Source organism: Moschus berezovskii, chromosome 23, assembly GCF_049115385.1.
Source record: "Moschus berezovskii isolate FMDL1 chromosome 23, NW_MosBer_1.0, whole genome shotgun sequence".
NCBI lineage: Eukaryota > Metazoa > Chordata > Mammalia > Artiodactyla > Moschidae > Moschus > Moschus berezovskii.
Genome location: NC_142482.1, coordinates 39,416,038 through 39,645,529, shown reverse-complemented (window position 1 = coordinate 39,645,529; position 229,492 = coordinate 39,416,038). Strand labels below are relative to the sequence as shown.

Genomic DNA, 229,492 nt, shown 5'->3' with positions numbered 1-229,492 from the left:
GTTCAACCTGAACTAATTAAAGTCAAAAGTACTAACAGAAGGACATCGGCAGATATTGTACAATAAGTTCTGTAGGTAAAACTTCAAGGTTTTCTTGAGAATCAGTAAACAACAAAAATTGTTTTATTTGATATCCCTAGACAGTTTACTTGAGGACAGAATATCAGACTGACTTCTTTGCTGGGTGCCAGCTACTCAGCTTACTCCAAAAGTAGACAAGTAAGATTCACTATTCCCAGAATGCAGTTTTCTTTCTTTCCTTTCTCTTGTATGTCTTGGTTGCAGTTATTCATTGCTGCATAAAAATCACTGCATGGTGTTGTAGCTTAAAATATGTTATTTCCCCTGATTCTGTAGGCTAGACTGACAGAGGGCTTGTCTGGGTGGTTATTCCATTCTGTATGGCATCAGCTGCAATCACTCAGCTGCATTTACCTGGTGGCTGGTACCTGGTCTGGAAGACTCAAAAAGCTTCATTTGCACGTATGATACCTCATTGCTTCTCCGTGTGGCCTTGCTATGTAGCTGGCTTTGACATCCTCACAGCATGGCTGTCTCTGGGTGGTTGCACTTCTTACATGGCTCTGGCTTCCACAGAGAGTAATCCAAGAAGACAAGCTCCAAGGTATGAGTGCTCGTCACGCCTCTGTTCTCATCACACTTGCTAACGTCCCCTGCTGCTGCTGCTAAGTCACTCCAGTCGTGTCCGACTATGTGCGACCCCACAGGCAGCAGCCCACCAGGCTCCCCCGTCCCTGGGATTCTCCAGGCAAGAACACTGGAGTGGGTTGCCATTTCCTTCTCCAATGAATGAAAGTGAAAAGTGAAAGTGAAGTCGCTCAGTCGTGTCCGACTCAGGCTCCTAGATGAGCGCAAATCCCATGGCCAAGTCCAGGTTCTGTGTGGAAGGGGCTGCGCTGGGGTGTGAGTACCGGGGGCTCACTGATTCCCTGACAACCTCCAGTGTAGCACTCTGCCACACCCTCATTTTGCTTTGTGCCTGACTCATTCTCTCCACTGACTCCCTCACATGTGGATACATTATTTGCTTGGAAAATACAAATCTGCAAGTAACTAAACGTTTCTGGGTTATTCTTTAACATTTGTTTCTGGAGATAGTGCCCAACAGGTCTGTAGCAGCCAACACAAATGTGTAGCCTGAAGGTACACTCTGCAGGCCTGAACCCTTTGTGGCCTCAGCTCACCTTCCTTGGCTCCCTCATTGTCATTTCTGAGCTGGTTGGCTCTTGCACACTGACTCTTGACCAAGTGGTTTCAAGTGTGATTTATGAGGACACATGACTGAACATGTCCACAGTGAGATAGCAGTGGGGTTCCCTCACTAGAGATCATAGCCTCTTCCTCCTCCCCAAACTCTGTCCTTTTTCATGTTTACTTATTATGACACAATAGTCAATATGTGCAAAAATGGATTTCCTGTAACAGAGGAAATCAAAGCCCTAGTATGCAATAGTCAGCTTTCTTTAATGTTTCTAAGCAATTTAGTAGTCCAAAATCTGTGCTCTTTTAGGACTCATTAGATAAAATTAGAGAAGAAGAAACTTATGTCATCACAGTTGGTTCAAGAAAACAAGGTCTGAGAATTCCTTGGCAATCCAGTGGTTAGGACTCAGCGCTTCCACTGCAGGGGGCACGGGTTTGATCCCTGGTCAGAAACTAAGATCCCATATGCTATGCAGCACAGCCAAAAAATAAGTAAACAAGGTCTTCCAAAAGCCATAGAAACTGAGACTTAATTATTCCTGAACCTTAGATATGCTTAGCACTTTTTAAAACTTGTAAAAAAAAGAGTATAGTTATTGTCAGGGGACAGAGAAGAGTTGAGAGACTGTTCTGAATTCAGAAGGAAATTCAAAAATTTCTTAGATTCTCAACAAAGGGAATAGTAAATAATTTTAGCTTTATGTGATAAAGTTGCTCTATCAAATGAGATAATATATGTGGTGACACCTTGAAAACTGAGTATTAAGGGGACTGCAGTAGAGTTTAATTAGTAATCAAAATTATACTATGGTTATAATAACCAGCAGTAAAGTATTTTAGAAAAGACAGGTCCTGGACATCAGTCAATCTGAGTTATTGTCCCCACAGTACACATTTGTACATGAGGCAGTTTGACTGTGTTCTTTTCCTAAAGCTTCTTCCAACACTGAAGACCAACAAATGAAGTTATCCAGTTTTCCCACTAGGTATCAAAAAGCCAGGATTTCATGCATTTATTTAATAACTACTTTGTGAGGGCCTACTCTGTGCCAGGCCATTTGGTTAGGAATTAGGATATACATCAATGAACAAGAGTCGGAAGTAAGACAAGAAGAAAAAAAAGCAACGTATGACAATAAATTTTGTATTCTAAAGGGATACATGCAACAGAAAAGGCCAGGAGAGCAAAGAAGCTGTGGAATACAGGTTCCAGGTTCAATTAGAGCAGTCTAGGCAGGCAGCACTGAGAAGGTGTCCAGCAGACTCTGAGGGTGCTTCTTCCATACCCCCTCAGACAACCTCAGACGAGGTTATCTCCAGCAGATCCTTCCCACCTATGACAGCAGCTTCTGTCTCTGCCTGAGACTGTTATCTGGAAACAAGTCATGCAGGGTAGGCCCAAACTGCCAGGGAGTAATATTCCTGGGAGCAACTCCAAACAGTGAGGGATGAGTATCGGTGGGTAAATGTTCTACATAGTCCCTCAGGGCCTCCAGCAGAGTGGAGCCCTGGTGGCACTATTATTTAGATGTGTCCTCTGTACACTTTCCTCCCTCTCTCCTTGTTTTACTCCCCATTCCCTCACCATAGTTCTGGGATCATCTTCAAGGTAAACTACCTGCACCCAGGTCTTCGTCATTGGGTTTGCTTTGAAGGAATCCCAACTAAGAGTGCCATTTGAAAAAAAGATTTGGGACTTCCCAAGTGGTCCAGTGGCTAAGACTCCATGCTTCCACTGTAGGGGGCCAGAGTTCTATCTCTGGTTGTGGAACGAAGATCCCACATGCCACCAGCTGCGGCCAAAAGAAAAAAAAAAAAAAAGACTTGAGGGAGATATAGGTTCTAGTTGTTGGTTCAAAACCTCCAGCGCTTCCTAGGTAAACTCTGAAAGCAGCCCCCATTCACAGAGGGCAGGGAGAGATGAAAGAAAGAGGTAGACCGTTCCAGGTTGATAGGTGACAGGTTTAAAAAAAAGAAGGGAGCTTATTATAACAAATGAAGCTTATTCTGGATGGCAGCAAGACAAGTAGGTCTCCCTACTCACCCACAAGAATCTTTATTATATAGAGGCCTTGACAGGCTTCAGTCACACCTTTAGTCCAGATGATCTCAACCATACCACGCTCTCTCAATGCTGTGTCCTTGGAACAGCTCCCACCGTGGGAATGGTGGGTGGAACTCACACTTCAAGGACAGGGGAGGACTTCCTGGTGGCCCAGTGGTTAAGAATCTGCCTGCCAATGCAGGGGACACGGGTTGATCCCTGCTGATCATGCCACAGGTCAACTAGGCCTGTATGCCACAACTACACAGCTTGCGGGATCTGTCATAACACTGATGGGTATGTCATTTAGCATGCTAATATGTTACAGTGAGTGTATCCTGAGGCTTAAGGTCTACTGGAGGTTGACTTGTCTGCCATCTTGGACCTAGTTGGTTCTAACCAGTTTTCGTCATGTCCTATTGCTGTGTCATTCTTTTAAAGGTTGTGCCCTGTCCCCTTCCCACCTGTTTCATTTCCACTTGTTTCTCTCAAGGCCTCTTGCCTTCCAAGATGGCCCACACTCGGGGGAGTGTGTTTTTCTCTAAATAAATCCACTTCTTCACTACCACTTGGTCAATTGCTGAATTCTTTCTGTGATGAGACATCAAGAACCTGAGCTTCATTACATCCTCAGACCAGGTGTGTGATCTTCGTCAAAAGATCATGGTTTCAAGTCCCAGTCTGAGTCGCATTATTTCAGTTGCTCACAATCAATCAGTGTTCTGGCCTCTTAAAACAATTGCTGGCACCTCCCTGGTAGCCCAGTGGCTAAGACACCACACTCCCAATTCAGGGGGCCTGGGTTTTCCTGGTGAGGGTACTAGACTCCACATGCCAAAACTGAGAGTTGGCATGCCACTGCAACTAAGACCTGACAGAGCCAAATACATAAATAAAATATTTTTAAAAACACAATTGCTCATGTAAGAAGCACTCAAGATCTCAAAATTCTGTCTTGAGTTTTGTTTGTCATTTCTTGAATCACTGCTGTTTTCCTGATGTGTTTCAGCACTTATATCATTGCATCTAGTTTAGTAAGCATATGATTGATCCTTGAATTTCTGTCTCAGCTGCTACATTTGGGTTCTGCCCTTTCTGTCATATTATACAAGAATTAGGAAGCATTCCCTGAATACAAGAATTTTCTGTCATCAGGATTGAATATGAATTGCTGTTAACATCTTGGGTGTTGTGCAACCAAGCCTCTTAAACTTGCAAGCTCTCCAAGGTTATCTAAACCACAGTGTCCAATTTCCTCCAGTGTGCAGAAGGAGCTGATAACATCCATTCCAGAGATGTGTTTTTGCCACAGTGAATGATCCTGAACTGTTTTGTTCTGATAAGCATAGTTCTTAGAAGAAATGGAGTAGCCATCATGGTCAACAAAAGAGTCCGAAATGCAGTACTTGGATGCAATCTCAAAAATGACAGAATGATCTCTGTTTATTTCCAAGGCAAACCATTCAATATTACAGTAATCGAAGCCTATGCCCCAACCAGTAATGCTGAAGAAGCTGAAGTTGAACGGTTCTATGAAGACCTACAAGACCTTTTAGAACTAACACCCAAAAAAGATGTCCTTTTCATTATAGTGGACTGGAATGCAAAAATAGGAAGTCAAGAAACACCTGGAGTAACAGGCAAATTTAGCCTTGGAGCACAGAATGAAGCAGGGCAAAGGCTAATAGAGTTTTGCCAAGAGAAAGCACTGGTTATAGCAAACACCCTCTTGCAACAACACAAGAGAAGACTCTACACATGGACATCACCAGATGGTCAACACCGAAATCAGATTGATTATATTCTTTGCAGCCAAAGATGGAGAAGCTCTATACAGTTAGCAAAAACAAGACCAGGAGCTGACTGTGGCTCAGATCATGAACTCCTTATTGCCAAATTCAGACTAAAATTGAAGAAAGCAGGGAAAACCACTAGACCATTCAGGTATGACCTAAATCAAATCCCTTATGATTATATAGAGGAAGTGAGAAATAGATTTAAGGGACTAGATCTGACAAAGTGCCTGATGAACTATGGACGGAGATTCGTGACATTGTACAGGAGACAGGGATCAAGACCATCCCCATGGAAAAGAAATGCAAAAAAACAAAATGGCTGTCTGGCAAGGACTTACAAACAGCTGTGAAAAGAAAAGAAGTGAAAAGCAAGGAGAAAAGGAAAGATATAAGCATCTGAATGCAGAGTTCCAAAGAATAGCAAGGAGAGATAAGAAAGCCTTCCTCAGCAATCAATGCAAAGAAATAGAGGAAAACAACAGAATAGGAAAGACTAGAGATCTCTTCAAGAAAATTAGAGATACCAAGGGAACATTTCATGCAAAGATGGGCTCAATAAAGGACAGAAATGGTATGGACCTAACAGAAGCAGAAGATATTAAGAAGAGGTGGCAAGAATACACAGAAGAACTGTACAAAAAAGCTCTTCACAACTAAGATAATCACGATGGTGTGATCACTCACCTAGAGCCAGACATCTTGGAATGTGAAGTCAAGTGGGCCTTAGAAAGCATCACCAGGAACAAAGCTTGTGGAGGTGATGGAATTCCAGTTGAGCTATTTCAAATCCTGAAAGATGACGCTGTGAAAGTGCTACACTCAATATGCCAGCAAATCTGGAAAACTCAGCAGTGGCCACAGGACTGGAAAAGGCCAGTTTTCATTCCAATCCCAAAGAAAGGCAATGCCAAAGAATGCTCGAACTACTGCACAATTGCACTCATCTCACATGCTAGTAAAGTCATGCTCAAAATTCTCCAAGCCAGGCTTCAGCAATACATGAACCGTGAACTTCCAGATGTTCAAGCAGGTTTTAGAAAAGTCTGAGGAACCAGAGATCAAATTGCCAACATCCGCTGGATCATGGAAAAAGCAGGAGAGTTCCAGAAAAACTTTTATTTCTGCTTTCTTGACTATGCCAAAGCCTTTGACTGTGTGGATCACAATAAACTGTGGAAATTCTGAAAGAGATGGGAATACCAGACCACCTGACCTGCCTCTTGAGAAACCTGTATGCAGGTCAGGAAGCAACAGTTAGAACTGGCCATGGAACAACAGACTGGTTCCAAATAGGAAAAGGAGTATGTCAAGGCTGTATATTGTCACCCTGCTTATTTAATTTATATGCAGAGTACATCATGAGGAACACTGGGCTGGAAGAAGCACAAGGTGGAATCTAGATTGCCGGGAGAACTATCAATAACCTCAGATATGTAGATGACACCACCCTTATGGCAGAAAGTGAAGAGGAACTAAAAAGCCTTTTGATGAAAGTGAAAGAGGAGAGTGAAAAGGTTGGCTTAAAGCTCAACATTTAGAAAACTAAGATCATGGCATCTGGTCCCATCACTTCATGGGAACTAGATGGGGAAACGGTATCAGACTTTATTTTTTTGGGCCCCAAAGTCACTGCAGATGGTGACTGCAGCCATGAAATTAAAAAACACTTACTCCTTGGAAGAAAAGTTATGACCAACCTAGATAGCATATTAAAAAGCAGAGACGTTACTTTGCCAACAAAGGTCCGTCTAGTCAAGGCTATGGTTTTTCCAGTGATCATGTATGGATGTGAGAGTTGGACTGTGAAGAAAGCTGATCGCTGAAGAATTGATGCTTTTGAACTGTGGTGTCGGAGGAGACTCTTGAGAGTCCCTGGGACTGCAAGGAGATCCACCCAGTCCATTCTAAAGGAGATCAGTCCTGGGTGTTATTGGAAGGACTGATGTTGAAACTGAAAGTTCAATATTTTGGCCACCTCATGTGAAGTGTTGACTCATTGGAAAAAGACTCTGATGCTTGGAGGGATTGGGGGCAGGAGGAGAAGGGGACAACAGAGAATGCGATGGCTGGATGGCATCACCGACTCGATGGACGTGAGTTTGAGTGAACTCCGGGGGTTGGTGATGGACAGGGAGGCCTGGCGTGCTGTGATTCATGGGGTCACAAAGAGTCGGACATGACTGAGCTGAACTGAAGCATATAGCCATACTGACTGCAGGAGTCCTAATCTCTTAATATTCTTCCACGAAAAATCACCAGGAGCTATGACAGGCATTTACAGGTTTCTTTCTTGGGTGGTGGCCTGAACTTGTCTCAGACACCATCAATTTCTTTCTTCTTCTGGCGTTGTTGGGGCTTCCACTTGGCAGAACCTTGCCAAAGCAGGCCAGGGCTAGGGACTGGGAGTGACTCCCCCGGAGGCGAGTAGCAACAGAGCCCCGAGGTGCATGGGTCTGCTTGCAGCTGGCTGTGGTGCCAAATCCAAGTCACAGATTGATTCTCTCTGAAAGAGTCCCTGGAGTTCTGTACCTGCACAGTCCAGCATTGTGGCTGGTAAGTAGAGGATGTAAAATAACCATTGATTTAAGGAATAAGCGACGCAGCAATGTGTCTGAGCTGCACAGCCAGGAAGCCGCAAACACTCCCGGACCACACCAGGGTCTGGCTCTTGCCCAGCTGCTGAGATTCTTACTTTCCATTTCACTTTCGCTTGGAGGTCCGGCTGCATCCCACTTGAGAGCTTCCACGGGTCTCTCCCTATTGTCATACTTCATAGACTCCTGTACCATCCCCGCCACATGCACGGATTTGGGATACTGTGTCTTGCAGGTTTCTTGGTTCTCCCAGCTCAGATGTGTTCCCCAAACTTGGGTGTGCCCTTTGCTTCCCAGAGATGTAGGTGTAAAAGAAAAAATTCCATTTTATCCTTTGAGCTTCTTGTGTCCGGGAAATGTGGGAAGCTGTGGGTTAGTGAGAAATGTGGAGATTCAAGGGACAGGGTTCACTGCCCTTATTGTCCCTTAACTCCTGGAGATGGTGGAGGACAGAGGATCCTGGCGTGCTGCAGTCCATGCGGTCGCAAAGAATCGGACACGACTTAGCTACTGAACAACTGTCCCTTATTGGAAATTTGTAATATCTCAATAGGAAGATTTTTCCTCAATATAAGGGAAAAAGTCAAATTGTAGAAAGAACCAGGAGGAAGAAGAGAGGATAATGGGCTCCGATGCTAGAAAACGGTTCACAAGAAACCTAATACAACTGCAAAAAGAAAAATAAAAACAAGGAAAAGTGGCTTTCCTGGAGTTCCTCTGCAGTTGCGTTGGTCACAGATTGCCAGCGTCCCTCGCCCGGGGTCCGCTCCTTTAGCGCCACCTTGTGGCAGCTCCATCCCGCGATTATGCTCTTATTCTCAGCTGATGTTGCATCCCTGCCCTCATTCCACCTAGCACCACTCATTCCAAGTCCACAAATACTTAGCATTCAAACCCAATATACCTAACAGTGCCTCAACTCAGGAGATCCATGTCCCTTGGAACCTCTGACTCAGCGTGGGCAGGGTTCTACCCAGTCCTGCCCTGGTCTCTGGTTCAGCCTTCCCTCCCACCTTTTGTGGCTGCTTCATCCCAGGCGTTTGACCCTGGCAGGGATGCCAGTCACAGTGTGTGGCCACTACCCTAGCTGAAACAGTCATTATCTGTCCCTGAGATTCTGCCAAATTTTCCTAACACATTTCTTTGCTTCCAGTCTTACTCTCCTCCAAAGCCACTGCCAACAAACAGATATTTGTAAAGCAAAATGTCATTTGGTCCGTCCTCTTCTTATAATTTTCAGTGGCCCCCACAACAATTTCTAGAAAACATAGCTCCAAATTGCATAGTCTTGAATACATATATATCAAAAGCTATCGATATGTAGTATACATTTTTAAAGCATTTTAATTGCAGAAAATATATTCCAAAGTCAGTAAATAAGACTGTGCTGCAATAGGATGTCAATAATTTGCTTCCCTTTAACCATTTTACTTACAAATAATTAATCCTACCAGTAGCAGACTGAATAAAGGCCCCTAATCATATCTTAATCCCTGATAACTGTAAATAGTGCCTTAAATGGTAAAAGGGACTTCGCAGATGTGATGAAGTTGAGGCCCTTGGGAGAGGTTATCATGAATTTTCAGGGTGGGCCCAAATGTAATCATAATGGTCCTTAATCAGCTAAGGAAGGAGGAGTCAGAGTCAGAAAGGCAATGTGATGATGGAAGAAGAGACTGAAAGGATATTGTTTGAAGCTGGAGGAAGGGCCTACAAAGCAAGAGACAATAGGCAGCCTCTAGAAGCTCTAAAAGGTAAAGAAATGGGGTTTTCCTTAGAGCCTCCAGCGGGAAACAGCCCAGCTCACACCTTGACTTTAGCCCCTTGAAACTGATTGTGGACTTCTGACCTCAAAACCTCCAGACAAGTGTGTTTGCCCCTAAGATTTGGAAGACTCAACACAACTTTTCCAATTCAAACATGTGGTTCTGTTCTGACTGGAACAATGGTCTTCCAGGATCTTTTTTTTCCCCAGACTGTTCAGCACAATTTATTTCAAACAGACCATGTGTTTCACTGGAGCTGGGAGCAGTCAATTAAAGGGATTAAAGGCAGAAAAGCTACTGCAGCAAAAATATTTTAAGTTTTTGTTCTTGTGCAGCTGTGCTTTCTCTAATTCTCAGAAATCGGAATTCCCTCACTCAACACTTTTTCTGGCTGTTGGAATTGAATGGAAGACCCTTCTTTTTCTCCTGTTGTTGTTCAGTCACTAAATCATGTCTAACTTTTTGCAACCCCATGTACTACAACACACCAGGACTTCCTGTCCTTCACTATCTCCCAGAGTTTGCTCAAATTCATGTCCATCGAGTCAGTGATGCCATCCACCCATTTCATCCTCTGTCGTCCTCCTTTCCTCCTGCCTTCAGCCTTTCCCAGCATCAGGGTCTTCTCCAATGAATCAGTTATCCACATCAGGTGGCCAAAGTATTTGAGCTTCAGCTTCAGCATCAGTCCTTCCAATGAATATTCAGGGTTGATTTCCTTTAGGATTGACTGGTTTGATCTCCTTGCAATCCAAGGAACTCTGAAGAGTCTTTTCCAGCACCACAATTTGAAAGCATCAATTCTTTGGTGCTCAGCCTTCTTTATGGTCCAATGCTCACATCTGTACATGACTACTGGAAAAACCATAGCTTTGACTTACACGAACCTTTGTCGGCAAAATGAGGTTTCTGTTTTAATACTTTGTCTAGGTTTGTCATAGCTTTTCTTCCAAGGAGCAAGCATCTTTTTCTCCTATGTATACACTTTTTAAAAGAAATCCTAGGGTCACAGATTTACATATTTTCAATAGCTATATTATGCATATGGTCTAAGCATAGAAGTGGGTTGTTTGTTTGTTTTGTTTTTTTTTTTGGTCTAAATTCCGTTAGCATGCCTAAAGGACTCATCCCTCTTCCCAATTTATAGCTGAGCAAATGAAAGTTAAAGGTTTTCCTAAAACATTGTAGGTTAGGCACTGTTAGAAAAACAGAAAAATTGAACCTTTGTTTCCTATTCCGCTGACCTTTCCATACAAATCACATTTCAATTCTTGTTGACTTAACACTGGAAAGTATCAGGGAAATCATTCCATTCTACCTCTTCCTGGTACTGACCGAAGCTCACCCTGAGTAATGCCCTTCCCAAAGTCTAGTGGTGATAACACTTCTGGTCATCAACTGAGTCAGCACCCAGTTCTCACCATGGCTGTTTGTGATTTTAGTGTCACATTTAAGAAACCAGTACCTAATCCAAAGTCATAAAGTTTGCATCTATGTCTTCTTCTAAGAGTTTTAAGTCTTTGATCCATTGTGAGTTAATTTTTTTATGTAGTGTGGCATAGGGATCCAGCGTCATTCATTTGCATATGGATAGCCAGTGGTTCCAGCACCATTTGATGAAAAGACCCCTGTTTTACCCCCATTTAATTGTCTTAACATCCTTTTTGAAAAATCAATTGATCATAAATGTGAGGGTTATTTTTAGACTCTCAGTTCTACTCCTCTTTTATTCTTGGTGGTAGTATTTATAAATTGTTTTCTTAATACATTTTTGGTTTATTCATTGATACTATATAGAAATACAATAGATTTTTGTATGTTGATCTTACAGCCTGACGATTTGCTAAACTTGTTTTTAGTTCCAGTGATTTTTTAGTGTATTCCTTTGAATTCCAATGCATGAGATCATATTATCTGCACATGGAGATAGTTAATCTTCTTTCTTTCAAATCTTGATAACTTTAATTGTCTTGCTCCTGGTAGTTTTTGTTTTGTCTTATTGGTTTTGTTTGGTGGGGTTGTTTATTTGATTTGTTTTGTTGCCATGCCTCACTGCTTGTGAGATCTTAGTTACCCAGTCAGGGATCAAACCTGGGCCCTCGGCAATGAAAGCACTGAATCGTAACTGGACTGGCAGGGAATTCCCATTGCTGGAGCTTTTTGAAAATGAAATCATTCTATTCAAAGTGCCCTGCTCTTTGCTTTTTCACATGTACAATATCATCCTGCCAGTGGTATCTCATTATAAGTTTGACTTACATTTCAAGTTGGACATTGTGCCGGTGTCACAAAGTAAACTTTAATATGTCATTTTTAATACTATTCCGTAGTATTATAGCTTCCCTAGAGGCTCAGATGGTAAAGACTCCACCTGCAATGCAGGAGTTGCAGGTTCAATCCCTGGGTCAGGAAGATCCCCTGGAGAAAGGAATGGCAACCCACTCCAGTATTCTTGCCTGGAGAATTCCATGGACAGAGGAGCCCAGCAGGCTGCAGTCCAAGGGGTCACAAAGAGTTGGAACACAACTGAACAACTAACACTTTTATCGTATTATGTTTGCAACTACTACCCTATCAATAAATATTTAGGAGGTTTCCTTTATTTATCACTACAGTGAAAGCTCTGTACATATATTCTTACATGTATATCCTTATACTGCTGCTGCTGCTGCTGCTAAGTCACTTCAGTCGTGTCCGACTCCGTGTGACCCCATAGACGGAAGCCCACCAGGCCCCGCCTTCCCTGGGATTCTCCAGGCAAGAACACTGGAGTGGGTTGCCATTTCCTTCTCCAATGTGTGAAAGTGAAAAGTGAAAGTGAAGTCGCTCAGTCATGTCCGACCCTTAGCGATCCCACGGACTGCAGCCCACCAGGCTTCTCCACAGCCCACCAGGCTTCTCCAACCATGGGATTTTCTAGGCAAGAGTACTGGAGTGGCTTGCCATTTCCTCCTCCGATATCCTTATACAGCCGTCCCCAAATCTTTTGATTTTACATAATACTAGACTGTGGTAGTTAAACTGATGATCTGACTGACGACTGACTGAAATCTGATTTCTGCTGTGTATAACTTAAAAATAATAACTATAGGACTTCCCTGGTGGTCCAGTGGTAAAGAATCCGCCTGCCAATGCAGGGGACACGGGTTTGATCCCTGGTCCAAGAAGACTCCACATGCTGCAGTGCAGCTAAGCCCTTGAGCCACAACTACTGAAGCCCATGCACCTAGAGCCCATGCTCTGCAATGAGAGAGGCCACCACAGTGAGAAGCCCATTCTCCGCAATGAAGAGCAGCCCCTGCTCACTGAAGCTAGAGAAAGCTCGAGCACAACAACGAAGACCCAGCACAGTCAAAAATTAATTATTTTTCAAAAACAGTAACTACATCTGGAACTCAGGTTCTCTACCAGCTTTACTTGATCTTTCCCAGTCTCAGAGTTTCCCTCTGCCTACTTCTCTCTCCTGAAACCGCCCTTGTTTTACAGTCCAAGAAGTGGTCTGCTCCTCTAGTCCTTGTTCTACCACTTGTTAGTTTCCTTACATTGCTGGAGATGGGAAATAAGGATTTTTATCTGCATTTACTTCAAATCTGGTTATCAAATCTCAGTATCAAACGGAGCTCACACAAGTTGAACTGAAAACATGTTTGTTTTTCTCTTGCCACGACACCCATAATTATACACTTTTTCATACCTTCCGTTCTGTTCCGTTCCATCGCTCAGTCGTGTCCGACTCTTTCAAAGATTTGTAACCATTGTCCAGATAGGGTGAATTCCTGGGCATGAATACTAAGTCACTTCAGTTGTGTCCGACTCTGTGACTCCATGGACTGTAGCCTGCCAGGCTCCTCTGTCCATGGGATTCTCCAGGCAAGAACACTGGAGTGGGTTGCCATGCCCTCCTTTAGGAGATCTTTCTGATCCAGAGATTGAACACACATCTCTTAAGTCTCCTGCATTGGCAGGCAGGTTGTTTTCCGTTAGCACCATTTGGAAAGCCCCCTGGGCTCCTCACACCCTACCAATCCAGTCCACCTCCTACCTTAGGAATATGTTCCTGCCAGACCAGTCTCCTTGGTATTCCCCACTCCCCATTCCTTAATTATATGTGCTTCTGGACCTTTGCTCTTTCCAACCTTCTTATCAATTCTCAAGAGTTAGCAGTGACCTCTACTTTCAAATGTAATGGACTTTTCTGCCTTCATTTCCCTCAACCTCTCTAGGGTTTTTTACAGGATACAGGGGTCCTTCTTGAAGTGCTTACTTTGGTCTAAATGCTGTTACTGTAGGCTCACTGTAGATGGGCTGCCTGGCAGAAGACAGACTCAAGTGATTTACTGCCCCTGTGATTCACTTCCTGTTCTGCACAAACAGGCTCTTCTGTTATAGTGACATCATAGTTAAATGCCATGTTAAAAGTGGGAGAGATTCAGAATTTGAGATTGTGATTAATGACTGTGTTTAAAATCACACTTTCTACTAACACATATATATGGAATATAGAAAGATGCAAATGATAACCCTGTATCAGTAAAGAGACAAGATGTATAGAACAGTCTTTGGGACTCTGTGGGAGAGGGTGAGGGTGGGATGATTTGGGAGAATGGCATTGAAACATGTATATTATCATATGTGAAACTAATCACCAGTTCAGGGTCGATGCATGTTACAGGATGCTCGGGGCTGGTAGGCGGGGATGACCCAGAGGGAGGATAAGGGGAGGAGGGAGGTGGGAGGGGGGTTCAGGAAGGGGAACTCATGTATACCCGGGGCGGATTCATGTCATTGTATGGCAAAACCAACCAATATAATATTGTAAAATAATTAGCCTCCAATAAAAAAAATAATAAAAAAATAAATTTAAAAAAATCACACTTTCATAACCATTAAAGTTTTTCTTAAACTTTCCTCTCTGGTATGCCATTGTGTCCAACTGAGAGAGAACTCCAGCTCCATATACACTGCATGTAGAGTACGTATAGATCTGTCCAGGGTGCTGAAAGTCTTAAAATTGGCAGGTTCCACCAACTCCATGAATAGTCTTCTTACTGTGGAAAACTGCTCTAAAATTGAATTTATAATTCATAATTTATAGGTTTAGATTATCTGAGTTACTGAACAATCAAGCAATAAGTTGAGAGAACAACATACAGAAAGATCCACAAAAGATTCTCTTATGCCCTATACTGAAAGGTACAGAACAGAAGGAAAATAGATGACATAATGAGCAAGACGTTTATCTTCAAATTTTTTATCAGACTATAAAGAAATTCAGTATTGTTGTGAAGGAAAGAGATAAAGAATGCATAGTACCTTGCTGGTAGTAAAATATGATCTCTCCTCCACTCCCTCCCAACCATTCCCAGGGCAAGCAAGGGCCCTGAGGCTCCTGCAATGTCAAAGAAACCAAGAGGAGACTCTAACCTTCTGACCTGAGTGGGTTGGTATACTCTAGTGCCCCTTGTGGCTCCAATACTGGAGTTAATGTAACAAATTGCTTCAAAATTCATCTACTTGAGTGGATTCCCCCCCACATACACTTTCTATACCCCTCACTACCACCATTTCCTAGAAGCGTTGTTCTACACATTGTTCTGATTTGTTTTTGCCCGCTGGAGACAGAAAGGATAGAAGGGAAGCCTACCCAGCAGGGCCAGAGGGAGGAAGCTCCAAGGACCTGCTTGAGATGCACAGTGAGATTTTTCAGCTCTAGGGAAGACATCTCCTGTAGGTCCTTATTTCACAGAGAGTGCAAACCAATGGGAAAACATAGAGAAAAGCAAAGGAGATTATCTCAGAAGATGGAACCATGTTTCTTCTTAACTTTTTAAAATATTTATTTGTTTTCAGCTGTGCTGGGTCTTCATTCCTGCACACAGGCTTTCTCTAGTGGAGCTACTGTCTAGCAGTGGTGCACAGGCTTCTGATTTCGGTGGCTTTCTCTTGTTGCAGGACATGGGCTCTAGAGCATGAGCTCAGTAGTTGTGTCACATGAACTTAGTTGCCCCCCCTTCCCTGCCCCAAATGTGGAATCTTCCCAGAACAGGGATGAAACCCATGTCCCCTGCATTGCCAGGTAGATTCTTTTTTTTAAAGATTTATTTATTTTATTATTAAATAAATAAATAAATCTTAGGGGGAAAAAAGCTTTTTGGCTGTGGTGAATCTTCGTTGCTGCACATGGACTTTCTCTAGTTGCTGCATGCAGGCTTCTTCTTGTTGTGCCAAGTGAGGGCTACTCTCCATTTCAGTGTACAGGCTTCTCACTGCAGTGGCCTCTCGTGTTTTGGAGCACTGGATCTAGGCACACGAGCTTTCTAGTTACAGCCTGTGGGTCAGTAGTTGCAGTGCCCAGGCTTAGCTACTCTGTGGATTATGGGATCCTCCTGGACCAGGGGATGAACTGTTGTCCCTTGTATTGCAAGGCGGATTCTTGCCACTGGGCCACCAGGGAAATCCTGGAACCATGTTTTGACAGCGAGGTTTCAATGGGGAAGGGGTACTCCGAACTTCCTGGGCAATGGCTGGGGTTATAAATCTTGACTAGGAGATAGATTTAATAGAATTAATAAATGAAGATTACATATATGTTTCTGTTGTTGTTTAGTTGCTCAGTTGTGTCTGAGCGACTCCATGGACTACAGCACGCCAGGCTTCCCTGTCCTTCACTACCTCCCAGAGTTTGTTCAAACTCATGTCCATTCAGGCACTGGCGCTGTGACCTGGTAGATGCCTTACCCTTTCACTTGCAGTTCCTTCTCCTGTAATGAGACTAGCAATGGTTAGGACAAGAGGTGGATGATGGAAGGACCCCAGGCGAAGCCAAGTCAGTACCTATAGATGTGAAACTCCAGCCTAGCCAGGTAGAGGGTCTTGATCTCCAGAAAAATAAAAATTTTACCCCAACTCGGGTTTTCCCGCCTCAAATCCCCAAATGCTGAGGGCCAAGGCCAGTTGGAATGTCATCATGAGACTCCTTCTCCTTGGCTCTGAGACCTCAGCTTTTCCCCTTCTTACTTCAGACCCTCAGATCCATGATACCAAGTTTAGGATCAGCATGAGTACTGCTTCTGATGCGGGGAAACGTTTGGCCCAACCTCCTCTGGAGGGCACCCAGCTTGCTCTTGGATGACTTGCTGGGACTAAGAGAGGGAACAGCCTTCCCTGGTGGCTCAGACAGTAAAGAATCCGCCTGCAATGCAGGAGACCTGGGTTCGATCCCTAGATTGGGCAGATCCCCTGGAGGAGGGCATGGCAACCCACTCTAGTATTCTTGCCTGGAGAATCCCCATGGACGGAGGAGCCTGATGGGCTATGGTCCATGGGGTCTCAGAGTTGGACACAACTGAACGACTGAGCACAGCACACGAGGGAGGGGACTGGGTTGGGACAGAAAGGGCTGCTGTTATAAAATCTCCCCACTGCAGCCTTACTTGGCTCTGAACAAAAGAAAAAACCTGTGGGTTTATCAAGTCACAGTGAAAAACTGCAGCCACCACAAACCAAAACCCCAGATGTTTGAAAACTGTCTACTTGGCTTCAGGGGCTAGCAGTAGGGGAAGAGCAGGCGAGACCCTGGACATCCAGGATCCCAGGGGTGCAGGGAACAGGGTGCCTGCTCCTTCTCTCTCCAGTGGAGGAGACTGCAGCATGAGCAAGCCCGACCTTGGGCTCCAGGACATTCTTATGGCTCCAAATAAATCTGGGCTAGCCAGTCCTGGAAGCCCTGCAACTCAGCCAGACCAGATTGACAATGAAGGTGGGTAGGGAGAGCCAAGGTGCTCAGGGACCAGGTAAGCCCAGCCTGGAAGGGCCTGGACCGTGCTGGTGGCAATCACTGGGTGGAGCCTTCCATGCCAGGCTACCCGGTCTACCCTCCCTCCATGGCTTGGGGCGGGCCTGGGCCAGTGAGGTGCTGTGAGGACAGGATCTGCGTTCAGCAGACTGGAGAAACACTCTACGCTTTGAGGGTCCACACCCAGCTTCCCTGGGAGAGTCAGTGCTCTAACAGGGGAGACAGATGGGGCAGGGGTAGGGGGGTGGCATGGGTGGAGCGGGGCTCTGGCCACATGTCCTGGCCATTCTGTTTCCTATCTCCCGGCCTTTCAAAATAGCGACCTCAAAAGGGCTGGGATTCTGCTGTTTCTGTCCAATCCAGGCCCCTTTCCCCTTTCACCTGAACATGAGGGTGTCACTTGGGGCAGGCCTGAGTGGAGGTGAGGTTTCAGGGGATGGCATGGAGCTCAGAGCTGGGGATTGTCCCCAGCGACAAAAATAAGTACTCTTGACCATTGTAGTCAAAATGGACTGCATAAGCTAAATTTAAATTTCTCAAAGTTCAGTTCGAAGACCAAAAATGTTTAGTTCACCCACAAGAGACCCCTTCCACTCTCCCTGTACCTCCTAGCTTCTCAAATAGGGGTCTGGCTGGCTGGGGCACCTGGAATGAGTCCTTTGAATGTCCAAAAAACATCTATCAGGGTAAGTGAGACTAGACATGAAGAATGGGGAAACTTGGGACCGAAGGGTTGGGCTCCTGGAAGAGATGAGAAACCTCCCCCGACTCCACCCGAGGGTGACTAGGCTACAGGCACCACAAGCACAGGAACACCAGGGCCCAGTTGGAGCCTCCAAGGAGCAGTTTTATTCTATATTCAAGCATCCAAGGATCAGCAGCTCTGTCCTCAGTGAGTTCTGGCTGCTCTGGGGGAGAGCTCGACCTAATACTTTATTTCCCTGGAAGGACAAGGTGTGGGACAGACCGCTCTGTGCCCAGACACGGAAGCCTTTCAAAATAATTACATGGAGAAAAAAATGAAATTCATTTTTCTTTGCCCTACTAACTACAGCTAACCTATTAACTGGTCCCAAGGGAGACAGTGCCTGGACTAAAACTGAGCTTCTGGGTTTCCATCCAGTGCCTCTCATAAAGCCAGGTCTCCCCGCCTCTTCTTGGGAAAAAGTGACCATCCCCCACCCCACCCCACCCTACCCCACCCCCCAGGGATCTCAGGCCCCAGGCCTCCAATTCAGCCTTGGCATGGCCCGCACCCGCCACACTGCCCACAAGTGGAGACACACACCTAGCAGGGATTGTAGCTCAAAATGCCCTGAACTGTGCTGCGGGGCGGTGAGTGCAGAGGGTACAGACAAGTATTGGGCCCCCAGGGATCGGCTGGCACAGACTGTCCTGCAACTCCTCACAGGCCCATTTTGGAGCAGGACCGCCCAAGGAAGGCAGGAGAGGCAGGCTATAGGCTGGTGAGTTTGAGGCTGCCTGGACTTTCCATATAACGGGGGAGGGAGGCGAGAGGTGAGGAACAGTGACCTTGGCATGGAAACCTAGACCACAGTGGAGTAAGGGAATGGGAGCTTTGGCAGTCTAGCAAGCAAAGCAAGGGAGTGAGGGAGGGCGGAGGGAGACCTGGACTGCAGACCCTACCTGTATGTAGGATCTTAGTTCTCTCACCAGGGATCTCAATGGTACCCCCTGCTTTGGAAGCATGGAGTCTTAGCCACTGGACTGCCAGAGAAGTCCCTCAGGTGACATTTGAATACAATACACTGTACAGCCTTCACGGTAAATATCCTAAAGACTAAAAGGACAGCAAATAAAAATATTAAATTTCACTTAGTTATTTTATTGTCAGTAGTATTAAACACTATTTTTAAAACTATTTTATGAATATTGTAGGATAAAGCAAATAGATAAATGGCAAGCCTATTAAAATTTTCAATTATCCTGATGAAAGACATAAAATACAACATCAAAAAGTTAAATTACAATATAAAATTTGAATTGGAAATATCAATATGAATTCATGATTTTTCTTAACACTAAAAGTGTCTTAAAGCAGTGATACCCCTGGAGTAATGAGCTCTCCCAGCATCTAAATAGTGGTTTCTATAGACCATTTTTCATGAAAAGAACCAGTACTCCCTGGAGAAATGGCTAATTCCATGTTTGGAGCTTGGGAAAGTAAAAACTGAGCCTGGGACATTGTCATGCCAGAAACAAGAAAGTAGTCACAGACAACTTTGGAGCATGTCAAAAAGACACAGGAGTCAGCTTAAAAGGGCTCCTACTGTACACATCTGGTACAGTTTGAGGACAAAAGGAGAAATGGCTGTGATTGGAAAATACTAAACGGATAAAACCCGGAAGCCTATAGGTTTTTTAAAAAAAAGACTCACTTTCCAGTTGATGAGGGAAAGCATCCCTCTAGATAAATATCTCCTTATAAAGGGAGTAGTGAGAGAAGTAGAAAAGCAACATTTTGTAACCCTTGGTGAAATAACTCATTCAGGCAAGGGTCACTATGGATGCCAGTTATTGGGTGAAAGTTTTTTAGAATATTTACAGTGTCAGGAACTTCCCAGCAGCCTATTGGTTAGAACTCCAGGCTCTCACTGCCAGGGGACTGGGTTCGATCCCTGCTCAGGGAACTTAGATCCCACAAGCTGCAAGGTGCAGCCAAAAAAAAAAAAAAAATCACAGTGTCAAAGAACCATGCAGATAACTTGCTAACTGCAAAGGGGAACACTTTACTTTCATAGGACGGTTGATTACACTTAACATCACTAGCTATGGGATGACCTCCTATTATGTGCATTCCAATGTGAAACAATGTGACAAATGCAGCACTTCTGAAGAATTAGTCCCCAAATTGGGTAGCTAGAATCTAAATTTTTTAATTAAAAAAATATGAGCTAGAGGAATAGTTAAATGACAACACGGAAAAAACAAGACAAATCCAGAATGTGGTACATTCTATAGAAGAGACTGGCCTAGTCTCTTCAAAGAGTCAGTTTTATGAAGACTGGACTGTTCTGGATTAAAAAGAAAAGGGGAGTGACCTCCTGGCAGTCCAGTCGTTAATGCTTCTCTCTCCCAATGCAGGGATGCAGGAGTTGAGGGTTCGATCCCTGGTCAGGGAACTAAGATCCCACACGCTATGTGGTGAGGTCAAAGAAAGAAAGAAAAGGACATAATCACAACAAAGAACATCTTTAATGCTGTAAAAGACATTTAAATTGGGAAAGCTTGAATATGATATTAGGTTAGATTAGGAATTACTAACTCATTAGACATTGTAAGTCTAGTGTGGTTGTGCAAGACATATACTGATGACTTAGGGATGAATGAGCATGCCTGCAACTTGCTTCCAACCAGTTTAGGGAAAAAAAAACAAAAGATAAGTAGACAGACAGAAAGACAAACAAGATAGAGACTAGTGGCAAAATGTTCAGTTCAGTTCAGTCGCTCAGTCGTGTCCGACTCTTTGCGACCCCATGCATCACAGCACGCCAGGCCTCCCTATCCATCACCAACTCCCAGAGTTCACTCAAACTCATGTCCATCGAGTCGGTGATGCCATCCAGCCATCTCATTCTCTGTCTTTCCCTTCTCCTCCTGCCCCCAATCCCTCCCAGCATCAGAATCTAAAGATCAGTCCTGGGTGTTCATTGGAAGGACTGATGCTAAAGCTGAAATTCCAATACTTTGGCAAAATGTTAGGATCTGTCAAATCCTTCTATGAGTGTTTGGGTGTTTATTGTCCTTTTTTTCAGCTTGTGTGTTAAGACAATTTTCAAAACGAAACGTTGCCAAGAATTTTGATCTTTTTTTTTTTTTAACATAGTAACAGAAGACATCATGAGCAATAGCTCATGAATATTTCTTCTTTGTTCTCCCGTGGAACCAAAGCATTCCCATTTATGATATTTCTGAAGGCACATTAAGAGACACATTCAAACTTTATCTCTTTATTCAAGTTTGGCTTTAATAGTTTCTTAAAAACTCTTGAATTTGTAAATATTAAAACACTGCAATTTACTACTGATGCAAGAATGACAATGTACTAGCAAGAAAATCAAAGCAGAAGCTAAACTATTTAGAAGCGATAGCAACTCCATAATTCAAAGATAATTTGAACAGGCAATTTAAAGAGTTTAATAAGGCTCAAAGCAGCCGCTTAGCCTGCAGTGACGCTACCCCACCGGCAGACGCCGCTGCAAAGCGTCTCAGGTACAGCGGGAAGCCCATTTTGCCAATGGCTGTCGCGATCTCTTATTACTTGAACTGATGAGTTCATATTATAATGTATTTTATTAATCATTTTTACTGCTTATTGCAGTTACTCTTATACTACTTACTAACTGGTACAGAAGTGTTTTAACAACTGGTTGAACAGTACCAGTGCAAACCGGCTGAATGTCAGCGCTGTCTCCTCCGATTAGGACAGAAGCCACCAGGCTCCCGTGGGAGGGTAATCCCTGCGCCAGGACTGTCAGTGCCGCCCCCGCCCGCTCTCCAGGGCTTGTTCCATCACTAATCTCCACTTTCCTGCATTTTCAGTCTTTCCTCCTCCACTCAACCCTTCTTCTAAACAGTATGTTAAAACGTTCAAAACTTAAAAGCAATTTTTTTTCTCGATTTTATATACTCTGCTCTCTCCATTTTTCTCTCCTTCCAAACACAACCAAACTTCTTTAAAAATTATCTCCTTTTCTCCACTGCCTTCACTTCCTTCCTCCAAATTATTCTCAATCCCCTGACATCTGGGACTTCTGACCCCACCTGTCCAATGGAGCTGCTCCCACCAAAACCAGCAAGGCTTCTTTTTACTAAACCCAGTGGACATTCTTCCTTCTTGTCATTAACCCTCAGCAGCATTTCACTGTGCCCTTCCTTTCTCCTTCCTTGGCTCTCAGTGCACCACACTTCCGAGGTTTTATCCTGTCTGCTGGTTTCTCTTTCCCTGCCCTCCCTTTTATATTCTCCATTCTTCCTCAGCTCTCTTCGCAAGCATCTCAGCTACCCTCTTCCCACCTGTATGCTACTGATGCCCCAATCCGTTTGCAGCCACACCTCTCTTCCCCCAAGCCCTTTAATTCTGGTTTCCAGTCTTTCTCTGAGATCTCTGCAAAAGTCTCTGATCTCTCTCCCTTTTCCAAACCAGTCTCCACAGTGCAACCGAACTGACATTAAGGCACAAATCTCTCCTTCTTGGTCTTAGGCCTGAAGTTCTTCAATGCCCCTCAAGAGCTGACCCAAGCCTACCTCTCCAGCTTCCTTTCCCCCTTGCACCCTCTGCCCCAGCCATGCTGAACCAGTTAGTCTTTCAAACTGTCATGTGCTTGTTCCGACCCTTTGCTGTCCCCTCTGGAATGCTCTTTCCCTCTCAATGCCTGGCTAACTCCTGTTCAGTTTTCAGGCCTCAGCTTGGACCTCTGTCCCTCTAGAAGACTTTTTCTGACTCACCAAGACTGGCCCCTGTTGGGTGTTGCCACAGCAATTCTTTACCACAGACCACTGATTTTTTTCCCCCCAGTCTCATATAACTTGCTATACAATCACAGCTTCCAGCTCTGTCCTCCACTTCTTTCTGAGCAGCATCACAAGACCCTTCTACATGAAGCCACCACTACCCCACAGAACCTTGTACCACCCTTCTCACAGCACTTATCACACTTTTTGGGTAACTATTAAATTGTTTTCATATTCCAATTGTGAGCTCCACAAAGGACTAGTTCTGTATCACTTACCACTTAGCAATGACTGGCAAATAGTAATTGTTGACAAATGGACAAATGTTTGATTGGTGAATGGATTCTTGGGGTGATTATAGTTCTAGCCACCTTACTTAGTTACAATTCAATACTCATGTACAGCAATTCTTTTTTAATTTACACGGTGCTGTGGAGTTGTATCATAAGTATCTGGCTGTTCTGTTCTTGGAGGGTAAGGTCTATGCCTTGTACTCAGTGTTTTTGTCCCAGAACTCAGCATGCCTGACACACATTGTTTTCAACCAATTTTGTTGATTGTATCAGTGAACTACTCTGGACCACACACAGCTACTTTGTCCCAGAACCATGACTGGAACTCAGTCTAGAAAAAGGGAAGCTCAGAAGTTGCTCAACATCTAAATGGAATTGCAGCATGAATAAGAAGTACTAGTTTCTGGCCATCAAGAGAAGAGACTGGCCAGCTGTGCAAACTCCCAGAGCCTGAGACCTCCACAGTAAGTGTCTCCATAGTGGGTATGTCCCAGGAGGGGTGTGAGGACAGGAGTCCTGGGTATTTCAGAACTGGACCCCTGGTTTCCTTTGTCCCCCTTTAGTCAGTTTCAACCTCAGGCACTGGTGTTGGGTTATTATTTATCCTTCTCCTCCCAAATCTGTTTGTTGCTAAGATAGTTCTTTTCCCAGTGTTACTTTCCTACAGAGTGAGTACTGATTGGGAAGAATCATTTGCCATCTCTAGCCCCTTAGGGATGTTAGCGCTGCTTCCATCCAGGTCTTCAGCATAAAAACCCTCTTCCTTGGCTTCCCCTCCAGCATCAGGTCTCAACTTTCACCTCCACCCCCAGATCTCCCAAATGCTTCTGGTGAAACTCAAGAGACAGAACAAGAGAAGGACAAGTGAAGAGAAGTGGTACAGAGACAAGGGTATAAATTCTGATTTTTCTCACTTTTCTCCACTTTTTGAGACAATTCCAATGTCCCCATCCCACCTCCAACAGTAGAGAAGTCCCCTGAGTTTCCCTGACCATTATGAGCCTTCACAGGATGCTCAGTAAGGGTCCCCCTTTTTCTGTCAACAGACCTAGCCCTGAGGGGACAAAGTCCAAGATGGGAGCCAGGTGGGCTTTTCTCTCCACTGAAACTTTTTCTCTTTTACAGCACATTGTGGGAAACTTTCACACATATTCACTTGCTGTATTTAAACTTTGCACTGGAATGCAAATTCCAGGGCTTATGTCCTCACTGGGACCAGAGGAGGAGGGAGCTGGAAGAAATGACCCAAATGTGTTCTACTTCACCTCAGCCTTTTTTGCTCCTGGGGTGACTGGGTCTCTGCTGGAATGAAAAGTAGCCTGAGACCCAGAACCTGAACAGAACGCTTTAGAGAAAGGAATCATACACCCTCTTCTCCTCACCCCTACCCCTGACGGTTAACCTATCAAACAACACTTTTTGCTACCACCCAACCCAGACAACATTGTGGCAGCCAATGAACCAAAGCCCATTATTCCTTTTCTCCAAGAATGAAATCTAGAAGTCCAACTGCTTATCAAGGGAGATGTACAGCAAGGCCTAAAGCGTCCTGACTCACAGAAGAGCTGACCTCTGCTGAACTGTACCTGATATCGTAAGACAGCCCAGACTGTGCACTGGGTCTCCTTGGCTCCATCCCAAACCAGGGTAAGTGGGATTCAGGAGGTTGGTTGTGTGCCCTCCCGTTTGAATCGAGTACACCCTTAGTGTTAAAGCTCTATAATGAGATTTAATACTGCACTTACAGGGCTTTTCTGCTCAGATCATAAATGTGCACCCTACTTGTTTGCCAGTAATTAAGACTACTCGTACACATTTAATTAACATTTTCACAAGCATCGAGTCTTAGCTAAGTATCTCCACCAACAGGAAGTTCTAGAATTATACCGTATGAGCCCGAAGGATTTGGAGAACATTATACATCTGTCTTAATCCAAAAAGTTGGGTAACTGATTAATGAGGTCTTGATCATGGCCAGGTTGTATATTTAGGTCAGGCCTGTTTGTGCAGCTTTATATGCTCAGTGCTTAGCATAAGTCTAGACACACAGTTAGACCTTCATAAATATTTGAATTTGAATAAATCCTGTTAAAAAATCTCACTTGGAGACATCAGCTGTGACATCTCTTACTGCTGCTTCTCCCAGAAGTTCCTGGTATAATCCAGGACTGACAGCAGGGGGCGCACAGGGGTTGTTCCAACACCAGAGGGAACAGCACAAACTCCCAAAGGGGATTGGATTTTGACCAGGCCTCAGAAGCCTGAAGTGACCTCCCCTGCCCCTGTTGATGACACAATTCCTAAGGTACAAGTGGGAGAGTGAGCAGAGGGAGCGGTTTTGGGCCTCAGAACCCACTGAATTAACTCCTAAGAGAACTCTTGCAAAGAGAATGCACGAAAAGAGAAGGGAGAACAGCAGCCAGCCTCCCGCAGCTGTCAACCTGAAACAGCTGCTCTCACCTCAGTCCATCTAGGGAAGGGGCTACAAAGCAGACAACCTTTATTCACAACTGGGGCGGCAGACGGGAGAGACCCCCGGGTCAGTCCAAAAGCAAAGATATTGGGGAGGTGGGGAGATGGAGTAGGGCAGGGACTCAGCACTCGTCCTCGCCCAGCAGGGCATAAGGGTTTCGGGCGGCCAGGCTGGACCCTGGAGCCGAGATTGGGGTGTCCTCATCCCCTTCCCCCTCCTCATCCGCATCCCGGTCCTCCTCTCCCTCCTCCTCACAGGAGCTGCTCAGCTCTTCCTCTTCCTCCTCCTCCTCGTCACCCGCTGGCCCCACCCTGCCCTGCAAAACCACCAGCTCCATGGTCTCTGGATGGGACTCCCAGGTGCCTGGGGAACCAAAACAGAAAAAGAATGGGGGAGAGTTTTGAGCAAGAAACTAACGGCAGACAAAGATGGGGAAGAGGCAAAGACTAACAACCATTTTCATAGCTGCTGGCATTCATCTGTTCACTCAGTCTTCACCCTCGCCTGTGCTGGGCACAGAACAGAAGCTTTGCACACATGAACTCCCCTCTTGACCACCTCCTTGCCAGGGGCAACTATGCACCCTGGTTTATAGATCGGAAAGTCATCTCAGACCTGCTTAGTCACACAGAGCTGGCCAGTGGGGGCAGAATTCGAATCCTTACACAGTGTGGCCACAAAGCCCACACCCTTCTGCCTCTCCTACAGTAGGGGCTGGGGAGGATCACCAGCTGACTGACCTTTCTGCTCATTGTAGCCCGGGGGATGAAAACACAGGCTGAGGCGGCCATCCAGCGCCAGCCGCAGGAGGCTGTTGGCCGCTCTGTACACATCGTTTCGGGCGGCCTTGGCTGTCTTGTAACCACGTTTCTCTGCCCAGGCTGGAGGGAGAGAAGGATGGGGATGGAAGAAAATCAACCAGGTCCAGTCACCATCATCCCACACCCCTAATACAGTCCTTCCAGTTTCTCCCAGAATATTCCAGGCCCGAGATCTTGCTGGCCCCGAGACAGGAGTCTATGGGTGACCAGCCAACTGCCCCATCAGGTTGGCAGGACCTCTGAGGAAGGACAGGAGAGGAGACAGGGCCAGGGGAGGAAAGCCAGGCACATGGAGCCCACCTTCACAGATGTCCCAGGCACACCAGGGGTGTTCTGCAGAGGGGTCCTCAGCCTCTGGGTGGCGCAGATGGAGCAGGGCCTGCACAGGGATGCGGGAGGCCAGGTAGCCCACGGCGGTGTATGGCTCCTGGATCTGGGCGATAGGGTAGATCCCCGCCAGGACCTGAGGGGAGGTAAGAGCACTCAGCACCTGCCTCTATCTCCTGCCTTCTCCCCACTGCTGGCCCCTCTGCCCTTGTACCTGCAACTGCCTGGGCAGAAGCGAGGGGAATATGAGGCCGGGACAGTCACAGAGCTTCACGGAGGGAGTGAGAAAGTAGGTCTGAAAGTATCGGGTGTGGCCCGGGGTTCTGGAGACACTCACAACCTTCCGGCCTACCAGCCCGTTGATCAGTGAGGACTTGCCCACATTGGGGAAACCTAAGGAAGACAAGGAAAATTAACATAGACAGATCCTTACTGTGACAGGTAGGACACGGTGCTGTAGCTAGAGATGAACAGGAAACTAAGGCGCAGAAAGAAAGGACAGGAACAGTACAATGTCAAAAGCTGCAAACCAGGCTCTGGCCTCCCAGTGCCAGGATCTCCCAGAGGTTTCCTCCACCCCGTCTGTGGTCTTATCCTGGGTCTGTCACTTCACACCTTCCAAATCCCACTGACAAGCACCTCTCTCTCTGCCCGGACACCTCATCCTTCCAGCTCACTTATTCTGGATCCTTTATTCCAATGAGCCTCTGACCCTGACCAACATGGGCTCATGCCCTCACCTCCCGTCTTACTCAACTTAGATTCCACAGTCCAGCGCGACAGCCAGTCCCTTTCAAGGACCTTCAACTCCCTGGCCCTGCCTCTCCCCTTCTTCTTAGTCGTCTGGCAAAGCTCCAACCTCGTAAAATGCAGCTCTGCCCGGTCAGCGGCTGACTGAAGCCAGGCAAAGACGCACCCTGATGCTGACTGTGCTCTCTTGACAACACACTCAGGCCCAGCTGGTCCTTGGTATCCACAGGTACCAAACTCCAGGGAGGCTCAGGCCCCTTATATAAAATGGAACAGTACAGTTAGCCCTCCGTAGCCATGGGCTCCTTGACTGTATGTCCTCTCGAAAGGGGCTGGGGAGACAACTCTCCTTGGACAGCCCCATTCTTCTCTCCCCTTTATAGTAAAACTTCTTAAGACTTGTCTACTTTTTGTCACCACTTCTTCACACCATCTTCTTTGTGACTATAAATTATAACACACACAAGACACATAAAACATAAACATGCCTGATGAACCCCACACCACCCACCCCTGAGCACAGGGTGACTCACTTCCTCAGAGGCCCCATCCATTCCTTCTTGATCATAACCCTCTCCCTGTGCTCATGGGAGCCTGATCCCGGGGGTACGGAATTCTGCTTCTTCGCTTTCCTTTCAATGCTATGGCCTGTGAATCCTGAATGGTTGGTGCAGTTCAATTCTACAGCTTTGGAACCTTACACAAATGGGAATGTACGGTACGGATGCTGTTGTGTCTAGCTCCTTTCTCATACAACATTACTGTGTCATTGCCCATCCTCTCGTCCGCCACCCTAATCTGGCTTTCTCTTCTCCACCCACTGAAACCGCTGATCTCCATGTTGCCCAACTTGCTGAGCAAGTCTCTGTTCTTACTGCTCTTGACCTGTCAGCGACAGTCAACACGAATGAGCCCTCCTCTCCTCTCCAAACTTTCTTCATTTGCCTGCTGGAACACTCTTGATTTCATTCTGCTTTGCCCAGCCTCTAAATACTAGCCTAGTCTCTTCTCCACCTATCTCCTCTCCCACATATCATCCCATCCCATGGCTTTAATCACCATTTATGTCCACTACTGGCTTCCCAAGTTTAAATCTCATTCAAATTCAAATCTCCAGTCCTCTCCTCTAAGCTCTTGGCCCACTGCCTAGTCAGCGTCTCCACCTGGGAAATTTAAAAAGACTCTCAAACTTAATTTGATTCCCTTCCCCAGTCCCTCCAAATCTGCTCCTCTCCCAGTCTTCCTACCTCAGTGTTCCCGCTGCTCAGTATAAAACTTTGTAAGTCCTTCTTTATTCTTTGCTTTTTCTTATGCAACCCAAGTGCAACTCCTCAGCAATCTCATGTTTTCTACCTTCAAAATATATCCTGACCTGTCTCCCCACCTCTGCCTCTGTTCTAAGCAAGTCTCATTTCTCCCCTAGACTGGGACTGCCTCTGACCACACTCTCTCTGCTTTGTCTTGTCCATCCCTACCATTTACATTCCTTTATCCCCCCCAGAGCAGATACAAAGCTCTTAATTAAGGAAGATTCTCTTTACAACAGACTAAAAGAGTTAAGACCAAGAAAGAACCTGACACTTACTAAGCTCTTGCTATGATTTATGATAGACTAATTATTACAACTAAAAAACTTAAAATGTAAGTTACATAACAGTGACCACTTCACAGCAAGCATCACACAATTTTAACAATTATCGTTATTACTATTATCACTATTTGTCAGACTTTGTTAAGCTCTCTGTACACTCTTCTCCCACTTCCTCCCATCTAGTCTTTGAACTGAGCATCACTGTCCTCATTTTTCAAATCAGAGTCACTGAGACTGGAAATTGATAGATTGCTTCCTCGAGATCAATAAGCTGAGAAGGCAAACTAACTCAGGTGTCCTGTGATCACTCTGTCATGGCAGACAGCCTCCTCTGGTCTCAGAGACCCTGGAGCCTAAAGGGACCTGACCACCTTCTCTACTTCCCAAATACTGAAACCATGTGCCTCTACTGCAGCCCATACTTCCTTACCCACACAGCCGATGGTCACCACCCCGTCCTTGTAGCGCTCCCGTGTGGGGCCCGTTGGCTCCATTGCTGAGTCAGTCTGCTGCTCCACCAGGACAGCCGGCCCGTCCTCCTCTTCCTCCTCCTCCCCGGAGCCATTACCCCAGGTGGCCCCAGCCACATCCCGGGCAATCTTCTCCCGCCAGCTGCTCAGGTCCACTGTGCAGGGAAGGAGAAAGAGGAGGTGGTTCTCCCCAGGGCCGCTGTCCATGATGGCGAAGACCATGCTCTGCACAGCCGAGGTAAATGGTGCCCTCTGGATCTCGCAGAGCCAAGCTGAGTAATAGCAACCTCCCCAGCCTTTGCTTGACCCCACCCCAGAATCGGGTGCATTTCTGAGTTTCTAAAAAGCACCAGCAAGACTGAAGGCAGTCAGCCACTGGGGCTCCTGCCTCCCTGCTGCCTCTCTTGTCCTACCAAGTCAGGCAGCTTCCTCTCCTGGCCCTCCCTGTGGCCTCCTGCCTGAGTCGATACTAGAGAGAAGGTAACCAAAATGATCTGGGGCCCCCCCACTGGCCCCCTTGCCTCCCCTCGAAGGGGCACATACCTTTCCCCGCAGTGATGGCTTCACAGGCTCTCAGCAACTGCTCTGGCCCCAGAGCTCGAGTCCATCCTCTTCCCCGCCTCCGACTCTTCTTCAAGACTGAGATCAGAGGGTGCAAAAGCATGAGCTCACCCCATGGGCCTCAAGTACTCCTCTCTCCCACCACCCTCAGACCCCAGATCAGGTCCTCCCTTTTGTCCCCTGCCCCCCCACCCGGCATCTCCCACACTGCCCACTCACCGCTGCTAGGGTCCTGTGGGGTGCGGGGATCCCGAGGGAAAGAGGTGAAAAGAACAATGTGGAGCTGGGGATAGTGTTGATGGAAATAATGCTTCCAGGCAACCACGAGAGCTGGCGGGGCCAGATCCACCTTGTTCAGGACAAGCACCAGGGCCAGCCCAAGCTCTCCAGTCACATACTCGTAAAGTGCTGGTGGGAAATTCACAACCTGGAACAGGATGTAAGAGGAGGGAGTGATGCAAGGTCAACCCAGAGTTCTCTGCCTGCAGCGCCCTACTCACCAGGCACAGCTTGGAGAGAAGACCCTGGTGGTAGCAGATTCTAGGGCAACAAGGATAGATCAGCCAAACTGAACTAGGGAGACAAAGAAGCGGTCAGCATCACCTATATGTTTCTCTCTGGGCATTCCCTGTGGGCCTGATTAGGGATGGTAAATAGCTAAAATCAAGGAAACGGACCCAGCAATCGGGGATAAATGCTAGGATCACTCACAGGAATGAGGGCTGGGATAGAAATTAATATCTATTTTTACACACACATCTGTCTGCATGTGTGCACAAGCTTATGTGTTGGCACGCATGTGTGAGGTTTGCATTGCGCACGTGTAGCTGTTTAAGTGAGTGTGTGAATGCACACGTATGTCTCCAACTATACAGGGCTGTATGTGTACATGTTAATGACCTCCAACCTAAATGTCCATAGACTTCAGACCTCCCTTTCTCTCCCTGGAGAACAACAGTGAAGTAACACAGCCAGATCACAGGAGAGCCGTCCAGCAGCATGCTAGAGCCTTAGCCACTACCCTAGCATCCCAAATGACGCTGAGTTCTGTAGTGACTCATATGGCAGGGAAGCCCACCTCACAGATTCCCCTGGAGTCCACTGAGACTTCCCATTAGCCCTGGTGTGCTAGGAAACGGGAACAATTTTCCATCAAAGGGTTAAAGAACTGGAGAGGCAGTTGGCCAGAGGAGGAGTGACAGGCTCTGACACTGATGAATAAAGACTTGAGTTCCCGACTGCAGACTTCAGGAGGGTAGAGGAGACTGGAAAGGAAGGGATTACCTCTCTGTCTCCCAACTACTGCCTCTGCCCTTTACCTCACGAGAACCTCCCTCCCTCCTGCCCCTTGCCACCCTCATTCCAGGACTCACTGGATGGCGGATATCAGTAATCAGCAGAACAATATCAGACATCTCTAACACTCGCCACAGCTGCCTCCATGTCTGAAAAAACAACATCAAAGAAAGAGAACTTGAGCCCAGAGTCACTCTCCTGCCTGACTCAAACCAATTTGGCCATGGGTGACTATGCCCCACTCCTGTCCCCACTCTATTCTCACCTCCAGATTGTGCTCAAAGTAGCTGAGTTTCTCAGAGGTGTAAGCCCCATGAATCTTCCCAAGATACTCCTGGAAGCTCCGTTCCTCCTGGCTCATCAGTTGCTCCTTAGACATCTCATAGCTCCAAGGAGGACGTCGGGGAAAGTCCAGAACTGAGTAATCAAGAAAAAGTCCAAATAAGTTTCGGGATAGTTTCAAGACTCAAGGGTGCATGTCTCCCAGACCCCTTCTTCCTCCCAGTCGGCTCTTACTTTTCCAAACTCCTTTCCTCAACCCACTGCCTGACCCAAGCATCCAGGCGCTGAGCTCTCACTCACCAGAGCCGGGCTGGTAGACCTCCCGGATGTCCAGCTCCAGCAGCTCAGCACTGACGGGCTGTAGCACTTGCTCCCGGGCAGCTCTCTTTCTCCTCTCCACTTCCTCCCGGCTGTCTCGCTCAAAATGCAGCCGGTATCTAACAGGGAAGGGACCACAGCATCCATCCCAATCCTTGACCACAAACTCTTCTCTCCAGACTTCAAGTCTCGCTTCTCAGTCGGCCCTCCCCCAAATCTCTTTCGTGCAACAACAGGCCTTCCCCTAAGTTTCATCCAGAAAAAGCCAAACTCTCTCCAGGCTCTGCGGAAGGGAAGATTGTGGCCCGCTCCACAAGCTTCCCTTGTGCCCCAGCGGCCCGCGGAGAACCGTGGCATCCCAGCCCTCCCCCATCTCCAGTTTCAAGCCTCCACCAGCAGCAGCCTGCTTTCCCCCAACGCTCTGACTTCCGGGTAGGCGGGGAAACCTGGGACAGAGCCCCCCGCCCACTCTCACCGATTTGGGTCATAGCCTCTCGGGCCCAGCCCTTGGGAAGGTTGCTGGTTGAGCCTGCGGATATGATGGGTCACAGACTCCCCGTCCGAGGTGTCGGTCTGCTCCTCCCGCCGCTCTCGGCTCCCGCTGCGGCTGTTGGAACTGGATCGCAGCCCATCTTGAAGCCCTGCGGGGAGGAGCCGGTGACGCCAGTGCTGGCCAGTTGTCAGGGGCCAAAAGACCCCCTCCCCGGTCGGCCTGGCTCCTCCCCACACCACCGCACTTCTTTTGAGACCGGGCCCTCCCACCTACTCTGCCCAGGACCCTCCCGGATGTGCGTGGGGGGAGGTACTCCTCCTCCTCCAGGGATCTGCGGGGATGGCGCCCCGTTGGAGCTGGAGGGATTCCCCTCCCCCAACTCTCCATCCTTCCCCACCCCTTCCAGATGTAGGGGGCTGGGGTGAGGGAATCCCCTCCGCAGTCGCCCACGCGCGTCGGCACGCGGCCGCCACCCACCCCCTCCCACGCCTCCCAGAGGTGAGGCGGGCACACCCCTCCTTCCAGATGTGCGGGAGTCCGAGCCCCGCCCCCTCCTCCGGCTCCCGCACTGACCTCGCTTCCGCTCCCGCTTGTCCTGCAACTGCTTTTTCTTCTGCTTCACGCTGAAAGGCTTCTTCCTCGGCATGGCCCGGACCAGTCACCTGGCCCGCCCTCCGCCGAGCTCCCGCCGCCTCAACTGACTCCCCCCGGGGCAGCCCCGCCGCGAGGGCCCGGGACCCTGGAGGGGGCGGGGCTGGAAGGTGACGTCAGCGGGCGGGCCCGGCCGCTGCGCCGGGGCGGCCCGGGTGGAAGACAACGGGGGGAATACAGTCACTTCCCAGTGAGGGCGAGGCGAGAGGATGATGCAGGGTACGCTACCCGCACGTGAGAGCCAGCGGCACTGAGAAGGCGCTGCGGCGGCGAGGAAGGAGGCGCGCGTGGGAGGATCGGGCTAACTTCGTCACGGACGCTACCAACTCGCCTTCAGAGGAGGGGGGACGCGTGTCATCACTACCTTGCGCGCCGGGGAGAAGCTACCACTCACCTGGAGGGGGCGGTGGAGCGGAGGGCGGGTCCTACCACCTGGGGAGAAAGGGGCGTGGACGCGCATAAGCTACTTTACCAATCCTCCAGCTGGGCCTTAGAGGAAAGGCGTGACTTGCGCGTCCCGGGAAGGAAGCAGTTACTGAACCACACTGGGGGCCGGGTCAGAGGTCTTCAAGGGCGGGTGGCGGTCTGGAGAGCCCTGGGCAGCGCCCTGCTGGGACCCAAATTCCTTGTGGGAACGATGATAAGGAGCAGGCTTACAGATCATAAGTGCAAGCGCCACCGAGGAGAGAAAGCCAGGTGGGATAAGGATTTTTGGAGGGAGGTCATAGGGCACCAAGTTGTGCCTGCAGCTGTTACCATAGAAACCGGGGACCGGATATGGCGATCTCAGGATGCGACAGCCCTCTCTTAGGCCTTCTGGCCCGAGAGTCGGTCGACTCTATGGCAGACTGTGAGGAGCAGCCGGTTGTGGATTTTTCTTTTCTGCGAGGGGAGGAGCGAACAACTTTTTCAAAGCGTTTATAGCAACGCAGCAAAGGAAAGGTTTGAGATTTCTGCCCTGCCTGGCAGAGACTGCAGGAGGCGGCTGATGCGAGAAGAGCCGCACAAAGATTCCCCGCAGCCTTCCGGAAGTGAAATGGCGGGAGCCTCAACCTCAGTGTCCACCGCCCCCCCCGGAAGCGGAAACAGAATCCCAGCGTGCCCCTTCCTCACTGCCCTCCAAATCCCGCTGCAGCCATTGCCGCAACCACGATGCCGAAACGAAAGAAGCAGAATCAGCAGCAGCAGCAGCTGCAGCAGCAACCCCAGCTGCCAGAGCGGGATGAGACTGGAGACGAGGAGGATGGGAGCCCCATCGGTGAGGAGCCCCGGAGGGGTGCGCACGTGCCTGTCAGCCTGTCGAGGCGGTTAGGGGCTGAAAAGATGCGGGGGAGAGGGCTCTAACGGGAGGAAGGGCGCACGCGCTGGGGCAGGTGCTGGGGGGGAAGCCTGTGTGGGATGGAACACTGAATGAGTTCTCTTACTTTAATCCTCAACTTCAAACTGGCCTCTGAACCTTTCTAAAGAAGGGAGAGGAGATAAAGAACTTATGTGCGCAGCCGCAAAACGTCAGGGGAGAGAGGCCCTAGAGAGGTTGCAGATTGCGATGACTGGGATGACAGTTTGTGACCATACTTACATGGGGAAGGTGGAAGTACAGCATTCTGTGAATTCCTTGCGGGTAGGGTTGGGGGAGAGGTATCTGATTGGCCAGCAGTTAAAGAGAAGGATTGGTTTACCTCTGGAATCACTTGGGATCTATTGAATAGCAACAATGTAAGGGAGAGAGAACGTTTGTAGGTATCGTTTTCTCATTATACGCCGTGACAGGGCTGAGTCTCCACTTTGCCAATCCTGAAAACGTTTTGGAAATAGATGGGCGTCAGAACCCATACCACTGTTGAGAATATACCTGGCTTTACTGGTTACATTAAGAAATGAGTAATAGAAGGAAAGCATTTAAGAACAGGATCATCAGTTTTTTAGTCCATTCTGATGACCATATTTTCATGTCTGCTCTTAGGACCACCCAGCCTTCTGGGCCCTCCCCCCATGGCCAATGGAAAGCCTGGTGACCCCAAGTCAGGTGAGAAGAAAGGGGCCCTGATCCTTTGATTAGGTCCTGAAAAGGGAGCAAGGGAGGGACTAAAACCCACAAGGGATGTAAAAAAAAAAAAAGATCAAGAATTCTGTACTTAAATGAAAAACTCAATGTTGTAAAATGACAGTTCTTCCAAAATTGACCCATCAATCCACTGCATTCCCACTTATAATCCCTACAATGTTTTTGTAGAAATAAGCATTCTACATTATTGTATGGAAATGCAGAGAATCAGGGTGAGAAATTGCAAAGACAGTTTTTTAAGAGGAAGGGCTTACTCTGAATATCAAGACTTATTTTAAAGCGGTAGCAGTTATGACAGTGTGGTATTGGCCCAAAAATAGACATATAAATTAACAGAATGGTGTAAAGAGTCCAGTAACAGGCCCACACACATGGCTTTTTCATTCTTGAAGATGGAACTGAAATAGTGGCCTTTTTAGCAAATGATGGGAGGTTAATTGGATATTCATGGGCAAAGAGATAATTTTAGAAAGACAAATGTATTTCATGGTCTTAAAGTAGATTAGTTTTTAAACAGACAAGCAACACACTAAACATAAAGGAAAAATAAACTGAACTACATTAGAAAATACGAACTTCTATTAATCAAATCACACCATTAAGAAGTTAATAGGAAGCCATAGAGTAGAAGATACTTGCAACAAATATAACCAATAAAGAGTTAAAATCTTGAATATATAAAAAACTCTGACAACCTGTTAGAAAAGTGGGCAAAAGACTAGAACATCCACCAAATAAACCTGAGATCTTAATGGCCAAAAACGTAAACAGAATTCAGCATCATTAGTCATCAAGTAAGGGCAAGATAAAAGCATATAACTTGGAAACCAAACCCTTTTTGTACTGTTGCTGGGATTGTAAAGAGGTGAAACCACAATGGAAAACAGTATGGAGATTCATCAAAAAATTAAAAGAGAACTACTATGTGATCCAGCAATTCCACTTCTGGGTGTTTACCCAGAAGAATGGAAAGCAGGATCTTGAAGAGGGAGTTACACACCCATGTTCATGGCAGCACTATGCACAGTAGACAAGATATGGAAGTCACCCAGATGTCCGTTGATGAAGGGATAAACAAAATGTGGTATAATCATGTAGTGGAATATGATCCTGCCCCTCAGAAGAAAAACCTGTAGCAGGCCACAGCGCTGATGAACCTTCGGCTAAACCAGTCACGCAAAAAAAGTGCTGTATGGTACCACTGATCTGAAGTATATAAACTAAATTCATACTAACAGAAAGTAGAATGGTAGTTGCCGGGAGCTGGGGGGAGGAGAGGGAAAGAGTTGTTTAGAAGCTACTAAGTTTCGGTTTTGCAAGATGAAAAGTTCTAGAAATCTGTTTTCCAACAACATGAATTTACTTAACACTACAGAGATATACACTTAAAGTACTTAAGATGGAAAATTTTATGGTACATGTTACAATCACAATTTCAAAAGGAAAGACCGCTTTTCACACCCACCAGAATGGCAAAAATGAAAAAGATTGTTACCAAGTGTTGTCAAGGAATAACAGCTTGTTTATGGTAGTGGTGGGAGTGTGAATAGGAACAACCCAGGTTTCGAATTTCTTAAACGTAAGCATACATATACTCAAGGATCCAATAATACTTCTACTACGTATATACTCAACAGAAATGCATCCGTGTGTGTACCAAAGACTTATATAAAAATTTTCATAGCATTTTTTTTGTTATAGCCCCACACTATAACAGAAATGTGGAATGTACTAGCATGTCCACCAGTAGTAGAATGGCTAAATCAGTTGTGCATACATGCAGTGGGATATTACACTGCAGTGAAAATGAAGGAACTCCTGCTACAAGCAACCTGGATGAATCTCATAAACACTGTTGAGCCAAAGGATCCAAATAGCAAAGAATGCAGACTGTATGATTTCCTTTACACAGAGTTCAAAAACTAATCTATGGTGCTAGAAGTCAAGACAGCTGTTACTTTAGGGGGAGGAGGGTAGGATAGTAGGGTAGGAGGGGAACAAGAAGGTGGGGCTTCTGAAGGGCTAATAAGGTTCTGTCCCTTCTCTAGCCTGTCTTAGTGGGAACACAGGTGTGTTCACCTTGGTAATAATTGAGTTGTGCACTTAAAACGTTTTTAAAACAAAATCAGGGTTTCATTATCTATAGTAACCTGGCCATTGATCATTTTTCCGTGTCTCTCTCTGTCTCTCTCTCCAGCTTTTCACAGAGGTCCTCCGGGATCAAGGGGACCAATGATCCCACCACTGCTGAGTCTCCCACCTCCTCCCCGGGGCAGAGGCCCAATTCGGGGAGGCCTAGGCCCAAGGTCTGGCCCATATGGTCGTGGTTGGTGGGGGGTCAGTGCTGAGCCTCCTTTTCCTGGACCAGGCCACGGGGGTCCCTCCAGGGGAAGCTTTCACAAAGAACAGAGAAATCCTCGAAGGCTCAAAAGCTGGTCTCTTATCAAGAATACCTGCCCACCCAAGGATGGACCCCAGGTTATGGAAGGTGAGGTCCATTTTTTTTATGCCTGCACACATTTAATACCCATCACTCCCAGAGCGACCTCATGCCTAGAATACCCGTGGCTCTTCTGCTTTGGGTTGTCCTTTGTCCTTTTGAAGTAGGAGTAGCCCTGAATGTTTTTCTCCCACAATAAAGACCATCATTCCATAATGCCTGGAAATGGTAGCGAGTAGGAAATCTGACCGCTTTCTCTATCTCTGCGTTTTGTTAGATTTGATCATTTTTCATTCTAAACTGCCCGATTTTCGCTTGTTCACAGACAAATCTGACCGCCCGGTCTGCCGACACTTCGCCAAAAAGGGCCACTGTCGATACGAGGACCTCTGTGCCTTCTACCACCCAGGCGTCAATGGACCTCCGCTGTGAGACTGTGCCTCCCCACCCAGACTGGAAGGAGCCCCCGACCTGGTGGCCACGCTCTTCCCTGTGGCCCTGTGCTGGCCACCGTGAGGCTGTACCTTGCGCCACCCTCAGTGACGCCCACCCCCCGCACTACCCCCTCCCACTGGGGGTCCAGAGTTGTGTTCCATGACTGGTGTGCGCTGTGCACTCTTCTGATGCAGCCTCCAGAGACGTCTCCAGGACCATCACTGCTCCATTCAACTGCCTCCTGGGTCCTCTTCCCCCTCGCCGGCTGACTGCGGAACAGGAAACCTCTGTGGTGCTGTTTCTTGTGCATCTGTCCACCCAGCCCCCGGTATCGCCCTGGATTCCTGAGAGCCCTGGAGCAGTTTCCTACCATTCCCTCCTCGCTGCTTGTTTTTAAGTCCTTTCCATGTGACACCCCTCCCCCCAGCGTGGTCAGCGGCCCTGTGACACTCTCCTGGTGGGCTGACCTGGGGTCAAATATGGATGACTGGTGCAGAGTCACTCCCTGAGAGGCCACGTTCCCCGCTTTTGGATCTGGTAGTTTCTGCGTCAGTAGCATGATCCCCACCGCTGTGGTCTGTGATCACTGTGCTTTGTGAAACTGTGCATCCCCCCTGACCCCAGCCCCATAGCCTTTCTCAATGTCCGTGGCATTTTCGTGACTTCCCAACACTAGAGTAAGTTTTTCTGCCAAAATGCGTGGGGCCGTTGGTGCCCTCTAGACTTTCCCCACCTCCCAACGAGGGAGAACTGTGAAACTTTCCACAAGACTGCCTCCCTGGTCGTCTCATCCTCCCCATGTTGGTTTCTCGGGATTGACACAGGCCCGAGAGATGTCGTCTAAAGGCTCAGATGGGCCTCTCCTCTCTCCAGCCCATTTTAGTTAGACTGCATCATTGTGAGGCCACCAGCCGTTTCATTTGAATCCTGTGAATCTCCACCTGGCCTACCTGTGGGTGGAACTCAGACAGTACTGTCGCCCTCTTCCAACCTTCTTCCCTGCATCCCTGGCACTGGTTGTTTTCTGTGAAAACGGCAGTGAACAGGTTCAGTTTTGAACTGGCCCTGAGGAAATGGGTCAGGAGTTGTGTGGGCAAGAGGGAGGGATGAGAGCCGTTGGAGAACTGAGAATGAATTTTTTTTTAACATTTTTTTATATTAGTAATAAACGCAGTGGAAACAAGCATTTTCTTTAATCCCCGTGTTGCGGACATCTCTCGAAGGGCAGAGGAGGTTGATCTTGTTGCAGTCAGTGTGCGCTTCATCTAGAATGTTGACAGATGTTTCTCTCAGTCTGAAGAAACTAGCAGGGCCCCCTTACCCTGTGGAGATCACCCGGACCAGCTGCATTATATTCAAGGGCTAAGTTTTGTTGGAGAAAGGAATGGCTTGTCCATGGAGTCATTTTTAAACATTTACCTGTGTTTATGGTTATGTTTATAGAGTGGAGGTGACAAGCAATCTTTCGGCAAATACTGGTAGAGTACCTGTGGGCCAGGCAGCATACAAGACACTAGAGATAACGGAGCCAAAATCAATGAATTTAAAATATATAAGAGGAGACACGTTCGTCAAGTCACAAATATGTGTCAAGTACCTGTCAAAAGTGCTGTGAAGAAGCGAGATGGGGAGGGGGGCAATACGTAATAACGAGTCTGGGGAGGTGACAGCTGAGACAAGCTCTGAGGACAAGCAGGAGGCGAGGTGGGAGCGCAGAATCCAGGCAGAGGTGTTGCTAAGAGGAGATGGGAAGAGGGCGAAGTCAGGGAGAAGGAAGAGGAGCTAGCACTCAGGGCCTTGCGGGATATAAGGATGTGGGTCAGAAACAGAAGACTTTGAAGAGCCTATGATACCTTCCTTTTTAGGCAGGTGAGTATCATAGATTGGTTTTACAAAAATCACCTTTGTATGGAGCTGACCAGCTTGGAAATGGCATTAGCAAGTTGAGTAGTCTGAGTGAGTTGTTGGTATGGACTTGGGTAGCGGAATGGAAGGAAAGTGGACATTTGGAAATAGGTCAAAATGAAAGTATTTTAGATTTCTGAGGGTTGTTGGCTTGCATAACCAAGTGCTATTTGAAAAGAAAGTGGAAGAAACAGGTCAAATGCCACCAACTTGCTTTTGAAATGGTCAAATCTGAGCTGCTTTTTAAGACATCCAAGGAGAGATACAAAATAAGTAGTTGGATATACAGGTTTGGTTCAGTTCAGTTCAGTTCAGTCGCTCAGTCGTGTCCGACTCTCCGCGACCCCATGAATCACAGCACGCCAGGCCTCCCTGTCCATCACCAACTCCCGGAGTTCACTCAAACTCATGTCCACAGAGTCCGTGATGCCATCCAGCCATCTCATTCTCCGTCGTCCCCTTCTCCTCCCGCCCCCAACCTTTCCCAGCATCAGAGTCTTTTCCAGTGAGTCAACTCGTCTCATGAGGTGGCCAAAGTATTGGAGTTTCAGCTTTAGCATCAGTCCCTCCAATGAACATCCAGGATTGATCTCCTTCAGAATGGACTGGTTGGATCTCCTTGCAGTATAAGGGACTCTCAAGAGTCTTCTCCAACACCACAGTTCAAAAGCATCGATTCTTCGGCGATCAGCTTTCTTCACAGTCCAACTCTCACATCCATACATGACCACGGGAAAAACCATTGCCTTGACTAGACGGACCTTGGTCGGCAAAGTAATGTCTCTGCTTTTTAATATACTATCAAGGTTGGTCATAACTTTCCTTCCAAGGAGCAAGCGTCTTTTAATTTCATGGCTGCAATCAGCATCTGCAGTGATTTTGGAGCCCAAAAAAACAAAGTCTGACACTGTTTCCACTGTTTTTCCATCTATTTCCCATGAAGTGATGGGACCAGATGCCATGATCTTTGTTTTCTGAATGTTGAGCTTCAAGCCAACCTTTTCACTCTCCTCTTTCACTTTCATCAAGAGGCTTTTGAGTTCCTCTTCACTTTCTGCCATAAGGGTAGTGTCATCTGCATATCTGAGGTTATTGATATTTCTCCCAGCAATCTTGATTCCAGCTTGTGCTTCTTCCAGCCCAGCGTTCCTCATGATGTACTCTGCATATAAGTTAAATAAGCAAGGTGACAATATACAACCTTGACGCACTCCTTTTCCTATTTGGAACCAGTCTGTTGTTCCATGACCGGTTCTAACTGTTGCTTCCTGACCTGCATACAGGTTTCTCAAGAGGCAGGTCAGGTGGTCTGGGATTCCCATCTCTTTCAGAATGTTCCACAGTTTATTGTGATCCACACAGTCAAAGGCTTTGGCATAGTCAATGAAGCAGAAATAGATGTTTTTCTGAAACTCTCTTGCTTTCTCCATGATCCAGCGGATGTTGGCAATTTGATCTCTGGTGCCTCTGCCTTTTCTAAAACCTGCTTGAACATCTGGGAGTTCACGGTTTACATACTCAGATGAAAAATGGAGACATTAATCTGAGTTATCTGCATATAGATGGTGGTTGAAGCTATGGGCATCGGTACACTCGTTCACTTTGTAAATATTAAGCACCTGTGATGGCTCAGTGTATCAGTTTTAAGTTCAGTTGTAACAGAAACCAAAATTAGTCTTAAAGCAAGATAGGAGTTTATTTTTCTCACAAATCAAGAGATAGTGCAAAGCATGTATGACAGTCATGCTACCACCAGGTTCTTGGGTATTCATTCAGAACCCTTGCTCCCTCCACTTCTCAGCTCCATGGTTCTTGGGGCCAAATCCTCCTATTCACAGTCTGAAATGAAGTTCTAGCTCACTTATCCATGTTCCAAGCCTCAGGATGGAGGAAAGGCAGAGGAGATTACCTCCAAGCTAACATTTAGCTCTCTAATTTCTGTGTCATTGGCCATAAGTCAATATGTCCTGTGGCCTATAATACTCAGCTCCAGCGAGGCTTGAAGAGTACTCTTTATCTGGGCAGCCATGTACTAACCAGCAAACTCTTGGCCCTTCAGCAGGTGAAAACATTAGGGTAGGGCAAATATCCTCTGCCAGCCCCTCCCTGCTAGAATTAGGGCCAGAGATAGAGAATAGGACAGTAAAAGTGCCAGTGCCCTCCAGCCAAGGACCAAACAGGAACCACCTCTAGTTAAACAATTGGGTTTTATCACCTGCAGAGATCTTATTAAAGAGAATTAAAAACAGGATTAGGATTTGTGTTAGGTGATTTGGGGGAAGATTCAAGGAAGAGGGGGATCTAGATTGAGCACTCCCAGAAAGTGGGGACAACTCTATGATTGTACATCTTAATACCATTTTAATACCGTTGTCTCTCAGAGTATATGGGGCACTGGTTCCAGCACCCCTTTATGTGCCAACATCCAAGGATGCTCAAGTCTCTTGGGTAAAATGGTGTAATATCTGCGTGAAACCTGCACACATCCTCTCCTATACTTTGTCATCTCTAGATGATTTGTAATACCGAAAACAATGTAAATGTCATGTAGATAGTTATAAATACAATGTAAACGCTCTGTGAATAGTTGCAAATGTGCAGCAAATTTAGTTTTGCTTTTTAGAACTTTCTGGAGTTAACTTTCTCCCCTAATATTTTAATTCTAGGTTGCTTGAATCTGATTATGTGGAACCTGCATATACAAAGTCTCCTCTTGAGGGGAGAGATGAAATATGGCTGAAGCTGTAATTGGCAAAAAAATAGCAGCCACTCCTCATTTTAGCTGAGAGGTACTTGTTCAGAATTTATGCTTTGCACAGTAACCTTGTTTGTGTCTTCGATTAGACAAGATTATAGGCTTTGTCTTACTTCATCACAGTCATGGGTTGGCCTTGTCTGGCTTGGGTGTTCCGTGAGGTTATGACCAGTGTGAGAGCACCATGGCCCAGCTGTGAGGGCCAGACCAGCTCTTAGCAACACCAAGGTCTGCCTGCCAGTGTCAGGTCAGTTTCCAGGTGTCAGGCACTGTTTTCCTCAAAAGTAAACAAATGAGTAATTGCAGGTTGTGGTTAATGATATAAAGAATATAAATGGGGCACTATATAGAGAATAATGGTTGGGAGCCAGTGGTGGTTAGGATAGACCTTACTGAGGAATCTGTAGCTGAAATCACCTGGAGGACAGTGTCAAATGGGAAGAGGAGAGGGCCCAGGACTTAGCCTAGAGGACGGCTGCCATTCAATGGCCAAGAGAAGGACAAGAATGACCTGACGAGGAGGAGGGATGGTCAGAGAGGTGGGGTGAGATCTTCGAATGTGTCCTTGTCTGGTTGCTAGGCCTGTGCCAGGTACCATGCTAAGTTCCCGATATGTATTGTCTTATTTAAGCCTCACGTTCATCTAATGAATACCTCGTGCCTAGTCTGAGCCAGGCACTGTTTTAGGAGCTCGAGATATATTAGTGAAAAAGGCAACATTTCTGCCCATATGGTGTTTATAGTCTGGTGAAGATGGTAGACAATAAATATGTATATAATTTTAAGAAATAAATACTTTGAAGACAAAGTGAAAGGAGAGGTTGGAGAGTGACAGGTGGAAGAGAACAGGTCAATACTACAATAGGTAGTGGTTCTTTGAGGAGATAGCCTGTGAGTAGAGGCAGAAATTAAGTGAGGAAGCAACCATATGAATATCCTGAGCAAGTGCATTCCAGGCATAGGGAACAGCAAGGGCCAAGGCCCCAAGGCAATAGTGAGTTTGAGGGATTTGGAGTAAAAATAGAAGGCCAGTGGGTCTAGACTGGGAGATGAGATCAGGAAGTTCAGCAGGGGCTAAATGACACAGAGCTGTGGCAAAGCATTTGGATTGTGTGTGTGTGGACGGGGATAGGCTGTGCTGGTTCCTTGTTGTGGTATGTGGGCATGGTATCCTTTCAACATATGGAATCTTAGTTCCCCGACCAGGATCAAACCGGAGTCCCCTGCATGAAAGTGGATTCTTAACCACTGGATCATTCTGCATGTGCATGCACCAACCACTCTGGAAGTCCCAGAGTGTTCTGAGAAAATGATTTACGCTTTAAAATTACCATTAACTGTAGGTTGGAAGGATAAACTAGAGAAAGAGAACAGGTAGGATGCCACTTTTGTGGTTAAGAAGAAAGAGATGATATAGAGGAGAAGTAGGAAGATTTGGGATATGTTTTAAAGTCTCAGTTGATGACATCTCTTTCTAATTGTTCACACCAGAAGCCTTGAGGTCATCCTTTTTTTTTTTTTTTTTTGGTCACACCTGATGTCTAGTTCATTAACAAAGCCTGCTGGCTCTTTTTGCCAAATATATTCAGAAACCAGCCATTTTCACTACCTCCACTACTATCACCCTGCTTTGAATCTTCACCAACAGTTCCAAGAGGTCACTGCTTCTGCCATTTCTCCCATCTCTTGCCCCTCCATCAGTGTGAACCCAAAGTCATCCTTCTAAAATATAGGTCAAGTCAGGTCACTCTTCTGCTCAGAACCTTGTAATGATTTCCATTTTAGTCAAGAGTAGAAACCCAAAGATCTGAAAACCCCTTCCCAGTTCACAGCCTGCTTTCCTTTTCCATTTGCCTCTCCAACAATCCTGGCTCACTCCTACTGCTAGAGCCACCCTGGCCTCCTTGCTGTTTGTTCTGCAGACATGCCAAGTACACTGCTTCTACAAGGCACCACACTAGCTGTTCCTTCTACCAGAATGCTCTTCTGGAAGTCCTTGTGGCCAGAGCTCTCCCTTCAAGAATTTGCTTGAATTTCACGTCACTGAGGCCTCATAAAGTCTATTTAGTGCTGAAACCTGCCCTCCGGGTACTTTTTACCTTGGTGTATATTTTACCATAGTAGTAACTTCTCTGCTAGAAATGTAAGCAGAGATCTTCATTTTATTCAGTGATGTCCCAAAGGCCTAAAAGAGTGCCTGGCACATACTATGCACTCAGTATACTTTTGAATGAATGGCTGAGGCAGACATGGCTTGCTGATGAGGAACGGGAATGGAGAAAGGATGACTTTTTAGTTTTGGCCTCAGTAACTAGATGAAAGATAGTGTGATTTCTTGCCATGGGGAAACCTGGAAAAGATACAGCCTTGAGGAATAAACATAAGAGCTCAGGGACTTCCCTGGTGGTCCAGTAAGAATCCGCTGGACAATGTAGGGGTTTGCTCCCTAGTCCAGGAGGATCCCACATGCCACAGGGCAACTAAGCCCATGGACCACTACTACTGAACCTGCACTCTAGAGCCTGTCAGCCGTAACTACAGAAGCCCGCATGTCCTAGAGCCTGTGCTCCACAGCAAGAGAAGCCACGGCATTGAGAAACCCGTGCACAACCAGGAAGAGTAGCTCCCACTCTCCACAGCTAGAGAAAGCCCTCACGGAGCAACAAAGAGCCAGCGCAGCCAAAATAAAATTATTTTTAAAAATTAAAAAAGTAAAAGCTCAGTTTTGTGCATATTAATTTGAGATAGCTATAAGAGATCTTGGAGAGGATGTCCAATAAACAGTTGGATTCATGAGTTTAGGGCAGAAATTGGAGCCAGAAAGAGAGATTTGGGGATTCTCATCAGTTTTGGATGATATTTAAAGTTATGTGCATGTGTGTATGCTTAGTCGCTCAATTGTATCCAACTCTTTGCGACCCTTTGGGCTGTAGCTTGCCAGGTGCTTCTGTCCATGGCATTTTTCAGGCATGAATACTGGAGAGGGTGGACATTCTCCTCCTCAAGGGGATCTTCCCAACGCAGGGATGTGTAATAAGTCTAAACAAAAGACAATTGAGCCTGGAGGCACTTCAGTATTTAGGCTTCAGGAGGAGAAGCCAGGAAAAGGGAAAAGGGAGTAGCCAGGAAACTTGGAAAGAGCAGTGTCTCTGAAGAAAGCCAAAGGAGAAGGGAGTGACCATCTGTATCAAGTGCTGCAGAGAAGTGAGTAGGATAAAGACAGAGAATTGGCCCCAATCCATTGACCTTGGCAAGAGTGGTGACCTTGCCAGGGAATGGTGAGGACAAAAGCAAGACTGTAGCAGTTTAAGGAGAGAAGGGAGCTGGCAGAGCTATGGAAGCACTTTGGTCCCACACCTATTAAGTGGCAGCATTCAAAGTGTCCCAAATATTAATTTTGGTGGTGATTTAAGATCATGGCATCCGGTTCCATCACTTCATGGCAAATAGATGGGGAAACAGTGGCTGACTTTATTTTTCTGGGCTCCAAAATCACTGCAGATGGTGATTGTAGCCATGAAATGAAAAGACGCTTACTCCTTGGAAGGAAAATTATGACCAACCTAGACAGCGCATAAAAAGCAGAGACGTTACTTTGCTAACAAAGGTCCGTCTAGTTAAGGCTATGGTTTTCCAATAGTCATGTATAGATGTGAGAGTTGGACTATAAAGAAAGCTGAGCACTGAAGAATTCATGTTTTTGAACTGTGGTGTTGGAGAAGACACTTGAGAGTCCCTTGGACTGCAAGGAGATTCAACCAGTCCATCCTAAAGGAGATCAGTCCTGGGTGTTCATTGGAAGGACTGATGTTGAAGCTGAAGCTCCAATACTTTGGCCACCTGATGCAAAGAGCTGACTCATTTGAAAAGACCCTGATGCTGGGAAAGATTGAGGGCAGGAGGAGAAGGGGACGACAGAGGATGAGATGGTTGGATGGCATCACAGACTCGATGGATGTGGGTTTGGGTGGACTCTGGGAGTTGCTGATGGACAGGGAGGCCTGGCGTGCTGTGGTTCATGAGGTCGCAAAGAGTCGGACACAACTGAGCGACTACACTGAACTGAACTGAACATGTCAAAACTTATCATAGCATTCACTTTTCAGTTTACGTTATCTATTGTATTAATATATAAAGTTTACCGTAAGTCAGTTACACCTCGGAAAAGCTGTTACCAAAAAAAAAAAAAGTGAACCCAAGCCCCACTGCATTGTTATTCCTGTTTGTTAGGCTACAGTTCCTCGTTTACATCTCTACACCTTGGGATTTTGTTGTGACATATCTCAGCACTAGACCGACAAAGCCTCTTCCAGAGTTAATGGATTTTGCTTTTCTGCTCCTTACATATTAAAAAGCAGAGACATCACTTTGCCAACAAAGGTCCTTCTAGTCAAGGCTATGGTTTTTCCCGTGGTCATGTATGGATGTGAGAGTTGTACTGTGAAGAAAGCTGATAGCCGAAGAATTGATGCTTTTGAACTGTGGAGTTGGAGAAGACTCTTGAGAGTCCCTTGGACTGCAAGGAGATCCAACCAGTCCATTCTAAAGGAGATCAATCCTGGGTGTTCATTGGAAGGACTGATGCTAAAGCTGAAACTGCAATACTTTGGCCACCTCATGCGACGAGTTCACTCACTGGAAAAGACTCTGATGCTGGGAAAGGCTGGGGGCGGGAGGAGAAGGGGACGACAAAGAATGAGATGGCTGGATGGCATCACGGACTCTGTGGACATGAGTTTGAGTGAACTCCGGGAGTTGGTGATGGACAGGGAGGCCTGGCGTGCTGTGATTCATGGGGTCGCGGAGAGTCGGACACGACTGAGCAACTGAACTGAACCAGTCAGAAGGGACTGGTAACAAGGTAGCGTTCAGTTTGTTTGTTTGTTTTTTAAAGACTTCACGGAGAAAGAAATGGCAACCCACTCCGGTACTCTTGCCTGGAAAATTCCATGGACGGAGGAGCCTGGTAAGCTACAGTCCATGGACTCGCAAGAGTTGCACACGACTGAGAAACTTCACTTTAATTAAAAAAAAAAAAAAGACTTCACTCTTTCATACTAGTCGGAAATGATTATGTTCTGTCACTTAGTCACGCGGCGTCGTAGAGTCATTGGGGTTCCTCGACTGTCATAAACCTGCTGTCGCGACCCGAGTGGGCGGGCGCCGGCCACGCCCCCATCAGGTCGCAGGCACGCCCACTACAGGACTGCGCCGCGCGCACGTGGGCCGTCCAGGGGCGGAGTCGACAGCCCAGACGTAAAGAGCAAGTCTGGTTCCGGGCCCCACGCTACCGGAAGCGGAAATAGCACCCGGCGAAGCAAGAGTTACCATAACTGCCACCGCGATGCCGAAGGGTCCCAAACAGCAGCCGCCGGAGCCCGAGTGGATCGGGGACGGAGAGACCACGAGCCCCACAGGTAAGGCTGGCAGGCAGATGAGAAAGAAGATAGAAAAGAGGAGAGAGAGAAATGTGCGCCGGGTCTTCGGAGAGGGTGGCGGGCGCGAGACTCGCCGGGCTGTTCGGGGAGGGGTACTGCGCATGCGTGCAGTGGGGCCGGGAAGAGTTTGCCCTGGCCGGAGTGCTTTTGGGATGCCGGCGAAAGAAAAGGTGTCGGGCTGTCAGGCACGAACTTGAGTAACACCGGGCAAGAGACGGGGAAGAGCGTATGGGGGACTTCCCTGGTGATCCTTTGGTTAAGAATTGACCTGCCGATCCAGGAGGTGCGGGATCTTTGGTGAGGAAGCTAAGATTTCTACAACCCTCCTGGCCAAAAAGCCAACACATAAAACAGAAGCAATATTGTAACAGATTCAGTAATGACTTTAAAGAGGGTCCGCGTTAAAAAAAAAAATCTTAAAAGATTATTCCAGGAAGAGCATATGGTAGGAAGAAGAGATGGGGAAAATGAGAAAAGTCCTGTTTTCTTCTCTTTTGGACATCTCGGTCACACCGTATTCCACATCCGGCAGGAATATGTAAGCTGTGCCTCGACCTGCTCTTCCGTGCCAGCGCAACTCCCACTCACCTGGGGTCCCATCTGCTTCTCGGGAGAGGCTGATTCCTTCATGGAGTCACGCCTAAGACAGCTTTCATAAGACACCTTTTTGACTCAAGTGGAGCAAGAAGGTAGATACTGGGTGTCGGAATGGAGGATTAAGTTTTACTTAAAAACATCTAATATTTGTTGAGCCACTTGTTTTTAATTATGCACTGTGCTTTGGAGAATGGACAAAAAAATTTGAAGACCTTCTCCCAGACTTGAAGGTACTTCAAGAGGGAGATAAGATGGATGGAAATAATTATAGTAGGTAAACAGTGACTAATTTTACAGAATTGAAGATGTAGGGATAGAAAAACTTGCCTATCGAGAAGGGGCAAGTCTAGTGTAGGGGACGGAGCTTTAGTCAGGGAATGTGCTTGAGAATGCTGTGGGACTAGAGAAGACAGGGGCAACATATAGTCAGACAGATTGGGAGTGTCAGCAAAGCCTCCCAGGAATATGTGATAGCGCGGAGTTCATTCTTGAAGGATCATGAGTTAGCAAGGGGAAGAAAGTTCTAAGCAAGCAGAGGGTATAGTTCATGCAAAGATAGAGATGTATTTGAGCCTGGCGGTTCCCAGTATTGTATTGACTCATGTGATGGTATTGAAAAGATGTGTGAGAGACAAGATATTGAAAGGCTTTATACACTATTCCAAGGAATTTAATCCTAAGGACATTAAGAAGGAAGACCCATTGAAGTGCGTAGAAATGATTGGAGTCAGGGAGATCATTTAGGAGGTTCTGGTAAAGATCCCTGTGAGAAGTGATAAGAGAGGAAGCCAGGGCATTGACTAGAGCTGGGAACCAACTAAGGGGAGAAGAATTAAGGCTGACACTCACTTGAATAATTCTGCGGGTAAATGGGCTCTTCATTGAAAGCTGTAATGGGCTATGGGTTGGGGAGCAGGAAGAGGTAAGGCTAGCTATTGAATGCTAAATTGGAGATTTCTGGGGAATTTGAAGAGGAGACAAGGAGGCAAGGAGAGAGTTTGTTCAGTGACTGTGGAGAAAGTAGTAGACTAGGAGTGAAGACACAGGTGTAGCTGAGGTGTTGGATCTGGGGAGTCCCCTAGAGAGTGTCTGTGGATTGACGTGAAAAGAGGTCTAAGATGGGAACCCAAAAGAACTTCAACAATTAAGGGAAGGAATATAGGGAAGGAGGCTCAGATGAGACTGAGAAAGGCGAGCAGCCAGAGAAACTAGAGGCAGACCATCAGGATCCCTGACGCTAAGTAACAACAGGAGAGGAGAAGGAAAATGATGAGGGAAGTAGCATGGAATGTTGCTGAGTAATCAGGCAAAGCGAGGACTACAAAAAGAAACCCCACAACAACAACCCTTTTTGAATTGAACAACTAAGAGGATGGTGGCAGCTTTGACAAAGGTAGTGTTCGTTAGAAGGTAACGCCCAAATCAGGCTGTGGTATATTCAGAAAGGAACGGGAAATGAGGAGGGGGCTTGTGTGGATTTTTGAGACTCAGTGAAGACAAGAATAGAAACAGTGATTGGGCGGGGGGAGTGTAGGGTTTCGGAAAGTGCTTCACTTGGCTTTGGAATGAAGGACTGCTTCGGTGGTGTCCTCACTAAAGGGAGGAGCCGTTGTGGGGGGAGGACGTGGAGGGTGCAGGGTAGCTTTAGCCACACTGAGCCACACTGAGTGGCTGAGCCACACTGAGCCTTTTCCTGCTCCTGGAGATAATGCTTTCTCACACTTGAACCAGTGGTCAGAAGGCGTGGTTGTATTAGTCCATGGAGAGAAATTCGAGTCTGAGTCACTTCTGAGTGTTGTCAGGGTGAGCTGATCGCACCGTTCCGGCTTGTGTACTACAGTGGGTCCTCCCTCTCAGTGGCTTTCAGATTAGACTCCTCGAAATAGCATATATGGACAGTCTTGCATTATTTCTGTACATCTTTTCGGTTCCATCACACTAGTCACCCAGTACGGGGATCAGATTTTGCAGTGTGTTCATGGAGATCATCAGTTAAGCAAAGGCAGACATGAGCATGCCTGGGAGTTACTACGGAGCAGGGAAGAGCCAGTGTCCACAACATGGGTGTGGGTGGGGAAAGAGCAGAAGAAATAGGATATGCCCTTCTAGTTTGTGAGGCCCTAAGTTATAGGGCTTGACCTTCGTTTTTTCCACTTTTTGACACTGTAGATGCTCAGCATCTGAATAAATGATTATTATGGACTCGGTGGCATTCTGGCTTGAGAATACTTTATGTGGTAGATAGCAGAAGGCTTTGTTTTGGTTTGGGGATGGGAGAAGCTAAGTGACTGCAGGAGTGCTTTTGGACGGAATCGAATAGCAGTAGGCGATGGGATGGTTGGGGGATGAATGGGATGGTGGATAGGCCTCAGAGTGGAGAGAAATCACGAGACTGCTGGCTGCCTCCCTGTCTTATGTTGGAAAGGAGTTCGACATAACCCTCTGTCTTCAGGGAAACGGAGATGGACAGAAAGGAGAGGCTGGAATTTGTCAGTCAGTGAACTTTTCTCGACTTCCCACTTTGCTCCCTGGGAACACGAGCTAAGCAGTGTCTTAGGTCACTCTTGGATGAAGGACTGATGCCCAGTTAAGCCCAACACAGCACGGTTTGTGCTGGAAGTGCAAGTGGAGCAGGTGTGGCACAGACCCAGGTGTTCGTTGACTTAGCAGACGGCTGTTTCCATGGCCTGTGGGTTCCAAAAATGACATATAATACCTTGTCCTACTTTTCTCTCCCATGGCTGACTAGGGTGGGGAAAGGTCTTTCTCTCCCAGTATATCCTGAGTTATTCATGGTACCACTAGCTCAGCTAATTTTGCTCTTAATAACATTGGCATCATCTCTGAATACTGTCTTACTTCCCACCTCTGCCATCACCTTGTGGATTGTCCTTTTCTGCCTCCCACTGCTACCCTAGACCAGCCACCATTGTCTGTCTCTTGGGACAGTGTTCAGGGACGGAGCTAGAAAAACAGTGACTAGGGAGGGTAGAGTTCACTGAGAGTTGCCAGGGGAGATCAAGGTGGCTTTGGAATTTGCAAATCATCATTCACAACGTCTGCTTAACCCTTCTAGAAAAAGTGGTGAAGAAAGGGAAGAAGGACAAGAAGACCAAAAAGACGGTGAGGCAATGAGGGGTGAGGAGAGAGGGCTGTGGGTGTTTCCCAGCAGAAGGTGGTCCTGTGAAGTCGGTGGGGGCCGGAGGGAGGGGACGAGGTCTTGTCGGGAGAGGGAGCAAGGTGGGATGGCGTGCGTGGCAGGGCCCTGGGTACATGCCTGGTGGTGAAGGGCTTGATTGGTCTCTGAGCTGTGTTTACCTCAATCTTAACTCCTGTTGTAGTTCTTCGAAGAACTGGCAGTAGAAGACAAACAGGCTGGGGAAGAAGAGAAAGTGCTCAAGGAGAAGGAGCAACAGCAGCAACAACAGCAGCAGCAGCAGGTACAGGTGTCAGCAGACCCACCACTCCATGGAGGCATCTTCGGTCCACCAGCCCCTCCGCAGCCCGCACTGGTTCACTCAGCTGATGGGGAGCGCGCTCTGGGGCAGAGATACGGCAGCGGCCCAGGCTTCATTCTCTCACCCTGTTTGGCTTTCAGCAGCAAAAAAAGAAGCGAGACACCCGAAAAGGGAGGCGGAAAAAGGATGTGGATGATGACGGAGAGGAGAAGGAGCTCATGGAGCGTCTTAAGAAGCTCTCAGTACCAGCCAGCGATGAGGAGGACGAGGGTAAATGCGCTGAGGGGAGATGGGTACCTGGCACCCTTGAGTCAGGAAGAGTCAGGTGCCTCATTCCGTGATCTTGGAGTTGGGTTAGATTGAGGAGCGGACATGCTAATTCCCTTTCCTAGCTCACCTCTCCCCTTGTCATTTCAGTACCTGCCCCAGTACCCCGAGGAGGGAAGAAAACCAAGGTAAGCCATCTGTCTCGGTGGGAGACGGAGACCTCAGGGGTGCAGCCTTGACCATCCTACTGACTTCTGCCCTTTCATTCTCCAGGGTGGTAATGTTTTTGCAGCCCTGATTCAGGATCAGAGTGAAGATGAGGAGGAGGAGGAGGAAAAACATCCTCCTAAGCCAGCCAAGCCAGAGAAGAATCGGATCAATAAGGTGATAGTGTTGGCTCTGCCAGTCCCTCCCACCCCATGTGGCACCTCTAGCTACAGTGTGGTGATTCCCTGGCTTCTTTTCCTGCTTTTCGACTAGCTCTTCTAGGCCAGGCCAGTCTTGCTTATACTGTCAGCTTATCCTGTGAAAGTCAGCGTTTTAAAAAGTATTCTTTATCACTCGGAAATTTACAGCAGTTCTGTTGCTTTCAAACTCAAACTCTAAACCAAAGACTTTCAAGTCTTTGCCCTTCCATCAGGACCCCACTGCAGGATTACTTGGGACTTGCCTTGTATACCGATCAGCCTCATCACATGTTTGAATCTGGCCTGACTGTGTGCTGAAGCCTTTATTCTTTACCACTAAGCCACCAGAGGAGCCTGACGCCTTTATTCTTTATGCCTTCTCTTCTTCCAAGCCCGCGACCATTATCTCTCCTCAACATTTGCCCTCTGGAGGAAGCCCTCCAGTGTTAGGGACATCCCATCTCCGTGGCTCATTTGCCTAACTCGCAGTCCCTTGCTTCACTGTTATTCTTTTCTTGTCTCTTCACTGTCTGCCTCCCACTGGAGGCCAGGGTTTTTCTGGGTCTCATTTTCTCCCTGGCAGACTTAGTATAGTTAACTGCTACTCCTGGACTCCCTAGCAATTCTTGTCAAGCTACAGTATAGCAAATTAGTTTGTGTGTCTGTGTGTGTCTTCTCCAGGCTGTATCTCAGGAACAACAGCCAGGGTTGAAGGGCAAAAAGACAAAGGAGGAGAAGTCAAAGGGGAAGGCCAAGGTGAGGGGACACTGGCGGGAGGTGGCCTGGTCTCAGGAATCAGAGCATTGCATCCGACCTGCTGGCTTTTCCCTGTAGCCTCAAAATAAATTTGCTGCTCTGGAGAGTGAAGAGGAGGAGGATGAAGAGGAAGTAACAAAAGAAAAGGAACCGCCCAAGCAAGGGAAGGAGAAGGCCAAGAAGGCAGAGCAGGTGTGTGTTTCGGTGTTGGGGGGAGGTGGGCTCAGGCTTGGTGGAGCCTTGGGCCAAGGTCAGGACATGGGCTGCGACCTGGGGAGCTCTTATTCCCTAGAGCAGGGGTTGGTAAACTTCTGTAAAGGAACTCCTAGTAAATACTTTGGACTTGCAGACCACATACAATCTCTGATACATATTTTTCTTTTCTGTTTTTGGAAAGACTCTTTGAAAATGTAAAAGCCATTCTTAGTTCAAGGGCCCTAATTTGCACCTTTTGATCCAGAAAAAGAAGGGACATGGGCGGCACCCTCAGCCCAGGTTCTGGCTCTGCCACTCCCTGTGTGATCTTGAGTACGTCTTGCTATCTCTTCAGGCCTCACTTTCTCATCTGTGTCATCGAGTGACCTCTGAGCTCCCCTGAACCGCCAGCACCTGCTAGTTTTCATTCTGTGGGATTCCTCAGTGGCTCTACACAGAGCTTCTGGACCTCTGCTTTGTTTACTTGCAGAGAAACTTGTTTGATACATGAGGACGAGAACCTGTTCCTTTTGTTGTGCCTTCAGTTACATTGTATTGACAGTTACACAGGTAGAGGTACATAACGCATCATTACTCTTCACATATCCATACGTGGGCACCTTCCTGGTGGCATAAGTGGATACAGGGCTACAGGGAAACCAGAGTGGGCATGAGAATATGAGCGCCGCCACAATACTTCAGGATTCTGGGAGAGAGACAGAGCTGACTGTGGAGCCAGGAGTAGATGACATGAACTTCTCAAAAGGGTCCCTTGTTTTTACCATCGCCTGGTTCTCACAGGGCTCAGAGGAAGGAGAAGAGGAGGAGGAGGAAGGGGAGTCTAAGGCTGATGACCCCTATGCTCACCTTAGCAAGAAGGAGAAGAAGAAACTCAAGAAACAAGTAAGACCTTGGGTTCTTGGTGGTCAAAGGCGGGAGAATATTTTAATGCTTCAAGTAAGGGGATGTGTGAAGGGAGAGCTTTGGGTGCTGGGTTGAGTACAACAGCTGGAGTAAGGAAACTGTTGTGTTCTGTGAGCACGGTGTCTGGTGCCATGGGACTGTATTTTGGCAACAGGAAAGTGGCAGGCAGTGGCCTCAAATGTGATCTTTCCTTCCTTCTCAGATGGAGTATGAGCGCCAGGTGGCTTCGTTAAAAGCAGCCAATGCTGCTGAAAATGACTTCTCCGTGTCACAAGCAGAGGTGTCTTCCCGCCAGGCCATGCTAGAAAATGCCTCTGACATCAAGGTAAGGTCCGAGGGGGTCCCTCCTACCAGTTCAGCCAGAGACCTGCCACTTCTCCCCTTCCCCTGAGAGGCCATGGTGACTGAGGAAGTGGGTGGGAAGGGGAGGTCCACTGGGAAGAAAGCTGGGAGGCGTTCTCCACATCTTGAATTCTCCCAGCCTGTGCAAGAAGTTAGAAGAACCAGCATAGGAGTCCAGCTTTGGAGGGAAGCAGGGTGGAACAGGCTGGCCACGCTTAGGGTGTGGACTCCGATTAGAGGCAGTGGATGGGGAGGGGGCTTTCCCACAGAGAAAAAGGTGCAGCTGCTAGACATACGGAAGGGAGTTCTCACATGCTCATTCTTTCCTGACCGTCGCAGCTGGAGAAGTTCAGCATCTCGGCCCACGGCAAGGAGCTGTTCGTCAACGCAGACCTGTACATTGTCGCCGGCCGCCGCTATGGGCTGGTGGGACCCAATGGGTGAGGATAGGAGGGGCTGGAGTTGTGAGAGCGGAGGGACTGGAGGGAGAAGAGACTTGTTCTCGGAGGCAGCCTGGTCCTTAAAGCTCTCATTCCCCAGCAAGGGCAAGACCACCCTCCTCAAGCACATCGCCAACCGAGCCCTGAGCATCCCTCCCAACATCGACGTGCTACTGTGCGAGCAGGGTGAGGCTGCTGGCGGGGAGGGGGAGACTCTGGGGCTGCCACTGGGGTATGTGAACCAGCCAAGAACAGAAGAGCCTGTGTTTGTGGATTTGGAAGGGTTTTGTGGGGAGAGACTGGGGACTGGGAAACGGGTGCCACAGAAGTGGGGGGTGCAGTGAGAGGCTGGATCAAGTACAGAGAGCTGGGCAGGGTCAGGCAGTCCAGAAATGGAGCTGCAGGGAAGAGGGAGCAGGAGCCTTGGCTCCTGGGCGCACCCTGACTGCTCCCCGGCCCCCAGAGGTGGTGGCTGATGAGACGCCAGCCGTGCAGGCTGTCCTTCGAGCAGACACCAAGCGCTTGAAGCTGCTGGAAGAGGAGCGGCGGCTTCAGGGACAGCTGGAGCAGGGCGACGACACGGCTGCTGAGAGGCTCGAGAAGGTAGAGGAGATGGCGCAGGGGACACGGACTAAGACTGGGGGCCCCCGGGACCCCAACATATGTCCTCTTCTCCCTCCTCCCAGGTGTATGAGGAACTGCGGGCCACCGGGGCAGCCGCTGCAGAGGCCAAGGCCCGCCGGATCCTGGCCGGTCTGGGCTTTGACCCTGAGATGCAGAATCGACCCACACAGAAGTTCTCGGGGGGCTGGCGCATGCGTGTCTCCTTGGCCAGGTGGGCTTCCACCCCCTGCCCTCCTGGCCTCCACCCACCCTTCCCTTCTTTCTGTTCTTCCAAGGCTGTCTTCTCCCTCCCGTACTGTCTGACATGTCAGACTCGGGGGCTTCTCTCCCTTTCTGGAGGTGTGTTCTCATCTGTCTCCTGCTCGGGAACTTTCTCAGGAGAGATTGGGAAGGAGTGTTCATGGTCTCAGGCTCCACTTACCAGAGGCTTCTGTGGGTTCTCTGAGCAAGGGTCTTCCTCCCACTGACCCTGCCTTCTGCCGCTTACCCTCTAGGGCACTGTTCATGGAGCCCACACTGCTGATGTTGGACGAGCCCACCAACCACCTGGACCTCAACGCTGTCATCTGGCTCAACAAGTGAGTGGCCCTGGCTTATAGCCTTGTATCACTGGTCTCCACTCTGCCCCTGACAGCTCTCACCCCAGCCTCTCTCTTTTGCTTCCTGCCCCTGTCTGCATGCTAACCTGGAGATTGACACATTTCCACACTCTTTAAAACCCAGCTACCTCCAGGGTTGGCGGAAGACGCTGCTCATCGTCTCCCATGACCAGGGCTTCCTGGATGACGTCTGTACTGACATCATCCATCTCGACGCCCAGCGGCTTCACTACTACAGGGGCAATTACAGTATGTGGGATGTTTGGGGGCAAGGAAAGGGATGGTTCCTGGAGAAAGGCCTGGGAAGGAGGGACATAGGGACGTGGTGATAATTGTGAGTCTTTTGGAATTCTGGACATGACCCCTGCCCCCTCCCTCCCCTATCCTGCTGGGGACAGGGACAAGCATTGATGACCCCCCATCCCCTTGCTCCAGTGACCTTCAAGAAGATGTACCAGCAGAAGCAGAAGGAACTGTTGAAGCAGTATGAGAAGCAGGAGAAAAAGCTGAAGGAGCTAAAGGCGGGCGGCAAGTCCACCAAGCAGGCGGTGAGCGCTGGCTCTTCCTGGTCAGGGATCTCAGGAGAAGGAGCGGGCTCAGACACTGCCTGCCATTTAAGGCCTCCCGTCCAAAGCTTGGATGTCTCCCTTTCCCCGTCCTCCTCAGGAGAAGCAAACCAAGGAAGCCTTGACTCGAAAGCAGCAGAAGTGCCGGCGGAAAAATCAGGATGAGGAGTCGCAGGAGGCCCCCGAGCTGCTGAAGCGCCCTAAGGAGTACACCGTGCGCTTCACATTCCCTGACCCGCCGCCACTCAGCCCTCCAGTGCTGGGCCTGCACGGTGAGCAGCCACGGCCCTGCCTTCCCTCCCCACCAGGACTCTCGGGTGCCCTCAGGGGACTCTGAAGAGAAAATGAAGTGCTACTTTTCTTGCTTTCTCAGGTGTGACCTTTGGCTATGAGGGGCAGAAACCACTTTTTAAGAATTTGGATTTTGGCATCGACATGGACTCAAGGAGTGAGTTGGGAGGCTAAGTGCAGGGTTCGGGGTGGGACTCAGGCTGTGGAGCAGGAGCCCCAGGGAGTTTTTGGGGACGTCACCTCTGACCTCTGTCTTCCCTCTGGTAGTCTGCATCGTGGGCCCTAACGGCGTGGGGAAGAGCACCCTGCTGCTGCTGCTGACAGGCAAGCTGACACCGGTGAGTCCAGGAGTTAGGGAGGGGCATGGTGATGGGCGAGCGGAGGCATGAGTACATGGCTGTTCCCTGAAGGCTCCAATTGGGGAGCCCTCTCTGCTGTGGAGAGTTAAATACAGAACTTGTCATGGATGGTTCTTTTCCTTAAGAGGTGCTATAGAGGACAGTTCAGATCAGTCAGGGAGACAGATGAAGTAGGCCCAGATAAAGGGCATGCCTCCCCCATCCTGCTTGTGTATTCTGGTTATATAAGAAATATATGCCCATTGTAGAATCGTTAGAAATTGTGTGAACCAGGGAATTCCTGGCAGTCCAGTAGTTAGGACTAGGTCCTTTTCCTGGCATGAGCCTGGGTTAGATCCCTGATCGGGGAACTAAGCAAGGGATAGATGAAAAAAAAATTGTATAAGCCAGAGAAAAATCTCGAGATAATCCGTATTAATTTTAATGGATTGTTTTCCTTTTTTTTCCTTACAAGCATGTATATAATTATTTTTCTTAACAAAAGTGGGCTATCCTGTGAATTGTTTTGTAGCTAGCCTTTTTTCAGATAATGTTTACTAAGCATTTTTTTGTGCCTATAATTTTATATGCATTTTTCTCATGGATATAATTTATTTGACGTCTGTTGTTTAGAATGTTTCTGGTTTTTTTCTGAAGGACAATACTATAGTAAAGAGTCTTACTGTAATTATTCATGAATTTAGTTTTTCCTTAAGGTAAATTCCCTAGAATTGCTTTGGGGACTTTTGCGGTATATGTAGTACTGCTGCTGCTGCTAAGTCACTTCAGTCATGTCCGACTCTGTGTGACCCCATAGACGGAAGCCCACCAGGCTCCCCTGTCCCTGGGATTCTCCAGGCAAGAACACTGGAGTGGGTTGCCATTTCCTTCTCCAGTGTGTGAAAGTGAAAAGTGAAAGTGAAGTCGCTCAGTCGTGTCCGACCCTTAGCGACCCCACGGACTGCAGCCCACCAGGCTCCTCCATGCATGGGATTTTCTAGGCAAGAGTACTGGAGTGGCTTGCCATTGCCTTCCCCCATATGTAGTACTAGGTGGTTGTAACCATCTGTCTGCCCTCCAGGCAAGTGTGGAGAAGGCACGTTGCCCCACACCCACAGAGTAGATCTTTAGAAAGGTGTCCTAGATCCTCCCACAGACTCATTCCCATCTGAGGTGGAACCCTGAAAAGTTCTGGCTGGAAGGTGGGGATGGGGTTTTCCCGCTCGTGGTCAGCCTGCTCCTGGTTCTGAATCTCCACTTACCTCCTCGCTTTTCCTCTTGCCTCTGATTTCCTGGCCTGCTGTGGTCATGTTAGGGAGCACACCTGTGTTACCTTTCTTGCACTGGCTTGTTCCCGGCCCAGTTCCGGTGTTCATTTCTCTTCAGAGTTGGGAGGTGGAGCTGTGGCTCCCTTCCACCCCCACTTACTCTGCCCCACCTTGCTTTTTCCTTGCAGACTCGGGGTGAAATGAGGAAAAACCACCGGCTGGTAAGTGGCTCTGGGAATCAGGTAGTCAGAGGCCGACAGAGGAAGTCTGACTTTCATTGACCACCTTCCTCTCCTCTGGGGCAGAAAATTGGCTTCTTCAACCAGCAGTACGCAGAGCAGCTGCGCATGGAGGAGACGCCTACCGAGTACCTGCAGCGGGGCTTCAACCTGCCCTACCAGGACGCGCGCAAGTGCCTAGGCCGCTTCGGCCTGGAGAGCCACGCGCACACCATCCAGATCTGCAAGCTCTCTGGTACCGGGGCCTGGGCAGGCGTCCCCCTCCTCAAACTTCCTTCTCGCACACTGTCCCTCGAGGTGGGAGGGAAGAGGAACTGGGACTTGGGGATCCTCAGCGTGCATGCATGTACCTGCATGCACAGGTAGGCATTCAGGGCTCACCTGCAGACATGCCAGGCGGTGGAAGGTGCAGTGGTTCTCCTTCCCCTTCGCTCCAGGTGGGCAGAAAGCCCGAGTTGTGTTTGCAGAGCTGGCCTGTCGGGAGCCCGACGTCCTCATTTTGGTGAGTGAAGGGGGCTGCAGGGCCGGGGCAGGGGTGACACCAGGAAAGATAGGGGTCGTTGACACTCAGTTTCGGGACGCCTCCTCCCCATAGGACGAGCCTACCAATAACCTGGACATTGAGTCTATCGACGCTCTAGGAGAGGCCATCAACGAATACAAGGGTGGTGAGTCAGCTCGGGCCTGCCCTCCTCCTGCCATCCCCTTGGGGATGGGACTGCAGGTGTCCTGGGGCTGGGCACCCTCCTCGCAGGTTTTGATTCTCCCCTTCCTTTCTGCCTGTCCTCCATTGTCGCTGTCTTGCCTCGAAGCTGTGATCGTCGTCAGTCACGATGCCCGACTCATCACAGAAACCAACTGCCAGCTGTGGGTGGTGGAGGAGCAGAGTGTTAGCCAGATCGACGGTGACTTCGAAGACTACAAGCGGGAAGTGTTGGAGGCCCTGGGAGAAGTCATGGTCAGCCGGCCCCGAGAGTGAGCTTTCCTTCCCGGACATCCCCTGTCTCCTTTCCACTTGGAAGCTTGTTCTGGTCTACAGCCGGCGTGGCAGCTGCTCGGGTGTGTGAAGGCGGAATGTGGTCTTGATGTGACCAGGATATTTGATTGCTTCCTTTTCTCTGAAAGACTCGTCTGTTCTGCTTCTCTTGAGATAACTGAGTGGGCCTTGTCCTTGAAGTCCCTCTGTACAGGCAGAGGTGACATATGTCATCATGGGGTTACAGCCAGCCAGGCTCACACAGCCAGTTGTCTGAGCCTTTGTCCTCACTGGGAAGCCTGCCTCTGGGCCGCCCCAAGCTTTGGGTGCAGCTGCCGCCTGGTCTGAGTGGTGCTGCCCTCCTCCGGTGGATTCAGTGCTGACCTAATGGATACCAACAGCTGCTGCGGCTCCTGCCACCCAGGATCTGGTGCCTGCAGTGTCTGGTCTGATGGGGGACTTGGGGACAGGAAGGAATGCTGCTGAACTCGAATTGTCCTTTACAAGGGGAAGAAATAAAAGAAAGGCGTTGCCGCTGCCTTGTTGCTGTTTGGAGGTTCGTGGGAGCTGGAACTCTGTGAATCTGACTCGCTGTGTTCGGTTTTCTAGCAGTGGGCGGCAGCCTCTCTTCCCACCAGTGCAGGTGGCGTCACTTGAAGTCTTCCTTAACTGCAGGTAGTGCTCGCCATTTGAGGGGCCTCTCCCTTCCCCCGGCCCTTCAAATGAGTGCAAGGGAAAGCGCGTCCTCCCTTCTAGCCAGGACTGGGACCCTCAGGTTTCTCATTATCCAAGCTCCACGCTGGGGTCAGGGACTGGAGTGTCGATCCCCTCAGTCACTGTGTGGCACTGTGGGGTGCTCGGGAAGGGAGCAGGTGTGGTCTGCCTTTGTGAGTAGTCGAGGCAGAAGACTCAGAAGACGAGTGTGCAGCGTTGACACAGGTAATTGCCACATGTGCGGAGTTCTAGATTCTAAGTGGCCTTGAGCTCATAGAAGAGAAAGGTTACCCAGAAGTTGGTTTTGTGGCAGGATCACTTGAAGGAGGACCTTGAGAACTAGTAAGGATTTTACTCATGAGCAGGGAGCCATTTTTGAAATGTAGGAAAAAGTGGATCTAAGGAAGGAAGAACTGTTTGGGGAGTTAATGAAAAAATGTGGCTGGTGTGGCCACTTTTTTTTTTAGTGTTAGATTGGAGAGACGGGTTTGGAAAGTAAAACCCAAGTGGCAAGTGGTTAGTTGGTGGTCATTTCAGTGAGTGAGGGGTGAGGTGGACTGTGGAGACTTACAGGACAGGCCCCAGAAACTTCCTTGTGGGGATGAGGTAATACAGCCTGAATTAGGATGTGAGAGAGAAGGGTGGAAAGGACAGACGGATAGAGCCAGGTGTGCAAATTGGAGAGAAAACAGGTGCATCCAGTTCCCAGGGGAACATGAAGAACCATCTCAAAGGTTTCCTGAGGTGGGACGTCTTAACCTTGGGAAGTTACGTTCTGGCCAGAAATACTACTGGACCTCAGTTACAAGGTTTTTACTGAAAGTTAAGATTTGGTATGAAGATCGTCACAGAGATAGTACCATCGGGTATGTGTCCAGCCAGATTAGAAACGATCTTGAAATTTGAGGGAAAAAAAATCAAGGTCTTATGCCAAGTAAGATGTTATATGTTATTCTCCACAATAAGGTCCTTTGTAAAACAATGAGAACAGACTTCAAGTCCATGACTAATGGAGTGACCATGGACTTAGCCTCTTGGTACCTGTCACCTCATTTGTGACATGAAGGTGATAAAAAGCACCTACCTCACAAGGTTATTGAGATTTTAGATAAGTATTTATAAAGTGCTTTTTTTTTTTTTTTTTTTCAGTTACATGTGTTTCATGTACAACTCACACTTTGCAACTTCAGTTGTTCGGTATAGATGAGATGAAATGTAAAACAGAGAGGAGTGTTATTTATAAGATGAATACCAAAATTTTCCATTTCAAATATTTGATGCTGATCTCACTACAGATACTTCAGATGCTGAAAGGAACTTCCATCCACGGGCAGAAGTTTTGGTTGTTCCCTCAATATATATGTTTTTGTAATTCACCTAAATCTGGACAAAAGAATGCGCTTCTCCAGAAAGGGGAGCCTAACCCAATACAGTGTATGACTAACCCAAAGCCTGAAATTTTATTAACAAAATTAAATGTTAGTATTCATGACAGTCTTTGTCACCTACAAATCAGGCACTAATGTGGTTCATAATGAGCACTGTAGGAATGGTTTAAAAAATTCCTGATTCTTCTACACACCTTCCCAGTGAGGAAACAGACCCTGACCTGCGCATGGTCACCCAGCCTGGAGAGATGTTCCTGCGACAGTGGCCCTTGTTTTCTGACCCCAGCACCCTGGCTGTTCTCCCTCATCTGTAGAATGTGGACAGATCGTTACTATTTCTCAAGGTCCTCCCTTACGTGATCCTGCCAAATAATCAAGTTCTGGGTACTCTTTCTTCTGAGCTCAAGGCAACTTAGAATCTAGAACAGCACACATTTGGCAGTGTGGACAAGGTGACCGAAGGATGAGTCCGGGGGCACGAGAGCCAGGACACGTGTTTTAGGGAAGACTGTCCACACTACAGTGGGAAAGGAAAGCCAGGAAGGAGCGGCGTGGCCATGCAGAACTCAGAAGAGGCCTGGGCACGTGAGAAGTGGCCCTTTGAGGCCAGTGCTGATGCAGCAGCTCAGATGCTTGAACTGGCTGCTCTAGGACCGTGGTTCTCAATATGTGCTAGACCAGCAGCAGCATCACACAGAGATTGTTAGAAATGCCAAGATAGGGTTGACACAGAAGTCAGAAGTTACAAGGTTATTTGCGGGGTGGGGATGGAAATAGAATAAGAAAGGAAGAACAGGTCAGTTGAAACAGAGCTGTACCTGCAAGGCTTGGTGAAGAAACAGAGATGGGTACAGTGGTGCCTTTGGAGCTTGTCACAGGAAACATGGTGCTAGGAGTGCAAAGTAGGGTCACCTTTAGTTTGAGGGAAGACTTCTCAGGAAGTAACACTAAAGACAAGGCCTGTAGGTGGACAAGGAACCAACTAGATGGATAAGAAAGAGCCGTCATGAAAGGGACCAGAATGTGCAGTGGCTCAGAAGCTGGAAAGAGCTGGTCCTGGAAGATGGCTTGAGCTTAGAGCTTGAGCAGTGGCTAGGACACATGTGGCCTTATACACCTTGATAGGGAGTTAGGATACAGTTCTATGAGCATTAGAAGGCCACCGGAGTGTATGCAGGAGTGTGAATTGACCTAATTTTCATTTTCACAAAATTGTTCTGGCTGCTGGGTAGAGTGGGGGGTGATAGGGAGAGGAGATGCCAGGAGAGCTGTTAGATATTCCTTTGGGCAGAAGATACCCTCTCTTCTCTAAGAAAGGAAAGGAGATAATGTGAACTCAGATATTTTCAGGTGAAGAGAAGAAGCGGTGCTCACTTTGGATGGGGCTGACCTTCTCAGAGGATTAGTGCCAGAGAGTCAGGAGGAGTTAGGAAGTTTGCCAGCCAGCTGTGAATGTTGAGTAAGTGCTAGTAATTTGTACTGGGTCAAGATGGTAGGATTTCATGATTTTTCAACATTAGGTGTACTGCCTGGGAACAGAAATGGGAGAAAGAATAATGGTGATTCAGAATTGGAGATTGATCCAGTACGCTTGGGGAAGGGTTGACAGAGGAGTCAAAAGTTAAAAGGTAATTTTAGGGGTGGGGGTGGGAATGGACTAAATAAGGAGGAACAGACCACCTGAAACAGAAGAGATGGGTCTGCAAGGCTTCAGTTCATTCGCTCAGTCGTGTCCGACTCTTTGCAACCCCGTGAACCGCAGCATGCCAGGCCTCCCTGTCCATCACCAACTCCCGGAGTCCACCCAAACCCATGTCCATCGAGTCAGTGACACCATCCAACCATCTCATCCTCTGTCATCCCCTTCTCCTCCTGCCCTCAATCTTTCCCAGCATCAGGGTCTTTTCAGATGAGTCAGCAAGGCTTAGAGAAACAGAAATGGGTACAGTGGGTACAGTGACATGGACCAGATGCTCAAACTCTTTCCCTGCCTTAAAAGGAAACTCTCAAGTGACAGGTTATTTTGGATTTTCATGGAGAATTTGCAGGAAAAATGGCTGAATTTAGTTTTAAAATAGAAAAAATGAAGTTCTCGTAAAAGTTCCTTGTGGCCTGTTGCAGGAGATGGAGGGAAGAAGGGGAGAAGCAGGCAGTCGATGGAACCAGAAGCACAAGAACTTTTAACTTTTTGTCACTTGAGCTGTGTACTTCGTTGGTTATTTCTTAGCATGACCCTCGTATTATGTCTTCTCAGGTCCACTCTCCCAAAAAGGGGCCAAAAGATAAAATTAGCCAGTGTAGGTGGCGCGTGTGAAGTGTAGGGAATTGCTGTCCTCTTGTGGCCAATCCTGGAAACAGCAGCCAAGAAACGTGTTCTAGGGCTGTCCTTTTAGTGTTTTCCAGATCAGCTGTCAGCAACACTTGGGAATTTGTTAGAAATGTAGAATCTTGAAATTCATCCCAGACCTACTGAATCAGAAAATTTGCTAAACCCCATGCCCAATCTGTCTTAAACAAGCCCTTCGGATGATTCCGATGATACTGAAAGGTTGGAAACCACTATTCTCAACCTGTAGCCCAAAATCCCCACCCTCCTTTCCCCCTCCCCACAAAATGTAATCTCCTAATACCTAAAATAGCAGAACTTCCTATATTTATAAAGTTAATCCTCCTCGTGCCTCCTGTCTCCCTAGGAGTGTTTTTGTGTTTTTTTAATATACTTTTTTTTTCTTCTTGGCTGCACAGCGTAGCTTGTACGATCTTAGTTCCCCAGTTCAGTTCAGTTCAGCTCAGTTGCTCAGTCGTGTCCGACTCTCCGCGACCCCATGAATCACAGCACGCCAGGCCTCGCTGTCCATCACCAACTCCCGGAGCTCACTCAAACTCATGTCCATAGAGTCGGTGATGCCATCCAGCCATCTCATTCTCTGTCGTCCCCTTCTCCCGCCCCCAACCTTTCCCAGCATCAGAGTGTTTTCCAGTGAGTCAACTTGTCGCATGAGGTGGCCAAACTATTGCAGTTTCAGCTTTAGCATCAGTCCTTCCAATGAACACTCAGGATTGATCTCCTTTAGAATGGACTGGTTGGATCTCCTTGCAGTCCAAGGGACTCTCAAGAGTCTTCTCCAGCACCACAGTTCAAAAGCATCAGTTCTTCGGTGATCAGCTTTCTTCACAGTCCAACTCTCACATCCATACACGACCACGGGAAAAACCATAGCCTTGACTAGACGGACCTTGGTTGGCAAAGTAATGTCTCTGCTTTTTCCTAACCAGAGATCAAACCCAGGTCTCAACCGTCAAAGTGCTGAATCCGAACCACTGGGCCACCAGGGAATTCCCATCCCTGGGAATCTCACTCCATCGACTGCTCCCTCAATACCTAGCCTTATAAGATCTAAAAATGAGTCCACACCTAGCAGCAGACTCGTTTCCCACTACATGGCAGAGCTGCTCTTTGGGAAGAAACTTAAAATGTTTCCACTAGAGCTGCTCATCTTGCAAGAATCCACCTGTTTTTCCCTCCTTCCCTCCCTAGGAACTGCTCTTGGATTTTTCCTTCTTCACTTACTCTTATCCCTCCCCTAAGCTAGTCACAGGGCTGGTAGGATCAACGAGAATCAACATGCCTGTACCTCCTGAAGTTTAGGCGATCTGTGAGCTCCACCTTCCCCAGTATTTGACTGCACACCACCTACCCTGTACCCCGTGTGTGGTGTTTCACTTACCAAAAACACAGGACTGAAAACCACACTCCAGAGGTATTGTTGAACCTTTGACCACAGCTCATGGGTTTTTTTAACAGAGTCCAAACACACCAGGGGTTAAATACTTCTCTTTCCACTGTTTATTATTAATGTACAAAATATACAAAACCAAAAGAAAAAGAAAATACTCATCCTCAAATCCATTGTGGCTCTAACCCAAGACCCTGCACAAAACCTAACCAATCCACTGTTTTCATAGAAAACAACTGATGCCGAGACGGGTGAAGGAGAGGACCGGGAGAGGGCAGGTCATCTTACCGAATCCACCCAGGAAGGCACCTGGTGGGGATTCAGAGGTGGCTGACAGGGCAAGGGAGCTGGAGGCCTCACACCTACGAGGTTCCAGGTGGGGACCAGGAGCGCGCTCACTCCCAGAGGCAGTGCATGTAGTGTGACTGTCAGGCCCAGCACGCCAGGCTTCAGTTGATGAAAAGCTGGTCTCACTGTTTTAACAGTTTCCAGAAGGAGCTGTAGGCAAGGGTGGACCACCACCATGGCCTCACCTCTGCCAGCTAAAACTTTCACGGGCTGCAGATGTGATCTGCCATCATTGAACCTAGCACACCCAAAGCGCAAACTGGAGTGTCCTCGAAGATCGCAAAAGTCTCACTTGAGAAAGGACTCAATGTAAAAAGCCTGTTTTCGGGGAGGGGTGGGGATGATGTGTTCCAGAACTCAAATCCAGCCTGATTGAGCCCTCTCAGTGCAGTGGGGTACATGGTACCCCTTTACATCCCCACCCATGGGGAAATGAACATGGCTGGGAGGATTTCATAAGTGCAGCTGATCCCATGTCAGAGTTCCGTGTGCATGTGGAAGACCCACAGCAGGAGCGCAGAGGTGTTCTCCAGGATAGCCAGCTCTAGGCTCTCAGGCGTGATGGGTAATACCGGAAAGGGGCTTGGGATACAGGGCAAAACGCCTCAAAGAGTGAAGCCAACTGGGTCTCCTCTTCAGCAGTCCAGGGTACAGGATGTGTCCAGTCTCTCTCCTCCCCAGACTGGAGGAAAATATGTACATCGATGCGCACCAGTGATCAGAAAACCCCCAGAACCCAGGCGTGTGGGCACTGAGGGGGCCGGCTCCTCATCAGCTGGGGAAAGGGGGAAATGGGCCTCACAGAAGCCATAAAAGAGTGGAAGGAGCAAGGCTGCAGTCCACAGGGTGTGTGGGCGGGGCGGGCAGGTGGGCCCTAGGGCAGGGGGGGCCCGTTGACACCCGGATGGTAGAAGGCACAGTTGTTCTCATAGCGGCAGTTGCCCTTCATCATGAAATGTCGACACACAGGGCGGTTTGACATGTCTGTGGGGATGAGGATGGAATCGTTAGACAGGAAGGCTCAGAGGTCGGTGCCACTCCTCCCCCTTGTCCAAGGCATCCTGAAAGCCATCTTTCAGAGACCTAGTCTTGGGGGCCTGGGAGAAGGGAAAGGGGCATGCTGGGAACTGGGAGTGAGGTGACCTCATGTTCTGCCTGACATACCCCCAGTAGTGAGGCCTCCCAGAAACTTGTATGGGACACTAAGAGCTGTATGTGGGGGACAGGGAGCAACCTCACCTCCTCCGTGGCTGTGGCCGCCATCATGCCCTCGGTGGCCCCCTCCTCCATGGCCAGGGCCATCATGGCCACGGTGCTCGTGAGGGGGTGGCCCTCGGTGGTCGTGGCCTCGGTGACCAGGGACATCATGAGGCCGGTGGCCATGGGGTCCCCCGTGTCCAGGGCCTTCATGGGGCCGATGGCCACCACCAGCACCCATTCCTCCACCAGGGCCTTCATGGGGGCGATGTCCACTGCCTCCACCCATGCCACCGCTGGGGCCTTCGTGGGGGCGGTGCCCCCCACCCATGCTACCACCAGGGCCTTCGTGGGGGCGATGCCCACCACCCATGCCACTGCCAGGGCCTTCATGGGGACGATGTCCGCTGCCACTGTTCATGCCGCCAGGGCCTTCGTGGGGACGATGTCCACCACCGCCAACCATGCCCCCACCGGGGCCCCCTCGTCCATTTGGGGGTCCGCCTCCAGAGCGACCACCTCTGGCCCCCCGGAATGGAGGAGGAGGAGGAGGAGGAGGTTCATTTCCTCCTCGGCCACCGCGGCCTCTATGGTATGGCCCAGGGCCAGGTCCTGGCCCGCCCCGCATCGGGCCACCCCGCATAGGGTCACCTGGGCCATCCCAGAAGGGGTCACCCCCCCGGGGCGGGGGTGGGGGACCCAGGAGACGTGGACCCACTGGCCCACCAGGGCCCCCAGGGCCTCCATGGGGACCTGTTAGGAGGGGGAAAAAAGGGAGAGACAATGTCAGCTAACCGAATTATACCTAGGGACCACCATCTCCCAATCTAAACCACCCCCAGGTCTGGTCAACCACGTGCTGTTACCAGGCCCAAATCCAGCAGACAAGCCCCTTCCAACCGCTTGCTCTCCACCTACCTGGCATAGGTCCCCCAGGTCCAGGAGGGAAGTGCTGCATGCCCTTGGGGCCCCCAGGGCCTCCGGGTGGGAAACCATTGGCTATTGGACCAGGGCCTAAGAGTCCATGTGGCACTGTTGAATAAGGATTGAAGCAGTCAGCAAGAGGAGTCGAGAAGAGCGGCATGATGTCCTCCCACTTAGGTGCATCCAGCCAAGCCTTCCAATCAACCTGGCAGAGCACCGCTCTCTGTCCAGTCTTCCCCTCCCACGTCTTGCCGCCTAGTGGCAACACCTGTGCCCCCCCAATTCCACTGCCGGTCCCCTCGCCCAGGCCCGTGGGCTGGCCCTGAAAATTACCCAGCATCTGCTTGATCTTGTCTGAATAGTCTGCTTGCTTCAGCAGTTCTTCTGAGGGATGACTGTTGGGGCTACCCTGGACGGCAAGAACATTAAGGACAAGGTCAACAGAGAACAAGGGTAACACCGTGAGGTGGAAGCAGGTGGGAAGGTGAACAGAAGGGGAGCAGAGAGCAAAGGAGACAGGAGAGGGGCAGGAGGGGGGCTCGTACCATGATGGAGGTGAGGATCTCCTGTACGTTGATGCCCCCTCCTCCAGGACCCTGGGGGCTCTTCCCGGCACCCATGCTTCCCATAAGATTAGCCAGAACTGGAGGCAACTTGGAGCCACCTGCTCCGTCAGGTGATCCACCAGCTCCCCCAGGTTCAAGGGTCTCAACATATGGGGTCTCATCCATGGAACATTCCTGGAAGAATGGACAATCAGGACCAACAAGGAATGAAGAGAATTGTCTCACACAAAAGAGGCATTAATACAATCACAACCTCCATCAGCACGCAATACTCACCTCATCTAGGGGGATGAGCTTTGGAGGGATAGGCTCATAGGGCTCAGGATCAGGCTCATGAGGACTGTGAGGAATGCCGCAGGTGATAGAAAAAAAATAAAAGAATGACAGTCAGGTTATTTACTCAGGTCCTCCACTTTCTTCCTAACCCCCACCCGCTTCTGATTACCTCAAGGCCTGAATACCTCAGGGAGCGATCCCCCTCCTGCTCACCTTTCCTTGTTCAGGAAGAGCTCCTGAAGGATCCCCTTCTCCCGCTCAGCCTGGATGTACCGCTCCTGGCTGTTGCTTCCAGGGGTGACGAGGGGCGAGGGCAGCACCAAGGGCCGGGGGCACACCCAGGGCACCTTCTCCTCCATGTTGTCATGGCTCAGACGCCGGGCCGTCTCAAATGCGTGTCGGTCTGACAGTATCTCTCGCTTAGCTGCTTCGCCAAAGTCTTTGATCTTATTCACATTTACTATCACCCAGGAGAAAAAAAGCAAGAGGGGAAAGTAAGCCCAACCAAGTCCATTTACCAACCAAGTCCTTCAACCCCACCTCCAACAGAAGAACTGGATCGCTCACCTCGCTCAGTTTCATCCAGTTCAAAATAGAAATACTCTCTCAGCTTGCCCTCCTCTGGCCACGTCACAGTTTTCCTCTTCCTGCCTTTCCGGGTCAGCTGGCTAGGATCACTGGGACTCTCCACTGGCTTCACATCCAGAGCTCCTGGTTCCAAAGAGGCTGGAAGCAGAAGTGATTTCAGACCAGTCCCTTCCTTTCAAAGAACCCCCAATCCTGATCCAGGTTCTAAACTCACCAGTATCCGTGAGCTCTGGGACTTCAACAGGGGGAACTGGGGTCCCAGGACGTTCTGTGTCCACAGCCTCAGGAGGTGCTGGCTCTGGGGAAGAAGGTTTGGCCACACTTGGTTCTGTGCTTGTTTTCCCTTCAAATGGGCTTGGCTATTGTGAAGAAAAAGAAGTCACTGAGCACACAGGAAAGGCAAGGTCAAGGCAGGGTAATTAGTTCAGGTTCTAGGAAGGATCCCCTGACACTTCCTGTCAAGGAAGACCATCTCTGACAACGCTCTGCCACCACCAGTCTACATCTGAGACAAGGCCTCTTGCCTTCCCCAAGCACTCCACACTGCTGGGCCTTTCCTTTCCCGGTACCTTTTCTACCTGGTCACTGGTACCTACTGCCCAGTGCCTGTACCTTGGCAGCTGTGGGTGACAGCACCTTCTTCTTCTTCTTGATTTTGATGCCTGGGACAGGGGCTGAATTGAGCGCATCCAGAAAGCCCAGGCCCTCCATAGCTGCAAAAGGAAAAAACATAAAATAGCATTATCAGACCTCTTCATGAGCCTATTCTTACAAAGTCTGGGCAGAAAATTGGTCAGTAGAGACGCTGCCTGAATGTTGGACACAATAAGCTCAAGGTGACCAGGAAGCGTATGTAGCAGGATTTGCACAAGAAATTCTTGTCATTCTTTCTTTTAAAGGCAGGCAAGCCATGGCTCTGGATATGAATCACAGCTCAGGTAAGTGACAAAGCCAGCCCCCACGAATGTGAAAGCTGGGAGCACCCCAACCAGTCACTGAGTAGCAAGCCTCCCTACTCCATCTCTCAAATCACTCCTAAGCCATCCTCTGAACAACTCCCACGGAGGGAATTTCTGAGGTACACACATTAAAGGACATTAAGAAATCAAATGAAAATGGAGAAAATCGTTTCATTCCCATGAAGAGTTGGCTCCCAATTCAAAGTACATCCTCCCACTTTAGACTCACGCTGTGGCGGAATGATCTTCACTTTGATCTCTTTGGTGGCATTGGGTGTTGTGTTGAGCGGTTTGTATTTCTTCTCTGCGGGAGGGGCAGCATCTCCCAGGGCAGCTGCAGAACTGTGAGAAAGGGGCTGGTCAGCGTCAGACTTGCCCCTTCCTTCCCCTCAGGGCCACAGACCCCGGCCGTTCGGAACCCAGGATGTAGTCCACACCTCTGACGCTTGAGGGGGATGGGTTTCAGGTTGTACTTGTCAGAAACCACCACTGCACTGGCATTCTTCTTCACGGGCACCAAAGACGGGGTCTCCAGCTCTAGTCCTGAGGGAAAAGACATGGTGTTGGAGATGGACTTTTCCCTCTTAACCTTCATCAAGCCGTATAAACCCCCATGACACTTCACCCACTAGAGTTCCGTCTTCTACAGAGTTACGGTAGAAGTCTGTAGGCCTGGCTGTGTACCTACCCACAGACCCTCCAGAGGCCAGAAGGCGGTCTTACCGGTGGAGCGGAACTTGGCGTGACTGGGCGCTGTGGTGCGGAGAGACTTGGGCTTCTCTCTCTTCTTTTCCGGGGCCTCTTCAGCCCGAGTCTCAGCCTTCACCTCAGTCACTGGTCTCTCAGGAGGGGTGGTTCGACTCTTTCCCTCTTCTTTCCGTTTCTTCTTATCTTTCTCTGTTGTGGAAAAACAGAGAAGAAAAGGATTTTACTTAGACGAAGAGACAGACTGTCAGAAGTAAAAAGCAGGCTATGGGCATGGAAGGCCACAACCCAGTGGGAAAGAAAGAAAGAAATCCAAGGGATGAAGGGCCAAAGAGCTTACCAGCAGGCTGGGTACTGCTCTGGGAGCGGATGACTGCCATCCAGTCGCTGACAAGGACTGAGGCCAATTTCCGGAGTTCTGCAGGTAAGAGAAAGAGGAAATGCCTAAGTAAAGTAACATACTGCATGGAGATTCAAGTCATAAAACTAGAAGATAGCAGAATATAACTGTGCCTATGCTCTTCCCCTAACTACTTATTACAATAAAATAAGGAGAAAGGTGGGCAGAGTTCATGTATCTGAAGAGCTATTAGATTTAAAAAGAAACTGTATTAGTCTACCTCGTCCTAAAGGGAAACTTACTGCAAAATTTCAAGGAGGCACATTCAGATCCTCTTAAAAAAGTATTTTCTAGGCAACCTTTTTTTCCTAGAATGCTGCTAGTGATGACAGCTTTTTAAAAAATCAATTAGACGTTGCAAGAGTGAAAAAAGAAACTGAAAAACAGACCAATTTAGGACGGACAGTTTATCTAGAGAAAAAAGATGGTCAGAGAATTTAAAGATAAAAACAATTTATTTCTAAAAACATGGGGGAAAATGCCTTTGTTGCCCGCCCTTTCTTTCTGTACTTGACAAATAACATCTCCTGTCTACAGGACCTCTTTCCGGGCCAATGTTCCAATTATGGGCTCACTCAAGGACGAGATTATTGTAGAACATCAAAATAACTTTTCACAATAGTCACAAAACTGGTAACTTCTATACCTAATGCAGTATGAACCCCAGTGCATCCCCAAGGGAGGAATATAATATCCTAACATCTTTTGGGAGCAACTGATACTATGGTCCAGTGACACAGTTGATAAGGAATGTACAATTTCAGTATCTAAAGTCAGCACAGAATAATGAAGGAAGCCTAATTACGCCAGCTGAAAGAGGAACCAATACACCCGAGCAGATAATCAAAAGATGGACAATGATTTAACGGGATCTTTGTTATAGACCAACCTACAAAACTACTCTGAGATGTCACAAAAATAGTGAAGTGCTCATTATATAAAAGAATGGAAAGCCAGGGATTATTTTTCACTTAAACAACACAATGTGAGTTAAAACAAAATCAAGATAGTTTATCCCAGAAAATGCTCCCAGGGTTTTCTGCTCCAGCTAATGGAATTACAGATAGGCCTGCTCAGGCCTGGATGCTCCCACCACACCTAAGTCACAGCCTCTTTCCAAAGGGACCAAACACATCATTGCCCACAGACAAAGAGCAAGCCTATATTCTGATCAGGGGGATCAGCTCTGCTTCAACACTGTTCACTTGTGGGAAACTAGTATCCTGTGCTCCTGGTTTACATCTAAAATTTGGGGTGAACTCTTGGGTGGATGTAAATCCTTTCCTTCTCTAAAGAAAAGCCAGGGACTTCCCTGGTGGCACAGTGGATAAAGAATCTGCCTGCCAAGGCAGGGAACACAGGTTCAGTCCCGGCTCCAGAATATTTCACAGGCTGTGGAGCAGCTAAGTCCGCGCGCCACAACTACCGAAGCCCACGCGCCCAGAGCGTGTGCTCCACGGTGAAGAGTAGCCCCTGCTCCCCGTAACCAGAGGAAGCCTGTGCACAGCAATGAACACCCAGCACCACCAAAATAAATAAATAAAAAGCAAAAAAGAGAAGCCAGAACCATATGACCCTTGCCAGGAGCTCCAAAACCCTTTGTCTTAGAAAAGGAAAGACTCTCTTGCTGGCAAAGCTAAGACATACCCCAGGAGTTGCGATTCTGCCATGCCCTAACAGCAGGGTGTCTGCTGGGAAAACTAGCACATACGTTGTTAGCAAAGGACAGGCCCTCACCTTCATCGTCACTGGACTTGCTCAGCTGCTTCACCAGTTTGGCTGTGTTGTTCTATCAAACAAAGGGAGCAACAGGATGGTTAAGTGACGGGAGGAAAAGCTGCCCCCTCAGAGCTCACCACCCCAGACTCACTCACAGTCTCTCAACAGCCACTGGCACTGCACACTCTCTCTCTCACAAAGCCCCTGGAGACATATTCTTACTCTAAATCAACCCACTTAGGTAGGCTCAATCACTCCCATTTTACAGACGAAAGAACTGAGGCTTGGTGAGGCTTGGATATACACAGTGCCCTATGCCACACACCTATTAAAGGAGACAGATTTGAACCAAATCTTGATTCTAAATTCCTACTTTTTTTTTTTAACCATTCTACCTCACAGGTCCAAGACTGCAGTCACATCAGAGTGGATGTGGGTTTTTCATCTGTTAGGCTAAACCAAAAAGAAAGACTCAGAATTCTGAAGACTGAAGGTACCTGCTTGAGATGGTCAACAGTGAGGGGCAGGTGCTGCAGGGTCAGCAGAATTTGCTGTAAGAGGGGAATGTTGTTGGTTGTCTTCGAATACGTCAGCCAGTTGTTAAGAAGCTTGTAACCACCGACGTCAATAAACCTGCAGGTGGGCAGGAGGATTTGTGATGCCCTTCCTGGGCCTTGGGAGCACACCCCACCCTCCTCGTCCCCCATCACTGACGGAGGAATCCGTGCCTCAGTGCCCCACTGCTAACTACATCTCCCCACCCCCGTCAGCCAGGCCCCGCTTACTTGACCAGCACTTCCGGCGAGCGGGTCTGCAGGAGAATGTTCAAGTACGTGCACCGACTCACCATCTTCCGCGCCTCCTTCATCAGGCTGGAAAAGGAGCGCAGTTAGAAACAAAGGTGTCTAATCTGCAGAAGTGCCGAGATTCCTGACAACTTGGGACTCTGCTCCCGGGTGGGGGAATCACAAAGGCCCCCAGAAGGATGGGTGGGTTAGGGGAGATGTGGAAACCCCCAGCAGGGTGGAAAACAACGGAGGAGACGCATTGAAGTCTCCAATCTAGGGAGGTGGGTGTCCCTGCTTCCCTCACACACAGGACCTGTCTGATGCTGCTTCCGGGCGAAAGCCTTTGCCTTCACCTACCATCTCTCAGGACTGACTCAGTCCTAAGTCGCTTTCTCCTGGAAAACGTGAGGATCCCTGAAGGAAAACATAACCAAAACAAGACTCCTGTCACCTGGCTCCTCTGCTTCCTCCCTTCACCTGGGACTGTGGCTCTCCAAATATCCAGAGGCCGTTAGGGCCAGGGGCAACTTTACTATCGCCAGTTCTAACATAATTGGGTTTGAATCCTAGTCCATTGACTCCCACTCCTCTCAAGAACACGCTTCACTATCTCCCTTAAGGATAGTCATATACAACACACAATAACCTCACAACAAATTCAAAAGGTACAGACTCACCTGAAGATTTTCGAAATCCCATCCACACTCTTGACTTCCCCATCTCGGTTAAGGAAACTGTCCAGGCCCTTGAGAAGCTCTTTGGGGTCTATGGGACCCGAACCCATGATCAAGGTTTTCTAAGAGAATAAAACAAACACACAGAATAAATGGTTGCAAGGACAGCTCCAACTCCGTCTAATAAATTCCATCTCTACATTTGACAGATTAGCAGCGACTAATTATTCAATCTACATTCAACTCTATTCACCATTACCCAGATAAGAAAAACCAGCACAGACCATTGTCCCCACTAAGAAAACAGCCCTGGCAAGCGAAGCACTGTGTTACCACTGACTGAAGGGGGATAATTAGACTGGCAGACTGAGGCAGCGCCTGTCCTCTTGCTCCAAATGACATCCTTCCTAGGATAGCTGAACTTCACCAGGTATCACAGGTAAGGTTCACATTCCCAAAACACTCAACTCTCCAAGGCATTTTTGCTTATTATGTATGGTTTCTCCTTAGCTGTTAATGAATCTAACTTAAAACACACACCCCGCCCCCAAACTATTAGCTTGCGAAGAACTGGGCCAATCATGGGTGTTGGGCTAAGTGTCTTCCATGAGTCAATTATTTTCTCTCTTAGCTCACAGAGTCAGCTGGCACAGGTGGCAGGATAAGGTATGCTTCCATCAGTAGATAATCGTTCTAAGTTGTAGGTCAAAGGGAAGGAAATAAAACTTGAAAACAGATTATCTTCCCCATGGGAGTTAGGGGTGGCTCCCAGAAATCAGACAACTGGAGGAAACAAAAATCAAGCAGGTCCTCCTAAGCCCTGAAAAAAAAAGGTCCCTCATTAATGAAACACTGCACAAGTTTTTATTGTTTCAAAGTTAAGGGCAAGATTAGTTTGCGGTTTCAAAAGCAAAGAGGAGGCTCTGACTCCTAACTCCCCACCTAAATCACACCACCAACCACTACCCCTGAGGAGGGCCTGAAATTAGAAACCATGAAGCCAAAAAGAAAGGAACAAATAAAACCAGAAGCTGGGAAAATGCCATTAAATTTTAAGTAGCTACTTTAGACCAGGTTAGAAAAGGAGTTAATTAAAAGCTAAACACAGCTGTTTGGGGACAGAGAAAAGTAAAGCCATTTCTAGGACAGAACCCAAGTTCAGGAGAGGTAATTTAGAATCAATACGGTTCTGATTAGGATTTTTATCCACAATGCCCCTAAACACTGGCTTCTGAGAGGCAGAAAAGGCACCTTAGTAATATCGACATCTGGGAAACAAGACACTGGGTAGGAAGGCGGCAAGGTGAAAACAGCCTCCTGCATCTAGGGCAAAGACAGACAGGAAACAGGGGTGTTCTACAAGCTGACTATGCTTTCTGCAGAAAGCAGGCTTCTTTTAAGATCACGTCAATCAGTGATATTTCGTCTCAAGCTAAAAGAGAAAAACAAGCATAACAATCTCAACCTTTTACTCTTCCCAACAAAAAAGTCAATAAATTGCTAAATTTCCAGGTCCTAACAACCTAGGCCAAGAAGAGGCAGAGGCGGGGGCTGGGGGTGGCGGTGGTGGAGAGACTTGGTTCCCGAGACCAGAACCTGTGGGCTGAACACAAGGAGCGAAGAAGAAAGGTGAGCACATCTGGGGTAACTGTGCTGTTGCTGCTGCCCTGGAATCTCCACAAGGGCAGGCAGAACCTAAAGTCAGAGGGAAAAACATTAAAGTCCAATACCAGACAAATTACAAGTCCACAGGCCAAACCCACTGAAGTGTGGTGACTCTTACAGAGACAGACTCGGGGATAAAGGAATTTTCCCCGGGTAGTAAGGCACTATAAAGTGATAGACACAGCAAAGGAAAACAGAAGAGAGTTCCCGTGTGCTAGAGACTGGAGAAGCAAGAGTGACTCCCAAGCAATATAGATCAGTAATTAACCAATGATACGCCATTTGACAAAAAGCTGTCCATGCAACTTCACTTCAAACCAATACCCCCTAAACATAGCTAGACCCTTCAATTCAAAGCCAGAGCTGAATACACAGCACCTTAGAAAAGTCCCTTTTGCACCACCAGTTAGGCCAACAGACCCATTCGCCCTACTTCCTTCACACACACACACATAAAAACCTCTAACCCGAGCTCAAATGTTCCTTTGCTTAAGAGGGTGGGAAATTAGAGAACCTTCTTTCGAGAGAAACCAGTGAGCACACAGAGAAACTCTGTCCACTGCCTTCTCTAGGAATGGGACCTAGGGACAACTTTTTAATTCCCCATCATTACAAGCAAGAGTAAAAGACAACAGCCAAGGAAAGCTAGAAGACAAAGAAATATTAAACATTCATTTTGCACTACAGTTTTCCTATTATTTATATTATGGAAATATAATTAAATTTATCTCACAATCATGTGGCTTTAAAATCTAGGTGGATTTTCTCATGATGGTTTTTCTTCAGGAAGAACAGCTTTCACTCACTCAGGACCCCAAGTGGCTTACAACGTAACTGCCTTATTTTCAAATCAGTACATTTAGAAAGAAGGTCCAAGGCACTCAAATGGAAAGGAATGAAGAGCCTAGAACTCTGGCACAGGCCTACGGCAAAAAAAGGCAAAGGAGCTGACCAGGAAAGGAGGGGCAGTGACCATGTGTCATAACATATCAGGAGCCTGGAAGGAAAGCTTAAGGAAGTTTTCTGGCAACAAAAATAATCCAGGGCATGATATGTTTTGATTTCCTTGAAGGCAGAACATATAGGAGGGTAGTGGGCAAGCAACCTCTGGCATCATCTCTACTTCGTTCTAAACCTGGGCTCTCCTTTCGGAGAATGCTGCTGGCCAAGACATGCAGACACAAGGCACTGGGCAATGGTCCACCTTTCTTACCAGAGATAAATAAAGTCCAGAAGTGACACCAACTCCTGCCTCCAAAATGAATTTTACTGAAGAGTTAACAAATAAGGTGAAAAGTTATCTACCTTAGCTAAAGTTATTCCATACCCATCACCAATGAATCAGAACTTAGTTGGTTCAGGACAAAAATTCTATGCAAGTTTAAAATCACTACTCAGAGGAGGAAGGAGTTCAAGTTTAACTTAAGAGGCCTCAGCACTTCTGGAAATGAAGGGCTTTGTAGCTTACATTCCCCGCTTCCTAAGGCAACTGATGCATTTCCTAGTCTGTCTCCAGTGAACTGAATTATGTCTCAGGTGAATCACAAGGTTGCACCTCTGAAGTAGAAAGCCCCTCCCCTTCAAAATCATTCTGGAAACCTGGTAGCCCCTGCCCTCCTCCAAAACTTATTTGCTTTTCAATAAAAGTGTAAATTCAGGACAGAGTCCCAGAATAGAACTCTGGCCACAAACTCTAATGATCAGGTTGTCCGATGTTCTCAGGATGGATGTGGTTCCCCTAGAAGACCTTTTTCCCATCTCCCACGTTAAGGCAGATCTTCTTTATTATAATCCCCTGCTCACTAGAGATCAGGAACCCCAGTGGGTAGAATGTTCAGCTCCCAAGGTAGGTATGCTGCAGAGGCACATGGCAAACTGCTTAAAAGATAAAAAACTTGTGGTCAATAGCACATGTGGAAGAGTCCCTCCCACCAACCCAGAAGTTGAGTCAGACAATCCATACCCAACAGAACATTTGCCCTATAGTCTCACCAAGTAAGCACAAAGCAGTTGTACTAAATTGCTTTCCAATTCTGCCTAGACCCTTCACGGCTTCAGAGCAGGACTTCAAAAAATGAAAACTGTATGTAGAGTCTGATTAAGATTTGACTTGGAAAAACTTGAGAGGAAGAAAGGTAAGAAAGGGACAAGACCCTTAATACCACCCTCAACTCGGGCATGGTTTTCAAACATGCACCAAATGCTACAGCACTGCACAAGTTGAAAAACGCGGACATTTTCCCACTGTTTTTAAGGAATTTTAGACGGGAAGGAAAAAGAAATTCAAAAAAGGGTGGCTCTTTGGAAAAAAAGAAATGAAGATTGTGAAATGTAAAACCAGAAAGGTTTTGCTTACCAGAAACCGTAGCTTGAATCCCCCTGCCTTGAGCTTACACCTGCCGCCTCCTTTCCTAAAGATTCACTTCTCATCTTAGTACCAGTGTACAGGAGCTAAGCAACTGAAGAACTGGGATACAGCACTGAACACAAAGAGCTTACCCCAAACCCAGAGGCGGGAATAAGGGCCATTTAGAAATAAGTCCTGAAGGACCCACTCTCCCCCAGATTTCCATTATACAAATCGACCAAACGCAGGAGGCCCAAGGACTTACTGACTCCTGGGCACAAACGGCAGATTTCAGGGTCACTAGGCCCCAGTTGTTCACTCCTGTTACTCTTTAACAATCTTTGTGTCTTCCCCCAGTAGCCCCCAACACACACACACACACACGCCCCCGCTAAAGCTTCCAGTCCTAAAATACAGCTGTTTGACTGCTTTTCCACCCCAGGCAACTAAAGCTGGGAAAACTTCCAAGCAGTAGTGATGAGAGAGTGAAAATAAAAGCAACAGGCTCGGGATCCTACAAAAACTAGAGCTGCCCAAGGAGACAGCTTCAAGATCTAACTGCTACAATCTTTTTTTCCTTTTAAGATAATGGTTACAAAAGATTAAAGAACATAAGGAAAATGGCTTTTCCCGTCTAGCAGCAGCGTGCATGAGGAATCCAGAAGGCATCTGCTCGGGGGCGGGGTTTCGAGAGGGTGGAGAAAGGAGGAAGAAAGCTGATTACATCACCTTCCAGGGCGGCTCCTCCCCCTTGACCAAGTTTCTAGGGCGGCCCTAAGCTCTGGATGGCAAACGGGGAAGGAAAAACAAAGAAGCTGGGACGCCATTTTGTAATGGAGAAGAGGACTCAAGCTTAAAGCTAACCAGGCTCTGCCGGTAGCTCTTTACATTTTAAAAAGCACCCCCTTTTAGTTAAAAAAAAAAAAAGAAAAAGAAAAAAGCAGCCCCATCCTGAATAGTCTTTGACCTACTTTGAATCAATAAGAGCTTTGTGAGAATACAAACAATTAAAATATTTAAAAGAACAATTTTCTGTGGGGAGGAACTGAATTTGCAATTGAGGTTCAACTTGCTACTAACGACCACCCACCGCCCCCCCCATCTTCCCTATAAAGGGAAAGCGGGGAGGATTTGGACCCCTCTCAACAAATAGGGCTGAGGTGGGAGGACAGGAGAAAAATGGGTCAAGACACAACCTGCAACGCCGCTTGGAAGACAAAAGGACAAAGAAAGTCGCCATATTGAAGCAGGGAAGAAAAAAAAATTCCTTTTAACGACACAAATCTTTTAGATAGCATTCAATTGCACTAAATGGCTTGTAAAATTAATACTCCTGAATTCCACATTTCCCCAACCTTTCCACCCTCTAACTGTATTCCCCCGACCAGAAAGTATCAAGTTAAAATGTTACTTTTTCTGCTTTTAAATAACCTATGCAATCTGCAACAATTACAAAACATTACCTCCCCAACTATCAATCTTGTATGTATTGGCACTAAGATTATATTTTGCCCTGAATTACGTGTCTTGCAATCTTTATTCCTAGATTGCCACCTGAATTAACCACAAATATACCCCAAGCATATTACATTAAAATTGAGAGGAGTTAACATTTAAAAATATACCCAACTATTACTTCTCTCCGCCCATCTCCTTACCCTGCAATCTTTATGTACAGATTGCTTATTAATCTGGCAAATTGAAAAGCGCCCTGCTTGTCTCACACACAAAGAAGTGGGACTTCTGGGCCACAAGATCCACCATCTTTTGTATGTGAGCTCATTAACCCTTTTGAAGACTGCTAACGAAGAGGAAGGTAACCATTCCTCCTTATAAAAAGCAAACACTTATAGCTTTGGCAGTCTGGAAATTGGCTGGATTACCAAGGGTTAACCATCAAAATCCTAACTCGCAGGCCCTCCCTCCACCCTCTCCTTGCCTGCAGCAGAGCAGGGAAGAGATAGGTGGTAAGGGAGAGAGAACACTGTTTTAGACCCAAAGGCCCTTTTTAATGGAGATTAAAGTGACCGGATCGGTCCTTCTCCAGTTCAATATTTGTTCTATGGTCTCATTTCTTCCTCTCATTATTTTTGGTTTCACAACGGGAAACGTTGATTTCTTGTTGCAAGGCTGGTTTTTGAAAATTCGACACTTACTATCCAATTTTTTTGCGACGTCAGCACCTCGGGCTCAGGGGGGGAGGGGATTAAAATTTTGGAGAAAAAAATAAAACAACCAACCAGGACCCAAAACTCAATTATTTGGGGGGCCTCATTGGATCAAAAAAATCTCTTTAGAAAAAATAAAGGCCAACTCAGTATTCATTTCCCCCCCACCCAACTCCATTTAGGGAGGGGGGGTCGTAGAAAAAAAGTTCTGAGTGGATTAAAAAAAGTAAACGCTGGATGAGTGGACTTGGGTGAGTTTGGGAAGGGAGGGTGGTTGATTATTTTTGAAGTTATGTGGTGACGGTCCTTCGGCCACAGATTTCAAGTCCCAGGCAGCGTGGGCTGGTGGGGTGGGCAAGATAGGTGGGAAGGGGCAGAAGACACAAGTGGTTGGGCTGGTGGCTGCTCTTTTCCCTTTCCCCCCTCTCTCTGGATCCTTTCAAGGGCTTAGATGTTGCTGCGGCTTGTTTCTTTTCTCCTGGTGGCCGGCCTGTCTTTCTCCGAGAAAATTCAAACCTGGGATAAAAGGAACACAAGGGAGAAAGAAATCAGTACGGGCTGCTATTAAAACACCCAAAAGCACCATTTTCGTTGTCCCCAAACACCTCCATGTCCCACCCCGAACACAGCCGCTTAATACGAGTCATGGCTCTCAACTGAGCCCGCGTTTGACCCATTCCCCAGCCCAACTCTCCGAGCAAAATTTTACCCACCAACCGACAAAATGGCAACACTTACCTCTAAACGAACCCCAGAATGGCGGCTGCCCGTTCGGGCGGAGTCTTTTATATGAGGACACCGCCCAACGCGCCCAAACGTGCTAGTGAAACGCCCTCTTCGCGAGACAATATGCGCGAGGCGTGAATTTATTGGTCAACCAGATAAACCACTCACCAGCTGATTGGATATCCAGCCTTAACCTTCGCTCAGCCCCTTCCCCCGGGCACCTTCTTCCGCCTCCTTCCTTGAAGGGGGGGCCCCCTAACGCGTGCGCGTGACCCAGCATCCTAGTACCTCCCTTTCCTCTGCTTCCACCACTTCCGCCCTCGAGAACATTTCTCACCAAGGGTTGGTAGAATCGGACCGGCGCATGCGCAATGAAAGGATCGCGGTCAAAAGCGACTTCAAAATTGCTTAAAAGACAGATTCTTAGAATGAGAGCTAAGAGTCATAGTGACTGGTTCAGCAAAAACGTAATTTTAAGGCCGAATTCGATTGTGACGCAGTTGAAATTGCCCTCCCCCCCCCACGCCGCCCCCTTCACGCTTCCGTCCTGACGCAGACGCGCGCCCGCCTTCCGCACTGCGGAGTCGTCCTTGGCCCCACCCTGCTCTGGTCCCTGGAACATGCGCAGTCTCCTCTGCGGACTTTCCTGCTTTGCGGGTACGTCAAGATGGCTGCCTCCGTATTGAACGTGTTGCTGAGGCGCCTTCCTAACGTTTCGCCCTTCAGAGGTGCCTACGGAGTTCAGGTAACTCCTTGGGGCACATTTTATACAACCTCAGATTTGGTTGTACCTTCTCTAGGTCGTCGCTCCACTGCCGGGAATCCAGGAGCGGAGACCTTCCAAAGTGCTTATACATTGGCTGTCAAGGAAACGCTCTGCTTCCACCATCCTCCCCCTTCCCCTCTCATTCCTCAGTACAGCGCGTTTTCTAATCTCGAGACAAGGGTAGAGAGCCAGGGTTGGATGTCATTGTCTTCCCGTTTCCGTCTTGGCTGAATAATCAGGCGATGGAATGGATTGGACCCCTTGGCCAAACACAAACCAACTGTTCACTGTATGGTGGTGTCTAAAACTTCGATGCCCGAGGGTGTCATTGGGTTGTGAGGGACACTAACTACTACCAGCCCGGCTATCGCTCAATAAAGCCAGGATACATTCTCAGGACCGGGGGACCAGTTCCTTGGCTCTCTGTCTCACTAAATCAGTTTCTTAACAGAGCATACATGACAGCATAACTACTTTGGATTGAGGTTTCCCCTCAGCCACATGTACTCACCACCCTGGAGATTCTTGGTAGGGCAGATTCTTGATGGGGCAGGGTGATTTTGAAAGCCTTGCCCATCTGCCACTCCCTAAAGTGGGACTGAAGAGTGATGAGAGGGGCTACCACAGAGTTAATTATAGACTTGGTAGCTTTGGACATAGCGTTAGGACTCAAGTTTGTTCTGCCATATGGAATGTTGACCATCAACTTTTTATAAGACCCGGCAACTCAGTGATTCAGGATTCAATTGAGTTGGGAAACTCACCTGTCCTTTACATCCTTTTCCTGGCACACATCTTAACTCAAAGAAGATAGACATTCTCCCTTTTTCTCCATTACACTGAGTTCATCTCAGGAAGCACAGAAACCGTATGTGTGCCAGGTTTTTGAGTTATCTTTTCAAATAAATTTGCTTCCCAGTCACCTATCCTATTTATCTTCTAACGTTACCTTTTCTTGCAAGATCCAGCTGGAGGCAGGGATACTGGTTGTTGATGGTGTCGGTTTAGTAAACCAGTCAGTTCTTATCCTTGAACTCAGTGTCTCGTTTTCCCTGTTGTTCAGTCGTTCAGTTGTGTCCAACTCTGCAACACCGTGCACTGCAGCACACCAGGCTTCCCTGGCCTTCACCGTCTCCTGGAGCTTGCTCAAATTCATGTCCATTGAGTTGGTGATGCCATCCAACCATTTCTGCTCTGCCCCTCCTTTAACAGGTTCCTCTCTGTTGCTGATGGTGTAAGTTTAATAAACCAATCATGTTGTGTCCTTGAACTCTTGTCTCATTTTCTCTCTGCCCCTTCTTTTATAGGTTCCCCTCCAGACTCTTTGCACCAAAGCCCCTCCTGAGGATGATTCTTTGCCCCCAATTCCTGTTTCCCCTTATGAGAATGAACCCTGGAAATACCTGGACTCAGAAGGTACTTGTTTATTTTTTTAATATTTATTACTTATTTATTTGGCTGCGCTAGGTCCTGGCTGTGGCACGTGGGATCTAGTTCTCTGACCAGGAATCCAACCCAGGCCCCCTGCATTGGGAGCACATGATCTTAGCCACTCGCCTAGACCACCAGGGAAGTCCCCAGAAGGTACTTCTAAATGGACAAGGGGTTATATCAAGTGAGGTCTGAAATAAGTGGACAGAGACACATCACCACCATCACCCAGGAATAGCTTGTATGGTCTTTTCATTTCAGAATACCACAACCGCTATGGTTCTCGCCCTGTCTGGGCTGACTACCGTCGAAACCACAAAGGTGGAATACCCCCACAGCGGACTCGAAAGATGTGTATTGTGAGTTTCTGAGGATGGCACATGGATGGGATGTGGAGTGGGGCTGAAGGCCACAGTGACAGAGCAGCAGTGCTTTCTCTGACAGGGCTTTGAGTGTCTTCACCTGCCTGTTTCTTTTCTCTACAGCGTGGAAATAAAGTTGCTGGGAACCCCTGCCCCATCTGCCGGGATCAGAAGCTGCATGTCGACTTTAGGGTAAGGAGAGTCTTGTCTTCAGTATAAAAACTTGGAGCCTCTTTGCAGTACTAAAAGAGATTACCTAAGATGCCCCATTCTTCATATCCTGGACCCCTAAAGTCCATTTTGCATTGACTTTCTGGCAATGTAAAAACCTTACTCTTTCCAGCTTTTAGTATTTATTTACTTCTGGCTGTGTTGGGTCTTAGCGGCTCTTCACTGTGGCGAGGGCGTTGTGGGCCTTAGTTGCCCCGAGGCATGTGGTACCTTAGATTAAACCCTCGTCCCCTGCTTTGGAAGGTAGATTCTTAACCGCTGGACCACCAGAGAAGTCCCTCCTTCCAGACTTTTGCTTTCTGCTATGGGTTATATATAAAAGATTCATCTCTTACTTGTGAAGTTTACAGTCTAAATTGGCAAGAGAAATGCTCATTTCTGATGAGAGGGAAATGCCCAAAGTTTGATTTATATCAATCAGTTACTTCCAGGTAGATTGGACTAGTTTTTTCGTGAGATTCTCTTTATTTTGTTGTCATTGATGTTTGATCGCATGTCAAGACTTGGGCCAGGAGGGTAGATACGCAAAACAATGTATAATCTAGTTATTTAAAAAAAAAACAAAAACCTTCATAGTGAGGAGGAGAGGACTTGTGTCTTGAAGGATTCAGAAACTATAAAGATGACAATGGAAAAGTGCTCTTCTGCATTTGCAGTATTAGAAGATAGTAGAATAGTAGAGCAGAAACTGGCTGATCATCAAGGAAGTTGGAGGGCATTCATGTGTCAGTCAACAGAGGCAGGTATCTGATTGCTTCCAGGCTTTTTCTGATACAGATTGTAGAGGAGTCCAGGAGATATTTGTCAATTTCAGCTGTGTGTTACTAGTTACCAAAAAAGGATGTAATCATTTGATACAATTTATAAGAAACTACATGACTAAGGGAGAGAGAAAGGTTACAGATGGAAGAGTGCAGATGAGTCCGCCTGCCACTGCACTCTGCCAGTATACCTGCTTTTCCTTTGGGAGTCTCATCACCTGTGATTAATTGCTGACTGGGAGTCATTCTAACTATTAAATCTTTAAAATTGATCTTAACAAATATATACATTACACATAACATACCTTCATATAAATTAGTCACTTACAAACATATGACACATACTACATTTTCTGGGTGATTTCAAGGGTTTGCCACCTCGCTGTCCCTAATTTGTTGCATGAAGGGCTCACTTTTGAACCTGATCCCTGCAAAAGAGAATTCTTCGTATCAGTGACAGAATGTAGGATGTGCATGTGAAATGGTTACGAGGCCAGGAAAGAGGAAGAGTTTGCAAGAAAATGTGTTCAGTAAAGGGATGGGACTGAAACTGGGACATGGTGATTAACCTCTAAGCATTTTGCTGACTTCCCTTTCCTCTCTCTTCTTTTTCCACCACTTTTCTTTATAGAATGTGAAGCTCTTGAAACAGTTTGTCTGTGCCCACACGGGTATCATCTTCCATGCTCCTTATACAGGTGAGCCCATCATCCTCATTACCACCAGAATAACTTTCTTTTATAGCACCTCTTATACTTATTAAGACAGACAACAGGTACTTCTTTGTTGGCTCCTACTAATGGCATAAAAAGTGGGTGGAACCTTTTGGAAATCTTGATCTAATGGGAATAGTCACATACTGAATAAATTACATGTGGACAAAAGATCCAGGTGAGCACTGATATAAGTAAACTAAGTGGAGCTTTTAAAAGATAAATGGTGCTGATTGTTTCCTTTCTCTAGGGTCTCTTCACTTTTCTGGAAGGCTTTCTCATAAATTGACTGTTCTTTAATGTGATTGACAGTTCAGTTAGATTTCCCAAATTTGGTGTAAACTCACCAATTCAGGATTACATCTATTTATTCCCTGACTACAACCACAGGCCAAATCCAGCTCACTCTCATGTCCATCTATTTTCATACTGTTTACGACTGCTTCCAGTCTGCAGTGGCAGAATTGAGCTGAGACAGACGATAATATACGCCTAAAGTACATGCCACAGTGCCTCTGGTGTATGGCCCTGTACAGAAGCAGTTTGCCAACCTCTGTTGAAAAGCAAGATAAATTTGCAAAGAATAATCAGAATCCACCCTTTTAGGCGGTGGTAGCCTGGTCAGTGGAGTCTGGTTTTTCAAGGAGTTGTTTGTTTTTTTTTCTTTTGGCTGCACGTGCGGCTTGTGGGATTTTAGTTCTCTGACCAAGGCTCAAACCCAAGCCCTCAGCAGTGAGAACGAGGAGCCCTAACCACTGGACCCCCATGAAATTCCCAGGGAGTTTTAAGAAGAGTTTTATAGTCAAGCTGTAAAAGGATGAAGGAACTATTTTGCCACTTTCTCAGATAATCTTTCCCAGATCTGAAATCCTTTCTTCCTTTATTGAATGTTTCTCTGTGGATTGTCCAAGTCAGCCCTTTAACCACACTTTCCTTTTCTTTTTAATATTTATTTTTATTTACTTATTGGGTTGTGCCAGGTCTTAGATGTGGCACACAGGATCCTCAAACTTCTAGTTGTGGCATGTGGGATCTGTAGTTGCAGCATGCACACTCTTAGTTGTGGCATGTGGGATCTAGTTCCCTGACCAGGGATTGAACCCAGGTCCTCTGCATTGGGAGTGGGAGTCTTAGCCACTGGGCCACCCTGTCTTGAATCCTTTACCATTAAATGGCTTCTCTGTACTGGCCAGACCCTCCTAAGTCTTCATCCTGGTTCTCAGAAAACGTTCTTGCCACTGAGAAGGGGAAACCGAGGCTCATGGAGAGGTAGGGGAATGGGGTCATTAGGTAGAGCTGGTCTTCCATAACTAACCCTCAATCACCATAAGGAAGTGGGTGTGTTCTTTATTTACTGTGCTTTATAAAATGAGCTGTGAGTTACCTTTTTCTCCCCACAGGGGTCTGTATGAAGCAACACAAGAAGTTGACCCAGGCTATCCAGAAAGCCAGGGATCATGGTGAGCATGAGAAGGGGCACAGGGCAGTTTTCTTAGGCATAAGGATAGTGACTTAGGGCTGGAGAGTGGATATAAATCTCCCAGCTATCTGAGAAGTAGCACCCAACATGTTCTTCTCAAGAATCTCTCCTTTCATCATTCCACTGTCCTTTAGTTTCCTCTCCTGAGTCTCTTACCTTGTCATTGCCCTGTCCCTTTGTTCTTTTTCTGCCTTCTTACTTTGTAACTGTTGGTCCCAGTGCCATGGCTAGATCATAAGAGCCTTGTATAAATTTTTGACCCTGGGCTCCATGACATTTTTACACAAGTTAGGAACAGCCACTCCAGTACTCTTGCCTAGAAAATCCCATGGATGGAGGAGCCTGCTATGCTGCAGTCCGTGGGGTCGCTAAGGGTCGGACACGACTGAGCAACTTCACTTTCACTTTTCACTTTCACACATCGGAGAAGGAAATGGCAACCCACTCCAGTGTTCTTGCCTGGAGACTCCCAGGGACGGGGGAGCCTGGTGGGCTCCGTCTATGGGGTCACACAGAGTCGGACACGACTGAAGTGACTTAGCAGCAGCAGCAGCCCTCTGTTAGGGCAGATGCAGCTTCCTCACCCTGGCACAGGACTGCACAGCTTGGCAGGCAAGAGCCCAGGCAGCACGTCAGCCCACACTTGCCCCCTTGGCCAGTTACCTTTGGGTGGCACACCACATGCATAAATGTACCCAGTGGCTCTGATTGGTCCCTTCCTCCTTTTATAGGTTATTTTCCTTATTATATTTGTTAATCTGAATTACCCCTTTTCTCTCCCCTGGCTTTCTCTCTCATTTTTAACCCCCTAGGTCTCCTCAGTTACCACATTCCCCAGGTTGAACCCCGGGACCTTGACTTCAGTGCCTCTCATGGAGCTGTGAGCACTACTCCACCAGCCCCCACTCTGGTTTCTGGTGACCCCTGGTATCCATGGTACAGCTGGAAACAGCCGCCAGAGAGAGAGCTGTCCCGCCTTCGCCGGCTCTACCAGGGCCATCTCCTAGAAGAAAGTGGCCCTCCGCCTGAGTCAATGCCCAAGGTGCCACTCACGGCCCCCACTGAAGTCACCTCCACTGAAGTCACCTCCACTGAGCAGGCGGGTCCCCAGAGTGCTCTGTAGGTGTAGACTGCGACGGGAACTGGTGGGTCTCCTACTCAATACTTCATCCTGAAGAGTTTTGTCTACTTTATGGCCAGTGGCAAGCTCAATCACTGGAGATGATTGTTGGTGAAAGGGATGAATACACATGAGGCTGAGGGAGGGCAGCACAGATTTGTATAGGAAACCTCAGTCCCTGCTGTTGTAAATGGATGGGTTGTACATTCAGTTACTACTTCAGACTTGTGCCAGCTGCATTTTCCTACAATAAAGCTGTATCCTGTCTCTGGGCTGAATTTCAAATGAATGCTATGGTGGGGGTGGGGGTTGGGGTTGGTGGAGTGGGCAGTGGGTGCTGCTGTGGGGAGAGGGATGGTCAGGTTTGAGCCAACCCTGCCGGTGGGCTCTTGGGGCCAAAAGCCGCCTGAAATGAGCAGTTGTACCATTCTCTCTTGATCACTTGTGGCCCCCTATGCCGGAGGCACAGTGTTCTCACTATACCCAGCTGTTCACTGAGGGGCTGAAAGGTTTGGAGAATGAGACACTAGGCCCCAAAAATGCGTTGCTATGGCGCCCGCTGCCGTGGGAGGCGAGGATGGGGGTGAGTGCTGTTGCTAAGCGACAGCTGGTCTGGCAAGAAGATTGGGGTCTCCGGGGCCAGCTGCCGCGATACTGGCGGGTGGTGGAGGAGGGGAGCGCGGGGAGGGGCGGCCCCCTGGGGACCTGCAGGCGCTGCCGGGGAAATGGATTGCGGTGGGAGGGGCGGAAATGACGTCGCGTGGGGCGGGTCCGACCGCGCACAATGGGCCATGGAGTTCCCGTTCGATGTGGACGCCTTGCTCCCGGAGCGGATCACGGTGCTGGACCAGCACCTAAGGCCCCCTGCCCGCCGACCCGGAACCACAACGCCGGCCCGGTGACATCTCAAATCTTCCCCACGGCCCTTCTCTCCCGGTTCCTCCTGGAACCTGGTCCAGGCACCACGCCCCCTTCTCGCGTCGACTAGTGACCGCTCCTTTTGATGTCCTGGCTCGCCTTTTTGGTGACCTTTGACCCTAGACCTTGTGGGGTTGATCGGGGCTTGAATCTGCCACCTTTCACCGCTTGGCCCAATGTATGGTCCCAGCCGCAGGATATGGTTGACCTGCCCTTCCTGCTTCCCCACAATAACTTTAAGGGAGAAGGGAGTGTACCACCCTGAAAGGAGGTGTGGCAAAAGTTTGGGTTTCAGAGTAGAGTGGGAAATGAAATCGAATTGGAAGACTCCAGGATAGAGGGAGGGCATGAAGTACTGACCTGGGGTTATGGCCCAGGTTCCCAGGGAGTGATTGCCCAGGACCCTTTAACTCAGTGACTTTCTGACTCTTCATCTCCTCTCTTTCTGTAGTGTTGATCTGCAGCAGCAAATTATGACCATTGTAGATGAGCTGGGCAAGGCCTCTGCTAAGGTACTGGGGAGTCTACATGCGGTAAAGGGGAGGCCTCTGGGAACAGCTGGTAAGGGAGGGCAGGGGTCCTTTGGAAGGGACTTGTAGAAAGTCTGTCTTAAAATTCCTGGCAGGCCCAGCATCTTCCTGCTCCCATAACCAGTGCATCCAGGATGCAGAGTAATCGCCATGTTATGTATATACTCAAAGATACTTCAGCTCGACCGTGAGTGCCAAGTGCGCGTCCATCCTGTGCTTAATTCCTTCCTCCCCCAGCCCCTTTCCCTGTTTTGACTCTACCTCTTCCAAATAGATGCTCACTATTGTTATTTTCTTCACCTACAGGGCTGGAAAAGGAGCCATTGTTGGCTTTCTTAAAGTTGGATATAAGAAACTCTTTGTATTGGTGAGTGTCATTGGAAACTGAAAATTCATATGCCTTGGCTCCTGAGAACAGAAGCGCTGGAGGTTGGAATGTGGCAGTAATGTTTGAGTCCTAGAAAATCTTTTTAAGTTAAAAATTATTATTGGTTGCTCTGGATCTTCATTGAGGTGCATGCTCTTTGTTGCAATGCAGGGGCTTCTCCTAGTTGTGGGGCAGGAGCTTCTCTTATTGCTCTAGAACAAAGTTGTGTTCAATGGGCTTAGTTGCCCTGCAGCATGTAGGATCCTAGTTCCCTGACTGGGAATGAAACCCGTGTCGCCTGCATTAGAAATTGGATTCTTAACCACTGGACCACCAGGAAAGTCCCTAGAAAATCCCTGTTGTTCTTTTACCTCCTAGGATGATCGTGAGGCTCACAATGAGGTAGAACCACTTTGCATCTTGGACTTTTACATCCATGAGTCACTTCAACGCCACGGCCACGGACGAGAACTCTTCCAGCATATGTTGCAGGTATTGCTTATCTCTTCGCCAGCTCTTCCCAGAGGCCTTCAGTCCCCCCAGAGGCCCTGCCTCCCATCCTCCCACCCCGACCATGTTCCCATAGCCTTCCCAGGATTCCTCTTGGCCTGCTTTCCCCACCTTCTCCTACCCTGAGTCTCTTGTTCCCTGCAGAAGGAGCGAGTTGAACCACACCAACTGGCCATTGACAGACCCTCCCAGAAGCTGCTGAAGTTCCTGAATAAACACTACAACCTGGAGACCACCGTCCCACAGGTTAGAAGTTTCAGAGACTAGATCCCCATTGAGCGTTCCCACTGAATTTACCTAGTCTTTGGGGGGCAAAGAAGAGGCACCTTCCAAGCAGTCCCTGTTCCCCATTGTATAGAAATTCTTTTATACAGCTAAGCTCAGGGGCGGGATCAGGGGATAGCATCTCTCATCCTGGAGCTGTTTCATTATCATCTCATTTATTTTTATTCTTCACCCTGGACTGTTGTGTACACCTAAAAGCACGTTTATACCCCAAACATAAGTCTGTTCATTTTCATCTCTTCATTTTCACATAGGCCATTGCTTAGTCAATCAAGATTTAGTAAGGGCTTGCAATAATATACATTCCCTGTCCTCAGAGAGATTTGGTTTATTTGCGGGGAAGGTGGTTTGTCTGTAAGTAGATGCAATATAATGTTGCTGATACTGTCTGTTCATTCGGCATATATTTATTAAGGACCCAGCAGTATTCTGGGCTTTACAGATACTTAATTCAATAAAACAGAAAAAAGTTTCTGTTCTTACAGAGCTTATATTCTAGTTGGGGAGAGAAAATGTAATAATTAAACAAGCATATATGCTGGTTGATGATAAGCGCTCTAGAAAAACAAGAGCAAGTAAAGGTTTGGGAATGCCCTGGTGAGGATGGGAGTATGTGGGATTGCGAGTTTAGGTGGGATAAGCAGGAAAGGCCTCACTGAGAAAGTGTCACTTGAGCAATAACTTAAAGAGGTGAGACTATGAGCCATTAATACCTGGAGTGGGGGAGCGTCCCATGCGGAGGAAATGGCTAGTGTGAAGGCCATGAAGTGGAGTGGGCCTGGAAATTTGGCTGGTGTGGCTAGAGCAGTGTGAGTGAGTGGGGAGTGTGATAGAGGAGATAAGAGCACTCACAGGGAAGGAAAGACACATAGGGCCCTGCAGGCTATTGCAAAAACTTTGGCTTTTAGTGAAAAAAGGATAGCCATCATAGAGGTTTGAGCAGAGGAGGGATATGATAGGACTTACTTTAATATTCATTTGGCTGCACCGGGTCTCCGTCAAGGCTGTGGGGTCTTTAGTTGTGGCATCCGGGGTCTTTTATTTGTGGCACGTGGGATCTAGCTCCCCTACCAGGAATTGAGCCCAGGTCCCCTGCATTGGGAATGTGGAGTCTTAGCTACTAGAATGCAGGGAAGTCACTGATGTGATGCACCTTAAACCAGAGCACTTTGCTTGTTAAGAATACACAGTAGAGGAGTGAGAGTGCAAGCAGATTAAGAAGCAACAATACTGATGATAGATGGTGGTGGCTCAGACCAAGATGGTGGCAGTAGAGGTGGGAAGGAGTGGTCAGATTTTAGGTATGCTGAAGTTAAAGCAAATAAGGTTTCTTGATTGATTGTGGAGAAAAAAGAGAAGGAGTTAAGGGTGATCCCAAAGTTGTTGGCCTGAGCACTTGGAAGGATGAAATTGCATCAACTGAGATGGAAGTTAGAGCAGCTTTGGAGGGGGAAATAGTAGGAGTCCACCTTGAATATGTTAACTGGAGATGTCTGTGGTGAGTTCAGGTTGAGTAGACAGTTGGTTGCTTCCATAGCATTGGGAGAAGAGGTTTGGAGTGGAGAGTTTTCAGCACCTGACTTCACTTTCACTTTTCACTTTCATGCATTGGAGAAGGAAATGGCAACCCACTCCAGTGTTCTTGCCTGGAGAGTCCCAGGGACGGGGGAACCTGGTGGGCTTCCGTCTATGGGGTCGCACAGAGTCGGACATGACTGAAGCGACTTAGCAGCAGGATACTTGAAAGCAGCGAGACAGGATGAGAATCACTGTGGAGTGAGTTATTGATCCAAGGACTTGAGCCCTCAGGCACTCTTGAAAAGTCTGGGAGGAGAAGTAGCAACAAATGCAGCCAAGGAATGACTAGTGAAGTAGATGCAAAATTAGAAGTGACCTGGAAGGCCAGTGAAGAAAGTGTTTGCAGAACAAAGGAATGACTTACTGAGTCAGATGCTGCTGATCCATGAGGTAAGAAGAGGTCTGAGACGTGACCATTGGATTTAGCTGCCTGAGGCCACTGGTGATCCTGACAAGCAGTTTCAGCACAGTGGTGGGTGGGTGGAAGCCTGGATGGAGTCCTCAACCAACTTTTTGGCACCAGGGACTGGCTTCGTGGAAGATAATTTTTCCATGGACCCAGTGGAGGTAGGGGGAGGGGGGAGTGGTTTTGGGATTTTTCATACACATTACATTGCATATGAAATGTACATATGAAATGTACATTATGCTGCGGATGATCTCACAGGAGGTGGGGTTCTGGCAGTAATGGGAGCAATGAAGAGCAGTATAAATACAGATGAAGCTTCGGCTTGCCTGCCACCGCTTACCTGATATGTAGCTGGGTTCCTAGCAAGCCATGGACCTGCTATGTGGCCCAGGGGCTGGGGACCCCTGGTTTAAGAAATTAAGAAACGCGAAACTGGAGACAGCAAGAATAGGTGACTCTTAAATCCTGGTTTAAGGTCAACAGAAATAGAGCAAGAGCTCGAGAGGGCTATGGATCAAAAGAGTTGATTCTTCTTAGCAGTATAAGAAGAAAGCATAAGAATGACTCAGAAAATTTGATGATGTCAGAGAAAGTGGGAAGAACTGAGAAAGTCAAGAAAACTGCTGAAGCAGTGTTGCTGAGTGGACTTGGGCTTGGGTTGACAAGCAAGCCTTGGATAGGAGCACAGACAGTTAATCCTTGTAATGTGATTCATTGATGTGCTTATGGAGGAAGCATAAAGGGAGTGCTTACCTGGGTAAAGGAAGACTTGACTTCATCTTGAAAAGTGTTTGTCAGGGGGACAGCCGTGGACAGGCTAAAGTGCTTTTCATGCAGGAAGAAACATGAGCAAAGTCAGAGAGGTATTAATATACTTTTCAGGGCACTGCAAGCAGTTTTTTGTTTGGCTGGAGTGCTGAGCATGTGCTTGTTGGAGGAGAATAATGTCATGGTAGACATTACAGCCGCTGGTGGCTCAGAGGTTAACGCGTCTGCCTCCAATGTGGGAGACCCGGGTTCGATCCCTGGGTTGGGAAGATCCCCTGGAGAAGGAAATGGTAACCCACTCCAGTATTCTTGCCTGGAGAATCCCATGGATGGAGAAGCCTGGTAGGCTACAGTCCACGGGGTCGCAAAGAGTCGGACACGACTGAGAGACTGAACAGAACAGACATTACAGCAGGGTCAAGGCAGGAGATAGACAGGGTCTGCTTAGAACATCCGTTCCGTTCCGTTCAGTCGCTCAGTCGTGTCCGACTCTTTGCGACCCCATGGACTGTAGCCTACCAGGCTTCTCTGTCCATGGGATTCTCCAGGCAAGAATACTGGAGTGGGTTACCATCTCCTTCTCCAGGGGATCTTCCCGACCCAGGGATCGAACCCGGGTCTCCCGCATTGGAGGCAGACGCTTTAACCTCTGAGCCACCAGGGAAGCCCATGCAAGCTTAGAACATGCAGGACATCATTTCTCCATTGAGAGGCAGCAGAGAGCAACAGGAGGAACACTGTCAGTATCTGGCATCAAATGTATTACCCAGGTAACATGTAAGAGCAGGGCAGTGTAGAGTGTATGCATGCTAAGTGGCTTCAGTCATGTCCCACTCTGTGTGACCCCGTAGACTGCAACCCACCAGGCTCATCTGTCCACAGGATTCTCTAGGCAAGAAAACTGGAGTGGGTTGCCATTTCCTTCTCCAACAGAGTGAATAGATATAGATGGATAAATACATCTATAGATGTACAGTATCATAATGACTAATGTTCATGAGCTCTGGTGGTATCTACATTGCATTATCTCTGTTGATCCTTGTACATTTCTTTGATGTAGTTCTTATTGACCCCATTTTGGGTTGATGTAAATTAGGGACTTGACCAAGTGTGCACAGCTAATGTTAGAGCTTGACTTTGAACCCATAGCCCACTTTGATGACTACACTGCATTCCTGACTGACATGCCTCAGCTAGAATCCGGAGTCTGGGGTTTGAGTCCCAGTTCTGCCCTGTGTAGTCCCTTCGCTTTGGGCCAGCCATGTCTCCAAGCATGTCTGTTTCTAGTTTTCTTGGGTATATACCTAAGAGTATATAGGAGTAGAATTCCTCAGTCATGTGGGAATCCGGTGTTTCCTTTTTGAGGAACTGAGAAACTTTCCACAGTGAATGCAGCATTTTACATCTCCCTCAGCAGTGCATGGTGGCTCTAGTGCCTTGACATCCTCACCAAAATGTTGTTTTTCTTTTTATAATAGCCATAGTAATGGTTGTGAAGTTGCTTCTTTTTGTGGCTTTGATTTGCATTTCCCTTTTGACTAATGGTGCTGAGCATCTTTTCAAGTGCTTATTGGCCATTTGCATGTCTTCTTTGAGAAATGTTCAAGTTCTCTGTCCCTTTTTAAATTGTGTTTGTTGCCTGTTTGGTCATGGGTTGTAAGAGTTCCTTATGTTCTAGACACAACACCCTTATTCAATATATGATTTGCAAATATGTCCTCCTGTTCATGGGCTTTCATTTTCTTGATAGGAAATCAATATCCCATTTAAGAAATACACCATTTATTTCTTAAACCATGTCCGAAATAATCAAGATTTCCCCTAATGTTTCCTTCTAAGAGTTTCATAGTGTTAGCTCTTACATTTAGGTCTTTGATCCACTTTTTTCTTCTTTTGTTTTCTTTTTTTTTTTCCTTTGGCCACACTCCATGGCACACAGAATTTCCTTAACCAAGGATCGAACCCGTGGCCCCTGAAGTAGAAGTGCAGTGTCTTAACCACTGGACCACCAGGGAGCCCCCTTTAATCCATTTTTAGTTATTTTTTGATCCAAATTCAGTATCTTTAATGTAGATATTCAGTTGTCCAAACACCAGTTGTTGAAGAGGCTATACTTTCTCTTTTGAAAAGTCTTTCACTTTTATTGAAAATCAGTTGACTATTTCTGGACTCTGTTCATTCCAAGGGTCTATTTGTCTATCCTGTGTTTCTACCACTGTGTTGATTACCATAGCTTTGCAGTAAGCTTTGAACTTAGGAAGTGTGACTCCTCCTCGAATTTATTATTCCTTTGTTAATCTTGAAGGTTATTTTGGCTATTTGAGGTCCTCTGCCTAGAAAATCCCATGGACGGAGGAGCCTGGTAGGCTGCAGTCTGTGGGGTCGCTAAGGGTCGGACACAACTGAGCGACTTCACTTTTACTTTTCACTTTCACACATTGGAGAAGGAAATGGCAACCCACTCCAGTGTTCTTGCCTGGAGAATCCCAGGGACGGGGGAGCCTGGTGGGCTTCCGTCTATGGGGTCACACAGAGTCGGACACGACTGAAGTGACTTAGCAGCAGTAGCAGTAGCAGCAGCAGTCCAGCTTTAGGATCAGCTTGTCAGGTCCTGAAATTTTGACTGAGTCTGTCAACAAGGACAGGAAGTCTGGCTTTTGTTCCTGCTGTGGTTTTTCTAGCCCAGGGTTCTACACCCAAGTATGTGCTGAGTAGCTGAACGGACAGCTATTATTTCTCTTGTTTCGTCTTACAGGTGAACAACTTTGTGATCTTCGAAGGCTTCTTTGCCCATCAGCATCGTAAGTTTTCTCACCTGTGTGTGCTGGTCAAGCAGTTGGGGTGAGGGGAAGGAAAGAGGTGAATTCTTGGTCTCCCCCGGCCCCCTCACTGAGGGGCACCGCCGCTTCCTTCCTCACAGGGCCCCCTGCTACCTCTCTGAGGGCAACTCGACACTCTCGTGCTGCTGCGCTCGATCCTATGCCCGCTGGTAAAGCTGCACTGAATGGGTGGATCTGTAGTACTGTGATGGCTAGTCACTCTGGAGGCCACCAGGAGCTCAGTGTGTGATCTGTGGGCAGTTTGAGAGAATTCTAAAGCAACCCAAGTCTCCAGCAGACATTACCCATGGGAACTCAGTGTATTCTATACCTGGCAAGACTTTTAACTAAGCAAGCTCACTGGGAGCCTGTTTGACCGTAGACATTGATGGAGCCTCTTGCTGCTGCAGGCCCATCAAAATAGGCCAGAGTCATGTTCCTTCCTAAACCCCTCAGGCTCTGTCAGCCAGTAAGCGACAGGCAAGTGCAGTCTCCCCTTCCGCTTCCAGTCATAGAATAATGACATGAATGGTCCAAAGCTTAAATACTAGTTTTTGAAGATAACACTCAGAATTTGTAACACTTCCAACCAAATAATGGAGAAACGTAGCCTAGGAGGTACTGAAATGTTGCCCAGGTTCCTCATTCCATCCTCATCGGCACACATGCTCCCTGCCAGGCTGAGTCCCACCCTTCCTTCTCAAGGCGGAGGGGTGCAGCCTTCTGCTGGCTGTGTGGTGCTCACCTACACAGAAGGGCCCCCTTTCTGAAGGAGCTGCCCTGTGGCTCGTTCTCACCTCCTCTGTGGCCGGGAAAGAGTAACCACCACCCAGACAACAGTGTCACCAGTGACTAGCATCTACCAGTGTCAGGCATGGAGAGGCAGTTCATATCTGTGACTGGCTTTGATTTCCAAGACCTCCCCTCCATCTAGCTCCTACTGACCAAAGGCTGTGAGAAAGAGAGAGCCAACAAGGACAGTGAAGACCAGGTCTACAGGGGAGGGGACCCTAGAGCTTAACTGGATCCACCGGGCAGTCTCCTTTGCCACACATGATGGAGAAAGAACCTCTTGAGAGGGAAAGGGAGGGGCAAGTAGAGAAGAGAGGAGGTGGGAGGCTGAGCTTGGACAGTCTGTTAGCCTCCCATTTACTTTCTCTGGTAGCTCCTTTGCAGATGTCTGTGTTTTTTCCTCATCCTTTTTCTTTCCCCCTAATAAAATGTAAATCTCTTCCTTTTTTTGCCCTGGAAGGAGAGGTTCTGCCTGACCCCAACCTCCCCTAACCTCTCCACAACAATTCCTGATTAACCAAGGGCTTTGTCCATCTCATCTAGAGGGACCTGGGGTCCTCGTTGGCCCGGCTGGGACCATTCCTCTGCCCCTGAATCCCAGGGGGGCCTGACAGCGCCCACTGACAGTAAGAGCTCGCCTCCTTTGGCCGCCCTTCTCCTGTACCTCCCAGGCCCCAGAGTCTCCCCCGGATCTTTCCCCCAACTCTGCATTTGGCCTACTCCTTCTGGCTCTCCTCAAAATGCTCCAGCCTTTCCCCCGAATCCCCTTCTGGTGTGATGGCAGTGCCACAGAGCTGCTTCCATGGCGGAGCTGACGTCTCCTTGCCCAGGAGGAACTGTGGTGTCAGGGACCAGAGGTTTGGGGTTGCAGGGGTACTGGCCGGGAGGAGGGTGCACAGTGTGTCTCCCCATGCTTACCTCACCTGTGTTCTCTCCACTCCCAGCTCCAGCAAGGAAGCTGCCACCCAAGCGAGCAGAGGGAGACATAAAGCCATACTCCTCTAGTGACCGAGAATGTAAGACTGGGCTCGGGGGTCTGGGCCTGGGGGGGCCTCAACCAGGGGAAGGATTTGTTCTCTCTTAAGGCTCTGACGTCTCTTTTTCCTTCCCTGATCTTTGCTCTCATGACTCCCTTCCCTGTCCTTTTCCTTCTTTCTCTGTCTTGCTCTGTTTTCTCCCTCCCCCCAGTTCTGAAGGTAGCTGTGGAGCCTCCGTGGCCCCTGAACAGGGCCCCTCGCCGTGCGACTCCTCCAGCCCACCCACCCCCTCGCTCCAGCAGCCTGGGAAACTCACCAGAACGGGGCCCCCTCCGCCCCTTTGTGCCAGAGCAGGAGCTGCTGCGTTCCCTGCGCCTCTGCCCCCCACACCCCACCGCCCGCCTTCTGCTTGCTACTGACCCGGGGGGCAGCCCTGCCCAGCGGCGCCGCACCAGGTAACAGGAGCTGGAGGGTTAGGGAGCCTCAGGACTGTCAGACAGGGCAGTTAGAAATGGCAGAGGGCAGTGTAAGTCAGAGACATGAAACAGTGGGACAGGAGGATTGGACACTCGTTTTGAGAATATACTGGAAGATGTGTGGAAGCGGTCTGGAAATAAATTACAGTGAAGGAGCAGAATAGGACTCAGGGGAAGCCTAGGGACGCTAGTGCCTAGAGGAAGGTTAGGAAGAACGCAGACCCACTGAGGTGGGGGGGGGCGGGAAATCGTGGTTTAACACTTGCTGGGAGGGGGCAGGGTCTCTGACACAGCCTGGGGAGCCACCGGCCCCGGCTTAGTGCCTTGTGTGGCGGGAGCCCACCCCGGCAGGCAGGGACTGGGCCTCTCCTTTATTTCTCTTGCCAGCTTTCTCCTCACCTCTGACTTCTCTTTCTGTTTTTCTCTCCCCTCCATTTTCCCTCTCCCCTTCTCCTGTCCATAACATCCTTTCCCAGTTCCCTTCCCCGCTCTGATGAGAGTCGATACTGACAGACTGCTGACCCCCTCCCCTCCCTGGGAGACCTGGCGAGGGTGGAGACCCCTCTCCCTGAGAACCCCAGACCCAATCTCCCATTGCATCCCCCAGAATCTAGGGGAACTTGACAAGAACCCGTAGGATTCCCTTTACCCCTTTCTTGGACACCTGGGTGGTCAGGGTCCCAGGTGGCCTAACACTTCATAGCTTTTCTTACCATAGAAAGCAGTCCTTCTCTCGTAACTTGGGCTCTGAACACTCCCACAGACAGCCCGATTTGCTGCCAGGCCTCTTGGTTGGGCAGCTCATACTAATTATCCAGAGAAGCACACTCTTGCTTGCTGTCAGATTCTAGAACATCATGGAAGGTCCAAAGGCCTCCTCTGCCAGGGAAACTTTAAAAGAGTCTTGTCTATGGAATAACTCCTATCGTCCCTCCACACTGTCTCCTGGTAGCTCTAATACTGCTTTGTGCTACGGACTGCAGCTACCCTATCAGCCTGCTGACGCCAGCCACTGAACGAACTCTGCTTCATAGCAGTTCAGTCAGGTAGGAGAGGGACTTACCAGCTCCCCACGGGATCCACTCAACATTGCCAAACTCAATCTCCATATGTTTCGTGTATGTATTAATCTGTAAGGGGACCCCCGAGCTGATGTCTGCTGTGGGACTCTAGGCTCACCACACTTCTGTAGACACTACCACCTCCCCCAGGTCCAGGTTCTCTGAAGGAGTCTGTTTCTTGGCCGCAGATCCCAGCAAACACCCTAGGATCATTCTTAGCCAAGTTTCAGAAGCTAAGCTTGAGTATCAAGGCTCTATTAGCTCCTGGAATACCCTCTCACATCCATCCCCCCCCCACCCCCCGCAGTAGCTAGATATGCTGATAGATTCCTGTCTTGTGAGATTGTCTTGATGATGATGGGGGAGCTCTTCCTCTGGCCTTCCTCTCTTCTTTCCTCCATAGCAAGAATCCTCCCCTGCTCCACCCCCAAGCTATAGAACATTCTTTCCCTCCCTACCCTCTGGATGTGTGCTAGTTCAGGTACCCCTACTGTGTTCCCCCAAATCCTTGGGAGCAGGATCTCCCTCTTTTCTGACTCACTCCTCCTTTTCTTCTCCCTCTCAGTGTTGTCTGAATAAAGCGTGAACTCTTTTGTGTTTTTTAAATGGACATTTTCAATGAAAAAAAAAAAAACCCAAACAAACCTTAAGGTCTCAGCCTCGTTTGTGCGCCACCCTGTATTTTCCTGGACTCTCAGGACCTCTGGCCTCTTCTTCACCTCTGAGATCTGCAGATCTTCCAGCAAGGAGGCTTAGAGCTCCCCTCGCAGGATCTAGTGTCTGCCTGTCCCCATCTTCACTGCTGGATTTTCTCCTGCAGATTCTGTCTCCTCTAATGTAGTCACTGGATCCCTCCATGTAGGCTTCTGAATCTATTCCTCCATTCTCTCCAGAAACCTCTAGCTCTCTCTCTAGTAATTCCTACTGTTTACCCCAGGCCAGCCCTTGCTGAGATGTTAAGATTTACTAACATCTCTAGGAGCCAATTAATTGCCTTCTGATAACAATCCCCTAATTGTTTCTTGGATTATTCTTCTCTAAACCCTTGGATCTCTTTCTCAAGACAGTCCTTTTCCTAAATTCAGCCTTGCCACTCCCTCTTCCCCTCTGGCTAAGGTATCATATAATTAAGGTAACCGTGTTTTCCAACTCAAAATACCAGAGCACCTGGTTCAGCAAACTTTTTTTGCCTTTATGTGAATCCATTTTTTGTTTTTGGCTGCACTGCGTATCTTGTGGGATCTTAATGTGCCAACCAGAAATGGAACCTCTGCTCCCCGCAGGGGAAGCACAGAGTCCTAACCACTGGACCACCAGGGAATTCCCCTGAATCTTTTTATAACATGATTTCGATCACATTTAACCTTACGCTTAACACATTGCCTCAACTAGAAACAATAAAGCAGTAAGTCAGGACTGCTCCAGAAAACCTTGGGGTATAAAATGATCCCCCTTCCCTTTTCTAGGGCACAACTTGTATTAAACCCCATAGGAATGATAACTACCGCCCCTCTGTCCCTGTGCTGTTCTTTTATTCCTCTCCCCTGATTCCTCCATGCCCACTCATCTTTCATCCTGCAGCCTCTTCCCCATCATTTCACATTTCTTCTACAGCGGGACTCCCCCAGGGCTGGTAGCCCAAAGCTGCAGCTATAGCCGCCATGGGCGGTTGAATTCCTCATGTCCCAATACAGGTAAGTTACTCATCTCCTTACCCTCAAATCAAGTAGGCCATATTCTCTACCTACTCCAGCCTTCCCGTATACATGCCTGGTATTTCCACAGGCAACCAAGAACTGAAGCAGGGGGAACAGGAAACAGAGAATAGGTGAGGTCTGAGCCCCTCCCCACCTCTGACCCCTTTTCTAACATCACTCTCAGCTACTTCCTCCTCCTAAATCTCACTCTCTGAACTGGACACCAGCTCCTCCCACAGAGCCTTCCACCTAACATCCTACAAGCCTCTTTCCCCATAGGTTCAACTCTGGTGCTTCCCTTTGGCACCAGTCCACCCTGTGGGTTTCAGGTTTGGACATAGCACCAATGGTTCCAGCCTCATACCCCATCATTTGTCCTCTCCACAAGAGCCTGACAGACCTTGAAGAAGCTGTGATCTTAATCCTCACTTTAGTATTCGTGTAACCCACTCTCCATCTCCCTCCCACCTACTAGGTGTGCCACTGAGGAGCAGGTCTTGTCACAGCATGGGTCTGGGGAGGAATCCATGCACACAGTTCCTCCACAGCCCCAGGTTCCACCAGCCCAGTCTTGGACAATGGGTGGGGACATGTTCAACGCCAGGTTCATTCGAAACTTGCATGAACGTCGCAGCACCAGGCCTTGGTGACCGCAGCCCCCTCTCACACCTTCAAAATCATTATTTCTATCTTACACAGGGCCTAGTCAGCTTTCCCTCACCGTGGCTGTATTCATTCATTCATTTATTCATTCTACAGGCTTTTTTTTTTTAATCAATGCCAAGTTATTTGTATCTTAACCAGAGCAATAAAGTATTTTTTACCACGAGGGTTACTGAGAACATACTGCGGATGTCGTTATTTCGGTCCCACTCCTCACGCATCAGCGCCCACTTTTGCGCAAGCGCACAGGTGAGAGCCAGGCTCTAGGCCGCTAATTTACTGCGCAGGCGCCCTGAGGCTGCCTCCGATTCGGCGAGCGCAGGCGCACTTACTGTAGACCTAGCGCCTCACCGCCTCCCTGGAACCTGCCGCAGTGCGCAAGCGCGCGACATCTCCGTTTCCAGCCCCTCACCCCCCCCCCCCTTTCCCCTTCAAGAAGCCGGCTCCGGGGCGCGCTCACCCCTGTGAGAAGGCCGGAGGCCGGACACAGGAGGCGCTCTTTCCATTCCCGGAAGATCATGTACCAGCCCAGTCGGGGGGCGGCCCGGCGCCTCGGCCCCTGCCTCCGCGCCTATCAGGCTCGTCCCCAGGTGAGAGCCGAGGGGAAGCGGGAGGGGAGAGGAGGGGGCGGGGAGAGACCCTCCTCAGCCGGCGCGTGGGGCGGAGCGCGCGTCCCGTTTCGCGCAGGCGTGCTGACGTCCCACCGCTGCTTCCCACCTGTGCGGAGCGGCGCGTGGAGGGGCGAGGGGTCTCAGGGACCGGAGGGCGGCGCTGCCAGCCCTGTCGCTCACGAGACGTCTGTCTCCCGGATCTTGGAGGGGCAGGCGGGGTTGAAGCTGGCGCGGTGGGGCGCGTCCGCATTTCTCCCGCGTCTTCGCGGTTACCTGTGCCTGGAGGTGATTTGAAGGACAGAGGGCGGAGAGGTTCGCGGCGCCTCCAGGGAGCCGACCAGACGGACCTGCGGGCCGTACTCTGCAACCCACGCATCTTGCACCGGGATAGCGGTCCCGGCGGGAAGGCCGGCCCGAGTGGACCCGGTTCGGGCCCTTGTGCCCGGGCGGGCAAGATGGCCACGCCCCCGGCGGAGACGGCGCCTCTGGAACACCGTCGGGGACAGAGGTATCCGCGCGGCCTGCCCGCCTTCCCCGATAATGAGACCCCTCGGGGGGCTCCTTGAAAACGCAGGAGCTCGAGTCAGGCCTGACTTTGAGTGACCTCTGCCTCATCGCAGTTGCAACATCAGTAAACCAGGGGCATCATGAGGTCCATCCAGCCTTTAACAGTCTCCTGGGCTTTTTCGTGTCATTAGAGGAGCCCAAGTTATGTGCTTACATTTATATACTACTTTATAGGTGGCAAACTTTTATTAACATTTATTATCTCATAAAGTCATTGACTCAGTGTGGCTTCATCGTCCTTATTTATAGGACATTTATGGGAAACTTGGGCTGAGGGAATTAGAGTGCCTAACCTTACATTATGGAATTGGAACTCCAAAGTCTCTTAGTCCCAGTTGGATGTTCTTTTCTCTGCAACAGCTGCCTCACACACTCCTGGAGTTGTGTTAGAGGCCGCATCATTTCATCCACAATATAAGGAGACCTGTTTGGTATTCATTCATTTGTTCATTCTTAAGTATGCATTCTTGTAATTCTTTCTGTAAGAGACAGACCTGCCCCAAACAGGTTTGGAATATTAAATCTAACAGTATTTGCTATTTTGGGTAGGTATTTGTACTTAAGTCACAAGAAAGTATATCCTGTTTTAAGCAGAGATGGAGATGAATTTTTCCTCTAGTAATTCGATCTTTCCTGTCAGAAGGAGCAGGTGGACTGGAAGCGTGTTAATGGGCAGAGTTTGGATGGAGGGGCATTAGGCAGCTGGATTCTTATCTTTTTTGTCTTTTGTTCTTCCTCCGTAGGATCAGTCTTCTCCATGGGCTCTACCATTCCCACCCCTTTGGCCTCACTCCACAACAACCACTTCTCCATCTTTGCCTCTATTCTGGTCTCCCCCACCCACAAGCCCTCCCACCCGACTGCTTCCCCCAGCTCCCCCACTACCTCTTCCTCAGGTCCAAGCCCTCACCTCACCATGGGTGGTTGTCCCCCCAGGAAAGGGGGAGGAGGGGCCAGGACCCGAGTTACATAGCGGCTGCCTGGATGGGCTCAGGAGCCTGTTTGAGGGACCTCCCTGCCCCTGTCCTGGAGCTCTGATACCTTTCCAAGCCCCTGGAACCGCCCACACTTCTCCTGCCACTCCATCAGGAGATCCAAGTATGGAGGAGCACCTGGCTGTCATGTATGAGAGACTGAGACAAGAGGTAAGTCCATTCAAGTCTAGTCTTTGTCCAAAATGGGGAGAGATGTAGGTAATTCTTAAAAATAGGAAGTTAGTCAGTCAACTGGATTCTTTCTTGGAACCATGAGACAGGCATCAAAATATATTCCAGACATTTCCCAAGGAAAAGATACTCCTCGGTTTGAATTAGGGATGAGATAACCTTTCACTCAGGAATAAGGAGACCCTCAATATAGAAAACTGAGAAGTAGGATCATCTTTTCTTTCCTCCTGGTCTCATGCCTTCTTCTTCCACCTAGCTTCCCAATCTCTTCCTTCACTCCCACGACTACACTCTCTACTCATCGGATGTGGAATTCATCAATGAGATCCTGAACATGCGTACCAAGTGAGAATCCATTGAACGGGTAGGGCCTTGGGCAGGAAAAGGACCCAATGCTGTTATGACTCATTAGAGAAGGTCCTAAGTTGCTTCTCACCACCATCCCCAATTCCTCTGTCAGAGAGTAGTTTGGTTTTCTGATTGTGCTGTCATGAGATTTCTTCCCCATCTCTTCCTCTCAGAGGCCGGACATGGTATATTCTGTCACTGACTTTCTGCCGCTTCCTGGCCTGGAACTATTTTGCACAGCTTCGGCTGGAAATTCTGCAGCTGACACGCCACCCTGAGAATTGGACCCTGCAAGCTCGCTGGCGGCTTGTGGGACTGCCCATCCACCTGCTCTTTCTTCGTTTTTATAAGCGTGACAAGGAGGAGCTTTACCGGTAAGAGAAGTGAGAAAAGAAAACACACCGCAGTTTTCTAATCTTACCTTTTTGCAAGTCTGCAGTCTAGTCTAGACAATCCTCCATCTGCCCTGACTTGACTGCAGGCTCCTTGAAGGCAGGCTTTGTTTTAGTCTAATATAGCAAAAATAGGGACTTTTGAGTTTATTAGGAAGCTCCTGAACTCAGTTTCTTCTTGTACGTTACTTGGTACATAGTAGGGACTCATATACTTAACAAACAGATGAAAATACCTGTCTCATAAGTTGTGCTTCACAGCCTTGGGTAAAGTACCGGTAAATTTCTGGCGCAGAATAGAATCCCAAAAAATTCTTAGGCTAAGCCCACACCATTAGTTCCTAAACTTTGCTCCACAGTGGATTCCTGAATTTTTTTTATCCAAGAATCTTTTTTAAAATATTGGTGCCAGACATCCTGATTTAATTGGACCCAGGGTACAACTCAGGATTTTTAAAAGATCCTCAAGTGATCTAACACATAGCAAATGTTAAAAACTACTAGTTTAAACAAATGCTTGAATTAAAACTTTGGGACCAGTCACCCTCTCAGTGAGCCTCTTTCTCGCTTCACCAGGACCTATGATGCCTATTCCACCTTCTACCTGAATTCCAACGGCCTCATTTGTCGCCATCGCCTAGACAAAGTGAGTGCTAGGGCTGCGGGGGGCAGGGGGCGGTGTGCGGGGTGACAGAGGAGAACATCACACTAGCTACATTAACCTTTCTCGCTTTAGCTGATGCCTTCACATTCACCCCCCGCACCTGTGAAGAAGCTGTTAGTGGGAGCCCTGGTGGCTCTGGGGCTGTCAGAACCAGAACCCAGCTTACACCTGTGTTCCAAGGACTGATCAGGAACTGGGGCAGAGGCAGCACTGATGACTTTGCTACGCACAAAAAGAGGCGGTGGAGGCGGTTGAGAGCCTCAGAGCCAGTTACCTCCCCTCTTCGCTCTCCTCCTCTACTTTCCATCTCATGCTATGTAAAGCTGCTGTGTAATTTAACTTGTAAATAATAAAATCTACATGAATATATGAGATCCAATTTCCATGTCACTTTTTTCTGAATCTCAAAAGTTCCCCATGGAATTTCCCTGGTGGTCCAGGGGTTAGGACTCCGCACTTTTCACTGCTAAGGGCAAGGGTTCAATCCCTGGTCAGGGAACTAAGATCCCACAAGCCGAGTGGCCAAAAAAAAAAAAAAAAAACTTCCCCATAGCTTTACTCTAAAAATATTTTTATTAATAGATATTAAATAAGGTACAGAAGGAAAAGGAGCTGGTGTTAGGTTCTGATTGTTCTGTTATGGCCCCTGCTCTTCACCCTAGCTCTTCCCGTGTCTTGCCTATTTTTTTGGGCATTTTCTTAGCATGGGGATCTTCTAGCTCCTTGGCCTTGTAATAGTGGGGTGCCACTTCGAGAAGCCAGCTGCTCTCAATCTCCAGCACCTGCAGGAGGAGAGAGAAAAAATCAGCAAGATTCTCTTTTGTCCAACCTAGATTCTGAGATGTGTGTGATTTTTAGAAAGGTTCTCTTCTTTCCCCTTTGACTGCTACTAGATCCCAATACTCTGTTATATGTTGTTCAACAGCACAAGTAAGCTAACCCTAAACAAAAGCCTGAACCTAAAGATTAAAATACACTCAGGACAAAGGCCACACCTGCTCTGTTCACTGTTATCAGTGCAGCCCCTGAAGCACTGAGAATGCATTCAGCACTTAGTGAATGAGCAGCTAGATCTTAGCGGACGCTGAGGCAGCTGTTAGAATGGATGCCTTTCTATCTTATCCTCTGTCTTATCCTACCTTAAACCAAGTTGCTTTCCTCTTTCTCTGCCAGTCCCAGCAACTTGAACCTGGGTTTCTCACATGACAGAATACCATCTCCCACACAATCCACCTGCCTGGGCAGGCCAAGGTGCCCTCACCTGTCTCATGAACTCTTTGGTGGTCAAGACAAGTTCATGGTAGAGCAGCCAGCGTGGCTGTTCCTCAAAGAGGGAAGAGTTGGGATGAATGAACACTGTCTGCTGCTGTTTCACTGTGCGGTAGCCGCTGCGAGTCAACCGTGCTGTGTGGTAGAAGTAGCCAGCAGTGATGGCCTGGAAGCAGGCAAGAAAGAAAGTCAATGGGAAAGGCTGGCATCCAGGGACCCTCAGCACTCGCTACCTTTTTAGTGCAGGCTCTGGAAGAACTAGAAAGGTAAGGACCTCCAGTGCCCCAGGAAGAAAGCACAAGGGGAACCCACCTTCCACAGGGAAAGGGGCATGTTCTCAGGTCACTGGCCCCAGACAAGCTTGCTCCTCAGGAGATAATGGGTAGACGGCAAGAGACTAAGAAAATGCTGACCTTTCGGACACGGATGTAGTCCCCTTGGCAGGAACTGAGACCAACTTCCACACGTTCCAAGAGCCCCTCCAGCTGCTCCCGCACATCCCGGGCTCGGCGCATGGATCTGAACTGAACAAAGTTCTCATAGCACCACTGGGAAGAGTAACCACTCTCAGCCCACTGTGAAGAGAGAGGGAGGGAAAATGGGGGTGGTTAAGTTTATACAGCAGGACCGGATTCCCCCGTGCCCTCCTCATTCCCATTCACCCAAGCCCATGGACCTGTGTATAAACATTCAGCAGAACCAGGTGGTCCCCACCAGGGAGGAAGAAGTTGACCCGAGCGTTGTCAGCATGGACGACCTTGTCCTTAGGTCGGTAGAAGATGGAGTTGTTGACAGAGAGCATGGCAGCCACTGTCAGGATCTCCTCTGAACAGCTATACCTGGGGCAGGAAGGGAGGAACATGAGCGCTCAAAGCAAGACACAGAGGAACAGACACGGTGAAGAGGAAAGGGACTGCGGTGTGACAGATGTCCTCACATGGGGGCTGCAGGCTGGGCTGACAGCTACAAATCAGATAGCAGACTGCTTTTGGTGGTAGGGGCAGCAGGATGGGGGTCCAGGAGGTGAGGTCAGGTTGCAGATAAAACAGTAACAGGAGAGTCGTGCAGGGAGGCAGGGGCAGAAAAACGTCATGGGGTTCTGCAGTAAGAAGGTATACACTATAGCAATTCCTTTAAGTTCATGTAATGACCTTTAACTTCAACCACAGCCAAGGGATGGCATTAAAAAGTGGTCCCCCGACAGCTGCATTTAAATGCTCTGGTCGGAAACCGGAGGAGAGAGTAAGTCTCCAAGCCAGCCCTCCCTCAGCACTCCTCACAGATAAAAAGTCTTCCACTTTTGTTCATGCCCCCAAATTTTCTACATTCTTGGCTATCTCACCCATTTGATATCATAACCAAAGACAGGACGGTGTCTTACTGACCCTTGTGGACCTCAAAAGGGCAATAAGAGTTATCCAACAACTTGTTATTGGTTAAAGAATAATGTGGTGGAGAGAAAAAGGAAGCTCACAAAGATGGCCCCAAAGACAGAAGCAAGCATGGCCAGTGTGTGTGCCAGGGGCCCGGCCGAGTCGAGGGCTTACTTCTCAGAGGCCAGGATCATTTTAGACAGCATGGGGTCCACAGGCAGCTCTGCCATCTTTCGACCAGACTAAGGAAAGGAAAGAGAGAGTTGAGGCCACTCCTCCCTCAGGTGTCCCTCCGCCCCTGAAGGGGTCACCCCAGCCTTCCCACCCCAGCCCACTGCCCTCCCACCTCACCGTGGTGAGCTCCCCAAGGTGGTTGAGGGCTCCTAGCGCATACAGCTGCTCCAGAGCCAGCAGCAAGGTCTCGTATGGAGGGGGGTCCAGGAAATCAAAGTGCATTAGGTCATGGATCCCTGGAGAAGGATGGGCGGGGTTAGGACAGAGTCCTTCGTGTGACCAGTGATGGCAGCTCCACCCTCCCCTCTCAGAGGACTGGGCAGCCCAGTCACCTAAGCTTTTGAGCAGCAACACGACGTTGCCCAGGCTGGTCCTCTGAATCTCGGGCACCGTGGTTTCCTCCAGTTCGTGCTGGTAAGCCCAGGCAGTATAAAGGCGGAAGCACTTCCCCGCAGCCACGCGACCCGCCCGGCCAGCTCGCTGATTGGCAGAGGCCTGGAAAGAAAGGACCGTTTGTCAGGCCCATTGACGGTATGGTGATGGAAAAGAGAAAGGGCAGTATTTCTGCCAGAAATCTGGGAGGGTGTGGGTGTGGACCGCTAACCCCCCTGCTCTGAGCTGTCCCCTCTGCTTCTGAGTTGGCCTGTTCCCCGCCTCGCCCCATGGAGACCCCACTCCGGCCCAGGCCCACCTTGCTGCAGGGTGTGACAGTGAGCGATTCCATGCCCGTGCGGGGGTTGTAGCTCTTCTGCTTACAGAACCCTGGATCCAGCACATAAATGATGCCCTCAATGGTGAGCGAGGTCTCGGCAATGTTGGTTGCCACAACCACCTGAATGAGAGGATGTGGGGTCACTCAGAAACTCCACCCACCTAGTTACCCAGAAGAAGTCATTCTGGAAGACAAGGCATGGACAAACGGGGGCAAAGGAGCAGGAGCTGAAGCGATCTGTGGCCAAGGTCACAGTGGGGAACAGACCAGCAGAGAGGAGAGAGAGATGTGGGGATAAGCAGGGAGTAACAGGGAAAGGAGAGGAAGAGGGTTCACGGGTTTTCAGAGATGTGAGTGAGTGTGTCAGGCTCCTGCCCCATCATCCTCACTGCTGCCTTCACAACCACCTTCACAAGTTAGTTCCTGAAATAAGCCCCAATGAGTCTCGCTACGATACTCCTGCCCCTGGTTACGCGGCATCCAGAACGGTCCTTTTAAAACATGAGCCTCTTACATCACTCCCTGAATCCTTCAGTGGCTCCCATCCTACCTGATAATCACAGCCAAGCTCTTTTAGGCCCCAGGTTCTCCAGCCCCTGACTACCCTTCCAATCTCATCTCTCAACTCCTGGCTCCACCCCTGCCCTCACACCCATCCTCCGTGTGCGCTATTCCCTCCACTTGGCGCACTCTTCCGGATCAGATGTCAGCCTGGCACCCACCCTTGCCTGGCTGAGGCTCCAGCTTCACTCTCACCTCATCAGACAGGGAGTATCCCTACACCCTAAGGAAAATACCTTCCTGCCATTCCTCCCCTCCCTCTGTGACCCCACTGGATGCACAATGTATCTCTTCAGAGCCTTTGTCACAAATTGACATTTATGTATTTATGTGTTATTTCCTAACCTCTGTTAGTCTAAACTCCCTGAGGCTAGAGACTTTGTTTAGTTCATCACTGTATCCTCATCCCTTAGAACAGTTCCTGGAAAGTGGGAGGAGCTCTGTAAATATCTGTGGAAAGTTCCATCTTTGCTCACAATCCTTTGATGACCACTCACTGGTCTAAAGTCCACACTCTTCCTCCTTCCATCAAAGGCTCTCTCTAACCGCCATCCCAAGTTGTTTTCAGCCGGTCTCCCCTTACTTTGCCATGTGAGCCTTCCACTAAGCCTGCTAGATCACTCTGACCTCAAACACCCCTTAGGCCTTCCTCTGACACTCCCCTAGCATCCTCCTGAAAGGCCCAGTTCAAATCCTGCCTCCTGGCACACCCAGAGCCTCCCTTCTCATTGCACCTCTGCCACACTCACTCTCTGGACCACGCATCTCTCTGTCCCTGCCGCTGTCACCCTCTCACTCCAGCACCGGCAGTGAGGGGCTGGCTGACTGCCACCCAGCCTCGCAGCTGTGCCCAGGACACACCTTGCACAGGGCATGCTCATTCTTTCCTTTTCACTAATGCAAGAACCATTGCGGGTGATGAATGGGGGCTTTTCCAACTGACCTTCCGTGCCCCCGGGGGCGTGGGCTGGAAGATCCGTGCCTGCATGTCGGAAGGCAGGTTGGCATAAATGGGCAGCACCAGGAGCTCCCGGATCTTGGAGCCCAGGCGGCGGCAGCGATCCTGGAGCATCTCACAGGCAGCCTCAATCTCCTCCTGGATTTGGGTGGGGAGAGCAGCACGGGACCCAGAGTCACACAGGGCCGACCCGCCAGCCCAGTCTTCCCTGGGATACATACACCAGCCCTCCCCAACATCACACCTGTCCTGTCAGGAACACCAGGATGTCCCCGGGGGGCTGAGTCACGTGGATCTGCAGCACGGACACCACACAGGCCTCCAGGTAGTCCGCCTCCGGAGCCTGGTCAGGAGGACGCGGGGTCATAGGAGGGCCACCTGCTCCAGCAAACCCCTTCCTCTCCTCCCAGCTCGACATACACTTTATCCTGGTTCCCCTCAAGACTCATCCCATCCTTCCCTCCAAGGCCAATCTCCTCCAGGGTTCTGCTGCCTTCACACTTAAGCCCACCCTCCCTGGGGGGGCACCTTGGTGTAGAAGATGTCAACCGGAAACCTGCGTCCAGGGATTCGGAAGATGGGGGCGTCATCGAAGAAGGTGGAAAAGCGGGCCGTGTCCAGTGTGGCTGAAGCCACAAGGACCTTGAGCTCAGGTCGGAACCGCGCAACATCCTTGATCAACCCGAAGAGAATGTCTGTGTGCAGGGTCCGCTCGTGGGCCTCATCCACCATCACCACGCTGGGGAAGGAACGGGGGCAGCAGTGAGCCGGGGGCGCTGGACACTGGGGCCCCCAGAGGAGAGAAACAGAAGAAAGCAAAGAGCCGAAGGGTGAATGTGGGAGGAGGGGCCTGCAAGGAGAGGCCAATCGTTCCAGTGAAGACAGACAACAGAAAGTTAGAGAAGAAAGGGGGCTTTTGAGTCTACAGCATCTCCCAGCCTGGGCAGACAACAGCACCCACGGTCTAACCCTAACTCTCTGGGCCCATCTCAGTTCTAGGATGGTTAAAACCATAAAGATTCACGACCTGGTGGATAAGTCAGAAGAGAAGACGATGGCCAAACTGGCTGTTGCAAGTGAGAAAATAGGGTGGGAAGGAAGGACAGAAAAGCCAGAGGTGAAAGGATATGACAAAGGAAGGTGCTGAAGGTCAGAAGAGCAGCAGACCGGAGGGAGGCGAGGGTGGGCGGCTCCCCTTCCCGTGGGAGCTGGGGGACCTGTGCGGACCTGTAACTCGCAAGGTCAGGCTCAGAGAGGAACTCCCGGAGGAGCATCCCATCCGTCATGTAGCGCAGGACGGTTCGCTCTGACGTGCAGTCCTCGAAGCGGATGCTGTAGCCAACCTGTCGAGAGGTCCGGGAGCGATGGACAGTTGGGCTGGTGCTCCCGGGAGGGTGGGCCAGGGGACAAAGGCAAGCACCTAAACTGGGGGGTGGGGGCAGGAGGAGCCTGTGGGCAGCGGGGGCTGAATCCCAGACCTGAGGGGCTCCCCGCAACCCTCAGTCCCCACAGGTCTCACCTCATTGCCAAGCTTCACGCCCATCTCCCGGGCCACTCGGGCAGCCACGCTCATGGCTGCCACTCTCCGGGGCTGGGTACAGGCGATCTTCATACCTTTCTTTGTATAACCCTGCACGACAAGAGGAAAGAGGAGGCTTTCCTTTTGCTAACTGAGCAATTCAGAGAAGCTGGAAATGCAGGCCAGGGCAGCTAGAACGGAGGAACAGACAGAAGCCAAAAACCAGACAAGGACAAATGGCAGGATGGCAGACTTGGAGCTCCCAAAGGGTCCTCACCCAGCTCTGGTAGTCCCAGCCTGTGGGTCATCAGATTCAGGGCTCTGCGAGATGTTAGCTTGGAAAAGGACTGATCAGCTCGGTAGACCCCAAAACAAGGGGAACAAAGGAAGGCACAAATCAGGTGAAGTCTTTTTACTTCTCACTCCCTGGCCCTGCACAGGCCCGGCTGCTGGAGTGTGGGGTCCATGCTCACACCCACGTGCCCTCTATCCATCTACACCTCCTGCCAAAGTGAAGGCACAGAACGCCTCCCAGGCATGGACCCCATGGCAGGAAGTGAGAATGGAACCGTGAAAAGGGTGTGGTCCTTTCTTTCAAGAACCGCACCACTGAGCAGAAGAGACTAAAGGAGTGAGATGAAAAGGGGAAAGCAATGACATAAAGCCCCATGAAAAGGAGCTGCCAGGACAGCACTGCTCAGTGGCAACTGAGGGCGTGGCTGCCATACCTCCTCAAAGAGGTACTGCGGGATCTGGGTTGTCTTGCCCGAGCCAGTCTCGCCTTCGATGATGAGGACCTGATGATTAGCAATAGCAGCCAGGAGCTCCTCGCGGAATGGGAACACAGGAAGGCTGCGGCGGACGGCCTGGATGGACTCCTTCTGCTGGGCCTGAGTCGGGGCGGGCGGGGCTGATGGCTCCTAAGGACAGGGGAAAGGGCCGTGAGCATCAGGGCCGGCACCGGCCTCCTCAGGACGTCCAGCGCCCCCACCCTCACCTCATCGCCCTGGAGCTGAGTGGCCCGGACAAACTCAATGGTCTCCTCCTCCTCCAGCACCAGCTGATACTTGGGCTCCTGGGAGGCAGCATCTCGGGCTCCAAACTTCAGGGATGCTGCCCCGAGCCGGGCCTCCTCCCAACGCCGCTGCTCCTCCCCGGGGGCACCAGACTCCTCCTCCACTAGATCCACTGCGCGTGCAGGCTACAGAGACAGGGGACATGGAGACAGAGCTGCCCTCTCTGCCCAGTGCCCCCTCCCCAGCCGCGGCCCACGCCCACAGAGAAAGGCAAGACAAGGGAGGGCCCACCAAGCCGCCGCCCAGGTCCCCGAAGCCTTCCCTCCCCTCCGCTCAGGCACCTGGGCTGAAGCGGCGACCCCCTCGCCTCACCTGTCCTCGGGTCTCCTCAGGCATGTGGTAGCGATTGGTGGCCTCCAGTTTCTCCTGCTCCCCAGCCGCCCGGTACTCCCGGGCGAGATCCCGCACGCGCCGCTTGTACCTGAGCTCCCGGCGCTCGTGTCGGCTCAGCTCCACGTCCCCGAAGAGGAACTCCTCATCTGCCAGCTCAGCTTCCAGGTCCTCAAGCTTCTCTCGCTCCCGCTTGGCCAAGTACTCTCGGCGGGATTTCTTCCTCAGCTCAGGGACCTGGGTCAGGCCAGGGCAGTCAGAACCTCCTTTCGCTAGACGAGTGACCCCTTTCCCCTGTCCCCTTAAGAGGGAAAACCTCCCGGGCAGGCTGGCCCAGGAACCTAAAGATGTGTCCTCCACCATCCTTCCCTTTTCACTGAACAACCTAACGAGGAGCCCGATGTAGGGCCCATACGCTGCCTTCCGCAGCTCAGACAGACCTTCCAGGCAGCCTCACCATCTTTGCCAACATCGATTCACCAGAATGATTATGTGTGTATTTTATATTTTACCCTTGCTATTTTATTCGACTCACTGAAAAGGGGGAAACATGACAGCTGATACCACAATGTGGAGGCAGGGGTCTCAAACTGAAAACAACCGAGACAATTGGAAACCACCAGGGGCCCTCCCCTTGGGGGTCCTGAGTGTATCGGGTTGACCAAAAAGTTCACTAGGGTTTTTCTGTAATGTCTTATGGAAAAAACTCGAATGAACTTTTTGGTCAACTCGATACTTAATGGCTTGGTTTTTCTGTTCCATGATATACTAAAATGGAGTTTATGCTCATGACCTGATCTGAGTACCACAATCGAATTCTCCTTCGGCCTGACAGGCACACCGCTGGACAGTACCCGTGGCCCCCCACCACCACCACGTGATGTACATACCACCACCCAAGAGGCGCTGCTGCTACAGCTGTTTAATCTAAGAGAGCTGTAAGACCCAATTTCCACTTTAAAATAAGCACTGGGACAGAACTTAACACACCAGATAAGGATCAGATAAACCCAGAATGTAGGACATGGTGTACAAGATGAGACAGAAAGGAAGAAAGAAGGGGAAAATGAAACAAACTGATGAGACCTCACACTCGAACACAACGCGTGACACGTGACTGGATTCCAGTTTGGAAGAAGCTGTTATTAAACACATTTTGGGATGACTGAGGCAATCTTGTGGGCAGATTCTTAGCTGACACGTGAGAATCATCTTCTTGGGTGTGGCAGCGGCACTGTGCGGGAATGTCTTCAGGCACCAGGTACACGCCGATGGGACAAAATACCCCAATGTCTGAAACTTTTGTATGGTTCAAAAAGGACCAAAAAAGCTGCCATTTACACAAACGCTGAAAATACTGCACACTGTATTAGCAATGTTTTAATCCAAACAGTCTGGATGGATGTTGTGATGCTATTCTTTCAACTTTTCATATTTGTGAACATTATGAAAACTTTCATAATTGAAAAAGGAAACAAAAGTTCAAGAAAGTATAAATACTACATCAGCACCAAGAGACATCTCAGAAGTCTCTGGCTGCAGTCACTTTCTGGGGTGTGACCTGAGATGGATACGTCAGGGGAGACCCGATGGCCACTAGGGCATTGTTAAGACATCAAGAGCCTTGAAATTCTTTGGGGAAATCTAAATGTGACTTACATGGGAAGACCAAGGCTTCAGAAAACTGCACTACTAAGGCTACCCCCATAACAAGGCCAGGTCATGAATCAGAAGGGCTCAGTCCCTGCGCAATGAGAAGACCAACTCTGAAAATCAGTGGGTAATCACAAGGCCTGAGGGGGTCGGGGTGGGGTGGGGTGTGTGGGGGAGCTGGGAAATGGAGGGATTAGACGGGAGGAAGGTATCGGGAGATGGTGTGCACAAACTCAACAGTCAGCATATCCCTGGGCAGTATGACTCTGCCCCATCCCTGTCCTCCAGCCAGCCCCTTGACCTTCCAGCTGCCTTTTGAGTACATCTCTTTAAGTCCCAGGAACAGGGAAAATCCATACTTCCCTCACTAACATACAGTCTGATCTGATCCTAAGGGGTGAGATCAAACTGACTTCCCACTACAATTTAAGTCCACCCTTAGCTGGCTCCTCAACCAGAGACCTAAAACCCTCCCCCCCAGCAGCCCCACCACACTTCCTCTGCATCTTTCCTCCCTACCCCTAACCACTCCATCAGGAAGTCTTTCCCTTTCTGGGCACAGGGACTCACCATGGCTTTCCGGTCTTCCTCAGCCATCTTGAGGCGTTTCTGAGCCTCTTCATAAGCCTAGGAGAAGACAGCAAGAGTGGTCAAAGTCCCCACGCCCACAGCCATTCCTGTCTAGAATCACAAGGATCATTCAGATGTTCCCTAGCACAAAGAAATGTTCCCCCTTCACTGAGGAATCTCTGTGGTTACAGGTTCAGCAGAGAGCCACCTTAGCCCAAAGACCCAGAGATGACCAGACTACTGGAGGCAGCCCCCTGTCTTCCCAGAGATCACTATCCGCAGTCACACACAACCTCAGACCGGATCCAGGGGCCTGCCTGGGGACTGATGGAACGTGCTGCTCCTCCGCACCTTCTTGTCTGACCGCTCCAGGACGTTGCGAGTCCGATCCTTGTCCCGCTGCCGAACCCGCTCGGCGAACGCATCGCGTTCCTCCAGGTCCTGAAGGCGCTCTCGCTCTGTACGCTCCCACTCATCCTCCGACTCTGGCTTTTCCGTCTGCTCTTTCTTCTCCCTGCAGCCAGCCCGGAGGATTATCTGCGGGCACTCAGAGGCTTACTGTCCCACCACCCAGCTGCCCCATCCTCTCGCCCCCTACTTCTGACTCACCCTGGCTTCCTCTTTCCTTTCTCAGAAACTTGTTCCTCCTCTTCTTCCTCTTCCTCCTCACGTTTCTTCCTGAGGTGTTTCCGTTTTTTCCGCTTCTTCTGGACGCTGCTCCCGGCCCTGCCCACAGTCTCCTCGCTGCTCTCCTCACTGTCCTCCAACAACATATAAGAGCGGTTCTTTTCCAGCAGGGCTCGGGCTTCTCGCTCAGCTGCCCGAGCTGGCTTTTCCACCACTGCCTTCCGTGGGACCTGTCGGGAGAGAGAGGAGACGTCAAGGGGACGTGAGCAACTCCCGATCTCTGCCCACCTACTCTGCCCAGTTCCTAATTTAAGGAGTAACTGATCTTAAGCCAGCTGTCATTCTCTCTCTTCCTCAAGGCTTCACACCACATCCATCAGCCCGAATGGGGTCTCTCAGTCTCTAAGCCTATCCCCTGCACCCCCTGCTAGGTACTAGGGATATATGGATAAAGAAACAAATCTTCCTGCCCGCACAGAGTTTACATTCTCACACCCAATTCTCAACTGCTCAGCCCCTGTTCTCCCGGATGACTAAGTCATTCCTACCCAAGGACTGGACAAGGATTGTCCAGATTGTTTTGCAGAGCCCTGTCACGGGCCCAGCACTGTACCAGCCTCCAGAGATACCCTGGTGAACGGATTAACACAGAGCTCCTACCCTCACATCAAGTACATTCTAACCTCATCTTTCACCAAGTGCATATGGGACAGCCACACCAGGTTATCTGCGTCTCTGAGGTTCAACACTTTTAGTCTTACTGTATAACTTCTGAGCTCTTGTTCTGCAGGGTACAATTAGATGGTAAGAATATAAAGACAAAAAACACAGTCTTGTCTTCCAGGAGCTCACCTTCACACCTTTACTCTTCCCCTTTCTCTACCCAACAAATTCCAGAGAATTTTTGGGCCTGCTTTTCTCGATCACAGCTACACCACTTCTACCCTCCCACAACACTCCCCACACATCTCTTCTATAGCCTCACTCTTCGAAGGGTGGGCAACAGCCAGCATCACCCGGAAACTTATTAGATTTGTTAGAAATGAAGAACCAGACCTACCGAACCAGAATACTCATTTTAACAAAAGCCGTGGATGAATCCTAAACCTGTTTGAGAAACACTGCTTTATAGACCCTTAGGCCCTCCTCAATCTTCTCCACGGAAGTGGTCGTCCAGCCTGAAAGTGATAACTGCTTGCAAACTGAGCTTAATTCTCCGTTGGACAGTTAGCCCAAGTGAGCCCAAACTCCGTTGGACAAGTAACCTGGGGCCCCTCCCCTGCTCCACCCACTCTTCCGCGGCTCCCACGCCCGGTCCCGCCCCTCCCAGCACCTTGTTCCAGAGTCTCAGGGCGAAGTCCCGGGCCGGCCCACTGAGGTCCAGGGTATCGGTGTCTCGCAAGCGCTGCACGAACTCCTCTGCCGAGGCACAGCGCTGCGCGGTACCGATCAGGAACTGGGCCACATGCCGCTCGCTCAGTCCCAGCACCGAGTGCAGCTCGTCTTGCACCCAGCGCTCCAGTCCTGCCGGTGTCGCCATGGCGACACACGCTCCCTATTCCAGGCCCCGAAAGTGTCTCCAGCTGCCACTTCGGCGGCCGGGCGGGTCGGAGGCCTACAGCTCCGGGATGGAGCCTCTGCTCCGGAATGGAGCTGCCTTAAAACCTAGGGGTTCGGTTTCCGATAGTCCAAAGGTATCTTCCCGGACCGCGGAAGCCGGAAGTAGCTGCTCTTTTCCGGCCTACGCACAACGGTGGCCGAGCGAGTTCAAATCTCGCGGAATTGTACGCGAAGCTCGGAATAAAACATTTTCATTTCTTCCCCTACTGAATTTCTCTGTCTCCCTCTGTTGGTCATTCTTGAGTATTACACTCACTCATTTCATTCAACTATATTGAGAACAGGAAGCAACAGTTAGAACTGGACATGGAACAACAGGCTGGTTCCAAATAGGAAAATAAATACATCAAGGCTGTATAGTGTCACCCTGATTATTTAACTTATATGCAGAGTACATCATGAGGAACGCTGGGCTGGAAGAAGCACAACCTGGAATCAAGATTGCCGGGAGAAATATCAGTAACCTCAGATATGCAGATGACACCACCCTTATGGCAGAAAGTGAAAAGGAACTAAAAAGCCTCTTGATGAAAGTGAAAGAGGAGAATGAAAAAGTTGGCTTAAAGCTCAACATGCAGAAAACGAAGATCATGGCATCTGGTCCCATCACTTCATGGCAAATAGAAGGGGAAACAATGGAAACAGTGTCAGAGTTTATTTTGGGGGGCTCCAAAATCACTGCAGATGGTAACTGCCACCATGAAATTAAAAGATGCTTACTCCTTGGAAGGAAAGTTGTGACCAACTTAGATAGCATATTAAAAAGCAGAGACATTACTTTGCCAGCAAAGGTCTGTCTAGTCAAGGCTATGGTTTTTCCAGTGGTTATCTATGGATGTGAGGGTTGGACTGTGAAGAAAGCTGAGCGCCGAAGAATTGATGCTTTTGAACTGTGGTGTTGGAGAAGACTCTTGAGAGTCCCTTGGACTGCAAGGAGATCCAACCAGTCCATTCTAAAGGAGATCAATCCTGGGTGTTCATTGGAAGGACTGATGCTGAAGCTGAAACTCCAATACTTTGGCCACCTCATGCGATGAGTTGACTCACTGGAAAAGACTGATGCTGGGAGGGATTGGGGGTGGGAGGAGAAGGGGACGACAGAGAATGAGATGGCTGGATGGCATCACCAACTCAATGGACATGAGTTTGAGTGAACTCCGGGAGTTGGTGATGGACCAACTCCAGAGGGAGGCCTGGCGTGCTGTGATTCATGGGGTCGCAAAGAGTCGGACACGACTGAGCAACTGAACTGAATTGAACTGAATGTGCCTGGTGGCTCAGGTGGGAAAGAATCTGCCTACAATGCAGGAGACCTGGGTTCGATCCCTAGGGTGGGGAAGACCCCCTGGAGGAGTAAATGGTAGCCCACTCCAGTATTCTTGCCTGTAGAATTCTATGGACAGAGGAACCTGGCCGACTACAGTCCATGGAGTCACAAAGAGTCGGACATAACTGAGTGACCAACACTTTCAACGTGGGCCAGGCACAGTTTTAGTACCCAGGGATATAGCAAAGAACAAGTCAAAAACAAATCCCTTACTGAATTTACAGTGGCAGAGGGTTTGGGGTGGGGACCAGCCTGACAGAGACAAGATACATAAAGATATAAAATGCTAAGTTATACGGAGCCAAAAACAATGCAAGGTGTGTGTGTGTGTGTGCAAGCGCGCGAGCGCTTGTGGGGTGGGGCGCTCAAATTAGAAGATCAGGTCCATGCTTGTTACAGATCAACTGATTAGGAGTGACCTTTGCTAGGACAGGTACCTTCTGCAAGAAGTGAATAAAGGTTAGGCTTAATCGAGGACTCCAGGCAGATGAAAACTCAGGATGTGGAGAAAATGCAAAGGTACCCTCTCTTGGTGCTATCTCATAACGTTATTTTAAAAGTTCTGCAAACTAAGATATATGCAAATTACATTCTGCTTTTTTTTTTTTCGCTAACAGCTTGAGAAAGTCACTGGTGGCTGCTTAATTTTAAATAAGCAGAGCCTGTTGCTTGACTACTCTCTGACCTCTGATTCTGCTTCATACTTTTACAATTAATTGGATTTATCTGACACTGTGCTGGGAAGCTAAACATTTGTTATTCCAACTAACAGCCACAAGTAGCTCCACATCATTGACATCTTGAATGCACTGTTTTCTATTTCTGAAATGGGCTGTGAACACCCCTGGCATCTCAGAGCTTCTTACTTCTGCTTTCCTGGGTCAAAAATAATTAGGATCTTTACCTAATTAGCTACTAATGTGAGTACTCTCCGTCCATACTCACACTCTCTCTGAAGTGGCTTATTCTTTTGACACCTAGCTTATTCCCTTGCTGGGAACATATCTGGCATGTGTTTAAGATCAATTTTTCTGATACATTTTGTTTTTAATAAAGGAGGACCTTCCTCTAGTGATAGTACTATATCTGCCCTATCTTTATGAGCCTGGAGAACTGAAAAAAAAAAAAAACCTGTAAGTAAAATGTAAATATTCCACATATAGAAAATACAAATTCACTGAAATGGGAAAGCGTCCCAGTGCCAGCTATTCTTGGGCCACAAAGCCATGAATTATCTATGGTTCTTAAAACTTTAGGAATGTAAAGCCAGTTGTCTATCAGGGGAGACCCTTTTCAGGAGTCTGTCCCTCTGTACTATTTTGCAGCAGTTTCAAGAGATTTATTACTTACAGGCTTGAGTCTTGGAGTAAAATCCCCTAGGTTAGCTACCACTAATCATATACTCTCTGGCTGCTTGCCTTGCACTAGGCTTCTGAATACCAGACTCCTTCAATCCAGAGTGTCCTTTGCTTCCAAATTTTTATCTCTTTTCATCTGCTCGTTCGTTCATTAATTCTAAAGATAATTGTGTGTATCTGTCAGGCACCAGGCATGGGGATGCTGCAATGAACCCAACCGAATGTTTGTCATCATGCTATATCCAGTGTGGTGGATGCTCCAACTGTCCTTCCTCAAACCAGCCCTAGACTTAAAAAAATAAATTAATTAAAAGAATTATTTTTTAATCAGTTAAAATTATTTATTTTTGGCTGCACTGGGTCTTCAATGCGCATGAACTTTCTCTAGTGCAGCAAGTGGGGGCTACTCTTTGCTGAGGTGGGCAGGAGGGCTTCTCACTGTGTTGGCTTCTCTCCTTTCAGAGCACAGACTTTAGGTACCTGGGCTCAGTAGTTGTGGCACCAGCCTAGTTGTCCTGTAGCAGGTCGCATCTTCTGGAGCAGGGATCAAACCTGTGTCCCCTGCATTGGCAGGCGGATTCTTAACCACTGGACCACCAGGGAAGTCCAAAAAATTTTTAATTTAATTTAAAAAAAAGAAAACAAAACAGGGAGTTCCCTGGTGGTCTAGTGGTTAGGATTTGATGATTTCATCACGGAGGCCCAGGATGAGTCCCTGGCTGGGGAACTGAGATGCCGCAAGCTGAGAGGCACAGCAAGAACAAAGCAAACCCAAAGCAACAACAAAAAAATCCCCAGTCCCTCTCCTGCTGGTCCTTGGAGAAACCAGTGCCAAGTTCTCCAGAACCCTTTCTCCATGGTCAGTGCTGAGTTTCTGGTTCCCTGTCATATTTTCCCCTCCCACAGCCACGGCTGCTTCCTCTTTATGGCTAGTAAGAAGGTAGAGAGGCCTGGAATGAGGAAACCAGAACCCACTCCATCCCACCCCCACCTCCATTCCCTTTTTCAAAAGAAAGAGAAGCAGCAGGAGAGTCGGAGAGAGCTCCATTTTATTATAGAAAATAAAAAACAAAAACCCAGGTAGTTGACAAGGAAGGAGACACAGGGAGAAGAGAGTTGGGGTCCCTCATGACTCACCCCACACCCTCGCAATTCAATTGTGAACCACCAGAAGGAACAGAATTAAATAACTAGAGGGGGATACAGAGTTAAGATTCCCAGCCTTCCCTCTTGGGGGAAAGTGAGACACGGTAATACTGAGCAAAAGTGGAGGAAACCATACCCCAGGTCCCCCCAGTGCAGGGACTTCAGGAGACAGGGAAGAGGATTCTACATGGACAGGCAAGTAGGCGTGGCTTGTAAACCCAGGACTGTGGCAGGTGGGGCTGGGGATGGCAGGGGTGGGGGGGCTGTAAACCAGGGTGTCATCAAGAGAAGCAGGAGCTGTAAACAAAGGGGCAGGGACCTAAGGAACAGGAGGGAGAGGTGCTGTAAGTGCAGTGGGAGCTGGGTCTCCCAGGGAGATGGGGGAGCCTCCAGGGAGTGGTAGGGAGTCGAGAAGAGTGTACCCTGCCCATGGAGATGGCAAGGGTGCTCCATCTCTACCCCCTCCCTGTGAGCTCTGTGCTCCTCCCCAGGACTGGATGGGGATCTCGGATCACCTAGGAGGCACCAGCGTGTCTGAGGAGGGTGGAAACTGAGTGGTTGCCTCTGCTCCCAGAAACAGGAAGAGAAAAGCAAAGTGGAAGATGTTGGTTGCCCTTCCCTGCCAGGCTCATGTTGAGGGTCTGTCTGTCTGCTCTGAACCTTCTGGGCTCCAGAATCTTCAGTTCCGGGAAGGAGGGAGGTGTGTCTCCATTTTGGAAGAGAGTCACCTCCGGCAAGACTCATCTGTGGGAGAGGAGGCAGCAAGGATAGAGGATGAGAGAGGGTCTCCACCTCCCGCCTCCCCACCCACTCCCCACACTGAAGGCCAGTTGGCAGGCAGAAAATCTTATAACATCTCCCACATTCTGAGTGCCTGTTGCTACTACTAGTAACAGCAGCCATCACTTATTTCATTTAGCCTGGATTCTCTGCCAGCCATTCTCATAACTTGTTTAATCTTGCAATAACCCCAGGAGAGGTTAAGTTATTCAATGTCCAGCCATAGTTCCTAAGTGCTTCCCCAAAAGTTCTTAACCCTCTCAACAATTCCAAGAGGTGGTTATTATTAACTTCATTTCAAAAATAATAAACTGAGGCCAGAGGTCAGGCAGTTACCCTGAGGTAACATCACAAAGAGACAAGATGGAATTCAAACTCAGGCCTGTCTGATCCAAATCCTGTGTTAACCACCCTAGAGCGCTCAGAAAGAGTCCAGGTTTAGAAATGTGGAGATCTTATGTGCCCTTCGCTTCTCAGGACCTCAGTTTTCCCATCTGTTAAAAGGAACTGTGGAAGAGGAGAGTGAAAAAGTCGGCTTAAAGCTCAACATTCAGAAAACTAAGATCATGGCATCTGGTCCCATCACTTCGTGGCAAATAGATGGGGAAACAGTGGAAACAGTGACAGACTTTATTTTTTGGAGTTCCAAAATCACTGCAGATGGTGACTGCAGCCATGAAATTAAAAGATGCTTGCTCCTTAGAAGAAAAGCTATGACCAACCTAGACAGCATATGAAAAAGCAGAGACATTACTTTGCCAACAAAGGTCTGTCTAGTCAAGGCTATGGTTTTTCAAGTAGTCATGTACGGATGTGAGATTTGGACTATAAAGAAACCTGAGCGCCGAAGAATTGATGCTTTTGAACTGTGCTGTTGGAGAAGACTCTTTTTGAGAGTCCCTTTGACTGCAAGAAGATCCAACCAGTCCATCCTAAAGGAATCAGTCCTGAATATTCATTGGAAGGACTGATGTTGAAGCTGAAACTCCAATACTTTGGCCACCTGATGTGAAGAACTGACTCATCTGAAAAGACCCCGATGCTGGGAAAGATTGAAGGTGGGAGAAGGGGACGACAGAAGATGAGATGGTTGGGTGGCATCACCGACTCAATGGACGTGAGTTTGAGTAAACTCAGGGAGTTGGTGATGGACAGGGAGGCCAGTCCATGGGATCGCAAAGAGTCGGACACAACTGAGAGACTGAACGGAACTGAACTAAAGGAGCTATTGGGCTAGAGTCCCTGCCAAGCTCCTTCTAAGCGCCAGCATTAAATCCCCCTTCCTCCTGAACCGCAGTGCCCGCTCCGACCAGCAGGCGGCGCCAAGGGGCCGGCGAAGTCTGCGCTCACCCACTATCAGGGCCTTGGTGTGCAGCCCGCCCTGAAGCTCTGGCTGCAGCAACAGCAGTTCCTCCTCCTCCTCTTCGTCGTCCGCTTGGGCCGCTGGGGGACTGGGGGCGCTGGGGGCCTCAGGCTCCGGGCCCAGCTCTTCTAGCACCGAACTCTCGGAGGGATACTGATACGTGGTCTCCAGGGCTGTCTCGCTGAAGGAGATCTTGAGCTGAGGGTGGGAGAGAGAGAGGGGAGGAGGCGAGGTCAGACCACAGGCTAACAGGTGCAGGACCCCGGGGCGTGGGGACTGGGTTTGGGCACGACTCGCTGACTTTGCCTGCCCCAGCCACTCTGGAAGCCTTTCGGTACTCGCTGGCCAATCCCAGATTTGCCCTCTTCATAGCGTTTGAAAAACATTGACTTTGACCTGAGTTTGGGCAGGGGCCTGGGTAGCAGGAGTGAGGAACCCAGGATCAAGGTTTCTGCTTTTAGAGTGTGGGAGGTGGAAAGGTAAAGAGAAATTAAACACCTGGATATAAGTCCTGTGATCAGAACTGAGTCTTTGGGCACCCTGGGAGCAATCAGGGGGGCTCCCCAGGGGAGGTGAGAGCTGAGTCTCCTGGGCAGGAAGGAGCTGGCTGGGAGGGAGTTGCAGGCAAAAGCCAAGACAGGCACACTTGTTTCCACAGCCTTGGTCCCTTTCTGTTCAGGGGAGAACCCAGGACCCTGAACACCAGCCCCTCCCACCTCACTCACTCCTCTCCTGCAGCTGAAGTGAGCCCCCAGGAAAGGGTCTTGGCTCTGACAGGGGAGCAGAGACCAACAGAAAAGTCAAAGGAAAAAAGACTGTCCCCCAAAACCCAGGGAGAAGATAAACCCAAGTCCCTGAAAGTGGCAGCTGCGGGGGAGGTGACAGGGCAGAGAGGAAAGTCCAGGCAAACACGGATGGGGGCGGAGAATGCACCAGAAGGGGCGTGCAGTGGCAGACAGGCGACCAGGAGGAATCTGGAGGGGGCAGAAAATCCTCACAAACATACTGGCGCAAGAGCCGGCGAGGCCCAGCTGTTCTCACTACCTTTTACCCTTCCCCTCTGCCCTCCTAAGAAGCTCACGGGGAAGGGGCAGGATGGGATTAACTCTGGGAGCCAAAGCGATTAAGGAGACGAACAGGAGGATTCCATGTGAACTGCTCGGAAAGGTCCAGAGATCTCCTCGGGCCTTCTCTAGCATCTGTTGGGGAACCTGGGGGCTGGGGGCCCTGCATCCCTGAGTCTCTGCATGGACTGGCGTATGAGAAGAGAGAAACCAGGATGGTGGCTGGACAGGTGGTTGCTAACACCTGGGTCCCCATGGGAAGCGAGAACTCTGTGTGTGTGTCACTCTCTGGGTCCAAATCTGGCATGGGCCCACCTCTCTGGGAACAAAAGCCAGCACCTGGCCAAGGCCTAGGAGGGGCTCCAATGTGCCCCTACCCACTCAACACTCTGCATCCTCCTCCACTCCAGCCACATGGGCTGTGATTTCCTCCAGCCCCACCCCAGGCACTCTTACCTCAGGGCCTTTGCACTGGCTGTTCCCTCAGCTTAGAATACTCTTCCCCCAAATATTGTGTGGCTCCCTCCCTTTGGATCATGCTATTATAAAGTCGTATTTGCTCCTCCTACCATCTGGCCCTCAAAGTTCCATTTGTCCCTGTCCTAATTTTTTCCCATACTCACTTAACCACTTTCTAACCTAACCTACCAAAAAAGAAAGTTAGTCGCTCAGTCATGTCCAACTCTTTGCGACCCCATGCACTGTAACCCACCAGGCTCCTCTGTCCATGGAGTTTTCCAGGCAAGCATATTAGAGTCAGTTGCCATTTCCTTCTCCAGGGGATCTTCCAGACCCAGGGATTGAACCCAGTTCTCCTGCATTGCGGGCAGATTCTTTACCGTTTGAACCACCAGGGAAGCCCTAACCTACCAGAGGATTTACTAATTTGGTTACTTATTTTTGTCTGCTGTCAATAGACGCATGGAAGTTGCTTCAATGGGTAAGGAAGGCTCCATCCAGACATCAGATGGCGTCCCAACAGACCAACACTGGGGAACACTCTTGTGTGGGGTGGTGCAGTCCAGCCTGTACACAGCCGACCCCCAGTCCGCATCTGTGGAACAGCCAGCTGGTAGAATTGAGTCACAGGAACCAGACCACTTATATCCTAACTTCTCCAAAGGAACCACTTCTGCTGCTGACAGGTTTACCCAAACTTCTGGGAACCCACTTCTGTTTTCATGTCACCTTTTGAGATAACAAGCTCTGTAGTTTATTCTCCGCTCTGGTTAAAGGAACCATTTTTTTTTGCTCTGTCCGTGTTTCTCTCTCTCCCCCAACCCTGCTTCTCTCCTCACCATCCCCCCCCCAACTTCTGACTGGGCTTCTCAGGAATGCACAGCCTTCATGGGGTGTGTGTGTTGGGGGGTGACTCACTCACTCCTCTCTCATCAGCTATATAAGGTCACGAGGGGGCTGGAGAGAGGAGTGGCTGACCTCCCAGCCAGAGGGGCCTCTGGGGAAGGGCACGGGCCATGGCCCAATCCCTGGGCTCCAGTGGCAGGGCTGGGACTTCTTTCCCAGTGGCAGGGAGACGTTTGATGGAATTAGCCTGCAAACAGGAGTTATTTAGGGAAGGGGGGCAGTGTTAGATGGCGGGGTCCTCCTATCCCTATCTGATAGGCAGGGCTGGACATGCCCGTCCCTGATGAGCAGGGTGCTGGGACAGAGAAGGCCTGAGGGAAAGCTGAGGGGAAAGTGTCTGGGCCCAGAGAACTCTGCACTGCTTCTTCCCCACCCCCACCCGAAGCAGCTGCTTCCTTATTCTCTCACCACATCCTGAGCATAGTTCTGGCCAGGCCCATGGCCCCATGTTCGCCACTCAGCCCCACCAGCCTTCCGGCCCCCACCCCAGGCTTCCTGTTTGGGCGATCTGCTTCCGGCTCCCCTGCTCCCTGACCTAGGACCTAGGACCTCCCTCACTCCCACAGGTCCTGCCCTGCACTCAGTCCCTGGCCTTTGGGCCCCAGACTTCATGTCTTCCCCTCTTTGTTCCTCCCCAGAGGCACAAGACAGCCTCTACGGTAGGAAGTGACTTCTCTGAGCATCTCACCCTGGCTGTTCCTGACCTAGTTCCTTGCCCAAGCCGAAGGCAAAGGGGTCACCTAGCAGTCAGCTCAGGTCAGACCCAGGGACCACGGCTCTGGGATGGGAGCTTAAGCTTCCTGTGAAGATGAGCTGGGGTCTCAAGTGACTCCCAACCTTTGTGTTTTCCCACTGACACCGGGGACAAGATAAACAATCTGAGGATGACACACACGGAATGAGGGCTGGAGAAGTGTTAGGTGCAGGAACTTCTCTTTCCTTGGAGGTTTTCAAGCTGGAGACTGGTGTATGGGGCAGGAGTTGGGCCAACGCCAGGGGAAGAAGTCAGCTTGGCTGTTTCCAACTTCCCTGCACCGCCTTTTTTCCAGTTTAACCTCTGACCTTCTGCTGGCCCCAGTCCCCAACCCTGCCCTCAAGTCCCACTGTGCTCTCTGCTCTCAGTACAGTGCCTCCAAATTCACTTCTCTTTCTACCCCAAGAGGAGGGAGAGGCCAGTATGGCAGGAAGAAAGGGGAAAACCAACTGCTGAGCCAGTTCTGGGGAGGGAGGGGACGCCCAGGGAGGAAGGGCTGGGAGGGAGGGGTGGGAGGGGTATTTTGGAAGAGGAGAAGGCTTTTCTTGTCCCAAGAGAGAAGGGAGCACTGTCTGAAGCCGTGGCCCAGCTGGGGGTGTGCAACCCCGAGGTCACCCACTTCAAATGGCCTCTGTGTGCATCTCTCCCATGGGGCAGACTCGGGGTTCAAAAGCCTTCTCTCTGCTCCTTGGCCAGCCCCTGTTCCACTCCCCTCCCCCACTATCCTAGGATGTCCCCACTGTGCTCTGCAAGCCCCCCTTCCTTGGGTCTGTGAGAGTTCCTCCACTCGCTTCTCCCTGCCATCTCTCCCGAAAACCTCAAAGCCACCCCCTCTGCCTCCCCAGGCTTCCTAGCCCTGGCATTCGTTTGCCCGCTTTTGCCCTGCAGACCCTGCCCTCATCGACTCCAGGCTGTGGCCTCAACTCGGGTCTCCCACCCAGATGAGCTGGGCTGGGTCACAGACTCGGGAATGGAAAGCATGGGGGGGAACTCAGAGCCTGAGGGAGAGAAGAGTGAGGAGCCTGGGCACACCCTGAGAGAGACACACCCGGGCCAGCGAGCTTGATTGCGGGGCAGCTTCCTTGGGCTGGGAAATGAATGGAAAAGAAGGGCTACAAGAAGGAAGGGTGTGTGTGCAGGGGAGGAAGGGTGGCAGCAGGAATGAACAAGAGACGAAGACAAGGATACAGAGGTATAAAAAAAAGGGAGAGCGCCAGGAGTCCACAGAGCACTGATGGCTGGCTGAGAAGTCTGGGTTGGCTGCTCCCTACCTGTTTGTGGTGTCTTTCAGGGGACCCCTTGACAAGGCAGCTGCGGCTGAGGCGGAGGTAGCCCCCCAGCACCAAGATCTCCTCGGCAGTCGGGTACCGCTTCTTCCCAGCCCCGGGGACTGCCGCATCAGCTGTGCCTGGGGTGGCTGGAGTGGTGGGGGCTGCAGGGGGCGCGGACCGCCGGGGGTTGACTGTGAAGGTGTGTCCGCTGCGGCGGGGGGCCCCCACCCCTGGCCCTGCCTTCACCCCATAGAAGAGCCGGCTCATAAGGGGATCCCCAAGGGACTGGGGGGCAGGTGGGGCTGGGGGTGGGGGAGACAGAGGGGCTGCTGGTGGGGGCCGGAGTTCCCCTGCTTCCTCTTCCTGCCGTCGTCGAGAGGCTCCAGTCCCGGCATCCTCTGGGGACAGGGGGGAGGGCACAGAGCAGCGGTTCTGCAGGACGCCCAGAGGCCTGCTCTGAGCGCCCGCCTCCTCCTTCTCGGCCTCCCCTTCTCCAGCCTCTGCACCCAAAGGACCCACGTGCTTCTCGGCAGACTCTGGAGTGCCTGGTTTCTGGGGCTGAGGCTCTGTGTCCCTGGGTGTCCAGTCTCGGACCTTTCCAGAGTTCAGGGTCCATTTCCACCCTTCTGTCGGCCGCAGGCCCCTCTCGCCATCCTCCACGGGGCTGGGCCTTTCCTCTGCTCCCTCTGGTCCTGCAGGGCGACTGTCTGGAGCCTCCCTTGTTGGAGTCTCTGATGATGCTGTGGTCCCTTCTGGGACCATTCTTGGAATCGGCCTCTCGTCTTTTCTCCCCCATTCCTCTGAGCAGTCTTTGCTTTCTTCTCCTGAGCTCGGCCTCCACTCTGATGCCTCCAGTTGTCCCAAACTCTGTCCCTGAGACTCTCCGGGGTCAGGCCTCCATTTGCGGGACTCTGTCAGGCCCAGCTTCTGGTTCTCAGACTCTTCGGGGCTCAGTCTACTATCCACCGCCTCTGTTCTCCTGGGGCTTTGTTCTCGGGGCTCTGCCAGTCTCAAACTCCGCTCAGGAGTTTCTCCAGGGCTCAGCCTCCATTTCCGTACCTCTGACAGTCTGGAGCTCCTGTCTCCAGCCTCTCCTGGGCTCTGCCTCCAGTCCCGAGACTCCAAAGGCCTGGGGCTCGACTCTCGAGCTCCCCCTATCCCCAGCCTCTTCTCTCTGGCCTCCCTGGGACTGAGCCGCTCTTCCCTGGACTCTCTTCCCTTGGGGCTGGGATCGCGTGTCTCCCCGGGGCTGGGTCTCCGCCCCCGGGTCTCCAAAGGTCCAGGCCGTCTCTCCGTGAGTAGCTCTTCACTCCGCTGCTGCTGCTGCTGCTGGCGCTCTTGCCGGATAAATCGGTTCTGGTGCACAGGCCCAATGGCCTCCAGGAGGACAGCAGACTCGTCTGGGTTTGGAGGTCCAGCCTCCGTAGTCCCAGGCGCAGGGCTAGGCTCCCCAGGAGACAGACCAAGCTTGGCCCGGCGGCGCTCCAGAAGGCCCCGCTTCCAGGCTGGCATCTGCGACAGCCGCTCCCGCTCTGCAGTCTCACGGCCGCGAACGGCTGCCTCTTCCTGCCGGCGCCGGGCTAGCAGTTGTAGCTTCCAGTCTGGGATGGTGGCCATGGTCGCCTTGGGGAGGGTGGGGTAACGCTGGGGGGCAGAGAACAGGAAGGAGAGGCTCCAGAGGGGCCCAGGAGGTGAGAGTGGGGGTTGGGGGAGAGGAAGCAGGGGGAGAGGTGGGACGCAGAGGGGCTGAGGGTGAGGACAGTGGGCGGCGGGGGGAGGGGGGCAGAGAAAGGGGATAAACTGAGAAAGTGAAGAGGAAACTAAGAGCCAGGTGATGGGGTTGGGGGAGGTGGGTCGAGAAGAGGAGTGCAGATTCAGGGCAAAGAGACAGGAGTCAGATTTGTGGGTACAGGTTACTGGGTATCACAGACAGTCCCCAGGTTGTGAGAAGAGGGGAAAACGAAAGAAGTTGGCGCGAGGGAGAAGAGAGGCTGGGGGTGAGCGGGGCAGGATCCGAGCGAGGTTGCCTGACCGCTACCCCAGGAGCGGAGGGAGCGGGAAGCGAGGTCAGCGGGATCCCCGGCGGAGAGTGGGCAGTGGGACCTGAAGGGGTGTCGGGAAGGTGGGAAGGCGGAGAGTGGACAGGTCCAGGGGAGAAGGGGGAATCGGGGGCAGAGGGGCGAGGGAGCTCGGCGGCTGCAGCCCGGCGAGTCTCAGCGCGGGCCCCGGAGGTCCGGGCTCCCCTTCCAGCTCCGTTCCAGCCACGCCTCTCCGACCCCCCAGCCCCCACCCCTCCGCCCTGCACTCCGCCCCGGGGCGGGTCAGGGGAAATACCCTCCCCCGGGGACTTTCGGAACCCGGCGATCGGAGCTGCCAGCTCGTTCCCAGAACGTCCACCCCCAACCAACCCTAACCCGGTCCCGGCCCAGCCGCCGGCCTCCCCCACCGGCGATGCCCCGGGGTCCCGGGCGAGCGAGCGCCCCAGGCGTACGGAGCACCGGCTCCACACCGCTTCTCCCCGGAGCCGGCCAGTCTCGCGCCGGGGTCTTGGCGCTCATGGAACCCCGACCTCGCCAGCCGTCCCCACCCGGCTATGACCGCACTGACGGGCAATCTCGGCACAAAGAAAGGAGAGACAGCCCGAGGTCCGCGCCCGGGACGGGAGGGAGGGGACACCCCCTCCCCAAGTCTGAAGCCCCTAGGTCAACTCACGCTGCGGGGCTCCCGGGGGAGGGGGTGCGAAGGAGCCTGACGTCCGGAGAGAGGAGGAGAGAGGAAGAGGAGGAGAGAGGGATAGAGGGAGATCCGGAGCCGGGGTGGGGGGGCGCGGGGGGGCGCGGGAGGGGGGAAGGGAGGAGACGGGGAGGGACCGAGGCTGAGACCCGGGGGCCGGGCGGGGGGCGGCCGCCGCTTTGTGTGAGGACAATGGGGAGAGGGAAGGGGGCGCGGGGCGGAGCCGGGCGCGGGGGCGGAGCCTCGCTCCCCGGGTCCCCCGCGTGGGGCCTCGGCCCCGGGACTCCTCTTTTCCCGCCGCGATCCCCGGCCCTCCGCGGTCCCTCCCCAGGGCCTCTCCCGCGGCTCCCGCCCGGTAACCCTGAACAACCCAGGTGTCCAGACCCCCACCCCCAGCTCGCCAACCCGGGGCGGCGGCCCGTGACTCAGACCCCTCGAGGGACTTGGGGAGGAAGCGGCAGCTGCTCGGAGCGGGGCCCGCCCTTCCCATCTCCTGCCGCTCCTCCCCACGCTTTTGCCTTCCCCGGCCAGCCTTTGTTACCTTGGGGGCGCTGGCGGGGCCCGTGGGGAGGGGGCGGCGGCAGGAGCAGGGCTGGGAAGACAACGGTTTCGGAAGCTCGCTCCCTTACCCGAGCCGTTGACCCGCTTTTCCGTTTCAGCCCGTCTCCCACCCGGGTCTGCAGCGAGGAAATTGGGAGATTTGGAGGAAGGGGGACCGGGTGCTCCGGGAAGGGGCTGGAGGGCTGAGTCCGCGGGGAGTGGCCGCCTCCCAGCGGTCACCAGAGGGCGCGGCCGATGCCCAGACTTCAGTGTAACTCGCCTTTCCCAGAGCCAGCCCTGCAGCTTTGAGAGACACTGACAGACTGCATTCTACACGTAGAAAAACCAGACTGAATTTTATTTTCCTGTAGCGCGAGTTCCTCGGGAAAGCAGGGAGCCCTTAGTCACCTTAGCTGAGAGCGGGAGAAACCGCTCAACTAGGTTCAGGAGGATGGAGCCTAGGGGCGGAGCCTAGGGAGCTGGAAAGGCCAGACAGTGGGCCTTGGTCCAGCTCTTGGGAAGGAGCTAGACGTGGAGAAATGATCCCTGAGGCGCAGAGGGTAGTAACAGGGCTAAGGGAGTGGTCAAGCCAGACCCTTCTCTTGGTGAGGAGATTGTTAATGGAGGATCAAGCCCTGAACTGTGAGGAGACAGATAAGTTCCCAGTCACTCCTTCCTGGCTGGTGAGAAGTGGCCCTTGGAGTTCAATGGCTGAAACTCAGTAAGGAGCTGGAACCAAGGAGTGGAGGCTCAAGCAAAGGAAAGGGACCACTCCTTCAGTCCATGGATTTGGGCCTCTGGTCTGAAGCAGCCAAGGCCTGCCTGGATGTTAAGGGAATTTGGGATAGGAGGGGGAGAGGAAGTACAGGGCTTGCAACCAGGGTTAACCCCTCACTCGGCCTCCCCATCCTGGGGCCTGGAGAGCAGGTGGAGTTTTCTTTGCAGCTGGGCCCGGAGGTAGCGGAGATCTTGCTGGTCCAGTCCGTGAGCCAGGCCCAGGTAGAGGGTAAGGAGGAGAGCAAGGAGCAGGCGGTCAGTGCCCAGGGTGGGTACCACCCATAGCACTGTCAGCAGCTCCACACACACTGGGTGGCGCAGGTGGGAGAAGAGTCTCAGAGCCCGGGGCGACTTCAGGGCCAGAGGCTCGCCCAGCCCCAGCACGTGGTAGTATACCTAGCAGAGGGAGAATGGCTTAGAAATAGAGACAAGCCCTTGTTGCAACTTAGCTGCCTCTTTCCTCCCCTTCTGGGCACCCTCCTTCTATAACAGGCTCAGGAACCACCCTTCTGAGACTGGGGGTCCCTGACCCTCATCTCTGGCCTATGAACCTTCCCAGGCCCAAGAAGCCCATGATTCCTAGCCTTTGAGGGAGGGCTGGGGGGAGACTATCTTATAAGAAAGGGAGGTGAAGGGCTCAAAAACAAGAGGCAGGGGGAAGACAATGGGAAGCAGAGGGACATCCTTGGAGGGGAAAGAGGTATTCTAGAAAGGATCCCAAGATGTCTTGGGTAGGGATCTGGGAGCCTCACCTGTTTCAGGCCCATGAGCTCTGCGTAGTCAAAGACGAGAAGGATGCTGAAGATGAGGAGCCAGGAAATGACATGGAGTACAAAGCAGAGGAGGGGCACCCAAGTGGCCCATGGCTCAGCCCGAGCCTCCCACAACACAGGACCCCTGGGCACGGGCTCCCAGTACCGCATCACCAGCTGAGGAAGGAAGAGGGACTGGGTTTCCCGGCAGCCCACCCTTGACAGACCTAGACCCAGGGGCTGCCCCCACCCCAGGCTGGCCGGCTGGCCTCCCCACCTCTATCATGAGCATGTTCGCCATGTGGAGGGTGCTGGGTGTGGTCCTAAGGATGTAAGAATGACTTGTCTCCACTCTGAGGACTTAGCGAATGGATGAGAGTGACCAGGCACACAAAATAGCCCATGCTAAGCACCGACGAGTTGACTCACTGGAAAAGTCTGATGCTGGGAGGGATTGGGGGTGGGAGGAGACGGGGACGACAGAGAATGAGATGGCTGGATGGCATCACTGACTCGATGGACATGAGTTTGAGTGAACTCCGGGAGTTGGTGATGGACAGGGAGGCCTGGCGTGCTGTGGTTCATGGGGTCGCAAAGAGTCGGACACGACTGAGCGACTGAACTGAACTGAACTGAAGCACCCACTGAGAAGACAGGTGAGTACTAACCGGGAAGCTTTCTCTTGAGTTCTAGGGAAGTGCTTTTGAAGAAAGGATAAGACTGAAGAGGTGTTAACAAGGCACTCTCAAGCAGGACAACATGAACAAAGTTGCAAAGGCACATCATGCTCAGGGGATGACAAGCAGTACATATTTCTTGATAAAAAGAATGTGTGCTGTGGAGGAATGGGAGCTGAGATTAGTCCTGAACACCCTCAGTTCTCCTCCTAAACCCACACTTTATCCGAAGCCTGAGGTTCTTGCAGCTCCAATCAATGACATCCTTCACACAGACTGTTTCCCTTGAGGACTCAGCTGCCAGGGCTTCATACCTGCAAGGCCAGGGCAGTGCATGCCACGTACAGTGACCTCTGAAGGACCCCAAAGTACCGGGACATCCATGCCTTCACGGTCTCAGTTGCCATGAGGCTGTGTTGCCCCACAAACAGTAGCAGGAGCCCCAGATCCCAAACCAGCGGGAAAAGGATGCTTTGGTCCTGCAGGGCAGCCAGCCATCCCTGGCGGGCATCTAGTGGGAGTTGGAAAAAAGGTACAAAAGATCAAGAAGACTGTGGGAAACACTCTACCTTCATCTCCTCTTGGGGACCCCAGGCCATGTCTCTTAATGCTTTCAAGAGACTTATCGCTTCCTCTCTAGGCTTTGCCCACCTCACTTTGCTATTCCCTTTCTCCCTTTTTCCCCATGCTTCTTTCAGAGCTGGGGAAGAACATTCCTGTTGGGCAGTCACGAAAGGCATGGCTGGAGTGCCCTTCTTGTTTCGGTTCTCCAAATGCTCCCTCTTTGTAACACCCTCTATAGACCTCTCTACGAAGTACTTTCCTGAGAATATTCTGTTCATCGCCCTTTCCCTCCTCCTCAGTGCTCACTCTCCCGCCTCTCCAAACCGCTAATCCCAGAGTTCCTAATTTAGCCCTCTGGTCTTCTTGGCCGCGTCTCGGCGGCTTTCAAGGCTCTAGTTCCCTCTCCAGGACTTCCCCTGTCATTTGTCTCCAAGCCCCGCCCCACGCTCCCTCTGCTCCGGCTCCACCTCCCTTCCCTAGAGCTCATCCTCCGTCCCTCCCGCTCACCCGAACCGCCAGACTCCGAGATTCTTCCAAGAAGTGGTCGAAGGGAGGTAAAGCGTACGAACTCCACTCCAGTGCCAAAGGCCAGGATGAAAGAGGCGAGGGCAGCAGGGACCAGGAGCAGTGCAGGGGCCATGGCGAGAAGTGGAGGGGTGGGGAGAGGGGCGGGTTTGGGATTCCCGCGGCCGCAGGCTCCGCCCCGGCCCCGCCTCCCGCCTGGGACCCTGCCCGGGGGGGCGGGGCTCCCGCGCGCCTGCGCCGGGTTTCCGGCCGGTGCTCGCGGCTGGTTCACACCCAGCTGCGGTGCAGGTCCCCTGGGTTCCTTTCCCCAGCCGGCGATCTCCGCGTCACAGAAGGGAGTGTTAGAATCCCGAGTGAGGGATGAAAAGGGCAGAGGTTGTGCAGTCACTCACGTGGGTTGAATCGCAGCTGGGTTAGTTTTTGCATCCAAAATGAAGACTATTTCTCTCTTGCAGGGTTCTTGCAGAAACAGCATTATGAACCAACCCCCTCTCCTTTAACAGCTTTGACTTGAAAACAGCCAGAGTCAGAGGTTACAAAGCCTCAGTTAACACTTTAGTAATGAGCGGTGAGAGAACGGAAGATTGTTGACCTAGGCTGAGAACCCAAAGCTCTGAAGCACCTATTGCAACTTGTTAGTTGAAAAAGAGTAACTATTTTACCACAAATTAATGCTTATTCTGTAATGTATTATAAAGTTGCCTCTCCACTTGCCAAGGGCAGAGAACTTGTCTGTAACAGTGAAAGACTGGTTCTAATAATGCCAAAGGTGGCTGTTTTGTAACCATGAGCGAAACAATATGTTAAAATATTTGTGATAGAAAACTTTGTTACAGTTGTAAATTTTGTAGTAGATTTATTCAAACTTGTGATAACTACCTATGACTTTAGTCTGCAACCTCATTAGTTTGACTCCACTTGCTAGTCAGAAAGCACTAATATCTTTTGTCCAAAATGTTTTCCTACAAATCTATTTGTAATACCTACAGATGAACATTCACATCTAAAAAAGTAAAAGGTAAATATCATGTAGCTAAGGACCTAGGCATAAGCTAGTAAGGACCTTAAAGATCATTAAGCTAATTCTTTCAGATGATAGAAGAAACATAGGCCTAAAGAGATAAAAATTTCCTAAGGAACTGCTAGTCCTGTGGGCTCAGGGATGACAAAATTGCCAAACAGCATGCCACAGGCTCCTCATTCCTTCCCCCTCCTAGAGACTCAGTCCTCCCATTCTCTGAATCAAAGCTACTGTGAACTGTGCTACCAGACAGCACGTTTCCCTCCTGATTCACTCTCCACCCTTCTTTCTGCCTCAGGAAGCTGTCCTGAATGTACCTCATCAAAGAATATCACAGCTTTAGAGGGAAGCCTCTCTATATAACTGTTCCATCCTTGCAAACCTTTTGGGTTCACAGGTGGTCACAACAGAGCTGTAGGTACTGGGATGCTGCAATATTCTTTGTGATTGCTCTACACTCTGCCTCCTAATTTTCACTTCATTAAACTCTCTCCAAATTATCCTAATTTGACTGTGCCATCATTTCCTGTTAGGATCCTGATGGACTGACATTACATGCTGTACTATGTATGAGCTGTAGGATTCATTGGCAGTGTAAGAAAAGATCTCTTCTCTGGAAATTTGAATTGGGGCACGTAAATGTTACCAGTCATAAGTGGATGTGCATATGAGTGGTAAGTGGAGCTATACAGGCAGCAGGTGCTGTAAGAAATCTGGACCCTCAAGGACTCAGACAGCGTCAGACAGTACAAGCCTTTGGGTAGGGCAAGGGGACTAATATTTATCTAGGTTCTACTGTGGGCCACACCGACAATGGCTGTGCTTAACATATATTGTGAGGTTGTGTATGTTTATATAATTTTTTAAATTTATTTTTTATTTGGCCAGCAGCATGTGGGATCTTAGTTCCCAGATCAGGGATCAAACCCATGCCCCCTGCATTGAGAACACAGGATCTTAACCACTGGACCACCAGGGAAGTCGCAAGATTGGGTATGTTTAAAAGCTAGCACAGTGTTTGGCAAAGCTAATGTTGTTTCTACTACACCAAAGTTTTCCAAACTTAAGTATAACGTAACCTGCAGAAAAGTGCACAAAACCAATCAGTATTTTTTTACATTGGAGTGAAATTCACATAACATAAAATTAACCATTTTAAAGAGAACAGTCCAGTGGCATTTAGTACATTCATAATGTATGCAACCACCACCTCTATCTAGTTCCAAAGCATTCTCTCCTCACCCTAAAATAAAACCCTGAACCTGTTAAGCAATTACTCCCCATCTTCTCTCCCCGCCAGCCCTTGACAAGCATGCCTACTGTCTCTATGGACTTAACTATTCTGTGTATTTCCAACAGGTGGAATCATACAATGTGACTTTTTGTGTCTGACTTCTTTAACTTAGCATAATGCTTTTGAGGTTCATCCTCAAAATATTGTAGCACAATTAGGACCTCATCCCCTTTTATGACTGAATATAATACTCCATTGTATGGATATGCCACAATTTTGTTTACCCATTCATCTGCTGATGAACATTTGTGTTTTCATCTTTCGGCTCTTGCTAGATAGGAACATTTGTGCATAAGTATTTGTTTGAACATCTGTTTTAATTCTTTTGGCTGTATATCTTTGAGGAGAATTGCTGGGTCATATGGTAATTCTATATTTAACTTTTGAGAAACTGTCAAACTGCTTACCACAGTGGATGAATCCTTTTACATTCCCATGAGCAATGTATATGGGTTCTAATTTCCCCAAATCCTTATAATCAACCAACTTTTAAGATTTACAAAGTAAAATTGCACTACACCATAAGGCACAGAGTGAATATTTATTTACCACAGACATTAAGCCTAGGCTCTAAATTTATAAATACTAGAAAAGCAAGCCAAAAAAAAGAAAAATTGCAGAGATTAGCTCAACATCAAAGCTAAAGGATGCTTCTAACAAGATGGGGTAAGGAGAAAGGAAAATATTTTAAGAGCGTTCCATAACTCCACCCTCAAACTTACTCACTCCAAGCATCTTTTCAAGTTCCTGATGCTAAAATCGTTTTCACTATCTTATCTTGTGCAGGATGAGTAAAAATCCCAGAAGGAAAAGATGAGGAAAAATAAATGGCTTCCAAACAGGAGGCAGGACACTGTGTGTGCCACAAAGCAATAGGTACATCAGTCCAGCTAAATATGAGCAGCGACTTAAGATATCTGAGCCTGGGACTGGCCAACTTTAAATGGCCATTTAAGAAAATCCACTCTCATCCACTCCCAATCTCCCTATCTTTGTTTACCAAAAGGCCTGTTTTGGCCCCACCCATGTTTCAAGACAAATCAGATCAGACACCCCAATCTTTTCTAAAGCCCTAAGTTCTTTCTTTCGAATATTTCTAACATTTTCTCTATTGGTCTGGGAGGGAAAAGGGTACCAGAGTGGGGTTTTCAGGTGGATGGCATTTCCACAGTGGAAAAGGCAAAGGCCTCTGGCTTGACTTCCTGCTTTAGTACTCCGGTCAGCAGGAACTCGGGTGAGAGGATGGGCAGCCCAATCCGATATGGAATGGCACATCGAGGGAAGTCCTGGGAACATGTGATCACGACCCTCTGAGGCTGGAGAAAGACAAAGAGCAAAAAGAGAAAGTCAGGGGTGAAAAAGAATCCAAGAAATAGGTTCAGGACTCATTGATCACTCTGAGCATCACTAAAACAGTACTTCCTGATGGGAAGTCACATGACACACACTGTCTATGCAGAACTCTTGCCAGAAAGTTGAACCTGAATTTGTTCAAGCTTTTAAAATGAACTATGATTTACAGGAAATACAGAAGATAGAAAAACAAGGTAAATGATATAACAAGAGAGCAAACAGAAAAATCCAGACCATGGGACATTCTAAAGGAAAACTGACCTAGTTTCTGCCGGAAGTCAGTGGCAGAAAAAAAGGCTGGGTGGGTTGGGGTGGATGCTCTAGGCTAAAAGTGAATTAAGAGATATAGCAATTGTGGCAATACATGGACTTTTCTTAAATCCTTATTTGAACTGTAAAAAGACACTTTCAGATGACTGGAGAAATCTGATTAATGGACTGACAAAGTGACAGGAAACAATTGTTAATTTTGTTATTGACCAACAGCGACGTGATTATACCAGAAATGTGCATATTTCTTACAAATGTATATTTTAAGTATGTAGGAAAAAATAATAATGATGTGTACAGATTCCCTTAACAACCCTAGTGAACAAAATGAAAAAGAAAAAAAGGGAGCGACAGCAAATGCAGCAACATCTAAATTAGTCTGTTGAATCTGAGTCATTGGTATACGGAGGTTCGCTGTATTGTTCCCTTTGTGTACATCTGAAAAGACTGTAAATATAAAAAAAAATAAGTCCATTTGGTATCAGCAGACCTCGTCCCCCTTCTCCACCCATTTCTGTACCACAGGACATCCCCCAGCCTCACTGTTCTGTGCTGCCAGCTGTACCTCCATCTCTCCTCTCACCTGTACCCATTCCAGCCACCTCTCCAGACCCTCAGCACACCACCCCTACCTTGTAGGACCGGGGCATGCTGGGTAGGATGGCGCCTCCACAGCAGTTGATGATTTCTCCCATCTGAGTTGGAGGTGGCTGGACTCCAGGGGTCACGTGAATCTCATAGCCCTAGGAAGGAGGAAACAGTGGAGACAGTAGATGCACTGAGAGGCTATGGACGGCTGGGAAATGGCTGAACCAGGGGTCAGAAGACAGCCTCACCTCCAGCAGCCTTCTCTCCTGAGCTCGGCTCAGGGCCTCCCGAAGGCTGAAGCCGAAGTTCTTCTCCTGCTCAGGATCAGTCACCAAATATTTGTCCGGGGGCAAGAAGCAGCCTGCCTTGCGGGACTAAGGATGGTAACAGTCAGCACCAAAGCTCAGCCCAGCCCCTCACCCAGCTCTTCTGTCTATAGAGTTTACAGTGGGGAGCTCACAGAATGAAGCTTTCTGCTTCACTAATCTCATCTTCCTGGAGCCACGCTCCTCCTACTTCTTAGAGCCCCACCTGAGCAGCCTTCTCCCGGGTCTGTCACCATCTCCTGGCTTCTCACCTCGTGCAGCCAGGCCAGGGAGAGGATGGGGATGCCTCGGCCCAGGGCACACAGAAACTTGACCGTCCGGCGGATCCGATCAGTCACCAGGTGAGAAGCCTCAGCCACTGAGCTGGCCAGACTGCCCCCCAGGGCCAGCACCGTCCTCTCTCCGCGAGCATCCACCACGCCCGTGAAGAGCACCTGTGAGGGGGTTAGCCTGTGCTGGGCACAGCAACCAGCCCCTCCCCGAAATCCCCTGGGTCTCCTTCCGTCCTCCCACATCTCCATCTCCCAAGAGGCCCCATGGCCCTTCTCTCCTACTTTGGGGGCCGTGGACTCCTGGATAGGTTTGGTCCGTCGCAGGCTGCGGCTCCGTATTCCCTGGGACTCCTCCTCTGTCTGCTCTCTCTTTCTCTTGCCTGGACCTGGAATCACTACACCCTGGGGGATTGAGAGAGAACTTGGTGGAAGTTTCCGAGCCCCCAGGCCCTTTCCTAACTTTCTGGCCCCAAGCCCTCTCCTCACCTCTTCCTTCCTCAGCCTCGCTGCTGGATTTTCTTCTTCCTTAAGGGATGCTGCCTTCTGAGGAACTTTCCCTCTCTGGAGCCGTTTTTGAAGTGGAGGTGAATGTGCAGTAGCTGAAGGCCTCTTGCGGTTTTGAGGGGCCTTAGGCCGGGGCTCTGGGGTGAAGCCTGATCCATCTGCTGCCTCCTCCTTTGGGATCTGGGGAGTGTGAGGCGGTGCCTCGGGGAGCTGGGCAAAGGCAGCCTCAGGAACGGTGCCAAGGGGCTTGGCTGCTTTCACTGCCCCTCGTCTTTGGTTCCTTGAGGAGCAGGAGTTAGGTTCAGGGGGTGCGGTGCAGGGCTCATGAACATGAGCTGTGGGAGACCCACGTTTCCTAGTGGCCCTCGGCCTCCTGCTGCAGTTGACTTCTGGCATGGGGTCAGGGGGAAGAGGCTGTTCTGAGGGGAGTGGAGACTGGAATTCAGGGGTAGTAGGAACCAGCACAGCACTTGCTGTAGAAGACCTTCGTGTCCTGCTTGGACCACCCTGAGCTACGACCTTGGGAGTGACAGGCTGGTCTGCGGGGGAGGAAGGTTTGAGGTTGGGGGCTGTGGGTTCAGTTGGCTGGGATGTCTTGCCAGAGGACCTATGTGTTTGGCTCTGAGTGGCCTGAGATGTGGGTTCAGGAGTGACAGGCTGGTCTTTAGAAGTGGAAGGCTGAGGCTCAGGGACTGTGGGGACAACTGGTTCCGGGGTCTTGACAGAAGACCTATGTCTTCTACACCGAGTGGCCCAAGGACCAACAGGCTGGTCTGGAGGGGCAGAAGGCTGGAGATCAGAGGCGGTGGGAACAGCTGGTTCAGGAGTCTTCGCAGACAACCTACGTGTCCTTCCCCGAGGGGCCCGAGACGTGGGTTTGGGGGTGACAAGCTGGTCTGTGGAGGTGGAAGGCTGGGGCTCGGGTGTGGTGGTGATAACTGGATCAGGGATCCTTTTGACAGAGGACCTTTGTGCCCTGCCCCGAGTAGCCCTAGATGTGAGCTCAGGAGTGACAGGCTGGTCTTTGAGGGCAGCAGGCTGGTGCTCAGAGGCTGTGGGGACAACTGGTTGAGGAGTCTTGGCAGAAGACCTAGGAGTCCTGCCCCGAGGGGCCCGAGATGTCGGTTTGGGGGTGACAGGCTGGTCTGTGGAAGTGGAAGGCAGGGGCTTGGGTGCTGTGGGGTTATCTGGTTTGGGAGTCTTGACAGAAGACCTCTGTGCCCTGCCCCGAGGGGCCTTAGCTGTGAGCTCAGGAGCAACAGGCTGGTCTTTAGGGGCAGCAGGCTGGCGCTCAGAGGCTGTGGAGACAACTGGTTCAGGAGTCTTGGCAGACGACCTACGTGTCCTGCCCCGAGTGGCCTTAGCTGTGAGCTCAGGGGCAATAGGCTGGTCTGTGGGGACATTGGGTTCAGGGGTTTTGACAGAAGACCTCTGTGCCCTGCCCCGAGGGGCCCGAAGTGTGGGCTTAGGGGTGACAGGCTGGTCTGTGGAGGTGGATGGCTGCAGTGCAAGGGCCATGGGGACAACTGATGAGGCAGTTACATCAAAGGAACTATGTGTCCTGCTCCGAGAGCCCCCAGATGTGGGTTCAAGGGCAACAGGCTGGCCTGTGGGGGTGGTAGGGTGGGGCTCTAGGGGTAGAGAAGAAACTGGAGAGGACCCCTGGGGCCTGACTTTGGGTTCTGGGTGGACAGAGTTCAGCTCTGAGGAGAAGAGAGTCTCTGGAGCTTCCTGACTCTCATTTTGTCTGGTCCTGGGAATGGGCAGTTCTAAAGGAGCTGGAGAGGGAAAGAGGAGGGACTGAGGTGCGGGATGTTTTTGGATCTGAGAGATGAGGGAGTTTGGGAGTGGGGCGGAGGCTCCAGGCACTGCAGGAGGCAGACAAGCATCTGGGGATTCCTGATCACCCTGGGGAGAAAGAGAAGCGAGTGAGGAAGAGGCAGAGAGAAGGGAGAGAGGACTTGGATATTGTTCTCAGCACTCGTTTAGACAGTGTGCTCATGGCACTTCTCTGTCTGTTTCATTAGACTGGAATTAGACTTAGAATTTATTAGTTCCATTAGAACTGGAATTTCCTCTTTCCCAAAGACCTCGCCCCAAAAGGCCATATATGGACAACAGTAATAAAGAGGATGGTTGGGAGAAAGAAGGGAGGGAAGGGACATAAAAAAAGGAACGTTCTGAGACAGGGAGAGGAAGACAACTTGGGAAACAGATATGGAAAACAACAGGTGTCAAGGTAAACAGACAGAAGCTAACTAAGGAGCAGTGAAAATGAAAGAAAAGTAAGAAGAAAAGGAAAGGAGTAGATGAAAGCAAGGTCAGGGAAAGGGTCGTGCAGGAGATATAGAGATGACCTGTGGAGTGGGGTGGGGTAGAGACAGCAGTTCTCACCCTGGAAGCCTTCTCAGCAGGTGGCATCTCGCAATTCAAGTCACCTGGAAAGAGGGAAAGACAAGCAGCTGAGGTCTAAGCAGTCACCTAGGAGTCAATTATCATAGGGATGTGGACCACTCTGGGCTCCCCTCTACCTTCACTTACCTCCCTGCTGCCTCCTGGGGCTCCCTGGGGCTCCCCTTCCTCCACCTGCCTGGCTCCCAGAAGCTACTGGGTCTGCAGCAAGTCCCTGAAGGTCTCCTGCCCCTGCTCCAGACTCTGGTGGCAGACCAGAGGCCTGGCCTTTCTGGTCCTGGCCCACCACCTCTGTCTCCCCCATCTGTGGGCCTCTGTCCAGTAGTTCTTGGGGTACACTGACTTCTAACCCACCTGCCTCACTCTCTCTCTCTGCGACCAGTTTCCCTGCTTCACTCTCAAATATTTCCCCTGCAAGAGTCTGCTTTTCGCTCTCTTTCTCCTGTGTTTCCTTGGGTGTCTCAATTTCTACCTTCACAGTCTCCATTCCCCTTCCAGTACTTGCACTTTTCACTTTTTTGTCAGATTCTTGGCTCTGAGTATCTCTAGCTAACACCTGATTTTGTTCTCTGTCCTGTATCCCCCCGATTAATTCTTCCTCTCCCGTCACATCTTCCCTCTCTCCTTCCGAGGGCAGTTTCTTGGTTTCCTTCTGCAGTGGCCCTCCCTCAGGGATCACCCTCTCTGCTGTTTCTCTTGGGGTACCCATGTCTTTCTCCACAGTCTGCATCCCTCTGCCTTCCATCCCCAGTGGCTCTGCGTGGACTGGGCTCTCTGGATGTTGCTCTTGCTGTGCTGTTCTAGATGGAAGGGGGCAAGATGCATGGGTGTCAAGGAGGGTGACAGCGGTTTGGGTCTTGGAGGCCTCAGACTCTCTCGGACAGAATGGCTGTGTTGCCAAGACCTCCCATGCCTCATCCTGGGAACCTGGAAGCAGAGTCAGAGAAAGAGATGTAGGTTGAAGACGTAACAGCTTGAGAAAAGATTAAAACAAATTCATGCATAATAAATTTAAGTGAGTTATTAAAGGAAAGCTGGGAATAAGGAAGAGAGCCATAACATTTCACTGGTGGTCCAGTGGCTAAGACTCTGAGCTCCCAACGTAGGGGGACCAAGTTTGATTCCTGGTCGGGGAACTAAATCCCATGTGTCGCAAGTAAAGAGTTCTCGTGCTGCAACTAAAGATCCTGTGTGCCGCCGCTAAGACCCTGTGCAATCAAATACATAAAATAAACTGGTTGTTAGAGTAGTTGCTCTCTGGGTCTGACTTAATGTGGCATTCTTTTCTGATGAGATGGAGGAACGTCAGCAAAAAAATGTCAAAGACTATAAAAGACAGATACAGAGAGGGGAAATAAGGATGCCAAGTTGGGGGCACAGAAGAGGTGCGATTTTCTCATACCTGTAGCCTGGAAGCTGCAACAGGAAGGGCCAGGCTCTTGGGGCAGAGGAAATAGGAAGGCCTGGGTGGGCTCATCCTCCATGCTGGGGACTGCTGCACAAAAAAGCATGGCCTGAGCACTGCTCCTCCACAGAACTCTAAAGGCCTATTCCCAGTCTTCTACCCTGCCCATGCCAGCCTTCACATCCTTCAAGGACCACCAGTCTAATCTCCCAGCTCCTGCTTGTACCAGTATCCACACAACACAGATGGCCTCACCTTCCAGGCTCTGACTGTCTCTGTCTGCAAAGCTCTGGGTAGCTGGTAGGTCCAGATCTTCAGAATCTGGTAGGGAGGAATGCAGGATAATTAAAAAAACAGAGCTGATCCTAACTCCTTTTCTCTACAGTTCTCTCCACAGCCCCAATCCCATGCAATAGACTGAATCTGTATCGCCCCCAAAATTCTTATGTTGAAACCTAATTTCCAATGTGAGGGCATTAGGAGGTGACTGGGAGGTGACTAGGTCATGAGGGCGCAGCCTGCATGAATGGTATCAGTGCAGGCTCAGCTGTGGCCCAGCGGTAAAGAATCTGCCTGGCAATGCAGAAGACACAGATTCGAGCCCTGATCCAGGAAGATCCCACATGCCCTGGAGAAACTAAGCCTGTGTGCCACAACTACTGAGCCTGAGCTCTAGAGCCCATACTCAACAAGAGAATCCACTGCAATGAGAAGTCAGTGTACTACAGCTAGAGAGTAGCCTCGGCTCCACATAACCAGAGAAAAGCCAGCGCAGCAAGGGAGACGCAGCACAGCCCAAAATAAAGTCATTTAGAAAAAATGAGAGAAAGACTCCAGAGAGCTCCCTTCGGCCCTTTTGCCATGTGAAGACACAATGAGAAGACAGTATCTATAAGAAGCAAGCAGGGCCTCATCAGACACTGAATCTACTGGTGTCTTGATCTTAGACTTCCCAGCCTTTAGAACTGTGAAAAATAAACTTCTGTTGTATATAAGCTACCCAGTCTATGGTCTTTTGTTACAGCAGCTCACATGAACTAAGATATGCTAGAAGCAAGAAGCATTCTTTATCGCAGGCCTCCAGGAAGAAAGGCCAGCACTTACCATGGAGGTTCTCTCCAGAGTCTGTGGCCCTATTCCCATGTGGTTCTCTCTCCCTTCCTGTGGTGGTCTGGGCCCCCTCTCTCTGCAGCTGGGGCTCCCCTGGAGTGCCTGTGTCCACCACCAGATCTGCTAGGTTTTCCCTTGAGAACGGGAAAAGGTCCTGCTCCCCTGGTGCCGTGAATGACCCACCCTGGGTGCCGGTGGCAAATGCTCTGTCCTGTTCAGGAACAGCTGCGGCCCACATGGTCCCAGCATCTTTTTCTGCCGGAAACTGGCTCTTTCTGACACCGGCTGCTGCTGAGGATGTGTTCTCCGCATCTGGTTCACAGTCCCCAGCTAGAAGAGGCCAGGCTTCCTCTAGACGCAGCATGGGGAGCTCTGCCGGGCCCCCTTCTGCCTCTGCATCGGTGTGATGTGTCCACACTATGCCTCGTACCTGACGCTTCTCCGGAAGTGCAACAGCTGGCCCCAGTGGGACCTCATCCTCCACTTGTGCAGAGGCCTGGCTTCTCTCCAGGTGGACTCCCGGTGAGCTCTCATCTTCCTTCCCCTCTGTATCACTGTCCCTGGGAGGATGCTGGCTCTTTTTTGAATATTCCCTGTCCATGTGACCCTTGGAAACCATTCCCCTCCTTTCCACTGGGAGCCCCTCTTCCTCCACATCTGTGTCACTGTCTCCCCCAGCAGAGGCCTGGCTTTGCTCCAGAAGGGCCACTGGTTGGGCCCTGTCCTCTTCTGTATCTGGATCTTGGTTCCACTTACCAGCCTGGCTCTCTCTTAGACGTGCCAGTGTCAATGCTGCTGAGACTTCTTCCTCATCGTCTGTATTGCTGTCGATCACTGTGGCAGCTTGGCTTCTGTCCGGGGGGGCCTCCCCCTCCTCTATATCTGTATCACCATCAGCTGGGCTCTCCTGCCGACGTGCCACACCAGGTGCCTGGGGGCTCTGTGTACCAACTTCGTGGAAGATCTGCCTCTCCTTCACGGGAACCACTGCTGGGGTAGCAGGGATCCCCTCGTCCTCCCCATCGGTATCACTCTCTATGAAGTTACAAGACAAGGCCCTTTTCGGACGGACCCCAGCACGCCTTCTTGGAGGCCCACTCTCATCACTCACATCTGTGTCACTGTCCTCCCCAGAAGGCTGGTTCCTCTCCAGAATCACTCCAGTCGGAACCACCCCATTCCTCACTTCCTTCTCGATTTCTGTGTCTCTGTTCCTCTCTTCCACGGAACACTGATCCTTCCCAATCTGGATTTTGGCTGTGACAGGTTCAGGTTGTTCTGTCTCTGTAGCGGTACCTCTTCTGGCAGCTGAAGAGGCCTCCCCGGCTCCTGATTCCTGACTTTCTTCCTCATCCGTGTCGCTGTTTAAGTTGAAGGTAGAAGGAGGCCCAGGCCCATCTGGGGCAGGGGAAGACCCTTCTTCATCACTGTGAAGGAAAGAGAAGAGAAGAAATCTATAGAATCAATTCCCCCAGAAGAGATATTCCACTCAAGTAGGAACTCCTTGAGGGCAGACACAAGGTAGTACTTGCTGTTCTGTCTCCAGCAATTAGTTCTCTAGTTGGCACATGCAAAATGCTCAGTAAAAATTCAGTTGAGTGAAGGAGTATGTGTGGGTCCCCAGCCCAGACTCTGATGGTAATCAGTTCTCCCAGAGATGGCTCCTCCAGCCCCTGCTTCCTCATCCATTTGAAGACTCAGATGCCTGGCCCTTTGACACTCACCTCTCTGGTACGACTGTTGCCAAAGAGGAGGTCCTTGGTCCTTTCACCACACACTTGTCCAAAAGGGAATCTGTCATGAATAGAAAGGAGTAAGTGGAGAGTTTCACACTCACCGTCCCTGTCTTCTCACCCACCCTCCTGATACACAAACTTACCTACTTCTTCCTCTGAGTCCTCAGCCAACAGAAGCCTGGGGGGTTGAGTTCCTCCCTGTACCCTGGGTGTCTCCTCTACAGTTAGAGGGCCCCGGGAGACAAAAGGTTGGGGGACATCCAAGCGATGGTACTGGCAGGGCAAGTCAGCAAAGAGAATCAACTCCCGGTCCCGCAAACGATGACTCACCCCAGGGCCCAGGACCTTTGGAGGCCGCAGGATTTGAGTGCCATTGAGGCTCCCGCAATCCCGGAGGACAGGCGCCTTGTCCCAGGCAGAGATTTCAATCACTGCATGTTGTTTGGAGATGGATGAAAAGGGCAGGGCCACAGAGCAATCAGGCATTCGGCCTATCATGTTCTTCCCGAGGTAGAGTGGGAAGTCTACGAATTAGAGAGGTAGGTGAGTTCCAAAGCCATAGTCCTAACTTGCTATTAACAAAAAGTTTCTGTTAAGTTCTCCATGACTCACTCAAGGTCCCCCCCACGCATTAGAAACACAAAAGCCCTAGAATAACTAGCTAATAAAGAATATATGCAATGCATTATTCACAGTCAACATTCCATCCATCTACACTGGATTGTTCCTATTGTGGTAAAATATACATAAAATTTGGGCTTCCCAGGTAGCTCAACTGGTAAAGAATCTGCCTGCAATGCAAGAGATGCCGGTTTGATCCCTGGGTCGGGAAGCTCCCCTGGAGAAGGGATAGACTACCCACTCCAGTATTCTTGGGCTTCCCTGGTGGCTCAGACTAGAAAGTATCCACCTGCACTGTGGGAGACCTGGGTTCGATCCTGGGTTGGGACGATCCCCTGGAGGAGGGCATGGCAACCCATTCCAGTATTCTTGCCTGGAGAATCCCAGGGATAAGAGTCTGGTGGGCTACAGTCTATAGAGGCCCCGAAGAGTTGGACACAACTGAGCAACTAAGCACAGGACAGCATACGTAAATTTACCATTCAGCCAATTTTTAAATGTATAGCACAGTGACATCAAGTACATTCACATTGTTGTGCAAAACGTCACTACCTTCCATTTCCAGACCTCACTGGATTTTTATCTGAATTCTTTCATCTTCTCCTACCAAAGTAAAATCACCCCCGTGGAGTCCAGGTCCCTTGCCTGGAGCAACCAGATAATCGTCCCCGCTTTTCCATCCCCAGTAAGACATTTTTTTCAGATCTCACAGATGCATATCTAAGCTTGCAACCATCCCATTACCTCCCCACAGAAATAAGAGACCTATACCAGTACTTTAGCACAAAATTACTCCTGACCTTTTTCTGGTCCATAGGAACTACTGAAGATATGCAGCTGCCCTAGGGGCTCCAAGCTATACCCCAGAGATTCACTGGGGCTCTCTTCAACCTCCTCCTCTTCTTCAACTTCCCAGTTTAAAACCTGGGTGTCTTCCATGATCTGGGAAAAAAACACATTATCCCTTCCTTCAGTGGCTCACACACACAGCCTCAGGGAAGAGACTGGTTACTGCAGTCTCCTGGATAGCTATGAAGGCTGATGTTTCTCTTTCTGCCAATCATTCTGTTGTTATTCTTCTGAAGCATTTAAGAAATATCTTTGACAATGACACAGAATAAGAAAGAAATGTTACAGAGTTCCAAGTACAGAAATATAAGGGTCTTCCCTGGTTGTCCAGTGGTTAAGACTCTGCACTTCCACTGCTGGGGGGTGCAGGTTCCATCCCTGGTCAGGGAACAAAGATCCTGCACAGCCAAAAAACAAACAAAAAAACCCCCCAACAAAACGAACAAACATAAACAGTTGAGAGACTTCTCTGGCGGTCCAGTGGCTAAGACAGTGCTTCCAATGCAGGGGGCCAGGGTTCAGTGTCTGCTCAGGGAACTATATCCCACATGCCCCAAATAAGGCCACACAGCATGTGGGATCTTAGTTCCCCAACCAGGGATTGATCCCCTGCCCCCTGCAGTGGAAGCACTGAGTCCTAACCACTGGACCGCCAAAAATTCCTTATTTTACTTTCTATTTCTCAGATAAAGAAACTGCAATAGGTATGGATTTGTCTCAGATCACTCAGATCTTCCCTGTGGCTCAGCTGGTAAAGAATCCGCCTGCAATACGGGAGGCCTGGGTTCGACCCCTGGGTTGGGAAGATCCCCTGGGGAAGAAAAAGGCTACACACTCCAGTACTGTGGCCTGAAGAATTCTCAGGGACTGTAAAGTCAGACAAGAGTGACTTTCACTTAGATAATGTCTCTTCCTGTTTAATATTCTTTGACGGAGAAGGCAATGGCAATCCACTCCAGTATTCTTGCCTGGAGAATCCCCTGGACAGAGGAGCCTGGTGGGCTGCATCTGTGGGGTCGCACAGAGTCGGACACGACTGAAGCGACTTAGCAGCAGCAGATGGTTTTCCACACCCATAGGATAAAATATATCTAAACTCCTTAGCAAGACCCACAACGATCAGAACCTCATCTCCTGAAATGTGTGTCCCACCCCCACCCTGTCCAAGCCTGTGGTTCTACAACATGGACCTTCTCCCTAATCTCTGAACACACTGTCCCTGTTGTCTCTCACATCTGCAGGCCTTAGTTGACTCCTTAGGACGTTGCCCCTAGTGTTCTGATCCAACTCCTATCCATCCTTTTAGCTCAAATGTCACTTTCTCGGCAAAGCGTTGCCTTTAGTCTTCTCTGTGTTCTGGTACTTTCCCCTATTCCCCATGTATCCTAAGTGTTTCACGGTGGTTGGTGGACTTGTATTATCCTAATAGGCCTCACCATAGTGTAACTATTACATTCCATTTCTGCCTCACACATCCCCCTTGAGAACTGGACCAGTTAGAACTGTCTTTTCCCCAAGGGTCCATCATGTTCATTCAACAGTAGTGACAATGTACCTGATACCACTAAAGGTATTCCGAATACATTCATGAGCCAGACGTAAAATTAACTCTGCTCTCCTGATGAAATAATAAGATGAAAAGTCAAACTAGTATGGGTAGGAATTAAATTTGAAAGATGCTACCCTAAAGGGAAAATGTTGACAAGTAAGGAAAGTGGGACACCTCCATGGAGAAAGTGTTAACATCGTTTACATGATGACGAAGTCAGCTGGCGCCCATGACCTTCGGCTCCAATCCAATGGGCCTTCATCTTTGATCTCGATCCCAAGGGTTCCCTCCGAGCCCAACCTCTCCCAGTGTCTTCATACCTAAACTCAGGGAGGGTCGTCAAGTGAAGATGAGGGTTATAATCCGAGAAACAAATTTCCAAGAATCCTCCGCCCAGTTGTACCCAAGGCACGCCCCTCCCGCCCGCCAGGAGAACCAAGATGGCATCCGGGGAGTCGTGGGCGAGGCCCCCCAGAACTCACCTACTTTGAGTCCCCGCGCGCGCCACCAGTAACGGCTGCGACAGGGGTGGTGCCAGCGCCTGAGCGGGGAAGGGGCCGATTAGCTGATTGGCTGAAGCCTTTGCCTTTCTCGGCCCTGCGGCAAACAGACGGAGCAGTCCACCAACGCGGAGGCACAGCCGGAGCCCCGCCCCCGACCCAACTCGCCCCCTTACGGCTCAAAGGGGCGGCTTCTCCGGGGAGACTGAGATCCGTTGGGCGAGGCGGTAATCGGAAGCCGCGGAGGCGCACTGAATAGCGCACTTCGATTGGGCAGCTCCAAAGGGACAACCCACTGCGGTTTCACCACCCACTTCCCGCGTAAATTTCCAAGTTGCGACCACAGAGTCTGGATGCCAGCGGCGGATAGAGGGGCTTACCACAGTCGTCGACCTAAGCATGTAGTGCGGCCAGAGCGCCTTCTCTAGTCCTCCCAAAAATGGTGTCCGCTGACTCATGAGAAATGTAAGGGTTGTGGGCTGCAGTCGTGGCTGAAGACTTCAGTTTGGAGAATAGCCCGTAGGCGTGGCGCTTGAGGACTCACTACAATGGAAGTTCATTTCCTTTTGATTTAGCTCATCTAGAAGTCATGTCATTTCCTCCTTGAGAATCCATTCCTGATTGACACTTTGAGGTCATTTTCCTAGAGTAAAGATATCTAGGCAAACGGAGAGAACTCTTTTGTTAACCATCTTAAAGGCTGGCCGAGGTCTTTGAAGGGCTACAAAATGATAAATTTTATTTTGCTAAATTTCACACTAAGACAGGACAATTTCACAGGAATAATTTAGGAGGACCTTTTGCATTCGTATTCTCACTTCATTCTGACCAGAAATAGAGTTCTGCGGAAGTTAGCTTGCCTAGGCTGCTACGACTATTGTTAGGGACAAATTGAAACAGTTTAATCGTAAATTCTGAACTCTCTTCACTACCACAAAATACATAAAACTACTTTCATTGTGATTGTGCCTTCAAACATCAACATTTTACCTGGGTAGACGACTCTTACAGAAATTTATGTTCTTTTATTTAGAAGATGAGAAATGTGTGTTGAATCCAGTGTGAATTAACACCTTGCTATCATTTAACCATGGAGAATTAAATAGCAACCCACTCCAGTATTCTTGCCTGGAGAATCCCATGGACAGAGAAGCCTGGTAGGCTACAGTCCACGGGGTCGCAAAGAGTCGGACACGACTGAGCGACGGAACGGAACGGATCATCTAACCAAGTGCCTCATAGGTAAACAGCCCTCCTGCCATTTCAGGAGACACGGGTTCGATCCCTGGGTCGGAAAGATTCCGTGGAGAAGGAAATGGCAACCAGCTCCAGTATTCTTGCCTGGGAAATCCGATGGACAGAGGAGCCAGACGGGCTGCAGTCCATGGGGTCGCAGAGTCGTACGTGACTGAGCACACACTCAGAGAGCCCCATGTCCTTTATCATGGTGCTTACCACACTCTAGTGTTTATACACTTATCACAAAATTGCAAGATCCTGGAGGACAGTGAGCTAATCCTTAATCATTTTTGTATTCCTAGCTCCTGGTTTCGTGGACATTTAATATCTCTCAAGTTGAATTAATCCCTGAGAAGAAACATGCCACTCAGATTTGAGATCATCCGATTTCTTTCATCACCCTCCCTACCCCTTTTATTTTAATCCCGAGGTTCTTGAAAGGTTGCAATCGTCAACCACCTCTCAGTGAAATCAGCGAATTGAAAAAACACTGACTTCATCAAAGTGCCTATCAGGTATCTCACCCCACAGTTCGCCTCTTGACAAAACAGTGTGTTAAACGCTGCTCTAAGGCCCAGATTCCCGACATGGACGGAGACTTCCGGCATATCTGCTTCTCTATTCTTGAACATACCTTCCAGACAATTACTTCTCTATACTGAAAAGTCCTTGATGCAATTTTGTTTCTTTCTAAATATTATGATTAGAAAGCTCCCAAGGAAAAAGCAGGAAGGCAAATGCCCTCCTCCTTCCCGAGATATCTGGGGGAGCCGCAGCTCACTGGAGTTCATGCCTTGGAGTCACCAGAGACCAGCTGTTAGATAGCAGGTCAGGGTGCCGCATTTCTCCCCGTTTTCGCTGAGCAAAGCAGTCCTGTCTTCCCAAGAGCTACCGCAGCGGGAAGCTTTCAGGGCGTGACCCCACTCCACCTTCCAAAGCCTGGCACACCAGGGTTCCCAATTCCTGTACCCCCGAAAACTACTTTCTTTTGATACCAGAGAGTCAGGCACAGAGGAAGGAACCCTAGCGCCTGGCCGTTTTTCAGTCAAAACACCCAAACCAAAACCCCCAGACCCAGTAACCACCCATTCGTTCTTTCATTTTGCAGCGTGGACAACAATAGAGAACTACAACTCCCAGGCAGGACTGCGCTCGTCCAGCAGGGACCAATGGACGTGTGATACAGGACGGGCACGGACTAATCAGGGCCAGCCTGGTGAGGCTTTGTCTCTCCACCGCGGCGCGCGGCGAATTCTCCCGCCTCCCGGCCCCCGCGCACGCGCGCCCCGCCCTGCCCGCCTTTCCTCCCGCGCCCTCCCCTCTCCTTTCTCCCTCTCAGAATCTTCCTGCCGCCGCGTTCGGACCTCGCTGCTTCAGCCTCCGGGTCCCGTTCCATCTTTCCACCCTGCGACCAGCAGCAGAGAAAAACTAATTCCATATCATTTTTTTTTGCCCCGTACACACTTTGAGGCGAGCAAAAAGATTAGAATAAATTTTAACAATGAGGGAAATCGTGCACATCCAGGCCGGTCAGTGTGGCAATCAGATCGGTGCCAAGGTAAGGATTTTTAACCTCTTTTGACTGTATTTATTTTTAAGGAAAAACAAAAAACCTAGCAGGTATATTATGATGGATGGTTGTAGAACGTTTGCATCTTCTATTCTTGGTCAAGGTTGCCCCTCAAAACTTTTATATATAAATGCACCTTTGAACCTTAGGATTTGCTTTTGGAAAATGAATTCTTTTTCTTGGCAGGCACATTTTGGGGAAGCTGTTAAAAGCACCCTTCAGGGTTAGGGGGCGGGAAAACCGAGTTTCTGTAAGATTTTCCTTAGAAAGGGGATCTCCTAACGGTCCGAGGACCGGGGAGCGAGGGAGATGCGGAAACGGCCCGAGACAAAAGCTAGATGAGGTTTTCCCCATGTGCATCCCCCTTGGCGGGGCTTCGTGGGGCTAAGCCAGAGGGGGAAGGGGCGAGGATGGCGGGCAGCTGCCGAGAGGTCAGATCCAAATGTGGGGGACGCGATGCGCCAGGTGAGCTGGGCGATATCCTTTACAAATGATCAGGAATCTCCGGGCGCCCGCGATCCCCAAGGGGCGGTCCCGCAGTTTTTCGTGCATGGAAGGCTAATATGTGCTGGACTAATTTGTTCCTTTTATTTCCCCTTAACAGACTCTCTTAAGGGCGTGGACAGATAGAAAGGGCGAGGGGGAAAAGAGAATCCATTCTTTCAAAGGGTTCCTCAGAGCTAGAGAACAGGACAAAGGGAGAAAAACCTCATTTAAAGCAAGGGGGTTAAAAGCTAGCAAAGAAATGAAATTTCGAGGCCAAGGGGGAGGGGTTTTTTTTTTTTTTTTGCGCGCGGTTACAGTGTAGCGGGGGAGGGGCAGGGAGGAAGTGCGGCTGCTACGTTGTAGCAGAAGGGCGGGACCCGGGCGCCCCTGGCGCTCTGGGACAATGCGGCCAGGCCGGCCGGCGGGGGGCGCGCGAGCCCGAGCCAAGCCCCGCCCCTGGCGCGCGGAATTCGCCCTTCGGCCCCGCCCCTGGCGCGGCACCTCCCTTTGTCGGCCGCCTGGCGCGTGCGTGCGCCGCGGTCACGTGCAGGGCGGGGTGGGCTCCTGCGGCAGTAGCTCCTTTTCTCCGGCCCCCGTCTCTTTGTGCCCAGGGTGACCGCCTCCATCTACCCACCCCCGTGCTTGCGGTCGCCGGGCCCTTTAAGCCACACAGCATCTCACATCCCAGGCAGTAAAAGCTGCCGTTTTTCCGAAGGTGCGGGGAGCTAGGGGAAGGGTGTGGCAGGCAGCAGAAATGCTAGATCCTTGGGGAGGGCCCGCCACAGGCGAATCTGGAACTAAAATGGCAGTAGGGGAACATGATTGGCTGGACCCTGAGATGCTGAAGACTCTTTGCTCTTCCCTGGCAGTTCTGGGAGGTGATCAGTGATGAACATGGCATCGACCCCACCGGCACCTATCATGGGGACAGCGACCTACAGCTGGACCGCATCTCCGTGTACTACAATGAAGCCACAGGTGAGGGCAAGAGCCCGGGAAGCAGGAGTCCCATCACTCCCACTTCTTTGGGGTCTCTGCCTCCCTGGGACACCCTTTATCCCCTTTGAATGAATCCATCTACCCCTATCTACCTTTCTCGCTTTCCCGGTGGCTCTGCTGCCACCTGGTGGCAGTATCTGAAATCACACATTTGGGTCCCCGGCTCTCTCTTGGCCCCAATTTATTTACCTTTATGTGTTCCAGTTTTCACTCTTCTACTTTCTCTCTTTTAGGTGGCAAATATGTTCCTCGTGCTATCTTGGTGGATCTAGAACCCGGAACCATGGACTCTGTTCGCTCAGGTCCTTTTGGTCAGATCTTCAGACCAGACAACTTTGTTTTTGGTGAGTTAGGGAGATAACAATAGGTACTGCTATTGGAGTTATTTGGGTGCAGCAAGAGTTAGAAATGATTGTACTGGAGTTTATACAAGCTTGTGTTTTTAAATCTAATGGAGAGTGGAGGTAGTAATTTAGATAGTAAATTATACAGGGGCAGATGGATCATCCGGGAGTAAGAAGGAAGATAAATCCACTGGCCTTACTCCAAAAGTTGCAAGGTAGAAACGGGGCTGTATATCTTTCACACCTGACTAAACAAGCTTTCCTTTTAACCCCATCGCAGGTCAGTCCGGGGCAGGCAACAACTGGGCCAAGGGCCACTACACAGAGGGGGCCGAGCTGGTTGACTCGGTCCTGGATGTGGTTCGGAAGGAGGCCGAGAGCTGTGACTGCCTGCAGGGCTTCCAGCTGACCCACTCGCTGGGAGGGGGCACTGGTTCCGGAATGGGCACCTTGCTCATCAGCAAGATCCGTGAAGAGTATCCTGACCGTATCATGAACACCTTCAGCGTGGTGCCCTCACCCAAAGTGTCCGACACTGTGGTTGAGCCCTACAATGCCACACTGTCCGTCCATCAGCTGGTGGAGAACACTGATGAAACCTACTGCATTGACAACGAGGCCCTTTACGACATCTGTTTCCGCACCCTCAAGCTGACCACGCCAACCTATGGAGACCTGAACCACCTCGTCTCGGCCACCATGAGTGGAGTCACCACTTGCCTCCGCTTCCCCGGCCAGCTCAATGCTGACCTCCGCAAGCTGGCAGTCAACATGGTGCCTTTCCCACGTCTCCACTTCTTCATGCCTGGCTTTGCCCCTCTAACCAGCCGTGGCAGCCAGCAGTATCGGGCCCTCACTGTGCCTGAGCTCACCCAGCAGGTCTTCGATGCCAAGAACATGATGGCTGCCTGTGACCCCCGCCATGGCCGGTACCTCACCGTGGCTGCTGTGTTCCGTGGGCGGATGTCCATGAAGGAGGTGGATGAGCAGATGCTCAACGTGCAGAACAAGAACAGCAGCTACTTCGTGGAATGGATCCCCAACAACGTCAAGACAGCTGTTTGCGACATCCCACCCCGTGGTCTCAAGATGGCAGTCACCTTCATTGGCAACAGTACAGCCATCCAGGAGCTGTTCAAGCGCATTTCAGAGCAGTTCACTGCCATGTTCCGCCGGAAGGCCTTCCTCCACTGGTACACAGGCGAGGGCATGGACGAGATGGAGTTCACCGAGGCTGAGAGCAACATGAACGACCTCGTCTCCGAGTACCAGCAGTACCAGGATGCCACCGCAGAAGAAGAGGAGGATTTCGGTGAGGAGGCCGAAGAGGAGGCCTAAGGCCAAGTCCCTATCACTTTAGGCTTCTCAGTCCCCTCAGCCTTCTTCCTCAACGACCCCTTTCCTCTCCCTCAGAATTTGCATTTTCTGCCTCTATCTTGTTTTTCTTTTTTGGGGGGGATTCTAGAACAGTGCCTGGCACACAATAGGCGCTCAATAAATATTTGTTGTTTGTTGAATGTCTCTTCTCTCTTTCCACTCTTGGGGAACCTAGATTTCTGCCATTCTGGGTAACCCTGTCATTTTCCTTCTGGTGCCCACTTCTCCCACCTGTCCAGTTAACATTTCCCTCTGAGATAACTCCAAGAGGCTGGGTCTCCTCAAATCTCATTTAGAACCGTGCTGAAAACCTGGATAGATGATTGCCATCCTAGGCTGGTGTGCTGGCCCAGGGGAAAGGAAACTGAGCAGCAGGTAGAAGTCCCTACAAGAAAGGGTTGGGTTTTGGAGAGGAGCATCCAGGGTACTGAAGTCCTAGGTGCCATGTATCTCCCTGCTCCTCTCAGCTTCTGCAGAGGTGTTGACAGTATTATCTTCAATTTTAGTCTCCTTCCAAGCTCTGTCTTGAGCTGTTACCTTTGCAAGTTTCTGGCCCCCACCCTATCAAGTGGGAATCCCTTCCTCTTCCACTTTATCTCCTTCATAATAACGTTGGATTCTCTCCTTTCCCGTTTGAGAAAGAGGGTCAAGAGAAGCAAGAGATAGCCTTCGTCTCTTAAGCCTCCAGAAAGCCCTTCCCCACCCCATCTTTTCTTACCAAAAAGAAATACATCAGCCCCTTCTGTACCTATATGGAAAGGTATGTGCAGCCACCTAAACATCATTCCCCAGAGGGGAGAGAACACCTTCCATCTTTTGGCAAACATCTCATCTCTTCTGCTACTGCTTCTCCCCCTCTTGATTTTGTCCTATTCTACACTTCAGATTTCTATTGTGTTGAACTTGCTGCTTTTTTTCATATTGAAAAGATGACATTGCCCCAAGAGCCAAAAATAAATGGGAACTGAAAAGAATTTTGCGACACGTGTGCTCATTCAGGGAAAGATCGCTGGTGGAGGCATGGGGCTCCAGGTCAGTTATACAATATACTCTGCTTCCTATAAACAGGTGAGAATATCCTTACACCTTAATCCCTGGTACCCTGTCTTAGTAACTGGGGTAGATACAGGCTCAGATGCGAGATCTAGGGATAGAGAGGAGAAATGAGGTGAATGTCATACAGGTCATTCCCAGAGATGAGCATCCCCTTGAACTTGGGGAAATAAGAGATTCTCCCACCTGCTCAGATGTACTGAACTGAACGTGGGTTGGACCCCAGCAGTCTGTTTTTAACAGTGCTACAGAAGAATCTTCTGAAATGCAGACACTATTTACCACTTGGAATACACACTGCCTCCAGGGTTCTTTTCAGTTATGGGTATGTGGGTTTTCTCAGCCTAAGGCAAAAATCACCTGGGGAGGGGTGGTGTCATATCATAGTCCCATTCTAAACTGATACTTCAGTGTTCCACTTAATAACTCATGCTACAAAGAGCACAATGTTAACAGTCTCAAATTTCCCTTTGCTTTATTTTCAGTAATTCTAGGGACTAATGTAATTACTGATACTGCTTCTACTTAAGGATGCTTTTTTGACTATAATGAACTTCAGGGTAGAAGGGGGGTATTCTACAACAGTATGCAAGTAACTACCGCTTCGTTCCCACTGTAAAAAGCGCATTGAATGCAAGAGAGAAAGCTACACTGTAGTGTTTGTTTTGAATTACTTACACTGAACGAAGTATCAGTACTTACTGATTTATTTGACAAAGTTGAGACCTGCAGACCATCCCTCAAGATTTGGTCAGGGAAGAATTCTAGACAACCGGCTTAGTTTAAATAAGTTGGGGGTGGGTCATCAGAAGGCATGGGAATCCTGGGGGACTGGCAGTCTTGGCAGTTTGGGATTGGGAAAGGGAAAAATTCCCTTCCAAGGCAAGGCACAGGCTATTTGGCAAGGGGAGGTGATGTGCTCAGGTAGCCAGCTGAAGTGCGTGCAATAACAGGACCATTCAGGCAGCTTGAGTTATGAGATGGGGCATCACGAAGGTCCGGGGCTCAGGCTGTTCGCAGAGGCTTGTGGTTCACCTGGCAAAAGACAACAGTGGTGACTGAACCAGGTACCCTGTTCTCCCAGGCACCCATCTGGACGAATGGGCTGCAGGGAAGACATTCCTACAGAAGTATTCTAGTTTTTCCTAGTACCCTATCTCACCCCCTTTGCCAAGCAGTCATTCAAATTTCTTATATGAGTGAAGAAAGGGGTGAAGGGGGCCAGATCTCTGCTTGTACAGGCCCTCAGCTCCCAATCATATAGTGCAGCCCTCAGGGAGACTCCAAGGAACCCAGCTCAAAGGTCACTGATTCAGCCCAGTGCTTTTATTTACACAGGCATTTAACACTCTTCATATAGTACTTACTATGTGCTAGGCACTAAACACTGCAAGTATTTACCCATTTAATCCCCTTAACAATTCAACAGGGTGGTTACTTTTAATTGACCTGGCTTTAAGGTGAAAAAACAAGTGCAGAGAAGATGAACTTGTCTAAGGTCAGCTGGCATGCACTGCAGCCAGGATTCACACCACAACAGTCTGGCTCCAGATCCCACTCCCTGATCTCTACCATAACCAACAGGTAAATAAACAGGCACCAAGGAAAGCAGTGATACACCTTGGAATTCAATGTCAACAGGCTGTAACCAGTTCCTTCTGCTAGTGGGTTAGTTCCCTGGTGACTCAGAAGATAGTCTGCCTGCAATGCAGGAGACCCAGGTTCAATCCCTGGATCAAGAAGATCCCCTGGAGAAGGGCACGGCAACCCACTCCAGTATTCTTGCTTGATGAATTCCATGGACAGAGAAGCCTGGTGGGCCATAGTTCATAGGGTTGGAAAGAGTTGGACACAACTGAGCTACACACACAACCAGACACACACAGACACACATACATGGGTTGGTCAAGAAGTGCACAGGCTCTAGAGACAGAGGGCCTCGGTTTGAAGCCCAGCTTCACCATGTATGAATGACACGGGCTAAACTGAAAGTTGTTTCTTGACTTTGTAAAACTGTACACACCCCAAAGGAAGTTTGATTTTAAAAAGTTTTTTAAACCATTTGTGCAGGAGCTTAGCACTCTGTCTGACACTCGGAAAGCAATTACTAAATGTCAGCAGCCCCAGGCCTCCTGGGTGCTAGCCCCATGCTGGGCCCGCTGTGTCATGTGCCACAGGAACCTGGCAATTCGGCTCCCAGCCCCACCCTAGAAACCCTCACCTGGGAGATGCTGACGCCTGTGAGTCTCTCGACGCTCTCTGGCAGGCGGCTCAGGATGTCCAGCACTTCCCCGGTCACTTTGGCCGCCCCCATGGCCCCACTTCCACTGGACACCAGTGTGATCTTATTGGCTGAGGTCAAGGGACCACTGATCTCCTCTGCCACCTGGTAGGTAAGATGTCCACTCAGCACCAGGGTCTCACCACACCCATCCTCAGACTCCTTACCCTGGGTTTTAAGACCTGTGTTGTTCCCTTTTGTGAGGATCACCCTTCCTTGTTCTGGTCACTGGCTTGTAATTCCCACCCCTAATTCATGGCCCCTAGCCTGGTTCTCCCCTGGCCCCTCATTCCCTCGTCCTGTCCCTCCTCTGCTCTTGTCCATATGCCCTCCACCACCACCATTCCCACCCCACTCCTACCCCCACCCCCACTCCCGCCCCAGACCTGGGGCAGCTTCTCCAGCAGCATGTCCAGCTGAGCAGCCTCCTGGTACAGCTGGAAGGCCTCTGCCTTCTTGGCCATCTGCTCAGCCTCAGCCCTGGCTCGGGCCCCTATGGCAAAGGCCTCGGCTTCCCCACGCATCTGAGGAGGGTACAGGACACGTGAGGTACTTACGGCGATAGGTGAGGACAAAAGACCCCAGCACCAGCAGCACCCCACTCCCTCCACCAGTTGGCTAACTCACCCGCACAGCCTCGGCTTCTGCCTCTGCCTGCATGATCAGCTGGGACCTGGGCAAAGGGGAGTGGAGGGGGTAGCTGAAGAAGAGCCCCTGCTCTGGGAGAAAGACTCAGCAGAAGGAGGACAGGGAGAAAAGGCCTCAGCTTTTTGTCTGGGGGTGCCCAGGTGGTGAAGCAACCCTGAGGAGGGCAGGGAGGGGTGTTTACTTCTCCGCCTCCGCCAGGCGCTCCAGCTTGTAGCGCTCTGCTTCAGCCGGCTTGCGCACGCGGGCCTCCAGTTCCTTCTCCCTGCGGGCGATCTCCTGCTCCTGTACTGCCACCTGCTGGGCCCGCTCCACCACCTGCACCTGCACCCGCTGCTCCTCGATCTGCTGTTTCGTCTTGGCCACCTGCGTAGGAGGGATGCTCAGAGTCAGAGTTGAAGAGCAAGTGCCTGGGAAGCAGGGAGGGCCAAGGCTCCAGGGCAGGATATTAACATAGAGCATACCACGTGCAGCTGGTCTCCATGGGCTCAGCCTGCCCACTGCAGTCCACTTCGGGGACAGATCTGAGGTATGGCCTGGGGAGGGGTCTGGTCCTCCCCCAACAGAGCCAATATCCATGGTTAGGGCTGTTCCCCACGCAGTCTTAGCTAGCTTCAGGGCTGGATAGGGCTGCAACCCAGCCCCCGTTTGCCCTCAGGCCAGGTGAAGCGTCCCTCCACTGAGCTCCCCATCGCCCTATTTCTCCACCAAGTCTTCCTGTAGAGTATGAGCCCCTGGAGGGCACTGAGCGTATGGTGACCATCCCTCACCTCCAAGTCCAGCCATTTCTCTCCATCAGCGCAGCAGTTATCTAAGTGCAAGCCACTGGCGACTGGCTTCTGAATAGCCTCTCGCCAGCTTTTGGGGAGTAGGGGGACGGTGTGTGTGTGTTTATCTTTTGTAGGTCATCCACATTCAAAAGAAAAAAGGTAAAGCAAGATCTCTTCCCACCTATTTCTAAGCCACCTGGTTGGTTCCCTTCCTCTCAAACCACTACTGTGACCAGCTTGTTGTGTATCCTTCCTGGGCTACTGTAAGCAACTACAAGGGTAGGTATACAACATAGACTACTTCCTCGTACTTAGGCTGATTTCATTTTCCTATTCCTTGGAGAGTACAGGAGTCAGAAGGCTCTGACCAACATGTCAGTGAGCGAAGGTCTGGAGGAAGAACACACTTCTTGCCTCATTGCTCTGGCTAAGCCATGCACCATCTTGCCTGTGATATATCCACATGAGATGGAGCCCCTGCCTTTAAAGGGCCCATGTGTTCATTCCAGAGGAAGGGAGCTTCTAGACATGGTACCCTGTCGTACCCTGTCCTCTCTGACCCTAAAACTTCAAACCTGTTCCCAACTGGACTAGTTAACCCTTGACCCCAGTGTGTAGCATCACAGTGCTCCCGTGTTAGAGCCCCCACTTCCACCCTCTTCTTTCTCTCCTTTAGACCCAGCCTCCAGCAGTTCCCTCAGAAAGAAAACATGGGATATGTTTTTTGAGTTCTTGCTTCTGTGGGTTTTTTATTTCGTTCTTCTATTTGAATGATGATTACGTTGAATACAGGTTGTGAAAGTGTTAGTTGCTATGTCGTGCCTGACTCTTCGCAACCGCATGGACTGGTAGTCCACCAGGCTCCTCTGTTCATGAAATTCTCCAAGCAAGAATACTGAAGTGGGTTACCATTCCCTTCTCCAGGGGATCTTCACAACCCAAGAATCAAACCAGGGTCTCCTGCATTGCAGGCAGATTCTTTACCATCTGAGCCACCAGGGAAGCCCCCTGAGTTCAGGTTACTATGCTGTTATTAATTTTCCACCAGAATTTTGAAGGCATTGCTCCATGGTCCTCTAGCTTCTTGAGAAATTTGAAGTCTTTCTGCTGCTTGACCCTTTGCTTGAGATCTCTTCATTCTCTCTGGAAGCTTTTAGTTCTTTCATCCTTAGTGTTTTGAAATTTTACAGTGATGTGCTTCAAGGCAGATGTTTTTCATCCACTATGTTAGGTACCTGAGGGATCATTTCAATCTAGAAAGTCAGATAAACATGTCCGATTTTTTTTCACTGATGATTTCCTTCCATTTTGTTCTGTTGCATCTCCTGGGCTGGCCTCTAATATTCTTTCCAAATTTTTCCATCTGTTTTGTTCTATCTTCTGACAAATTTATTAGAATTTTTCTTCCATTGTTTCTGTTTTCCATTTCTGCCACCTTAAATTTCTAAAAGCTCTTTGTTTTCTATGTCCTGATTTGCTGGATATGAATTATTCCTTTATCTTACTGAGGATATTACCTTTTTTCTAAGGTTTCTTCTCTCTGCATAGCTCATATCCTTCAAACTGCTTTGCTCTGCTTGTGGTTTTGGCCTGTCCTTCTTGTTGCAGGATCCTTCATATGTCAGGGAGTCCGTGCTTGTCTGCTCACCGGGAGGAAGGTCAGAAACACTGAAGGGAAGCTTTGGGTATGTGGGTGAGGTTTGGAGGCTTTGAGTGTCACTCTAGCGTGACCCAGGTAGTTCATCTGCTGAGGAACCTCTGATTCAGGACCTTCAAGTCTTTTATAATGGGTTGGTCATGGTCCCCAGAGCAATCTTCTGATCTCTTCTGGAAGCCATGTGGAATAAGGGGCTGGGGAAGCAGTCAGTACTCAGCATTCAATAGGCAGTCTCTTCATGCCTGTTACTGGGAGAGGGAGCATCACTCAGAGGCAGACAGCTCTGAAAAGTCACTTTTCACCTGTTTCTCCTTATTTCACCCGACTTACCCCAGCTCCAGAGAACCCTGGTGCTGACAACTTTGTGCCTCCGTCATGTCATTGCTTTCTCCCCTGCGCCTTTGCACTCAGCTGTCTCAGACACTTCTTTAGTCATCAGCTGCCACGACTTTCCAGTTTCCACAGTGATGCTATGGTTTCTGTTCCTTCTGTTCCTATTCGCTCCACCTTTTTTTTCCCCCCAATTACTCTATGTGGATTTAGTGAGATTTTAAGAGGGAGTGCAATTAGCTGCACTTATGCCATTCATCAGCTTTGACAAACCTTCTAATTCATCTTCTTGCTCCCTCTGTTTTCTTTTGACAATCAATTCTCGATGCAGCAGCTGATCTTTGTAAAAATGTAAATTAGACCAGAGCACTTCCCTCCCTGAAGTTCTCCAATAGTTTCCCATCGTGCTTTGAATCTTCTTCTAAGTTTCCATCTGTCGTTGTGTGTTAGTTGCTCAGTCGTGTCCTACTCCTTGCAACCCCATGGACTGTAGCCCACCAGGCTCCTCTGTCCATGGTGATTCTCCAGGCAAGAATACTGGCTTCCCAAACCCTAGGAGATCTGGTTCCCTCTGCCTCTCCTCACTCACAGAACACCAGCCATGCTGGATCAGAAACCTCCTTTGTGTTCCTGGGACACAACCCCTCTTTTTTACATCAAGATCTTTGCATGTGCTAGTCCCCTGCCCAGTCACTTGCCATATATAACTAAGTTAAAATTAAAAAATTTTAAATTCAGTGCCTCAGTCACACAAGCCTCATTACAAGTGCTCTACACCACAGCACAGATATACAGCATTTCCATAATCACAGAAAGTTCTGTTTGAACAGCACTGGACTAGAACGTTCTTGGCTCGCAACTCTTTACATTGCTGGCTCTTTCTCATCTTCAGGGTTATCTTATATATCATTTTCTCACAGAAGCTTTCTTTGATCATCCCCAACCTAACAGAGTACCCCTCCAACAGAATATCACCAATTTATTTCCTTCATAGCACTTAAACAACTTACTTAGAGTCAATGAAGATTATTTATTTGCTTATTAGTTGTCTCATGTATTATAATGTAAAGTTCCATGAGGGCAGGAATTTTATTCTATCTCATTCATACTTATATACTCACCTCCAAAACAATGCCTGGCATATGGTAGGCATTTAATAGATCTCTGTTGAATAAATCCTTATTTTTCCAGCACCTAGCACAGAGTCTGACACAAAACGAGGAACTAATAAAAGTTGAACAGGACCCAAAGCAGGCTATCCTTTGATTAGCAGACAAGGAAAGTCATGTTGAGAAGATAAAGTCCCACCCAAGCTGGTGGTTTTCACTAAATCAATGCTTCTCAAACTTCAATGTCTACATGAATCACCTAGAGATTTTGTTAAAATACAGATGCTGATTTGGTCTGTTGGGCTGGAGCCTCAGATTTTGTATTTATAACAAGCTCCCAGGGATGTGCTGCTGCTGGGAGGCAGACCACACTTTGAGCAGCAAAGTACTATGCAACACTCAGGTACCTGACAAGCCACCCAGGGATTTAATTTCATAACTAAAGATGTGTTGCACTTAATGCTTTCAGCCTGCACCAACTCTTGGCAAAAATGAATTTCAAAATATTGGGTAAAGGTCTCAAAGTATAGTTGATTCTCATTATTCATGGTAGTTCCCCAACCAGGGATTGACCCCTGCACTGGAAGCACAGAGTCTTAACCACTGGATTGTCAGGGAAGTCCTTTATATCCTTGTTTTATGTATTTCTGCGTAAAGACACCATATGTAAAGTACTTGTTGATTCATTAACAATGAACTCACATCCAACAGCACTATAACTCATGCCTGAAAGAAGTTTATCTAACACATGTATTTTCTCCATCAAGCACATCAAGTCTTCTTGGACTCAGGAACACAAGACGGCATTCAGCACTACACTTGGGGGCATTCTGAACTGTGAAATCACCAACACAGAGCATAAATGTGCAAAATATGTAGCAGTGAATATACTGTGGAAATGACACTGTTTATAGTAAGAGCTAAAACAAGAAGGGAAAACATCTTGCTAAATCTCAACTAAGAGGCACATTATCAGGCAACTCAAATTTTTCTCCACTCTGTGCATGTCTGCAAACGATCATCAATACAAACAGCACCAGGGAAACCAGCACATTTTAGCACTGAGGCCAATTCTCAAATACAAGATCTGCGAATGATGAGGATCGAATACACTTTGCTGCATTATCAAGGCCCCCACAGGCCACTTTGTGGGATTCAGAGCCCAAGTCCACGTTTCCCTTCCACACACCCTCTGTGATCGCCAGGGCTGCTGGGAGCCTGTGGAGGACCGCTGTGCAAATGAGAAAAAGGCACCCATTCCTCTGGAGAGATGCAGACCTATTCACTCAGCCCAATGAACAACTTGGGGAGTGGAGCACAGGCCGATCTGAGCTCCGGTTCACCCTTTATCCAGGTGCCCTTGCCCAGGACACAACCCGCCCCAAGCCCAGGATCAGCCCTAACACCCCCTTTCTAGGCCTTTTTCTTTGTTTTTCAGCTGAAACATTTAGATCTTTTAAATATTCCTCATATGGAGCAGTTGGGTCAGAAACCGAGAGTCAGAATAAAGGGATCAGAGTTAGGATATGAGAGAGAGTGGTGGCCTGAGAAGAACAGGGAAAGAGTAAAGCCTGGCCACACGGCCAGCATGGGGACTCTGACCTGAAGTTGATAGGCCAGGTCAGCCTGTGCTCTGCGCGTGTTGACTTCAATGTCGTATGCAGCCTTCTTCAGCTCGTAGTCCCTCTGTGCCTTGGCCATCTCGATCTCACTCAGGTACTGAGCAGACACCTTTTCCTGCTTGGCTTTGGCCTCCTATCCATGCAGAGATTGTGTAGGGCATCAGAGTAGGCAGAAGAAGGCCCGAAGGAGAGAGCCTGCTCTCCACTGAGCTCCTCCATCTTTGCCCCGGGCCTGACCTCATCTATGTCCTCTGCCAACCCTGCTCCACTAGCCCTCGCACCACCCCCTCTCCCACAAAAAGCCCTCGGAGACCAAGCAACCCCCAGCTCTCTCACCCGGATCCCAGCGTCTCTTTTGGCCTCTGCTTCCCCAATCCGAGCATCTTTTTGGACCTGAGCTGTTCGAGCCTTCCCCAAAGAGTGCAAATAGTCCTGTGGGAGAGATGCAGATGTCACAATCCTCAGGAGGGAAGGTTTACCAGACGGGAGCAGGGAAGCGGGGAGGACCAACTGCCGAGGTTTACCTGATCGTCGTGAATGTCCTTCAGGGTGTAGCTGACCACGCTGATGCCCATGTTGACCAGGTCTGAGGAGGCCACTTTGAAAACCTGCTCTGAGAATTTCTGCCTGTCCTTATAGATTTCCTGGAATAAAGGATGGAAGGAAAAAGGAAGGGACATGCTCAGATCCTCTGGCCACCTTCTCCCTCGGACTAGTTGGGTTCTTAGGCCCCTTGCACTCTGGCATCCCTTCCCAAACTCTCCCTGCCCTCAGGCCCACCTCCACGGTCATGTGGGCCATGATAGCCCTCTGGTGGCCTTCCAGTGTCTCCAGTGCGATGTGGGCGATCTCTGCCTCCGTCTTCCCCAGGAACATCTGGCAGGCGGCAGCCAGCATCTCCTTGTTCTGGCCCTGGATCTTCACCTGTAGCCAGAACAGAGTTGGGGAGGGTGTGGGGAAGGCCTCCTGAAGCCAGAGTAGAGGCAGGGAGTCAGGTGCCTTGGGGATCCCTGGAGAAGTGGAGACATGCAGAGAAATTTCTCCACAGCCAGAGGTAGGGAAGGCTGTGGTCAGAAGATTCTTAACATCTGGGGACACAGAAGGTGCTGGGTGGGGGAGTGGGCTTTGGAAGAAAGGCTCTGAAAGCCTCACCTGGGCAATGCCAGTGACTGAGATGGGGACCCCATGGCGAGTGTAAACCTTTTCACTCTTGACATTGAGGGTCAGTGTGTTGAGTGAGATCCTAAAGAAAAGAGAAGGGGTGGACAGTGTGAAAAGGAAGAAAGGGAGAAAACGAGGGTTCTCTTTCCCCAGTTTTCTTGCTACCTACCTCTGGATTTGCTGGATGCAGGGCAGGACAAAGACACGGCCTCCAGCCACCATGACAGGGGGGCTCCGGCAGAAACCTGCAAGGGGAGGGGGCAGTGAGCTGTGGTGGCCCATGGCCACGGTAGAGGTGTAACACGGGAGACAGAACTTGGGAAGGGAGCGGGGAGCAACCTTCACGAGGAAAGCTGGAAGCTGACAGGGGCCAGGGGCAGTCCGGGCCTTGGACGGCTGCTGCTGCTGCTGCTAAGTCGCTTCAGTCGTGTCCGACAATGTGCGACCCCATAGACAGCAGTAGGCAAGGAATAATCACAAGTGGGTGGCATGCAGCCATCGTGGGTGAGGTGGACAGAAGGCCTGGCGCTGGGGAGCTGGTAGGGAGAGAGGGAAGAGGACCTCTGCAGGGACTTCCTCTGAAGGGACCTCTGCGGGGGGCAGGGGGGTGTCCCTGGCTGAGCAGAAAACAATACTTACCGGAGACCACCATGGCCTCATTTGGGCCACAGGTGAAAAACATGGCTCAGGCTGGAGCTGGAGGAGGGGGGAAGCCTTTGCGGATGGGAAAGGGGCGCCGCGCAGTCCACAGGAGCGAACTCTTTCCCTTTCCAGTCAGTCCCGCCCAGCCTGTAGACGCCGAGGCCCAGGCTCTTCCGCAGCCCCGGATCGCCTAAGGCTTCTCCTGTGAAATTTCGCAGACAGCCAGCGATCCTCAGCCGCTTGCCGCGCCCCAGCTTCAGTGATATGAAGCTCTCCGGAGCCGCAGAGGTCCCCAGACCCTTGCGCTACCCTCCCTGTTCCTCGGCAACCCACTCCATCTCCCCTCCCCCACCTACCTTCCCGGACTCGGGCGGCGGCCGGGCCGGGGTCCCGGGGAGGGCGGGGCTGCGCAGGGGACCTGGGAGTCTAGCAGGTGCCGCCCTTGCAGGGTCTCCCTGGGAGCTGGGCCCGCGCCCCCCAACCCAGCCGCACCCTGTGGCTGCTGCAGACGCGACCCCGCCCCCCGCGGAGGACCACCCTCTCCACCCCACCCCAGGCCTCGGGCGTCCGACCCGCCCCTTTCCCGGCAGGCCCAGCGCAGATCCGCAGCCCTCGAGCGCTGCAGAAGCTGCCCGGGAGTGGGGAGGAGGCGCCACTTAGCCGCCCTTCCTGGGCCGGAAGCCCCGCCCAGGCCGCCTCACGCCCCGCCCCGCGCGACGTGACTTCCGAGAGTCCTGCTCCTGGGGAGAGGGAGATTGACTCACGTCGGATTTGCCCCTTGTAAACTAACTGAGAAAAACCGCAGACTGGGCAACGACTGACAGCATCCGGTCACAAGATGCTGGGTTCCGTGGCTCCGGGAGGAGGGGCTCAGGGGCCCCGGGAGGAGCACCGGCTGGGGACTCGACTGCGGCTCTTCCGGCCGGCTCCCCCTCCTCGCGCCTTAAGGACAGTGGGGGACCGCCGCTTGCAAAGAGACACTCACAGGACTGCTGACAGTAAATCAAGTTTATTTGTGTTCATAGAACATACGGGGCGACCCCAGAGCAGCCTCCTGACAGCTCACCGACCCCGCAGCCAACCCGCTTGGAGGCAACTTCGAGGAGACTGAAGGCCGGGGACCTTATTCTCAACGGTTCCCCGAATCTTCACAGACTCGCGAATTGAGATGCTGGAGGACTGAGAGTGTCACCACGACCCACCACCGACCTTGACTCCCAGCCCGGGCGCCTTCTCGACCCGGGTTTCCTCCACCCCTTTTCCCGGCCTCTCTCAGTTCTGGGTGCTTGCCTCCACCAATCCCACAGAGCCCAATAAATACCCAGAGACCTGCATTTGCAGCAAGGTGCACATCTCGCACTCCTGCATAAGTTAAAATAAATATTACATACACCCCTCCATCACCTAGGGGAACACACATAAATACACATAAATTATTAGGAGCAATGAGAAATAAGTTAACGACGCAGTCCTTCCCCACCCGGCCTGGCCCCGGCGTGCCGGTGCCTGTCTCTCCCAGACTCGAACTGGCGTCGCCGCCGTAGTGTTCTGAGTGCGAGTTGCCTCGCGAGTCCCAGTTTGGGATACGCTCTCGCGCACCAGGTACACCCAGTGTTTCTTGGTTTTTCAGGTTCTTTGGGGGGATGCGGGGAGTCCCGGTCAGAAGGCGGCCGGGTGTTGCTGGATAAAAGTGCTGAGATCCAAAGCGTAGTCCGAGGGCTCCGAGGTCAGATTAAGGGGCTCGAAGACCGGGGCTGCAGCGGTGGGCGCGGGGGACGGCGCGCTGGAGGTGTCCTCCGGGGCCAGGGGTGCAGACGCACCGTCTTCAGCCATTAGGATCTGGCAGAAGATGATGGTCAGCAGGACAAAGAGCAGCCTTTTGGCAGGGTTCGGTTCCTCGACTGGCAGCTGACGCCGGACCTGAGGGGGGGTGACAAAAACAACAGGTCAGATCGGGGCCCCGGCGTCCAGTGGTTCAACCTGCTCTTCCCCCTGGGCTGTGCACTTCGGCGACACTCACCACTCGTGGGTAGAGGACCCTACGGCTGCGCTTTCGGTGCCCGCGAGTGGCGCTAGGGCGCGCAGCTGGGGCCACCGCGGGCTCCGGGAGAGGGTCGAAGGTGAAGATCTCGGGACCGGAGCCCCGTCGGGGTCCCGGGCTGGTGGAGGAGACCGGGGTCGGAGCCCGCAGGACGGTCATGGCGGGGAGGGAGCTGCGAGAGTGACACATTATGCGCTGAGCTGAGCCGAAGGACGAGTGGCCCCGCAGTCCCGCAGAACTAGTTATGTACCCCGAGAACTGGGCGGGCCCTTCTCAACTCCACCCTGGGCTGGGAGCGGTTGGACGGTCGGCTGGAAATTCCGAAGATTAAGCAAAGTGAGGGGGCGGAGACTTGGCCAGTGCCAACCGTAGGCACTCCAAGTGTGTGTTGTGAGTGTGTGAGTTGTGAGTGGAGGCGGGTGAAATCCCAGGCTGCGGGCACATGTCAGGACATGTGGCAGCTGGAGAGGGGCCCACAGACAGTTTGAGACGGTTCAGCCACAAATCCCCATCTCTGGGGACGTGCAGGAAGGCTTACATAAGGAAGTCTGGCCCTCTTGCTACAATCCTGATCCAGCAGAGTCTAGGAACCACAGTTTCAGTGCATATTCACACGTTTGTAGGGACTCAGAAAACAGCCTAGGAGGGAAGTCATTAAGAAACAGTCAAGAAGCCCAAGAGAAATGAATACACTAGCACACACAGACTCAAGTTTGCCTGCTTTAGCTCACACACACACACACCATGTTGTAGATTTGGAAAATTTCTCCTTTTCTTCTAGTTTCTTTGGCTAGTTCAATAATTAAATTGACCTCGGACAGATTAACAGGGGAAAACAAATTTAATTGCATACTTAACAGGAGCCCAAGAAAACTTGAGACTCAAAGGCAGTCAGGCAATTGAAGTTTATATGCCATCTTGAGCTAAGGAATGGGAAAGAGGCCTGGGGCTTGAAGGGGAGGTGGGTAATTCACAGGAAGATGGGGAAAGCAGGTGATTGCTAATGAGATGTTTGTCCTGCCAAGCAGGTAAGTTTTTCCGGTGAATGTTATCGCTGGACCAGGCCCTCTACCTCAGTTATTTAGGCCGTGAAGGGAGAGGTGCAAGGCTTCTCTTGATTCTGCTGGGTCTTGATTGCTCCAAATAATTCACATGCCAGAGGAGCACATTTTGGGGTAGCATATTCTGTCCCCCTTCAACATGCATATTACACACACATATGCACAGAACAAAAGTGCAGAGACTGTACAGGGGCAGCCCCCACAATGTGCAGAAATGTTCATTCATGGCTGGAGCAGAGGACCACAAAATACAAAGGCAAGAAGTTAGCAGCCACTGGGATTTAAGTTTATATGAAGGACATTTAAACTGTGAGACATTATGCAGATGTTGTGGTGATGATAATAACGCAAGAGAGAATGGACATATTTTCATAACTGCCTTAGAGACAGCTGCTATGGACACAGCATTTAACATCTTTTGAGCATTCAACAGGGCCAGTGTGTGTGTGTGTGTGTGTGTGTGTGTGTGTGTTTGCGCATGCTAAGTTGCTTCAGTCGTGTCCAACTCTCCAGCCTTATGGACTGCAGCCTGCCAGGCTCCTCTGTCCATGGGATTCTCCAGGCAAGAATACTGAAGTGGATTGCTATTTCCTCCTACAGGGGATCTTCCCAACCCAGGGATTGAATCTGTATCTCTTACATCTTCGGCATTGACAGGCAGATTCTTTACCACTAGTGCCACCTGGGAAGCCCCAACAGGGCCAGATACCCTGTTAAAAGGTACTATTGAGTACTGGGGTAGGTTCCAGCATGTGTGTTGGTGAGTGAGCTAAGCCAGATAAAGCAAGCACATCAGGTTCTAAGAAAATGGAAGACTAAGTCTGAGGGGAACCCAACAGAGCAACTGTTCCTGTGTGTCCAATCAATCAGACAAGGCAACAGGGAAGAATGGCATTTGAGATGACCTTGAACAGTGGATGGGATACCACAAAGTCAGATGTGGAAGATGACTGAGAAAGAGAATGGAGTCAGCAAAGGCCTTGAGCTGGAAAAGTACAGGATGTGTTTGGGGAATCACAAGAAAAACAATCTCAGCATAAGCTTCCCGTCAAGCAGTGGTGGTAAAACCCAGCAGCACCCTGTGGGGCCCTCCTGGGGACCAAAACCTTTCTGTGTCCCCTGTTTCTTGTTTCTAGGAAAAAGGCTTCAGCCTCTTAGACCATCCTTGGGCTCCAAAGGGCAGATGCAAACAGTTACTAATTAGGGAAGGAAGGGCATGCAGAAACAGAGGAGGAGCAGTCAAGAAATAGCAGTTCAGGGCTTCCCTGGGAGTCCAGAGGTACAAAACTCTGAGCTTCTACTGCAGGGGGCGTGGGTTTGATCCTTGCTCAGGGAAGATGCCGTATGCCTGCACGGTTCGGCCAAACAATTTAAAAATATATATACTGCAGTTAAAGCAAGGCCCTGATTCCTCATATGCATGAGTGCTAAGTCGCTTCAGTCTTGTCCAACTCTTTGCGACCCCATGGACTGTAGCCCCCCAGGCTCCTCTGTTCATGGGATTCTCCAGGCAAGAATACTGGAGTGAGTTGCTATGCCTTCTTCCAGGGGATTTTCCTGACCCAGGGATTGAGCCCGTGTCTCCTGTGGCTCCTACATTGCAGGCGGATTCTTTACCACTGAGCCACTGGGGAAGCCCCCTCAAGGAATATACAGACCAGTATATCTTAGTTCCTTACACAGGAACTGAGAACCCCATTCAGTTGGAGGATGGCAACTTCCGGCCGAGCACAAGATTCCTGGAGCACTGTCCTGTTACCTCACCACCAACCAATCAGAAGAAAGTCACACACCCCGCAACCCTCACCCCAAATTTTGCCTATAAAAACTTTCTGCCAAAAAAACTATCAGGGATTTTTGAGTACGAGCCACCTGTTTTTGCTCGACCCTGCAATAAACCTTTCTGTGCTCCAAACTCTGACATTTCAGTTTATTTGGCTTCACTGTGCATTGGGCTGGTGAATATGAACTTTGTTCCTTAACAGTATCTTCAAAATCTCATTTCTTCCTCTCCAAATTCATTTAAACCTTTCTTCCCCTCTTCTACTGTGCTCCAGCCACCCAGAGCCTCAGCCTTTCAGCTCCCAGGACTTACAAAGCTGTTTCTCACCTTAGGTCCTCTGCTTATGTTGCTCTGTCTGGGCACTTGCAGCTTTTGGCACCTTCTCATCCTCATCATAAAACAGGAGGGAAGGAGACAGCGCACAATCTTTAAAAGAATGACATAGCCCTTGAAGATCCAAACTTTGCCTTTAAAAACTCTTCCCTGAAAACCACTGGGGAGTTCTAGTGGAGAGGGATTGTTCTTGCTTGTCGCTTCCCATAAGCCTTTCTCTGCCCCAGACTCTGATGTTTCTGTTTGTTTGGCTTCACTGTGCATCAGGCACAGGAATCTGGCTGGGTTCGACAACAGTGGGAAGTGATGATGGCCGGGAAGGAACTGGGCAGTGAGGAGAGCTTAGCTGTCAGGCCAAGGGATAGTGTTTGACTGTAGACCTTGGAGCTTGTGGATCACGGGCTGACATCAAAGGAGGGCAAGTTCAAAGCTGGGAACTGAGTGGGATGAGGAGTATGCCCTGGATCAGGAGACACTGAAGCAAGAGACAGGGTACATTTGGAGAGGTTCGGGCAGAAGGAAACGGGGGCCTGAAATGGACTATGACACAGGAAACCAAGAGAAGGGGTGGCTTCAAAAGACATCGCCAGCATAAAATGACCAGAATTTAGTAATAAAATGGGTAACAGTAGAGTCAGGAAGCATGGAGAGTTGGGGTGCTAACAGCAAGAGGATGAAGGGACCAAAGCTGGTTCCATAGATGTGAAGTGCCTCTGGCACAGAGCTTTGTCCCAGATCATATTAGGCCTGGGGCACAAAGATTGAAGGCAGGAGGCGAAGCGGGCAACAGAGGACGAGACGAGATTGATTGGATGGCATCACCGACTCGATGGACATGAGTTTGAGCAAGCTCCGGGAGATGGCGAAGGACAGGGATGCCTGGCATGCTGCAGTCCATGGGGTCGCAAAGAGTGGGACACGACTGAGCGACTGAACACCAACACAGGATGAGCACATGTCTGGCTGACCTCTTCCACCAGAGGCTGTGTCACACATCTTTGTGTCTTCCATAGAGCCCAGCGGAGTGCCTTGCTTATACTAGTTGTTCAGTAATCTTGATAATGAAAGATGAAAGAACAGAACTAAAAATGCCCATATAGTATACATACACTGGCTGGATCACCCCAAGCTTTTGAGACAGGCATGCACTCCTTCAAATTCCAAATATGAGTTTCTTAAGAAAAGCTGGAACAAGCCTTACACAGACAGCAAACAAGGCACACCTAAGGGCATTTTCAATCAGGAATGTGTGTGAATGTAAATAAGAGAACAGCCCCAAACTGGGCTATAAATAGAGACATTCTTGCTGTATTGGGCTTATAGGTTGCTTTATTTTACACCCACCACTCCTGTCTGAACACATGAGAAACTTCCTGCATTGCACACCCCTTCCTGATGAGGTATAAAACACACCTCCTCTACAAACAAAGACATATCGTTTTCCCACACCTGCCTTTCACACCTGCCATCAACGTTACATTTACACCCAAGCACAGTGAGCCTACCCACCTACCCACGCCCTCATTCCAAGGCAACCTGCACACAACACAAGATCAGCATCAATACGATTTACATGTGTGGACAGGCTCACATGCTCACACAGACATAAACTGGGGATGGGGGAGATAGTGATGTTAGAAGAAAACTGCTTGTGGGAAAAGGGGAGAGTCACCCAAGGTCAGGAATGCATAACTTGTTTATGATGGAAAATTTCTCCAGGGCATTAGGCAGGGGAGGGGAAATGAAGGGGATGTCAGGATCCTGTTTCGCACTACCTCCCACATCTGGAATCTGGGGCTCCAGCTGGACCTAGTTATCCTCAGTACCCTCCTGGCACAGAGAGACCTTTCTTTGTGGCAAAGTCAGAATGGGACCAAGAGAAGAAGCAGAGCGCCCAGATGGCTCTCCATTCATTCCGACCAATCCCATCCCCAGTCCTGGGATCCTCCAAGAGCCAGGGTTCTGCCCCACCCCCTCCCTGCCACACAGGAAGCTGGGGAAGGTTGAGAGTGAATCATTAAGTCAATGACAGTGCGGGGGTGGGGGCTGGGGGATGAGTTAAGGCCAGAAAGGGCCAGGGGCTGAGAGGAGCAGCTGCACCAGTTCTCACTGCCCTAATCCTGGGGAAAGACCTTTGCCCCTTTCCATTTCCAGGTCTCATTTCCTCCCCGTCTGCCCGAGATCACCAAGTTCCTTCATTCCTCTCCTCTGACCTGTGTTCTTGACTTCCCACTAACCTTCCTTAGCCCCTTGTTTGTTTTCTTCTTAACGCTGACCACAGTAGGGAATCATTTCATGTGTTTGTTTACTTTCTGTTGTTGTCTCTCTTCCCCACTGGAATCTCATCACGGGTAGATAGGACCACATCCTCCCGTTTCCTCTGTGGCTTCTCTTGAAAGTACTTGGCCTTTCACCTAGTGGGGGCATAATCAGTTCAGTCGCTCAGTTGTGTCCGACTCTTTGCGATCCCATGAATCACAGCATGCCAGGCCTCCCTGTCCATCACCAACTCGCGGAGTTCACTCAAACTCATGTCCATCGAGTCGGTGATGCCATCCAGCCATCTCATTCTCTGCCGTCCCCGTCTTCTCCGACCCCCAATCTCTCCCAGCATCAGACTTTTTTCCAGTAAGTCAACTCGTCGCATGAGGTGGCCAAAGTATTGGAGTTTCTTCAGCTTTAGCATCAGTCTTTCCAATGAATAAATATATGTATTTTACACTTGATCTTAGCCAAAAGGCCAAGAAGCGATAAAATATATGTATTTTAAGTGAAGTATGTTTTATGTACAATATTATGTTAGTTTCAGGTGTGCAACATAGTAATTCAATATATTTATAGATTATACTCCATTTCAAGTTACTATAGGGACTTCTCTGGTGGACGAGTGGTTAAGACCCCACACTTCCACTGCAGGGGGCATGGGTTCAATCTCTGTGCAGGGAACTAAGATCCCACATGCTTCATGGCACAGCCAAAAAAATAACAATAAAAAATAAAAATAAAGTTCTTACAAAATAATGACTCTGCTTGCCTGTGCTATACAATATATCTTTGTCATTTATTTGTTTTATACCTAACAGTTCATATCCCTATCTTGCCCCTTCCCCTTTCCCTCTCTGTTGGTAACCACTAGTTTGTTCTCCACATCTGTGAGGTGGTATGTTTTGTTATATATATAAGTTTTATTTTTTATATCCCACATATAAATGATAATGGAATATTTTCTTTCTCTGTCTGACTTATTTCAGTGAGCATGATACCCTCTAGGTCTATCCACATTGTTGCAAATGGTAAAATTTCATTCTTTTTTATGGCTAAGAACTCCGGGAGTTGGTGATAGCCAGGGAGGCCTGGCATGCTGTGATTCATGGGGTCGCAAAGAGTCCAACACGACTGAGCGACTGAACTGAACTGAACTGAATATGGCTAAGTGTATATATATATATATATATACACACACACATATATATATATATCATATCTTTATCCATTTATCTACTGATGAACACTGAGGTGGCTTCCATATCTTGGCTATTGTAAATAAGGCTGCTATGAACATGGAAATGAATGTACCTTTTCAAATTAGTGTTGTTGTTTTCTTCAGCTATATACCCGGGGTGAAACTGCTGGATTATACAGTTCCATTTTCAGCTTTTTAAAGAAACTGCATACTGTTTTCCATAGTGGACTGCACCAATTTACATTCCCCCCAACAGGGAATATAAATTTACTAAGGGAACCCTTGATAAATATTCCTAAACCCATCTCCTTTGAGGAGCTAGTCCTCACCCCCAGAGGTGTCTGTTTATACAGCTGTGTCTCTTCAGAGGCCCCTACATTTCCTCCTCAAAGAGGAAGTTGGGGGATGCTAAACTGTGGCTCAGGGTGACCTGCCATTGAATCAGGAATAACTGTGCAGTTGGTGGACGGCAAAGCTGTGCCCCTCACCCTTTATGAGTGACATAAGATTGAGTCATGCCTGCTGCCCCAACTGGAAAACTGCTGCATTGCTGACCGCCAGCTAGAATGGGGGACAAAGGTAATGGGAAGGAAGCAGAATGGGCAGCGGAGAGGGAGACAGATATTTGGAAGTGGGAGCTTCTGAGAAAGAGAAACAAGGGGAGAGGGATGGATCCAGGGTCTTGGGGTCAGCAAATGAAAACCGAAAGCTCTCAGCTGCATGCGGCATTTAGTAGATACTCAATAACTATTTGTTGACTTAAGATGGGTTTAAGATAGAAGGGAAACATGGGGTAGCAAAAAGAATGTTATCATCTAGTGGCATTGGAAGAAAGTGGGTTTAAATTCCAGCTCTGGTACTTATTAACTACAAGGTGCTGGGCCAGCTACTTAACTTCTCTGACAATGTTTCCTTAACTGAAATATTGGTCAATTGGCGTTAAGGTTGTTTCAAGGATTAAGACTATGAATAGGCACAGTGTAGGTGCTTTTTCCATGGTGGCCATTGTTATGATTAAGGGAAGAGGGGCTGCTTTGGAGCTGAAATGGACAATGATAAACTAACCCAGGAACAGAAGACCAGGATGAAAAAAGAGCCTCCAGGTACCAAGATCATCAGAGGATACAGCTTCTTTTTCCATCCATCTTTCCCTCCCTCTCCACTTCAAGTAGGTTTTGTAGCGCTTCCTTTTCTCCAGAGAAGCAGAGCCTTCTGCATTCCTAGTTTCTGTTCAGCAATGAGGATGGCTATAAATACCTTTCCCCTGTCTCCCACATGCACACACATTCTAGCCAGAACAGTTCTTGCCAGAGGCATGGTGGTGGTAGGGAGCAGTGGCAAGTTCTAGCCAGCAACTTAATAAATGACCCCCAAGACTTTCATTTGGGCCTTAAGGAGGGCCAAGATCAGGCTGGGGCAGTTTTCCCTGACGCAAAAGGATGGCAGGGGTGCCTGGAGCCCCAAGGTCACCTTGATATCCCCTGCCCTGGATGCAGTCCAGCCTGGCCTGGCCCAGCCCAGTCCCACTCAGCCAAACCTCCCCAAAAGACTGCTCAGAGTGGGGAGCTGGAAAAAGAACCCAGCATCCCTGTTCTGGTCCAACACTGGCTTCCTAGGACCCCAGGGTTGTGACTCCTCCCTCTGGCCTCAATTTCCTTCTGAACAGATTATAATCCCTTGAGAGCAGGACTTTATCCATCTTGTTAATCATTCTGTTTTCAGGGTCTAGATCAATACATACTGTCTGAAGCCTGGGATGGGAGGGAAGTTTGAGGGAGAATGGATACATGTATACGAGTCCCTGAAACTATCACAACATTGTTAATCAGCTTTGTTGTTGTTCTGTCTCTAAGTTGTGTCTGACTCTTTGCAACCCCATGGACTGCAGGATGCCAGGCTTTCCTGTCGTTCACTATTTCCTGGAGTTTGCTCAAACTCATGTCCATTGAGTCTGTGATGCCATCCAACCATCTCATCCTCTGTCGTCCCCTTCTCCTCCTGCCCTCATTCTTTCCCAGCATCAGGGTCTTTTCCAATGAGTCAGTTCTTCCCATCAGGTGGCCAAGGTATTGGAACTTCAACTTCAGTCCTTCCAATGAATATTGATTTCCTTTAGAATTGACTGATTTGATCTTCTTTCCAAGGGACTCCCAAGAGTCTTCTTCCACACCACAGTTCGGCTTACCCCAATGCAAAATAAAAAGTTAAAAAAAAATACAGGCTGCCTGAAAAGGCTAGAAACGTAGGGCTCTTTCACTCATTAATGTTAAAGCTGTTATTGCTCTGTCCACTGCTCCAGTGTCAGCACTGGAGTATATGATTGAGATTTAACTCAAACCATGATCATGGGGGGCTTCCCTGGTGGTTCAGATGGTAAAGAGTCTGCCTGCATTGCAGGAGACCCGGGTTCAATCCCTGGGTCGGGAAGATCCCCTGGAGAAGGAAACGGCAATCCATTCCAGTATTCTTGCTTGGAAAGTCTAATGAATGGAGAAGCCTGGCAGGCTACAGCCCATGGGGTCGCAAAGACTCCGACGCGACCGAAAGAGTCCGACGTGACCGAACGACTAACCCACATAATCATGGCGTGAGGGGGCGGGCAGGAAGTGCAATAAATAAAGTAGTCCCCTTTTTGTCTTGCCTTTTCAGACACCCTGTATTTACCACATGAGTTGATCTGTAAAGTCGAGCTTAAGATTAAAGGCTTTCCTAGGGGCCTCCCTCCCCTGCAGCTCTGTGATTCATTGGCGTCTCCTCCGTACGTTCAAAATTCAGCCGTGCCTCCCTGCTGCCTCCAAAGCAGCGGCCATAGGTCCTTTTTCTTTGAAGGTTGGGAGAGACCCACGTTCCGCCCAGAGAGGCCTCGCGGGGCGGGGCGAGGGCTCCCGGCTAGCCGGTCTACAGCCCCAGAGAGGATCGCGTGTTAGGACTGGGGCTTGACTGGCTGCCAGGGGGTGAGCCTTGAGGCGGTTTTCTGGGAAGGAAAGTTGCCCTGTGTGACTCAGAACCAAGTTAGGGAAAAAACAAGCTCACTCAATCGCTGGCACCCCCCTGGTCTGGCCTGGCTTTCACCATGAGCTCATGAAAGAGGAAGCTAGGCCTGGCTGGCGGGTAGCCCTGCTTTCCCTCATGTTCTCTCTCCATCACCTCATGGATTCCCAGGAGTGTCTGGGCCTCATGCTGCTGTCATCCTGGCTCTGCAGCCCTGGCCCTTTTATGACACTTTCTTTTCCCAGACCATTGGTCACTTGTTTCCCCAGGTTGGAAATACCACCCAGCAGTGAAGGGGATTGCTCACAAGGGGAAGCTGAAAATATCATTGCATCCCTTGACTCTGATAATTGCCACTGCAGACCATGACTACTTGGGTTTGCTCCTGGGATGGCTGCAGCTCCCACACAGACCAACTGATGTTAAACCCGGGAGCCCAAATGAAGAGGTTGCTTGGGACCTAGGGTTCCCCAGTTCAGGAGAAAAGCAGAGCATCCCAAAGTACTGGGCAGCTGAGCCACCTTCAGGGCTGATGTACCCTGGTTGAGACCTACTTACCTAATACTTTTGGTATTCAGAAAGTGCACAACCAGAAAGGCACATTTCATTTCAATGGAAATGATGACGAGGATGGGCTGCAGAGAACACTTCTAGCTCCTCTCCCTACTTTCCATCTTCTGTGCCTTCCTCAGAGCTTTCTTATGAAAAGATGGACTGGACCAACTCAGTGTCCGGGTGGGTGACTTCAGTGGCTCCAGACTCTCTGGTGGGGCTGACACTGGCCTCCCATCCTGAATCCAGGCAGCTTTACAGGCTTCTCTCTCAACTCCCCCATTGCTTTCCCTGCACCCTGACCTAGGGTACAATATATGATTTTGTACTTTTTCTCATTCAGGCCAGACTCTTATCCATTAGACCCTTCACACATGCTGTTTTCTCTCCATCCTCCTGAGAAAACTCCACTGGTGACTCCTTGATGCAGACCAGTCCATCTATTAATACTTTTAGATAAATGTCTTGAAGCATCAAACACAGTATATTATAGACATTTGTCTGTAGATCTTTCTGACTGCTTAGAAGTGCACTTGCATTGTGATGCAGCCATTTGGATGCCAGGGACCTTTTGACAAGGCCTTCTAAAGTTATTAAATTGTTAGCATTTAAAGCAAATCAGTAAAAATGGGATTGCCTGGTGGTCATGTAGCTAAGACTCTGGGCTCCCAATGCAGGGCCTGGGTTTGATCACTTGTCAGGAAACTCGATCCCACAAGCCACAACTAAGAGTTCCCACGCCACGACTAGAGACCCCATATGCTGCATCGAAGGTCAAAGATCCCGAGTGCTGCAAGTAAGGTGGAGAAGGAAATGGCAACCCACTCCAGTGTTCTTGCCTGGAGAATCCCAGGGATGGGGGAGCCTGGTGGGCTTCCGTCTATGGGGTCACACAGAGTCGGACACGACTGAAGTGACTTAGCAGCAGCAGCAAGTAAGACCTGGTGTAGTCAAACAAATAAAATCAGTAATAAATGTATAAACAAGACATTCTCGGTCCTTCCCTGTGGATTGTGCTCATCCTGTCTCTATGACTCCCACCCTTTCACAGAGAATTTGGTAGTGCTTGATGATAGTACTTTTTTTTTTAAAGCACTGCATGTCATGAGGGACCTTAGTTCTCGACCAGGGATTAAACCTGAAGTCCCTGCAACGGAACCACCAAGTCCTGACCACTGGACCAACAGGAAATTCCCTACATTTTCTTTTTTTTTTAATGCCAAGTATATTGAAATATGGCTTCCCAGGTGGCTCAGCGGTAAAAACATCCACCTGCCAATGCAGGAGATCTGGTTTCCAACTCTGGGTCGGGAAGATCCCCTGGAGAAGGAAATGGCAATCCACTCCAGTATTCTTGCCTGGAAAATCCCATGGATGGAGAAGCCTGGCAGGCTACAGTCCATGGAGTTGCAAGAGTCAGATACAACTTACCAACTAAACAACATATTGAAATACAGCTTCTTTTAAGTAAAATCTATCCTTTTTAGGAATGCAGTTTTATGCGTTTTGACATACTCATATAGTTGTGTAAACACCACTACCATCATGATATGGAATATTTCCATTGCCCCAGAAAGTTCCTCACGCCCTTCTTCACTCCTAGCCCCTAGTGACCACTGATCTGATTTCTGCCTGTAGTTTTGCCTATTCTAGAATGTCATATAAATAAAACTACAGTAGGCACTCTTTTGTGTCTCGATTCTTTTGCTCAGTATTTCTGTGATTCATCCATTTTCTTGGTTGAATCAGTAGTTCTTTCCTTTTGATTTCTGAATAGTATTTCATAGTATGATATAGTTGGCTTATTCATTCACCACTGGTGGACATTTTTGTGTTTTTCCCCCCCTTGGTTTTGGCTATTCTAAATAAAACTGCAATGAGCCATCAGTCATATACAACTCTTTGTGTGGATGTGTGTTTTTATTTCTCTTAAATAAATATCTAGGAATAGTATAACTCAGATATATTTAACTTTATAAGAAATGGCCGAGCTTCTCTGGTGGTCCAGCAGTTAAGATTCCATGCTGCCACTCTAGGGGGCATGGGTTTCATCCTTGGTCCCCCTGATTAGAGAAGTCCCACATGCTGTGGGGTGCAGCAAAAAGAAAGAAAGAAAGAAATGGCCATTATTAGCCATTTTACAGTCTGACAGGGCTGTTCTAAGAAATTACATCAAAACACCCCCGGTGTAAGTTCTTGCATCAGATCTGCCAAGTCAAAATGTTTTCCTTGTCAGGGAAGAGGTTCACACGTAGGTTCCCTCAGGGGACAGGGATGGGCCGGAACCCACTGCACCCTGAGATGCCTGTCATGTCCTCAGGAGGCCACAGTGGATTCGAGGGCCACCCTGCTGTTGAAGCAGCTCCAGGAGCACCTCCTGCCTCCCGGCCTCCCAGACCCTGCTGTGGGTCAGTAGCTCTCCCCAGCCTCGGTGTCTGCCGCGTGGCTCTGCACTCCCCGGGATGGAGTGTAAAGTAACGTGGGCCCACACTGTTTGGGCCCACACAGTGCCTCCCAGGCACTGTCCTGAGCACTACCAAGGAATCAATCCATTAAACCTTCACAAACCCCCACTGTTATCATTGTCTGTCTCCTCATTTTACCGAAGAGGAAACTGAGAGTTTCCATAAGGCAGTTCACTTTCTCAAGATTACATACTGGGAGTTAGATTCAAACTCTACTCTAGCTCATCCCACAATCCAACATTGTACCACATCGATCAGAGAGTGAAAGCTGGAGAGTCAGTTCCATGTTCAGGTTCAGTTTCATGTTCTCAGTTCAGTTCAGTTCAGTTCAGTCACTCAGTCGTGTCCGACTCTTTGCGACCCCATGAATCACAGCACGCCAGGCCTCCCTGTCCATCACCAACTCCCAGAGTTCACTCAAACTCATGTCCATCGAGTCAGTGATGCCATCCAACCATCTCATTCTCTGTCGTCCCCTTCTCCTCCCATCCCCAATCCCTCCCAGCATCAGAGTATTTTCCAGTGATGCTTACTCTTTGGAAGGAAAGTTATGACCAACCTAGATAGTATATTAAAAAGCAGAGACATTACTTTGCCAACAAAGGTCCATCTAGTCAAGGCTATGGTTTTTCCAGTGGTCATGCATGGATGTGAGAATTGGACTGTGAAGAAAGCTGATCGCCGAAGAATTGATGCTTTTGAACTGTGGTGCTGGAGAAGACTCTTGAGAGTCCCTTGGACTGCAAGGAGATCCAACCAGTCCATTCTAAAGGAGATCAGTCCTGGGTATTCATTGGAAGGATTGATGCTAAAGCTGAAACTCCAATACTTTGGCCACCTCCTGCGACGAGTTCATGTTCTAGTTCATCTAATTTTCGTGGTAAGTCTCAGAAGAAGGCCTTTACAATATCCATTTCATAGATGAGGAGACAGCACAGAAACTGCACAGCCGCGAGGGCTAGAGCTGACGTTGAGTTCCAGGAAGTTTGGCTCCAGAGACAAAGCAGCCAAACTCTATGCTTCCCTGCCTCTCAACAGTCCTCATTGTTAACAGGATCGCCTGGCTCACTGCCCTGGCTCTTGTGTCTTTGGGGTTTCACACTGCTCTCATGTCTGTCTCCTTGCTTGGGTCTCATTTTCAAACTCTGAATGGGCTGGCACACATGCCCCAAGGTAGAACAACCTTGTTGGGCAGCTGTGTTGGGTAGTCTCACCTCTGGTTATATTGATAGCCTCTTGCCAGCCCTTGGGAGATGTGTCTTGCTAGGGCAAAGATCCTAACCCAGCAGGGGAAGTAGGGGAGGTAAGGACATCTGCAGGGTGACCCAAACCTAAGATATCTCCAGCTACTTTTCTCAGGAGGACGTGGTGTAGCCAGAAGACACGTGAAAGTCTTAAGTTCATCTCAAAAGATCGTTTCCTCAAACAAATGTTGAGCTCTTTCAGATAAGAGACTGAAGCCCCTGTGGGGGCTGAGTACTGTGCCTAACTTATTCTCAGAACTCAGAAGATGTTGGTTGAATGATGAATGAATAAATGAACAAAAAGAACCAGATTCTCTTAATTTAGCCCTGTGCTGTCCCGTATGGTAGCATGTGGCTATTTAAATTTCAACTGATTAAAATTAGGTACAATTTAAAATCCAGTTCCTCATTCACATCAGCCACACTTCAAGCGTACAATAGCCTCAGGTGGCCAGTGGTTACCATATTGGGAAGCATTTCCATCATCACGGAGTTCTATTGGACAGCACCGGGCTAGACGGTGAGTAGAGTGAGAGAAGGAAAAATGCTGCCCTGTGAAAATGTTCGCTGATGGCGAATGGCTTTCATTTGCTTTCAGTACTTTTGAAGTCGTCATCATCAGCCTGTTCTCCTTAGATGATGTCTCATACCACCCATTCAGAGGCCTAGAAACCAGTTCTTCAGAAACCTATTACTGAAAAAGGGAAATGTGTTTCTGACCCAAACTTCTGCGAAAAGGATGACAAGAGGTTGAAGGGGGAACTAAGCCGTTGAGTTTTTTCTTTCACAGGCCACATGGAACCAACCAATCCAGGGTGCTCTGCACCCATTATCTCATCCAGTCCTCCCAGAAGTGGCCCCAGAGGACACGGGAGGGTGGTGGAGATAAGTGGCCGAGGGTCCCAGAAATGATGAAGGCTCTTCTCTGCACTCAGGTCATCAGTAGATTGTCAAATGTGATCCAGTTGTGAGCAGCAGAAGGCAGACAGATGGATAAATGGGCCTCCAGAAGTTTATAGTCTAGTTAAGGGAAAACAAGAGCCAAACATGTAATAACTCTAAAACTGTAGCTGTACATACATATACACACAAATATGTATAGTGTATACTTATATGTATATATTTTATATATGTACACACTAATATGGGCATCCTTGATGCCTCGGTGGTTAAGAATTTGCCTGCAATGTAGGAGACACAGGAGATGCACCTTCAATCCCTGTGTCTGGAAGATCCCCTGGAGGAGGAAATGGCAACCCACTCCAGTATTCTTGCCTGAAAAATCCCAGGGACAAAGGAGCCCGGTCGGCTACAGTTCAAAGGGTCGCAAAGAGTCAGACATGAGTGAGCACACAATACACACACACTAATATATTCACAGATGCAATAACATAATAACTAACATTTATTTATTTGGTATATTAGAGCTTAACAAGTACTTTTCCTCATATGAAGACCCAGCAAATTAGTTTTGAATGTCAAATGAATGGAATGTTGAGACAGAAAGCAAGCATTTTAGGAATTCAGAGCAGGGTGAGATCATTGCAAGAAAGGGTGATGGGGAAAATTTTGGTTGGGGCGTAGAACTAGCAGAAATGCTGAAAAAAAAAAAAGAAATGCTGGTAGTCACACAAACCCAAATACAACTCCTGGCTTCCCTACCAGAAACCTGCCAGGCTCTTCATTGCTACTAGTTTTACATGAGATAATTTTAAGTTCATCTTACCTTCTAGAAGATAAAATGCTGACTAAGAGTGTTTACTGGTTTGTGTTTTGTCCCTGGTCCTCCACCCAAATGATCAACATATTTAAAAAAAAAAAAAACAACCTCCCATGTGTTTCATAGTGATTCTAAAAACACAGAGTAACTTGGATACTCTAGATGTGAAATAGTTTGAGTTGCCTTTACTTAATGACCTAGTGACGAGCATCTGATGATACAGCTAAAATGCCTTATTAACACTCAGAGTTATACAAGGTCAGCTCTGCCCAGAATTTCTGCAGTGTACAATGCATGGAAATCCAGCCTGCGAGTTGACTGGGCTTGCCTACGTTCTCCTTATGTAATCATAACTATTTCTCTGCCAGTAGTGATTTAGGAATGTCTTTCTGAAGCCTTGTGCTCTTTGCCTCAACTTCCTTCAGTTTTTCTAAAGCCAATGCCCTCTTCCTTAGCATTTGGTTTGCTTTGGTTTCAAGCCACAGAAACTCATTATGGCTAACTTAGAAAAGCTGAGTGTTGCGAGGCTATTGAGTAGCTCAGAGAGTCAAAGGAAGGCTAATGAGCCAGGCTCAGGGAACACAGGAACCAGGGCAGCTCCTGGGACTCCATAGCAGGAATCAAGTCTCACCCTCACTACCTGATGAAATGAATGACAACTAGTTTTTTCTTTTTTCCATTCCTCACATTCATGTTCATCATTCAAAGCTCTGGCAGAGAGAGTCTGATTAATCTGGTTTAGGTAGGGGCCCAGGGAATAAAAGACATCTTAACTGACAGCTCAATGGGACTGCCCACAGGTAATTCCCCTCAAACAATCCAAAGACTATTGTCAGAAGAGGAGGAGTCATTGCTGCATTGTCAAAACCCAGAAAACATCCACTTTATCCCACTTTTCCTTCCTAACCTCCATTTCCTACTTTTTCTAATTATCCACAACAGGAATGACCAATGTATCTTTCAGGGTTGTGGAATACATATATAAATATAAATATACCTCTACTGGAATTTTTCTCCCAAAAGAGTGATGGTTGGGGAAGTTTGGCCTTACCTCTTAGGGTTGAGTAAAAGGATACTTGTTGTTGTTTAGTAGGCGAGTCATGTCTGACTCTTTTGTGACCCCATATACTGTAGCCTGCCAGGCTCCTCTGTCCATGGGATTTTCCAGGCAAGAATCCTGGAGTGGGTTGCCTTTTCTTTCTCCAAAAGACTTCCTGACCCAGGAATCGAATCTGTCTCCTGCATTCGCAGGCAGATTCTTTACCACTGAGCCACCAGGGAACCCCTTTAAAAGTAAAAAGATTAAGGAAGATAATACATGTAAAATACCTCTCACAGTGCCTGGCACCTAGTGAGGTTGATTACATGAACTGCTATTTTTAACTCCCCTGCCCCTCGTCCGTGTGCTGGAGCCAGCGCATACCAGCTCAGACCAGCTCACAAGAGCAGATCGTGATGTTTTCATGAATTTTGTGAGCCAACTGACAAAACGTTGGTAGCTTTGAAGTGACCTTGATGAGAATATTTACACCATGGAAACTGGAAATGCAGCCAATTTGACTCCCCCCAACCTCCAGGCAGTTGTTAAATGTTTCTCAGCACAGCGCTGCATCCGCTGTTTTCTTTCCTTCACCAGATGTGAGCAGAACCGCAGAACAGTTCAACCACCTTATAAACACTCACTTATACAAGGTCAGCTCTGCTCAAAATTCTGCAGTGCATGGAAATCCAGCCTGCACGTTGACTGGGCTTGCCTAGGTTCTCCTTACATAACCATCGCCACTTCCCTGCCAGTAGTGATTTAGAAATATCTTTCTAAAGCCCTGTGCACTTTGACTCAGCTTCCTTTAATTTTTCTAAAGCTTTTACCTTCCTTGCTTGGTGTTTGATTTCCTTTGCTCTCGACCATAGAAACTCATTATGGCTAACTTTGACAGAAAAGTTGAGTATGTCTGTCAGGATTAGGTTCAACTGTGAGTGACAAAAAGTTAGAATAGTGGTTTACTAGCTATAAATTCATTTTCTCTGACAGAAGCAAAGTCTAGATGGAGATTGGCAGTTCAGGCTTAGCTGGAAGCTCTATTTTGTTGTCTTATGTCTTGAATACATGGTTTTTTACTTCATGATCTAGGATGGCTGCCTAAACTCCACATTCCAGTCAGTAGGACAGAGAAGGGCAAAGAGACACATCCCTTTCTGTAAATTCATTGACAGAAGTAAAGCACAGAATTTCTGCTTATATGAAATAGGCTGAAGCAAAGTCATTTAACCGTATCCAGCAGCAAAGGAGGCTGTGTGTTAGTCACTCAGTCGTATCTGACACTTTGTGACCCCATGGACTATAGCCTGCCAGGCTCCTCTGTCCATGGAATTCTCCAGGCAAGAATACTGGAGTGGGTTGCTATTTCCTTCTCCAAAGTGAGGCTGGGATATATCTTATTTACTCAAGGCAGCCCTGTGCCCAGCTGGAAACGGAGAGGAAGGGAAGGGTGGATACCGGGGGACTGCTGGCTGGCCCTCCCACTGCTGGGCAGGGTTTAGGAAAGCTTAGGAGAAAGGGGAGAGTGGTGCTAATGTGATGGGAATAAGTGTGCTTTGTGGAGTTTTGAAGGCGCCAGCTGGAATACAAGATTAGAAATACTGGAAAATGAAGTTAAATAAGCAAGGTGAAAGCGAGATCTCAGTGAGGGTCCAGGAAAGCAGACAAAAGAATCTTTATCTAGTGCCGTTAGAAACAGGACACAGTGAACTTTGGAGTAGGGGAGCTGCATGATCAAAGGCATTTGAGAGATTTTAATCTGGCATTTACGTGTGAGTCTGGTTGGTGAGGGTCAGGGTAGGGGAGGAAAAACAGGAAAGGGCAGGGAGGTTGGAGAGGAGACCAATTTCACAACCCAGGTATGAGGTGATTATGTGGGGGCAGTGGGAATGAGGAGGAAGAAATACATCTGAGAGGCATTTGCTAGAAAATATGTTGGGATTGATGGCTAACCTGATAGAGAGTTTCAGGGTAGGGTGGCCAGGAAACAAGTAAACAAGTGAACCTGGCTTGATAGACGTATTAGGCTGGGTCACCTAGAGGAAGAGCCTGGCACGGAAATTTTCACCAAAGGACTGATAGGGGAAGGAGAAGAAGAGTGAGGGGAATGAAATGACAAAGGGAAGAATCCAAGCTAGGATGTGGGTTAAGCCGAAATCTGAGTCTACAGGGAGATTCTCTGGCACAAATTGCATCAGAGCTGACGCCACCTTGAGGGGAAGGGGCTGGTGTTCTGCAGCCACGCAACAGGTAGTCAGTGGTGGAGGTCTGTCCAAAGTGTGCTGTGGGGGCAGTGCCTTGTCTACTGCTCAGTCCAGGTCAACTTTCCAGAAAAGGGGACACTTGAATGGGGTTATCAGACAATAAGCCTGGTTCCTGGGGATGAGTAGACCAGCTGGTAAAGTGGATCTGGGTGAGGCCCAGATAGCAATCCATTTCAGAGGGTCCACTTTGGATGTGTTGGATTCAAGAGGGCAAAGAAATAAGGTATTGACACATGACTAGAGGGAAACTGCAAATACAAGATAGGATTTCATGTTGATGAATAGGGCTTCGCAGGCGGCTCTGGTGGTAAAGAATCTGCCTGCCAAAGCAGGTGACAATCCCTGGGTCGGGAAGATTCCCCTGGAGTAGGAAATGGCAACCCACTCCAGTATTCTTGCCTGGAGAGTTCCATGGATAGAGGAGCCTGGTGGGTTACAGTCCATGGGGCCACAAAGAATTGGATGTGACTGAGCACAGCACAGTTGATGAATAGGACTAGTTATGGAGATACTGGCATGGAAGACTCTACACACAGGTGGTAGTTTCATCAAGGATTGAGCTCTTTGAGAGCCAAGGTTAGAGAGAGAGGAGCAAGCCTTTGGGAAGCAAATGGGTTACAGCCTAGTAGGAAGGTGGGGGGGAGAAGAGGAACCAATGAGTAAAGCAAAGCAGAGAGGGGTAGAGAAGCACGTCCGTGTAGTAATTGACTGTATATTTTGACGGGAAGTCAAGGAAAGAAGTTGAAGGAGAATGAGTATGGAGAAAAGGCTGAGGTGTTTGGTCATTTGGGAGTTTGTTGGTGGCCTTTGAGGGAGCAGTTTCACAGCAGGACAGAATTAGAAACCACATGGTTAAGGCTAGTAATGCTTTCCGCATTCCATCTGACTAACTCAGCTCCTCTAGGGCACTTTCTTCTTCAATTTCTATGCTGCTCAGAAGGGCCGAGATTTGATCATTGATCCCACATACCACAACTAAAGATCCTGTATCCCGCAAGGAAGATCAAAGATCTCTCATGCCACAATTAAGACCTGGCACAGCCAAATAAATAAATACTAAAAAATTTTTTTTTCTACATTGCCCATTCAGGCTCCAAAATCACTGCAGATGGTGACTGCAGCCATGAAATTGAAAGACACTTGCTTCTTGGAAGAAAATCTATGACCAACCTAAACAGCATATTTAAAACCAGAGACATTACTTTGCCGACAAAAGTCCATCTAGTCAAAGTTATGGTTTTTCCAGTGGTCACGTATGGATGTGAGAGTTGGACTATAAGGAAAGCTGAGCACCGAAGAATTGATGCTTTTGAACTGTGGTGTTGGAGAACTCTTGAGTCCCTTGGACTGCAAGGAGATCAAACCAGTCAATCCTAAAGGAAATCAATCTTGACTATTCTTTGGAAGGTCTGATGCTGAAGCTTCCATATTTGGCCACCTGATGCAAAGAGCTGACTCATTAGAAAAGACGCCGATGCTGGGAAAGATTGAAGGCAGGAGGAGAAGGGGCCAACAGAGGATGAGATGGTTGGATGGCATCACCGACTCAGTGGACATGAATTTGAGCAAGCTTCGAGGGTTGGTGATGGACAGGGAAGCCTGGCGTGCTGCAGTCCATGGGGTTGCAAAGGGTTGGACACGACTGAGAAACTGAATTGAACTGAACATTCCTGCTAGTCCTAAATGACCTGATTATCTAACTTGGCCTAGAAGATTACCCCAAGATTTAGCGGTCGTGACACACTTTGTTATTGTCAACTATTAATTGGCACTTGCCAAGAGCATTTGCCAGCGACTGAACATCAGCAAGGGCATTTGCCATCTGCCTGTGCTGCTGTGGCTGCTGACCTTTGACCCTCCTTGAAGAGAGTTCAGGATAGAAAGTGAGACACTCTGTGCTCCAGGGAAACTGGTGGAACAGGTTTTTAGATAGTTGTATTTTCAGGAACTTATTTCATAATCCCAATCCTTGCAGCTCCTTCTGTCTAGAAAAGCACTAAATCCCTTTATGGTGACATCAGTTCCTTGTGACTAGCAGAATATCTTTTGTAAAATGAGTGCTTGATTACACTGAACTCCCTGTTCACCAAAATCTTATACATTGATTTCTCCCCACTGCTTCTTTGGAGCAGTCTCTAAGAGCTATCTGAGGTGCTGCCTCCCAGGCTGTCATCCTCATTTTGACCCAAATAAAACTTAACTCACAACTCTCACATTGTGCTTCCCTAATGGTTCAGTGGTAAAGACTCTGCCTGCCAATGCAGGAGACATGCATTCAATACCTGGGTTGGGAAGATCCCCTAAAGGAGGGCATGGCAACCCACTTCAGTGTTCTTGCCTGGAGACCCTGGCAAGCTACGGACCATGGGGTTGCAAAGAGTTAGACACGACTTAGTGACTAACCAAAAACTCACGTTGTGTATCTTTTTAGTCAACATTACCTTTATGGGTTGTGTGGATCAGGAGTTTGGATGGAGTGCAGGGGGGAAGTGCATGGCCTGTCTCTGCTCCAGGATGTCTGGGGTCGAAGCTGGGAGACTGGAAACCTGGAGACTGGGCTCATTCATCTGCAAGATCCTTCGGTCAGCATCTAGCCGTGGATGCTGGCTGTCTCCTGGGGGCCTCAGTTTCTTCCCTGTGGTTTAGATCAGGCTTCTCTTGGATGGTGTCTGAGTTACTGAGAAGGAGAACCAGGCATGGACTGTGTTCTTTTCATGACCTCACTTTATTTTGATCCATATTGCTCTCCTCGTACTCCATTGGTTACGGCAGTCACAGCCCCACCCAGATTCATGGGGAAGGAAGGTGAACTCACCCTGGAGTGTCAGTCCTGGGACCAGAAGAGCAAGGGGGAGGGGCACCCATCTTTGGAAAATGCAACCTTTCATCCTCTGTCAGAGTTCTCTGCTTCTTATGGGTGGCCCCACTTGGTCAATAGTCATCAGTAATAATAGAAACTGGAGGAACTTCCTGAGGGCAGGAGTCTGGCCTGTTACTATTGTCTCTTTTTATCTTTTATCCTGAACGTTTTGAGGAATAGTAGGCCTGCAGTTGATCTTGTGGAAGGAAGAACTCTTTTTAACTCTATTTTTCTCAAATGCTACATCACTTGATCCTAAGCTAGCTATCATGACCATTTCACAGTTGAAGAAACTAACGGACTTAGAGGGGTAAGTGGTCTACCCCTCAGATGACTCAGCCAGCAAGAGCTCAGCTGGTGATGTGAACCCAGGTCTTCTGGGTTGAAGCTATTTTGTTAAGAACTTGATGCCTCCAAACAGCGAAAGTGTTCCTTTAGTGCCCCTGCCTGCTCCATCCTTACAGTAGCCCAGGGCCAATTACGGGGCTACGGACAGAGATCCCTCAGCTGCTGACTGGCCAATCCTGCATTTGATACACTGATTTAGCATGGTAATTTCATACCATCATTTAACGTGATAGTGAATCTCTTTTCCCAGGAGAGCAGGTGAGGGCTAGAGCACAGACCTGCGTGCTGCACTCAGCTTCCAAGCTGCATAGAAGGCCAATTGGTCCTCATCTCTCTAAGTGGGCAGCACCCATGTCAGGAGTGTGGGGTGAGTGGAGATGCCAAGAGCTGGGGCAGTCAGATGGTGATCTGAGGCAACCTCATGGGAAGAGGGAGGTGACAACCTGAACGGAAGTGGCTGAGGCAGTTCTGGTAGGTCCAGTTTGGAGGGGAGAAAGGAGCCAATTTCCGTCCCCTCCCCAACTCACATCCCAGCCCTCAACACATCACAGACTCGGGAGGAAATTCTGGCCCAGTATCCAGTGTGGGTGGCGGGAGTGCTTATCTAGATCAGGAGTGGGTGGAACAGATCTTAGAACTTGTATCAGGCCCCAATTTTCCAAATCCTGCCTGTGCCCTGCCACCCCCACCCTCTCACACCAACCTTTGACTTTATCTCTTTAGAAATGTCTCCAGGCTAACAGTTCATTTCTGAGAGATTGCAGATCAGGAAGGATCTTTGGAAACCGCAGTTACCACTTCCGCTGTTGAGCAGAAAGCATGGGACAGCCTAAGCCGTTGGGGCCTGGGAAGTGACAAAAGACCAAGTCTACTCCATGTTGTAGGACTACTGGCCTTACCAGGTCTCCGCTGCCACCCACCAGCCCCGAAGGGACCACTTAGGGTCCTTCTGTCTCAGGTTTCTCCTCAGGGAGAACAGTGCCTGCTCTCCCTGCTCATGCCCTTTGAAGGGAGCTCACTGTGACTTTTCATATCACCTCCAACTTTGTGGCCTCACCTTCGTGGACCTTGGTGGACCGGCTTCAACTGTATCATTCATGAGTCACCCCTGCTCCTTTGTTCCAGCCCCATCAACGTGCTTGTTGCTCTCCCCCACACAGATTACTCACCACTTAAGTCACCAGTCCTTCTGGAATGTGCCCCTTCTTCCATGACACCCATTCTTCCCACATCCTTTATTATTTTGTTTAAACTTACAATGTTCCCTTCCCGACCCCGCCCCCCTCCGATGATTAAAATAATGCGTGTTTGTTGTGGAAAATCTGTGAAATGCAAAATGTGTACATACAAAAGAAAATAATAAGTACCTCAAATTCCGCAATCCCAATATAGCTAATGTTCCCATTCCAGTGGATTTCCTTCCAGTATTCTCACCAGCACTCCTTCCCCCTCAGGCCTTCTTGTACCTGGATTGTTCCTTTTTATTACTCCTAAAGTCTCTCCCTCTCTCCCCCTCCTAGTTCTGTGAGTTGATCAACTCACCCTTACTATCATAAAGGTCATTCTCTTAGTTAAGTCTCCCTATTACGCATTCACAATTCCCAGTACTTTTCCTTGTAGCACTTACCACAGCTAGAAATAAACCATAATTTTTGTCCTCTTGTGTTTAATGTCTGTCTTGGCCACTTGACTTAAGGTCCATGACTGGCTTTCTTGTTTATTCAGACGACCCTAGCATCTACCGCAGTGCCCTGGATACAAAGAAAAACACAACACCTGGCACCAAGATGTCTTCTTGAATTACTGTGTATCTGTCCTCTCAGCACCGTAAAATAGTCAATTTCACAAATACAGTGAATCAGTTACCATAGGCCTGATCTGACTCCAGGTACAGGATACCCAGTTCTTGCCCTCAAAGAGCCCTTAGCCTTTTGAAGGATCGTGCCTGCTAAGTGACTGACTCTTTGTGACAATGTTGACAGTAGCCCTCCAGGCTTCAGGCTCCTCTGTCCATGGGATTCTCCAGGCAAGAATACTGGAGTGGGGTGCCATGCCCTCCTCCAGGGGATCCACAGAGCAATAAGTGGAACATTCTAGTACATCTTTAGGTACATGATGATTGATGGTATTGAGTAACACATAGAGAGAGGGTCCCTAAACCTTGGGGGGAGGTGACACCATTGTTTTATTTTGTCCTTGGTAATGCATTTACTTTGTAGAATCTCTGCTCTCCTGCTTCTGTAAGCTGAGTTTCTCTTGGTTCCTCAAATATGTCCAGATCACTTGCATATCTAAGCCATCTATCACCTTCCTTCCTTCCTTTGCCTGCTTCACTTCTATTGGGTCTTTGTAAGGAAAAATCGATCTAGCTTTGCAATAAGCGGATACGGTTTTGCTCTCTTTTGGCCCAAGTCCATCAAGGCATCACGGGATCTGACTTGGACCTCTTTGAGAATCACATACTCTTTTGAGAACTAAGAACAGAAGATGGTGGCATGTACAAATTCCTTTGTGAGTCACAGACCAGAACTCAATTTATTGGTGAGCTTCCTCCTTCTGGGTCTATATTTTGGCCTTTCAGTTTCTTCTTGGGGAGACCCACTGGACTTATTTCTTGAGGAACATGGCTCTCCCTTGTAGATAAGCAATAAACTCAGCTTCCCCTCCCCCAGCTCTGATGTCTCTCTAATTTGGATTGTCATTTGCAAGTCTCAGTTAAACGTCAGTCCCTAACGGAGGCCTTCCCTGATACCCCATCCTGGGTTTTGTCCTCTGGCTCTGTATTCCTATGGTGACCTATTTTTACCTTTTATAAGAGACACCACCTCATTTCTGTTTGTCTCATGTCTGTCCTTTGGAGCTCCACTGTGTGGGAAGCATCTCCATCAGGATGGCTGCAGTATCCAGGGAACTAGTACAGGGCCTGGCATCTCGTGGGGTGGGTATCAGCAAATACTAGCTTTTCTGAGTAGATGCTCCATAAGTATCCATTGGCCTGCGTTGTCCTCAAAGGGCTTCTCAGATAGTATATGTGTCTGGTTTTCTAAAGTAGACTAAAATTTCTCAGAAGAATCCTGTCTTTTCTTTAAATGGCACTATGACCATTATAGGTTTCTTCATCTCAGAAACATTTCATAAATGATGATTAATTGATCTCCCCCACAATAACTTTCCCAACAGGCATCATATTTGAAGAAATGAGAAAATTTAAGTAAATATGTTATATAGCAAGACCACTTGTTATGCATTTATTGCAACAATAATCTAAAAAAAAACCCAGTAATCTACTGAGAATTAACAAGGAATAAAGGAATTCTTCTGTTCCTCTTCTGCATGGTCATGGTCCTTGAAGTTGTGGGTTTCCTGACTCTTAAGGGTTTTTTTTGTGTGTGTGTTTCAGAAAGAAAGGGAAGGATCAGGCTGGGTGGGTAGGAAGCCCACACCAACGCAGGCCTTGGTTTTGGAAGGTGCTGGATTTCTCGTCTGAGAAGGGAGGGTGAAGAGGCTGTAACCTATTTCTTGGATGATTCTTGGACCTCTGGGGACTCAGTTTCTCCTGAGCATGTGGAGAGCTGGGCCTTTTCAAGGGCAGCCTCTCTGATGGGACTGGCTGTCAGCTTCTGCAAGAACTGCACTGGATATTTTCAGAATTACAGTAACTGGTTCCCATGCCCCAGGCAAGGCCAGATCGAGACGGTGGACAAACACAGAAATTGTTGTGGTGCCCCTCGTCCCAATGTAATTAAAAATGAAAAGAACTGCATGAAACCAAAGACAGCTTTAAGGATGTACTATGTGATTTTTCCTAGATACTTGACTACTTTGATGCCTTCCTGTTCTCTATCTCCTCCTTTTCCTGTTTCTTCTTTGTCTTGAATACCAAATTATTTCCAAAGCTGGTGTTTTTATTCCCCTCTCCTGGCTTTGCTGATGGTGTGCTTTGCTGATTAGGAATTACCCAGGTCAGACTTGTGGCCTGTTTCTGATGGACCCCAGAGGTCTGGGTAAGGAATAAGATGATGCTGACCACGTGGTCAGAGGAGCAGAATCTCATCTGTGTCCTCAGAACTGCAGAAGCTTTGGCTTCCTTGTTTGATCCAAGGCAATTGAGTCTGAAGACTGTTAGACACTAGAATACCATCAATGACAGTCAGGATTGAAGCCAGACTTGGTATGAGTCCACAAAGAAATAGGACATCATACGAGCCCCGAGAGCTGTGGATCAATTCATTCATATCCATTACATTTACAAGGATATACGTGCTTGTGTGTATTAGTTGCTCAGTCACGTCTGACTCTTTGCAACCCTATGGACTGTAGCCCACCAGGCTCCTCTGTCCATGGAATTCTCCAGGCAAGAGTACTAGAGTGGGTTGCCATTCCCTTCTCCAGGGGATCTTCTTGACCCAGGGGTCAAACGGGGGTCTCCCGTGTTGTAGGCAGATTCTTTATCATCTGAGCCACCAGAGAACTCCCTGTACACACATACATACATAGGCATGTTTCTATATAGGCAGAGAAAGAACTAATACTGGGACTACATGATTTTTTTCTTTTTTAGACTGAGGTTCCTTTTACACATCCAACAAATGTAATTTTTACAGTAAAAATATACTTTGAAAACTAAAATGGGGATTTCCCTGGCTAGTTCAGTGGTTAAGACTCCATGTTTCCACTGCAGGGGGTGTGGGTTCTGTCCCTGGTTGGGAATTAAGATTGTGCATGCTGTGTGGCGTGGTTAAAAAAAAAAAAAGAAAATTAAATCTGCAGCAACAATAAACTCCTCAGATCGCTAATATTTACAGATTTCAGACTATAGGACAGCTGGAGACTCTGCTTTCCAAGAGGGCTGATCCTGTGAACCAGGCCTGGGCTGTGAAGTGGGGCTGGTGATGCCTTCCAGCTGCAGCCTGTCCAGTAGGCAGCCAGAGAGCTAGCTAAATATAGAATAGTCTGCAAAGGGTGCCAAGATGAATCAGGGCTGGAGCCAGAACATTCCTTCACTGTGTCCGTGAGCACGTACCCCATCCCTAAGTTCCAGGCACTGAGGATGGAAGAGTGAGCAAAGGAGATGGGGCTCCATGGGCCCCAGATTTGCAGTCGAATCATGACTACTATCAAGATATAAAGAAGCTCCACTGCTCCCCAAACTCCCCCCGCCACCCCTCTGCAGTCACATATTCCCCCCGCCCCCCACCACATCTCTTGCTATTCAGTTTTGTCTTTTTTAAAATGTCACGTAAATGGAGTCATATAGCATGTAACCTTTTTGAGACCAGATTTTTTCACTCAGCATAATGCCTTTGAGATTTGTCCAAGTTGTTGCATGTATGAATAATTTTGTTTTTGTTTCTGGATAGTATGCCATGGTATATGAATAAGTGAGACGCTTACCCATTTTAGCCAGTTTTTGGCAATTTCAAATAAAGTTACTCTGAGTATATAGTGTATAGGATGTTTTTTTCTCCTAAAAAAATTTTTTTTTCTTCTTTAGTTTTCATATAGTGTATGGGTTTTTATTTTTATTTGATTTTAATTCTCTCAGGTAAATCCCTAGTGGATTATTGACTTGTATGGTTAGCGTATTAACTTTATGAGAAATTGCCAAGCTATGTTACAGAGTATGAGTTTGTGCTCCACCAGTAATGAATGAGAGTTCCTGTTGCTTTGTTTTCTCGCTAACACTTGGCAGTAATGTCAGTATTTCCCTATTTTTGTTACTCTAACAGATCTGTAGTGGTAATTCATCCTGACTTTAATTTGCATTTCCCTAAACGTGTCAGACTTTATTTTTTTGGTCTCCAAAATCACTGCGAATGCTGATTGCAGCCATGAAATTAAAAGATGCTTACTCCTTGGAAGGAAAGTTACGACCAACCTAGATAGTATATTAAAAAGCAGAGACATTACTTTGCCAACAAAGGTCCGTCTAGTCAAGGCTATGGTTTTTCCAGTGGTCATGTGTGGCTGTGAGAGTTGGACTGTGAAGAAAGCTGATCGCCGAAGAATTGATGCTTTTGAACTGTGGTGTTGGAGAAGACTCTAGAGAGTCCCTTAGACTGCAAGGAGATCCAACCAGTCCATTCTAGGGGAGATCGATCCTGGGTATTCATTGGAAGGACTGATGCTAAAGCTGAAACTCCAATACTTTGGCCACCTCATGCGACGAGTTGACTCACTGGAAAAGACTCTGATGCTGGGAGGGATTGGGGGCGGGAGGAGAAGGGGACGACAGAGAATGAGATGGCTGGATGGCATCACCGACTCGATGGACATGAGTTTGAGTGTACTCCGGAAGTTGGTGATGGACAGGGAGGCCTGGCGTGCTGTGATTCATGGGGTTGCAAAGAGTGGGTCATGACTGCGCAACTGAACTGAACTGAATTGAATGGCCAATAATTGAACAACTTTTTCTGTATTTATTTGCTTTCCTCTTATCCTCTTTGTTGAAATGTTAATTCAAGTCTTTTGCCTGTTTTCAAAGTTGGGTTGTCTGCTACTTGCTGTTGAGTTTTTAGAATTCCTTGTCCTTTGTTGAATATGTGACTGGCAAATATTTTCTCCTACCCAGTCCCTTGTCTTTTCATTCTATTAGCTGGAACTTTGGCATGGTACAGATTTTTATTTTGATGAAAAATATTTTTTTAAGAATATTTCTTTTTTATTATTCATCTTTTTTGATATGTAAATGACACATAGCAAAGTGTACAAACCTGAGTGTGCAGCTCGATAAATTTTTACATTTGTCTTCACCCATTTAACCACCATCTAAATCAAGATAGAATTGCCTCAGAAGTTTCCCTGGAACCTCTATCTAGTCAATATGCAAAACCTCTGACTTGCCCGCCTCTAAATGAACTGCTGTTCTGACTTCCATCACCCAGACTAACTTTGTCTGCTGCTGCTGCTGCTAAGCCGCTTTAGTCGTGTCTGACTCTGTGTGACCCCATAGACGGCAGACCACGAGGCTCCGCCATCCCTGGGATTCTCCAGGCAAGAACATTGGAGTGGGCTGCCATTTCCTTCTCCAATGCGTGAAAGTGAAAAGTGAAAATTGAAAGTGAAGTCGCTCAGTCGTGTCCGACTAGTAGCAACCCCATGGACTGCAGCCTACCAGGCTCCTTTGTCCATGGGATTTTCTAGGCAAGAGTACTGGAATGGCTTGCCATTGCCTTCTCCGTAACTTTGTCTAGAAGGTTTCTAATGACAGTGCTCCAAGTTTTGTGACCTACTTGGTTTTTGTTTTGAAATCAGAAGTCTCCCAAACCCCACACTGGGGAGAGATTCCAATGCCCCTCACCAGATGAGATGCAGAAGTTGGTGAGCACAGCTAGGCTTCTTACCATCTGGCCTCTGGTGTTCCAGCAAATCAAGCTTCATAGCAGAGTCCAAAGACTGGGTAGAAAATGGTAGACAAGGCTTAGGCACCCTAGAACCTCCAACAAAGGTCTGTCTAGTCAAAGCTATGATTTTTCCAGTAGTCCTGTATGGATGTGAGAGTTGGACTATAAAGAAAGCTGAGTGCTGAAGAATTGATGCTTTTGAACTGTGATGTTGGAGAAGACTCTTGAGAGTCCCTTGGACTGCAAGGAGATCAAGTTCGTGAATCCTAAAGGAAGTCAATCCTGAATATTCATTGGAAGGACTGAAGCTGAAGCTGAAACTCTAATACTTTGGCCATCTGATGTGAAGAACTGACTCATTTGAAAAGACCCTGATGCTGGGAAAGATTGAAGGCAAGAGGAGAAGAGAACAACAGAGGATGAGATGGTTGGGTGGCATCACTGACTCGATGGACATGAGTTTGAGCAAGCTTCAGGAGTTGGTGATGGACAGGGAAGCCTGGTGTGCCATGGGGTTGCAAAGAGTCAGACACGACTGAGTGACTGAACTGAACTGAATCTCCAATGGAGTGGCAAGGGCACAGTCCCAGGAATCTAAAGGCATGGGTTCAGCCCAGCTCCCCTGACATTTACTACATGTCCTTGAACAAATAACTTTCCTGGGCCTCAACCTCGTCTGTAAAATGGGGACATGAATACACACCATGTTATCAGGACTATTCACCAATATGTGAGTCTCTCCCTCCTTCCAGATTCCTAGGAAGACTGCACATTGCCACATCTTTTCAGTTCAGTTCAGTTGGTCAGTCATGTCAGAAGTTTTGCGACCCCATGGACTGCAGCACACCAGGCTTCCCTGTCCATTACCAACTCCCAGAGCTTCCTCAAACTCATGTTCATTGAGTCAGTGATGCCATCTAACCATCTCATCCTCTATCGTCCCCTTCTTCTCCCGCCTTCAAACTTTCTTCACAGCATCAGAGTCTTTTCAAATGAGTCAGTTTTCACATCAGGTGGCCAAAGTGTTGAAGTTTCAGCTTCAGCATCAGTCCTTCCAACGAATATTCAGGACTGATTTCCTTTAGGATGGACTGGTTGGATCTCCTTGAGGTTCAAGGGACTCTCAAGAGTCTTCTCCAACACCACAGTTCAAAAGCATCAACTCTTCAGCACTCAACTTTTTTTATAGTCCAGCTCTCACATCCATACATGACTACTGGAAGAACCATAGCTTTGACTAGACAGACTTTTGTTGCCAAAGTAATGTCTCTGCTTTTTAATATGCTGTCTAGGTTGGTCATAGCTTTTCTTCCAAGGAGCAAGCATCTCTTAATTTCATGGCTGCAGTCACCATCTGCAGTGATTTTGGAGCCCCCCCAAAATAAAGTCTGTCACTGTTTCCATTGTTTCCCCATCTATTTGCCATGAAGTGATGGGACCAAATGCCATGATCTTAGTTTTCTGAATGTTGAATTTTTAGCCAACTTTTTCACTCTCTTCTTTTACTTTCATTAAGAGGCTCTTTAGTTCTTCTCAATTTCTGCCATAAGGGTGGTGTCATCTGCATATCTGAGGTTATTGATATTTTTCCCAGCAATCTTGATTCCAGCTTGTGCTTCATCCAGCCTGGCATTTCTCATGATGTACTCTGTATATAAGTCAAATAAGCAGGGTGACAATATAGAGCCTTGACGTACTCCTTTCCCCATTTGGAACAAGTCTGTTGTTCCATATCCAGTTCCAACTGTTGCTTCTTGACCTGCATACAGATTTCTCAGGAGGCAGGTCAGGTGGTCTGGTATTCCCATCTCCTGAAGAATTTTCCATAGTTTGTTGTGATCCACACTGTCAAAGGCTTTGGCGTAGTCAATAAAGCAGAAGCAGATGTTTTTCTGGAACTTTCTTGCTTTTTCCATGATCCAGCGGATGTTGGCAATTTGATCTCTGGTTCCTCTGAAGCCAGCTTGACTGTCTGGAAGTTCACGCTTCATGTACTGTTGAAGCCTGGCGTGGAGAATTTTGAGCATTATTTTGCTAGCGTGTGAGATGAGTGCTATTGTGCAGTAGTCTGAACATTCTTTGGCATTGCCTTTCTTTGGGATTGGAATGAAAACTGACCTTTTCCAGTCCTGGGGCCACTGCTGAGTTTTCCAAATTTGCTGACATATTGAGTGCAGCACTTTCACAGTATCATCTTTTAGGGTTTGTCATTTAACTCCTACCAATTAAGGAATGGCTATGTGACCAATTAAAATGTGTCCCTTCTACATGGAAGTGTTAAAAACTAGCATACGCTGTGCTTTTCCATATTTTCCCCCTCTATGATGGCAAATGGCGATGTTCTAGGTAGCGGCTGCTCTGTCATCCTGAGGGGTTTCCCAGGTGATGCTAGTGATAAAGAACCCGCCTGCCAGTGCAAGAGACATAAGAGATGCCAGTTTGACCCCTGGGTCAGGAAAATCCCTTGGAGGCGGGCATGGAAACCAACTCCAGTTTTCTTGCCTGGAGAATCCCACAGACAGAGGAACCTGGCAGGCCACAGTCCACAGGTTTCAAGGAGTCAGGCATGACTAGAGTAACTTAGCATGCACATGCTATCATCCTGGGCCCTGAGGTTAGGCAACAATGGCTCAGAGCAGAGCCTCAGTCAACCCGCCATTGATAAGTGGGTTGTGTAAACGCAATAGAAAAATCTTTGTTGTGAAAAGCAGTGAGATTTTGAGGTTCTTTGTTACAGAAGCATAACCTAGCTTCTTTGAATGACATGCCGTGCTGTAAGCTTATTACTAAGATTATATGAAATAAAATGTGTGGGACTTCTGAACACAAAATAAGGATTGATTTCCTTCCTTCCAAAACCTCCTTCTTCCTTTCTGAGGTGTCATGAGCCCAGGGATACTCTTAACCAGCCCAGAATGCTTGATAAGAGGAAAGAGACCAGAGACCACCACTCCACCACTCAAGCACAAATGAAAGATGAAAGGAAAAGAATAAAAAGCAACAAAGGATCTAGATATAGGACACAGAACAAGGAAGAGAAAGAAAGTATTAAGGAAGGAGAGGCCAAGCATAAGAGCAGAGAAAAGAAATAGGTACAGAGGGTGCCTGAGACAGAGACGGGTGATTGTAAGAAAAACAGTGGCTGAGGAAAATGGAAACTGTATCTGTTCCAAGATGTTCATCCCAACCCCAGGCAAACAACATCATCTGTTAAGGTAGTTGAACAAGGGAATTTCCTGGCGGTCCAGTGGCTAGGAGTCCATGCTCTCACTGCCATGGCCCAGGTTCAATCCCTGGTTGGCGCATTAAGATCCCACAAGTCATGCAGCATGGCCAAAGCGAACTGGTGCTCCATTAGTTCCGGGTCATCCATTCATCAGTCTTTCCACTCAACCATCACTGATCACCTACTGTGTGCCTGGCACTGTGCTCATGCTGAGTTTACTGAGATGAACAAGACCCAGTGCTGGCCTTTCCTTTCAAGGATCCCCCAAGCTGGTGTGAAGCAGTCACCTGAACAGTTAGGGTACAGTTTGGCCTGTGCAGTGATGGAAGTGAATACTAGAAACATAGGAGAAGGGGCACCAGGCTCTGCTCAGGAGAGTCAGAAAGGGCTTTCTGGGAGACATGAATCTGAGAGTCCTAAAGGGCCACCAGGGAAGCCCAAAAGGTAGCTAGGAGTTGGCAAAGCAGGGCTGGTGAAGGCAGGCTGGACCAGCTAGTGGAGGTGAGAAGTGCCAGGCAGCCTGGTGTTTCTGGACCCTTAATGAGAAGCAGCAGGCAAGGGGAGATGCTGGAGAGGGCTCAAGGGCCTATCATCAGGGTTTGGTGTCTACCTGGGTGCAAGGGTAGATTTGGGTGGTGAAACAGAGTAGTGCCATGGTCAGATTTCAGTTAAAGAGCTCTGCCTGCTGTGTGGGCTGTGGGTGAGAGCAGAATCCCCCTCATTTTGGGGGGAGGGGTCCATGCCAAGAAGCTTGCAGGATCTTAGTTCCCCAACCAGGGGTTGACCTTGAGCCCTTGGCAGTGAAAGCCTCGAGTCCTAACCACTGAGCAGTCAGGGAATTCCCAGGATCTTTTTTCATGAGATCTCCTGGGATTGGGCTGAACACCCAGGTCAGGGCCTGCGGGTGCAAAAGATGGCCTGGGGGAGGATTATCCGGCTGAGTCTTACTGAGCAGCTGGGCAATGATCTAGGTGCTCCAGGTGGAGTAGGTACTTCACCCTCCCGACAAGCCTGTGATGAGGTTGGGATTCTTATTATCCCCCATTGTGACCACGAGGTAACTGGGCACAGAGAGTTTAAATTATGTGTCCCGGCTACACATTCTAGCGTAGACTATCTGGCTCCTGGATCAGCCTGCCTCCTCAGGGTCTGCTGCCCTCTGGAAGGCAGAATGATGATGTATTGACATCCTGCTTCGAGTTTATGAAATCTTTCACATGGGTGATCTCATTCGAGACATGCAACAGTAGCTTCTGTGAGTAGGTATTATTACTCACAGCTCAGAAAAGCTACCGAGGTGATTTGTCAAAGGTTAGAATTTAGGTGGCAGAGACCCAGACTTGAGTCTTCTGACCCTGAGTCCAGTGTCGGGTCTCACATTCATTTGTCAGTCAATGCCGTGGCCAGCCTCATGGTCAACATGCCGCATGGTTCAAAGGCCAGGGCATTTTCCACTCCTACTCAGCTGCTTCCTGTCTAGGAAAATGCTTTTCTGAATGGAGGAAGACAGTCTTAGAGAAGTGTATTGCTGGCATCAATTTCCTCTGATTGGGCAATGGTGTCCGCCATCTGGACCGGGTGACGTCAGCCATCTGGGTTTCAGCCAGTATTCTCCCACCCAGGAAACTGACTTCCGGCCAGACTCCCAGCCAGCCAGCTCTGGCTTCCTGGAAGAGCAGACCTCTCTGTTTGCAAAATGAGAGTTTTTAAATCAGTTCTCAAGGAGGATTTGGTATAGGGAAGGAAATGAAAATGGGGAAGAGGAGTTCAGAGGACACTTACTAGGATTAGGCAGGGGCCCCCTCTGTGTGAGGTCTGGGGTCTTTCTTGGGGCCAATTCAGAGGATCCAGGGATTTGACGGGGAGGTTTAAAATTTTGTGACTAATGGACTTAAGCAAATTGAGGGGCAGTGGGGAAGAAAGGTAAGCAAAGCTGACGAAATCTGGAAAAAGTTACACAAACACAGAAGGTCAAACATAAGTCAAGAATAGAGTGTTATTCTCAATCTTCATGCACTTCTCTGTGGATGTTAAGTCTTGAATAAATTAGGAACATGGGAATAAGCAGCTCTTTACTGCTTTACTTTTTGAATTACAAAAATGTACCAGTTTGAAAATCTAAACAATAGATAAATAAAGTAGAAAGCTTAAGTGTCCCTCCCCCATTCCAAACACCCCTCTCCAGGCCTGGTTCATAAATGATGTTGTTTTTAGCTATTCCATCAGCCAAAATTCATCTCATTTACTGTTCACAATGACCCTGTGAGGTAAGAACTATTATCATGCTTTAATTTTTATTTATTTATTTACTTGGCTGTGTCGAGCCTTAGCTGAAGGCACCCGGGACCTTGGTTGCGTCACGCAGGGTGTTTTGTTAGAGATCACTGGCTTAGTAGTTGTGGCACATTGGTTTAGTTGCCCCGTGGCATGTGGGATCTTAGTTCCCCCACCATGGGTGGAATACAATGTCCCTGTATTGGAAAGTGGATTCCTAACCACTAGACCCCCAGGGGGAAGCCCTTTGGATCTGTTTTTTGATTCTAGCTATTTTAAAGGGTATAAAGTGGTATCTCATTGTGGGTTTATGTAAGTATTTTTCTAATGGCTAAAGATGTTGAGACTCTTTTTATGTGCTTATCAGTTATTTGTATATCTTTGGAGAAATGTTGATACAGATCCTTTGCCTATTTTTAGATTGGTTTGTCTTTTTATTACCAAGTTGTAAGAATTCTTTGTATATCCTACTAGATACAACCCCCTTAAGAGGTCAATGACTTACAAGTGTTTTCATCTCATTCTGTGGGTCATCTTTTCATTTTTTTAAAAAAAGGTTATACTCTATTTACAGTTATTATAAAGTATTGGTTATATGCCTTGTGCTGTATAATATATCTTTATAATTTATTTTATATTTAATAGTTTGTACCTCCTAAAACCTTTGTTTTAGGATATTGTCTCTTCCTAACTCCCTCTCCCCATTGGCAACCACTTATTTGTTCTCTGAATCTGTGAGTCTGCTTCTTTTTTGTTACATTCACTAGTTTGTTGTATTTTTTTAGATTTCACATGTAAATGATATCTAGTATTTATCTTTCTCTGCCCGACTTACTTCACTTAGCATAATGCCCTCCAAGCCCATCCATGTTGCTGTAAATGGCAAAATTTCACTCTTTTATGGCTGAGTAATATTCCATTGTATATACATACCATATCTTCTTTATCCATTCATCTGTTGATGGACACTTAGGTTGCTTCCATTTCATATCTTGGCATCTTTTCACTTTTTTGATGGTGTCCTTTGAAGCACAACAGTTTTAAATTTTGGTGAAGTCCAATTTATCTATATTATCTTTTGTTACTTGTGCATATGGTTGCATAGCCAAGAAACCATTACCTAATCCACAGTCACAAAGATTTGAGCCTATGTTTTCTTCCAAGAGCTTAATAGATTTAGCTTTCACTTTTAGATTTTTCATTCATTCTGAGTTAATTTTCTTATATGGTGTGAGATAGGGATCCAGATTCATTCTTTTGCACATGGATATCCAGTCATCCCAGTGTTACTACATCTATTTTGCTTTGTTTTTTTTGACCAAGCTGCACGACTTGTGGTATCTTAATTCCTCCACCAGGGATTGAACCAGGGATTGAACCTGGGATTGAACCTGGGCCCTCAGCAGTAAGAGCTCAGAGACCTAACTACTGGTTGTTGTTCAGTCGCTCAGTTGTGTCCGATTCTTTGTAATCCCATGGAATGCAGCACACCAGGCTTCCCTGTCCTTCACTATCTCCTGGAGTTTGCTCAAACTCATGTCCATTGAGTCAGTGATGCCATCCAACTATCTCATCCTCTGTCATCCCCTTCTCCTCCTGCCCTCAATCTTCCCCAGAATCAGAGTCTTTTCCAAGGAGTCAGTTCTTCACATCAGATGTCCAAAGTATTAGAGCTTCAGCTTCAGCATCAGTCCTTCCAATGAATATTCAGGATTGATTTCCTTTAGGATTCACTGGTTTGATCTCCTTGCAGTCCAAGGGACTCTCAAGAGTCTTCTCCAATACCACAGTTCAAAAGCATCAATTCTTCAGTGCTCAGTCTTCTTTCTAGTCCAACTCTCATATCCATACATGACTACTGGAAAAACCATAGCTTTGACTAGATGGACCTTTGTTGCAAAGCAATGTCTCTGCTTTTTAATATGCTGTGTAGTTTGGTCATAGCTTTTCTTGCAAGGAGCAAGCGTCTTTTAATTTCATGGCTACAGTTACCATCTGCAGTGATTTTGGAGCCCAAGAAAATAAAGTCTGTCACTGTTTCCATTGTTTTCCCATCTATTTGCCATGAAATGATGGGACTGGATGCCATGATCTTCTTTTTTTGAATGTTGAGTTTTAGGCCTGGTTTTTCACTCTCCTCTTTCACCTTCATCAAGAGGCTCCTTAGTTCCTCTTCACTTTCTGCGATAAGGTAATTCCCAGTATGCCTTTTTACAGATGAATCAATTGTAAGCTCCCCCCCAAAAAAGTTCCTAATTTTGCTCACCATAGTCCCCTCAGGATTCACTTAACCCCATACCTGATGTACATACAAGATGCTCAATAAATAATAGGGTGAGTCAATAAATATATGCATGGTTGAGCCTCAAAGAGGTTAAATAACTTGTGTAGGTCAGTCAGCTGGAAAGTGTCACACATTGTTCAATTCCAAGACTTTTCATTCATTTCTAATGAAGACTTTTTGTGCGTCAAAGTTTCTGAAAGTTTCTCAGCTTACCAAAAGCTCTGTACCACCAGATTTCCTCAAAGTTTCATTTGCTGTCTCTCCCTGTACCATTCCAATAACTCCAGTGTTTGTGAGCAGCCGAACTTCTTAAATCTAGCAAGCCTCAGGCACCCTCTGCCTCTGCCTCCCTTCCCCTAGCTGGAGCCAAAGACTCCACTTCCTTGTAAGGTTGTCTTATAGTTGGAAAGTTTTTCTAGCTGTCTAACCACAGCCTTCTGCTGCACAATTTTACCATAAATATTCATGAGTGTTTGGTTAACTGTATATTATGGGACTTGGTTTGATGCAGGAGGCACATTGGCTGCACAGGAAGCTTTGTGTGCTCTACTGTGTGGAGACCAGCTTTAAGGAAGCCCATTGTCCTTGTTCTGGTCCTGACATGGAGCCCCCTTTGTGGACTGTGGTTTTTGATTCTGGGTGTAGCTTGCCATCTTAAAGGAGAACGAAGCCAGCTGGCATAAACACCAGTCATGGAACATTTAAATGGACTCACCTCTTTGGGTATGAGGACAAGGGTGAGCTCTGAAGAAAGTTATGCCCTTCAAAGTTTTTGAAGTTAAACTCAAACTGTAGCCAGAGTTGGGTTGAATTACCAGCCCCAACTCTGACAGTGTTGAGTTTGGGCTCCCCCTGTTGGACCCTTTGAAAAATAATTATTTGAACTGGGGCTTCCCCAGTGCCTCAGCGGTAAGCCATCCGCCTGCAAGGCAGGAGCCACATGAGATGTGGGTTTGATCCCTGGGTCAGGAAGATCCCCTGGAGGAGGGCATTGCAACCCACTCCAGTGTTCTTGCCTGGAGAATCCCATGGACAGAGGAGGCTGGTGGGCTACAGTCAAACTGGGTTGCTAAGAGTCGGAAAAATAGTCATTTGAAGTAATACAGGCAAAATTAAGACAAAGATAGGGGAACAAAAGAAAGGACATTTGAGAGCTTGCTATACATTAAGCATTTTATTTGGGCCTCTCATTTCATCCTCAAAGTGATCCTTCAGGGAGTTTTTATCAATCCTAATTTGCAGAGTTGGAAGCTGAAACTTGCCCAAAGTCACACAAGTATTTGAACCCAGAGCTCTCCTGACTCCCTAAAGTCATCCTTTTTCCAGGGCTCTGAGCCAAGGGAGCCAGGGGGTAGAAATAGCACATGAAGTCTTCTCCTTATCTTTACTTCCACCAGGTCTATTTGCTCACTTTTTCAAGACTTCTCAGGGGCCCAGAGACACACTGGAAATCCTCCTTAATGGGTGGTATGCTGGAGCCAACTCAGACTGGCTGGTGAGAATGTTAAATATTCAGGAGTTTTCCAAGCTGATTGTTGTTAAACCATTGGTAGGTGGAAATCAGTCATGGTAGAAGGGAGCATTTACACCATGGAAACTGAAAACCCCTACAAATCAGGGATTTCCCCCCACCCTCTAGCCCCCCCAGTACAGATTTACCAATATACCGCTGTAACTAGACTCTCTCCTGAGATTGTCAAAGACCCAACAGAACATTAACTTTGAGTCCCAGATTGAGGGCTGAGGACAACAGGGTCTGCCCTCGGTGGTCACAAATTCCAGCTGTAGACCGAGGAAGATTGACAATGGGTTGGAAAATGAGGGACTGTGGGCACATGGGAGAGAGCTATGAGGCTGTAGAATGTTGGTTATTCACACACGGGCAAAGTACCACTTTTTTTTTTTAACTGAAATGGAAATTTTATTTAATTTATTTTTTATTCACTACTTTAAAAAAAAAAAGAAATATAATTGACTTACAACCTGAAGTCAGGGGACTTCCTTAACTGGCTCAGATGCTGCAAAGAAATAGACATCTCCTGTAACAAGAAGAGATACATCCTCTGAGGGGAGGCAGTGGGAGGGAGCATCTCCATGGGGAGAGGAAGGGACTTCCCAGCCCTGCCACGTCCCCAGAAGTCTCCCTGTCCTTGTCCCTTTGGGATTCTGAGCAACCACAGCTGAAGTCATCAGCACCGCAAAGACTTGAAACAATTAAGCAGGACTTCTGTAAAGGCCTGGAGTTAAGAGAAGGGAAAGCAAAGAACTGAGCAGCAGGTAACCCGATAATCTGATTCACCAGACAGACTCAGCTGATTCATCTTATGCCCACAACCAATGGCAGGGGTCTCTCCTCCCTGGCTCCTGACCTGCTGCCTCCATCCCAAAGAAATGTCTGAGTCTTGAGGGAAACATGGAAGTTCCCACCCCTGCCTGCTCAAGGCTCCCTTTCTTTCTTTTTTATTTTATTTATTTTTGGTTGTGCTGGGCCTTTGTTGCTGTGTGGGCTTTTCTCTAGTTGTGGGGAAGCGGGGACCACTCTCCAGTTTCAGGGTGCGGGCTTCTCACTGCGATGGTTTCTCTTGTTCTGGAGCACAGGCTCTAGGGCCCTCGGGCTTCAGCAGCTGTGGGGCAAGGGCTCAGTCCTTGCAGTTCCCGGGCTCCAGAGCACAGGCTCAATAGTTGTGGTGCATGGGCTTAGCAGATCCACAGCAGGTGAGATCTTCCTGGATCGGAGGTTGAGCCTGTGTCTCCTGCATTGGCAGGCAGATTCTTTACCACTGAGCCACAAGGGAAGCCCTCAAGGCTCCCTTTCTGAGTTCTAAGCTCCACCCTGAGGGCCCGCTCACCTATGCCTATGGGTGCCAGACTGCCCATCTCTTTCAGACACCACGTTACTGCCCAGTGTATGATTTTGTCCTACAGGGCGCAGAAAACCAGGTCTCCAGTTAACCCCCACACAGCCAGGGGTGGAGTGGGGTGTGGTCATTCCTTCCAGGAGTTGTTGACTCTCTTGAGGTTCAACCCAGGACCAGAGATTGTGATCAAATGGATACCCAGATTGGATGGGTGTGCGCAAAGCAAGGTCTGTGAGCCTGACTTGACAGTTAGGATTAATCAGTCCTTTCTGCAGGGCAGGCTTCCACCCGCTGGTACAGCTCCCAGGCAAGGCGAGCCTGGGCAGATCTCACGCAAGGCTGACACCGGAAGAGGAGTGTAGTGGGAAGGAGACGGCTAGTTTCTGTTGAGAAGAGGTTGGCACCCACGGAAGCTGACAGTCCGCTAGCTGCTAGCTGGTGCACCACCTTCTCAAACTTTTGAGAGAACCTGCTCCCACTGCTTATTCACATCCGTTCATTCAACAAATATTTTCTAAATTTCTCTTAGGCGCCAGGTGCTACTGGTTAGGGCAGGAAAAGGACAACCGTCTTGCCTCCAGGGATGTCACAGGACAGAAGAATGAAAGGCAGTGAAGTAATTAAAGGGAGACAAGTGTTATGAAGGAAAAGTCCAAGAAAAGTGTAATGAAATACCTAATTAAGTCTGGGGTGACAAGGGGTATCTACTGAAGGAGGGATCATTTAAGACACACCCAAGGAATCAGTAGGAGTGAAAATGGAAGCTCCGTGCAGACTGGGACCATGCCTGACTTATGTACGCATGTCTGTGTCTGGCATGGAGTAGGCATGGACACCTCTGATTGAGAAGATGAAGGAACCTAACTGCATAAAGGGATTGTGTGTGTGTGTGTAGTTAACCCTGCTTTAGCTCTGCTTCGTAAACAGCTTTTATAAAACTGCTGATGCTCTGTCTGATTAATGATAGATCAGAAAGGGATATTAACTAGATGTACACCATTAGTGGCAACTTAGTAATAGAACAAGCCCCGACATAGATTCCTTCCCATTTGGGTTTGAATCCTGAATCTATCACTTACTAGCTATGACAATGTGAGCTAGTTGCCTGCCACTCTGGTGCCTTGTTTTTTTGTAAATTTTATCTTCCAGTATTGTGAGGATAAAAGATAATGTATATAAATTGGAATGTTATAGTATACTATAACATTAATACTATATAACTGTTACTATAGTATAACTAATATAGAAATTACACTATAGATCATATATAGAATAATATTATATATATTTTACATATAGTATGGTATAACAACAACTATTAATATAATTAATAACTATAATACTTGATAGTTACCTTTGTTATTTAAATATACCAAAAGTGAAAGTGTTAGTCACTCAGTCGTATCCAACTCTTTGCAACCCCATGGACTGTAAAGGACATTGATAGTTACAAGATATAAACATGGTAAACCTGGATATTGTTTAACAAGAGTAAAATAACAAATCAAGTAGAGAGGGAAGTGAGGGTGAGTACACAGTGTTGGATAATATATGTGTGGAAAGAGGATGAGCCCTTGGAAGATAAATCAGAAGCCTTTCCTGATGGGAAAGGTACACTGGCTGCTTTTACCCACCTCCCTCCCCATGAGAAAATCTTGTTCCAGGGAGTTCAGAATTTTTCAACCTCTAAGGCACATTTGTAGCACATTTTGGGTGAGGGATCCTGAAACGAAAAGATGGATGTGTATTCATCCATTGGCCATGCTTACAGAAAGAAGAGCAGACCCTTTGACCTTTACAGAGATCTTCATATGTCTCCAAATTTGATGATCCATAAGTACTTCTCCAGATTTTCTGGGTCTTTCTGAATCATATTTACGTGGAGAGGCTGCTGATTCCTGCTATAGACTCTTACCACAAGTTAACCGCTGTTCTTTCACTTAAGTTTTGTATCTTACTCTGTGTAAGATTTTTGAGCTGCCTGAAAACATTTCCTGAAGTGGTTTCTCAAGTCTCTTTTCAAACATCTGCAATTATGCGGATTAAGAAAGCTAAACTGCCATCAAGATCAAAACACCCATCTTTAATTTATCCTAAATTACAGTCCTGAAAAACCATTACTTTTTCACAACTCTTCACATCATTACTTCCAGCAACAGTGTTAATGAGTGATTAGTTTTTTCTTTCGTGTGTGGGTGTGTGTGTGTGGTGGGGTGGTGGTGGTGGCAATATATGCAAAGAAACAAAGTTTTTGTTTCATTTTTGGCCTTGCCAAGTGACTTGGGGAATTTTAGTTCCCCAACCAGGGGTCCAACCAGGGCCGCTGGCAGTGACAGCGCCGAGTTCTAACTACTGGACCGCCAGGGAATTCCCAGAAACAGTTTTTAAAGTTTTATTTTCTGGTAGGTTTCTGCCTACTGGACCACTTGCTGAGAAAACACAAAGCTGTTTTAGGAAGCGGGCTGGTCTGCTCTCTTCACTTAGCTACACCCAGCTGGGTGGCGCCATTCCTGCCCGTATCTCAGCAAAGCTGTGCGTTTCCACGCTGTCAGGGGTCTTTACTGACAACTGAAGCAGCCAGCATGTTAAATCTGCAGATGCCACGTGTTTACTGTACCGAATATCCATATCAAGGGACACAAACAAGTGATAAAGCCATGTGTTCTATCGTTACTTCATTGATTCCCTGAAATAGTTCTAGATACGATGAATTGTAGCTACAGAGTGAAGCCCTGCTGTTAAGTGAGTTTTGGTGTCTTGGGGAGGGGGCGCAGATTAATGGGAACACATTTCAAATGTTGCTCCTTCACTGAGGAGAGACAGAACTCACACAACAGAGTTTGCATCTTTGCCTCCAATGTAAATTCCTCTCCTTTTTCTGTCATTGCATCACTATTGAATCTTCAAGGCATGACCCTTGTTAGGAAATTATGGAAAACATGCAATGACTCTATTATCACCAGTTACACTGTGACTTCTTGCTTGTAAATGCACCCAACTTTCAGTCTCATTTACTGATGATAAAATTGTAACAGGTCCAACAGTCTGTTCAGCTGGTGGATTTCCTGGAAAAGGATCCAATATCGTAGATGGCCAGATGACTCGCTGTGAAGGGAACAATGGCTTGTCACAGGTCACGTCAAAGACAAAGCCCTGACTGGAAGAGTTTGGCACCTTTTGGACATTTTTTCTTTACAAAAATGACAAATTTCTTTAGATAGGCTTCCTTTTAAATATTGCATGAAAGAAGCTTTGTTGATTGTGTCAGGGAGGTCTTTGACCCTCCAGAGACCTCAAACCCCCAACATTGGACTGACACTGTCCCTCCAGCATCTTTGCTATACATATGAAACTGCAGTGATTACATGTAACTGCCAGGTGTTTGACATAGGAAATAGGTAAGAGATGTATGTGTTCCTGACAAGGAATGAGGCTGCACTTGAGAGGAGGAGGTTGAGAGCATTATCTATTAGGTTTCTGAGCGTATGAAAAGGTATGATGCATGAGAAGGACCTAGCCCAGAGTTGGCATATGATCCAGCAATCCCACTCCTGGGCATATATCCAGACAAATCTATAATTTGAAAAGATACATGCACCCCAGTGTTCATAGCAGTTCTATTTACAATAGTCAAGACACGAAAATAAATAAATAAATATCCATCAATAGAGGAATGAATAAAGAAGATGTGGTATATATACACAGTGGAATATTACTCAGCCATAAAAAAGAATGCCATAGTGCCATTTGCAACAACATGGATAGACCTAGAGATTATTATACTAAGCAAAATAAGTAAGAAAGAGAAAGACAAACATCATATGATATCACTTATGTGCGGAATAAAAAATATAACACAAATGAACATGTCTACAAGATAGAAACAAACTCACAGATATAGAGAATAGACTTGTGGTTGCCAAGGGGGAAGAGAATGGAGAGGGAAGGATTGGGAGTTTGGGATTAGCAGATGAAAACTATTATATATAGGATCGATAAACAACAAGGTCCTACTGTATAGCACAGGAAACTATATTAAATATACTGTGACAAACCATGGAAAAGAATATGAAAAAGATATATATATCTGAGTATATAAATATATATATATATAACTGAATCATTTTGCTGTACAGCAGAAATTAACATAACATTGCAAATCAACTGTACTTTAATAAAATTTAAAAAAGAAAAAAGAGAGAAGGACTTAGCCCAGCGCCTTGCAGATAGAAAGAACTCAATAAATATCAAATTATTATTTACTTAGCAGTTTTGGCACTCTTGACTTCATGTGCCAGCAACACTTCCTGACTTGCTCATTTCTTGCCCTTCCTTGGGTCCTTTTGCCTATCTTAAGTTCTTCTCTCCCCTGAAATAATGAGTGTCTTCTCCACATCACATCTGGGGTTTCAGAGCTTGGAGCAGTGAGGGACCTCATGTGTAGGTGTAGTAATAGATAGAGATAGTGGCTAATTCCCAAGCCTTCTGACTTAAGAGCATTCAGGCTCTGGGGACAGGGTTTACATTTTTCGAAATGGAATCCTGTACATATTGCATTTGATGCTTTCGAATTGTTCTGGAAAAGACTCTTGAGAGTCGCTTGGACAGCAAGGGGATCAAACCAGTCAATCCTAAAGGAAATCGACCCTGAATATTCATTGGAAGGACTGATGCTGAAGCTCCAATACTTTGGCCACCTGATGTGAAGAGCTGACTCGTTGGAAAAGACCCTGATACTGGGAAAGATTGAAGGCAAGAGGAGAAGTGGGTGACAGAGGATGAGATAGTTGGATGGCATCACCAACTCAATGGACATGAATTTGAGCAAACTCTGAGAGATAGTGAAGGACAGGGAAGCCAGGCGTGCTGCAGTCTATGGGGTCACAGAGAGTCGGACACGACTTAGCAACTGAAAAATAGCAACAACAACAACGTATTATATAGTTTACAGTTACTCCCATCTGCAGCGATGCTGGTAGTGGTATTTGGTGGAGCATCCCAACTACCTTCGTTTCCAAAACACAGGCCCAGTCGGAATCAGGGATATCAGCTCACTTCACACAAGCAGAAGGTGTTCATTTGTCATATCCTGAATCATGCCAAAAGCCGTGCCCCAGATGGGCAACAGCCTGAATGAGAAACACTGCAAAAGAATCACCTGCCTGGGTGGGCCTTTGGACTCATTGTGAGTAGTTGAACGTTTTGCCCTCCTGGTTCTCTCCTCTGTGGTGGGTCGGCCTGGGACTGGGGTGGAGGGTGGGGGCATCTGCTGGGCTGAGAGGGAATGAAGAAGTGGCTTTGTCTGTTAGACTCTTCCTATGACACATACAGAGCCACTGGAGGAGTTGTCCCAACCCTGTGGTTCTGGGCTCTGAAGTGGTTTTTACTTACAATAGCAGCAATGCTCAGGCTCAGGCCAGTGGCAAAATAGGCTGGAATCTAGGAACCTCCGATTTTTTTTTCAGATTCCCCCGAATGTCTCATATCCTTTCTTATGAGTTTACTTTTTCTGAATCAGGATTGAAAGAAAGTCCGTATATTATGTTGGTTGTTATTTTTTCTTATGTTTCTTTTAAAGTGTAGGTTCTGTCTCTCATTCTTTTCTTTTTTTCCTCTCTTGAAAGGTATTTGTTGAGGAAACTATGTGTGGGGTGGAGGAAATTGGGGGAGGTAGTTTCCTGTAGAGTTTCCCACCGTCTGGTTTTGGTTGATTATAACTTGAGGTACTAGGTAACACACTCCTCTGTCCAACAAATTCCCTGTAAATTGGTAATTCCATTGGTGATTTCCTGACTCAGTGTTTATATTTGCAGAACTCCTCAGAGAATGCCGAGAACTTCCAACAGAATGTATATAGTATCTGCTTGTCTTCTTTTGGTGATGTTATCAGTTATTAGTCATTATTGACTAATCCATGATTTCATTGGGGGTTGCAAAATGGTGATATTGAAATTCTATCATTCTGCTCATTTACTACTGGATTATTTCTGTTAAGAGAAATTCCCTTATCAATCATGTGGTCATGTATGGTTCCTACAGGAAAGGCGGGGTAAATGTTGATTTCTCTTCAATAGCAGTTTTCAAATTATTGAGTTGTCTATCAAGAACCCTCCAAAAGTGACCAATTAAAACTAATCATTAAAAAGTCATGGATTTAAACATATTTGATGTACTTTAGTTCACTGTAGTCCATTGTAATTATTATTCTTATGAATACTTAAACTGTCCCGTGTTTGCCCACATCACCTCCTTCTGATGTAGTCTCAAAAGATTTTGATAGTTCCTGAATTTCTGATATGACAAATATCCAAGCACAACTTGTACATTTCCTTTTCCAGGTTGAGAACCAAACATTTCTTCAAGGTTTCTATTGATGGAAATGACAACTAGAGACCATAGTCAGGGAGCAAGTGATGCTCATTGCTACTGGGTTGGTCTTTGTTTCTAGAGCCTTCTAATGGAAAGGAAATACATACACATATATTTAAAGATATCATCCTCTGTGTATACTAGTACTTTCCATTCCAAATAGAGAGTTTCACTGGGACTTCCCTGGCAGTCCAGTGGTTAAGACTTGGCACTTGCACTGTACAGGGGGCACAGGTTTGATCACTGGTCGGGGAACTAAGATCCCGCATGCCTCACTATGTGGCCCCCCCCCAAAAAAAAAATAAAGACTCTTACTATCTTATGTAACTTCATATATCTTACATCTGTTCTTTTTCCCAACCAAATATTTCAGTTCCCAAACACGCCATTTGCCTTCTCTCTCAACATTGTCACCATTAATTGATTCAGTATATCTCACTATGGATATCCAGTCAAATTACTGTTAAGTTGTTTGAAACAGTTCTGTCTGTGATTATACCACTAACTCACTGTGCAGATAGATTCTTCTATCTTGCTTTTGATTTTTAGGAAATGCTTTTTCAAGTTAATTTTGTTTGTACTTAAGTAAAATATTTACACAATTCTAATTTCAGATCTACAAAGCAAGGTATATCAGAGAAACCTAGTTTCTATCCCAATTTCCTCTATTCTATTTCCTCCTTCCCCCCGTAGGTATCCATTTAAAAAAAATTTTGGCTTATCTTTCCATTATGTGTATATATATATATATTCTTAGAAATGTAGTAGCATAGTAAGTGGTTTCTCCCACTTTTCATTTTAAAAGTATTTTTTTAAATATTTATTTATTTGGCAGCATCAGGTCTTAGTTGCGGCATGTGGGATATTTATTCTTTGCTGTGGCATGTGAGATCTAGTTTCCTGACCAGGGATTGAACCCCAGACCCCTTGCATTGGAAGGCAAAGTCTTAATTAACCACTGGAGCACTAGGGAAGTCCCCCAAAGTATTACTTTTTTAAGGTGAGCTGTTCACATAGTGTCACTTTGCTTCTTTCTACTTCAAAACGTGTGCTGGCCATCACTCCATGGCAGTATGTATGTGTTTTCGTTCCTTTTTTATGCTCCTCAGTACTTGATACTTAATTTAACCAGCCTCTTACTGTGGGACATTTGGGTTATTTCCAGTCTTTTGCCATTACAAACAGGACTGCAATAAATAACTTCATGCAAACACTTTTCTGTATATTTGTCAGTGCTTTTCTGGGATAGTTTCCAAGTGGTATAGATGGGCCAAAAAGGAAGTGTGTATGTAACTTCGCTAGTTACTGCCAACCAAATTCCCTTTGAGAGAGGTGGTCTCATTTTTCTCTCCCACCAACAGTCTACTTGTTCCCTAGAGGTTGGCCAACAAAGTGTGTTGACAAGCTTTTGGATTTTTGCCAAGCTGAGAGGTAAAAAATTATGAACTTAGTACAGTTTTGATTTGTATTTTTCTTACTGGAAGCAAGGTTGAACATCTTTTTATACAATATGGAGTCCTTTACATTTCCTTCTGTAACTGTTCATGCCTCTTGCAATTTTTAAGTTGAGTTTGTGGGAGTGGAAAAAAATTTCCCTTCTAGGTTCTTTAGCTGGTCTAATAGTTAACTTGACATAGACAGGTTAATAAGAGAAAAAGAGCCCTAAAACGATATAAGAGCCCCATAAAAATAAGAAACACAAAGGCAGTCATGCGACTGAGGCTTATATGCCATCCTGAGCTAAGGAAAGAGATAGGGCCTGGGGTTTGAAGGGTAGAGGGTCAATTCACAGGAGGATGAGAAGAGTAGATGTTTGCCCAGGCAAGCAGGTAAGTCTTTCAAATGAAAACTATCCCTGGTTTTAGCTCTCTCTCTGGGCCAGGTCCGCTGCCTAAATTATTTAGGCAGTTACTGCTGCTGCTGCTGCTAAGTCGCTTCAGTCGTGTCCGACTCTGTACGACCCCATAGATGGCAGCCCACCAGGCTCCCCCGTCCCTGGGATTCTCCAGGCAAGAACACTGGAGTGGGTTGCCATTTCCTTCTCCAATGTGTGAAAGTGAAAAGTGAAAGTGAAGTCGCTCAGTCGTGTCTGACTCTCAGCAACCCCATGGACTGCAGCCTACCAGGCTCCTCTGTCCAGGGGATTTTCTAGGCAAGAAAGAGTACTGGAGTGGCTAGTCATTGCCTTCTCCGATTTAGGCAGTTAAGGGAAAGGTTAAAAAAAACCTTTGCCTGAGTCTGCTGGGTCTTGATCACCTTCAGGTCAATGGTCCATATGCCAAAGTTGCACATTTTGGAGTTGGCCTATTTTTCTCCCCTTCAACTGGTTGGTTCTTTACCCTCTATTTTTGGAAGCTCTTTATATATTAAGGATGATAGCCATTCCTCTGTGAAATGTTTGTCATTTTACTTTGCTTATGATAATGTTTTCTCATAAAATTTTTTGCTATTACATTTTTATGTAGCCAAACGTATCAATTTTTCCCCTCAGTAGCAGCTGGATTTTTAGTCCTAGTTATGTAAGTATTCTCCACTCCCAAATAATAGAGAAATTCACCCATTTCCCCCCACTACCCTGTACTTAAATGGTTTCACTTAAAAAAAAATTCTATATGGAATTTAACCTTTTGTATGCTATGATAAATGAACCTTGACTTTTTTTCATATATAATTTCAAATTTGATCTTATTAGTTCCCTCCCCCAGTCACCCTTCAGCTTGCCTTTTCCTGGATGTTTTATTCTTTTTGAGATTTGCCAAAACTGGACATGGATCAAAATAAACATCTTTTCAGCTCTCTGCATTTGTTTTCATCTTGCTGTCTGTTTTTCTTTCATGGACTCTGTGATTTCTGCCCAGTATTCTTCCAGCAATTCAAGAGATTTATGATCTTTTGGGCTTCAGGAAGAAAGAGTAGACTAAAGACCTGTTCAGAGAGAGGTTCAAGCTGGAGAGGTTGTGCCGACGCCCAGGAGGGCAGGCTCTGCTTGGAGGTGGTATAGAAAACGACTTCCGGGGTGGGGTGGGGGTGGAAAGGTGAGAAGCATTCAGTAACTCAGTTTTGTTGATGATCCATGTTCCTTGGTCTTTTCTTTCCCATCCCTCCGCTTCCTTACCTCCTTTCAGACAGCTCCTTGCTTTCCTCTTACTTCTCTTTGCAACAGCTTCTTACCCCAACCATTCAGCAAGCTCGAGGGTGCCAACTGATGGCCTGCTGCCTGAATGTCTATAGAAACACGCAATTTGCTATCAGCGTGTTTACAAAAAATATTGAATGCATTCTCAACATTTAAAAGTGGGAGACTGCACATAAAAATCCAGATTTCTGGGTTTTAAAAATTCAGGCTATCTGGCATGAAAGGGCCCACATTCATTGCTGGTAACAATGGAGCTGCCCGTCTCAGGTCACCAGAATCTACTCGGTGTTCCCTGGTCTCCCTAACACTGAGGGAAAATGTCAGCTGGCATTTACCATTTAGCTTGAGCAGCTGTTTTCCCTCTAGCAGAAAAATTTCAGTCCTTACCCACTTGTTTACTCCAGAGTGGGAAAACAAAGAAACAGCAGGAGTCTTGTTTTCCTCAGCCCGGGAATGCTTTGTCATCGTTTGCATTTCCTGCTTTGACCCTGAAGAGGCTGAGCTTGCAACCTTTGCTATAACAAAGACTCAGGTCTCCTCTCGCTTTCTCTCACTCCTTTTTTCTTTCTTCATGTACACTCTCCTCCCATCTTTTGTTCATATGAAGATTAGTATTTAATGCATTGCTATGACACTGAATAACTTCAGGACCACTACTCAAACTGTCCTGATCTTCAATTTTTAGAAACAGTCTTCAGAAATGGTTTTCAAAACCATTGTGTTTCTGCAATAGTTTCATGTGTGAAAGAAAATGAGAGCAGTCACTTTATCAAGAATCTATCTGGCACAACACTGTAAATCAATTATACTTCAGTTTAAGAAAACATAAGAATTTATTTGTATTATCAGCTAACAACCTATTCATATGGGTGAAATCTGAGAAACTCGCTGAGCCAGGCCAAAGAGCCTTCTTTTAGGGTTATTATCAGCTGGGGGATGGCAATCGGAGGGTAGTAGCAGAAACCCGAAAAACAATGACCAATTAAGGGTTCTATTTTTCCGCATTTAAAATAACTCTTGGGATTCCCCTGGTGGTCCAGTGGTTAAGAACCTGGCTTGCAACCCAGGGGATTTGGGTTGGAGGTCTAAGAACTAAGATACCACATGCTGCAAAGCAACCAAGCCCCCTACTTGGTTAAGCCCCCTACAACCACAACTAGAGAGTCCGTGCACCTCACTGAAAGATCCTGCATGAAGCAACGAAGATCTCGCAACTAAGACTTGATGCAGCTAAATAAATAAAATAAATTTAATAAAAGTTTTAAATAACTCTCAAGGAGAGAACAGGTCTCCTGCTAGGAACTTGGCTTCCTCTAGCCTCCTGAGCCACCATCGACAAGGCTGACTGTCCCATATTTAGTACCTCATTTCTTAACTTATTTTCCTCTTTGACACACATCCTGACTATTTGTTTACGATCTGTCTCCCCCACTAGACTGTAAGTTCCCTAGGGGTCCGGACCAATGTCAGTTTTCTTCCTTCTGAATCCCCAGCATGGAAAACAGTATTTGTTGAGTCAATGAATAAATGCTCTCAGCGTGGTTGTTGGAACTCAGATCACCCCCTGAGTTTGTGTTTCTGGAAGGAAAAAGTGGGAGAGTAAAGGGCAAAAGGGGACCAAAGCTTAGAGCGTCAGCTCCAGAAGAACTCTTCTGCAGGTCCATTTAGTGACTTAGACTAACACTCCCTTAGCCAGAACTGTCACACAGTCACTCCTAGCTGAATGGCAGGTTGATAAAAAAAAGTTTTGTCTATAGCACAGGAATATTAATAAGCAAAATAAAACTAGGGTCTCTTAGGAGGAAGAATGGGAGAATGGATCCCCTCTCTGAATGCTAGGCGCTCCAGAGACAAGGGACTCTTAACCATGACCATTGGCCCTAGACTTTCTACTTTATTTACTCTTATGAATAACATCAGCTTCCTTGAACTTCACCGCATGGTGATTCCTTAATTTTGTACTTACTGATTATTTGTTGAGTTTCTAAGATGTAATTACACATAATTCCAGGAAGTAGGAGCAGTAAGAACCCCCTCCCCCAAATCTGTCAGTAGTTCTATTTTTAGGCACCATTGGCTTAGCTGGTAAAGAATCCGCCTGCAATTCGGGAGACCTGGGTTCCATCCCTGGGATGGGAAGATCCCCTGGAGAAGGGAAAGGCTACCCACTCCAGTATTCTGGCCTGGAGAGTTATAAATATAGTTCATGGGGTCGCAAAGAGTCAGACCTGACTCAGCGACCTTCACTTTCACTTATTCTTTTTGAAATGTTGTAGCCACGCGTTCCGGGAAACAAACTCACTCAGAAGGACGATGCAGATAGTGGAGTGCAGTTTATTACACCGGCGGGCCCAAGGCAGAGTCTCCTCTTAGCCAAGGACCCCGACCAGCATTTGTGAAAATCTTTTATACCCCATGTGTACATGTCTGAACCCACCACTCCAAATTCCTTGAGACTTACATTAACCAAGGAAAATACAATCCCAATAAACTCATCATTCACATGCTATGTGCTCATGTGTTCAGTCAAACAACTAGCCAATAATCAATAAACCCGAGGTTACACTCCGATAGATACAGAAAAATTTATGGCCTGTGTGGAGGAAGGGGTGATTAGTATATGTTTTCTCTTAGGCGATGGGTAACCTAGATATGATCTTCAAGGTTCCCCTGTCTGGAGGGGGTCTTATCCTTCTGTTGTCGTTTTCATAGGCACTAAACACAGAGTTCAGAGTCCACTGGAAAGGTGGCCGAGCATGATCAGCATGAATAGGCCTAAGATGGAGTCCAGGCCCTATGAATCCCTTCTTCAGAAACTCTCAGTGGCTTAAGCTCTACCCTGCAGGTCCCTGACTGGGTATGTGTGCACAAGTGTGCACGCATGAGTGCACGAAACTGTGTCCACACATCACAAAAAAGAGGAGGGTATTGGCCTCTCTATTCTCCTTTCCTAGGGTGATGTTGTCTTTGCCGTGCAGAATGCAGACTTGTGCACCTCAACAGGTAACTGGAGGTGTGGACAGAGTTGGGGGTCCCAGCCTGTGAGCTCACAAAGGTGATGAGGAGGGCTGAATTCCAGCCTGTGCTCAGCTCTCTTGGTCTCTCACCCTGGCACAGGGCTTGGGCTGCTTACCCAGAAGGGTCCCTTTTTCTGGTTTACACAAAATGCGCCCTTCATTGCCGTGGGTGTGTGCTTATCAGCTGCCTGTGCCCAGAGGAAGGGCCTTTCCTATTTAAATCACCAAAGGAGGAGTCTTTAAAATGTACCCAAAGTCTGCCTGTGGGCTGGCTGCAGCCTCCTCTCCTGTACCGAGGTCAGTAGATTTTGCCCCTGCTTGTTCTGAAAGCCAGAGCGATGGGTGAGTTGTCACTGTCCACCGATCACCCCTTCTCTGCCTTCTTTCTCCACCGAGTCAGTGTTGGACTACTGGATGTCACCCCGTGTGCTGCCCTCAGCAAAATGCAGCCGAGTTCACATGGGGTGCCGCCTGTGCTGTGCTCCACTGGAGGTCAAGGAATATCCCAGCCTAGCTCACAGCTCGTTTCCAAATCGCCTTGCGGGTGTCTGACCTCAGCCTCCCTCATCTTAATTCTATTTTAGAGAGTGACACCTGCTGATGTTAGCACCAGACCGGGATGAGCTGTTTCTGGAGCCCCATGGGCATGGGCCACACCTTCCAACGTGGAGAACCTGTGAATGAACGAAATAATCGGCTCTCAAAGTGCGCAGTGAATAAGGAGAGTACAGAATATTAATAGTTACGGAGCAGACTGTTTTATTTTTTAAATGAGAGATTAGCCTGTGTGTCAAATTAAATCTCAGAGAGAAGTTTCCTGTATAACAAAAATGTGAAAGGGGAGAGTCTCTGGGTGAGGAGGGTGGAGGAGAGGAGCCCACGGTGTACCTGCCTAGATACTCATCAGAGTCCCTTCAGGCACCTCCCTGTCTCTTTAAGTGTCTGTGGAGCATGGTTTGCGTGTGTGCAGGGCAGTGGAAAGAACCCAGGCTTGGAGACAGGAAATGGCATGAGTTCTTGCTTTTCGACTAATTCTTTGAGAGGCCTGGGGCGAGTGAAACAACTCAGTCTCTCATGTCAACCTCATGTCACCCACGGCAACAGCAGAACAAGTCGTGCAGGTGCCTGGAGCTTCAGCGTGGAATTACTCCAAAAGATCTCCTCCTCAACTACTTGGAATGTCCTTTTTCAGCAGCCTCCTCCATCTCTTCATTTGCCCATGGATCTTGATATACTCTGGGGAGTGGAGCTGATTGCCGCTTCAAACTCCATTATCCTCCTCTTCTTCTGCAATGGGGCCTCAATTTTACTTGGGTGTCAGTATGCTTAAAAACATTTCCTTAGACTCCCTTGCTTCTAGGGGTAACCACATGGCTACTTGACGAATGAATCATTAGAAGTGTGCTTTCAGGAATTCAATTGCTTCTCTGTTGACTTTTTAAAAAGGTAAAGAAAAATAAAAATAAAAAGGTAGAGAAAAAATTTTAAAAGTAGATTCAGGTGTGACATGCCTTTTGTCCTTTTCCTTTCTGCCTGAAATGTGGAGGTGATGCCTGAGGGTGGAGCAGCCACCTTGCACGTATGAGGCAGAAAGATAGACAGAGGGAAGTCTAGCAGGAGGATGGATTTTCGGTGACTTTTAAAAAAAATTTATTTAATTAAAGGCTAATTACTTTACAATAGTGTGGTGATTTTTGCCATACATTGACATGAATCAGCCACGGGTGTGCGTGTGTCTCCCCGTCCTGAACCCTCCTCACTCCCCTCCCCATCCCATCCCTCTGGGTTGTCTCAGTGCACCAGCTTGGAGTGCCCTGTGTCATGCATCAAACTTGGACTGGTCATCTATTTCACATGGTAACATACATGTTTCAGTGGTAGTCTCTAATCATCCCACCCTCACCTTTTCCCACAGAGGCCAAAAGTCTGTTCTTTACACCTGTGTCTCTTTCGCTGTCTCGCATATAGGGTCATTGTTACCGTCTTTGGAAATTCTATATATATGCGTTAATATACTGTATTCACATTTCTTTCTTTCGTTTGTTTGTTTTTAATTAATTTATTTGTTTTAATTGGAGGCTAATTATTTTACAATATTGTGGTAGTTTTTGCCATACATTGACATGAATCAGCCACAAGTATTGCTGTTTTTCTTTCTGACTTACTTCACTCTGTATAATAGGCTCCAGTTTAACCCACCTCTTGAGAGTCCCTTGGACTGCAAGGAGATCCAACCAGTCCATTCTAAAGGAGATCAATCCTGGGTGTTCATTGGAAGGACTGATGCTAAAGCTGAAACTCCAATACTTTGGCCATCTCATGCAATGAGTTGACTCACTGGAAAAGACTCTGATGCTGGGAAGGATTGGGGGCGGGAGAAGAAGGGGATGACAGAGAATGAGATGGCTGGATGGCATCACCGACTCGATGGACATGAGTTTGAGTGAACTCCGGGAGTTGGTGATGGACAGGGAGGCCTGGCGTGCTGTGATTCATGGGGTCGCGAAGAGTCGGACACGACTGAGCGTCTGAACTGAACTGAACTGAACTAACCCACCTCATTAGAACTGACTCAAATGCATTCTTTTTTATAACTGAGTAATATTCCACTGTGTAAATATACCATTACTTTCTTATCCATTTGTCTGCCGATAGACATCTAGGTTGCTTCCATGTCCTAGCTATTGTAAACAGTGCTGCAATGACTATTGGGGTACATGTGTCTCTTTCAATTCTGGTTTTCTCGGTGTGTATGCCCAGCAATAGGATTGCTGGGTTGTACGGCAGTTCTATTTCCAGTTTTTTAAGAAATCTCCACAGTGTTCTCCATAGTGGCTGTACTAGTTTGTATTCCAACCAACAGTGTAAGAGGATTTCCTTTTCTCCATAACCTCGCCAACACTTATTGTTTGTAGACTTTTTGATGGCAGCCATTCTGACTGGCGTGAGATGGTACCTCATTGTGGTTTTGATTTACATTTCCCTGATAATGAGTGATTATCTAATAATGAATTTTCATTCCAATCCCAAAGAAAGGCAATGCCAAAGAATGCTCAAACTACCGCACAACTGCACTCATCTCACATGCTAGCAAAGTAATGCTCAAAATTCTCCAAGTCAGGCTTCAACAGTACGTGAACTATGAACTTCCAGATGTTCAAGCTGGATTTAGAAAAGGCAGAGGAACCAGAGATCAAATTGCCAACATCCAATGGATCATTGAAAAAGCAAGAGAATTCCAGAAAAATATCTACTTCTGCTTTATTGACAATGTCAAAGCCTTTGACTGTGTGGATCACAGCAAACTGTGGGAAATTCTTAAAGAGATGGGAATATCAGACCACTTGACCTGCCTCCTGAGAAATCTGTATGCAAGTCAAGAAGCAACAGCTAGAACTGTACATGGAACAACAGACTGGTTCCAAATCAGGAAAGGAGTACGTCAAGGCTGTATATTGTCACTCTGCTTATTTAACTTATATGCAGAGTACATTATGTGAAATGCTGGGCTGCATGAAGCACAAGCTGGAATCAAGATTTCCAGGAGAAATATCAATTACCTCAGATATACAGATGACACCACATTTCTGGCAGAAAGCGAAGAACTAAAGAGCCTCTTAATGAAAGTGAAAGAGAAGAGTGAAAAAGTTGGTTTGAAACTCAACATTCAGAAAACTAAGATCATGGCATTTGGTCCTATCACTTCATGGCAAATAGATGGGGAAACAATGGAAACAGTGACAGACTTTACTTTTTTGGGCTCCAAAATTGCTGCAGATGGTGACTGCAGCCATGAAGTTAAAAGACGCTTGCTTCTTGGAAGAAAAGTTATGACCAACATAGACAGCATATTAAAAGGCAGAGATCAAAGGTCCATCTAGTCAAAGCTTTGGTTTTCCCATTGTCATGTATGGATGTGAGAGTTGGACTAGAAGGAAAGCTGAGCGCCAAATAACTGATGCTTTTGAACTGTGGTGTTGGAGAAGACTCTTGAGAGTCCCTTGGACAGCAAGGAGACCCAACCAGTCCATCCTAAAGGAAATCAGTCCTGAATATTTATTGGGAGGACTGATGCTGAAGCTGAAACTCCGATACTTTGGCGACCTAATGTGAAGAACTGACTCATTTGAAAAGACCCTGATGCTGGGAAGGATTGAAGGCAGGAGAAGGGGATGACAGAGAATGAGATCATTGGATGGCATCACTGACTTGATGGACATGAGCTTGAGTAGGCTCTGGGAGTTGGTGATGGACAGAGAAGCCGGCGTACTGCAGCCCATGGGGTCTCAAAGAGACACAACTGAGCGACTGATCTGAACTGAACTGATAATGAATCATGTTGAACATCTTTTCACTTGTTTGTTAGCCATCTGTGTGTCTTCTTTGGAGAAATGTCTGTTTAGTTCTTTGGTCCATTTTTTGACTGGGTCATTTATTTTTTTTCGGTAACTTCTTTGAGCAGCTGCATCAGCTTTGGACTGTCTGTTCCAGTCTTCTTTAATATTATGTAAGAAAAATAAACTCCTATTTGATTAAGCTGAATATAACTTTAACCAGGATACCCCCTCCCTATGTAGTTTTGTTTGGAGCTAGAGTAAACAGTGTCTGATGTGTTCCTGCCTTTCAGTGATGCTTCCCAGACGCAAAATCCATAAATATATTCACGAGATGCCCAAGTTACCAACTCCCTCAGGAGCTGCCAAGGCCCCTGGGAAACCAGACTCAGCCTCTGCTTCTCTGTAGGGGGATAGGACACAGCATTAAAAAAAAAAATTGGCCTCCTTGGGGCTTCCTTGCCACACACTTTCCCTAGTTTTGGCGTAGGGCCTTAGTTGCCCCATGGCATATGTAATCTTTTCACATCAGGGATTGAACCCATGTTCCCTGAATTGGCAAGTGAATTCTTAATCACTGGACCACCAGGGAAGTACTGGACATAGCATTTTTAAGTTCCAGTTTCCTTCTCTATAAACTGAGGAATTGGTAACTACTTAACCGGCCTAGTGTGTTCAAAGCCCCAGTCTCGTTAGCAATTATAACCACTATCCAGACTTCCCCCTCCTCTGCAGTTTTTTCAGGGTCTTTCCAAAGGGAGTTGGGAACATTTGCTGCCAAGTTCACCTTGGGAGGTCCCCAGACCCAGATCATTCTTGTCTTCATGAAGTTTCGCATCCTTCATTTAAGATTGACAACTAGGGATTTCCCTTGTGGTCCAGGGGTTAAGAATTCACCTTGCAATGCAGGGGACATGGGTTTGATCCCTGATTGGGGAACTTAGATCCCATATGCCTAGGGTCAACTAAGCCCCCCATGCCACAACTACTGACCTGACATGCTCTGGAGCTCACTTGCCACAACTAAGACCCGAAACCACCAGATAGATTTATAAAAAAGATCGAGAACTAGAGTATTCTCACCGAGTTACACATGGAATAGGTGGGCCTCGGGCAGTACTACAGACAACGTTCTACCAAACCAGGAGAGATGGGGCGATACAACAGTGATCTCTTGCTTAGCGCTGTCCTCCTTGGG

The 229,492-nt window shown here is 48.5% G+C and overlaps 14 protein-coding genes across 34 annotated transcripts; 6 read left to right on the top strand and 8 right to left on the bottom strand.

Moving 5' to 3' along the window:
• Window positions 1–25,470: 25,470 nt before the first annotated feature.
• Window positions 25,471–33,274, bottom strand: GNL1 (G protein nucleolar 1). The gene is made up of 12 exons (XM_055406376.2): window positions 32,943–33,274; window positions 32,352–32,517; window positions 31,859–31,995; window positions 31,542–31,693; window positions 31,354–31,425; window positions 30,200–30,407; window positions 29,963–30,058; window positions 29,380–29,574; window positions 26,823–27,001; window positions 26,582–26,744; window positions 26,201–26,341; window positions 25,471–25,823 (listed from the first exon to the last, which is right to left on the bottom strand). Exons 1-12 carry the CDS (start codon window positions 33,013–33,015, stop codon window positions 25,582–25,584), a joined length of 1,824 nt encoding a protein of 607 aa, XP_055262351.1. The 5' UTR covers window positions 33,016–33,274; the 3' UTR covers window positions 25,471–25,581.
• Window positions 33,275–33,663: 389 nt separating this feature from the next.
• Window positions 33,664–39,570, top strand: PRR3 (proline rich 3). Of its 2 annotated transcripts, XM_055406377.2 has the most exons (4): window positions 33,664–34,278; window positions 34,984–35,046; window positions 37,283–37,573; window positions 37,851–39,567. In XM_055406377.2, the coding sequence occupies exons 1-4, from the start codon at window positions 34,173–34,175 to the stop codon at window positions 37,955–37,957; spliced, it is 567 nt and encodes a 188-aa protein (XP_055262352.1). In that variant the 5' UTR covers window positions 33,664–34,172; the 3' UTR covers window positions 37,958–39,567. The 2 variants fall into 2 exon arrangements, with proteins under 2 accessions (XP_055262352.1, XP_055262353.1); XM_055406378.2 differs by lacking the exon at window positions 34,984–35,046 and having other exon boundaries at window positions 37,851–39,570.
• An 8,317-nt stretch (window positions 39,571–47,887) lies between these two features.
• Window positions 47,888–60,883, top strand: ABCF1 (ATP binding cassette subfamily F member 1). 2 transcript variants are annotated; one of them, XM_055406132.2, is made up of 25 exons: window positions 47,888–48,037; window positions 51,732–51,778; window positions 51,997–52,095; window positions 52,257–52,383; window positions 52,531–52,568; window positions 52,654–52,764; window positions 53,469–53,543; window positions 53,622–53,735; window positions 54,540–54,641; window positions 54,865–54,987; window positions 55,344–55,444; window positions 55,545–55,630; window positions 55,908–56,047; window positions 56,131–56,279; window positions 56,563–56,646; window positions 56,792–56,916; window positions 57,103–57,215; window positions 57,334–57,505; window positions 57,607–57,681; window positions 57,792–57,862; window positions 59,319–59,351; window positions 59,436–59,604; window positions 59,807–59,871; window positions 59,965–60,037; window positions 60,182–60,883. In XM_055406132.2, the coding sequence occupies exons 1-25, from the start codon at window positions 47,965–47,967 to the stop codon at window positions 60,346–60,348; spliced, it is 2,532 nt and encodes an 843-aa protein (XP_055262107.1). In that variant the 5' UTR covers window positions 47,888–47,964; the 3' UTR covers window positions 60,349–60,883. The 2 variants fall into 2 exon arrangements, with proteins under 2 accessions (XP_055262107.1, XP_055262106.1); XM_055406131.2 differs by having other exon boundaries at window positions 52,254–52,383.
• A 5,378-nt stretch (window positions 60,884–66,261) lies between these two features.
• PPP1R10 (protein phosphatase 1 regulatory subunit 10) lies at window positions 66,262–82,301 on the bottom strand. 3 transcript variants are annotated; one of them, XM_055406128.2, is made up of 20 exons: window positions 82,247–82,301; window positions 81,497–82,024; window positions 75,332–75,450; window positions 74,652–74,738; window positions 74,364–74,499; window positions 73,885–73,936; window positions 72,088–72,165; window positions 71,766–71,939; window positions 71,480–71,585; window positions 71,272–71,384; window positions 70,696–70,796; window positions 70,298–70,442; window positions 70,063–70,221; window positions 69,709–69,955; window positions 69,496–69,559; window positions 69,199–69,393; window positions 68,987–69,062; window positions 68,648–68,761; window positions 67,772–68,482; window positions 66,262–67,516 (listed from the first exon to the last, which is right to left on the bottom strand). In XM_055406128.2, the coding sequence occupies exons 3-20, from the start codon at window positions 75,436–75,438 to the stop codon at window positions 67,407–67,409; spliced, it is 2,775 nt and encodes a 924-aa protein (XP_055262103.1). In that variant the 5' UTR covers window positions 75,439–75,450; window positions 81,497–82,024; window positions 82,247–82,301; the 3' UTR covers window positions 66,262–67,406. The 3 variants fall into 3 exon arrangements, with proteins under 3 accessions (XP_055262103.1, XP_055262104.1, XP_055262105.1); XM_055406129.2 differs by lacking the exon at window positions 82,247–82,301 and having other exon boundaries at window positions 75,332–75,458; window positions 81,497–82,235; XM_055406130.2 differs by lacking the exons at window positions 81,497–82,024; window positions 82,247–82,301 and adding an exon at window positions 75,012–75,068 and having other exon boundaries at window positions 75,332–75,442.
• A 525-nt stretch (window positions 82,302–82,826) lies between these two features.
• Window positions 82,827–89,364, top strand: MRPS18B (mitochondrial ribosomal protein S18B). Its single transcript, XM_055406925.2, has 7 exons — window positions 82,827–82,979; window positions 84,308–84,416; window positions 84,693–84,790; window positions 84,917–84,985; window positions 86,417–86,483; window positions 87,899–87,958; window positions 88,791–89,364. The coding sequence occupies exons 1-7, from the start codon at window positions 82,902–82,904 to the stop codon at window positions 89,099–89,101; spliced, it is 792 nt and encodes a 263-aa protein (XP_055262900.2). The 5' UTR covers window positions 82,827–82,901; the 3' UTR covers window positions 89,102–89,364.
• A 484-nt stretch (window positions 89,365–89,848) lies between these two features.
• On the top strand, window positions 89,849–103,123 carry ATAT1 (alpha tubulin acetyltransferase 1). 6 transcript variants are annotated; one of them, XM_055406065.2, is made up of 13 exons: window positions 89,849–89,996; window positions 90,468–90,528; window positions 90,642–90,733; window positions 90,853–90,913; window positions 91,292–91,405; window positions 91,568–91,669; window positions 97,219–97,264; window positions 97,384–97,452; window positions 99,019–99,090; window positions 99,263–99,506; window positions 102,203–102,282; window positions 102,374–102,416; window positions 102,761–103,123. In XM_055406065.2, exons 1-13 carry the CDS (start codon window positions 89,890–89,892, stop codon window positions 102,933–102,935), a joined length of 1,266 nt encoding a protein of 421 aa, XP_055262040.1. In that variant the 5' UTR covers window positions 89,849–89,889; the 3' UTR covers window positions 102,936–103,123. The 6 variants fall into 6 exon arrangements, 5 of the variants coding, with proteins under 5 accessions (XP_055262040.1, XP_055262041.1, XP_055262043.1 ...); XM_055406067.2 differs by having other exon boundaries at window positions 89,992–90,122; XR_008683251.2 differs by lacking the exon at window positions 102,761–103,123 and having other exon boundaries at window positions 100,004–102,282; window positions 102,374–102,419.
• A 187-nt stretch (window positions 103,124–103,310) lies between these two features.
• Window positions 103,311–107,068, top strand: C23H6orf136 (chromosome 23 C6orf136 homolog). Its single transcript, XM_088831227.1, has 6 exons — window positions 103,311–103,538; window positions 104,870–105,271; window positions 105,549–105,637; window positions 105,814–106,014; window positions 106,609–106,678; window positions 106,769–107,068. The coding sequence occupies exons 1-6, from the start codon at window positions 103,467–103,469 to the stop codon at window positions 106,880–106,882; spliced, it is 948 nt and encodes a 315-aa protein (XP_088687353.1). The 5' UTR covers window positions 103,311–103,466; the 3' UTR covers window positions 106,883–107,068.
• Window positions 107,069–107,250: 182 nt separating this feature from the next.
• On the bottom strand, window positions 107,251–119,392 carry DHX16 (DEAH-box helicase 16). The gene is made up of 20 exons (XM_055406042.2): window positions 118,912–119,392; window positions 117,561–117,808; window positions 117,303–117,465; window positions 116,952–117,008; window positions 114,711–114,965; window positions 114,320–114,523; window positions 114,051–114,242; window positions 113,323–113,433; window positions 113,031–113,146; window positions 112,332–112,542; window positions 112,048–112,146; window positions 111,789–111,941; window positions 110,264–110,404; window positions 109,905–110,067; window positions 109,690–109,808; window positions 109,513–109,580; window positions 108,642–108,804; window positions 108,379–108,540; window positions 107,958–108,131; window positions 107,251–107,478 (listed from the first exon to the last, which is right to left on the bottom strand). The coding sequence occupies exons 1-20, from the start codon at window positions 119,116–119,118 to the stop codon at window positions 107,350–107,352; spliced, it is 3,135 nt and encodes a 1,044-aa protein (XP_055262017.1). The 5' UTR covers window positions 119,119–119,392; the 3' UTR covers window positions 107,251–107,349.
• A 3,523-nt stretch (window positions 119,393–122,915) lies between these two features.
• Window positions 122,916–131,270, bottom strand: PPP1R18 (protein phosphatase 1 regulatory subunit 18). Its single transcript, XM_055406054.2, has 3 exons — window positions 129,627–131,270; window positions 125,160–125,370; window positions 122,916–123,773 (listed from the first exon to the last, which is right to left on the bottom strand). The coding sequence occupies exons 1-3, from the start codon at window positions 131,241–131,243 to the stop codon at window positions 123,754–123,756; spliced, it is 1,848 nt and encodes a 615-aa protein (XP_055262029.2). The 5' UTR covers window positions 131,244–131,270; the 3' UTR covers window positions 122,916–123,753.
• Window positions 131,271–133,097: 1,827 nt separating this feature from the next.
• On the bottom strand, window positions 133,098–136,317 carry NRM (nurim). Its single transcript, XM_055406069.2, has 4 exons — window positions 136,177–136,317; window positions 135,420–135,616; window positions 134,429–134,605; window positions 133,098–134,072 (listed from the first exon to the last, which is right to left on the bottom strand). The coding sequence occupies exons 1-4, from the start codon at window positions 136,307–136,309 to the stop codon at window positions 133,791–133,793; spliced, it is 789 nt and encodes a 262-aa protein (XP_055262044.1). The 5' UTR covers window positions 136,310–136,317; the 3' UTR covers window positions 133,098–133,790.
• A 2,714-nt stretch (window positions 136,318–139,031) lies between these two features.
• On the bottom strand, window positions 139,032–152,190 carry MDC1 (mediator of DNA damage checkpoint 1). 10 transcript variants are annotated; one of them, XM_088831215.1, is made up of 16 exons: window positions 151,987–152,190; window positions 151,709–151,824; window positions 149,907–150,048; window positions 148,629–149,009; window positions 148,474–148,543; window positions 146,744–148,176; window positions 145,895–145,960; window positions 145,637–145,729; window positions 144,364–145,161; window positions 144,217–144,284; window positions 141,805–143,730; window positions 141,601–141,720; window positions 141,298–141,480; window positions 140,969–141,094; window positions 140,765–140,875; window positions 139,032–139,825 (listed from the first exon to the last, which is right to left on the bottom strand). In XM_088831215.1, the coding sequence occupies exons 3-16, from the start codon at window positions 150,043–150,045 to the stop codon at window positions 139,658–139,660; spliced, it is 5,682 nt and encodes a 1,893-aa protein (XP_088687341.1). In that variant the 5' UTR covers window positions 150,046–150,048; window positions 151,709–151,824; window positions 151,987–152,190; the 3' UTR covers window positions 139,032–139,657. The 10 variants fall into 10 exon arrangements, with proteins under 10 accessions (XP_088687341.1, XP_055262005.2, XP_088687344.1 ...); XM_055406030.2 differs by having other exon boundaries at window positions 144,217–144,260; XM_088831218.1 differs by having other exon boundaries at window positions 145,637–145,726.
• Window positions 152,191–154,559: 2,369 nt separating this feature from the next.
• Window positions 154,560–158,993, top strand: TUBB (tubulin beta class I). Its single transcript, XM_055406061.2, has 4 exons — window positions 154,560–154,801; window positions 156,169–156,277; window positions 156,532–156,642; window positions 156,923–158,993. Exons 1-4 carry the CDS (start codon window positions 154,745–154,747, stop codon window positions 157,978–157,980), a joined length of 1,335 nt encoding a protein of 444 aa, XP_055262036.1. The 5' UTR covers window positions 154,560–154,744; the 3' UTR covers window positions 157,981–158,993.
• Window positions 158,994–159,758: 765 nt separating this feature from the next.
• On the bottom strand, window positions 159,759–169,836 carry FLOT1 (flotillin 1). 3 transcript variants are annotated; one of them, XM_055406063.2, is made up of 14 exons: window positions 169,646–169,836; window positions 169,287–169,491; window positions 168,987–169,183; window positions 168,817–168,892; window positions 168,639–168,729; window positions 168,267–168,410; window positions 168,011–168,130; window positions 167,823–167,918; window positions 167,467–167,619; window positions 162,183–162,364; window positions 161,981–162,026; window positions 161,740–161,877; window positions 161,294–161,458; window positions 159,759–160,107 (listed from the first exon to the last, which is right to left on the bottom strand). In XM_055406063.2, the coding sequence occupies exons 4-14, from the start codon at window positions 168,867–168,869 to the stop codon at window positions 160,078–160,080; spliced, it is 1,218 nt and encodes a 405-aa protein (XP_055262038.1). In that variant the 5' UTR covers window positions 168,870–168,892; window positions 168,987–169,183; window positions 169,287–169,491; window positions 169,646–169,836; the 3' UTR covers window positions 159,759–160,077. The 3 variants fall into 3 exon arrangements, with proteins under 3 accessions (XP_055262038.1, XP_055262037.1, XP_088687563.1); XM_055406062.2 differs by lacking the exon at window positions 168,987–169,183; XM_088831437.1 differs by lacking the exons at window positions 168,987–169,183; window positions 169,646–169,836 and having other exon boundaries at window positions 169,287–169,631.
• Window positions 169,837–170,282: 446 nt separating this feature from the next.
• On the bottom strand, window positions 170,283–171,564 carry IER3 (immediate early response 3). Its single transcript, XM_055406071.2, has 2 exons — window positions 171,310–171,564; window positions 170,283–171,209 (listed from the first exon to the last, which is right to left on the bottom strand). The coding sequence occupies exons 1-2, from the start codon at window positions 171,517–171,519 to the stop codon at window positions 170,949–170,951; spliced, it is 471 nt and encodes a 156-aa protein (XP_055262046.1). The 5' UTR covers window positions 171,520–171,564; the 3' UTR covers window positions 170,283–170,948.
• Between the last annotated feature and the right edge of the window lie 57,928 nt (window positions 171,565–229,492).

What these genes read in the sequence shown, in the direction of transcription:
- PPP1R18 (XM_055406054.2), bottom strand. Translation starts at nt 131,243, where the DNA reads ATGGCCACCATCCCAGACTGGAAGCTACAACTGCTAGCCCGGCGCCGG. An exon ending in CTGAAAGACACCACAAACAG is followed by an intron (nt 125,371 to 129,626) that starts GTAGGGAGCAGC and finishes TCCCACCCTCAG; the next exon opens with CTCAAGATCTCCTTCAGCGA. An exon ending in CACCAAGGCCCTGATAGTGG is followed by an intron (nt 123,774 to 125,159) that starts GTGAGCGCAGAC and finishes CCTCTCCCACAG; the next exon opens with ATGAGTCTTGCCGGAGGTGA.
- PPP1R10 (XM_055406128.2), bottom strand. Translation starts at nt 75,438, where the DNA reads ATGGGTTCGGGTCCCATAGACCCCAAAGAGCTTCTCAAGGGCCTGGAC. An exon ending in ACTGGATGAAACTGAGCGAG is followed by an intron (nt 69,956 to 70,062) that starts GTGAGCGATCCA and finishes CCTGGGTGATAG; the next exon opens with TAAATGTGAATAAGATCAAA. An exon ending in ACCTGGGGGACCTATGCCAG is followed by an intron (nt 68,483 to 68,647) that starts GTAGGTGGAGAG and finishes CCCTCCTAACAG; the next exon opens with GTCCCCATGGAGGCCCTGGG.
- NRM (XM_055406069.2), bottom strand. Translation starts at nt 136,309, where the DNA reads ATGGCCCCTGCACTGCTCCTGGTCCCTGCTGCCCTCGCCTCTTTCATC. An exon ending in CTCGGAGTCTGGCGGTTCGG is followed by an intron (nt 135,617 to 136,176) that starts GTGAGCGGGAGG and finishes AACTCCCACTAG; the next exon opens with ATGCCCGCCAGGGATGGCTG. An exon ending in AGCTCATGGGCCTGAAACAG is followed by an intron (nt 134,073 to 134,428) that starts GTGAGGCTCCCA and finishes TCCCTCTGCTAG; the next exon opens with GTATACTACCACGTGCTGGG.
- MDC1 (XM_088831215.1), bottom strand. Translation starts at nt 150,045, where the DNA reads ATGGAAGACACCCAGGTTTTAAACTGGGAAGTTGAAGAAGAGGAGGAG. An exon ending in GGACTCAGAGGAAGAAGTAG is followed by an intron (nt 148,544 to 148,628) that starts GTAAGTTTGTGT and finishes TATTCATGACAG; the next exon opens with ATTCCCTTTTGGACAAGTGT. An exon ending in CCCTGGCCTGGCTGCACGAG is followed by an intron (nt 141,095 to 141,297) that starts GTGAGAAGCCAG and finishes TACCATCCTTAG; the next exon opens with TCCCGCAAGGCAGGCTGCTT.
- FLOT1 (XM_055406062.2), bottom strand. Translation starts at nt 169,329, where the DNA reads ATGTTTTTCACCTGTGGCCCAAATGAGGCCATGGTGGTCTCCG. An exon ending in ACCTGGCCTATCAACTTCAG is followed by an intron (nt 162,365 to 167,466) that starts GTCAGAGTCCCC and finishes CCTCCTACGCAG; the next exon opens with GTGGCCAAGACGAAACAGCA. An exon ending in CAGAAGCCGAGGCTGTGCGG is followed by an intron (nt 161,878 to 161,980) that starts GTGAGTTAGCCA and finishes TACCCTCCTCAG; the next exon opens with ATGCGTGGGGAAGCCGAGGC.
- MRPS18B (XM_055406925.2), top strand. Translation starts at nt 82,902, where the DNA reads ATGGCTGCCTCCGTATTGAACGTGTTGCTGAGGCGCCTTCCTAACGTT. An exon ending in GGACTCGAAAGATGTGTATT is followed by an intron (nt 84,791 to 84,916) that starts GTGAGTTTCTGA and finishes TTTTCTCTACAG; the next exon opens with CGTGGAAATAAAGTTGCTGG. An exon ending in CTTCCATGCTCCTTATACAG is followed by an intron (nt 86,484 to 87,898) that starts GTGAGCCCATCA and finishes TTCTCCCCACAG; the next exon opens with GGGTCTGTATGAAGCAACAC.
- GNL1 (XM_055406376.2), bottom strand. Translation starts at nt 33,015, where the DNA reads ATGCCGAGGAAGAAGCCTTTCAGCGTGAAGCAGAAGAAAAAGCAGTTG. An exon ending in AGAGGCTATGACCCAAATCG is followed by an intron (nt 31,996 to 32,351) that starts GTGAGAGTGGGC and finishes CTTCCCTGTTAG; the next exon opens with ATACCGGCTGCATTTTGAGC. An exon ending in GGTCTACCAGCCCGGCTCTG is followed by an intron (nt 31,694 to 31,858) that starts GTGAGTGAGAGC and finishes TTGATTACTCAG; the next exon opens with TTCTGGACTTTCCCCGACGT.
- IER3 (XM_055406071.2), bottom strand. Translation starts at nt 171,519, where the DNA reads ATGTGTCACTCTCGCAGCTCCCTCCCCGCCATGACCGTCCTGCGGGCT. An exon ending in GGGTCCTCTACCCACGAGTG is followed by an intron (nt 171,210 to 171,309) that starts GTGAGTGTCGCC and finishes ACCCCCCCTCAG; the next exon opens with GTCCGGCGTCAGCTGCCAGT.
- PRR3 (XM_055406377.2), top strand. Translation starts at nt 34,173, where the DNA reads ATGCCGAAACGAAAGAAGCAGAATCAGCAGCAGCAGCAGCTGCAGCAG. An exon ending in GGAGGATGGGAGCCCCATCG is followed by an intron (nt 34,279 to 34,983) that starts GTGAGGAGCCCC and finishes GTCTGCTCTTAG; the next exon opens with GACCACCCAGCCTTCTGGGC. An exon ending in GCCTGGTGACCCCAAGTCAG is followed by an intron (nt 35,047 to 37,282) that starts GTGAGAAGAAAG and finishes CTCTCTCTCCAG; the next exon opens with CTTTTCACAGAGGTCCTCCG.
- C23H6orf136 (XM_088831227.1), top strand. Translation starts at nt 103,467, where the DNA reads ATGTACCAGCCCAGTCGGGGGGCGGCCCGGCGCCTCGGCCCCTGCCTC. An exon ending in CCTATCAGGCTCGTCCCCAG is followed by an intron (nt 103,539 to 104,869) that starts GTGAGAGCCGAG and finishes CTTCCTCCGTAG; the next exon opens with GATCAGTCTTCTCCATGGGC. An exon ending in GTCGCCATCGCCTAGACAAA is followed by an intron (nt 106,679 to 106,768) that starts GTGAGTGCTAGG and finishes TTCTCGCTTTAG; the next exon opens with CTGATGCCTTCACATTCACC.
- TUBB (XM_055406061.2), top strand. Translation starts at nt 154,745, where the DNA reads ATGAGGGAAATCGTGCACATCCAGGCCGGTCAGTGTGGCAATCAGATC. An exon ending in GCAATCAGATCGGTGCCAAG is followed by an intron (nt 154,802 to 156,168) that starts GTAAGGATTTTT and finishes CTTCCCTGGCAG; the next exon opens with TTCTGGGAGGTGATCAGTGA. An exon ending in ACCAGACAACTTTGTTTTTG is followed by an intron (nt 156,643 to 156,922) that starts GTGAGTTAGGGA and finishes ACCCCATCGCAG; the next exon opens with GTCAGTCCGGGGCAGGCAAC.
- ATAT1 (XM_055406065.2), top strand. Translation starts at nt 89,890, where the DNA reads ATGGAGTTCCCGTTCGATGTGGACGCCTTGCTCCCGGAGCGGATCACG. An exon ending in GCTCGATCCTATGCCCGCTG is followed by an intron (nt 97,453 to 99,018) that starts GTAAAGCTGCAC and finishes CTCCACTCCCAG; the next exon opens with CTCCAGCAAGGAAGCTGCCA. An exon ending in CTCCTCTAGTGACCGAGAAT is followed by an intron (nt 99,091 to 99,262) that starts GTAAGACTGGGC and finishes CCCTCCCCCCAG; the next exon opens with TTCTGAAGGTAGCTGTGGAG.
- ABCF1 (XM_055406131.2), top strand. Translation starts at nt 47,965, where the DNA reads ATGCCGAAGGGTCCCAAACAGCAGCCGCCGGAGCCCGAGTGGATCGGG. An exon ending in ACAAGAAGACCAAAAAGACG is followed by an intron (nt 51,779 to 51,996) that starts GTGAGGCAATGA and finishes CTCCTGTTGTAG; the next exon opens with TTCTTCGAAGAACTGGCAGT. An exon ending in TCCAGTGCTGGGCCTGCACG is followed by an intron (nt 57,506 to 57,606) that starts GTGAGCAGCCAC and finishes TTGCTTTCTCAG; the next exon opens with GTGTGACCTTTGGCTATGAG.
- DHX16 (XM_055406042.2), bottom strand. Translation starts at nt 119,118, where the DNA reads ATGGCGACACCGGCAGGACTGGAGCGCTGGGTGCAAGACGAGCTGCAC. An exon ending in TTGACATCTTCTACACCAAG is followed by an intron (nt 112,147 to 112,331) that starts GTGCCCCCCCAG and finishes CCTCCTGACCAG; the next exon opens with GCTCCGGAGGCGGACTACCT. An exon ending in TGCTGAATGTTTATACACAG is followed by an intron (nt 108,541 to 108,641) that starts GTCCATGGGCTT and finishes CTCTCTTCACAG; the next exon opens with TGGGCTGAGAGTGGTTACTC.